The 288,358-nt window shown below is 44.6% G+C and overlaps 1 protein-coding gene, 1 long non-coding RNA gene and 1 pseudogene across 3 annotated transcripts; 2 read left to right on the plus strand and 1 right to left on the minus strand.

Moving 5' to 3' along the window:
- Window positions 1–332: 332 nt before the first annotated feature.
- LOC134948821 (G-protein coupled receptor 83-like) lies at window positions 333–186,961 on the minus strand. Of its 2 annotated transcripts, none has more exons than XM_063937067.1 (4): window positions 186,429–186,961; window positions 48,174–48,299; window positions 5,583–5,716; window positions 333–1,795 (listed from the first exon to the last, which is right to left on the minus strand). In XM_063937067.1, exons 1-4 carry the CDS (start codon window positions 186,573–186,575, stop codon window positions 1,174–1,176), a joined length of 1,029 nt encoding a protein of 342 aa, XP_063793137.1. In that variant the 5' UTR covers window positions 186,576–186,961; the 3' UTR covers window positions 333–1,173. The 2 variants fall into 2 exon arrangements, with proteins under 2 accessions (XP_063793137.1, XP_063793136.1); XM_063937066.1 differs by lacking the exon at window positions 186,429–186,961 and adding an exon at window positions 91,920–92,928.
- On the plus strand, window positions 94,814–165,121 carry LOC134948820 (uncharacterized). The gene is made up of 5 exons (XR_010183035.1): window positions 94,814–95,321; window positions 97,576–97,694; window positions 98,383–98,554; window positions 101,026–101,197; window positions 161,575–165,121. It is a non-coding gene; the product is annotated as an uncharacterized LOC134948820 (long non-coding RNA).
- LOC134950121 (5S ribosomal RNA) lies at window positions 100,182–100,300 on the plus strand (annotated as a pseudogene).
- Window positions 186,962–288,358: the final 101,397 nt, after the last annotated feature.

Raw genomic sequence — 288,358 nt, forward strand, 5'->3', positions numbered from 1 at the left:
TCTTTGCGTCATGTGCTGTTTGGGGAGGGTTTTTTGGAAGGGACATCCTGCGTGACACTGCAGTGCCACTCCTAGATGGGCCCGGTGTTTGTGTCGGCCACTAGGGTCGCTTATCTTACTCACACAGCTACCTCATTGCGCCTCTTTTTTTCTTTGCGTCATGTGCTGTTTGGGGAGGGTTTTTTGGAAGGGCCATCCTGCGTGACACTGCAGTGCCACTCCTAGATGGGCCAGGTGTTTGTGTCGGCCACTAGGGTCGCTTATCTTACTCACACAGCTACCTCATTGCGCCTCTTTTTTTCTTTGCGTCATGTGCTGTTTGGGGAGGGTTTTTTGGAAGGGCCATCCTGCGTGACACTGCAGTGCCACTCCTAGATGGGCCAGGTGTTTGTGTCGGCCACTAGGGTCGCTTATCTTACTCACACAGCTACCTCATTGCGTCTCTTTTTTTCTTTGCATCATGTGCTGTTTGGGGAGGGTTTTTTGGAAGGGCCATCCTGCGTGACACTGCAGTGCCACTCCTAGATGGGCCCGGTGTTTGTGTCGGCCACTAGGGTCGCCCAGCTTAGTCATCCAGCGACCTAGGTGCAAATTTTAGGACTAAAAATAATATTGTGAGGTGTGAGGTATTCAGAATAGACTGAAAATGAGTGTAAATTATGGTTTTTGAGGTTAATAATACTTTGGGATCAAAATGACCCCCAAATTCTATGATTTAAGCTGTTTTTTAGTGTTTTTTTAAAAAAACACCCGAATCCAAAACACACCCGAATCCGACAAAAAAAATTCGGTGAGGTTTTGCCAAAACGCGTTCGCACCCAAAACACGGCCGCGGAACCGAACCCAAAACCAAAACACAAAACCCGAAAAATTTCCGGCGCTCATCTCTATTTGATATTCTCTTACTTGTCACATACATAGTAAATTTTACTCATTGTTTAGAACATTACTTGTATGGAAACACCAATTTAAATAGTCCTTTAAAAATAGTTTAGACAGCAATAACATATTTATATTGTAGGTGCTTCAGAAGAGTCTCTTATAATAAACACTTGAAAAACTACTTTTTGAAACCAGAAGAAAAGGGAATCAATGTAATCCTACTTCTTCTGGTCCCTTTGATGACAGAAAATGACAAAATTGCTTTGCTATCTCATCACATCAAAAATGTTTTCAGCTGACTGTCACAATGGGCTCCACACTTGAGATATCAGTCCTCCCAGAGTTAATGTTTGTGGCAGAGGCAGCAGTCTGGGAGCTGTTACCTTGTTTAAAAGGACAGTTTTCAGTCCAGGCATGCCTGGAGGGTGGTGAGATGGACTGAAGAGCATGGTTCTGAGCTGGGCTCCTCCTCCTGCACACACATAGCAGTGCTTTAAGCTCTGAGCGGAAGCTCTCATTCAGCCAGCAGTATATAAATGGATTGTAGCAGGTGCTGCTCATGGCAAACCAGTGAAAAGCAAAGTATAAGGCATTATTGCTGCTGATGACTTTGCTGGACATCAGGACAAGATAACAGTTCAGTGGGAACCAACAGACAGCAAAGACCACAACTACCAGCATCAGCATCTTGAGGGTCATCTTTTTCTTTCGTCTGTGAGCATAATATTGCTCCATGGTAATGTCACCTATGGCATTCCGAAGCCAGAGTTTCTTTGCGACCATGGTATATGTAATTGAAATGACAATCAGAGGAAGTACATAAAGAAGTACAAATGTGGCCAAATCCATATACTTCCAGAAAAGGTCTGCAGGATACGGGAAACTTGGAAGACAGACCATCCGCACAGTGTTCCTGAAAGAAAAACAGACTGGATGAAGAGAGGACAAAGTTGGAATGTCACTTTCACATGGACAACTTATTGAAGACTTGCAGTATAGTGTGCCTATGGCATAACAGGGGAGATGTATCAATCCTTCAACACAGATAAAGCAGAGAAGTTGCCCATAACAGCCAGTCAGCTCAGGTCATTTTATAAACTGTGATATATTAATAATAGCTAGAAGTTTATTGGTTGCTGTTAGCAACTTCTACACTTTTTCTCTCTCAAAAGTTTAATACATCTTCCTGAAATTTCAGGTAATGAGGCAACTTGAAAACATGAGTTATGTATGTAATTTAGGGGGCATCCCGTTTTAATATACATCGCCGCCCATCGCCCCCCAATGTCACTATGCTAATCGCATATGTACTTATACATATGTGATTAGCATTGCGGAGGACAACTGTTCCGATAAGAGCTGTCCTCCGCGATCCCCAGCGGTAGCCTGACTTCCGGGATTCGGTTCTGGGAGTCAGTCTGCGTATTGCGCAGGGTGACGGTGATGGTGACTTAGTGGTCCATTATCTGTGCACGAACCCCCTGGAGGGAGAATAGTTAGAGTGGCACGCATAGCGCGCACCATGCCCGCAGCGTGAGTGCAGCGAGCCCGCAAGGGGCTTATTTGTGCTCGCCCCGCTGTTGGCAAACCGGCGGTCGGGATCCTGGCGCTGGTATGCTGGCTGCCGGGGATCTGGCCACCGGCAACTCATACCACACCAATTCTGTTAACATGGGCTAAGATCCACATTTATTTCTGAAGACACAATGCATTTATGACTGGCATCCATGTGACTCTGAATCAGCTCCAAAGATGTTTCTCCTATGTATGAGTCACTCAGCATATGCTCATTTTTGGAATTTGGATTTTTGAATGGATCTATTATTGTAGCTAAGAAATTCTTAATAAAATATTTAAAGGTCCATTTCCCTACCGGCAGTATCTAGATGCAGAATCAGTGAAAATACTGTAGCTACAATCTGAAATTTAGAAACAATTCATGAGCTATTTAGTGGTTAAATACAGTGGGCCTCATTCAGAAGCATTCGCAAAGCGGCTGAAGTATGCAAGTTAGTCAATGTATTCTTGCTGCGCATGCATCTGTGCAGGGGAGCTTTAAGAGGAGGAGGCCCACATGTAGCCTCCTCCTTCTAGACCTCACCTCTTTGCTGGCAGCGCTGTAGATTCTGAGCACTAGAGGGCTCAGCAGGGCCGGTTCTACACTTTGTGGCGCCCAGGGCGAAAGTTTCCACTCCCTGGTAAAACAGTTAATTTGCGCCGAAGATGCACATCCAGAAATAGGGGCGTGGCTCCATAGGGGAGGGGCATGGCCACAGTTATGCCCCCTGTAGTTATGCCCTCAGTAGTTGTACCCCCAGTAGCTGTGCCCCCAGTAGTTGTGCCCCCTGTAGCTGTGCCCCCTGTAGCTGTGCCCTGTGTAGATTTGCCCCCTGTAGCTATGCCCCCAGTAGATTTGCCACAGTAGATGTGCCCCTGTGTCGTGCCCCCTGTAGCTGTGCCCCCAATAGATTTGCCCCAAGTAGTTGTGCCCCCAGTAGCTGTGCCCCCTGTAGCTATGCCCCAGTAGATTTGCCCAAGTAGTTGTGCCCCCTGTAGTTGTGCCCTGTTGCTGTGCCCTCTGTAGCTTTGCCCCCAGTAGATTTGCCCCCTGAAGATTTGCCCCATGTAGCTATGCCCCAAATAAATTTGACCCAGTAGTTGTGGCCCCAGTAGTTGTGTGCCCAGTAGCTGTGCCCCATGTAGCTGTGCCCCCAGTAGATTTGCCCCAAGTAGTTGTGCCCCCAGTAGATTTGCCCCAGTAGTTGTGCCCCCTGTAGTTGTGCCTCCTGTCACTGTGCCCCCAGTAGTTGTGCCCCCTGTAGTTGTGCCTCCTGTCACTGTGCCCCCAGTAGTTGTGCCCCCTGTAGCTGTGCCCCCAGTAGTTGTGCCTCCTATTGCTGTGCCCCCTAGTAGCTGCTTACAAACACAAAAAAGAAACAAAAAATATACTTACCAGCCCCACTCCTGCTCCCAACCTCTGCTGCTCAGTCTCTGGTCGCCCGCTCCTCTCTATGGGAGAGACGTCATGACGTCTCTCCCATAGCAGCGCCACACAGACACTAGAGGTCAATTATGACCTCTAGTGTCTGACGATGGAGCCGGCTGCAGCAGGCGCCCACACTGCCTACGGTGTCTACTGCAAGTGGGGAGCGGGATGCGGGTAGGTGGCGGGTGCCTATGGGGTGACTGCAGCTGTGCCCGCAGGCCGCAGCACCCCGGGCGCAGGCACTGCTTGCCCATGCCAAGAACCGCTCCTGGGGCTCAGACTCCAATCAGCATGTGCAGCTCTCCGGGATAATGGTGAGGCGAACATTTTCCCAGCAATTTCTCTACTGCACATGCGCAAAACGCTATGAAAATGGATACCACACCATTTTTATGGTGATTGCCGTCAGCGCAGGATTCCAGAGGGGTAAGTATTCAAGAAATGGGTGCAGCATAGTGGTGTGGCCCCCCCTGGACTCAGAGAAATGTGGGCACCGCATTTACTGCATCCATTATAAATCTGCCAGTGAGTCTAAGCCACAAATCACACATGCGGTGATTGAATTACGATAGCACTCGCAACAAGCGATTAGTCACAAATTTAGTGACAGGTAGACAGTGTTTGAGGGTGTTAACAGGGGGTGGTCAGGTAAATACAGGCATGCCTTGGCCATTTACATGGCATTTCCTGGGCATGCATAAATTAGCAGTTGTGATCTCACTCTATCTGCAACGATGGTACCAGTGTTTCAGCAATTGTATGCCATCAGACAGAAATTAAGAGGCAGTAATGGGTGTCTCTATGCTCAGGTTAGCTTCCAGGCATATTAGCATATACAGCACTTGCAATTGCGGACGGCAAAAGATAGCAACAGCAATCCCATCAGCAACCACATCTGATTGAGGACCACAGTCTATCAATGACATTTTGCCTCCCAATACCTATCAAACATGGAAACTGTTCCTGAAAAAAAATGAATGTACAGAGTTGCATAAAAATTTGCACTATAACAATACACTATAAAAAAAAATCTATGAAAATAATTTCATTCGGTTCATGGCAGACAGTTACAGAGATTATCGTTTGTTTAAACTCCCACAAAATATCCATGGACAACAAGTACTCTGTGGTCATAAAGCATGTTTTTACTACTTCAATTCTGGGAGATGAGAAATACAGCTCTGAAAAACAGAGGAGGTGAATGAGTTTAATGATGCAATTTATGTTATTTTTCACTTTTTAAATTAACAAAATATTCCTGCATCTTACACACTTTACAATAACTCTCCCCAACACTCTAACAGTATTAACCCTTTAAGTACAGTTGAATGGATATGAGCAAGGTATTTCCTACAAGGACAAATATTTGTTTAATCGCTGGGAAAACCACATCAACAAGATACATGTAAAAGGACTTCACACCACACGTTCTCCAACTGTTTCCCCCTCTACAGAAGCCTCGCAGTTTAATGTGCTACGGTACACAAACTGTGGCACAACAAGGATCGGAACTTCGCTGAAATACTGTTCTGCAGCAGCATATCCAAACTCATAGCATAGCAAGCCCCACCTTTTTTTAAAACCACATCAAATTATCAATTTATGTAACTCCAGGGTGTCAAATTAACAAGATCATTAAATATCCATTAAAAATGAAGTTAATTGGACTCAGTTTTGTTTTCGAAAGAAGACAACTATAACTTGGCAAACTTACCCAATATAAAACTGTTCTAGCTTCTGGTAGACAGCATGTGGTAATGAGAATCCACTTGCCATGAACCAAATGACAATAATACAGATTATTCCTTTTACTGTTGACATCCTGGGTTTCAGTGGGTGCATTATAACCTACGACAAGAGAGAAATGTTTTGTAGACAATAAAGACAATAAACAGCTGTCATACTGAATGTATTATCATGCTATGTGGGTAGGCTTGGGAAATCTGTGGTTCCCAAACTGTTGTGAGCTTGCATGAAAATTCATGTTGGAACTTATATTTCTGTAACAGTGATTTTGGAGTTAGAAGTTATAGTAAAAGTGTGTTTGAATTCTTAGTTTCACATTAGCACTGTTCTGTTTAAGTCATAGAAACACAGATAACTTACACACTAGGGGTAATTTGTGTTGTTTGTTTGAGCCAATTAACCTACCAATATATTTTGGATTGTGAGAGGAAACGGGAGTATCCAGATGAAACCCACGCAAGCACAGGAAGAATATACAAATGCCACACAATATGGTCATCTCCAGATTGGACTATTGTAATCTCCTATCTAGCCTCCCTGAAAAATGCCTCTCTCCACTCCAATCTACCTATCCTCAATGCTACTGCCCGTCTCATCTTCCTCACCAAATGTACTACAGTATATCCACCTCCCCTCTCTTACAGGACCTTCACTGGCTTCCCTTCCCATTCAGAATCCAATTCAAGCTTCGCACACTCACCTACAAAGCCCTCACCCACTGCTCTCCCATTTACATCTCTGACCTTATCTCCCTTTACATTCCCACCCACACTGGCGAATTTCCCATTAGGCACGTGAGGCACGTGGCTAGGGACGGCTCTTGGATGCTTGTGTTAGTACTGTCAGCCCAATGAGGATCAGTAACTGCAAAATATTTCCACTGTACTGCACCATATGCCATCTTGAATGGAGTGCAAACGGGTAGGACATGCACATACCGCCCCTGTAAGCTTTCCTACTTAGTAAATATGTATACATAATTAAAATGTCATAGTTTGTGACTTTTTTTTATTATTCTATTAAATTGGTTACCATCAAATGAGGGCTTATATCCAATCAATAAAAATAATAAAATTAGACATGCAGGGGGTGGCCGTTACTATTGTGCCTAGGGGTGCTGTCACCACTAAATCCACCCCTGCCCACTCATCCTCTTTGCTCTGCTAATGCGCGCCGTCTCTCCTGCCAACTGATACCTCCTCCCACTCCTACCTGCAAGATTTGTCACGTGCTGCTCCCTATCTCTGGAATTCTCTACCTATCCCCATCCAACTCTCCACCTCTCTACAAAACTTCAAACGGGCTCTCAAGACCCACTTCTTCACCAAACCCAGCCAACTCTCCTCCTAACCCTCTTGTCTATGCTCACTGTCTACCCCTTCTGTGTCACTCCGGTCTTTCAGCCCTTCACCTTTTGGATTGTATGCTTGCAAGAGCAGGGACTTCTTTCTTCATGTGCCTTTCCTTTTCTTACTTACACTATCTTATACTCCATACTCCCTCTGATGGAACCTGTCCTATATTGCATGAACTGTAAGTGCTGTTTCTTGTTTGCTCTTTTTATTATGTACTGTTTAATGGGTGCTGCTGCGCAATATTAATAAAGGATAATAAAAATAATAAGGGCCATGGTAGATATTGAACCCTTGACCTCAGTGCTGTGAGAAAGTAATGCTAACGATTACACCTTCCATTTTGCCTGAAGTATTTGCTGGAACTTATAGTAACAAATCAATTGTACAATTTTAGGTAGCCTATAACTACTACAGAGAAAAAGAAAACAATATATTAAATAAAGAAACAATAGTTAAAAACAAGAAAGTTAAATATATTTATTAGCAGTGCAATAATTGCGGAGTTAAGAAACATTTTTTTTTATTACCACTTTCCAGTACTGGAGTTTGCAAATGTTTTGCCCAGCCCCTTCTGATTGAATAAAAATTTTTAGCCCTTTTTATGGCCACAACTAGGAGTCAGAGAGGGGATGCTGGCAGACAACAATTAAAGCAGTTCGGCAGCATTCTCTACCAGTAACTGGATATTCCTCAAAACACAGTGCATCCGCACCACAGTGCAGTGTGCTGTGTTGGCTGCTAGAATTGTTGGGGGTTATTCAGAGTTGTTAGCAAACCAAATAAGTTAGCAATTGGGTGAAACCATGTGCACTGCAGGTGGGTTAGATGTAACATGTGCAGTCAGGTTTAGATTTAGGTGGGGTGTGTTCAAACTGAAATCTAAATTGCTGTGTAAAAATAAAGCAGGCAGTATTTACCCTGCTCAGAAACAATATAACCCACACAGATTTAACTTTTTCTGCACATGTTACATCTGTCCCACCTGCAGTGCAACATGGTTTTGCCCAATTACTAACTTTTTTTGTTTGCTAACAACTCTGAATACCCCACCCCCTCATTGTTTGGTGGATGATGTTGGCATTTCTACCAATCACTGTCATGTGCATATACAAGAACTGTTTGGTAGATGACTGGAACCAGTAGCGTATCTTGCTCGGGGCACGCAGGATTTTTGCCCGGGGTGCCGCCTTCCGGAGGGCGCTGCCGCCATGGCAAGATCCGCTACTGGTGGTGCCCCCCCTGGTGCTGTGCGGTGCTGACTGTGCGGTGTGCAATGAAGTCATTGCGCACCGTACTGCATTGTGGGAGCGGCACATAGACACTAGAGGTCATGATTGACCTCTAGTGTCTATGCGGTGCTATGGGAGAGACATCATGACGTCTCTCCCATAGATCAGAGGAGCGGCTCTGGCGGCCGGAGACGGAGGACAGCAGCGGGCGGGAATCAGGAATGGGTATGGTAAGTATTTTTTTTTTTTAAGCAGCACATATCTACTGGGGACAATACTGAGGGCACAAACTAGAGGGCACAACTCTTCTGGGGCAATACTATTGGGGCACAACAACTCTACTGGGGGCAATACTACTGGGGGCATAACTGACCACGCCCCTTCATGAAGCCACGCCCCTATGTTTTTCACCCGGGGCGCCACAAGGGCTAGATCCGGCCCTGACTGGAACTATCCTTTAATCAGAGATAACTGCAAACTCACTGTGATTGATGGAGCAAGAAGGGTCCACAGCAGGAGCAAAGGTGAGTATAAGTGTACTGGGCTGCCCCTGTAGATCTATGGTATGATTATAAGTGGATCCTTTATGACCAGGGCACAATCCTGGTCATGATAATACTTGTAGAAGGAAGGGGGCAGTTCAGGAACACGGGGGAGATTTCTAACAATTTGGAGAGAGATAAAGTGGAGTGAGGTAAAGTGGCAACTAATCAGACATCTTTTAAACACAGCCTGTAACATGGCAATTAGGAGCTGATTGGCTGTACTTTATCTCTCTCCACTATATCTCCCCAAACTTTGATACATATGCCCACACAGCCTGTAAAATAACAATTACATGCTGACTGGTTAGTGCTTTATCTCTTTCCACTTTATCTCTCTCCAAGCTTTGATATATTTGTAGTTATTGGACATGGTTATAATTGTGTAAGGGGACTTGCAATATCTGGGGTATGATTTTAGTCAGATATTTTGGGGCTGTCAGATAGACTTGAATTTACTATACAATCTGTGGCTCGCAGTTCAATTAGCAGGCTTACTCACTAAACTTCATGTACATGAGAATGACCCGTTATAGCCCGGTGACAACCCTTCAACCATAAGTGGATACTCATTTGAAATTTATTTGATCCTGTATTACTAGTACTTGTGTACACTTAGGGGTAATTCTGAGTTGATCGCAGCAGGATCTTTGGGGGTAATTCCAAGTTGATCGCAGCAGGATTTTTGTTAGCAATTGGGCAAAACCATGTGCACTGCACGGGAGGCAGATATAACATGTGCAGAGAGAGTTAGATTTGGGTGGGGTGTGTTCAATCTGCAATCTAATTTGCAGTGTAAAAATAAAGCAGACAGTATTTAACCTGCACAGAAACAAAATAACCCACCCAAATCTAACTCTTTCTGCACATGTTATATCTGCCTCCCCTGCAGTGCACATGGTTTTGCCCAATTGCTATCAAAAATCCTGCTGCGATCAACTTGGAATTACCCCCTTTGTTAGCAGTTGGGCAAAACCATGTGCACTGCAGGGGAGGCAGATATAACAAGTGCAGAGAGAGTCAGATTTGGGTGTGGTGTGTTCAATCTGCAATCTAAATTGCAGTGTAAAATAAAGCAGGCAGTATTTACCCTGCACAGAAACAAAATAACCCACCCAAATCTAACTCTCTCTGCACATGTTATATCTGCCTCCCCTGCAGTGCACATGGTTTTGCCCAACTGCTAACAAAAATCCTGCTGCGATCAACTCAGAATTACCCCCTTAGTCCCAGAGAATGAGCAGTGCAAATGTACACAATATACAGGATGTTCAACTGAGAATCAGGCCATTTATGAGCAGCAACACAGATGTATCAATGGTAAAGCACACTGATATTAATGTATAGCCTGATATTCTAAGACTGAGCATCTGTGGACCGCTTCCTATATTTATACAGTATCTGTCAATAGAATGCTCCTTGTAGGTTGGTTACTATAGTGGAGCTTGTATTGTATATTGGCCCTCATTCCGAGTCGTTCGCTCGGTAATTTTCTTCGCATCGCAGCGTTTTTCTGCTTAGTACGCATGCGCAATGTTCGCACTGCGACTGCGCCAAGTAATTTTGCTATGAAGATAGTTTTTTTACTCACGGCTTTTTCTTCGCTCCGGCGATCGTAGTGTGATTGACAGGAAATGGGTGTTACTGGGCGGAAACACAGCATTTTATGGGCGTGTGGATAAAAACGCTACCGTTTCCGGAAAAAACGCGGGAGTGGCTGGAGAAACGGAGGAGTGTCTGGGCGAACGCTGGGTGTGTTTATGACGTCAAACCAGGAACGACAAGCAGTGAACTGATCGCAGATGCCGAGTAAGTCTGAAGCTACTCTGAAACTGCTAAGTAGTTTGTAATCGCAATATTGCGAATACATCGTTCGCAATTTTAAGAAGCTAAGAATCACTCCCAGTAGGCGGCGGCTTAGCGTGTGTAACTCTGCTAAAATCGCCTTGCGAGCGAACAACTCGGAATGAGGGCCATTGTCACTACAATGCTCCCTGTTTGTGTAGCGACCATTAGTTTAGTCCATTTATTGTATATTGGGGGTCATTCCGAGTTGTTCGCTCGCAAGCGGATTTTAGCAGATTTGCTCATGCTAAGCCGCCGCCTACTGGGAGTGAATCTTAGCATCTTAAAATTGCTAACGATTTATTCGCAATATTGCGATTACACACCTCGTAGTAGTTTCTGAGTAGCTCCAGACTTAATTTTTAGAAAATTGTTTTGTTCCTTGAAAGAGATCAAGAGAACAGGAAGAAAACCTCTTTGTGGGGGCACTATAGTGCCCCCACAAAGAGGTTTTCTTCCTGTTCTCTTGATCTCTTTCAAGGAACAAAACAATTTTCTAAAATTTAGTCTTTTTACCTTGGGGTGCACCACCAGCAGGATGATTTATCTTTGGAAATTTTCTCCTTAATTATTCTCCAGATTGTTGGTTTACAATACGTTCTATCATTTTCTGAAAGGTTGTGCAGGAACACTCCTCCCTCCCTGTCTAGCTCCAGACTTACTCGGCATCTGCGATCATTTCAGTGCTTGTCGTTCCTGGTTTGACGTCACAAACACACCCAGCGTCCGCCCAGGCACTCCCCCGTTTCTCCGGCCACTCCTGCGTTTTTTCCGGAAACGGTAGCGTTTTTTCCCACACGCCCATAAAACGGCCTGTTTCCGCCCAGTAACACCCATTTCCTGTCAATCACATTACGATCGCCAGAACGAAGAAAAAGCCGTGAGTAAAAATCCTAACTGCATAGCAAATATACTTGGCGCAGTCGCAGTGCGGACATTGCGCATGCGCATTAAGCGGAAAATCGCTGCGATGCGAAGATTTTTACCGAGCGAACAACTCGGAATGACCCCCATTGATCACTAAAGTTGCCCCTATGTTGTATTTTATTGTGTATACAGTTTCTTAAATAGCACAGCATATTCTGTTGCACTTAAAAATGGGAACAACAGTGATAACACAACACTGGGTAATAACAGACAGACATAGAGGTAGGAAGGCCCTGCTTGCAAGTTTACAATCTATAGGTAAATAGGCATTGATACATAAAGATAGGTGCTTCCTATTGCATTATGGTCCAGCCAGATTGCAGAGTTTCTTGGTGGGCTGCATGATATGGCAACACAGAAATGTTGGCAAGAGGTCAGGAGGATTTCAAATTGAAGAAAAAGAAAATACTGTATGTTAGGATGTGTGGACTGTACAGAGGAGATGCAATTAGATATGAATATTTTACTTATATTAGTTATTTTACTTATATTAGTTAAATATGTTTGATACAGACTATCCTATAGCCCATCTGTATCCCATACAGGTCCCATGTATAAAAAGACCAATGTGTACATTAATGTCCGGGGTCAGTACTACGTTTTTCTAATGCTCTCCCAGACTCCCACACTTGCTCAAATGTTTAGCAGAGTGGGAGATTGTGGATTGCATTTGGAAACCCTTCTCTAAAAATCCTGCATTTGCTCCTTGCACAGTGAGCTTTCTGACAGGGAATGGTATCACTTAGGGAAATGAATAGGTGCACCTTTTAGGGCGATCCACTTTACCCTATCAGTATCAAGCTGATTAGTATTTCCTAGCCCTGTCTGCAGCAAACATACTTAATGTATTTCTGTCACTGAGGCCCCCCGCAATACCTGTGAGATGGATGTGTGCATCACATCCATCTCCATCACATCCCTGGGCTCTCCACACTCCTCCCAGGCCAAAAGCAGCAGCAGGCTGTCCTGAAGGCCTCCTCCTCCCTGCAGCCAGAAGGACCTCCGGATGTGTTGCTAGGGGGAGGAGGAGTTTGACTTCCGGGACCAAGCTGCCTAGACGTAGGTATGCCGGGGGGAGGAGAGTCGGCATCAGCGGTGTGGGGCGGCAGGATTCAGTGGCCGGCGGTAAGAAACCAATAGGCTTCTATAGGGTATTGCCATCAAAAGATGGCGATACCTGTACGTCGAAAATGGTGCGGCCGGGGGTTGGTACATATGAAAATGTGGTAAAACACCCGAAAATGGGGATTTTACCACATTTTCCCTTTAGCACATACCGTCCTCAGAGAGATGCTGCCAGAGGATACAGCTGAGACAGTTCAGCAGAGACTGTCACTGAGACAGTAAGTCACCACTCACTGAGTGCTGCAGGGGAAAGAGAGGGGTTCATGCCAGTCAGGGGGAATAAAATTATGTATATACTGTACTTACAGAGCATCCATGAAGTGAAGTTAGCTACCTCCCCAAAAAAATTAGATCTGCGGGTGCACTTATGAGAAATAAAACAACATACAGAAAATAAGGGTTACATGTGTGTATATATATATATATATATATATTCCATAGACAAAAAACCTTACGGTTTCACATGTCCCATTAAGGCTTCTTAGACATGATCGAAATTTCAGAAACCTGTTGTAACTCTTCCACTCAAACTCCAAAAAGCAATGAAATTCCGATCATTAAGGCTGACGCCTTAATGGACGTGTTCCTTGCGCAATACAGATATGGTATGCCATCACAGCCTGTGGGTAAGTGCAGATTCAGCACTCTCACAGAGTGAGATTGCTGTCACTCACACAATGGTGGAGCTGCTAATTCACAGATTTGTGTGCTCATTGGAATACACACATGCAGTCTATGCAACTGAAGGTCTGAGCAGTTTTGTGGTGCTCCCATCCCACACAGTGCCCACAACCATCCCATTCGGTCACCACAACCATCCCACCTTGTTACAACATCCTTCTGACTCCATACATCCATCTCACATAGTATACACATTTAGCTCCCTCAAACATCTTGGTTAATTGCTAAAACTATAATACCCTATCTACGGTCTATGCATCTACACTTACTTCCCCTATACACCCCCATGCTGCCCTGTCTTCCCCAATCCCTACTGCTGTGTTCTCCCATCTGTGCTAGTCTGTACTAACTTATCTGCACCATCTGTCTTTCCCCACCTGTGCCTTGTCTGTACCACCGTTCCCTTCTCTCTGTGCTGCTCAGTGTTTCCTTCTTCAACGTCACTCTGCCGCCTTCAGTACATGGCACACTATTTTCTCTCCCATCTGCACCAGTTTTCTACCCATCCATGCCAGTGTTTTCAACCCATCTGCACCGCTCTGTCTCCCTTCCCATACTTGCTGCTTAATCTACCCCCTATCCACACCACTCTTACCCCATTCATGTAGCTGACATCCTGAAGGTAAATTTCGTGGATCATGTGCTCTTGGCAGGGGGATAACCGCTACAGCCCACCCCCCAGTGGTCTGGAAACGCCTCCGTTGTGCAGACCATGCCCTGCCAATGGCATGCTAACGCTGTTTGCACGCCCCCCTCCTTCCCCGCAACCACCTCTGCCTATCAATCAGGCAGGGTGATCGCAGCCAGTGAGATGCTGATAGCATCTCACTGGGCTCCTGGGGTACGCACGCGCAGTGCGGCCATTGCACGTGCGCACCTCACTAAACTAATTCAGACTGCGATTGCTGCTGCTGCGGTCTGAATTACCCCCTGTGTTTCTTTGTCCCCCCCATCAGTGCTGCTTAGTGTTCAACTCTATCCACACACTTCTGTTCCCCCATCCACACCGCTCTCCTCCCTCCAATCAACAACACTCTTACCTCATCTGAGCAGCTTTGTCTTCCGCTCAGACCTTCAGTTGCATAGACTGCATGTGTGTATTCCAATGAGCACACAAATCTGTGAATTAGCAGCTCCACCATTGTGTGAGTGACAGCAATCTCACTCTGTGAGAGTGCTGAATCTGCACTTACCCACAGGCTGTGATGGCATACCATATCTGTATTGCGCAAGGAACACGTCCATTAAGGCGTCAGCCTTAATGATCGGAATTTCATTGCTTTTTGGAGTTTGAGTGGAAGAGTTACAACAGGTTTCTGAAATTTCGATCATGTCTAAGAAGCCTTAATGGGACATGTGAAACCGTAAGGTTTTTTGTCTATGGAATTTCATCGCTTTTTTTAAATTTATTCTTTTTATTCAGAAATGTAAAATTTCACTGTAAGAATAAACATTTGATTTTTTAAATGTTTAATGAAAATGTTCGTATAACATCACTGTTCTGTGCAAAATTATTTTATTAACCAAACCGAATTGTTTAAGGTCCATACACACTTAACGATTTAATGAGCAACGTCGCTCATTTTCCCCCTCCTTGAGCGATGTCGCTCGTTTTATCGTTAAGTGTGTATGCCGCCAGCGACGAACGATGCGCGGCCCCGCGGGTCGGCAACAATCGTCGCTGTCGGTAGGTCATGCATGAAGGATGTGGACTGTCGTCCACGACCTTCATGCAGGGCTGGCGGGGGCGTGACGTCACTGAGCGATATGAGCGGTCATATCGCTCAGCGTGTACAGTTGGCCGCCGGCCGGCCGGGGGAAACATTAGATGATGTCGCTCACAGAGCGACATCGTTTAATGTGTATGGGCCTTTAGACTTTGGTCAAAATATTTTGCTGCCTTTGCAGCTGATGCAGGGAGGGGGGTAGGCGGCAGCAGCCTGTGACTGAGGCTGGAGGTAGGCGTGAAATGCATTGCTTGTACGTGTGAGTGCGTGGTGTCAGGTGCTGCGCGTGTATATGTGTGTGTGTGTGTCAGGTGCTGCCTGTGTATCAGCTCCTGTGTGTGTGTGTATGTGTGTCAGGTGCTGCGTGTATATACGAGTGTGTCTGATGGTGCGTGTGTATGCGTCAGCTGCCGCACGTGTATGTGTGTCAGGTGTTGCGGGTGTATATGTGTGTGAGTATCAGGTGCTCCGCGTGTGTACAAGGGTAGGTCTGGTGCTGTGCATGAATACGTATGTCTGTGTCAGGTGCTGCGCGTGTACATGTGTGCATCAGGTGCTGCGCGTGTACATGAGTGTGCATTAGGTGCTGCGCGTGTACATGAGTGTGCGTCGGGTGCTGCGTGTGTACATGAGTGTGCATTAGGTGCTGCGCGTGTACATGAGTGTGCGTCAGGTGCTGCGTGTGTACATGAGTGTGCGTCAGGTGCTGCGCGTGTACATGTGTGTGCGTCAGGTACTACACGTGTCTATGTGTGTGTGAGTAAGGTGCTGCATGTGTATGTGTGTGTCTGATGGTGTGCGTGTATATGTATGTGTCAGGTGCTGCGTGTATATGCATGTGTCAGGTGCTGCATGTTTATTTAATTGTGTCTGATGCTACGTGTGTGTGTCAGGTGCCGCACGTGTATATGTGTGTGTGTCAGGTGTTGCGCGTGTATGTGTGGGTCAGGTGCTGCATGTTTATTTTATTGTGTCTGATGCTACGTGTGTGTGTGTCAGGTGCCGCACGTGTATGTGTGTGTCAGGTTGCGCGTGTATGTGTATGTCAAGTGCCGTTCCCCTTCTTCCCATCCCAGCTCTCTCTGTAGAATACAGCTCTGCACCCAGAGAGAGGGAAAGACTAGGGGGCTGATCACTGCACTGCTCACTTTTTGGTCATGAGTTCGGCCTCCTGTTTCTTCCAGTGCTGTGTTCCTGCAGCCCAGCCCTCCCTGTTGTGCCAGAGAATCAGCCCTTCCTTCCCCTGCCAGAGAGAGAGAGCCAGAGGCAGAGACACTCTTCCCGTAGCTGGCTTACCCCCAGTACTTCAGCACTGGCCATGCGGCAGTCAACAAAGGAGACCAGCAGGGGGTTCTGGCAGCATCAGCTGTGGCCGCAGCTGGATCGGGGAGGCCTGTAGTGTCTGAGGTGGGCAGCACTTCCTCCGCCGCTGTCACCTTCCCCTGCCGAAGAGAAAGCCAGAGACATACCCTTCCCGCAGCTGGGCTACCCCTAGTACCTCAGCGCTGGCCAGGCGGAAGTCTATGGAGGGGACCGGCAGGGGTTTCAGGCCACAGCAGCAGCGGCCGCAGCCAGATCAGGGAGGCCTGCAGGGTCAGAGCTGGGCAGCACTTCTACCAACACTGTCACCTCTGTGCTGGGCATGTACACCAGTCCGTACGGACGGAGGTGTCCACAACAGGCAGCAGTATAATGAGTCAGACAAACTCATTACACGCCGCCCACTGCTGCGCCGCATGCACTCGATGGAGGAAGCCTAGATGCGGTCCCCAGCTGCAGCGAGGGAGAAGGGTGATCACATCACCCTTCAACCCGGCACCTCACAATCAGCTGGGGATCTGCAGTAGCTTCATCTCTCTCTTCCTCTCTGACAGCACAGCAGCCCCTCTGGGTCCCATGTAGCTCTGCCCCCCTGCTCAGAGTTCACTCGGCCTCTCCTGATTAAAAAGAAAATAAGAGACTGACCTGCTGCTCAGATGCGAGGAGGGGACGGGCGGTAGGTCCTCTGTGAGTACACTACACAGTCAAAATTAACTCTGACTCCTCACAACAGTGTGGACTGCGGGCGACGTCAGACGCCAATTTGGGTGTGCTTGCCGCACTACCTGCCCATCAAGCCCATTGTGGTGCCATGGTGCAGCCCCGCCCACTATACGGATTCCATTTTGTATTAGGAACCCTATAACAGCATTCTGACATCCCTCCCCATGATGCTGCCATCCATACACTGCCGCTCTCACACAACTGTACACTGCTGCTCTCATACATCCATACACTGCCGCTCTCATACATCCGTACAACCCCGCTCTCATACATCCGCACACTGCCGCACTCTTACAGCCGCACACTGCCGCACTCTTACAGCCGCACACCATTGCACTCTTACAGCCGCACACCATTGCACTCTTACAGCCGCACACCATTGCACTCTTACAGCCGCACACCATTGCACTCTTACAGCCGCACACCATCGCAATCTTACAGCCGCACACCATCGCACTCTTACAGCCGCACACCATCGCACTCATACAGCCGTACATTGCCGCTCTCATACATCCGCACACTGCCGCTCACATCTATACAAACATAGCCTCCATACATCTACACATCCAATCCCCGCGCAAGGGAACACTGAAATCACTATCACTTTTGCCCGGGGTGTGACCACAGCCAGCCACTACTCCGGCCACCTTCTTGTGACACCAAAATGCATCTTACCTATCATCAGGGTGGTGCTGCTGCTGGGGGTGGGTTGCTGCCTCAGTCTCCAGGTTGGTGCTGCGATTGGAGGGGGTACTGCTTCCCTGTGCTGCCACTGTCTCCCGGATCATCGTGCCGCTGGCTGAATTGCAGCTTGACGCTACTGCTGCCGGGAGTAACAGCTTCCTGGCTGTTGTTGCTGGTGGCTGCCTACTGCTCATTGCCACCGGAACACTGACCGGCTCGGCAGTGATGCTGGCGGAGGAGTAGTGGCGGTGGGGTGGGGATGGGGGGGTGCCTGCTCCCTTCCCTCGAGCATGCTGCAGTGTACAAAAATAAATAATAAATAGAGAGCTTACCAGGGTGAGAGTCTGTATGGATCACAGTGATTACATGGGGCACAGCAAAAGGACACCTTGCTGTGAGGGGCTCTGCCCACACAGATTGCTGCACCCTCTCTGATGTCAGCCGCTGCCCTCTCGTTCTCTGGGCGGCTAGTTCCAGTGTGAAGTAGGAGAGGAAGAGAACACACAGGAGAGCAGCCCTGATATATAACAGAGGTGGAAGTTCTATAGGCAGCAGAGACGGAGACCAGCCAGCCAGTCTCCCAGTGCCCTGATCACTACACGCCTCCAGCACAGCATTACAGGAGGGTCCTATAGTGCTGCCCTGAGCTAACAGGTGTGTGTACCAAGTGTACCCCGTACAGTGTGCTGCGCCCTGGTATCTCTGAGAGGGGTGAGGTCACCGTGCCGCTTTAGTATATGGCTTTTCCTTAGTACTGTACGTTACAGCCCTGCACTAGTGGTGGCAACTCTGCCCTATGTGAACCTGTGAGGTTATTTTCCTATTTACAGAATAACCGGGGAGAAGGCGGCCATATTGCGGCTCTCAAGTGAAGGCACTCTAATACACCCCCTGCTGGCGGCCACTGTGCAGGCGCAACAAATTGAAATGCCCGATCTCTAATGGGGCATATTTCTCTTAATTAAAAAAAACCTGTAACTTTCTGAAAAACCACAACCCCAAAAGGCACTTCACTGGGACATGCTCTATCTAATAAAACAAACCCCAAGTCATATATATATATATATATATATATATATATATATATATACACACAAACACACACTCATGTATATACATGTATACACAAATACACGTATGTCCATGTTTATGTATGTATAATACATTGATAGAGTACATTATATTTATGAATTAATTGCTTCCCGATTCTGCAGCAGCATCATCAGCACCACCAGTGTTACTCACAGTCACTTCACACTGACTGCTGCACAACACATCACTTAATTTCCGGGCCGCCCGCCACCTGGTGAAGAGACATGGGAGATGAAGGACCAGCAGTGCCACGTTGAGCGGAAGTATTGTGAATTAGTTACCCACACACTCCTTGTGACACCTGCTCCCCGACTGCCCTCCCACCCGCCGCCTGCCGTCCGGAACCCGCACTGACAAGTAAGTCTCAGCAGAATGTGTCTGCCGGCGGCTCCCAGTCCCCAGTGGTGTGGCGGCCGCGGCACACTAGGACTGAGAGACCGCAGCGGGAGGAAAGCACAGGTGGGCGGGAGGAGAGCATGGGCGGACATCACCAAGTCACATTGCAAGGTGACGCCAGTCCCCCCAGTGAGGCCGCCAACTAATGCACTCAGCATAGTATTAGCAGCAGGCAGAGGGGGGGCGGGCGCATCGGTGGTGGGAGGTACGGAAATGAGCTGCAGGCTAGGCTCCACCGATCACACACTCAGTGATCACTGTGCTACAGCAAGCGTGGCGTGCAGCGGTGCTGGACATTAGGGAGTGCCTGTGCGCACCAGGCACCCCCTGTACGCACGCTTATGCGCTACCACCCCCCATATGCCACACTACATCACTATGCTATAGCCCTCCCATATGCTGCACTTCATAATTACACTATACCCCCCATACAACATACTACATCACCACACTACACTACTCACAATAAAATTAAAGCATCCCAGTTCCTCATTCTTAATGAGCTCACGTGAGTTCTCTTCCCAACGGAGCTCCAGACCAAGTAACAATGAAGACACCAGCAGCGTGTAGGGGCATGCCTGGTCCACTTGTCAGGAGAGAGCAGTCACTGGAGGGTAAGAAGGGGGCGGGGCCTAGTCCTACAGACGGGAGAGAACACAGACAGGAGAGAGCAAGGTACAGGGGTAGAAGGGGACGGCTGATGTGAAGAAGGGGGCGGGGCCTATTCTTACAGGCTTTCAAAATTCGATTTTTTTAAAAATTCGACATTTGACAAATTCGACTTTTCTGCAATGGTACAAATGCGGCAATTCGACAAAAGTATATTCAATTGAAGTTTGTAAATTCGACAACAGTGCTTTTAAACAGTAAATTCGTCATTTTCAATCCGCCACACTTTGCTGGCGGAATCTAATAAAAAAATGTAAAAACATGTTTTTTTTGCAGTTTTCTTTTTTGGTAATATCATATCTATTTATATTAGAAGGGATTAGGTACTTGGTTTGTCTTTTTTGGAGGCACAAGTATTATTTATATATTTTTTAAAAGATTATTATTATTTTTTAAATGGAATGTGAAAAACCCGTAAAAAAAATTGCGTGGAGTCCCCCCTTAAAGCATAACCAGCCTCGGGCTCTTCGAGCCGGTCCTGGTTCTAAAAATCCGGGGGGAAAACGGACAGGGGATCCCACGTATTTTTAAAACCAGCACCAGGCTCTGCGCCTGGTGCAAAAAATACGGGGGACAAAAAGAGTAGGGGTCCTCCTTATTTTTTACACCAGCATCGGGCTCCACTAGCTGGACAGATAATGCCACAGCCGGGGGTCACTTTTATACAGTGCCCTGCGGCCGTGGCATTAAATATCCAACTAGTCACCCCTGGCCGGGGTACCCTGGGGGAGTGGGGACCCCTTCAATCAAGGGGTCCCCCCCCCCAGCCACCCAAGGGCCAGGGGTGAAGCCCGAGGCTGTCCCCCCCATAAAAGGGCTGCGGATGGGAGGCTGATAGCCTTGAGAAAATTGAAAGAATATTGTTTTTTCCAGTAGTACTACAAGTCCCAGCAAGCCTCCCCCGCAAGCTGGTACTTTGAGAACCACAAGTACCAGCATGCTGGAGAAAAACGGGCCCGCTGGTACCTGTAGTTCTACTGGGAAAAAAATACCCAAATAAAAACAGGACACAGACACCGTGAAAGTATAACTTTATTTCACACCTGCCGACACACACATACTTACCTATGTTGACACGAAGCAGTCGGTCCTCTTCTCCAAGTAGAATCCACGGGTAACTGAAAATAATAAGAATTTACTTACCGATAATTCTATTTCTCGGAGTCCGTAGTGGATGCTGGGGTTCCTGAAAGGACCATGGGGAATAGCGGCTCCGCAGGAGACAGGGCACAAAAAGTCAAGCTTTCCGATCAGGTGGTGTGCACTGGCTCCTCCCCCTATGACCCTCCTCCAAGCCTCAGTTAGGTACTGTGCCCGGACGAGCGTACACAATAAGGGAGGAATTTTGAATCTCGGGTAAGACTCATACCAGCCACACCAATCACACCGTACAACTTGTGATCAAAACCCAGTTAACAGTATGATAACAGAGGAGCCTCTGAAAGATGGCTTCCTAAACAATAACCCGAATTAGTTAACAATAACTATGTACAATTATTGCAGATAATCCGCACTTGGGATGGGCGCCCAGCATCCACTACGGACTCCGAGAAATAGAATTATCGGTAAGTAAATTCTTATTTTCTCTATCGTCCTAGTGGATGCTGGGGTTCCTGAAAGGACCATGGGGATTATACCAAAGCTCCCAAACAGGCGGGAGAGTGCGGATGACTCTGCAGCACCGAATGAGAGAACTCCAGGTCCTCCTTAGCCAGAGTATCAAATTTGTAAAATTTTACAAATGTGTTCTCCCCTGACCACGTAGCTGCTCGGCAAAGTTGTAATGCCGAGACCCCTCGGGCAGCCGCCCAAGATGAGCCCACCTTCCTTGTGGAGTGGGCCTTAACAGATTTAGGCTGTGGCAGGCCTGCCACAGAATGTGCAAGTTGGATTGTGCTACAGATCCAACGAGCAATCGTCTGCTTAGACGCAGGAGCACCCATCTTGTTGGGTGCATACAATATAAACAACGAGTCAGATTTTCTGACTCCAGCTGTCCTTGCAATATATATTTTTAATGCTCTGACAACGTCCAGTAACTTGGAGTCCTCCAAGTCACTTGTAGCCGCAGGCACTACAATAGGCTGGTTCAGATGAAATGCCGACACCACCTTAGGGAGAAAATGCGGACGAGTCCGCAGTTCTGCCCTGTCCGAATGGAAAATCAGATATGGGCTTTTGTAAGATAAAGCTGCCAGTTCTGACACTCTCCTGGCCGAAGCCAGGGCTAGTAACATGGTCACTTTCCATGTGAGATATTTTAAATCCACCTTTTTTAGTGGTTCAAACCAATGAGATTTTAGAAATTCCAAAACCACATTGAGATCCCACGGTGCCACTGGAGGCACCACAGGAGGCTGTATATGCAGCACTCCCTTAACAAAAGTCTGGACTTCAGGAACTGAAGCCAATTCTTTTTGAAAGAAAATCGACAGGGCCGAAATTTGAACCTTAATAGATCCCAATTTGAGACCCATAGACAATCCTGATTGCAGGAAATGTAGGAATCGACCCAGTTGAAATTCCTCCGTCGGAGCACTCCGATCCTCGCACCACGCAACATATCTTCGCCAAATGCGGTGATAGTGTTGCACGGTTACTTCCTTCCTTGCTTTAATCAAAGTAGGAATGGCTTCTTCCGGCATGCCTTTTTCCTTTAGGATCCGGCGTTCAACCGCCATGCCGTCAAACGCAGCCGCGGTAAGTCTTGAAACAGACAGGGACCCTGCTGAAGCAAGTCCCTCCTTAGAGGTAGAGGCCACGGATCTTCCGTGATCATCTCTTGAAGTTCCGGGTACCAAGTCCTTCTTGGCCAATCCGGAACCACTAGTATCGTTCTTACGCCTCTTTGCCGTATAATTCTCAATACTTTTGGTATGAGAGGCAGAGGAGGAAACACATACACCGACTGGTACACCCAAGGCGTTACCAGCGCGTCCACAGCTATTGCCTGCGGATCTCTTGACCTGGCGCAATACCTGTCCAGTTTTTTGTTGAGGCGAGACGCCATCATGTCCACCATTGGTCTTTCCCAACGGGTTACCAGCATGTGGAAGACTTCTGGATGAAGTCCCCACTCTCCTGGGTGAAGGTCGTGTCTGCTGAGGAAGTCTGCTTCCCAGTTGTCCACTCCCGGGATGAACACTGCTGACAGTGCTATCACATGATTCTCTGCCCAGCGAAGAATCCGTGCAGCTTCTGCCATTGCACTCCTGCTTCTTGTGCCGCCCTGTCTGTTTACATGGGCGACTGCCGTGATGTTGTCCGACTGGATCAACACCGGTTTTCCTTGAAGCAGAGGTTCTGCCTGGCTTAGAGCATTGTAGATTGCTCTTAGTTACAGAATGTTTATGTGAAGAGACGTTTCCAGGCTCGTCCACACTCCCTGGAAGTTTCTTCCTTGTGTGACTGCTCCCCAGCCTCTCAGGCTGGCGTCCGTGGTCACCAGGATCCAATCCTGTATGCCGAATCTGCGGCCCTCCAATAGATGAGCACTCTGCAACTACCACAGAAGAGATACCCTTGTCCTTGGAGACAGGGTTATCCGCTGGTGCATCTGAAGATGCGACCCTGACCATTTGTCCAACAGATCCCTCTGAAAAATTCGTGCATGGAATCTGCCGAATGGAATTGCTTCGTAAGAAGCCACCATTTTTCCCAGGACTCTTGTGCATTGATGTACAGACACCTTTCCTGGTTTTAGGAGGTTCCTGACAAGCTCGGATAACTCCTTGGCTTTTTCCTCCGGGAGAAAAACCTTTTTCTGAACCGTGTCCAGAATCATCCCTAGGAACAGCAGACGAGTTGTCGGCATTAACTGGGATTTTGGAATATTCAGAATCCAGCCGTGCTGTTTTAGCACTTCTTGAGACAGTGCTAATCCCATCTCTAGCTGTTCTCTGGATCTTGCCCTTATTAGGAGATCGTCCAAGTATGGGATAATTAATACGCCTTTTCTTCGAAGAAGAATCATCATCTCGGCCATTACCTTTGTAAAGACCCGAGGTGCCGTGGACAATCCGAACGGCAGCGTCTGAAACTGATAGTGACAGTTTTGTACAACGAACCTGAGGTACCCCTGGTGTGAGGGGTAAATTGGAACGTGGAGGTACGCATCCTTGATGTCCAAGGACACCATAAAGTCCCCTTCTTCCAGGTTCGCTATCACTGCTCTGAGTGACTCCATTTTGAACTTGAACTTCTTTATGTACAGGTTCAAGGACTTCAGATTTAGAATAGGTCTTACCGAGCCGTCCGGCTTCGGTACCACAAATAGAGTGGAATAATACCCCTTTCCCTGTTGTAGAAGAGGTACCTTGACTATCACCTGCTGAGAGTACAGCTTGTGAATGGCTTCCAAAACCGTCTCCCTTTCGGAGGGGGACGTTGGTAAAGCAGACTTCAGGAAACGGCGAGGCGGATCTGTCTCTAGTTCCAACCTGTACCCCTGAGATATTATCTGCAGGATCCAGGGATCTACCTGCGAGTGAGCCCACTGCGCGCTGAAATTCTTGAGACGACCGCCCACCGCCCCCGAGTCCGCTTGAGAAGCCCCAGCGTCATGCTGAGGCTTTTGTAGAAGCGGGGGAGGGCTTCTGTTCCTGGGAAGGAGCTGCCTGTTGGTGTCTCTTCCCCCTTCCTCTGCCTCGTGGCAGATATGAATATCCCTTTGCTCTCTTGTTTTTAAAGGAACGAAAGGGCTGCGGTTGAAAAGTCGGTGTCTTTTTCTGATGGGGAGTAGCTTGAGGTAAAAAGGTGGATTTCCCGGCTGTAGCCGTGGCCACCAAATCTGATAGACCGACTCCAAATAACTCCTCCCCTTTATACGGCAAAACTTCCATATGCCGTTTTGAGTCCGCATCGCCTGACCACTGTCGCGTCCATAAACTTCTTCTGGCCGAAATGGACATAGCACTTACCCGTGATGCCAGTGTGCAGATATCCCTCTGTGCATCACGCATATAAAGAAATGCATCCTTTATTTGCTCTAAAGACAGTAAAACATTGTCCCTATCCAGGGTATCAATATTTTCAATCAGGGACTCTGACCAAGCTACTCCAGCACTGCACATCCAGGCTGTCGCTATAGCTGGTCGTAGTATAACACCTGTATGTGTGTATATACTTTTTTGGATATTTTCCATCCTCCTATCTGCTGGATCTTTAAGTGCGGCCGTCTCAGGAGAGGGTAACGCCACTTGTTTAGATAAGCGTGTGAGCGCCTTGTCCACCCTAGGAGGTGTTTCCCAGCGCGCCCTAACCTCTGGCGGGAAAGGGTATAAAGCCAATAACTTCTTTGAAATTAGCATCTTTTTATCGGGGGCAACCCACGCTTCATCACATACATCATTTAGTTCTTCTGATTTAGGAAAAAACTATAGGTAGTTTTTTCACACCCCACATAATACCCTGTTTAGTGGTACCTGTAGTATCAGCTAAATGTAACGCCTCCTTCATTGCCAAAATCATATAACGTGTGGCCCTACTGGAAAATATGGTTGATTCGTCACCGTCGCCACTGGAATCAGTGCCTGTGTCTGGGTCTGTGTCGACCGACTGAGGCAAAGGGCGTTTTACAGCCCCTGACGGTGTTTGAGGCGCCTGGACAGGCACTAACTGATTGTCCGGCCGTCTCATGTCGTCAAACGACTGCTTTAGCGTGTTGACACTATCCCGTAATTCCATAAATAAAGGCATCCATTCTGGTGTCGACCCCCTAGGAGGTGACATCCCCATATTTGGCAATTGCTCCGCCTCCACACCAATATCGTCCTCATACATGTCGACACACACGTACCGACACACAGCAGACACACAGGGAATGCTCTTAACGAAGACAGGACCCCACTAGCCCTTTGGGGAGACAGAGGGAGAGTTTGCCAGCACACACCAAAAGCGCTATATATGACAGGGATAGCCTTATAATAAGTGCTCCCTGTATAGCTGGTTTTATAATATAATTTTTGCCACTATTTTGCCCCCCCTCTCTTGTTTTACCCTGTTTCTGTAGTGCAGTGCAGGGGAGAGACCTGGGAGCCGTCCTGACCAGCGGAGCTGTGTAAGGAAAATGGCGCTGTGTGCTGAGGAGATAGGCCCCGCCCCTTTTCCGGCGGGCTCGTCTCCCGCTCTTTAGTGTATTCTGGCAGGGGTTAAATATCTCCATATAGCCCCCGGAGGCTATATGTGAGGTATTTTTTAGCCAAATAGGTTTTCATTTGCCTCCCAGGGCGCTCCCCTCCCAGCGCCCTGCACCCTCAGTGACTGCCGTGTGAAGTGTGCTGAGAGGAAAATGGCGCAGCTGCTGTGCTGTGCGCTACCTTTAGAAGACTGAGGAGTCTTCTGCCGCCGATTCTGGACCTCTTCATGTTTCAGCATCTGCAAGGGGGCCGGCGGCGAGGCTCCGGTGACCATCCAGGCTGTACCTGTGATCGTCCCTCTGGAGCTGATGTCCAGTAGCCAAGAAGCCAATCCATCCTGCACGCAGGTGAGTTCACTTCTTCTCCCCTAAGTCCCTCGTTGCAGTGATCCTGTTGCCAGCAGGACTCACTGTAAAATAAAAAACCTAAGCTAAACTTTCTCTAAGCAGCTCTTTAGGAGAGCCACCTAGATTGCACCCTTCTCGGCCGGGCACAAAAATCTAACTGAGGCTTGGAGGAGGGTCATAGGGGGAGGAGCCAGTGCACACCACCTGATCGGAAAGCTTTACTTTTTGTGCCCTGTCTCCTGCGGAGCCGCTATTCCCCATGGTCCTTTCAGGAACCCCAGCATCCACTAGGACGATTTAGAAAAAAGATAATTATACTCACCTGATCCAGGTTCCAGATTAAATCCACGTACTTGGCAAAACAAACCGAACACACGGACCAGACGGACTGAAAGGGGTCCCATGTCCACGAATGCAGACATCCGAATCTCGCGAGAATCCGACAGCGGGATGACAACGTTCGGGCGCGCTCGGGTTAGCCAAGCGAGGCGGGAAGGTTCGAACCTGCCTCGGACCCGTGTAAAATGGGTGAAGTTCGGGGGGTTCGGATTCCGACGAACCGAACCCACTCATCACTAGTATGTACGTGTGCGTCAGGTGCCGTGCGTGCACGTACGTGTGTGTCAGGTGCCGTGCGTGTACGTACGTGTGTCAGGTGTCGTGCGTGTACGTGTGTGTGTGTCAGGTGGCGCGTACCTACATGTGTATGTCAGGTGCTGTGCATGTGTGTACGTACACGCATGTATGTGTCAGGTGCCGCACGTGTACGTGTGTGTGTGCCAGGAGCCGCGCATGTACATGTGTGTGGGTGTCAGGAACCGCGCGTGTACGTACATATATGTGTATGTGTGTGTGTCAGGAGCCGCGCGTGTACGTACATGTGTGTATGTGTGTCAGGAGCCACGCGTGTGCATACGTGTGTGTGTGTCAGGTGCCACACGTGTATGTACGTGTGTGTGTGTGTGTGTGTGTCAGGTGCCGCGCGTGTACGTACGTATGTGTGTGCCTGGAGTCGCGCGTGTACATACATGTGTGTGTGTGTGTGTGTGTGTCTCAGGTGCTGCACGTGTATATGTGTGTATCTCAGGGGCTTCATTTGTATGCGTCAGCTGCCACGTGGGTGTCAGGTGTTGAGAGTGTATGTGTTTGTGTCAGGTGTCGCATCTGCATGTGTGCGACTGTCAGGTGCTGCGCGTGTATGTGTGTGTCAGGTGCTGCATGTATATATGTGTGTGTTAGGTGCTGTTCATGTATGTGGGAGTGGCAGGTGCTGCATGTGTATATATGTGTGAGTAGCAGGTGCTGTGCGTGCGTGCGTTAAATGCCACATGTATATATGTGTCAGGTGCTGCCTGTGTGTGTGTCAGGTGCTGCATGTCTGTATGTGTGTGGGTGTGTCAGGTGCTGCATGTCTGTGTGTGTGGGTGTGTCAGGTGCTGCATGTGTGTGTGTGTGTCTTTCAGGTGCTGCATGTGTGTGCCAGGTGCTGCATGTCTGCGTGTGTCAGGCGCTGCATGTCTGTGTGTCAGGTGCTGCGTGTCTGCGTGTGTGTGTCAAATGCTGCGTGTGTGTGTGTCAGGTGCTGCGTGTCTTTGTGTGTGCGTGTCTGTCAGGTGCTGCATGTGTGTGTCAGGCGCTGCATGTCTGCGTGTGTGTGTGTGTCAGGTGCTGCGTGTCAGGTGCTGCGTGTGTGTGTGTGTGTCAGGTGCTGCGTGTGTGTGTGTCAGGTGCTGCGTGTGTGTGTGTGTGTGTGTGTGTCAGGTGCTGCGTGTCTGCGTGTGTGTCAGGTGCTGCGTGTGTGTCAGGTGCTGCGTGTGTGCGTGTGTGTCAGGTGCTGCGTGTGTGCGTGTGTGTCAGGTGCACATCCCAGTTCCTCATTCTTAATGAGCTCACGTGAGTTCTCTCCCCAACGGAGCTCCAGACCAAGTAACAATGAAGACACCAGCAGCGTGTAGGGGGCAGGCCTGGTCCACTTGTCAGGAGAGAGCAGTCACTGGAGGGTAAGAAGGGGGCGGGGCCTAGTCCTACAGACGGGAGAGAACACAGACAGGAGAGAGCAAGGTACAGGGGTAGAAGGGGACGGCTGATGTGAAGAAGGGGGCGGGGCCTATTCTTACAGGCTTTCAAAATTCGACTTTTTAAAATTCGTCATTTGACAAATTCGACTTTTCTGCAATGGTACAAATGCAGCAATTCGACAAAAGTATATTCAATTGAAGTTTGTAAATTCGACAACAGTGCTTTTAAACAGTAAATTCGTCATTTTCAATCCGTCACACTTTGCAGGCGGAATCTAATAAATAAAAGTTGTTGTTTTTTTGGTAATAGCATATCTATATTAGAAGGGATTAGGTACTTGGTTTCTCTTTTTTGGAGGCACAAGTATTATTTATATATTTTTTAAAAGATTATTATTATTTTTTAAATGGAATGTAAAAAACCCGGAAAAAAAAATTGCGTGGGGTCCCCCCTCCAAAGCATAACCAGCCTCGGGCTCTTCGAGCCGGTCCTGGTTCTAAAAATCCGGGGGAAAAATGGACAGGGGATCCCCCGTATTTTTAAAACCAGCACCGGGCTCTGCGCCTGGTGCTGGTGCAAAAAATACGGGGGACAAAAAGAGTAGGGGACCCCCGTATTTTTTACACCAGCATCGGGCTCCACTAGCTGGACAGATAATGCCACAGCCGGGGGTCACTTTTATACAGTGCCCTGCGGCCGTGGCATTAAATATCCAACTAGTCACCCCTGGCCGGGGTACCCTGGGGGAGTGGGGACCCCTTCAATCAAGGGGTCCCCCCCCCCCAGCCACCCAAGGGCCAAGGGTGAAGCCCGAGGCTGTCCCCCCCATCCAAGGGCTGCGGATGGGAGGCTGATAGCCTTGAGAAAATTGAAAGAATATTGTTTTTTCCAGTAGTACTACAAGTCCCAGCAAGCCTCCCCCGCAAGCTGGTACTTTGAGAACCACAAGTACCAGCATGCGGGAGAAAAACGGGCCCGCTGGTACCTGTAGTTCTACTGGAAAAAAAATACCCAAATAAAAACAGGACACAGACACCGTGAAAGTATAACTTTATTTCACACCTGCCGACACACACATACTTACCTATGTTGACACGAAGCAGTCGGTCCTCTTCTCCAAGTAGAATCCACGGGTACCTGAAAATAAAAGATAATTATACTCACCTGATCCAGGTTCCAGATTAAATCCACGTACTTGGCAAAACAACAAACCGAACACCCGGACCAGACGGACTGAAAGGGGTCCCATGTTTACACATGGGACCCCTTTCCACGAATGCAGACATCCGAATCTCGTGAGAATCCGACAGCGGGATGATGACGTTCGGGCGCGCTTGGGTTAGCCGAGCAAGGCGGGAAGGTTCGAACCTGCCTCGTGTAAAAGGGGTGAAGTTCGGGGGGTCCGGATTCCGACGAACCGAACCCACTCATCACTAGTATGTGCGTGTCAGGCGCTGCGTGTGAGTGTGTTAGGCGCTGCGTGTGAGTGTGTGTGCGTGTCAGGCGCTGCCTGTGAGTGCGCGTGTGTGTCAGGCGCTGCGTGTGAGTGCGCGTGTGTGTCAGGCGCTGCGTGTGAGTGCGTGTGCGCATGTCTGTCAGGTGCTGCATGTGAGTGCGTGTGCGCGTGTCTGTCAGGCGCTGCGTGTGAGTGCGCGTGTCTGTCAGGCGCTGCGTGTGTCAGGCGCTGCGTGTCTGTGTCTGTCAGGCGCTGCGCGTCTGTGTGTGTCAGGCGCTGCGCGTCTGTGTGTGTGTGTCAGGCGCTGCGCGTCTGTGTGTGTGTGTCAGGCGCTGCGCGTCTGTGTGTGTGTGTCAGGCGCTGCGCGTCTGTCAGGTGCTGCGCGTCTGTGTGTGTGTGTCAGGTGCTGCGCGTCTGTGTGTGTGTGTCAGGTGCTGCGTGCCTGTGTGTGTCAGGCGCTGCACGTCTGTGTGTGTGTGTCAGGTGCTGCGTGTGAGTGTGTGCGTGTGTCAGGTCCGTGTGAGTGTCATGTGCTGCGTCTGTGTGTGTGTGTCAGGTGCTGCCTGTGTGTGTGTGTGTCAGGTGCTGCATGTCTGTATGTGTGTGGGTGTGTCAAGTGCTGCATATTTGTGTGTGTGTGTGTGTGTCAGGTGCTGCATGTCTGTGTGTGTGGGTGTGTGTGTGTGTGTGTCTGTCAGGTGCTGCATGTCAGGCGCTGCATGTCTGCGTGTGTGTATGTGTCAGGCGCTGCATGTCTGAATGTCAGGTGCTGTGTGTGTGTGTGTGTCAGGTGCTGCGTGTGTGTGTGTCAGGTGCTGCATGTCAAGTGCTGCGTGTCTGCGTGTGTCAGGTGCTGCGTGTCTGCGTGTGTCAGGTGCTGCGTGTGTCAGGTGCTGCATGTCTGCGTGTCAGGTGCTGCATGTCTGCGTGTGTCAGGTGCTGCATGTGTGTGTGTGTGTGTGAGTCAGGTGCTGCGTGTGAGTATGTCAGGTGCATGTGTCAGGTGCGTGAGTGTGTGTGTCAGGTGCTGCGTGTGTGTGTCAGGTGCTGCGTGTGTGTGTCAGGTGCTGCGTGTGTGTGTGTGTCAGGTGCTGCGTCTGTGTGTGTCAGGCGCTGCGCATCTGTGTGTGTCAGGCGCTGCGCGTCTGTATGTGTCAGGCGCTGCGCGTCTGTGTGTGTCAGGCGCTGCGCGTCTGTGTGTGTGTCAGGCGCTGCGCGTCTGTGTGTGTGTCAGGCGCTGCGCGTCTGTGTGTGTCAGGCGCTGCGCGTCTGTGTGTGTCAGGCGCTGCGCGTCTGTGTGTGTCAGGCGCTGCGCGACTGTGTGTGTCAGGCGCTGCGTGTGAATGTGTGCGTGTGTGTCAGGTCCGTGTGAGTGTCAGGTGCTGCGTCTGGGGACGGCGGGGAGGGATGGACGGACACAGCAGGGAGGGTGGGGGGGATGGATGGACACAGCAGGGAGGGCGGCGGGGGGGGATGGACGGACACAGCAGGGAGGGCGATGGACGGACACAGCAGGGAGGGCGGGGGGGGGGATGGACGGACACAGCAGGGAGGGCGGGGGGGATGGGTGGCCGGGGGGGGGATGGACGGACACAGCAGGGAGGGCGGGGGGGATGGACGGACACAGCAGGGAGGGCGGGGGGGATGGACGGACACAGCAGGGAGGGCAGGGGGGGGATGGACGGACACAGCAGGGAGGGCGGGGGGGATGGACGGACACAGCAGGGAGGGCGGGGGGGGGATGGGCGGACACAGCAGGGAGGGCGGGGGGGGATGGACGGACACAGCAGGGAGGGCGGGGGGGATGGACGGACACATCAGGGAGGGCGGGGGGGATGGACGGACACATCAGGGAGGGCGGGGGGGATGGACGGACACAGCAGGGAGGGCGGGGGAGGATGGACGGACACAGCAGGGAGAGCGGGGGGGGGATGGACAGACACAGCAGGGAGGGCGGGGGGGATGGACGACACAGCAGGGAGGGCGGGGGGGGGATGGACGGACACAGCAGGGAGGGCGGGGGGGGGATGGACGGACACAGCAGGGAGGGCGGGGGGGGATGGACGGACACAGCAGTGAGGGCGGGGGGGATGGACGGACACAGCAGGGAGGGCGGGGGGGATGGACGGAAACAGCAGGGAGGGCGGGGGGGGATGGACGGACACAGCAGGGAGGGCGGGGGGGGGATGGACGGACACAGCAGGGAGGGCGGGGGGGATGGACGGACACAGCAGGGAGGGCGGGGGGGATGGACGGACACAGCAGGGAAGGCGGGGGGGATGGACGGACACAGCAGGGAGGGCGGGGGGGTGGACGGACACAGCAGGGATATGGACGGACACAGCAGGGATATGGACGGACACAGCAGGGAGGGCGGGGGGATGGACGGACACAGCAGGGAGGGCGGGGGGGATGGACGGACACAGCAGGGAGGGCGGGGGGGGTGGACGGACACAGCAGGGAGGGCGGGGGGGGGGATGGACGGACACAGCAGGGAGGGCGGGGGGGGGATGGACAGACACAGCAGGGATATGGACGGACACAGCAGGGAGGGCGGGGGGGATGGACGGACACAGCAGGGAGGGCGGGGGGGATGGACGGACACAGCAGGGAGGGCGGGGGGGGGGGGGGTGGACGGACACAGCAGGGAGGGCGGGGGGGATGGACGGACACAGCAGGGAGGGCGGGGGGGATGGACGGACACAGCAGGGAGGGCGGGGGGGGGGGGTGGACGTACACAACAGGGAGGGCGGGGGGGTGGACGTACACAGCAGGGAGGGCGGGGGGGATGGGCGTACACAGCAGGGAGGGCGGGGGGGATGGGCGGACACAGCAGGGAGGGCGGGGGGGGATGGGCGGACACAGCAGGGAGGGCGGGGGGGGATGGGCGGACACAGCAGGGAGGGCGGGGGGGGGATGGGCGGACACAGCAGGGAGGGCGGGGGGGTGGGCGTACACAGCAGGGAGGGCGGGGGGGATGGGCGTACACAGCAGGGAGGGCGGGGGGGGATGGGCGGACACAGCAGGGAGGGCGGGGGGGTGGGCGTACACAGCAGGGAGGGCGGGGGGGATGGGCGTAGACAGCAGGGAGGGCGGGGGGGATGGGCGTAGACAGCAGGGAGGGCGGGGGGGGATGGGCGTAGACAGCAGGGAGGGCGGGGGGGATGGGCGTAGACAGCAGGGAGGGCGGGGGGGGATGGGCGTAGACAGCAGGGAGGGCGGGGGGGATGGGCGTAGACAGCAGGGAGGGCGGGGGGGGATGGGCGTAGACAGCAGGGAGGGTGGGGGGGATGGGCGTAGACAGCAGGGAGGGCGGGGGGGGGATGGGCGTAGACAGCAGGGAGGGCGGGGGGGGGATGGGCGTAGACAGCAGGGAGGGCGGGGGGGGATGGGCGTAGACAGCAGGGAGGGCGTAGACAGCAGGGAGGGCGGGGGGGGATGGGCGTAGACAGCAGGGAGGGCGGGGGGTATGGGCGTAGACAGCAGGGAGGGCGGGGGGGGATGGGCGTAGACAGCAGGGAGGGCGGGGGGGATGGGCGTAGACAGCAGGGAGGGCGTAGACAGCAGGGAGGGCGTAGACAGCAGGGAGGGCGTAGACAGCAGGGAGGGCGGGGGGGGATTGGCGTAGACAGCAGGGAGGGCGGGGGGGGATGGGCGTAGACAGCAGGGAGGGCGGGGGGGGGATGGGCGTAGACAGCAGGGCGTAGACAGCAGGGAGGGCGGGGGGGGATGGGCAGAGGACGGACACGGCAGGACGGACACAGCAGGCCGGGCGGACACAGCAGGGCGGGCGGGCGGACACAGCAGGGCGGGCGGCCGGGCACAGCAGGGCGGGCACAGCATCGGAGGACGGACACAGCAGGGCGGGCGGGCAGGCGGGGGACGGACACAGCAGGGCGGCCGGGCGGACACAGCAGGGCGGCCGGGCGGACACAGCAGGGCGGCCGGGCGGGCGGACACAGCAGGGAGGGCGGGGGGATGGGAGGCCGGAGGGGATGGACGGACACAGCATTATGGACGGACACAGCAGGGAGGGCAGGGGGGGGATGGACGGACACAGCAGGGAGGGCGGGGGGGATGGACGGACACAGCAGGGAGGGCGGGGGGGGGGGGGATGGGCGGACACAGCAGGGAGGGCGGGGGGGGATGGACGGACACAGCAGGGAGGGCGGGGGGGATGGACGGACACAGCAGGGAGGGCGGGGGAGGATGGACGGACACAGCAGGGAGAGCGGGGGGGGATGGACAGACACAGCAGGGAGGGCGGGGGGGGATGGACGACACAGCAGGGAGGGCGGGGGGGGGATGGACGGACACAGCAGGGAGGGCGGGGGGGGGATGGACGGACACAGCAGGGAGGGCGGGGGGATGGACGGACACAGCAGGGAGGGCGGGGGGGATGGACGGACACAGCAGGGAGGGCGGGGGGGATGGACGGACACAGCAGGGAGGGCGGGGGGGGATGGACGGAAACAGCAGGGAGGGCGGGGGGGGGTTGGACGGACACAGCAGGGAGGGCGGGGGGGATGGACGGACACAGCAGGGAAGGCGTGGGGGATGGACGGACACAGCAGGGAGGGCAGGGGGGATGGACGGACACAGCAGGGAGGGCGGGGGGGGGGGTGGACGGACACAGCAGGGAGGGCGGGGGGGGGATGGACGGACACAGCAGGGAGGGCGGGGGGGGATGGACGGACACAGCAGGGATATGGACGGACACAGCAGGGAGGGCGGGGGGGATGGACGGACACAGCAGGGAGGGCGGGGGGGATGGACGGACACAGCAGGGAGGGCGGGGGGGGGGGTGGACGGACACAGCAGGGAGGGCGGGGGGGGGTGGACGGACACAGCAAGCAGGGAGGGCGGGGGGGATGGACGGACACAGCAGGGAGGGCGGGGGGATGGACGGAAACAGCAGGGAGGGCGGGGGGGGATGGACGGACACAGCAGGGAGGGCGGGGGGATGGACGGACACAGCAGGGAAGGCGGGGGGATGGACGGACACAGCAGGGAGGGCGGGGGGGATGGACGGACACAGCAGGGAGGGCGGGGGGGGGGGTGGACGGACACAGCAGGGAGGGCGGGGGGGGGATGGACGGACACAGCAGGGAGGGCGGGGGGGGATGGACGGACACAGCAGGGATATGGACGGACACAGCAGGGAGGGCGGGGGGGATGGACGGACACAGCAGGGAGGGCGGGGGGGATGGATGGACACAGCAGGGAGGGCGGGGGGGGGTGGACGGACACAGCAGGGAGGGCGGGGGGGGGGTGGACGGACACAGCAGGGAGGGCGGGGGGGATGGACGGACACAGCAGGGAGGGCGGGGGGGGGTGGACGGACACAGCAGGGAGGGCGGGGGGGGATGGACGGACACAGCAGGGAGGGCGGGGGGGGATGGACGGACACAGCAGGGATATGGACGGACACAGCAGGGAGGGCGGGGGGGATGGACGGACACAGCAGGGAGGGCGGGGGGGATGGACGGACACAGCAGGGAGGGCGGGGGGGGGGGTGGACGGACACAGCAGGGAGGGCGGGGGGGGGGTGGACGGACACAGCAAGCAGGGAGGGCGGGGGGGATGGACGGACACAGCAGGGAGGGCGGGGGGGATGGACGGAAACAGCAGGGAGGGCGGGGGGGGGATGGACGGACACAGCAGGGAGGGCGGGGGGGATGGACGGACACAGCAGGGAAGGCGGGGGGATGGACGGACACAGCAGGGAGGGCGGGGGGGATGGACGGACACAGCAGGGAGGGCGGGGGGGGGGGTGGACGGACACAGCAGGGAGGGCGGGGGGGGGATGGACGGACACAGCAGGGAGGGCGGGGGGGATGGACGGACACAGCAGGGATATGGACGGACACAGCAGGGAGGGCGGGGGGGATGGACGGACACAGCAGGGAGGGCGGGGGGGATGGACGGACACAGCAGGGAGGGCGGGGGGGGGTGGACGGACACAGCAGGGAGGGCGGGGGGGGGTGGACGGACACAGCAGGGAGGGCGGGGGGGATGGACGGACACAGCAGGGAGGGCGGGGGGGGATGGACGGACACAGCAGGGAGGGCGGGGGGGGGGGTGGACGTACACAGCAGGGAGGGCGGGGGGGGATGGGCGTAGACAGCAGGGAGGGCGGGGGGGGGTGGGCGTAGACAGCAGGGAGGGCGGGGGGGGTGGGCGTAGACAGCAGGGAGGGCGGGGGGGGTGGGCGTAGACAGCAGGGAGGGCGGGGGGGGATGGGCGTAGACAGCAGGGAGGGCGTAGACAGCAGGGAGGGCGGGGGGGGGATGGGCGTAGACAGCAGGGCGTAGACAGCAGGGAGGGCGGGAGGGATGGGCGGAGGACGGACACAGCAGGCCGGGCGGCCGGGCGGGCACAGCATCGGAGGACGGACACAGCAGGGCGGGCGGGCAGGCGGGGGACGGACACAGCAGGGCGGCCGGGCGGACACAGCAGGGCGGCCGGGCGGGCACAGCAGGGCGGCCGGGCGGGCGGACACAACAGGGCGGGCGGGAGAAGTATAAGAAAAATAAGAAAGGATGGCATACATCCTGCCGGCTTCCTCCGAGCTGCGGCTATCTCCTCCCGCTGACACTCCTGAAGGGGACCCGGCTTCTGCTCCGTCGTTCTCCTTCCCCAGTAAGGCTCCCTCCGTCGATCACGTCCCGCGATCTCCTCCGGGTCTTGTAGACGCTCCCTCCTTCTCGTCCTCCCGCCGCCTGCAGCTGTCCTCGTCATGCACGAGACACTGCTTCCCGCGCTCTCCTCGTGCACAACTTGACAAGCTCATCTATGTTCACCCCCTGCTGGCGGCCACTGCGCAGGCGCAACAAATTGAAAAGCCCTATCTTTAAAATGGGGCATATTTTACTTAATTAAAAAAAAACTATAACTTTTTCAAAAACCACAACCCCAAAAGGCACTACACTGGGACATACTCTATCTAATAAAACAAACCCCAAGTCTTAATTTGTCCTCTATCCTGAGTTATGCCTTCCCAAAAAAATCCTCATTCACTCTATAGGAAAACCATGTCAAAAAGCCACAGAGGGAGTGGCAGAAAAAAACTGACAGTTGGAACTTTAGCTTACTCTCAATTCCTCATTTTTTATTATTTTGCCCTGAAATTTGGCATGCACCAGCGGGTGACGATTCTACACGTCCATGCCAAATTTCAGCTCGGTACGTCCAATCAGTTTTGAGGTGTAGCCCCTCAAACACCATGCCCCCATCTCAGAAGTTCCCTATGGGAGTATTCCGTTTGTTCGATTCAGCCTTAATATAAGGGCACGACCGTGCCCTTATAATATATATATATTGCTGAGCCAAGCGCATGGCTTTTCTTTTTTGTAACTTACTGTATTTGTCCAGGGTAGCCAGGGGGAATAACATGCACCGTGTGGCGTAATATGAATTTCGACTCATACCGTGTGATATAATGTTAATTTTGGCTTATACTGTGCGACATAATGTGAATTTCGGCTCTAATAGTGTGACATAATGTGAATTTCAGCTTATACCGTGTGACATAATGTACATTTCGGCTCATACTGTGTGGCATAATGTGAATTTCAGCTTATACCGTGTGGCATAATGTGAATTTGGCTCATACCATGTGGCATAATATGAATTCTGCTCATACCATGTGACATAATGTGAATTTCGGCTCATACTGTCTAACAAAATGTTAGTTTTGGCTTAAACTGTGTGGTATAATGTTAATTTTGGCTCATACAGTATGGCGTAATGTGAATTTTGTCTCATATCGTGTGGCGTAATGTGAATTTTGGCTCATACCATGTGACATAATGTGAATTTCGGCTCATACATTGTGACGTAATGTGAATTTTGCTCATACTGTGTGGCCATACTGTGGATTTCGGCTCATACTGTGTGGCCATAATGTGGATTTTGGCTCATACTGTGTGGCATAATGTGAATTTCGGCTCATAGTGTGTGGCATAATGTGAATAAGGGGCACTATTGTCAGTAGCTGGTGAGCATGGGGACATGTATGACAAATGCTGGTGTCTTACAGAGGAGGAGTCTGATGGCATAGAAAGAGACAAATGTGGCTTTGATGGCACATGTGTATATTTTAAACTGTACTTGTGTTATATTAAAACTCAATGTTCGGCCCCATAAATCTCCCGTAGTTTTCATAATGTGCCACTCAAAATTAGGGTGTAGGTGCTTGAGGGTGCAAGGGGTGGGGTGTGGGGGGTACTTATGCACCTAGGCCCACCACTCTCTAGTTCCGCCGCTGGGTCAGGTATAGGTTGGGGAAGTGTAAGCAGCTATGGGGTGCAGCAGCAGTTAGGACTCAGGGTTATGCAGCAGCGGCAGGGCCGGATTGGCCATTAAAGTCACCGGGGAGTTCCCCGGGAGGCCAGCTGGATTGCGGGGCCGAATGCAGTATGTGACCCCGCCCCCAGTGGCACGTGAGTGACACTCGCTATAATCCCCGACACGTATATGCAGTCCGTCAGGACACATCAGAGACAGACAGCAGCTTGGAGGAGCTCAGTGCTTCTGCAGCCGTGATACAGAGCTCCTCCAGTCCCCGGCAGGCACCCGCCCAGACAGAACAGCGCAGCAGAGACTGACACATGGGCATGCACTGCAGTGAGTGGCCGCTCTCTCTCCTTCCTGTCACTCTAGTCCAGGCCCGATGGTCTCCTCCCCTCTCCACCCTCGATTCTCCTTTACTGCTCTGCTCTCTTCCCTCCCTCCCACTGCACCAAAAGCTACGCGACACCCCATCCCACAGGTTCCCTTTACACTGCTCCAAAGTCCAAACCCCCTCCCCATTCACGGCACCCGCGACCTCCCCTCCATCCACAGGCTACCCTCAATGATATCTCTCCCCTCGTAGCCGCAAACCACCCCTCCCCCCCATTCGTGGCACCCGCACCCCCCCCTCCCCCACAGGCTACCCTCTCCAGTATCTCTTCCCTCAGAGCCCCATACCCACCCCTCCCCCCATTCGCGGCATGCTCGACTCCCCCTCCCCCCACAGGTGACCCTCTCCTGTAGCTCTCCCTTCAGAGCCCAAAACCACCCCTCCCCTCCATTCACGACATGCACGACCCCGCCTCCCCCCACAGGTTACCCTCTCCTGTATCTCCCTTTAGAGCCCCAAACCACACCTCCCCCCCATTTGTGACACCCACAACTCCCCCCACAGCCTACCCTCTCCTGTATCTCTCCCCTCAGAGTTCCAAACCCACCCTTCCCCCCATTCATGGCACCCACAACCCCCCCTCCCCCACGTGCTACCCTCTCCTGTATCTTTCCCTTCAGAGACCCAAACCACCCCTCCCCTCATTTGCGGCACCCACGACCCCATCACCCCCCACAGGCTAACCTCTCCTGTATCTCTTCCCTTGGAGCTCCCCATTTGCAGCACCCCCCCCCCCCAACCCCTCCCCCGCACAGGCTACCCTTTCCGGTATTTCTCCCTCCAGAGCCCCAGATCACCCCTCCCCCCATTTGCGGCACCCACGACCCCCCTCCTCCCCCCACAGGCTACCCTTTACTGTATCTCTCCCTTCAGAGCCCCAAACCCACCCCTCCCCCGCATTCGCGGCACCCACGACCCCCCACGCCCCACTACAGGCTACCCTCTCCTGTATCTCTCCCCTCAGAGCACTAAACCCCCCTCCCCCCATTCGCAGCAACCGTGACCCCTTCCCCCTCCCTACACACACACACAGGGCTGCCATTAAAGAGGGACTGCAGGGATTTCTGTCCCAGGCCCGAACAGAGATGGGGCTCCACAGCAGATCGTGGACCACCAGTCAGCGGCATAATTTTAAAGTTGGAGCCAACTCTAAGTTAATCGCATCTCACAGACCCAAAGCCGATCCGAGTGGCCGCCTTGATTAGTTGCCAGTCCGTGAGCTGTGATTGGCTCACGGTCGGTGCTGGTATGGGGAATCTGTTTTCTACCTGCAGTGTTGCAGTTGTGCTTGTCATTTTCAAGGCAGCCTGTGCCTTTTCCTGTCTGCAACTCCAGCTGCCCAGTCCGAACAGTAACAGCAGAGTCCACGACTTCAGTGCTGCTCAGTCTCCCAAGTGAGAACCTCATGCCTGACCTCTCTCAGGCACCGACCCGGTACTCTGGGAGGAGCAGAGTAAAGGGAGGGAGAGCAGCCCCGCACCTCGTCATCTAGAATGTTTCCATCAACCGCCGCCGCGTTCTGACTTCAGTGTAAGTTGAAAGCGGTTAAGCGGGAGATCCTCATTCGGAATCAGTACGTGATACCGCCGGATGGAATCCCGGCGGTCGGAATACAGACCAGCACAATCCCGACAGGGGGCGAGCACAACGCAGCCCCTTGCGGGCTTGCTGCGCTCGCCACGCTGCGGGCACGGTGTCTCGCTACGCTCGGCACACTAATTTATTCTCCCTCTATGGGTGTCGTGGACACCCGCAGAGGGAGAATTCAGTATTCAGACTGCAGGGATTCCATCCGGCGGGATCTTGACTGCATCCCCCTCATTCCCCCTCAGAATGCTGTATAGGAGAAACTCACTGCTGCTACATGCAACAGGCAGCGATGCTTACTTACAAGTTCCATCATCTCTACAGCAGCAGCTCCACTACATGGAGATATGTTACACTTTTTGTAGAGGGGGTGCAAAGGAAATTTTCACTCTGGGCTCTGCTTGGCGCTGGTTGACATCGCAGTAGTGTGCGGTCACTGAATATGCTGTGTGGTAGGACAGTGTTTGGGTTCAGGTACAGAACATGGGACCCCCTAGATTAGCATAAGTAAACTGCTTCAAAACATCATTAGGCATGTTCAGAACACTAAGACGTGTACCCTCGCGGGCTCGCTCTGCTCACCACAAGTTATTATTCCCAATAGATGTCCACATGGATAGTAAACTGCTAGCCCAGGCCAGGGCAGCCATTTTCTGAAATTGAGCCCAGTGTTTGATATCACAGTGTGATTTGCTCTTTCTCTAACATCCATAGGGAATACTGGGATGGTACATCAGTACGGTGGGGAATGTTTTGCTACCTGGGCTGACAACTGGGGACCCTGTCTATTTTGTCAGTCCCTGGCCCCATAATTTCTGATGGCAGCCCTGTATTCACAGGCTACCCTCTTCTGTATTCTCTCCCTTCACAACCCCCTCCCCACTAGATGCACCCGCGACCATAGGAGTGCGCATGGTGTGTGCATTGTGTGCACAGGCACATCCTAATGCCTTCCATTTCAGGGTTGGATTAATGGGAGGTGACAGGGGGCGGGGTAGGTGACAGTGATATGCATGCTGCTGCCCATTTACTTGGCGGGCAGCCATAGCAATAGAAACATCACCAGTGGCATTTCAAAAGTGGCATCATCCGCCAGCTAATCAGGAGCAGCCACTCCTGATTGGCTGCTGCTCCGCAAGCTAGCCACCAATTGGCTGAAGGCCCGCACCACATTTGAAGTGCCACTGGTGAAGTCTCTGTATACTGTTGAAAAACCAAGTTAACACTGCAGTGTAGGCTCCACACACTCCTACTACCTGTCTGGGGAGAAGACTGAACAGGAGACTGGGCTACAGGAGAGCCATGACCAACACAGCTGGACATCGCTGTCTGCTTGAGGCTTTCCGCACTCTGCAGCCCTAAGGGAGAAATCACATCGACCACACCATTCGGATCCTGGCACCGCTAATAGGTAAAGGTAGGGACAGCTGCAGCACCTTCTTTTCTATACAGTGACAGCACGGCTCCAGTTAATTCTTTCAAAAGGAGCTATATACATTTAAACTGAGTGTCATTTATGTGTTATAGTGTGGTTACTGCTGATTGGCATAATATATAAGGGCCCTTTTATGTGGTGTAATGTGTATAAGGGCTCTTTTGTGTGGTGTAATGTGTATAAGGGCTCTGCTGTGTGGCCTAACGTGTATAAGGGCTCTGCTGTCTGGTGTAACGTGTATAAGGGCTCTGGTGTAACGTGTATAAGGGCTCTGCTGTCTGGTGTAACATCTATAAGGGCTCTGCTGTCTGGTGTAACGTGTATAAGGGCTCTGCTGTCTGGTGTAACATCTATAAGGGCTCTGCTGTCTGGTGTAATGTGTAAAAGGGCTCTGCTGTCTGGTGTAATGTGTATAAGGGCTCTGCTGTCTGGTGTAACATCTATAAGGGCTCTGCTGTCTGGTGTAACGTGTATAAGGGCTCTGCTGTCTGGTGTAACATCTATAAGGGCTCTGCTGTCTGGTGTAATGTGTATAAGGGCTCTGCTGTCTGGTGTAATGTGTATAAGGGCTCTGCTGTCTGGTGTAATGTAGAGATGAGCGGGTTCGGTTTCTTTGAATCCGAACCCGCACGAACTTCACTTTTTTTTTCACGGGTCCGAGCGACTCAGATCTTCCCGCCTTGCTCGGTTAACCCGAGCGCGCCCGAACGTCATCATGACGCTGTCGGATTCTCGCGAGACTCGGATTCTATATAAGGAGCCGCGCGTCGCCGCCATTTTCACACGTGCATTGAGATTGATAGGGAGAGGACGTGGCTGGCGTCCTCTCCATTAGAATAGATTAGAAGAGAGAGAGAGAGAGAGAGATTGTGCAGACAGAGTTTACCACAGTGACCAGTGCAGTTGTTGTTAAGTTAACTTTTATTTAATATATCCGTTCTCTGCTATATCCGTTCTCTGCCTGAAAAAAACGATACACAGCAGTCACACAGTGTGACTCAGTCTGTGTGCACTCAGCTCAGCCCAGTGTGCTGCACATCAATGTATAAAAGCTTATAATAATTGTGGGGGAGACTGGGGAGCACTGCAGGTTGTTATAGCAGGAGCCAGGAGTACATAATATTATATTAATTTAAAATTAAACAGTGCACACTTTTGCTGCAGGAGTGCCACTGCCAGTGTGACTAGTGGTGACCAGTGCCTGACCACCAGTATAGTAGTATATTGTTGTATACTATCTCTTTATCAACCAGTCTATATTAGCAGCAGACACAGTACAGTGCGGTAGTTCACGGCTGTGGCTACCTCTGTGTCGGCAGTCGGCACTCGGCAGGCAGTCCGTCCATCCATAATTGTATAATTATATACCACCTAACCGTGGTATTTTTTTTTCTTTCTTTATACCGTCGTCATAGTCATACTAGTTGTTACGAGTATACTACTATCTCTTTATCAACCAGTGTACAGTGCGGTAGTTCACGGCTGTGGCTACCTCTGTGTCGGCAGTCGGCAGGCAGTCCGTCCATCCATAATTGTATTATTATAATATATACCACCTAACCGTGGTTTTTTTTTCATTCTTTATACCGTCATAGTGTCATACTAGTTGTTACGAGTATACTACTATCTCTTTATCAACCAGTGTACAGTGCGGTAGTTCACGGCTGTGGCTACCTCTGTGTCGGCAGTCGGCAGGCAGTCCGTCCATCCATAATTGTATTATAATATATACCACCTAACCGTGGTTTTTTTTTCATTCTTTATACCGTCATAGTGTCATACTAGTTGTTACGAGTATACTACTATCTCTTTATCAACCAGTGTACAGTGCGGTAGTTCACGGCTGTGGCTACCTCTGTGTCGGCAGTCGGCAGGCAGTCCGTCCATCCATAATTGTATTATAATATATACCACCTAACCGTGGTTTTTTTTTTCATTCTTTATACCGTCATAGTCAGTCATACTAGTTGTTACGAGTATACTACTATCTCTTTATCAACCAGTGTACAGTGCGGTAGTTCACGGCTGTGGCTACCTCTGTGTCGGCACTCGGCAGGCAGTCCGTCCATCCATAATTGTATTATAATATATACCACCTAACCGTGGTTTTTTTTTCATTCTTTATACCGTCATAGTCAGTCATACTAGTTGTTACGAGTATACTACTATCTCTTTATCAACCAGTGTACAGTGCGGTAGTTCACGGCTGTGGCTACCTCTGTGTCGGCACTCGGCAGCCCGTCCATAATTGTATATACCAGTGACCTAACCGTGGTTTTTTTTTCTTTCTTTATACATACATACTAGTTACGAGTATACTATCTCTTTATCAACCAGTCTATATATTAGCAGCAGACACAGTACAGTGCGGTAGTTCACGGCTGTGGCTACCTCTGTGTCGGCACTCGGCAGCCCGTCCATAATTGTATATACCACCTAACCGTGGTTTTTTTTTCTTTCTTTATACATACATACTAGTTACGAGTATACTATCTCTTTATCAACCAGTCTATATATTAGCAGCAGACACAGTACAGTGCGGTAGTTCACGGCTGTGGCTACCTCTGTGTCGGCACTCGGCAGCCCGTCCATAATTGTATACTAGTATCCAATCCATCCATCTCCATTGTTTACCTGAGGTGCCTTTTAGTTGTGCCTATTAAAATATGGAGAACAAAAATGCCACTCCTAGATGGGCCCGGTGTTTGTGTCGGCCACTAGGGTCGCTAATCTTACTCACACAGCTACCTCATTGCGCCTCTTTTTTTCTTTGCGTCATGTGCTGTTTGGGGAGGGTTTTTTGGAAGGGACATCCTGCGTGACACTGCAGTGCCACTCCTAGATGGGCCCGGTGTTTGTGTCGGCCACTAGGCTCGCTTATCTTACTCACACAGCGACCTCGGTGCAAATTTTAGGACTAAAAATAATATTGTGAGGTGTGAGGTATTCAGAATAGACTGAAAATGAGTGTAAATTATGGTTTTTGAGGTTAATAATACTTTGGGATCAAAATGACCCCCAAATTCTATGATTTAAGCTGTTTTTTAGTGTTTTTGGAAAAAAACACCCGAATCCAAAACACACCCGAATCCGACAAAAATAATTCGGTGAGGTTTTGCCAAAACGCGTTCGAACCCAAAACACGGCCGCGGAACCGAACCCAAAACCAAAACACAAAACCCGAAAAATTTCAGGCGCTCGTCTCTATGTACTAGGGCTCTGCTGTCTGGCGTAACGTACTAGGGCTCTGCTGTCTGGCGTAACGTGTATAAGGGCTCTTTTGTCTGGTGTAACGTGTACTAGGGCTCTGCTGTCTGGTGTAACGTGTACTAGGGCTCTGCTGTCTGGCGTAACGTGTACTAGGGCTCTGCTGTCTGGCGTAACGTGTATAAGGGCTCTGCTGTCTTGCGTAACGTGTATAAGGGCTCTGTTGTCTAACGTAACGTGTATAAGTATTAAGGAGTACTACTGTGTGGTGTAATGTGAATAACGGACACTACTGTGTGATGTAATGTGCAGTGAATTTGTGCCGCTGCTCTGTCACTTAAAGCCCATATACACTAGAAGACTTGAAAGATGTGAAAGATGAACAATGTGGAAGAAGAGCAATTTACCTTGAACTCCCTGACAAACGAGATTGATGTACACACTGAGCTTTTATACAAACGATTTGATCAACGAATGATCTGCTCTGCTGGGATTGAGGAAATTGAGCTGTATGCATGGACGACTGACAATCTGCTTCTAACAACCAAGGGCGCATGCATCGTTTGCTGTGTATACACTAGAACGATCTGAACGATTTGATTGTTCACAATCGTCGTTATCGCTCATATCTATGGAAAATATCTTCTAGTGTGTATGGGCCTGTCCGGCGCACATCTCCTATATGTATATATATATACATATAGACACACAATATTTGCTGCCCTCAGGACCCTTCACGACGGCATGTATCACACCCCTGTAGTTATGGCCCTGTGTACTAATCCCGCCTACTTTGGTGTTGGTTCCGCCTATCATTGATTTGGTGCCGCCCACATGAGGCCACTTCATGAAATTTTTCCATGGCCACTTTTAGTTCCCAATCTGCCCCTGCGCAGCGGGCAGTCAGTACCGGCCGGTGTTCACACCATTATGTTTCATTTTATTTCTCTGGGGTGTATTATATCTACTTTATTATTAGGAACTAGGGAGAAATTAGATTAAGCCATAAGATTTTACTGAGAGAATGTAAAATAGTGCTAGACATTTCCCTGGGCGGTGGTAGACATGCCCAAAAGGCGATGCTAGACACGCCCCTCCTGCAGTGCACCCCCTAATAAAATTAGCTGCCCACGCCTATGTTTCTGACCAGTCTGGAGGCTGGTCAGTTTGATTAAGGGACATTTCTTGTTCAAGATATCCCAATATACCTCTGGTGAGTGAGTTTACCTTTCTTCTTTATAATAATTTATAGAGCTTAACAGACATCTTGGGTAATAGCATGCATGTTGTACAGTAGAGGTAGGCACCCTGTGGCACTCCAGCTGCTGTGGAAATACACATACCAGCATATCCTGCCACAGTTTTAGCATGCCCTAACTGCAAAAACTGTGTCAGGGAATGCTGGAATGTGTAGTTCCATAGCATCTAGAGTTTCAGAGGTTTCCTACAGCTTATGTACAATACTGTATATTCATAGTATGATTGTTTATTTATTTTTGCTCTGTGCAGTGAGATAGACTTTAAACTTGCTGGTCATGCCAGGCCAGAGAAACTATTTTAATCAAATGCTATTTCTATGCAAGTAAAATTGTTGCTGGGGAAACCAAAGTGTATAAATAACTACTTTTATTTAAAAACACTTTTACTTCTGGCTTGTACAAGAAAATGAGTGAACGCCATGTACTGACTTCTGAATATGTAGCATAGTTGTTGTGTGATGTACTCATAGACGTGTGCACTGGGGGTACCTGGTGCGCACAGGCACCCCCTAATGTCTGGCACCCCCTTGCCATGCAATGCGGTGATGGAGGCATAGGTGTGCGCATGGGGGGTGCCTGGTGCGCACAGGCACCCCCTAATGTCTGGCACCCCCTCACAATCGCGGTCCACGGCTAAAGCGCCCTTTATGTGCAGCGCCTATCTCAGCCACATACTTATGTATAGGGATGGTGTGGCGTGTAGCGCTGCCACTAGTATAAGCGGCGGCAGGCGCCTCTCTCATGTTTGGGGGGAGCGTGCTTCCCCCTTGCACCCCCTTTCTGACGCCTCTGGTTGTAGCCTAACTATTTAGAATGGGCTAGATCCAAGTGGTCAGAAGGTACTTTACTTTACCTGAATTTAAACTCAACACTGTCTCATTGTACACATGATATATTCATGGCCAGGAAACAGAAGCAGCAGTACACTTACACTAGGTGCTAGGTAATGGGGGAGGGATAAAACCCAAGAATAGTGTGTGTGTGTGTGTGTGTGTGTGTGTGTGTGTGTGTGTGTGTGTGTGTGTGTGTGTGTGTGTGTGTGTGTGTGTATAGGTTCTGCACTCACATCACCATGAGCAACAATGGGGTGACACACATCAGGCACAACAAATAGGGAGCTTAGAGTAGCATAGTCCAAATTAGTGTACACTCACCAAATACAGCATACAGCATCTTGTTTTAATAAGTTTAAATTACATACAATTAAGACGGTCTGCAACTTTTCGGTCCTAGATGGACCTTTGTCAAGCATGTTTCCAACAGAGATAAATCAGCTTTTAGTCAAATCGTCCACACACAGCAGCATAGAACATGTTTGTCTTACCTGGTGGCCTCTTATGCTGTCCCTGCCATTCCTGCAAGTCCGCGATCCGGCGTGCCCTCCAGCGCACGTGGAACACACAGCCGGATGTCCCAGTGATCCCTGGCGTGCATTCCAACACCCGTGGAACGCATGGATGGAAATCCCGGCTATTCGTATCAACGCTACTCTCTATAGTCAAATTTACACATGTGCATATACTCCGGTGTGCGCCCCCCAGTGTGTGGAGCACAATGGCTAGTACAAGGATGCACTCCACACACTGGGGAGTGCACACCGGAGTATAGATGCATATCTAAATTTACTATATATATATATATATATATATATATATACACACATTTACTTCCACCACTTTGTATTAGTGGTTGTCAGGGGCCATGATATAGATTTTTGCTTTTGTCACACTGTGATTGTTGATTGTATGATGGTTTAATACTCCTCTGTCAGCCTTCACTGTGTACTCTAATCAAATTTCCTATATTATTTAGTTTGCATTGAGTGCAAATATGCAGTGCTAGACACGCCTGATAGGTGGTGCTAGACATGACTGATAGGTGGTTTTAGTCACACCCAATAGGCGGTACTAGACATGCCCCTCCAATCGTGCACCCCCTAATAAAATGTGCTGCGCACACCTATAGAAGTACTGTATGTCTGCGAAGCCATTTCAGATTACTTGTGGGCCATTATGTAAGTTACCCAGAATTGATTAATGTCATCATCCATCACCATGATCTTCATCATCAAAAGTCATTATGAAGTAGATGCTCAATACTGAATTGCTTACCTGATGTCTGTCCAGAGCGATAGCTGTGAGGGTAAGCACAGACACATGGACAGAGCAATACTGGACAAAACGGCTCACATGACACATGAGTTTACCGAAAACCCAAGTACTGCTCACAAAACGAACCTAAGGAAAGAGAGAAGGTGTAATATGTTAATGTTGATTTATAAATAAAATGGAAAGTACAAATATGTTACCAAGTTACCAAGAAAATATGTTAAGCGCGAGAGATGGCATGCATTCAATCATAATCAGCAGTCAATACAAAAACATTATAATTTAAGTTCAACACTAACTAATGAGCAGAAGATCCTTTATTGTTTACATGGGGAAAATAATGGCTTCCATTAAAAAAAGAGTTTATGAAGCATATTTAACATTAATTTGCTTCCTTTAACTTACAGTACCACATGCAGTAAAATGGGGTTAGCATAATATTGTTACTATTTATTATAGATGAGCAGTTGGGTTTTGCAGAAAACCGAACACACCCCTACTTTGGGATTCACACCCCTACTTTGGGATTCACACCCCTACTTTGGGATTCCGAGTCGAATGGAGTCTCAGCTTGGATCTCGAATCTGACGTGTTTTTTGCATGTACTGTAAGTCCCTCTCTCATGATTTCAGGTGCCATTTTACACTGGCAATGAGTGGAAATAAATGTTATTGATGTTAATAGTACTGTAGAAACAAATACAAGTCCAAATGACATTATTTTAGTTGGCTTCTCTGATTGTGTGTAATTCAGAATCAGAGTGGCTTGGCCTCATTTTCTACCTGCCTCCCAAGAAGCTCCAGAGACACCAGCCCAGCTGACCCCTGTCTGAAAGCCCCTAGAATTGTCGCGCCCTGGGCCGTTGACCTTTTTCTCATCTTCACAAAACACAGTATTATAATAAGAAAAGCATATTCAGTTAACCTGTAACAAAAGTTCACTGATGGGTTTTAAGTGTGTGATGCACATTAGTGTATATATATTTTCATGTTAGTGTTTAATGAATCAGGCCCAGTAATACAGTCAGCTACTTACAATGAACACAAGAACATTTCTAAGTAATTGCTTCTGAGTAAAAATAAACACACGTTTACTTCAAACTGCAAAAAAGAGATATTACTTCTCTTCTTAGATTGTAACTAACCATACACAGCTAAGTGCCCCGCTGGTACCCATTGACAATGCAATTCTCAAATACTGCACTGATTAGTATACTGTACTGTGTTTTGCTTTAGCTACTATAAACCATAATTAGACTTCACAGTTACAGAGATGCCATGATATGATCAGGGGTCAGAGGCGGTTGCAGTAAACAAAGAGGTGAGTGCTCTGAAATGTGCTTGAAAGAATGGTAAATATAAACCTCTCAAGACAGGTTCACCTAGGTCAATCACTGATGAGTGGGCTTGATCTTAGCATTGATTGTGACATAATTTTAGGGGAAGATAAACATACAGTATGTAACCAAAGTTAATGTAACTGATTTCACTAATTTATGAATCAAATACTGCTTCTACATTTTCTTTTAAGCCAAGAAATGCAGTAAAGTTCTGAAAAAAAACCCCAAATTTACCGAGTTCTGAAAAGCTTAACTTTTAGGGGCTTAGCAGCATAATTATCCCGCTGTCGCCTATGAGCTACACACTGCAATATTTTTCAAAGATGAATCAAATGGCAGCTCACACATTCCCAGCCATTTGGTCACAAACATGCAGTTGCTTAGTCAGGGATTAATTGTTTAGTCTTTGCAGGCACAGCCTTTCTTTGGAACCTGTGTGCCGGGAAGACTTTTTTGATAAATTGCTCTATATATAACATTTCTTATTGTCAGAATAGGCGGCGATAGCAAATAACAATTACCAGGGCAATTATGCACACATTGGGGGTCATTCCGAGTTGTTCGATCGCTAGCAGATTTTAGCAGCATTGCACACGCTAGGCCGCCACCCTCTGGGAGTGTATCGTAGCTTAGCAGAATTGCGAACGAAAGATTAGCAGAATTGCAAATAGAAAATTCTTAGCAGTTTCTGAGTAGCTCGAGACTTACTCCTACACTGCGATCAGCTCAGCCCGTTTCGTTCCTGGTTTGACGTCACAAACATGCCCTGCGTTCGGCCAGCCACTCCCCCATTTCTCCGGACACTCCCGCGTTTTATCCTGGCACGCCTGCGGTTTTCACACACTCCCAGAAAACGGTCAGTTTCCGCCCAGAAACACCCACTTCCTGTCAATCACACTCCGATCACTTCAACGATGGAAATTCTTCGGTCGGACGTGAGTAAATCTACTAAGTTTTGTGCTAAAATACTTAGCGCATGCGCACTGCGTACCATGCGCATGCGCATTTTTGCCTTAATCGCTCCGTTGCGAAACTCATCAACGAGCGAACAACTCGGAATGACCCCCTTTGTTACAGTATTTTGGCTCCTTCATCTGTTGTACAATTTTACTCCTTTGCAAAGTACTGTACACCATCTTGCCTGCACTTTGGTGGAAGCTGACAACAGAATAAATAAACGAGCACTGCATCACTAAAGAGAACTTTATATTGTCCCACAGCAGCTTCACATGTTATAAAGCAGAGGTGGGGACCTCAGGCCCGCAAAGCCACTTGATCCAGCCCGGCAAGGCTCACCTAACCGAGGGAGATGCCGGGCACCCACTGATATTTTGTTACCAGCGGGCGCCCAGCTCCTTCTCCTCAGCAGCAGCCGGAGGCAGGAGCTGACTCCTGAGCTCCGGCTTCTGGCTCAGGCAGTGTACATGAGCAGCTGCTCATGTCCCATAATTCTGAGGAGGGGGTGGCCAGGCGGAGGGCAGCAGTCCGGAAGCAGGAGCGGGGCTGGTATTGTGTTTTTTTTTTCCTTTTAATGTGTGTGTGTAACCGGCGCTACTAGGGGACATATCTAATGGGGCATATTTAATGGTGCATAACAACTGACTGGGGGCATAACAACTGACAGGGGGCATATCTAATAGGGCATAACAACTGACAGGGGGCATATCTAATAGGGCATAACAACTGACTGGGGGCATATCTAATAGGGCAAACAACTGACTGGGACATATCTAATAGGGTATAACAACTGACTGGGGGCATATCTAATGTGGCATAACAACTGACTGGGGGTATATCTACTGGGGCAGATCTACGGGGGGCATAACTACTGGAGGCAGGCTAATTTTTAAGTTGATAATTTTTGTATGGCCCCCTAAGGATTTTATAAATATCCAAATGGACCTTGTTAGAAGAAAGGTTCCCCACCCCTGTTATAAAGGATTTTCTCGATGCTTTTTTCATCATACTTAATCTCATGGGAATCTATTTTAAATTCATAAAATTAGTGTTTGATCACTGGTAATGAATGTGATAAATGTCATCACTTCCACATTTTTGGAAAGATAATTGGTTGCGATTTTCAGTGCAGAACATGAAGCATACACTAGAACAGAGTAGATTCATGCTTCAGTGGTCATATGCTGTTACTGCGGACACTGGTAAAGCTTCTTCTTGCAATACTGTATTTGAGTGGATCACAATAAATTGTAAACACTAAACGGTAAGTTTTGCAGGGGTGTATCTACCTATTGGCCAGGATGGCACTCTCCAGGGGCATCAGCTAACGAGGGGCACCGTACAGCAGTGCCACCTGCGGCCAGTAGGTATATTCACTTTTAGAGGTAGAAGCTATCCTCCCACCCCCATGTAGTTCCTTACCAACAGGGATGCCCAGTAATGATCACAGCATGCAGCAGCCGCAGCCACTTTAATTGCCGCCGGGATCCGGCACTGCATCATGCTGTAATCAAGAAACTCTACATAAACTACTCCTCCCAGCAGCCCTTGCTGCAGTGAGCTCCCATCAGCAAGGGCTGCTGGTAGCTGTGGTTTATGTAGAATTTATTGATTTAAGTGACAGTTTGATTTGATAAATAGGCCCCTAAAAGAGAGATCAAAGATTCCTTTGTGGAAACCCACTTCTTGAATCAGAAGAAGGTGTGAAAACTCCTTATATCACAGATGACAAATAAAAAAGGAGTTTTCACAAATTTATAAAAAGAGTCCTAATTCCTTTTCAGATGTTACAGAAAAGTTTTTCTCTTTCTTCCGTGTAGCCTTTTAATAAATACTCAACCTGATACCACATTTTTTGTGTCTTGGTACTTGTAGGCCAATATAGCTAGTGGCAATAATGACAAGTACATTTTGCATTAGTGTGTTGTAAGAATGCACTAGTTGAGGATTTTCTGTATATTTCTCATCTTAGATAGTATAGAAAATATTGTGATGATATTGGCTGCTCCCTGTTTTGTTCTCTATACTGAAATCCTCAATAACATCTGGGGAGGCAGATACTTTTCTACTCCTTTTTGAACAGAGCTACTGTACAATTGAAATTTCTTTTTGGAACAGAGCTACCCTTATAGTATTTTGGTGAGTTATAGAATAATACACATATGAAGGTAGAGGCGCAGGACTTTGCAGGAATACTGTGGAACCAAAGTTTAAATGAATGATCTGACTTTTTAAAATTATGATTTAATGCATCTTCTAAGAACTTTGATATTGCATACTGTATGTGTGAACAAGCATACAGTATGTGCAGGCGCTCTGTGCCACTGTACAAATATTGTAAATGACATACTATATACTGTAGCATTTGACTTGAAAATAAAGCTAATTACTTATGAATTTGTATGGTTTTCTCTCATGTTTAGTTATGTATTGTTTTCATTCCCCCATACCACCAGTGATATATTTCAAACCATATTGCCCTGTACTAGATTGATAAGTAAGAAGCACAGATTTACAGTCCATACAGTGCATCCAGAAAGTATTCACAGCGCTTCACTATTTACACATTTTGTTATGTTACAGCCTTATTCCAAAATGGAATAAATTAATTATTTTCGCTCAAAATTCTACACACAATGGGCCTAATTCAGACCTGATCGCTAGGCTGCGTTTTCGTACAGCGGGTGATCAGGTCTAAACTGCACATGCGTATGCACCGCAATGCGCAGGCGCGTCGCACGGGTACAAAACGGATCGCTGCTCAGCGATGGTTTTGTACAAAGGATCCATTCGCACGGGCATTCGCAAGGAGATTGACAGGAAGAAGCCGTTTGTGGGTATCAACTGACCGTTTTCTGGGAGTGTTTGGAAAAACGCAGGCATGTCCATGCGTTTGCAGGGAGGGTTCCTGATGTCAATTCTGGTCCCGGACAGGCTGAAGTGTTCGCAGCGGCTGACTAAGACTAAGTCCTGAGCTACTCAGACTGCACAAAATCTGTTTGTACAGCTCTGCTACACATGTGTTCGCACACAATACACTCCCCTATGGGCAGCAACTATGTGAACGCAGGTCTGCTAAAAAAAACTCTAGCGAGCGAACAGGTCTGAATTTGAATATGATGCCACAAGCATGGCACACCTATCTTTGGGAAGTTTTAGCCATTCCTCTTTCCAGCACCTCTCAATATCTATCAGGTTGGATGGGAACCGTTGGTGCACAGCCATTATCAGATCTCTCCAGAGATGTACAATCAGATTCAAGTCTGGGCTCTGACTGGGCCACTAAAGGATATTCACAGAGATGTCCTGAAGCCACTCCTTTGATATCTTGGCTGTGTGCTTAGGGTTGTTGTCCTGCTGAAAAGTTGAACCATTGCCCCAGGCTCTGGAGCAGGTTTTCATCCAGGATGTCTCTGTACATTGCTGCATTCATCTTTCTCTCTATCCTGACCAGTATCCCAGTTCCTGCCACTGAAAAAACTTCTGCCACCATGGTTCACTGTAGGGATGGTATTGATCTGGTGATGAGTGGTGCCTGGTTTCCTCCAAACCTGATGCCTGGCATTCACGCCAAAGATTGTGAAAAAGAGAGGTAAGATAAAATAGAGTGCGCCAAGGCTGCTCCTTGGACTATTAATGGAAAAAAAGAAAGTGTCACCTTACACTTGATAGAGTACAAACGATTCACAAATCTCCATACAAGTCCATGGGCGCTCATACATAAAATATAAAACATAAAAAAAATCTAGTGCAATATGTTTATCAATAAAATTATCAATGTGCAATACTGAGGGAATGTATGCCTTGTACCATTAAATATTGTCTACTTTTTATGGTAGACAATAAACGTGTCTGGAAGCGGGTATCGCCTGATATAGATGTCTTTTCCTCACAAATCTTCACTACAACCGTCCTTTCTCCTTATCAGAATTGTATACAAGAGAACCAGCTGTGAACCGAATGGTGGTCCTCTCCTCCTCCTTTCCCTCTGTCCAAAGTACCCTTTGATCCAACGCGTTTCAACACCTACAAAGGTGTCTTTTTCAAGGCATAATAAGGGTAAACATTCTATCCCTACCTATATACCCCCATCAATTGATGGTCGGGTCAAGCCTATTTCCAGACATGTACTTTCCTATCCTCTATTTCCCTCTAAAAAAGTTCAATCCCTATGGTCACTCCACACAGTCACTTTGGTCCTCCGTTTCCCGCCACAAACTTCTCCCCACACTAGAGATGAGATCACGGCACTTCACCAATCACTCGCAGCCGAAAGTCATCATCCTCGCCATGTACACGCTCGTTATCCCGCCTCTGCTGACGCACCCAGAAGATATCATGCTAGGGGTGGGTTCGTGTAGCTTCCCCGGGATTCCCCGATGTCGCGGTCGGAAGTGGTCATTTCTGATACCCGGCGGAAATGATCATCCTTAACTGGAAGTTGTTCCATCGGGAAATAGTTACTTTGCCTTAGTAGTAAATGTCCTTCAATAGCGGGGCGGCCATTTTTCGGTGGATCTCTATTCTTAACATGGGCGTCGTGGACATGATGTTAAAGTCATAAAGTAGAAAAATAAAGATAAATACACATCCTAGAATACATAATCAACATAATAAAATTACAGGAACCATTTTAGTTTGAAGTCCTTATTTAATCCTGACGGAACTAAAGTTTTATATTCATAAATCATTGCCATTTCACTTCTCGCCAGTTTCTGCGCTACATCATTCTCTCTCACGTCCCCTGTGATTTTTTCGAGTCCATAATTTTTTTTTATATGACTCACATCACAATTATGTACATCTTTAAAATGAGATGATAATGCATGAGTTTGGATTCCTTTTTTATGTTTCTCAGATGTCCGCTTAATCTAATTTTCAAGGGTCTACTTGTTCGCCCAATGTTTAATTTTTCACATGTACATTCAATGCCATAAATGATGTTGGACGTGTGGCATGTGATTAAATCTCTTATTTTACTTTTCCTTCCATTAATAATAACATCTAGAATTTTCATACCACAACTATTTTTGACGTTCTTACACCCCATAAATGACCCACATCTGATGAACCCCTTTGTATTGTTTTTCACACCTTTTGGGGATGTGGGGCATAAACTCCTAACTAATTTGGATTTTATGTTTGTTGCTCTTCTATAAATGCATGCTGGATGAGACGGGAGATCATTGCCTATCACAGGATCTTTCCTCAAGATTTTCCAATGTTTTTAAAAAATATTCTGTACTTTCTTATGTTGTGAGGAAAAATCCGTTATAAATGTCCGTTGATATCTTTTGTTACTTTCCTCACTCTGTCTCCTAGATGATTTCTTAATTAAAGTTTATCTATCAAGATGTATGACCTCTTCTAGAGCAAGATTAGTTTTTATTTTGTCATATCCACACTTCTGAAACCGATTTTGCATTTCCTTTGCCTGTGTCTCAAAGACCTTTACATCCAAACAGTTCTTCTTTAACCATCTGAACTGTCCTGCTGGGATTGATTCAAGCCATCTATCATGATGACAGCTGTTTCTATTGATATAGGGTCCTGAATCACTAGGTTTGATATAATGCCTCGTTTTTAAAACCCTATTTTCTACGTAAATGGTTAAATCTAAGAAATTCACCTCGGTTTTACTAATGTCAAAAGTGAGGACTATGTTTTTGTCATTTGTATTTAAATATGTGCAGAAAAGGTCTTATAACTCCCTCCTCCCTTGCCATATGAATAATATGTCATCAATATATCTTCGCCAGGACACTAGGCTCGCCCCGTATGGGTTGTTGGACCATATGGAATTGGTTTCCCAACAACCCATAAAGATGTTGGCATAACTTGGGGTGAAACTAGTGCCCATGGTGGTGCCCCTCTTCTGGAGATAGAATTCATCTTTAAAGATGAAAAAATTGTTCATGAACATGAAATTGATACCTTCAATTAAGAACTCTTGTAAACTGGTGTTCATGTCCAAACAGAAATTTGTGGTGGTACTGTTTTATGTGCACACAATTGGGCAGATATAATGGGCCAAAAGATATGGGATCACACCTAGGGTCCCCAACAATGCATGCAGAAAAACAAATTTATCTCTGGCTCATATGTGCGCACAAAAAGAAAAAAACAAATTGATCACAGGTGGTAAATAAAGAATGGATGTACTCCCCCGGTTTCATGTACTCTCTAATGATTCTACTTGTCAGTCTTCTAGAAACAATGTTTTGACATAAAAGAAAGAACAGAACACAGGGATCCTCGTGTAATACTGTTAGGTATAATTGCACGTATCAAATGAAATTAAACCACTTTACTAATGATAGTTAATGGCTTGTGTCTGGGTTTTAACCTCTAAATCCAACCACTCACAATAAGAGATGGAGCAAAAATGCTTATAAATTATCGTTTCATCAATAAAGGCACTGAAACCAAGAATATTTTTGCAGGGGGTGCCCCCTACAACAATAAACTCACAGATTAAAACTTGCATGTAGGCATATAGAATAATTCTATTTTATAGTTCCATCAGATCAAAGGATAAATCAGGGGATGCCCCCTTCAATAATAAACTCACAAAATATGACTTGTATATAGACATAAAATATTCTATCTCATTGTTCCAAATAGAAAGAAATCAGGGGATGCCCCCTTCAGCAAAACACTCACAAACTGGATCTTGTATAAAATGGGTAGGTAGGTCTTTTGGGTAGGTAGGAAGGGTAGGTAGGTCTTTTACTCTTCTTTAAAGATCCACATTCACCTCTTAGAATGAATCCTCAAAGTAAAGTGAAATAATACCAGTTTTGGATAGTATAAAACACTTTATTTTAAAATAACAATTTCTTTAAAACTCTGGGGAGCATACCCAGATTGGAGATTGTCCAGGGAATTGTTGATAAATGCACAAAACGGGGCCCCGTTTGAGCAATCCCAGAATCCTATCCTCTCCAGATGATGTCCCTTTTGTGGCACAGGTTGCCCCACATACGCGTTTCAATCCTCTAGGGATCTTTGTCAAGGTGTATGGGGTGACCTGTGGCTCGTGCAATTTATACCCAGTATAATAGGTGATGTAATACAGGTGTGTATAATTGATAATCCTACCCTACCCTCTGTATATCTAAAACAGTCATTCCTTTGACTAATTAAATTTATAACTAACACATAGTCCTGGTTAAAAGTCCATCAAATTACCCTCCCAATATGGCCACCGGCTCACATCTGTCCATTTCCAATATGGCGCCTGCCCCACTTCCGCCGGGGATATACTGCGTGATCTTCTTTCTATATGCTGCTCCAGTGTTAGATCTTTCCCCTCCTAATATGGCCGCTGGCTTACTTCCGTCCATTTCCAACATGGCGCCCGCCCCACTTCCGCCGGGGATGCATTGCGCGGACTCCTCTCTGCATGCTGCTCCAATTAGATGACGTTCTTCCTACTTTCGCCGGAAGTGTGTCCTGTAATCTCCCCTCTCCTTTGAATTGGTCCCTCAACAAGGGTTCCAATCGATAAAGATGTTCCTATGTCCATTTTCTTCTTGCAGGAGCTTCCTGTTATATGTCGCCATAGCAACCTCCAAGTCAGATATATGGATAATATCTTAGATAAGTTCTTAAAAAGAGAAAAATGCATTTATGTAACCTTTGTTTACTAATAGATTACATTACAAGCCCCATATAATGGATTACTTTTTTTAAGAAATAACTGTCTCATACTAGATAGTATAAACGGAAATGGTATTAAAAATATAAAAGAGAAATATTATTTTTTTTTACATAAAAATAGTGTCTTATATAATAAACCACACCTTTCTGCAAGAACCATTGCAACTCAAAATCGCTGTTAAGACCCAAAGGTAACAAAGTTTTATATTTATAAATATAGGTCATTTCCATTTTGGCCAAAGTGCTTAAAACATCTTTTGATCTCTCTGTTGTTTTCACTAATTTCAGACCATAAAAATTCTTCAGCTCATGTAGAGAACATTTATGTTTATCTTTAAAGTGACTCGATAATGCATGAGTATCGAGACCTTTTTTGATGTTTCTGCAATGTTCAGCTATTTGTACTTTTAATGGTCTCGTTGTATGGCCAATGTAAAAATTTTCTACTGCATAAATTACATTGGCCGTATTACAAGAAATAAATTCTTCCACTTTGTGTTCAGATCCATTGATATTAATTTTATCCACTTTAGAAGTGGTTAATCCATTTATGTTCCTACACCCAATGCAGGAGCTACACCTATAGAATACCTTAGACCTATTGTAGCTAACTCGGTTTTTTTTGGGTGCATACTCCTTACTAACTGTTTTTTTATATTCTTTGCTTTTCTGTATATATGTACCGGTCTATCTGGAAGTAACTTTCCTATTACCGGATCCCTTTGTAGGATAAACCAGTTTTTTTCTGAAGGCTTTCTCTATATCCTTATGCTGTGAATTGAAATTAGTGATGAATGCCCATTGGTATTTATCATCTTTATTTTTAGTCCCTACATTCTGTAGTAAATCCTTTCTATCCATCTTTTGTGCTCTCATAAGATTATCCTCTACTTTCTCTTGATCATATCCACAGGCTAGAAATTACTGTTTCATGATCTGCGCTTGTTCTTCAAATATTGGGTCATTTGTACAATTCCATATTAGGCGTTTAAATTGCCCTCCCGGGATAGAGTCAAGCCAGTTTTTATGATGGCAGCTATCCATATGAATATATGTAGCTGAATCAGTAGGTTTATGATACGTTTTTGTTTCTAATTTACCTTCCTTAATGTATATGGTAATATCCAAAAATTTTTAACAGGAATCACTCATTTCAAAAGTAAGTTTAATATTTTGAGTATTACTATTTAAATAGGAACAGAAAGTCTCCAGACTTTCCCTATTTCCCCTCCAAATAAACAATATGTTGTCTATATATCATGACCATGATACCAGGTTCGCCCCCAGACTCTCATTCTGCCAAACAAAAGTCTCTTCCCAGAGTGCCATAAATTTTTTTGCATAACTGGGGGTGAACCTGGTACCCATGGCCGTACCTGTACTTTGGATGTAGAAATCTCCTTTAAAAAGGAAATAATTGTGTTCTAGAATGAACATTATCCCTTCAATAAGGAATTCCTGTAAGGTTTGGTCCATTCCAGATCTAGATAAATAGGTTTTAATTGCCTCAATCCCATGGATGTGTGACATGATAGTATAAAGTGAGCTAACATCTGCGCTCACCATGAAATAGCCTTCTTCCCATGTGGTAGAACTTAATAAGTTTAGAATATCTCTTGTGTCCTTCAAATGGGACCTGTTGGTGAGTACTAGAGGTTGAAGATGATAGTCTATTAATTGAGACAAGTTCGGAGTGATGGAGTCCACTCCGGACACTATTGGTCTTCCGGGGGGACATATAGGGTCCTTGTGAATGTTTGGTAAAACATATTACCGGAATTTGTGGTTTTTCTACAAAGGGATCCGGTAATAGGAAAGTTACTTCCAGATAGACCGGTACATATATATATGTCATCTAAACGTCATCTAAATATCTTAATTGGAGCAGCATGCAGAGAGGAGTCCGCGCGATGCATCCCCAGCGGAAGTGGGGCAGGCGCCATATTGGAAATGGATGGAAGTGAGCCGGCGGCCATATTGGGAGGGGAATTTGATGGACTTTTAACCAGGGCTATGTGTTAGTTATAAATTTAATTAGTCAAAGGAATGACTGTTTTAGATATACAGAGGGTAGGGTAGGATTATCAATTATACACACCAGTATTACATCACCTATTATACTGGGTAAAAAAATTGCACGAGCCACAGGTCACCCCATACACCTTGGCAAAGATCCCTAGAGGATTGAAACGCGTAGGTGGAGGAACCTGTGCCACAAAAGGGACATCATCTGGAGAGGATTCTGGGATTGCTCAAACGGGGCCCCGTTTTGTGCATTTATCAACAATTCCCTGGACAATCTCCAATCTGGGTATGCTCCCTAGAGTTTTAAAGAAATTGATATTTTAAAATAAATTGTTTTATACTATCCAAAACCGGTATTATTTCACTTTATTTTGAGGATTCATTCTAAGAGGTAAATGTGGATCTTTAAAGAAGAGTAAAAGACCTATCTACCCTGCATTTTATACAAGATCCAGTTTGTGAGTGTTTTGCTGAAGGGGGCATCCCCTGATTTCTTTCTCTTTGGAACAATGAGATAGAATTTTATATGCATATATACAAGTCATATTTTGTGAGTTTATTATTGAAGGGGGCATCCCCTGATTTATCCTTTGATCTGATGGAACTATAACATAGAATTATTCTATATGCCTACATGCAAGTTTTAATTTGTGAGTTTATTGTTGTAGGGGGCACCCCCTGAAAAATTATTCTTGGTTTCAGTGCCTTTATTGATGAAACGATAATTTATAAGCATTTTTGCTCCATCTCTTATTGTGAGTGGTTGGATTTAGGGGTTAAAACCCAGACACAAGCCATTAACTATCATTAGTAAAGTGGTTTAATTTCATTTGATACGTGCAAATATACCTAACAGTATTACACGAGGATCTCTGTGTTTTGTTCTTTCTTTTATGTCAAAACATCATTTCTAGAAGACTGCAAGTGAAATCATTAGAGAGCACATGAAACCAGGGGAATACATCCATTCTTTATTTACCACCTGTGATCAATGTGTTTTTTTCTTTTTGGGCGCACATATGAGCCAGAGATAAACAAAAAATTCTGCATGGTGTTCATATCCGTTTTCTCCAAGATTTCTCTAACTGACTCTTTCCCCTGATGATGTTCTATAATTGTATATAAAGAACTAACATCTGATACAACAAGAAAATAATCATCACACCAATTAATGTTGTCCAAAAATTCCAACACATCTCCTGTATCCTTCAAATGGGATTTATTACTCAGAACCAATGGTTGAAAGTGGGAGTCTATATATAATGACAAGTTTGCAGTTAAAAAATCCACACCAGAGATTATCGACCGGCTGGGTAGATTAAGGGTTTTTTTGTGAACCTTTGGTAACACATATACTGTATGGTTGGAATGATAGGACATTCAATTTACAAAAACTTCCATTTCCACCTCTGTTATGGTGCCCCTTTTTAAATATTTTTCTGTTAAATTTCATAACAGCAAATCCATCTTTTTTGTTAAATTACCTAGGATGTTTTTATATGTCACTTTATCTCCTAGTTGTTTAAATATTTCTGCCTCATATTTGTCCTTATCCATGAGAATCACTGACCCCCCCCTTGTCTGCGGGCCTTATAATTAGTTTCTCATTAATGGATACATTTTTGAGAGCTTTTCTTTCTTTATAATTTAGATTACTTTTGATTTTATTTGTATCTAATTTTTCTAGATCTTCCATGACTAGTGCACCAAAAGATTCTAGGAAACACCCTTTTAAATGGGAGGGGAAAAATAATAATTTCGGTTTGAAAGGAGTTATGACAGAAAAATCCTGGAGTAACTCCTCTTTTGATTTTTTTTTTAAAGTGTCAATTTTCTAATAAACTTTTGAATATCAATAAATGTATTAAATTGATTAATTTTAGTGGAAGGGGAAAATTTTAACCCTTTCTCCAATAAAGATTTTTCTTCCTCCAAAAGTACTTGGGTGCTCAGATTAAAGATCTTTATTTTAAAAAACCTCTTTATTACCAATATTGGGTGGGTTGGGATCTAAGGATTTTTTCTTTCTTTTTTAATTTTTTTTCCATTTCAAAGACTTTTTTTGTTAACCTCCCCTTGTCCCTCTATGTGTGGGATTCATCTTCCATTGGGAGGCCACCTTCTCCTCTCTAAAAAAGGAGTTGAGATATCATTTTGTAGAGTGGCATACCTGTTGGAATGTTCAATCCTCGACTCCCTTATTCTAGGTGAGTCAAAATCTTGCCGAGTCAAAAACTTGCTTCTCTCTTTCCTCATTATGGCCTCTACTCCTCCATTCTGAAATATTCCTCCTATTATACCATCCTTGTTCATCTACCTGATTGGGGTGTCTAAATCTTTTGAAGTTTTGTTGCCCCATTCATTGTAGTTCTCCCCTGCCATCATTAGCCCATTTTGTTTGGTATCTCCTTTCATTATCCTTTCTATTCCATTTGGATCTTTCAGGTTTATCCTTTCAAAATTATTTATTAATCTGAGTACCAATGTTGACATCAATTTGTTCACCTCCATTCTTATGTCTAAATTATTTTTTTTCTACATACTCTTTATTATATAATTTTTTCTTTTTCTTTTAAATCAGGTAGATTGGAGAACGGAGTGGTAAGTATTTTAAACTCTCCTATCTCCTCATCTAAATTTACCAGTTCTTTCTTTCTTTTATCTATAATTAGATGCATTAAGTCAAATGAGCAATTCTCAATTATCATATCCCATTTCATTTTAAAACTTTCTGTTGCTGTGGTGATACTGGCATTTTTTTTATAATTTTTAGACCTTTTAGAACTATCTTATTGGCCCAATATTTCTCAAGTGTTACCACCTCCCACCAAAATTTGTTTTCTTTGATAAGAGTGTTTTCTAACCGATGCAACATGAGACCTAGATCTTCATCAACCACAGTAATATCAATGGTGGGATTTTCAAATATATTCTGTAATTTATTTAACCTTTCTTCCCTAAATTTGAACATTATGGCTGCACACAATTATCTTATAAGGTGTTATACAGAAATCGTGAAAAAGAGAGGTAAGATAAAATAGAGTGCGCCAAGGCTGCTCCTTGGACTATTAATGGGAAAAAAAAGTGGCACCTTACACTTGATAGAGTACAAACGATTCACAAATCTCCATACAAGTCCATGGGCGCTCATACATAAAAAATAAAACATAAAAAAATCCAGTACAATATGTTTATCAATAAAACGATCAATGTGCAATACTGAGGGAATGTAAGCCTCATGCCATTAAATATTGTCTACTTTTTATGGTAGACAATAAATGTGTCTGGAAGCGGGTATCGCCTGATATAGATGTCTTTTCCTCACAAATCTTCACTACAACCGTCCTTTCTCCTTATCAGAATTGTATGCAAGAGAACGGAAATATCTCCATAGTGTAATACAGTTTTATTAAAACATCATATAAAATCCTAAAATACAGGCAGCAGGGTTTAGATGGTCTCTCACAGTTCGGAATGGTCTACCCCAAACAAGTAGACAAAAACAGCAAGATTTTGATAAAGAACTAGGTGTCCCCGTAACCAGCTGTGAAACAAATGGTGGTCCTCCTCCTTTCCCTCTGTCCAAAGTACCCTTTGAGCCAATGCGTTTCAACACCTACAATGGTGTCTTTTTCAAGGCATAATAAGGGTAAACATTCTATCCCTACCTATATACCCCCATAAATTGATGGTCGGGACAAGCCTATTTCCAGACATGCACTTTCCTATCCTCTATTTCCCTCTAAAAAAGTTCAATCCCTACGGTCACTCCACACAGTCACTTTGGTCATCCGTTTCCAGCCACAAATTTCTTCCCACCCTAGAGATGAGATCACGGCACTTCACAAATCACTCGCGGACGGAAGTCGTCATCCTCGCCATGTACATGCTCATTATCCCGCCTCTGCTGACGCACCCAGAAGATGTCATGCTAGGGGTGGGTTCGTGAAGCTTCACCCGGGATTCCCCGATGTCGCGGATGGAAGTGGTCATTTCTGATACCCGGCGGAAACGATCGTCCTTAACTGGAAGTTGTTCCATCGGGAAATAGTTACTTTGCCTTAGTAGTAAATGTCCTTCAATAGTGGGGCGGACATTTTTCGGTGGATCTCTGTTCTTAACATGGGCATCGTGGACATGATGTTAAAGTCATAAAATAGAAAAATAAAAATAGTTCCTGCTGCTGAAAAACTTCCCCACAGCATGATGCTGCCAACACCATGCTTCACTGTAGGGATGGTATTGGCCTGGTGATGAGCGGTGCCTGGTTTCCTCCAAACCTGATGCCTGGCATTCATGCCAAAGAGTTCAATATTTGTCTCATCAGACCAGAGAATTTTGTTTCTCATGGTCTGAGAGTCCTTCAGGTGCATTTTGGCAAACTCCAGGTGGGCTGCCATGTGCTTTTTACTAAAGAGTGGCTTCTGTTTGGCCACTCTACCATACAGGCCTGGTTGGTGGATTGCTGCAGAGATGGTTGTCCTTCTGGAAGGTTCTCCTCTCTCCACAGAGGAATGCTGTAGCTTTGACAGAGTGACCATCAGGCTCTTGGTCACCTCCCTGACTAGGGCCCTTCTCCCCTGATCGCTCAGTTTAGATGGCCGGCCAGCTCTAGGAAGAGTCCCGTGGTTCCGAACTTCTTCCATTTACGGATGATGGAGGCCACTGTGATCTTTGGTACCTTCAAAGCAGCAGATATTTTTCTGTGCACTTCCCCAGATTTGTACCTTGAGACAATCCTGTCTCAGCGGTTTACAGACAATTCCTTTGACTTCATGCTTGGTTTGTGCACTGTCAAGTGTGGGACCTTATATAGACAGGTGTATGCCTTTCCAAATCATGTACAGTCAACTGAATTTACCACAGGTGGACTCCAATTAGCTGTAGGAACATCTAAAGGATGATCAGTGGAAACAGGATGCACCTGAGCTCAATTTTGAGCTTCGTGGCAAAGGCTGTGAATACTTATGTACATGTGATTTATGTACATGTGATTTCTTGTATTTTTATTTTTCATGAATTTGCAAAAATATAAAGAAAAAACTTTTTTCACCTTGTCATTACGGGGTATTGTGTGTAGAATTTTGTGGGAAAAAATTAAATAATTCCATTTTGAAATAAGGCTGTAACATAACATAATATGGAAAAAGTAAAGCGCTGTGAATACTTTCCGGATGCACTGTAAATGGCAAATGAACATCAACATTTACTATTATTGGACAATTTGAGATGACTGGGCAAACCTGGAGTTATGACTTTGGGCCTGATTCATGTTTGTAAGTAAAGCAAAAGAGCAAGCAACTGGGCAAAACCATGTTGCACTGCAGGTGTGGCTGATATAACAGCAGAGAGCTTTAGATTTGTGTTGGGTGAGTTCAAACTAGAGTGAGCAGTTTGGATTTTAGGAAATCTGAAAGTGCCTGAACTTCTGGAATCTGAGTAAACATGAGCCCTGGGTTGAGTTTTCCCGCCAGGCTTGGATTCCAAATCAAGGCAAAATGTCATCCTCCCGGCATTGGATTCTTTTAGGTTTTGGATTCTATATAAGAACCCAGTGGCAGTAAATCTGCGCCATTTCACTCCAGTCACGCTGTGTGTGCTACACTCTGCTCTACTGTGTCCATCCATAAGTAGCTGTGTGGTATCCATCTAATTGGCTGTACAGTGTCCATCTAATGGACTGTGCTGTGTCCATCTACTACAAGTGGCTGTGCTGTGTCCATACCCTTAGTCTAATTCTACCACACAGCAGGCCCCACCCACTACATTCACATGAGCAGTGTTACTCCATACTGTTTGTCAGTTGCAAAAAAAGTAAAAAAAACATTTTATAATTTGTACATTTCTGTGCACCGCACACCATTATGCTGTACCCCATTGTGCTTTGTTCTCTTCACATACATATAAAAGTGGTCTCATTCCATGCAGTGTGAGCCGAGCTGCCAGTTAAAAAAATAAAATATAAAAAATCTATTGTTGTTTAATGTGTTTCTACTGTTCTGTGCACTCTACCTACCCCAGTATGCTCTGTATACCAGTGCGCTTTGTTCACTTTACGTAAGCCCTATAACGCCATACAATGTGTGCTAAGCTGCCAGTTAAAAAAATAAAAATATACTGTATTGTTGCATAATTTGTTTGTACTATTTTGTGACCTTTACCTACCGCATTACTCTATGCACCCAGTGTGTGTGCATAAAAGTGGTCTGACACCAGTGTGAGCCTAGCTGCCAGTTAAAAAAGCAAATATAAAAAAAAGTTGTTGTACCATTTGTTTGTACTGTTTTGTGCACTCTACCTACCCCAGTACGCTCAGTACCCAAGTGTGCTTTGTTCACTTCATATAAAATATAAAAAAATCTATTGCTGTTTAATTTGTTTCTACCATTCTGTGCACTCTACCTACCCCAGTATGCTCTGTACCCCCAGTGTGCTTTGGTCCCTTCATATAAGCCCTATGACTCCACACAGTGTGAGCCAAGCTGCCAGTTAAAGCAATTAAAAAATGTTGTATAATTTGTTTGTACTATTCTGTGCTCTCTACCTTACTCTGTATGCTCTGTACCCGAGTGTTCTTTTTCACTTCACGTAAGCCCTGTGACTCCACACATGATCTACACATGTTGGGAGCAGTATAAGTAAAGATAGTGATGAGGAGATTATAGAAATTGAAGATGCTTGTGTGGAGGTGGAATAAGATGAGGGGGATATGTGTATACTACTACTATATGACACTGATAATGAGGATGCTGATGATGTTGTTTGTGTAAGTTAGTGTTACGCACACCAGTGCTAACAGGAGTATACCGGTGTGTGAACAGAGAGGGAAGCGAAGCAAACGAACTCACAGACAGTATAACATAACATACACAGGAGGTGATGGAATAACTAATAAACACAAAGTGAACGGAGAAGCCCAAAGGCTCAGGAATTGGGTGTCTCCCTAGTGTCAGGAATGCTCAGATGGAATAGAGCGGACAATGAAGCGATGTGTAGTGATTTAACATGTGGAGCACCTGAAATGATGTTGCTAAGAGCAACAGAAAAAACCCCAAAGAGTTACCAACGGGTGTGGGAATAAACTCCTTGGTCAGAGATAGAAATATAGACACAAGGAGAGTATCCACAATCCTTACCCCCCACTTGCAGGGCACAGGTTCAGCTTACTGCCACTAAACTGACACCTGGACGCCTTGCACAGTGAGGGAGGATTAAGCAAGCAGGTCTGAGAGTACAGCCGCAAACCTGCTGGGTTCACAGAATAGCAAAAGAACCCCAGCAGGTCAAGCAACTGACTCCAGTCTAACTGCTAGGTCCGGATTGGCAGAATGAAGTACCGAATCCCAAGGCCTATTCGCAGTAAGCAACAAGTAAATACAAAGTCACACAGTACTAGCTAACTCTCTGGAACTGACTAACAAACAAAGATTCAGCAGCATTTGCCTAGCCTGAGAGGATGGTTTATATAGCAGGTGCTGTCCACGCCCCACTCAGACCTCACAGACTGTGAGCACAAAACCAGCGCCGGATTCCCTGCCGTGCACAGAGCCTGTAACCACTACACAGTAAAAACCCGGACCGGAGTATCAGCTGCGCTCAGGTTACTTCGCTAACACTTGCCTCCCGGTTGCCATGGCGACGTGGCAGCACAGAGCAGGAGATCCTAACAGTTAGCCACCAGTGGCTGCAGTTCTTTCCCATGATAAAAAGAGCAATTGTGATGTCTGGGCATAAGACAAAAAAGGTGTGGGATTATTTTTACCCAAATCCTGATAATGTTTGTGAAGGCATCTGCTCCAATTGCGAGGCCAGAGTTAGTAGAGGTAGGGATGATAGCCATTTAGGCACCTAATCCATGTTAAGTCATTTGTGGCAAATTAATGAAATTAATTTTAAAAGATCATAATGTAATTAACATCCTTATCATCATCATCATCATCATCATCATCATCATCATCATCATCATTAGTGGTTGGATGTAGTCCTTCCAAAAAAATAGTTTTGTGGGGGCCAAAACAAATCAAGCACTTCAGACACAAAAGTGTCAGTCCCTGTCGCTGAAATGCTTGGTTTGTTAAACTGTGTATGTCCTTTTTAATATCCAACATAAGGGTGTGTTTGAGGGCCCAAGGACAATTCCATCTTGCACCACTTTCCAATTCTACCATTGCTGTGTGGCAATGTTTCACAGATGTGCTATAAAATGAAGTGTGTTTGTGCTACTGCTCTGTTGTTTAGTAACCAACCAGCTCACTACAGACTTTAGCCTAAACTGGATGAAAACAATATAAGAGGTGGTAAAAATTGACTGGAAATTACTAGAAAGTAATGTTATTGAGGTTAATAATACTGTATGAACAAATGAAAGGCCCAAATTATGTTATTTTAGCTTTTTTTGTAATTTCCTTAAAATAAGACAAAACCAAAACCGGAGGATGAACCAAAACCAGCAAAAATGTCCCAGCGCGCAACTCTATAAATCTATACTGCAGTGTAAAAATAAAGTTGTCTAACATTTGTGGACTACATGCAAAAGCAGCCAGTGTTTACCCTGCATAGAAATATATATAAATGAATTTGCTCCCCTTGCATAACAATATGGTTCGTTCTAGACACAAAGTTAGATGCTTTTTTTGCTATACTTACAAACATAAATAAAATGTTGTGTGAATATTTCCAATCTTGATAACCATGTAAATATGCAACATGTTGGGGTAAATTTACTAAGATGGGAGTTCTATGTATGATGGGATGTTGCCAATAGCAACCATTCAGATTCTACTTCTCATTTATCTAACACCTTCTAGAAGATAATACTTGGAATCTGATTGCTATGGGCAACATCCCATCTTAAATAGAACTCCCATTTTAGTAAATTTACCCCGTTATGTTTGATCTTGAGTTGATGTGATAACTTAAATACTGGAAAAAAAGAAAATAAAATATAGTGTGAAATAAGCAATTCAATCCAGTTGCTTTAACCCAGTAACTGCTGAGGGTTTTCTCACTTCTGTGCTGAACCCATTTTTCAATGTTTGTACTCATCACATTCCAGCTATAACATCACATTTTTCTTTAAATAAACAACACAAAGAAATATCTTCTGGGTTTTTCTTTGGCATTAATCCACCTTTCCAAAATAGAAGAAAGCAGGATTCTACTCAGAGGTTTTCATAATAAAAATTGTGCTTCAATATTATAATGCATTTTTTAATTGTATCACTTTTGCCTGATTTAAATGCTTTTAATGTGCAGGAATAATAATATGGTAGCCAAACGAGGCCTACCATGTCTTAATTTAGAAATCCTAGCATATTAAATTGGGGACCACTTTTTATTTTGCACAAAATGGAGGCGATCTGGGATTAGATCTCCTACCCATATGTGGAAAATAATTTATTTCCTGTAGTGTTTTAATCATTGTCTGGTAATCACCAAACAATTACTACTAAGGGATGTTTTTCTTTCAAAAAATGGTGCCCCACATGTGTTTGGGCTATAAATAACAAAAGTATCAAAACAACCTGCATCCACTGTACTGCAGCTTAGTACAAACTCAAGAGCACCACTCCTTCAAATACACAAATAATACAAATGAGTGGTCCAACAAGTAAGCACAATGTCCTAAAGAAACTTTAAATATCTCCACTTCAGTTTTCCTTCCTGATGGAACTTTCACATTCTCAGAAAATAAAAAGGAGAAAAACATCCATTTATATCAACACCCAGGCTAGTTATGTGGAATGGTATAATTCCTTGGTAAACTCATCTAACAACAGTGATATATGTACACAAAGCATTTCTTTTAGATCCCTCTTTTTGGACCAAATCACCCCTCAGGCAGGAAGTAAACTTGACCTGTGTAATTCCCTTTAGTGACAAGAACTCAATTGGGAACAGGTATAGCAGTTCACATAAAGGTATATTTGTAACAGATCACATCTCCCACTTGGGTATGGTCCTTCAGAGGTACACCAGAAGATACCCACCAAAATCCACTGGATTTGAAAAGTATTCCAAATAAAGCAAAGTCCAGATAACATTCAAAAATGTCAAGAGAACGAAAGGCTCAATAAAGAAGTAATAAAAAGCTGTAAAAAGTCGTCAAGGAGAACCCAATTTAGGTGTGGAATCCCCAACAAAATCTACTCCCTCTCACTCAGAGAGGTTTCGGTATATTTAGACTTAAGTATTAACTATTTTTTATAGATTTATTTCAAACATGGCCGGATCCGAGTTATCGGGGTGTCAAAGAGGAGGATCTATTTTGAAAAAAGCAAAGAATCAATATATTCCAATCCAGCTTAACATAATTGATAAGTATAGTCCCATTCTAGAAGCCAAAACACAAGAGAACACAGTGATTCTTGCATACATTTCACCGCAGTAACCCAGAGTTCCGGTTTGCATTCCAATGACCTGAAGTCCTCATCATCCATCTGGAGCAAATGGAGCTGGAACTCAAAGAAAACACTAGAGGCTTCCTCTTCCTGTTCAACATTTGGGTGCCAAGGAGCTGTTTGAAAGCATGGGGGCTCTAATTAATGAAGGACTGGAGTTATTTTATTTTATTATAAATATGTTTTGGTCTTTTTATATAGAAATTATGTACCTTTATAATCATGTACATATTTATGTAAATCTATGGGTATTGAAAAAGTGATGTATCTGTATTATACTTGCAATAGTTATTGTTTTTGAAGTTTGAATACTAGCTGGGATTTAATTTTAACCAAAGTTTAGAAAGGAGTAAGACAGCCCTTTATTGGGTCCTGTAAGACCTCACACCCTGAGGAAGGACTACTGTCAGAAATTACTTTGTGTAATAGGAGGACCCTTTGCAACTCTGTAGCCCTACTTTGACATCTGTATGGACAATACTCAGACTGGGTGAGAGGGAGTCGTTTTTGTTGGGGAGTCCACACCTATATTGGGCTCTTCTTGGGGTCTTTTTTTAAAGCTTTTTTTATTACCTTTTTATTGAGCCTTTACATCTATGGACATTTTTTTATGCTATCTGGACTTTGCTTTATATGGAATAAATAATTTAAAAATCCAGTGAATTTTGGTGGATATCTTCTGGTGTACCTCTGAGGGACCCTATACAAGTGGAAGTCATGACCTGTTACAAAGATACCTTTATGTGAACTGTTATATTTGTTCCCCAGTGAATTCCTGTCTCTAAGGGGAATTACACAGGTCAAGTTTACTTCCTGCCTGAGGGGTGGTTTTGGTTCAAAGAGAGGGATCTGAAAGAAACCGTTATGTGTACGCATCTCACTGTTGTTAGGTGAGTTTACCAAGTAATCATACCATTTGCATAACCAGCCAGGATGTTTACATAACTGTATGTCTTGTCTTTTTATTTTCTGAGAATGTGAAAGTTCCATCAGGAAGGAAAACAGTAGTGGAGACATTTAAAGTTTCTTAAGGACATTGTGCTTACTTGTTTGACCACTCATTCATATTGTTACAGTATGTGTTTGGGCTAGTATGGGGGAGATACAGCACAATGTGCCCTTCCCAGAGCCAGATTAAGTGGAAGGCCCATGGGATCAGTAACCCACCCCCACCCCCCTCTCTCAGTGGATCACCGGTCAAGCACACATAGGGCTCACCACTTGACCAGATTTACATGTGGCCCACTGTGGGCACCGCAGTGTTGGAGGAGAGTTATGCCTCCTCATCCTGGTGCCTGCTGCATCATCACTGCCCCTAATAACCTGCCTTCCCATAATCTTGGTTAATTCAGTCGCAACTACAGGCTGTGGGTCTGTGCGGGAGGAGACCTGGCAGAGAGGAGACGGAAGCAGCATCAGCAGTAGCACCCCAGGTCCTGACTACAGCCATCCAAGAGGGGAAAAAGTAACATTATAAGAGGGATGGGGGGGGATAGAGGCACCTCAGAAAGGAAAGCAAAGAACACAGGGCTGCTACAGGTTCCCTGGGTTAAAGTGGGTGGTGTGGCTGGGATAGGTTTGGGTGGCACTTGATAGTGGTTCTATCTTCTCCTTAACCTGCACTCTGTAGTCCCATGTTTGCTATGCATGAGAGTCCAGTTTGTACCTTTGTGAGGAGAGAAGTGCCATAACTGATCCTGACTGGCCAACTAATGTCACCTCTGCTGTCTGGTGAATTGACCCCTTCTTTCGTATAGTATAGACAGATATTTTTGCTGAAAAGGGCCGCATGGCATGGCATTGACGCAATCACAGCAGTGCCATGCCACTAGCAGTCCTTTTTTTGTGCTACAATTCGCGGGTTAACACCTCAACCCTGGGACACCAAAAGCACCAGATATTGGCAAAAATGCCACGTACTGCTTGAGACAGTGGAGGAAATCATGCTCTAAGGCAGACTTCCTCTATTTCAATCTTATGTTCTCATACTTCCGTGCTGCCCTTTCCTTCGCTAAACAGTCATACTTTTATAAACTCATCTCCTCCCAGACATCCAACCCCGCCACCTCTTTGCCACTGTAACTCTCTCCTCTGCCCACTACCACCTAATTTCCTGTCCTCACTCTCTACTCTTGACTTTGACACTTACTTCACATCCAAAATAGACTCCATACTGTATGTATGCCCATCTGACCAGACCATTAGCAACCAGGCACCTCCTCTCCCTTACCGCTCCTCCCTATCCCTCTCACAAACGCTGACATCTTTCTCCCATGTACAGTATCTGGGGAGGAAGTCATGGCCCTCATCTGTTCCCCTCACCACCACCACCTCCCCACTTGACCCTACCACCTCCTCCGCTAACTCTCTCCTTCTGCCTGTTTCCATCTTGCCCACCTTCTCAATCTCTCCCTCCCATCAGGCACAGTCCCATCTGCCTTCAAGCACACATTCATCTACCCTATTCGTAAATAACCTACCCTTGATCCAAACACCCTCTCCAACTACTGACCCATCTCTTTCCTCCCTTTTGCTTCCAAACTCCTTGATGGTATTGTCTACAACCGCCTTACTGCCTTTCTTTCCTCACACTCGCTGTTGACCCATTCCAGTCTGGCTTCCAAACTCTCCACTCCACTGAAACTGCTGCCAAATCTAAGGGTCAGTACTCTCTGCTTATTCTTTCTGACCTCTATGTTGCTTTTGACACTGTGAACCCCCTTTCCTTCTGCAAATCCTTTACTCCATTGGTCTGCATGATACTGCCCTCTCTTGGCTGTCTTCCCTCTTCTCTGACCATTCCTTTTCTGACTCTTCTCATGACTCCACCCCCCCCCCCACTTGCATTAACTGTAGGGGTCCCCCTAGGTTCTGTTCTTGGTCTCCTCCTTTTCTCTCTCTATACATCCTCTTTAGGTGAATTCATTAGTTCTTTTGACTTCCAATATCATCTCTATGCTGATGATACTTAAATCTACAGTACCTTTCCTCCCCAGACCTGTCCCCTGCTCACATCACTTGTCTCTCCAACTGTCTTTCTGCTATCTCTTCTTGGATGTCCCAGTGCTTTCTTAAACTTAACATGTCTAAAACTGAGCTGACCATCTTCCCACCTTCCCGCACAACCTCACTTTCCACAACTTCATTTCTTCTAGGGGTGGACTATTCCACCCAGGGTAATCTTACGCAGTGCTCCCAAGATGGCTGCCGCACCTGGTACCCCGTGAGGGTGGAATACACAGCCCATGGAAGTTATTACCCAAAATGCCTACACCAATCATCCATTATGCTTTTTGTGTGCTCATGGTTTTTTTTTTTTTATGTCTGTGTAGTTTATCTTTTTGATGTATTGCTTAAATCTTCTGTGTTATATGCATTGTTTGAGTTCAAGATGGCGCCGTGGATGGCTACCTCAGTGCTGCTCTACCAAGCAACCCTCATTTTTAGTTTTACATGCATAATATGTCTAATATGTTGAGTCTATCGTACAGTTGCAATGTGCAGTATGAACTCATACGTGTAATGTTTGTAATGTATGCTACGTTTTTCCCCTTCTTATGCTATGTATTCCCCCCTACATGTTGCTTCTACCACAAAAAATTCCTAGTGCACGTGAGTACACCTGGCCAATAAAGCCAATAAAGCTGATTCTGATTCTGATTATCTATTGATGGCACAACTATCTCCTCTGGCCCCCAAGTGCATTGTCTTGGAGTAATCCTTGACTCCTACATCTCCTTCAAACCACACATTTTATAATAATTATTTTGAGCAATAGAGAATGACCTGCAGTAAAGTGGGGGTCCCTTGCTGGGGGCTGCAGGCTTAAATGCATTGATCAATACATGAACTAAAACTCCACTGTTTATTATTGTTAGTTAATACAGCGAGTGCAGAGCCCCTGTGATTTCTATTTAAACAATGTGGTCACACACCGTGTTGCACCCCAAATCTAGGAATAGGTAAGTGCCATGGAATAGTTCCTTTTGTTTATTGGATTCATTTTTTAATTAATCTTTTTGTAATCACATTTTCTCATGCATCCTGTTTTAACTTAGTTATAGCTTTTGTCAGCTGTTTTCCTAGGTGATTTACAACAGGTGCATTGCTGCAAAGTTGCTATGAGCTTTAGAACAGATAGCATATCTAAAGTTTAACACTAATGTGATAGCTATTTTTATGATAATTATTTTAGCAATTAAGTAGGACCTGCAGTAAAGTGGGATCCCTTGCTGGGGGCTTAAGGCTTAAATGTAATGATCAATACCTGAACTAAAACTACACTGTTTATTATTGTTAGTTAATGTAGTGAGTGCAGAACCCCTGTGATTTATGTGTGTGTGTGTGTGTGTGTGTGTGTGTGTGTGTGTGTGTGTGTGTATACTTAGGGCCTAATTCAGACCTGATCACAGCAGCAAACAAACCATGTTGCACTGCAGGTGTGACGGGATCAGTACTAAATGCCGCCGGTCGGAATCCCGGCGGTCGAAATACCGACGCCGGAATCCCGACCACACAATCCCGACAGGGGTGGTGAGCGGAACGAAGCCCCTTGCGGGCTCGCTTCGCTCGCCACGCTGCGGGCACGGTGCCTCGCTACGCTCGGCACACTATTATATTCTCCCTCTATGGGTGTCGTGGACACCCACGGAGGGAGAATATGTCGGGATTGTGGCGGTCTGGATTGTGGCGGTCGGGATTCCGGCGTCGGTATTTTGACCGCCGGGATTCCGTCCGGCGGCATCCTGACCGCATCCCGGTGTGACAGATATAACATGTGCAGGGAGAGTTAGATTTGGGTGGGTTATTTTGTTCTGTGCAGGGTAAATACTGGCTGCTTTATTTTCACTTGCAATTAGGTTTCACTTTGAACACACCCCACCCAAATCTAACTCTCTCTGCACATGTTATATTTGCCCCACCTGCAGTGCACATGGTTTTACCCATTAGAGTAAAAGTTTGCTGACGCGATCAGGTCTGAATTAGGCCCTAAATTTATACAAGGTGCCTAGAGGCGACATAGACAGTGGTGCTCCCCCCCTCCCCCAAACAACTGCCGGCGCAGTAGCACAGCTGAGGGGACAAAGGAGGAAGTACAGTAGATGTGATCGCATTTTATTTGTCAGTGATCGCTGTGCTCCTAATGAGCACTTGTCCCAGTGTTATCCGTGAGAATAAAGGAATCTTTATTCTTTTGGAGCTGGCCGCAAATGATAAAGAGCCCTAAAAGTTTTATATTAACAATTAGTGCACCTACAGGAAAACAAAAAAAACATAATCGCTGACAGAAAGACACAGAAAAAAAAAAAAACATGTTATCCAGCACAGAAAAAAAAACATTATTCCCCACAAAAAAAACACATCTCCCACAAAATAGACATTATCCTCCACAAAAAAATACACAATATACTTCACAGAAAAATACCCCACAAAAAAGTTATCTTTCACTAAAAATTACACATTATCCCCCACTGAAAAATACACATTTTCCATCACAGAAAAAGAAACCTTTATCCCCACTAAAAAAAAAAAAAAAACACATTGTCCCACACACACAACTGGCCAGCACAGAATACTTACCTAACCTTTTAAGGGGAGAATGAGAAGAGTTTCCAGTCCCTCCCCACCCAGCAGTCCATCAGTGCCAGGAGTCTAAATGTCAGTACTATTTTCAGTGTACTGTGTAGGCTGGATGTCACTGTGTCACCTGAGGTCACAGCTGGGATGCATCAGAGCTGCAGGACGAGGCCAGGGCTGCTCGGGCTGAAACTACTGTAGAACTAGAGGTGCGGCTGGCACTTCGGTTGCCGCCAATACCACTAGACTTTATTGGCCAGGGTCTCAGCAGCCTTACTGTTACAGTATGTGCCCCCTTGATAGCTGGCTCCAGGAGGCCAATGTCTCCATTGCCTACAGAACTTTTGCCAACGTGTGTGTGTGTGTGTGCGTGCGTGCGTGCGTGTGTGTGTGTGTGTGTGTGTATATACATATATAGAGAAAAGTAAAAAACTCTCCAGGCTTGACAAATATGCACAAACATAATTTATTCCAATATACTCATTGTAAACCGCAAAGGTTCTATAACATCTCAAGCGCTTTCAGCACTACAAGGGGCCTTCATCAGGAGACACTCAAAAGCATCAGGGCACAGCAGAGATCCAGTCCCACAGCAGTCCAGCAGCAAGTCTAGCCCTGCCTAACTGGCTCTATATATACCAATATCTCATTCAAAAAAGGCGCCAAAACTACATCAATGACATCATCACAATGAGACCACATCAGCAAATGTAAACACCAAAACCTATTAAAAGCTCTTAAATACAATTAAATAAATGCACTGCCACACTCAGGGAATGCACAATCACTTAAATGTACACACTCTATAGGAGACTTACAATTACATAGTGCGATCATGCTAAAACAAGCTGCGACCACCAATGCCCCCAGCTTCTGGCCTGTGGAACGCAAGCGTCCTGTGACCGGAAGCTAAAGACCCGGACATAAGACGCTAGAAAACGAGAGTACATTGTTAACATACATCACATCCACCAATGTTCAGCGCTTCCGGTCCGTGGAACGCAAAAGTAGAAGACCCGGGGTCAGACCGATTGTAATGTGTTCATCTCAGGGTCGGCTTATAACCGAAAGCTAGTTCTGGTGGAACTGTTAAACAGGGCCCAAAGTACTGTCAACTAGAATGTTTGTAGAATCGATAAATGTAGAGAGCTCGGGTAGTCCAATCGCGCAAGGGATGCATGTGCATGTGTCTAATAATGAAATGATCTAAAAAGATGATCTAAAAAAATATGTGCCCTAAAGGGAACTGCACTTTGCCGATCGTCCCTGAAGGGACTGTCAGTGTGGTAGGAGCTAACAATGGCTGCAATCGCTAACACCACGGTAAAATCCCAGGCATGGCTATTGCAATATATGGAGGGTAAGCCATGAGGCTGAAGTTAGCTTCTTATTCGGCCAGCTTCTTATTCACTTCTTATTCACTTCTTATTCAAATTACAGCTTCTTATTCAGACAATTGAGTTTTGCAAGGGTTAACTAGTCTTGGGCCAAAAATTTGACACCTGAAATCAACAAAGCGTGGTCACTTACCTATGACCCACTTGTATTTTGCCTGGCCCAACGCTGTTTTGGGCATGAAATACTCTGGCAAAGTGGGCACACACACCATATTTTACCATTTTGAATAAGTTGCTGTAGTTTTGCAAGGGTTAAATTTGACACCTGAAATCATGAGCTTGCAATACAGGCTCTGCGCACGAATCTTTTCTTAAATTCTGTAAAGCAGTCTCTGCGGGCCTAGGTTTTAATTCAGACTGCATCACTGCAGCGGCTGCGATTGTGGTCTGAATTACTTTGTGGAGTGCGCCCTGCGCATGCACACCCCAGGAGCCCAGTGAGATGCTATCAGCATCTCTGGGCAGCGATCACCTCTGCTTGATTGACAGGCAGAGGTGGTCACGGGGTGGGAGGGGGCGTGCCAACAGCATTAGAACTGTAGTCCGGACAATGGAGGCCTGTCCGGACCGATGGGGGGCGGGCCACGGCGGCTGCGTGATGTCACACACAGCCTCTGCGACCCGGGACGCGACAAGTAGCGGACAGCCAGCGCACAGGAGCTGCGCTGGCAGGGAACTACTCATCAGGTACAAAACCATCGCCACCGTGCAATGGTTTTGTACCTGTGCGAGGGGGGAAAGGGGCTAGGGCCAGTCATGCGGAGCGGACTAGCCCTGTGCTGGGCGTCCCTCCGCATGTCAGAGTAAATGATCGTAGATGTGCTACACTTAGCACATCTACGATCAGATCTTGTCTGGGGACTGTTTCCTCAGACATTCAGTGAAGGATGCTACCCTCTGGCAAAATCGCATATGAACCTATGCAGTGCGGAACAAGACCGTGGTGGGCCCAGGTGCAACAATATGCATTGCCCTACCCCCACATAATCCAAAAACTGTGTTTCAAATAATAGGGCATGGTCTTAATGAGGGGTGTGGACACACAATAGTACCACCAATTCAAATTATGCCACACAGTAGTGCAACCTTATTACATTACACCGAATTACATTACACTGAACAGTAGTACTCCTTATATACATTACGCTACACAGTAGTGCTCCTTATACATGTTACGCCACACAGTAGTGCTCCTTATACACGTTACGCCACACAGTAGAGCTCCTTATACACGTTACAACACACCGTAGTGGCTCTTATACATGTTACACCACAGTAATGCTCCTTATACAATTTACGCCACACAATAGTGCCCCTTATACACGTTACGCCACACAGTAGAGCTCCTTATACACGTTATGCCACACAGTAGTGCTCCTTATACACGTTACAAGACACAGTAGTGCAACCTTATTACGTTATACTGAATTACATTACATTACACTGAACAGTAGTACTCCTTATATACGTTACGCTACACAATAGTGCTCCTTATACACATTACGCCACACAGTAGTGCTCCTTATACACGTTACAACACACAGTAGTGCCTCTTATACATGTTATGCCACACAGTATTATTCTTGATATTCGTTATGGCACATAGTAGTGCTCCTGATACACGTTACGCCACAGAGTACTGATCTTTATACATGTTATTCCACACAGTAGAGCTCCTTATACACGTTACAACACACAGTAGTGCCTCTTATACATGTTACAACACACAGTAGTGCTCCTTATACACTTTACGCCACACAATAGTGCCCCTTATACACATTACGCCAAACAGTAGGGCTTTTTATATACGTTACACCACACAGTAGTACCCCTTATACAGGTTACTCCACACAGTAGAGCTCCTTATACACATTACGCCACACAGTAGTTTTCCTTTTACATGTAACACCAATGAAGTAGGCACTACGGGTAAGTTTAGTTTTAGGCTGCTGGATGGGGGGGGGTTAGGCACTGGGGGTGGTGGCTAGGGTTAGGCGGCGGGGAGGGGGAATGGTTAAGGTTAGCTACTAGGGGGAGGTTTAGGGATTAGGGATAGTGGGGAAAATACTCACCAGAACACTGCTGAGACATCGCCAATGCAATGTGATCCAGAAAAAGGCACTGCTGCCACCGGTACAAAGTACTAAACTGCTAGATCACAAGGGACTGTTTGTTGACCGTTCTTCATGTCGACATAATGAATGTCAAAATGGTAACTCTCGGCCAATTGTATCCAACTCAATCTGACTCACTGTAGTGCCTCTGGCTGTGGGCCCCTTCATCGTGGCGGCGGCGGTGCGCTGAGCTCCAGGAGCCGGACTGTCCTTTCCCCATAGCCTACAAGGTGTGTGCACTGCTTATTGGAGCTATTACAGTGGGAGACGGAGGACGCCACGAGCGGTGGTCAGAGAACGGGAGCCGTATTATACAACAGGTGCTTGCGGTGTACCGAGCCCCGGGTGTTCGATTTATCTTCCAGGATTCAGGATATCTCCCATAAGTAAAGAATCTTTCTTTTTGCGAGCACATGGATAATTCCATCAATTGGTAAAAAACTACATCTATACTACATGATATTTAATCCAAGAGATATTTAAGCACACCTAACGGGACTGTCCTATTTAGGAATACAATAAAATAAGGACATCAGTACCTTTACAAATATTGGATTAATCCACTGTGGTCAATTATAATAATTTAGATATATGATCCACCTCTTATGCTCAATTAATAATATTAATTATCATTTTATTATATCTTATATTGGTTTTTTTTATATATGCGCATATTAAGTCAATTTTGTGATTTTTTTTTGTGTTTTACATGATTGATTTCATGGATATTAAAAAATATTATAAAATAATTAATGTATTGAGTATATTCATGCCCTGTTGCCTATAATTAATTATATTAGCGCGAGGAGTCTTTTAGAATTTTGCTTCTTATATACGTTACACCACACAGTAGTACCCCTTATACAGGTTACTCCACACAGTAGAGCTCCTTATACACATTACGCCACACAGTAGTTTTCCTTTTACATGTAACACCAATGAAGTAGGCACTACGGGTAAGTTTAGTTTTAGGCTGCTGGATGGGGGGGGTTAGGCACTGGGGGTGGTGGCTAGGGTTAGGCGGCGGGGAGGGGGAATGGTTAAGGTTAGCTACTAGGGGGAGGTTTAGGGATTAGGGAGAGTGGGGAAAATACTCACCAGAACACTGTTGAGACATCGCCAATGCAATGTGATCCAGAAAAAGGCACTGCTGCTACCGGTACAAAGTACTAAACTGCTAGATCACAAGGGACTGTTTGTTGACCGTTCTTCATGTCAACATAATGAATGTCAAAATGGTAACTCTCGGCCAATTGTATCCAACTCAATCTGACTCACTGTAGTGCCTCTGGCTGTGGGCCCCTTCATTGTGGCGGGGCCCTGGTGCATTGCACCAGTTGCATCGCTGCCAGTACCACCCCATAACCTACAATAATAGCCCACCAGACCAAAGAATGTACTGAGTTGCAACTTACATTTTAGCTTAGACCATGTGAGGACTGTTTCCACCTTGCTGGGTTGAGGTTTAACTTGCCCTTGGCATACAATATACCCCAGATACTTTGCCTCCACAATTATGATGGCACACTTCTCCAGGTTAGCTGTGAGCCCTTGTGCATGTAGAGACTGTAACACTGCATCCACCTTTGGAAGGTGCGACTTTATACTGGAACAAACCCACTGGGGTAGAGAAGGCTGTAGTTGCTTTGGCAGCTTCCTTCAGAGGAATTTGCCAGTTCCCCTTCAGTAAATCTAGAGTGGTGAGATACTGGCTTATTGCTAAGTTTTCTACCAGTTTATCAACCTGGGGCATAGGATAGGAATCAAACTGAGGACCTGTATTTAACTTTCTGAAGTCATTACAGAATCTCAAAGCTCCAAAAGGCTTGGGTTCTAAAACTATGGGATTATTCCATTCACTGTTTGACTCTTCTATGACCCCCAAGCACCGCATCTCTTCTAGTTCCCGTTTTACTGCTGCCTGTTGGGCCTCAGATATATAATATGGCCTTTGTTTTATCACCACCCCGGGTGGTGCAACACTGTCATGCTGTATGATTTTACTTTTTCCCGGGAGGGCAGAGAACACAACCTGGTACTGTGCTACTAAGTTTACCACTTCTTGATTCTGGCTAGGACTCAAAGTGACTTCAATAGGCACCTGACATTCTGGGGTTTTCACGGCCACTTAAGAGGGCTGACTGGCACTTTCTTTCCAAGGCTTCAACAAATTCACATGGTAGACTTGTACCTCTTTCCTTCTACCTTCCTGCCGTACCTAGACACAAGTATGTTATCACCCCTATTAAAGGTCCGGTTGACAGCAGTAACATCATGACTGCGTTTTTGATGCTGTTGAGCCCTTACCATATGCTTGGTCAGAAGTGGTGCAATTTGCCTTAGTTGGCCATACAACTGGGACACAAACTGAACGATGTTAGGCTCTTGGGACAATTGCTGCTCCCACCCTTCTTTTAATAGATCTAGTATCCCTCTGCGTTGTCTACCATAGAGGAGTTTGAAGGGGCTAAACCCCATAGAGGCTTGGCGTATCTCTCAAACTGCAAACATTAGCTAAGGTAAGAGTAGGTTCTAATCTCGCTTCTCCCTTGACACTGCCCTTTTCATCATCTGCATAAGGGTTCTGTTAAAGCATTCGAGCAAGCCATCTGTCTGCGGGTGGTAAACAGAAGTGGTAATTCTATCCATCCTTAACAGGTGACACAGGTATTTCATTAATTTAGACACAAAATGGGTACCTTAGTCAGTCAGGACCTCTTTTGGTATTCCTAGATGGGTATACAGCATCAACAACTCCTGGACAATAGTGCAAGATTTCATGTTACGTAGTGGTATGGCCTCCGGGTACTCGTGGCATAGTCCACTGTTACCAATATATACTGATGCCCATGATCCGATTTTTCTACTGGCCCTATCAGATCAATAAAAATTGGCACAGTAGGCATGGAAATTAAAGGCAGGAAAACCAAGGGCGCCCTAAATTCTGTCTGGGGTGCATTCTTTTGGTCTACGTAGTGGCCATACCACTATGTAACATGAAATATTTCCTGTATATTCCTGACAAGATTTTTTTACTGCAGCATGAATGCCTGGCCAGGAGAACCATAGCTGGATATGCTGGAGAGTTTTCTCCCCCCCCCCCTAAAAGGCCACCCCATAAATGCATGTGAGCCGCCTTCAGTGCCAGCTGCTCGTGTTTTAGGGGAATCAGCAACTGGTGTACCCTTTTACCTTGCAAATAAGTTACAAGGTAAAACAAATCGTTTTTCACATAAAGTAAGGTACACCTTCAGGTGGTAAAGCAGAGTTTACCTTACCATTTACCACTACCACATTTTAAAAAGTATTGGACAAGTTGCCATCGTTATGTTGATCTCGCCTAAAGTCCTGCAAAGACACTCTTTCACGAATGGGGGACCAATGTGTCTCAATCTCACTGGCAAGAGAGGGCTTTACAGTCATACAATCTTGGCCTCCAGTAGATCTTGGCCCCTGTGACAGCTCAACGTCTGTCTGTCCGCCAATGTCATGCCAAGTAACAAACTCATGCAACAGTGGGAAGTACTGGACCAGGATTAGTGGATAAAGAGGTTTGGAAGCTACTGTGGCTACCATTTTACTGGTCTTCCTTTACTCACCACCGGCAGGTGCACTCGTGGGCATTCTTCTATGTCCCCAAGTATACATAGCACCTTTACCAGAAGTACAACCTGGTCAGACTCGGGAAGAACCAGGTTAGCAGAGATGATAGACAATTCACTGCCAGTATCAACCAAGGCCCAGATATGCCAGCCTTCAATCTGTACCATCAGACAAAACAGGGAAGTTTCAGCTGGGGAAATAATTCCAGCCACCATACTGACTATAGGTTGTGCTGTTTTCCCTGAGCTGCAATCCACTAGCTCACCCTGCTTTAGGCAGTACCGCTGTGCATGACTGGACTCCCTGCACTCAATACATATGACTGGAGATGGGCTGTTTGGTTTAACAATGGGGATCTGGGTACTGGGCTTAGGTACTGGCTGTAACCCTTGCTTGGCTTTATTACATTTTCCCAGGGTCAGGTACCTCTCAATCACCACTGCTAACTTCTCAATTGTCTGGGGATCAGCCTGCAGGGCCCAGTGTTTTACACCATGGTCTAAAACCCATATAGCCTGGTCTAGAACCATCACTTCCACTACTCGCTGAGCAGAGTTTTTATCTGTCTGTAGCCAGGTTTTACTCAGTCTGGTCAATTATGCCAGTTTGACCATTGGAGGCTCAGATGGGTTCAGCTGCAACTCATGATTTTCTTGGCCTTTGCTGGGACCCGTCACCCTAATCCTGCTAAGTATAGCCTCCTTCAAGCACGGATAGGTGCTGACTTCAGACAACTTTAACTCAACATAGGCTCAAAACTAGTTAACCCTTGCAAAACAACAGCTACATGTTCAAAATGGTAAATTATAGCATGGTGTTTGTGCCCACTTTGCCAGTGTATTTCATGCCCAAAACAGCGCTGGGCCAAGCAGAATACAAGTGGGTCATATGAAAGTGACCAGGCTCTGTTGATTTCAGGTGTAAAATTTGTTGCCCAAGACTAGTTAACCCTTGCAAAGCTACAGCTACTCATTCAAAATGGCAAATTATAAAATATGGTGTGTGTGCCCAGTTTGCCAGTGTATTTCATGCCCAAAACAGCGTTGGGCCAGACAAAATATTAGTGGGTCATATGTAAGTGACCATGCTTTGTTGATTTCAGGTGTCAAATGTGTGGCCCAAGACTAGTTAACCCTTGCAAAACTACAGCTACGTATTCAAAATGGCAATTTATAAAATGGTGTGTGTGCCCACTTTGCCAGTGTATTTCATGCCCAAAACAACGTTGGGCCATGCAGAATACAAGTGTGTCATATGCAAGTGACCAGGCTCTGTTGATTTCAGCTGTCAAATTTGTGGCCCAAGACCAAAGGCAAAACTCAATTGTCTGAATAAGTAGCTGTAATTTGAATAAGAAGTGAATGAGAAGTGAATAAGAAGCTGGCAGAATAAGAAGCTAACTTCAGCCTCGTGGGTACGCCTCGCAATATGTGTTTAATGTATACTGCAGGTACCAGTGTGGCTATATGGAGGGAAACCATGTGTCAGTGTGTACATCAAGCAGAGAAACTGTCCCTCAAAAAGAGGCCACCCCCGAGCCACCTAGAGCAGTGATGTATATAAAAGCAAAAGCAAAAAAATGTACGAGATGTGCCTAGCAAAAGGAAGAGAAAAAAAGGGAAAGAAGAAAGGAAAATAGAGGAAAAAAGAATCATAAGAGAACAGAATGCCTGGGAACTTGATGTTATCTGGTACCAAAGCCACTCTAATATCCTTATCTTCAAAAGCTGTGACCGAGGAGGAAAATTATTGAAGATGGAGGCCCGATGGATATTCAGGTTGGAGACTTTTCATCTCAATGGACTTAATAAGAAGATACAATGGAACATCTTTTGAAGAGAAGGACATTAGAGTGGCTGTGGTACCAGATAACGTCATACCACACTGACAGTCCCTTCAGGGATGATCGGCAAAGTGCAGTTCCCTTTGGGGCACATATTTTTCTAGATCATCTTTTTAGATCATTTCATTATTAGACACATGCATATGCTTCCCCCACATGATTGGACTACCCGAGCTCTCTACATTTATCGATTCTACAAACATTCTAGTTGATAGTACATTGGGCCCTGTTTATCAGTTCCACCAGAACTAGCTTTTGATTATAAGCCAACCCTGAGAAGAACACATTACAATCGGTCTGACCCCGGGTCTTCTCCCTTTAAGTCCATACTGACACTAATCAGACTTGTTCGGACACACATACCCCACAGCTACACTAGCACAGTCTGCACCTTAATTACATTATACACACATGCGGCCCTACACATCCCTTAAAGTCCCCAAATGTGTCTGCTTCATCATAAATAGTTTTGCACATATCCACATTTGGATTGCATCCATGCATATTTGTACACTTCAGGGTTAGTTATGTGTACTATCTCTATTTTTGCAGAGTCTGAGCGCAGCAACGAAGGGAAGTGCCACTGATTGCCATGGTAATGGACGCAGACCCCAAGCAATGTCACATGCTGGAAACGCCGGAAGTGATCCGGCGGTCACCGCAGCAGCCGACGCCGGCTCTGCTCTTCCTGCACGTGTGGGGTGTCACCAGCTATAATAGGTAAGAGGGTTACTTTGCACTTTGTACATGCCTTGACAAAGGGGCCATGGGCCCTGAAACGTTGGCCTGATGTGACGATTTTTGAATACACTTTCTATGTACGTTTATACTAGTGCTGCTGCTTTATTACATATATATATATATAATACTGCCACCACTTTGCATCTGCCCTTTTGCTCACCTCAGTCCCCTGTGGCTCCCCTGCATTCTGTTCAGTGTATTATATTTCATGCTTTCTGTATCCTGTTAATTTATCTAATGCTCTGTAGATAGGTTACAGGAAGTAGACTTTTAAGCTGATTTTAATTGCTGTTAACACCCCCCCACCCCCCTCCCCACCCCCACCACCACCCAACATTTGTTTTGTTTAGAAGTGGGGGTGGGCTGGATGACAAGTGAGGGTGAGCGGAATTACGAGTGTGGCTGTGCTGATGTAGGGCCGGTAGGGGGGGGTGCCCCCTGTCTTAAGTGCCCCGGGCCTCCCAAGGCTTGTCCCGGCTCTATGAAAATTTCTATGAAATTGTCATTTTTCCCAAGCAAATAATTATATCTGGTGTCCACAGGTGATCAAGAGACAATAATTACAAAATTACATAAATTGAGAGAGTTGAACCTTCTCTTTTAATTGTTGATACTCCCATAGGTACAATTATAGAGGTGATCGGTCAGATAGGGCCTTACCCTCCATATATGAAAATTGTATGTTTTGACTGATCACCAGACAATACTAAATTGTCCAATAATTTGAAAGAGAGGTTACCCCTCTTCAAAAGATGTGTCACTTAATTTTTGGAAGCCAGGTTTGGGGTGATCATTTAGGTATTTAGGGGGTAATTCCAAGTTGATCACAGCAGGATTTTTGTTAGCAACTGGGCAAAACCATGTGTAGTGCAGGGGGGGCAGATGTAACATGTGCAGAGAGAGTTAGATTTGGGTGGGGTGTGTTCAATCTGCAATCTAAACTACAGTGTAAAAATAAAGCAGCAAGTATTTACCCTGCACAGAAACAATATAACCCACCCAAATCTAACTCTCTCTGCACATGTTATATTTGCCTCCCCTGCAGTGCACATAGGCCCTCATTCCGAGTTGATCGCTCGCAAGGCGATTTTAGCAGAGTTACACACGCTAAGCCGCCGCCTACTGGGAGTGAATCTTAGCTTCTTAAAATTGCGAACGATGTATTCGCAATATTGCGATTACTAACTACTTAGCAGTTTCAGAGTAGCTTCAGACTTACTCTGCCTGTGCGATCAGTTCAGTGCTTGTCGTTCCTGTTTTGACGTCACAAACACACCCAGCGTTCGCCCAGACACTCCCCCGTTTCCCCGGCCACTCCTGCGTTTTTTCCGGAAACGGTAGCGTTTTTTCCCGCACGCCCATAAAACGGCCTGTTTCCGCCCAGTAACACCCATTTCCTGTCAATCACATTACGATCGCCGGAGCGATGAAAAAGCCGTGAGTAAAAATACTATCTCCATTGTAAAATTACTTGGCGCAGTCGCAGTGCGAATATTGCGCATGCGTACTAAGCGGAATTTCACTGCGATGCGATGAAAAATACCGAGCGATCAACTCGGAATGAGGGCCATAGTTTTGCCCAATTGCTATCAAAAATCCTGCTGCGATCTACTTGGAATTACTCCCTTAGTTTCAAATGTGTACTCCTGTCTTTCTAACATGATGTCACCCATCTCTGTAAGTGCTAGGTTAGAATAGAGTACAACTATCACCCCCTGCAGTACTTGCTGTGCTGTTACTTATTGTTAAATAAATAAATGTGATTTCACTAAACAAAAAAATAAATAAATTGAACCATAATCCCATATGTTGGCTGTGCAGAAGGCTCATGTCTTTTGTAACCAACTATGGATACAATGTGAACCTACCATTTACTCCATGTGGATGGCTAGCATACATTATCCCATTTTAAATTGGCTGAAAAACAATGTACAGTAGCTGTCACAAAAAAATTAAAATAAATAACACATACACTATCCTTACGGCTTTGAATGAAAAAATACATTGTTGTTACATCACAATGGACATACTAGCATATAACACATATACCATCCTTAAATAAATAGAGCAGACTACTTATAGTAGATAGGCAATCAGAATCTATTGAAAATAAAATGCTATAATTGGAAAGTGTACATATAGAAACATCAACCAGAATAGAAGCTACAATTCATCAATCAACTGAATAAACATAATTGAGTTTAGAATAAGAAACACTCACAATATTACACTGAAGCATAGCATTAAAAAAGAATATAATTTATAGAAAATAAATTTTAAAGTGCAAGTACGTAAGATAAAAGTGTTATACTGAAAAAGTATACCTGGTCTATAGAATCTGATATTGGACATACAAAATAAATGGGCTGTTATGTTTCTATAAAGATCAAATGTTTGTATTAGTATCTTCTGAATATATACAGTATAGCCAAAGCAGATAATTGCTCTGAGGCTAAATTCATGCTTCATTTTACCACCCACTGTTTCATCTTTTGTAAATGTTCTTAAATCAATGGTTCTCAAGCTGTGTGCCTAGGCACAACTCGGGTGCCTCAGGGCACTTGTAGGGGTGCCTTGGATTGGTGGTCCAGTACCAATTCAAATTATTTTTGGTCAATGTAATAGGCAAAACCAGGGCCATAACTAGGTGTGGTCGGATGGTGCTTAGCACATAGCGCATTTATTCTGTGGGCACACCATTCGCATACACCCTGATTGTCCACTTAGACCACCAAATACTCTGGTGACAGCCGCTCCTCTCGCTTCCCCATGCGCGCTGCTCTGCAGCATACATCCGCAGTGCCCACAGCCCTAAGTTACCACTCTAGGTCTGGATCAGAAGCAGTCTCTGCCCAATCAGAGGGCAGCGTCTACCCTGGTGACTGCAAGGAGGATGGCAACAGCATGGGTGAGGAGGAGGACTTCGAGGAGTCCCCAGCAGTTGGACGCAGCATGAGAGCCTCGGGGATCCGGCCCTGGGAGGAGAACAAGGAGGGGAAAGGCCCAGTTTTGGGGCACCTGGATTGCTGCTCTGGAAAGCCCAGCATGCAGATGGAAGCGGGAAGCAGACAGTGGGCAGTGGCAAGCTGCACCAACCTCAAAAAGCTCCTCCAGAACAGCCTCTCTATTGCCAGTCTGTCCTGCTACAACGAATCACATACAGATGTGTGCAGCATGCCTGGCTTTCAACATCCTGATACAGTAGCTGCTGGTATATGTTCGCGTCGCCCGGCCCCTGCTGTCCCTGGATCTCACCTTCTTTCTTTCTTTGTGCCGCCTTCTGCACTCATGGAGAGATGTCATAACATAACGATGTCTCTGCTTATGTGGCTGCTGAGCCTGGAAGAGTCAACGCATAGCAACAGGGCCTCAATATTCTTCGGTGCCTGAAGGGCATTCTATCCATCATCTCTGTCTCCCCACACAGCCAGCATAGCCCTGCAGCCTGCAACCGACACACAGCTAATCGGCATGCAAGAAGAGAGCTCAGCAGCACACAGAGAAGAGGGGCCGTATGAAAAAGGAACCTGTGACCCTGGAGCAATCCAGCTGCCTCCAGCCACAGTCAGCCAAATAAAAGTAAGTTAAATTAAGTATAAATGTATATTTAGCTACATGTGAGTTAATTCTGGTGCTTTTTGCAAATTGCAACAACCTTACTGCTAATTGCAACATTTGTTTCTAGTTGCTACCTTGTGGCAGACCCAAAACATCTTTTATTGACTATCTATAGGAGTGAATACTTTATACTAATATTTTCTGGTATTGTTTTATTATGTTAATTGTTTTATTAATTTACCTGAACCTGTCTGTCCTTTCTTAATGGGAAGCAGTATTAAAAATGTACAAGTATACATCTGACACCTCTAGCACAGTGGCTTCTGTCTTCAATAAATGTGTATTGGCACTTCTGCAGGATATAGATGTGCATATATACAGGAGCGACTTTAAGTGGTCAAGATCTTGATACATGGTAAATAATGTAGTTTCAGTGTCCCTTGTTTTTTAAATGCAATATGTGTATGTATGTACATTGTCAAATGAATTGCTTTCTGTTTGAACTACAAACTGCCCAAAAATATTCATGTAAAAAATACATTTATTGAATGCGTATAGATTCTAAAAATAAACAGACCTTTATATACAAACTGGGTGTACATAGCAACTATTTAAGAGCAATTATAGAACTTACCAAACTTAAAAAATTTAATATTATTTTAGAAATATCTCTTTGTTAACAACATACATCAACAAACTCCACTATCCATATGCGACCACTGCCTTGACCCTGAGGAAGACCAGTATTGTAGGTCAGTTACCTGCCCCCCGCCCAGACACACCTCTAGCAAGTTAGAGGTGGAACTAGCAGCGGTGCTAGGTGGCACTAGTCAAAATCTTGCCTAGGGCATCAAATTGGTTAGGGTCAGCTCTGCTGCTGTGACCCTTTTATATTACGGTTTAGCTCCCGCACACTTGATACCATCTGTGACACACTAATACTACTGCCTGACACCTGTACATCCAATATTCTTCTAATGTTACTGCCTGATGCCTGCACACTCTGGATATTACTTGTGTGACACCCTAATGTTACTGCACTCCCTTCCAACCCTGTGACACCCTTATGTTCCTGTGTAAAAGGAGACTCTACCTTCCGTAATGTGTAAAAAGAGGCTCTACCTGTTGTAATGTGTAAAAAGGGGACTGCCTGCCGTAATGTGTAAAAGTGGACTTTGCCTGCCATAATGTGTAAAAAGGGACTCTGCCATAATGTGTAAAAAAGGGGGACTCTACCTGCCCGTAATGTGTAAAAAGGGGACTCTGTTTGCCGCAATGTGTAAAAAGGGGGACTCTACCTGATGTAATGTATAAAAGGGGCTCTACCTGGTGTAGTGGCGCTAGTGTGCAGCATAATTTGAATAATGGAGACTGCTGTGCAGTGTATTATGAATAGGTATTATTTTGTGGCCACACCACTTCCCATGAAGCCACGCCTATGGCACGCACTGGCCCTATTTTAAATAAAGGGGATGGGGCACCGATGCCGTTTCACAGTGCTAAAATGTCTAGTTATGGCACTGGGCAAAACCAGTGCTGGTGTCAATCATAAAATATGTGGACAAACAGAAACAAATCTTGTCCCTCACCACACAATTGAACTTAAGGATGACATATAAACATAGTTTACTTAATTTAATATTTATTTTTAGATTTCTCAATAAGAAACTTTTGGTCTAGGGTTGCCATGAAAAGATTTCTGATACTCTATGGCGCTAATTAATTTAAAACAAACAAGATTAGGGGACTTCCATGTAACAACTAGATATAAATAACTTTTCAGTTACAGAATTACAGTAGCTTTACAAACATTGCCTGTGTATAGATTAATTCTGAATCATAATAAACTTTTTAAGTAGAGTAAAAATGAAGTGAGAGACAAAAACTCCTCCGACAAAGTACGCACTTCAGAGAGGCATTCTCATCATAATATACCAACAAAGCTTCACTCTTAAACATTTCCCAATATCTCTTAGGACATATGTGATGGATTTTAGAGATGGATTAGATTTCTAAAATCTGTCATATGCATTTACAAATTGAAATGAGCTATTCTTTACACTTCAAATAAAAGCATATGAGAAAATGAAAGAATGTTATTGACGATAGGCAAACCAGCCCGAGAACCTACTGTGTTGTCATGTATGGTGCCCTGTCCATGGTACTGTAAGCTACTGTACAGTATAAATGGGAGAACTGGAAGAAGCACAGTAGTTAATTTCTTATTGTATCACTGATGCTGGGACAGAGAACTTGATTAGCACTTAACAACCACAGGGATCTTACATGAATAACCACATGGTTTAGAGCTCTGATAATTTACATGCATCTTAACAGCATGAGTCACACTTTTACAGCCACTTACCCTTAATAAAATCTATTTTGCAACAAATTGATAACGTTCTTTTCATATACAGCACCAATAAGCTAAACAACACAGGGCCATAGGTTATATCAGAGACAGTTACAGTAAATCGCCTGTCACAGGTGAGCCGGTAAAGTAATCATACTGAATCTTCCTATGGTATCTCACCAGTGTGAAGGGGGTGTTGAGGAGGGTGATCATTATATCTGCCACTGCCAGGTTGACAATGAATAAACTGGTGGCTGACTGAATTCTCTTGTTCTTTATGACGACGTGACAAACCAGGATGTTCCCAAACAGAGAGATCACAATGATGACAGAATAGGCTACTATCAGCAGAGCTTTCACTGTGGAGCTCTGCGACTCTGCCTCATACTTTGTGTTATTCTCAAAGTCTCCAATGTCGTCGATGTTTAGGTCCCCATTGAAAAGTGATGAGATGTTAGGTAAGCCATAGAAGGCAGAGAATATGTCGGATGAGTTACCCACATCAGTTCTCCTAAAGGGTTTGGAGGCATATGGCAAGGCAAACCACATGTGTCTAGTCATGCTAATTGACTGGGGATAAACCACTGAACTTGTCTAAAGTTGAGATGTTCCACAGGTTGTTCAGAAAAATCGTTGTCAAGTGTCCTTTGGCCGCCGTGTATGCATTGTGTTGTGTTGTGCTGGTCACCTTCCAGCCCGGATATTACTGTACATCCACAATATGCTCTCTAGGCACAAGTTCGTTGCTCCTAAATACAAGCGGATCTACAGTACAGCAGGGTGATCTACAGCGGTAATGCAGATTCCCCACAGTAGCTGCTCATTGCAGGAAGTCACAACGTCTCTCCAGTAACTGGTTAGGAATTGATCAGCATCATCAGCATACACCTGTAGAATAGCATCCTACGGACAGAATGGAGGTCATAGTATCCCCTTCTCCGACTGTAGGCACCAGTGTCATTTCAGAGGCAGATTTGGCTTTCATAGTGTATTATATATAGTAAGCAGAGCAGTGACGTCCCTTTCTGCCATTCGTCAACCAATAGACACTTCTGCATGTAATAGCTGTTTATAACATAATACTTTGTCCATTTCTGAGCAGTGTTTTTCTGTCAGATCTGATTGCAGATTTTTCCACACAACAGTTTTACGAATAGAGTCAAGAATTTAGTTTGTGTGTGTCTGCGTGTGCGTGTGTGTGTGTGTGTGTGTGTGTGTATGTGTATGTGTGTGTGTGTGTGTGTGTGTGTGTGTGTATACACACACACACACACACACACACACACACATTAATAATAATTTTTAATTATTATTATTATTATTATTATTTATTTTTAATATTTCCATCTAAAAAATGGTTAAGGTCGGTGGATTAGTTGAAAAGGCAAATATGTTATAGTGTATGAATCAATCTCAATGTGTAATATTGACCGTATTCCAAAACTTACCAAAAATGATTGCAGTGTAATGCGTTTGCACTACAGCCTACAGTAAGGTGTTATTTAATGAAGCGAGTGTGCATAAAATATATGTATGTTTGATATACACTGTTAGAATGTCCTTTGTTAACACTACATAATGCATGCATAAAATATATTTGTGGCAATTTTTTTTTAATCTAAAATACAGCAGCAGGCAAGTGTTTTAGCTTTCTTAAGAATTACGATGCTGCATTATGTGTATACACCAGTACTGTATCATCTGCCTGTGACGTTACAATCCCACACGATTTGTAACTGCATACGTGTTTGCCCTGTGACAGTGTATGCGTTATAAGGTACAGCTCAGTGACAACAGAACACGCATGATAGGGACAGAACCATCTCTTTCCAGTAACTCCTTCTGCTCATCTGTTTTCTCTGTTTTTGTCAGGGACAGCTATTATGTTCTGCCCTGACTCATCTTCATGGTCGGTTTCATGTTCTGTTGGCTAGAGGCAGTGGATCTATTCATTTCTTGCTTGCAGTTAACCAAAGACAAAAAAGACAATAGATACAATTTATAGTGAATTACCATTATTTCATAAAAAAGAACTTACGCCACTGTGTACAGTATATTCAACGGGACAGTTTCTTACTATGGTGCATATTTGTGATGCACCCCATTATTTGTGATGTACCTTATTTTAACCCCAGCAAGCATTATTCTTTATTGTCACATATCGTGACAATAAGAAATTAGTTATCAGGACTACAGTATGTATCAAGGTTTTGCAGGAACACAGACTCCAATAAGAACTGGTGACTGTGAAGAAAAAAGTATAGTGATATCTGTAGGGTATACTGGATAAAATGTACTGTACAGTAGCTCAAAATACTGTAGGAAGTATATATACATTGGAAGGTACTGTGAATGGGCACGGACCTCTCTTAGGCATTAGCACCCAGACTGTTTTCTGTATCCTGTGTGAAGCTCGTGCATCGGCATTTGGTTTTGGGTGTTTCACCCATCATTGTTTTAATTAACACCATGGCTGAGGGTCACAGCATAACAGAGGGAGCAGTGTGTGAAATATCAAATCTTGCTAGGATCACACAGGGAATGGCGTTATCATTTTCTGATTCTGAGGCGGAATCAATGCTAAGCAAAGATAGCATGCGTCATGAACCTGAATATAAATCTCATGAACATCTATACAGAGAATGGTCTAAATTAAAACAACGTGAATTGGATTATCACTACCACGCAGTTACGTTAAGTGATTATTATAAATAAAAAATGATACCCCGCGGGTTCCGCATTAGAAATTGTCCGACTATTGGACGTCATAATGTTACGTTTTGTAAAAGATGGATAGCAGTTTTGAATAAATGCAGCTATGATCTGATGCTGCTCGTCATTGAAGAGGCGAGCAGAGAGCTGACTGTGACTAGAGAATCCATCAGTACATTCGAGACTGCTTACCGGGCCACTTTAACAGCTGATAAAGATATCAATTGGCTGGATAAGCTTGAAAAACAGCTAGTGGTTTACAAACGTAACCTGATACAATTCAAAAAGATGAAACTCCTTAAAGTAACGACTGATTCTGAATATAATCAGGTGTACAATTGGGTGGGAGGGGGTCGCCGGGAGGACACTAAAAGACAGTACAAAGCTCCGTATAGACAGACCACAGATTCTGACTCTTCACAGGGGCGTGATAACATCAGTGAATCTGATTGCATTCCGGGACGGCCCTTCATCCCTTTAGCCGTACGTACCCGCAACCAGCTGGCCGACAGAGGAGGTTCACGCGGAGAGGGGGGCAAAACAAGAGGACGAAAACCAGGCCGCCCACCGCTTGCCCGCCGCAAGAGACAGTAATTAATCTATCCTCACGAACATTGACTGAGCTTGAACTTAAGGTACTCGGCCGCGGTCTATCTTTTGTACCTAGCACCCACTTTGATGATTTTAAATGGGAGGTGGAGAAATACCGTTTAACCAGACAACTTAGACTACACGAACACTTTAAAGGCAACAAGACACAGCCTGCTGATTTTCCTATCTCTACGGATATACCTGCAGCAGTAAAACGCCTTCAAAGAAAGTCTACGTTTGACCCACCCACCAACAATACTTCTATTAAGACTTTTTCACGTATGTTGAACCATGATGGGGATAATTTGATTGTTTCTAGATCTAACTGCAAGTTTTATAATAATTTAACATCTGGTGAATATCAAGCACTAAAAGATTTGTCCTTATATAGGGATATAACTATACGCCCCGCTGATAAAGGCGGGGCTATAGTTATACAGAACATTGATGCGTATAGAAGTGAAATTGATCGACAATTAGCTAATAGTGTTGTATATAGGCGACTGTCACAGGATCTGACAGAGATCTTTAGTCAGACTCTGGAAAAATGCTTAAAAGAAGCTGTGGATAGGAAGATCATTTCTTCTGAACTCGGCACAGCATTACTGTGCAAGAAGCCCATTGTGCCATTGCTGTATACGTTGCCCAAGATACACAAGGGGTATAGAGACCCCCCTGGCAGACCCATAATATCTGCGAGGGGGTCTCTGTTTCAGCCTATTTCTGTGTACTTGGACTGCTTATTACAGCCATGTGTCATGGGCCATCCTCTGTATATTCAGGATACAACAGCGTTCCTAAAAAAATAACATGAGATTGTGGACATTCCAAGTAATAGTCTCCTATGCAGTATAGATGTCTCTAATCTTTATACTGTTATTCCTAACACTGAGGGCATCAAAGCAGTGAGGGACCTAATTATGTCCAATCCATTATATGGTGGTCCTGATATTGATTTTGTTTTAGAACTATTAGAACTGGTTCTAACGAATAATTATTTTTTCATGATGGTAATTTTTTCCTCCAGACGTCTGGGTGTGCGATGGGGTCCAATGTGGCCCCATCGTACGCCAATGCGTATATGTTTAAAACTGAACAAGATATTTTTTTCAATAGAGTGCAAATAAGTGAGAAGATATTATTCTATGCTAGATACATAGACGATGTGTTTTTGATCTGGACGGGCTCAGAAGAGGCCTTTACAGCGTTCATGTCTGAACACAACATGTCTGACAGCCCCATTAAATTTACACACTCTATTGATTGTAAAGCGATACACTTTTTAGATGTTCTCATTGAATTAAAGGATGGGCAAATCTCCACTAATTTATACAGCAAACAGACAGATCGCAATACTTTGCTTCATGCAGCCAGTTTCCACCCTAAGCCCCTCAAGTATGGATTACCGTATTCACAGTTTCTCCACGCTAAGCGCATATGCAGCAATGATGAGATGGCCATCAACAATATTGACCTGATGATTCAAAAATTCATTACAAGGGTATATGATGAACAATTGTTATCAGTATCCAAAAACAAGGTAATGGCTATTCCGCGGGAGCAACTCTTAATCACTAGGAATAAGAAGGCTAACACTACGTATTTACCTTGGGTTAATCACTACAACGACAAAAGTAATGACATTAGGTCAATAACAAAAAATCTGTGGCCTATAGTGTGCACAGATAAAAATTTAAATCTTCAAGATAAAAGGATAATGCATTGTTATACCAGAGGCAAAAACATTTATGATTGGGTGGTTAGGACTAATATATCCAAAGATGCAACCCCGGAAACACATTTTCTGGCCAGAAAAAACGGGTGCTTTAAGTGTTTAAATTGCACCACCTGTCGTTATATGGTAGCCGGTGATAGTTTCAGACACCCATATAGTGGCAAAAAATATCTCATTAAACATCGGGTAACTTGCACCACCAGGTACATTGTGTATATGATTACATGTCCCTGTGGTTTAAGTTACGTAGGTAAAACGGACAGAACCCTACGGGAACGTATGGCCACCCACAGATTGTCCATTAGAAATGCACTTGAGAAGGGCCATAGTGATCAACCGGTTTCTAGACACTTCGTGAAAGCCGGACATAATTTGTCAACCCTTAGATATATGATCATCGATCATATTCCATCTAGAATTCGGGGTGGCGACAGATCACTTGCTTTATTGCGCTGTGAATCCAGGTGGATACATAGACTGAACACCTTGGCGCCTAAAGGGCTTAACGAGAGCTTAGGGCTACACTGCTTCCTTTAATGTCTGATTGATATCTAATATTCTCTGGATAGTCTATATGTTTTAATTATTTGGATGATGTATGGATGACAATGATCATCTTTAGTCGGAATATATTACGTTTTTTGAACTCAGGTGTTTTTTAATACTTGTTTAATACCCTGTTAGTTCCACCCTAGTGATTCTAGTCAAATTGAGACATCATTTTATGTAAACCTGATTGACTACACACTGCACTGTTATGGGAAGGTAACCTTATGATGTCATTTTCTTGTGTCACAGTGTTTGATTATTGCGGTTGTTATGGCAACGGTGGTTAGGATGATGTCGTCATCAGTGGGCGCCGTCTTCCAGCTTCCGGAGCCAGCCGTCGTCACGTGGTGAGGTGCAGGTCTTTAAATGTACGTTTGTATTTGTCTTTTGTATCCTGATGACGAGGTAATAAATTCCTCGAAACGTTGATTAGCACATACCTGTGTTTGCAGTATATTTTCTGAGTGCCGCCGACGGTAGACTATATATATATATAAAAATAAAGTTTACAAGGGTGGAGCCAATTTCTCATCCTGAGGCCAACTGATGCCTGGTCTGGTTTTCACCAGAAAATCAGGCCCACAAAAAGTGGGTATAACAATTGGGTATAACAAGAAGGGCTCATCCTCATACCACAGGGCGGTGGTTATAGAGGTAATTAAATGGTTAATAAAAGATATAATGCAAAAAAAAACAGTTTAAGAAAAAATAATAATAAACACAAAACATTATTTACAGCTGGGTATACACTATAGAATTACCTGTCACATAATCTGCCAGATCTGGCTGGTTGAAATGAAAATCTGGTAGTGGATGAGAGCATATGGCAAACAACCATTTGCTCCCCAATACTGAAAAATGGACAAAACCTGTTGTTCATACAAATTGGTTAAATCGCAAATTTAACCAATTTGTCTAAAGGACAAGTTTTGTCCATTTTCCAGTGCCTAGTAGCAAATGGTAAATTTTCATTCCAATCAGACAAATTTGGCAGATGATCTCCCAGATAATTGTATAGTGAATGCCCTTAAGCAATATCTTATTTTATACTTACAGTACCTTCTGTCACTGCTGCTCCAGTCAGTGCTGTGGTCTCCTCCCTGCATCATAGCTGGTTCCCAGGAAAGAGGCATCCTTGTTTTGAATCCAGGATGGTCAAAGTGAAACTGCTCTATTTTTATAGAGCATTGATTGGAGCAAGAGTGAACATGTACCCACCGCAGAACAGGTAAGTGCCACAATGTGATATGGGGAGGGGGGATAATGTCATACATTCCCTTCCTCTGTATAGCAGCTCCAGGACCAGTTGGTAGCTGCACAGTCTGCCGATGCCTGGAGCATAAGTAGGTGGACAGGGAGTTATATCTGATCAGCCTCAAGACTTCTGTATCAGCTAGTCAATGGGAGTCTGGGAGGGTGGGCAGGTACATCAGGGAGGCTGCTGATTGCTCTGTCTCTGTGGATGCAGCTGATACATGCTGCTGGTCTCCAGTGAGTTTACCATTCCAGTAGACTTCTGGCAACATTATAAAAAGTATTTGCATTTGCAGTTAATGTTTTGTGTTATCTGGCTCACCCAGGGTCGGTGCAAGGTTTCTCGACACCCTAGGCAAAACTTCAGCCTACCCCCCACCATCTCACTACCCAACACCAATACCCACTTTCCAGCCTCAGGTCAGGAAGTGATCAAGCCCGGCATATGAGTGAAATGCATCTTCAGTCAATCCGGCTGTCTGGGATCACGGACTTGTCACCCTTGCCTCTCTGAGCCTCGAACCCTTCCTTGCCGTCCGGTACCACTACACTCTCCAGTGATTCTTCATCCCAGCGTGACGGGGATCGACATCGTGTTCTGCCCGGTCTCCTACCTTTCATACTGATCACGGGTAGTATTCATTCCTTTATAACCCGCCATTAGCAGATGAACCACAACTGGATTACCAGTATATATGTCTACATTGGAACTGCTATCCCTACCCGTTTGGTATATACCAGCGGTGTTTAATTAACTTTATAAGTTCATTTATATCACAACTACAGTCATCTGCTTCTTACTAACTGGATGCTTTTCCCTGTGGTCAGCAATTATAGCGTATGAACCACAACTACATTATCAGTATCTAAATATTTATGTTGTAACTGTCATTCTCACCCATTTGGTATTTACCAGCAGTGTATAATTAACTTTACTAGTTTTTTTCAGCTTATCAATAACTGAATACTCTTCAGCGTGGTCAGTAACAATTGTATCACAGTAGTTCACTGTATTTGTAGTCTAAAATGACACTTTACTTACTAAGCAACAATGTTGTCTCTCTCCTCTTTTTTTATACATTGATGCACTTAGAATACACTGTGTTGATTCTGTTTAAAACACCACGACTAGGAGAGAATTACTATTGGGGCTGATATTACCCCATATATTGGCTGTTGTTCACTAAGGGCACAGGTAATTGCACCATTTCAATTATTTTCTTTCATGTACAGCCTAATGGGATTACCTACCCATTAACTTCATTATTGCTCCCTATCTTTTCCTTCCTCATTATACTTTGATATTTGCATGATACACTGTGTTATTTCTATGCAAATCATTACCAATAGAGGATTTAACCTGGGTTCAATCATTGCTTTTGGATCTGCCCACTTTGCATCTTTCCATCCTTTTCAGTGCTCTACTATCCTTTCTGGACTCTGACCAGGGATTCAGAGTTACCAACCTCTGTCTAACGCTGGCACCAGATCCACTCATTAATCTTCCTCTGTCATCCTACTGTCACCACCTTCATCTTCATCCTGTGAGTTTGTGAACTCTCATCAGTGATCCCAGAGTGACAAAGATCATTTACCCAGAACTCTACAACCATACCACTCTGGAAACGCCCGAATCCATCTGATCTTGGAAGCTAATCAGTGTTGGGCTGAGCCAGTACTCGGGTGGAAGACTCCTGAGGAAGACCCAGTTTAGTAGAGTACATCCATGATCTATATGCTCAATACCTAACACTGACAGCAGATTCACCTTTCTTATCTGATTTCATTCCACTGTTTATTTAGTACATGTGGTGGCTAAGGTTTTTATGTTCTGACGAGTATATGCTCACAATTGACTGCTTAGGCACAGAGGCGATTTCTGAGAATTAACTAAGTAAAGTCATGTATAGGCCTATGGCTGAGACAAACCCGTGAATATATTGCATCCCCGGGATTAAGGATAATCCTTAACATAATTCAGATGTACCCCAGACAGCCTATATCTGTCAATTAATGTTTATTATTCTTATTATTGTTATTATTACCAATACACCAAACTACTTATATATTATTTTATTGTGATACTAATAAAATTGAATCAATTTTAATATTTTCCTTATTATTTTCTACTATTTCTATAAATTTTTCTAATTACCAAGAGTGCACCCACAAAAGAGTCTTCTTCTCTCCTTCTTTGTCGACATAGTTCAATACTGACTCAGGGTGCACCACCAAAGAAAATATTGAATATAAAACATGATTTTCTTTATTTCTATCATTTCATTTTGGTATTCTAATTAAGTACTTTACTACTTCATTTAACCTGTGCGGTATACCCCCAGTGTGAACTTAAATTTTCATTCCAACCAGCCAAATTTGGCATATGATCTCCCAGATAATTGTATAGTGAATGCCCTTAAGCAATATCTTATTCTATACTTACAGTACCTTCTGTCACTGCTGCTCCAGTCAGTGCTGTGGTCTCCTCCCTGCATCATAGCTGGTTCCCAGGAAAGAGGCATCCTTGTTTTGAATCCAGGATGGTCAAAGTGAAACTGCTCTATTTTTATAGAGCATTGATTGGAGCAAGAGTGAACATGTACCCACCGCAGAACAGGTAAGTGCCACAATGTGATATGGGGAGGGGGGATAATGTCATACATTCCCTTCCTCTGTATAGCAGCTCCAGGACCAGTTGGTAGCTGCACAGTCTGCCGATGCCTGGAGCACAAGTAGGTGGACAGGGAGTTATATCTGATTGGCCTCAAGACTTCTGTATCAGCTAGTCAATGGGAGTCTGGGAGGGTGGGCAAGAACATCAGGGAGGCTGCTGATTGCTCTGTCTCTGTGGATGCAGCTGATACATGCTGCTGGTCTCCAGTGAGTTTACCATTCCAGCAGACTTCTGGCAACATTATAAAAAGTATTTGCATTTGCAGTTAATGTTTTGTGTTATCTGGCTCACCCAGGGTCGGTGCAAGGTTTCTCGACACCCTAGGCAAAACTTCAGCCTACCCTCCACCATCCCACTACCCAACACCAATACACACTTTCCAGCCTCAGGTGAAAGTGTTGAGTAGTATCTTAGCAGTTCAACAGCAGACTTTTGCAATAAGTTTACTCAGTTCTGCCCCCCCAAATCTTGGTGTCTAGGTAGCAGCCTAAAGATGTCTAATGGTAGAGCTGGCCCTGGTCTCACCTCTGGGAGTTTTGGTCTGCTCTGCATCACCAACGTTGCAACAAAAACTGATTAACACTCAACGAGATCGTAGAAATCAAATACAGGTTGAGTATCCCATATCCAAATATTCCGAAATACAGAATATTCCGAAATACGGACTTTTTTGAGTGAGAGTGAGATAGTGAAATCTTTGTTTTCTGATGACTCAATGTACACAAACTTTGTTTAATACACAAAGTTATTAAAATTATTGTATTAAATGACCTTCAGGCTGTGTGTATAAGGTGTATATGAAACATAAATGAATCGTGTGAATGCAGACACACTTTGTTTACTGCACAAAGTTATATAAAATATTGGCAAAAATTACCTTCAGGCTGTGTGTATAAGGTGTATATGTAACATAAATGTATTCTGTGCTTAGATTTAGGTCCCATCACCATAATATCTCATTATGGTATGCAATTATTCCAAAATACGGAAAAATCCAATATCCAAAATACCTCTGGTCCCAAGCATTTTGGATAAGGGAGACTCAACCTGTATGTTATGTTATATGCTAGCTGGAACTACCACTTTTGGACATTTGATCAGCCTTTGGGAGCAAACAGATAATCCTCATTTGCTCTGCAACATTAGCAGATTATTGTTACAATCAGCCAACTAGTGTGCTAGTTAAATTGATGATCGTTTAGTGTATGGCCAGAAGGGTTATGGATCAATCGGTCGACCTGGATAAGGTCAATAGGCAATAGGTTGACCACTATTGGTTGACACAGTGAAAAGGGCGACATGGGACAAGTCGACACATAAAAACGTCAACATGAAGTTTTTTTTATGTTTTTGGTGTAGTTTTGTCCGTAACATGACCAGGAACCCCAATTAGTGCACTTCATCCCCTTGCATGGCTTGCAAGCAAGGTGCTTTGCTCCGCTGCCCCTGCAGTCAGCACAGGTTACTATTCCCAGTCGTAGTCCACATGGATGGTAAAGTATGGAAAAGATAAAAATAAAAAACAAATATATATATATATATATAATGTTCTATCATTGTCCACACTCACATCCACTTGTATTTCATATGTGGGGTGCTCCACTAAGGTAACAATAATATGTTCCACTTATAGAAATCCAAAATGTTCAATTTGACCAGAGAGAGGGCACTCACCAGGGTTTAAAAATTCCAATGTAGTTTTGTTGTGTCATCAATATCATAGAAATGGTTGACATTTCGACCCACACAGGGGTCTTTGTCAAAACAGACACCAGAGACATCATATCACCAGGCAGGCCAGAGTATACTGACACTGCCTCCTAGACTCCCATAAATACCTCACGTCAATTTTACTGATTAATTAGTCAGCAAGCTGAATGCTTGTGTTAGTGAATACTAGTTACGGGGTTTGTAAGCACAGCAATGTGTAAATTCACATATATCATAATCTGATTACTAATATGGAAAGATGGCAGGGCCGGTTCTAGACCTTGTTGTGCCCAGGGCAAAAGTTTCCTTTGGTGCCCCCCCTCCCCGACAGCGAAACAGGATTAGTGCATGCCGCAGGTGCGCATAAAAAAGAGGGCGTGGCTTCATAGGAAAGGGGCGTGGTCAGTTTTGCCCCCTGTAGAGTTGTGCACCCTGTAGAGCTGTGCCCACAGTAGCTGTTGTGCCCCCTGCAGCTGTTCCCCCAGTAGCTGTTATGCCCCCTGCAGCTGTGCCCCCCAGTAGTTGTTTCCCCTGCAGCTGTTGTGCCCCCTGCAGCTGTGCTCCCAGTAGCTGTTATGCCCCCAGTAGTTGTGCCCCCTGCAGCTGTGCCCAATTTAGTTGTGGCCCCAGTAGTTGTGCCCCCCTTAGTGTGCCCACCTGTAGCTGTGCCCCTAGTAAAAAATAAAAAATACTTACCAGCCCCATTCCTGCTTCCCGACCACTACACTCCGTCTCCGTCGCCAGCGCCGCTCCTCTGATCTATGGGAGAGATGTCATGACGTCTCTCCCGTAGCGCCGCACAGAAAGGTCCTCTCCGCGAAGGGAAACTAGATGCTACCCTCACTGCACGTCTAGATTCCCTTCGCAGAGAGGACCTTGTCATAACCACCGCCACCGCCATCCTTGTTAGTAGCGGCTCTTGGCATGGCTGCGGCGCCCCCGGGACAGCGGCGCCCTGGGCAAAAGTCCTGCTTGCCCGTGGCAAGAGCCGCTACTGAAAGATGGAATAGTAGTACCTCAATTCTCTCCTCTTCAGTTACCTGCAACAAAAAAAGTGTTGTAACTTTTGAACCATGCTATTTCAAATTTGTTTGCAGCAATAAACTTTTCAGCAAATTCTGATGTTGTTTGACATGTTACATAATCCCCTTTCCATTTGAAAAAACTGACAGATTCAAGATGGCCGATTTCAAGATGGCGCCCATGTTCGGTACATACCCTGAAAGATAGCCCACCTCACCCATAGCTTACTAGAGTATTCAGTTTTCCCATTTCCTGCACAGTTTTTGAAACAAAAGGGTGCACTGCGACTATTGAATGACACTGTACAGTATATCATCCGATGCCGACGGCACTCATAGCATGATAAAAAAAAAACACAGAAACCCGCTGTTTGCAGTCAACATTTCAATTTTATTTTCAAAACATTTTCATCAGGACAAACAGACATGTGCAAGCAAACTTACCTAATACCCTCGGTCTGTCCATGGTGCCGCCCAACTGACACATCCCAACCAGCCCACAAAATGACGTCATCTCGGGGTGGCTGGCAGCGGTGTCATGGCTGCAGCACCTAAAACACATCGTACATAGAATAAAACAAAGAACCAACAAATATTAAAATCCAGAGTGCAGTGATCATGATGCAACACAGCGAGCACAATGCGGCATGAGATATATTCACATACAAACAATTCATATGTCCCAACCCTACAGTTCTTTATGTTATAGAAAAGGGAATAAAGAACCCTTAGGGAGATTGTCATGCACGGGCACAATTCAAATGTGATAGCGTACTTTAAGACACACAGAGTAATTTACTTATATAAACAGAGACACACAAGGGGGTAAATTCAGAGTTGATCGCAGCAGCAAATTTGTTATCACTTGGGTAAAACCATATGCACTGCAGGAAGGGGGGGGGGGATAGATATAACATTTGCAGACAGAGTTAAATTTGGGTGGGTTATATTATTTCTGTGCAGGGTAAATACTGTCTGCTTTATTTTTACACTGCAATTTAGATTTCAGTTTGAACACACCCCACCCAAATCTAACTCTCTCTGCACATGGTATTTTTGCCCCACCTGGAGTGCACACGGTTTTTCCCAACTGCTAACAAATTTGCTGCTGCGATCAACTCTGAATTAGGCCCCCAGTGTGCATTCTGTATTATTTAAAAAAAAAACACACACACACTCTCCGCTCAGCCCACCGGAGCCGCAGGCATCCGAAAAGGGAGTGTGGCATAATTTAAAGGGGCGTGGCCTCACAGATCTCTTCCCCTTCGCTCCGGGGGCGCGTCCAGCTTCCCTGAAGATGCTGGCTGCCCACGGAGACTGGGCAGCATGCAGTGCTGGCTCTTCTGCAGTGACAGGAGCCGAGTGCTGCAGGAGATTATCACACTGAAGCACTCGACTCCTGTCACTGCAGAAGAGCTGGCACTTTGGTGTCACCGCTTCTGAGGGTGACACCCGGGTATGGGCCACATCCCCCGCACCTGCCTCCTGACACCAATGTATATAAATACATGCTGCTAACTGGATACACATAAATAACAGTAGCGATTATACAACAAGGACACATGTTACAATTTCTATACTGTTAAACAAAAGAAACAATTTATAGAAAGCAAGCAAGGCCAAGTTTCTCATTTAGACCCCTACGGGATGAAGTGTCAATGAGTAAAATCCATCTTGACTTTGCTTTTAATAATAACAAACCCTGATCACCTCCTTGTTTAAGTGGGAGAATGTGATCAATTACCCGGTATCGCAGAGTGGCTAAAGAATGATGGGCACTTCTACAAAGTAATGAGCAACTGGTTGGTCGCAGTGACCAGAATGCATGGCTGCCCGAATAGTTGACCTATGTGCCGCCATATGTTCTTTAAAGGCACACGTTGTTTTTCCCACATAATGTAGCCCGCACGGGCAACTCAGTAGGTATACAACATTTTAAATCTTCTACCTGTGTATGGGTGAAAGAAGCTGTCATCTGCAATCATATAGCTGCAGATTATTCAGCCCAAACACTTTTAGCAACCTGTACGTTGTGAGTTAAGAAATTAAGTATTATTAGTCTTACTAGATACTGGATATTGGTTTTGACCACGAAATCCCTTATGTTTTTCTCATGCTTATATGCTGGCATAATTCTAGTTTTGGACAGTTTATTCAGATGGTTGTCCAATTGTAGTACTGGCCAAAACCTTTTGTTAATAAAATCAATCTTAGAACTGTAGCAATTATATTTGTTTACCCAAATCATACTGTCTTCACATTTTTTAATGGAGGGGCTTAATGTATCTGACCATGGGATCCTAAGCACCCTATCCTTATTTTTTTCCAAATAACCCTAGTGAATATCCCCGCTGTTTGAATTTGTTCATCATTCCGGCTAGTGCAGACACACTGATAATACGCCTTGCCCTAAGCATTTGAGCATAGGGTAACACCTTTCTCAATGGCAATGGGCACTGAAAGCCAACAGGATATTTTTTCTGTCTATGGCTTTTGTGTAGAGATCAGTTCTTATTTTGCTGCCCTCTATCTCTATGCACACATTCAAAAAGTTGACACAAAAAGGTTCAATATTGTAGATGAATTTCACCTGTAATTTTGACTCATTGTGTAGATAAATTTAGGACTCCAAGGAGTCACGTGACCTTGTCCAAAACAATAGAAGATCATCAATGTAATATAAATATAACAGGATGTTTGAAGCAAGTGATGCAGATACACAGGACTCTCCTTCAGGCCATCCCCCTTTAGGGGTATGCACCAGGGCTCAACTGGCAGACCCAGAGCCGGCCCTAGCCAATATGATGCCCTAGGCAAGATTTTGGCTGGTGCCCCCTAGCACCACCACTGGTTCCGCCTCTGACCTTGCACCTCTTTCCCAGCACCATCACCCCTCATCCATAGCAGTCCTTATTTTGGGGTTTGTACCCCCTATATTTTAAATAGGAACAGTTCGCACATTTGGCGCACAGCCCAAAAAGGGGTGTGTTTTTGCTGGCAAGGGGCATGGCCACACAATAGTAACCCCAATTACGCTGCACAGTACTGCAACTTTATTCACATTTGATCATGCGATAGTGTCCATAATTCATATTACATCCCACAGTAGTATCACTTTACCTTATAAATGTTATTCCTCACAGTAGAGCCCCTTATTCACATTACATCACACTGAATTGCTCTTTATTCACATTACACCACACCCTATTGCTCTTTATTTACATTAGACAACACAGTAGTGCCCTTTCTATACGCAACGCTACATAGTAGAGCACCTTATACACATAATGCCACACAGTAATGCCCCTTACACATATGAGACACATTATTAATGTCCTTATAAACATAATGCGCCTTATACATTATGACAACCTTTATTAATGCCCTTTTACACATAATGTCCCTTACACATATGCCGCACATTATTAATGCCCTTATACACATAATGACACACATAGTGCCCCCTACACATTTGCTGCACATTATTAGTGCTCCTATACACATAATGACACACATACAGTAGTACCCTGTTACACATGTGCCGCACACTATTAATGCCCTTATACACATAATGACACACATAGTGCCCCTTACACATATGTTGCACATTATTAATGCATTTTTACATGACACACATAATGCTCCTTACACATATTCTGAACACTACTGCACAACCAACTTACTCACATGCACACAATACTCACGCTGCCACTAACACTGTTACCTCTGCCTCTGCTTGAATACAGATGTGTCCTCATAAATCTTGCCTCAATGCTAACGTCGGGCACATTTTTTTTATGAAAATGCATCTTATTTGCATTGCTATGTGGCTAGGATGCACAAGAAGCTTCCGCTGATTAAAATTATATGCAGCCTGCCTATATACTGTGTGAGAATGTGGCTGTATCTGAATATGAAATGCTACACACAGAATATAGGCATGCCACATATCATTTTAATCAGCAGAAGCTGCTGATGCCCCTAGGCATATCAAATGCCCTAGGCAATTGCCTAGTTTGCCTATGCCTATGGCCGCTCTGGGCAGACCCCAAATGTGCTACACGAGGAGGGGGGCCAGAGCAAGAGGTCGGGGAGCTGGGCGTCATCTATATCAGAAACTGAAGTGATCATCAATTTGTCCAATATGACATAAACTCCTATGGAGAACAAGGTCCTTGCTAAAGGCCTTATTTTTTGTTCCTACCAATCTCCTGGACCCATTTGAATGGAAAATTGAGTAATACAAGTTGGAGCATCATTTGCACCTGAAGGAATTATTTAACTCAGCTACTCCAATCCATGACATTCTAGTGAATATCCACCATCATTATGGAAAAAAATCGAAGTTTGACCCAGCATCACAGAATCATTCTATAAAAACCTTCTATTGTACCTTGGACAGTGAAGTACAACATCTTGTGAAAAATTTGTTCAAGGGCCATTCTAATCTGTGCAAGGATGAATGTAATGATCTACTATCCCTCAGTAAATATGATTATGTGGTGATATGGCCAGTGGACAACAGCGGTGCTATTGTCGTTTAAAACACATCCGATTATGTCAGCAAATTGAATTGGCAATTGAGTGGCAGTTTAGTATATTGTAAATTGTCATCGAATCCAACAATAAAGTACAAAAGGGAATTAGATGATCTGTTGTCCCAGGTAGTTTTGGATTATACAATTACATAGTCCTCTTGTGATGTTTTGATTACGGCTTTCCATGTGAAGCCGTTATTATATTAGATCCCTGAGATCCACAGGGCTACTGTTGACTACTTATCTCGACTACTATTTGCAGGCTTGTGTGAAGGCTAGGAGTAGTTATTTACAAGAACCTAGGGGGTAATTCAGACCTGATCGCTAGGCTGCATTTTCTCACAGCCTGCGATCAGTTCCGAACTGCGCATGCGTATGCACTGCAATGCGCAGGCGTGTCGCATGGGTACAAAGCGGATCGCCGTTCAACGATGGGTTTGTGCGACAGATCCGTGTGCATGGGCGATTGCATGGAGATTTACAGGAAGAAGGCATTTCTGGGTGGTAACTGACCATTTTCAGGGAGGTGTTGGAAAACGAAGATGTGTCCATGCGTTTGCAGGGAGGGATCCTGATGTCAATTCCGGTCCCAGAAAGGCCAAAGTGATTGCAATGGTTGAGTAAGTCCTGGGCTGCACAGACACTGCACAAAATCAATTTGTGCAGCTCTGCTACACATGCATTCGCACACTTGCACAGCTAAAATACCCTCTCCCTGTAGGCGGCGACTATCTGATTGCAGCAGTGCAAAAATCGCTTGCTAGCGATTAGGTCTGAATTAGGCCCCTACGGCATTGTTAAACAAATTTGCAGTTCTTGGGAGCATTCCCCATAATTGTCTGTTGGCAACCATTGGTGTAAAATGTTTATATACATGTATTCCACACACAGATGGTTTGGCAGTAGTGAGGTCTCTCATTGATGGCAATCCTTTATATAAAGGACTGATAATGTCGATATTATCTTAGACCGCAAAGCTATAGCTCTAAATACACTATTACCGTGGAGCCGCTAAGGCCGCTAGACTTAAATGCACGTGCTACGCACTTTGTATGCTATTTGCGTACAGAGTCCTGCACGTGGTACGTACTTGGCGTACACACGCCGCGCTGAGTGTACGGAGTACGCTCAGCGTGCGCACACACAATGGATAACCTTTAAACCTTGTTAAATGATAAATGTAATGATATGCTTTACACTTTAAACCCTTAACAGTAAAGTACTGCAATGATGTTATACCTTTAAACCTTAAGTAACACTGGCGATACAAAGTACCCGCAGTGAGTACACCTTATCAATGCTTATACACCTAATACAGATAAATCTACTTTAAAGCCCATGCAGGAAAGTGAAAACGACGCTGATTTGTAGTTGCAACCACAGGGTTCTAAGGCCTCAGTGGATTAATTCCAAAAGGTAAAACAATACAAATCATACACTACAGGCTAACAAGTAAATCTAAACAGAATAATGGCTACAGAGAATGTACATACGTGAGAATGTTCGCAAGCGCAACCTGGCTCGGTCCTCCGCTGGTCATACAGATAGAGTCTTCTGACCGGCCAGGCAACAATGGTCTTTTTATACACAACATGCATACACAATACAATGGTCACTGTAATCTCATTGTTCATTGGACACAGAGATGTGTCTCTACATTACAGAAAAGGTCATAGGTGGATTTGAATAGGTGGGCAATGTCTTTCCCCAACTGCTCTTGTGGGTGGTATCCTCTGGATTCCCGCCGCATACATAAAATACAGTTAATGTTCATATTCTACTTTTGCACATAACTATACGCAGGAACAAGCAATCTTTCTCTAACTAACACCGGAATGTTACCCTCAAAATACCCTACAGCTGGATACTAGACATCACCTTCCAAACTTTGTCTGACCCTTCCTATCATGCGAAGGCGAATCTCTCTGTCCAGGAACTGTTTAAACTAGTAATACTCGCTGACATGGTCTAGGGGAACTATATCTAAAATGTACACTATTTGGGTTAAATTATGCAATGTTCTAATAACTCTCTATGCGCTCACAAACCCTACCGTAAATGCGCATACCACGCGCTAAGGTGCATGGCCGTGAAAAGCTCTGTTACGCAAATTGCAGATATGCTCACGGCAGAGCGAGTGCACGCGCAGCGGGCATATGCATGGGGTTAGTACAAGGCATATGCATTACGATATTTTTCGACTTTGACAGGACCTAATATTAATTTGTTCATCTAGTTATTACAACTTACTTTACAGTGCAATAATTTTTGTTTAACAGCTCATATTATTATTTGCAACTGAAAGGTTGTGTCATGGGTATCAATGTGGCCCAATCATTTGCCAATTGCTGCATATTTCACATCAACGATAAGTTGTTTTTGAAAAAAATAGAGATCAGTTCAAAAGTCCTGTTATATTTATGTTACATTGATGATCTATTGTTTTGGACAGTGTCACATGACTCATTAGAGTCCTTAATTAATGAACACAATGAGTCAAGTTCATGGTAAAACTCACCTACAATATTGACCCTGTTCGTGTCAACTTTTTGAATGTGTGCATAGAGATAGAGGGCAACAAAATTAGAACTGATCTCTACACGAAAGCAACAAACAGAAATAATATCCTGTTGGCTTCCAGTCACCACCCATTGCCATTGAGAAAGGGATTACCCTTTTCTCAAAAGCTTAGGGCAAGGCGTATTATCAGTAATGACACTCAGCTTGTGTCTGCATTAGATGGAATGATGAACAAATTCAAACAGTGGGGATATTCACTGGAGTTTGTTGGAAAAAATTATGAATAGGGAGCTTAAGATCCCAAGGTCAAATACATTACACCCCTCTATTAAAAAAATGTGAAGACAGTATGATTTGTGTAAACAAATATAATTGCCACAGTTCCAAGATTGATTTTATTAACAAAAGGTTTTGGCCAGCAATACAATCAGACAACCATCTGAATATACTGTCCAAAACTAGAATTATGCCAGCATATAAGCATGGGAAAAACATAAAGGATTTCATGGTCAAAACCAATATCCAGTATCCATTAAGTAGTAAGACTAACAATACTTAATTTCTTAAATCACAATGTACAAGTTGATTCAAGTGTTTGGGTTGTACAACCTGCTGCTATAGTGTATGATTGCAGGTGACAGCTTTTTTCACCCATACAAAGGTAGAAGATTTAAAATACGTCACCGAGTAACATGTTCTACTAAGTTTGTTGTATATCTACTGAGTTGCCCGTGTGGGCTACATTATGTGGGAAAAATGGAGAGCGCCTTTAAAGAACGTATAGTGGCATATAGGTAAACTATTTGGGCAGCCCTGCATTCTGGTCATAGCGACCAACCGTTCGCTCACCACCTTGTAGAAGCACCATCATTCTTTAGCTATGCTGCGATACCGGGTAATTGATCACATTCTCCCACTTAAACGAGGAGGAAATCGGGGTTTGTTATTATTAAAAGCAAAGTCAAGATTGATTTTCCTCATTGACACTTTATCCCCTCTGGGTCGAAATGAGAAACTTGGCCTTGCTTGCTTTCTATAAATTGTTTCTTTAGTTTAGCTGTATAGAAGTTGTAACATGTGTCCTTGCTGTATAATTGTTACTGTTATTTATGTGTATCCAGTTAGAAGCATGTATTTATACTGTATAAGTAAATTACTCTGTGTGTCTGGAAGTACGCTATCACATTTTAATTGTGCCCGTGCATGACAATCTCCCTAAGGGTTCTTTATTCCCTTTTCTATAACATAAAGAACTGTAGCGTTGGGACATATGAATTGTTTGTATGTGAATATTTCTCATGCCGCTTTGTGCTCGCTGTGTTGCATCATGATCACTGCACTCTGGATTTTAATATGTGTTCGTTCTTTGTTTTATTCTATGTATAATGCATTTTAGGGGCTGTGGTCTGTTGCCATGATGCCGCTGCCAGCAACCTGAGATGACATCATTTTGTGGGCTGAGTGGGATGCGGTGGGCAGATGGCGCCATGGACGGACAGGGGGCATTTAGGTAAGGTTGCTTGCACATGTCTGTTTGTCCTGAGGAAAATGTTTTGAAAATAACAATGAAACATTAACTGCAAATAGCGGGTTTCTGTGTTGTGTTTATAAAGTCATGAGTGTTGCCGATATCACATGCTGTACTGAAGCAGTGATGATTCCCTATGCACCTGGAGGGCACCAGCAGATTTTATTATAATTACAACTGATGGTGTGGAATGCTGTTAACTGTTTTATATACTGTATATATATATATATATATATATATATATATATATACACATACATATTGTTACGATCCTGATGCTCAGGACAGGGGAGATCTTATGTAGTGAGTCCTGAGCACCAAGACTGAATGCTGGGATTGGGAAATGGGAAGGAAATAGCCCCTAGCACCCTACCTCCGTTGTCTTACCCGTGTTATCAATTCACGCCTGAACGACTATGGTTTCTTGGGCCCATGGCAGCCGCGTTTAAAGGGCGGATTAGGTCTGCCCAACTCCGATGCCCCCTCAGGTCTTAAAGAGAGACAAGGCATGAACTGAGACAGGGTAATAACAAGGGGACCTCTAACTGAAACAACCACGCTAGGGGCTATAAACTACCTAAAAACTAAACGTATGTGCGGCACGCCGCCATATGAAAAGAACTACAAAAAAACCACTGTCCACTCCCCTACACGGCACCGCCGAGTTCCGGGGAGGACAGTGAAAGCGGAAACCTCCGCAAATGCACCAATTCACAGTAAAGTAAACACTAAGCGGCATAGGCCGCAACACGCGGCAGAAGCCGCTACTCACGAAACCGGGCGAGAACCCCAGATGACAACAGGTTCGCAAGGACTAGAAGGATTCCCAGGACCGGCTTCGGACCTCCAAAGTACCAAAGGGCAGGGAGCAAGATCCACCAAACACGGCTGACAGGAACAGAGTTCTGCAAGGCAGGAACAGCATACAAGAAGCTATCACCGGCGGGGCTGCAGTGTGCTGGCTCACATAAAAATGCCCTGCTGGCCAATAACAGGAGGGCCAGCAGGACCAGCCCCCAGACCCTAATTACTAGTTGCCGTGCAGCTGCCCTGCTGCACGAGCAACCTAATTAACTATTCTTAGCAACGGGGAACGCGGTCCTCCTGTGGCGTCCCCGTTGCTATGCACCCGGCGGCCCTGCACGCACGGCGTCCTGCGTTGCCAGGGACCCGGCGGCTATCGTGCACACGGCGTCCTGGCGTTGCTAGGCGCCGTCCGGGGGACAGGGAAGGAGAGAGGCGCGGCGGCCGTGACCACTGCTCAGTCAGGGCACGGCCGAAGACCGCCGCGCCTAACACATATATATATATACATACACACACACACACACACACACACACACACACACACACACTATATATAATCTGTAGCCTAGCATGAGAAATCTAGGGAAAAACAGTAGTTTCAAGGACTCACAGATCTGCAAAATGAATTTGTTGTAGGGAATTGGACTGCACTCTAGCAACTGTCACAACTCTCGGTTGGATAATGTAAATGCTGACTGTACAATGGGAGTTGGGAAGTACCAAGAGCTGGGGCACATTGTATAACGTATTGGAGGCTTTCACCCAGGGCCTGATTAAGGGTTCCAGTCACCCTAGGCTAATACAGAAGTGGTTCCCTCCCCCCTTCCCCACCATCAATTTTTTTGCTCATATTCAGCTAAAAATCTGTTATTATGTGTCAAAATTTACCACAGGTTCAATAATTGTTTGCTAATACAAATTGTAGTTCTTCTTCTTTAGTCTACACAGCAGGCAGTTGGCAGCATAAGTAATGCTGTTACCTGCAGGTGCAGTATGCGTGCTTAGCCTGATCTCGTGAGATGTGGTAATCTCACGAGACCAAGCAGAGAGGAAGTACTGCACTAGGGCAGCTAACAGCATTGGCTTTGCCATTATCTGTCTGCATTTCTTGCCTGGGTGTCACTGACAGATGGGGCCCATCCCCTTGAAACAAGGGGTGTCCCCGATGACAGCTTAGGGCAGATGAACAGCTATGGCAGAAATGAGCGGCTTAAATGTAAAAAATAAGAACCTTAATTAATCTATTGTGCCGGTGCTGCCCCCCCAGGACCCAACACTCCAGGCTGCAGCCTGATCAGCCTATTGTTTATCAAGCCCTGCTATCATCAGGGATCCACGCAAGGGAATTTGGACTTTGATACAACCGATATGCAAGGCTAACTTAATCACATTGTAGGCCCTGAACAAAACAATACACTGGGGCCCCTACCAACCCATTCACAGGAATACGTACAAAAATAATAACTTACCCCACCTGCAGTCCCGCAACATCTCTCCACATGCTTCCAGATATTCATCAATTAGCATGCTGACAGCAATTAACTGGCTGGCTGCAGGCTTGGAGGCAGGTAAAGAATGCTGTTGCCTGGCCCACTCTGATTGTGTTTATTTCACAATCAGGGCAGCTTGGAGGCATTATCTTCCTGCCACCTGAGAAGCTCCAAGGGCACCAATCTGCCCCTGCTCAAAGTCCCATAGAATTATGGGGCCCTGGGGCAGCTGTCCAGTAATCCCTTATGTTAAAAGATGGCCCACCAATATGCAGGTCATAGCCCTTAGTCCCATAAGTTAAGATGGCCCTGCCAATATGCAGGTTACGGCCCTCAGTCTGGTTCCCAATGTACAGTCTAGTGGTATGAAGAACCTGAGGACAGCCGGAGATTGGTCACCTTGGGGCAAATTGGAGCGTACTCCAGGAATGGGTCAGTACCATGGTGAGGGCAGAATTAGGTCAAGGAATAGCCAAGGTCAGAACCAGGAAATAGCTAAAAACTTGCAGTGGGAGTTCAATGGACATGAATGCTACAGCTAGTATGGAGCCTAATACTCTGGAACTTAAACAGTGCTCATATACTTCTGTTTATAGGAAGGAGAGTTTGAGTCTTGCGCCAAACATGATGACATATTTGGTGCGTATGGCCCTTTAAATCTGAGACAGAGCACCGCATGCATCCCTATCCGAGCTGCAGCTGCCTGTCATAGCCACTGCGTGCAATTCTGCAGCAGCTGCAGCAAGGGGAGAGGAGATTACAGTGGTCCCTGAAGCATCCGAGAGAGGACTGCTAGCAGTGTGTGTGTGTGTGTGGGATGGGGCGGGGGTTTGCAAATGGAGCACTGCAGCCCCAGGGACCAGCAGAACCTGACCCAATAAGTAAGAATCAGGCTTTGGAATGCTGCAACTACTGTATGTAAGCAGTGTATGCACATGCACACAGATAAGCTGATTGAGAGGTGTAAGCCAACTGGCCAAGAATGCATGCACAGTGTGATAAACTGCAGCTTTAGCTGCTTTGTGTGTGACTCAGAATGTGGCCCAGAGAGTCACGTGAAGTCTCTAAAACAGATTTTTAAAAGCTTATTGATTGTACACCACATCCAGAACAAATATACAGGTTTTTTTATTATACAACTACTGAGAAAAGCAATTCCAGTGTCTGGGATAATGTTTTAATTTATATAGCTTAAGCTGGGTACACACTAGATGACATTGACTTTGAATGATATTGTTGACGATTTCTCTTGAACTTCCCAGTGTTCCAAGACAAACGATATAGGGGGTAATTCAGACCTGATTGCAGCAGCAAATTTGTTAGCCGTTGGGCAAGACCATGGGGGTCATACCGAGTTGATCGCACGTAGCAACTTTTTGCTGCTCATGCGATCAACTAGACACCGTCTATGGGGTAGTGTATTTTAGCATAGCAGGGCTGCGATCGCTTGTGCAGCCCTGCTATGCTAAAAAAGTTTTGTGTAAAACAAGACTAGCCCTGCAGTTGCTTGCCCTGTGCGATGGATCCAGCGATGAAGGTCCCGGAATTGACGTCAGACATCCGCCCTCTAAACGCCTGGACACGCCTGTGTTCGGATATCCATGCCCGGAAAACGGTGAGTTGATGCCCAGGAACACCTTCCTCCTGTCAATCTTCTTGCGGTCACCGCTGAAACTGCTTTCTTCCTACGCGGCGTCTCTGCCCGGCGACAGCCATCGCTGGGCAACGACGCGCCTGCCGGGAGAGAGCGAGAAGCTAAGCTCACACCTTGTAGAGATAAACACAAGGAGGCGGAGCTGAAATAGTTTCCCTGACAGCGGAGCAATTGCAGTTAAAGAAAGAGAGGCCAGCCAAGACATACGCGATGCCTGGCCTCTCACTGTGCTGGATGCGGCTGGGTTATTTCATAGTGGGCGGTAGCCACGGCACCCAGCAACTTTATTCCCACGGCTCCAGCTTGAGCTGCAGCAGCAGATGTCACAGTAGGATAGATGAATCGGCCAGTGTAGGGAGGGGGAGCACGGCCACCAATGATAGGATGGGGCCAGCCTACCGGCAAATCGTTCCGGCGTCCCGACGGGGCCAATCCGCCCCTGCATACTAGTACCAAACTGTTGGAAAAAGTCAGGGATATATAAATTGCTTACCCCGCTAAGGCTCTCTTTGGGATATTTCATTTCTGATAATGCAAGTAACATTGTTTGAGCACTACAAGTGGGTGAATTCTAACATGTACCATGTTTTGTGCACACAATAAACTTGATTCAAATTTTCTTAAAAAGATTTTTGGCATTCAGCAACCACATGTTTAAAAGTTTAATTTGCAATGCGTAGTAAGAGGGTGGCTCACCTGTTTCCTTGCCGATCAGACAGGTCACCTCTAAACCAGTAGTCAGGTGGGTGTTGATACAGATGCTCCTCTGTGGTAGAACTTAACTTGGAAAATGTTTGGCTTACGTATAAGGGGTCTTATTTATATTTATATTTGTATACAAATCCAATGGTTTGCATACAAATACGATGTGTGGGAGTCTACACAGGTGGAAGACACATTCTGCATAAGCTCAGATCAGGTCTGTGATGTTGCTCCCAGCCCCCTGTCAACTGCAGTATGATTACAGAAGAAATGCACTGAAATATGAGCGCTCTCCAAATACCATATTCAAGAAACATATAGCTTAACACCAGTCAGAGAGTGTGGTATACAAGTAGGACATTTAAAAGATAGACAGTCATTATGTCGACACTACAGTATGTGGTCGATAGTCAAAGTCCGACAGTCAAAAGGTCGACAGGGTGAAAAGATTGTCAAAAAAATTTTTATTGTGATATTTTGTGTTTTTACATTTTTTCAAACATTGTTAAAATTTGTCCCCGTGAGGGCTCGCTGCACTCGCCATGCTTTGGACCAGGGCTTTAAGTTACTAAAGGTTATAGTTTGTGACAGGGATAGTAAATAAAAAAACATTTTTTGTAAAGGCATGAAAAATCACTAAAAAACATGTGTCGAGCTTTTGAAACTGTCGACCTTTTGACCCTGTCAGACTTTTGACTGTCAACCATATGGGGTCGGCCTAATGACTGTCTATCTTTTAAATGACTATCTATCAACCGCCTCTCAGTTATAGGCATGGGGCATTTCTAAACTTGAGAAACTTTTTAAAATATATATTGTATTAGCATAACTAACAAATGTTCTTAATATGTATTGCCTTAGTAAACAGCAGTGGTTCTCAAACTGTGTGCCTATTTACCCTGAGTTGCTGCAAGACTCTTGCAGGAGTGCCTTGGGTGGGTGGTCCAGGATCAAATCAAATCATTTATGGTCAAAGTGCTAGGCAAAACCAGAGCCAGCAGCTGTCACTATAAAACATGTGTACAATCAGAAGCACAACAGTACAACCCCATATTACTGAACTTAAAGTTGACAGGTAGGCACAATAAGTGATTCAAGAAAGTTTGGGAACCACTGGTATATAGATTGATTGATTTATGTTCTGTACATGTTATGAACTGAGTACCTGGAACTCAAGTGAGTATGCTGCAACCGGTGAGTTCCAGTACTCACGGTTATAGCTGCGGCTAGAATGAATGACCGCAGACACTCGTGCTCTACCCCTGACTCCGTTACTCCTCCCAGTGGTCGGTTGGTGCCAACAGAGCTAGTCTTCTCCTTTAGCAGCTATGTTTGAATGGAAAAATTAGGTCCGCCCAGACTCCGAAGCCCCCAGGTCTTACGAGGTAACAAGGCACCAACCGAGACTGTGAGTGAGTAAGGGGAAGGCTAACTAAAACCTGCAACACTAAATACACGAGTGGTAATGAAAGAAACAATGCTCTAAGATGTTATAAGCAAAAAAACAGTGAGAGCAGCAATGCTCAGGGATGTTATAAATAGAAATGCAAGCAAAGAAATGTTTGTGTGGATACATCCACAAAAACCTGAATGCAAGGCTGGCTGGATCTGGTCAGATAAACAATCAAGCAAGGTCTCCAGGTCATGGGCTTGACAAAGGCTGACAGGATCTCCTATGAACTGACAGGTTCACACAGAAGATGGAACTATCACTAGCGTTTTGGGAGTGACAAGGAAGGGAATATAAATGGTGCTGCACCAATCACTGCACAAACCCCTAATTACAAAATACCATGCAGCTGCCCTGCTGCACATCCCAGTACAACAGCTGAGTTCTTGGTTACCCAGCAACAGGGAACGACATCTGCATCCAGCATCCCCATTGCCAGGGATCTGTCGGCTCTCAGCGCTCAGCGTCTGCCTGTTGCTATGCACCGGGTGGGGACCAGAGACCTTGCGCCCAGTGTCCGCCAGTTGCCAGGCACCAGGCGGGGGTCAGCGGAAGGCGCAGCGTCCTGGCTCCTAAGCAATGGCCGGGACGCGCACCTCCCAGCACTAGCAGTACATAAACATTTAATAAATAACCTGTATTGATGAGCAACTATTCATTTTACTTTTACCCTGAATTTCATAATTCGTGTCCAGTAACAAACATGAGTAACAGTATAGAGTATTTTAGTTTACGGCTAAACATTCACCACAGTTAAAATTAGTATTAAAAATATTACAATGTAGGAGATCACTAACAGGTTGAACTCGATGGAAAAACTATTTTTTTCAAGCAAGAGAAATCCACCCCACAACAAGCGAACATGATACTTAGTATATAAAGTCCTTCACAGTCTTGAAGTACTCCAGCTGGATGGTGCGTATTCAAAACCTCATGAAAAATAATAAAAATATAGACATAGTGTAATACTATCAATGATTAAAGATCACAGTCACAGACTTAAGTAGGTTGGATTCGTACCGCAGGATTATATCTACAGTTTAGGCAGACACAATAGGTAAGTATGGCAGCAGAATCAGACCATTTCATTCAACCGGGTTTGGAGGCCACTTCCTTGTCGTCCCTTAGTCCATAATTACTCAGAGGACTATGGAAATATAAAACGGAAAACCACCATAGTGTAAAACTGTACAGAGAGATATTTTATTAAAATACAGCAGCAGGACAGACTCCTACCAATAATATAGGTCTGTCAGACACAGACATAAACACATTAAATAACAAAATCCACAACAACAATGCAGGCAAATGGGCTCCTACCAGATGGTATGGTCTACAGCAGGTAGACAATACCATGAACCGAGGGAGAAACTTCAGGCATCCCTGGAACAGTCTTCCTGGTTCTGGGTCAGGAGTCCAAATAGATGCAGCCTTCATCCCCACCGATGCATTTCGATACTATAAGTATCTTTTTCAATGTGTAGGGGAAGTAGAGCCAAACAGAGAATTTATACCCCACTGATAATTGATCATGAAGAAACTAAACCTAGACATAGACCACCTATTCTAACGGATTATACATTAAAAATCCAAAGAAAGTTCACAATTAAAGTCCATTTCTGGTTTATATTCCCATTCACGAACAGGAAACACAAGTTCCCTCATTACCAGTGGGGCCGCCGTGTAGGGACCGGATATTCCCTATCCATCATTCATAGACACTCCTGATGTGTGCAGTGTAGGGACTGGATATCCCCTGTCGATCATTCATAGACGCTCCTGCTGTGTACACACTACAAGATCGGAGCTTTCGTCATCTCTGCCATGTAAAGGCGAAAGTGACCCGCTCTCCGGAGCACAGATCAAAGACACTGTGTTTCAGTTCAGAACGGGTATTCCTCTGTATATAGCGTTCCAGATTAAAATGCCACCTCCGTATAGATGTCTTCATCCATTAGGATGCCTTCAACAAAACTAAATATAAATCAGCAAACATAAACCAACGAATACATACATGATAAAAACCTGTTAAAAAAATAAACACCAAAAAGAGATACAATGCTAAAAAAAACACTTCAATTCAAATTCTTTGTTGATACGAGATGGGATAAGGGTCTTGAAATTAAAAATCATTCTCATTTCATTTGTAGCTAATTTCTTAGTCAAATTCTTGCACCTGATATCACCTACCAATTTTTTAATGCCATAAAAATTCTTAATGTGTTTAATATCACAATTATGTTGTTCCCTTAAAGTGCATTGATAGTGTGTGCATTTCAATGCCTTTTTTGATGTTACGTAGATGTTCCCTGACTCGAACCTTCAGTTGTCTACTAGTACGATCGATGTAGAACAAACTACATGAACATTCTATTCCATATATCACATTAACAGAACTACACTTGATAAATTCCTTTATATTGCATTGTTTGTTAATGATAAGTACCATTTCTTTTTTGTTCCCAAAAGTATTGGGTATATTCTTACAACCCATGCAACACCCGCACCTTAAAAATCCTTTTGATAGTATAGTAGTTGGTTTGGGTGGTGCTGGACATAGACTTCTGACAAGCTCAGATCTTAAATTAGGGGCACTTTAGGGGATTTCGGAAGATCCATCCCATTTGCAGGATCTTTCCTCAACAAACTCCAATGTTTGTTGAGGATTTTTCTCACTTGTTTATGTTGAGATCTGTACTGTGTGATAAAAGCCCATTTAAAACTTTCATTTTCAACTGTGGCAACAGTTTTCAGTTTTTTTGGTAACAAGTCCTCCCTTCTAATATTTAATACCTCATTAAGAGATTTGTAGATATTTTCCTCATCATAACCACATGAGGTGAAGGCATTCTTCATCTCTATTGCTTGTTTGAGGAAAAAAAAAATCTTTACAGTTATGTCTGAGATGTTTAAACTAGCCCAGTGGTATCGACTTCAACCAGTTGTGATGGTGGCAACTATCTCTTTGTATATAGGTTCTAGATTATGTGGATTTAATAAAATTCTTAGTTTTTAGAATACCTCCCTCAATATAGATATTTAAATCAAGAAAATTAACTTGATTTTTATCTATATGATAACTAAGAACTATATTATGATCATTGGAATGTAAAAAGTCACAAAATGAATCAAGTGTGTCTCTAGCTGCCCTCCAAATGAAGAAGATGTCATCTATTTTAGCACCACCAGGACACTAGGTTTGCTCCATATGGGTTGTTATTCCAGACAACTGACTCCTCCCATACATCCATAAAAACATTGGCATAACTAGGAACGAACCTAGTGCCCATGGTGGTGCCCCTCCTCTGAATCTAGAACGCGTCCTTAAAGATAAAATAATTATTGTTTAAAATGAAAGTGATACCTTCCAAGATGAAGAATTGAAGGGATAGATCTAAATCAGATTTATCAAGCACAGTTTTAGGTGCATCTAGACACTGATGGTGGCTAATAATCGTATATAACGAACCTACGTCCACGGTTACTAGAAAGTAATCATCATTCCATGTAACTTGTTCCAAAAATTCAAGGGTATCTCTCATATCTTTAAGATGGGAAGGTTTTAACATTTCAAAAGGTTGCAACTGATGATCTAACCATTGAGACAAATTAGCTGACTCAATGCCCAAAACAATAGGGTGACCAGGGGGATTTGTAATACTTTTATGGATCTTCGGTAGTATATATATGGTGGGTACTACTGGATTTTCAATGAGTAAGAATTTTGATTCATTCTCAGCCTTTTTACAGGCTTTTTGTACTAATTCTCCTAACAGTTTAAATATTCTAATGGTCAGATCTCCCCTTAACTTTTTATAAGTCTCTTTTTCTCCTAATTGTTTAAAAATTTCTGCCTCATAATCAGATTTGTTAAATTAATATACCCCCCCCCCCTTATCAGTGGGTTTAATAACTAAATCAGTCTCTGATTTTAGATGTTTGAGGTCTTTTCTTTCCTTATAGGTTAGATTGTGCGTAATCCTTTTTCCTTGTAATTTCTCTGAATCATCCCTTACTAGAGTACTAAAAGTATCCAAAAAATTACCTTTAAGATAGGTGGGACAAAAAGTAGATTTAGGTTTAAGTATGGTTTCTTGAGGAATTTCAATATTATTCTCTTCTTAATTTTTTAATTTGAAGAATTTTTTAAGGGCAAGTTTCCTTATAAATTTTCGTGTATCAACAAACGTATCAAAGGTACCAATCTTAATGGAAGGGGCAAATTTTAAACCCTTCTCTCTTCTTCCAATAATATATAGTTACTCAGATTAAATTTTTTATTTTCTCTTTGGATTTTGATGGTTCCCTAATGACATCAGTTACAGTAGCACCCAGTGTGTTTTTCGGGGATCGTTTGGGGAATTTTCTGCTTTCCTTTCTGCCACCCCTAGTACCCCTGTATGTGTGTATCTCATCTCTGACGTCTGTTGTTTGTCCCTCCTTCTAAAAAAGAAGAAGGTGAGGAAGTAGGATTGTCATGTTCTAATATCTTGAATTTATTATCAGATTCCCACCTTGAACCAGTACACATCTCAACATTTCTTTGAGAATATTCGGATTATTAAAACTTCTCCAATGTGGTTCCTTTTTTCAAAGGCCAGAATTGGAGTTTGTATTATATTTAGAATGGTACGTTTGGTTTCTCTGTGATCGTAACGTATAAGATCCTCTATTAGTCTCATGTCTTTGAAGATGGTTCATCTCATAGTTATTGGTGGGTAATTGATTATGTGACTTCCCTACTTTCCCTTTAAAATTCTGGGTGGAATGGTCAGACCTTTTGGGGTATATTCAATAACTGTTGGAAGCTGGTGTATTGTCAGAAAGACGGCAGTTTACGACAGTTTTAGGTCAGAAGGGGTTCCGAACTATTCATTACGGCCCCATTTATTCCGACAAGTCTGGAAACCCTGTCGGAATGCATGTTGATCGGCGTCTTCAGCCGCGATCAGCGTGCACTGTCGGAAGCGGGGACAAACCCGACAGGTTTTAGCCCCGTTTCCGACAATCTCAATCCGACTTTAAAAAAAGTCGGATTGAGATGAGTGAGCTGAGAGCAGGAGATGGGGGAACAGCAGGGAGAGCAGGAACCCAGCGGCAGCATCCACCCAGCTCCAGCAAGTGAGGTCCCCCTTGCTGCATCCGGATTGATGCTGCTGTGAGCCTCCAGTTGTTACGCTGCTGCAGCCGCTACTCCCCCGTCTCCTCCTCTCCTCCACCGTCCGCTCTGTCTCCTCTGCTGCTCTCCCCCCTTCCCCGGCGCCGCAGACATCACTTCCACCCGGCGCCGCTGACAGCTCCCTTCCCCCGGCGCCGCTGACTGCTGCAGCAGGACAAGACACCGGGAGCGTCCAAATCCGACAGTCGGATTTGTCCGCTCTTTTGAATAGGGGTTGTCAGGTCCATTCCGACAACTGCATGTCAGAATGGACCCGACTCTTATTGAATATACCCCTTTCTCTTTTTCATCTGATCTTTGAACTGAACCATCAGATTCTTTCTTATCTCTTAAAAATGTGTTAGTTTCAACATTCTTAATATCAGCCATAATTTCCTTCTCCTTCTCTTTATATTCCTTCATGTCTGAAAAAGGTGCCGTGAAATTCCTACACTTAGCAATTTTTTCATCCAGGATTACCAACTCCTTCCTCCTTTCATCTATTATAAGTTTCATCAAAGACAGAGAGCAACCTTTAATGATGGTATCCCACCTATTCTTGAAAGTTTCCATGGCATTTGTGAAACTGGCCAGTTTATGTATTTGTAAACCTCTAGGGATTATCTTACATGCCAGATACTTCTCCAACCCATATGAGTAACAACCCATATGGAGTGAACCTAGGGTCCTGGCAGCTCTACATAGATGACATTCTCTTCATTTGGAGGGGGGATAGAGTCACACTTGATTCATTTTGTGACTTTTTAAATCCCAAAGATCATAATATAGTTCTTAGTTATCATGTAGATAAAAATCAAGTTGATTTTCTTGAGTTAAAGATCTATATTGAGGGAGGTATTCTAAAAACTAAGAATTTTGTTAAATCCACAGACTCTAGAACCTATATACAAAGAGATAGTTGCCACCATCACTACTGGTTGGAGTCGATACCACTAGGCCAGTTTACACATCTCAGACGTAGCTGTAAAGAAGAAAATGTTTTCCTTGAACAAGCAACAGAGATGAAGAATGCCTTCACCTCATGTGGTTATGATGAGGAAAATATCTACAAATCTCTTAATGAGGTATTAAATATTAGAAGGGATGACTTATTACAGAAAAAACTGAAAACTGTCACCACAAATGAAAATGAAAGGTTTAATTGGGCTTTTATCACACAGTACAGATCTCAACTTCAACAAGTAAGAAGAATCCTAAACAAACATTGGTGTTGAGTAAAGATCCTGTAATTGGGATGGATCTTCCGAAATCCCCTATTTGTATTTTTCGAAGTGCCCCTAATTTAATATCTGAGCTTGTCAGAAGTCTATGTCCAGCCTCACCCAAACCAACTACTATTCTATCAAAAGGATTTTCTAGGTTCGGGTGTTGCATGGGTTGTAAGAATATACCCAATACTTTTGGAAACGAAAAAGAAATGGTACTTATCAATAACAAACAATGCAATATAAGGGAATTTATCACGTGTAGTTCTGTTAACATAATATATGCAATAGAACAGGCTTGGACTGGCCCACAGGGGTACAGGGGAATCCACCGGTGGGCCCCACTGCCTGGGGGCCCTCGTCCTGCTCTAAGGATCAGGTTCCAGACTGTGCACTAAAATTATACATTTTACATATGTTACATTGTACTGGACTATGGTGTATTTTCTACAGTGCATTGCTCTTATTAATCTGTTATTAATCTGGTAAATGATCATGCATGCAACCGCTGAATTTACTGTATATATTTATGAAGGGGCCCAGATGTTGCACTCTCTAATGGTTAGCCAATCCAATAAGGTGTCAGGCCACACCCTGTCTGCATATTGGCCACACCCCTAACATGGGCCCCTACTACTGCATTCCCCCGGTGGGCCCTACATGCCCCAGTCCGACACTGCAATAGAATGTTCATGTGGTTTGTTCTACATCAGTCGTACTAGTAGACAACTGAAGGTCCGAGTCAGTGAACATCTAAGTAACATCAAAAAAGCGTTGAAATGTATGTACTATCAATGCACTTCAAAGAACAACATAATTGTGATATTAAACACATAAAAAAAACTGTATGGCCTTAAAATAATAGTAGGTGATATCAGGTGTAAGAATTTGACTAAGAAATTAGCTGCAAATTAAATGAGAATGGTTTTTAATTTCAAGACCCTTGTCCCCTCTGGTATCAACTTGAGATGAGCGGGTTCGGTTCGTTGAGATCCGAACTTCACCTATTTTACATGGGTCCGAGGCATGAACGGCCTTTCTCGGTTAACCTGAACGAGGATGAACGTCATCATCCCGCTGTCGGATTCTTGCGAGATTCGTATTCCATATAAAGAGCCGCGCGTCGCCGCCACTTTCACTCGTGCATTGGAGATTGAAAGGAGAGGACATGGCTACATTCTCTGCCTGAAAAGCTCCATATCTGTGCTCAGTGTGCTGCAAATATCTGTGCTCAGTGTGATGCAAATATCTATGTTCTCTGCCTGAAAACGCTCCATATCTGTGCTCAGTGTGCTGCAAATATCTACGTTCTCTGCCTGAAAAGCTCCATATCTGTGCTCAGTGTGCTGCAAATATCTGTGCTCATTGTGCTGCATTGTGGGGACCACCAGTATATAATCATAATAGTACAGTACAGTAGGCCATTGCTGTATCTTGCAACTCCATGTCAGACTCAGTTGTAGACAGTATCCTGATTATCAGTGCTCAATATCTGCTACATTGTTGTGTGACCAGTATATACTATATATATACTATATATAGTAGTACAGTTCAGCATTTTGGTGACCACCAGTATAGTAGTACAGTACAGTAGTCCATTGCTGTATCATGCAGCTCCATGTCCCTTCAAGTATCCATATCTGTGCTGCATTGTTGTGAGCAGTATATAGTAGGACAGTGCAGCATTTTGGTGACCACCAGTAGTAGTACAGTACAGTAGGCCATTGCTGTATTTTGCAGCTCCATGTCACTTCAAGTATCTATATTTGTGTTGCATTGTTGTGAGCAGTATATAGTAGGACAGTGCAGCATTTTGGTGACCAAATGTATATAGTTGTACAGTACAGAAGTCCATTGCTGTATCTTGCAGCTCTGTGTCACTTCAAGTATCCATATCTGTGCTGCATTGTTGTGAGCAGTATATAGTAGGACAGTGCAGCATTTTGGTGACCAACAGTATATAGTTGTACAGTACAGTAGGACATTGCTGTAACTTGCAGCTCCGTATCACTTCAAGTATCCATATCTATGCTGCATTGTTGTGAGCAATGTATAGTAGGACAGTACAGTAGGCCAATGCTATTGATATAATAATATTACTGGCATATAATTCCAAACATTAAAAAATGGAGAACAAAAATGTGGAGGGTAAAATAGGGAAAGATCAAGATCCACTTCCCCCTAGTGCTGAAGCTGCTGCCACTAGTCATGGCAGAGACGATGAAATGCCATCAATGTCGTCTGCCAAGGCCGATGCTCAATTTCATAGTAGAGAGCGTGTAAAATCCAAAAAGCAAAAGTTCAGTAAAATTATGACCCAAAAATCTTAATTAAAATCGTCTGAGGAGAAGCGTAAACTTGCCAATGTGCCATTTATGACACGGAGTGGCAAGGAAAGGCTGAGGCCATGGCCTGCGTTCATGGCTAGTGGTTCAGCTTCACATGCGGATGGAAGCACTCATCCTCCCGCTAGAAAACTTAAAAGAGTTAAGCTGGCAAAAGCACAGCAAAGAACGGTGCGTTCTTCTAAATCACAAATGCCCAAGTCCAATTGTATCGGTTGCGATGCCTGACCTTCCCAACACTGGACGGGAAGAGGTGGCTCCTTCCACCATTTGCACGCCCCTTGGAAGTGCTGAAAGGAGCACCCACAGTCCAGTTCCTGATAGTCAAATTGAAGCTGTCACTGTTGAAGTACACCAGGATGAGGATATGGGTGTTGCTGGCGCTGAGGAGGAAATTGACAAGGAGGATTCTGATGGTGAGGTGGTTTGTTTAAGTCAGGCACCCGGGGAGACACCTGTAGTCTGTGGGATGAATAAGGCCATTGACATGCCTGGTCAAAATACCAAAAAAATCATCTCTTCGGTGCGGAATTATTTCAACAGAAATGCGGACAACTGGTGTCAAGACGTGTGCTGCCTTTGTGAAGCTGTAATAAGTAGGGGTAAGGATGTTAACCACCTAGGAACATCCTCCCTTATACGTCACCTGGAGCGCTTTCATCAGAAGTCCTTGAAAAGTTCAAAAACTTTGGGTGACAGCGGAAGCAGTCCACTGACAACTAAATCCCTTCCTCTTGTACCCAAGCTCCTACAAACCACACCACCAACTCCCTCAGTGTCAATTTCCTCCTTAGACAGGAAAGCCAATAGTCCTGCAGGCCATGTCACTGTCAAGTCTGACGAGTCCTCTCCTGACTGGGATTCCTCCGATGGATCCTTGAGTGTAGCGTCTACTGCTGCTGACACTGCTGTTGTTGCTGCTGGGAGTCGATCATCATCCAAGAGGGGAAGTCGGAAGACCAATTGTACTACTTCCAGTAAGCAATTGACTGTCCAACAGTCCTTTGCGAGGAAGATTAAATATCACAGCAGTCATCCTGTTGCAAAGCGGATAACTCAGGCCTTGGCGGCTGTGTTGGTGTTAGACGTGCGTCCGGTATCCGGCGTTAGCTCACAGGGACTTAGAGAATTTCTTGAGGTACTGTGTCCCCGGTACCAAATACCATCTAGGTTCCACTTCTCTAGGCAGGCAATACCGAAAATGTACACAGACGTCAGAAAAAGACTTACCAGTGTCCTAAAAAATGCAGTTGTACCCAATGTCCACTTAACCACGGACAAGTGGACAAGTGGAGAAGGGCAGACTCAGGATTATATGACTGTGACAGCCCACTGGGTAGATGTATTGCCTCCCGCAGCAAGAATAGCAGCGGCGGCACCAGTAGCAGCATCTCGCAAACGTCAACTCGTTCCTAGGCAGGTTATGCTTTGTATCACTACTTTCCATAAGAGGCACACAGCTGACAACCTCTTACGGAAACTGAGGAACATCATCGCAGAATGGCTTACCCCAATTGGACTCTCCTGGGGATTTGTGACATCGGACAACGCCACCAATATTGTGCATATATTACATGTGGGCAAATTCCAGCACGTCCCATGTTTTGCACTTACATTGAATTTGGTGGTGCAGATTTTTTTTTTAAAACTACAGGGGCATGCAAGAGATGCTGTCGGTGGCCCGAAGAATTGTGGGCCACTTTCGGCATTCAGCCACTGTGTGCCAAAGACTGGAGCACCAGCAAACATTCCTGAACCTGCCCCGCCATCAGCTGAAGAAAGAGGAGGTAACGAGGTGGAATTCAACCCTCTATCTGCTTCAGAGGATGGAGGAGCAGCAAAAGGCCATTCAAGCCTATACGTCTGCCTACGATATAGGCAAAGGAGGGTGAATGCACCTGACTCAAGCGCAGTGGAGAATGATTTCAACATTGTGCAAGGTTCTGCAACCCTTTGAACTTGCCAGACGTGAAGTAAGTTCAGACACTGCCAGCCTGAGTCAGGTCATTCCCCTCATCATGCTTTTGCAGAAGCAGCTGGAGAGATTGAAGGTGGAGCTAAAACGGAGAGATTCCGCTAGGAATGTGGGACTTGTGGATGGAGCCCTTCATTCGCTTAACCAGGATTCACGGGTGGTCAATCTGTTGAAATCAGAGCACTACATTTTGACAACCGTGCTCGATCCTAGGTTTAAAGCCTATGTTGTATCTCTCTTTCCGGCAGACACAAGTCTGCACATGTTCAAAGACCTGCTGGTAAGACACTTGTCAAGTCAAGCGGAACGTGACCCGCCAACAGCTCCTCCTTCAATTTCTCCCACCACTGGAGCTTCCAGGAAAAGGATATATTTTCCAAAACCACCCGCTGGCAGTGATGCAGGGCAGTCAGGAGCGAAAACTGACATCTGAAAAATGGCTGTTAAGCCTAACAGCGCTCTACCCCTACAGCAGTGTCTGCTTCGGAATATATTGTGCAAAACGACTGGTGACTGATTGAGTACACTGAGTTGTGATGAATAAAATAGTGAATATTTATTAAAATAGAATAAACCTGGGTAGGTAAAAATGATGCTACTGCGAGCAAAGGAAAAGAAAACTTGGGTAATACAAAAATAAAATGTATAATAAACAAAAGAAAAGAAGGATAATGCAGGTCAGTGTGATTGTGAATCACATATAATGCACGTGAGCACTTGTGAATGGATTCTTCACAGGTGCTCTGTCAGTATACCACTGTGGCTTGTGATGAGTCCCTTGTGGTATTTTTTTTATGATAAGCAGAATGAATGGAAAAAGAGTCTGAACAATTGATGCTGACTCTTATTGTGAGGCGTGAATTGATGGATTAATTAAAATGTCCTAGTCCTAAACGGACTGTTATTTGTCCTTGTAAGTCTCTTCTTAAATAGAGGACGGCGTCCCGTACCTCTATCGTTAAAGGCAAGTGATGGTGCACTATCGTTGCGGCCGTAAGATAAGGGGCGCAGGTGCGGAAGGGCTGCGGGATCTCCTGGCGGCTCTGGACTGACTTGCCCCTCTGCGTCCGTGCCTTCTCTCGGTTCGTCCTTTTTCGGATCTCCCCGTGAGTCAGCTCCATGCGCCGGGCCAGTCGTTGTCGGGGGAGAGGGTGCTCTGCCGCAGGGTCTGAATGGAACCTGTGCCAGGGGCACACCTCTCCACTATGGAGACTCACCTGTGGGATCCTCTTGCTGCCCGTCCGCCTGTGCGGCTTACTGGTGACGTGTCAGTGCCGTGGCTCTCGATCTCTCCTTGCACTTTCCCGCTGTCTGCTGGTGTGGATTAGATTTTCCTAAGAACCAACTTTGCAGGAAATATCTTTATTACAAATGTGTCACTTTGTTTCAAAAATACTGTATACACAGCAATTGCTGCCACTGCCCCACCTTTTCAGAAATAGATTATGTCTGGATGGGGTTAATTAGGCCTATGTACTGATGTTAAATATGCAAGCAAGGATTGGCACCTTCATTTGTGTCCATAAATGGGATAATCTTTATTCCCTAACACAGATTGTAAGTGATTCTGGAACAATATCTATTGTGCCTGGCATTGAGAGTGTAGTGGAATCACACATCACACTTGCTGCATATAACGATAGTGTATCCACTGGAATTCATTGATAAACTCCGGTCAATTAATAACCTACGTTCTTAGGGCTGATTACACCTATCGATAGAGGGAGTAGTTGATATGAATAGGCTTATTATGCAGCTCTATTAGACGCCATGATTTTACTGTCAAATTAAATACCCTCAGTGTAACAGCCTCCAGTGAACACAAATCGGTAAATGGATAGAACAAAGGGCCCCTCAGGCTCTTATAACAGCATGTGTTGATATAATCTTGATCTAATTGTCAAGTATTCCATCGCTTGATGGTATGATCTCACTTGCTGTCATGAATATATGAATAGTTAAGTGATTCTAAAGGCATTGATAGCTTATGAAATATAAAATTGATGGCACACATTCAATTAGCATTTATGTGTTTGTTGAAAAATATAAGGCTGTGAGACACAAAGGTAAGTATGCTATAATGGCATATATTCAATCAGTATGCATCAATTCGGGCATTCCCGTGTTTGCCGTATAGCAAGATGTCAACCTTCTGTGCATATGCTAGAGAGGAAATAATTCAGACACCGGAGACTATGAGGGTGAATATGCTGCAACGGCACCTAGTGAATCAGCATTTGTCCGATTAACGGGCATTCCCATTTGCCGTGCAGCATTCCAACCCCCATACTCACTGAGAGAAATAAGGCTGTGAAACACAGAGGTAAATATGCTGCCACGGTATATATTCAATCAGCATGCATCAGTTCGGGCATTCCCGTATTTGCCGTGTAGCAAGGTATCAACCTTCTGTGCATATGCTGAAAGAGGAAATAATTCAGACACTGGAGACTATGAGGGTGAACATGCTACAGCGGCACCTAGTGAATCGGCATTTGTCCGATTAATGGGCATTTCCGTTTGCCGTGCAGCAGTCCAACCCCCGTGAGCAATAACAGATGAGGTAGTTAATGTAAGAGCATCAGAGCGGGGAAGAATGCCGATGCGCGCATTTCGCGTATAGCTTTGTCGAGGCTTAACCCGACTGTGACTTCTGACAAGATATTTATTCATTCATTCCTATACAATGAACCAATCACATGTGGTTCTAAGATCACATGGCCATCTTGTCCAATGCTAGCCCGTAACTCCCAGGTGATATTCTGGACCATGTTGGACTATCCTTAATTACATTATACTACACGGCCATGTGAAGCATTAGTGACCTCAAAGCATGTGTTCTATGATTACTTCAGGGTGCTGTCATTTCATATCCTATTCGCGCAGTGCTTTACCTGCACATGAAATCTAATATTTCTCTGGTATATTCCCGATATTTATAAGGCAGCTCAAGATCTAATTGTTAATTTTTAATTGATTAATATTTAAATTCCATCTGGGAATTAAACATTCCTGGTTTCATCATTAATATCCAGATCCAATTGTGTGGATGAAATATAACAGAATGTCCCTATCAATTAATTTTCTGAACAGTGTAGACTCCTATACCTCGGCGGACCTTGTTAGGATTGAGGTAATCAGAATTGATTATGGATGGCTATAATCTAGAGTTACTGTGCCTCAAATCCCTTAGAATCATTAATCTTACTGACCGAAATCTAACTGAACAACAAATTTCTATACTTAGCAAAGGTCTCTCCTTTTCACCCACACATAATTTGGACAGATTTGAGTGTGAAAAGGATTTAAACCTTTTCACACGTAAACTTCTTCTTAAAAAGTTCTTCTGTAATCCTATATCCAGCAATTCAGAAACCCCCATTACAGAGGGAGTCCCTGTAGATTTAAGTTCTGATGATGAGACAGCTTTGGGGAAACTAGAGGATTTAGCTCAGAATGATATATCAGATCAAACTTATCCGGTCTCCTTCAACAAAGATAAAATAAAGAAAAAAACTACTTTTTACCCGGATAGTAAGATATGCCCACAGGTACAAATATTTCAAAGACTGGTATCACGAGACCTGGACTCACTGTTTCAACACAATAGACATCATCCAGATAACATCAGCAAAGGGGAAAGGGAGGCATTACAGGATCTCTCTGAATGGCAGGATGTTATAATCAAACCATCTGATAAAGGGGGGAATATAGTGTTGTGGCCTAGGGAGTCATACATAGAAGAATTGGAAAAACAACTTAATGACATCAGTTGCTACAAGAAACTCATTTTCAGTCCCACGCAGAAATTTCTTAGGGAATATGACAACCTGATTACCGACGCATACAGGAATGGGATCATCCCTAAGAAAGATTTTGACTTCCTTAAGGTCACCAATCCCAAGACATCTACACTATATCTCCTCCCCAAAGTCCACAAGAACGACAAAAAGCCCCCAGGCAGACCGATTGTATCTGGCAAGGGTAGCCTCACTGAAAAAGCCAGTATCTACGTGGACCAATTTTTTAGAAAGCATGTCGTCACTTTACCATCATATCTACGAGATACGATGGATGTCTTAAACAAATTACTCAATTTACGAGTCAATCCCGGTGTATGGCTGGTGTCATGTGACGTGGAAAGCCTTTACACCAGCATACAACATACACAAGGCATCCAAGCAGCAAAGTTTTTCCTGGATATGGAAGTACACTGTGACTTCAACAATTTCATCATTAATTTATTACAGTTCATTCTCACCAGGAACTACTTTGTCTGCAATGAATCCCACTACCTCCAGGTGAGAGGAACGGCAATGGGGACCGCTTGTGCCCCCACTTATGCCAACCTCTACCTGGGGTGGTGGGAAAGGGAATTTGTGTTTCATGAGTCAATGGAGAAATACACAGCGAATATTCTCATTTACTGTAGATACATTGACGACATTTTCTTTCTATGGGAAGGCCAACTTTGGGATCTCAAACAATTTATTTCTATCTTAAATAGCAATAACCTGAATCTCAAGTTGACCTGTGAAATGAGTCAGGAACAGATTAATTTTCTTGACCTAACCATAAGACTGGATGAAGAAGGCAATATTCTCACAGACAACTTTAGGAAGAAAACTGCCACGAACAGCATTCTTCATGCCAAGAGTGCCCACTTCCCTTCAACCATTCATGCTATCCCAAAAGGTGAATTCTTGCGAATTAAGAGAAACTGTTCCGATGAAGAAACTTTTGGGATTAGGAGACAGGAACAAAGCATGAGATTCAGGGAAAGAGGATACAGTGGGAGGAGTATCAAACGAGCCATCAGACAAACAGAATTACATTCCAGAGAATCCCTCCTTAGACCCAAATTGAGATCCCAGAACGAAGATCCCATCCGTTTCATTGGAACCTTTAACGCCCAATGTCGTAATATAGATTCTATTTTACAAAGACATTGGCATGTCTTGAAAACAGATAGTGTTCTCAATAAAATCTTACCAGACAAGGTCAAATGTAGCTGGAGGAGGTCTCCCAATGTACGGGACAAGTTGGTTCACAGTCACATGTCAAAGGCAGTTTCCAAGTCAACATCAATTGGATCCACAAAATGTGGACGCTGCAAAGCTTGCAAATATATGGTCCCTAAGAAATTCTATTTGGACAAATTTAATAAGAAATGGACCATATCAGGCTTAATCACGTGCACCACAGTAGGTACTATCTACCATCTAGAATGTCCCAGCAATAAACCATACATTGGGAAAAGAACAAGACCCCTCAAAGTAAGAATATTAGAACATGCCGGCAATATACGTAATGCTGACAGGGACCTTGCGAATTTTAGAGTTATCTCATCTGTAGCTAGACATTTTCATCAATTTCACAATTCAGATCCCAGCGGACTCAGGGCCTTTGGGATGAAGCACATCAAACTAGGGATACGTGGAGGAGATCTTGATCAGGAACTACTTAAAACGGAGACCAGGATGATTTTTCTTATGAACACAATGCATCCAAGAGGCCTCAATGAAATCAATAGTTACAGTCCATTTTTATGCTAACTTACTTAGATACTTTCGTTCAAATGGACAGAACATAAAGGTTAAGGTTGAGTATACTGTCAGGGACTCTAAGAACCCTGGTATCAATACTTTACATCTATATCTCTGTCTTAAATAGATAGAAGGTATGGGTCCCAAGAGTTGTACATCTTAGGGACCTCAAGCAATTTAGTAACATGTGTTTTTCTCTCTAATTACCTCCCGTTATGAATACTAGGACTAGATTCATATTAGGGTATCATTCCAATCAATAAAAATTATATCAGTCCCATAGAATACTATTAGGATCAATCATGACAACAATATTACACATCCCTCTCACTCACTCCGGTATCACAAAGAATGTAGCCGGTCGAATTATCAGTACACCATTTGTTGTTTGTCTGCTTGCGGTCGCATAATTTGCTATAAATCTGCTTGATGCAGGGTCTTATGGACAGTAATCGAGTTTTCATGATCCATTATTAATATTATAATTGTTACAAATATATATGTTGTCTTTATTCATATTATTGGAGCGCCAGTCCCTATATTACATTTTTATATTTTTATCATTATTCTTCCACATATTTTAGCACTTTCACTTGTGTTTGTGTTTGTTTTTGTGTTTTTTGTATTTTTATGTGATTTTACACTATTTATAGCACTTTTTTGTGTAGGTATTTCCTATACTACATTCCTATGTTAATAGGTATAAAACTAAATCAACTCATGTGGTGATCACTTAATGCACTTGTATACCCTTTATGGGTGAGCTGCCTCTCACTTTATTATTACATTATGCTTTCACAGGATTTGGTATTCACATATGTAGGGTCGGTACATAGTATATTATTCATATCCAATTCACCAGCAAAAAATTTAGTATTTACATATTTTCAATATTGCAAATCACAAGCAGATGTGGCATAGGAGGATCAATATTCTGGACCCGCAAATATATAAAGATCAATTCAATAGCGACCATCAATCCGCTGAGTATTATTGTAGTGACCAGGGACATGTAGAAGGGATTTGAGGCACAGTAAATCTAGATTATAGCCATCCATAATCAATTCTGATTACCTCAATCCTAACAAGGTCCGCCGAGGTATAGGAGTCTACACTGTTCAGAAAATTATTTGATAGGGACATTCTGTTATATTTCATCCACACAATTGGATCTGGATATTAATGATGAAACCAGGAATGTTTAATTCCCAGATGGAATTTAAATATTAATCAATTAAAAATTAAAAATTAACAATTAGATCTTGAGCTGCCTTATAAATACCGGGAATATACCAGAGAAATATTAGATTTCATGTGCAGGTAAAGCACTGCGCGAATAGGATATGAAATGACAGCACACTGAAGTAATTATAGAACACATGCTTTGAGGTCACTAATGCCTCACACGGCCGTGTAGTATAATGTAATTAAGGATAGTCCAACACGGTCCAAAATATCACCTGGGAGTTACGGGCTAGCATTGGACAAGATGGCCATGTGATCTTAGAACCACATGTGATTGGTTCATTGTATAGGAATGAATGAATAAATATCTTGTCAGAAGTCACAGTCGGGTTAAGCCTCGACAAAGCTATACGCGAAATGCGCGCATCGGCATTCTTCCCCGCTCTGATGCTCTTACATTAACTACCTCATCTGTTATTGCTCACGGGGGTTGGACTGCTGCACAGCAAACGGGAATGCCCGTTAATCGGACAAATGCCGATTCACTAGGTGCCGCTGTAGCATGTTCACCCTCATAGTCTCCAGTGTCTGAATTATTTCCTCTTTCAGCATATGCACAGAAGGTTGATACCTTGCTACACGGCAAATACGGGAATGCCCGAACTGATGCATGCTGATTGAATATATACCGTGGCAGCATATTTACCTCTGTGTTTCACAGCCTTATTTCTCTCAGTGAGTATGGGGGTTGGAATGCTGCACGGCAAACGGGAATGCCCGTTAATCGGGCAAATGCTGATTCACTAGGTGCCGTTGCAGCATATTCACCCTCATAGTCTCCGGTGTCTGAATTATTTCCTCTCTAGCATATGCACAGAAGGTTGACATCTTGCTATACGGCAAACACGGGAATGCCCGAATTGATGCATACTGATTGAATATATGCCGTTATAGCATACTTACTTACCGTTGTGTCTCACAGCCTTATATTTTTCAACAAACACATAAATGATAATTGAATGTGTGCCATCAATTTTATATTTCATAAGCTATCAATGCCTTTAGAATCACTTAACTATTCATGTATTCATGACAGCAAGTGAGATCATACCATCAAGCGATGGAATACTTGACAATTAGATCAAGATTATATCAACACATGCTGTTATAAGAGCCTGAGGGGCCCTTTGTTCTATCCATTTACCGATTTGTGTTCACTGGAGGCTGTTACACTGAGGGTATTTAATTTGACAGTAAAATCATGGCGTCTAATAGAGCTGCATAATAAGCCTATTCATATCAACTACTCCCTCTATCGATAGGTGTAATCAGCCCTAAGAACGTAGGTTATTAATTGACCGGAGTTTATCAATGAATTCCAGTGGATACACAATCGTTATATGCAGCAAGTGTGATATGTGATTCCACTACACTCTCAATGCCAGGCACAATAGATATTGTTCCAGAATCACTTACAATTCTGTGTTAGGGAATAGAGATTATCCCATTTATGGACACAAATGAAGGTGCCAATCCTTGCTTGCATATTTAACATCAGTACATAGGCCTAATTAACCCCATCCAGACATAATCTATTTCTGAAAAGGTGGGGCAGTGGCAGCAATTTGCTGTGTATACAGTATTTTTGAAACAAAGTGACACATTTGTAATAAAGATATTTCCTGCTAAGTTGGTTCTTATATAATTTATGATACATGTTCAATAAATTATTATTTATCGATTAACATGTTTTAGGTGATTCTACGTGGCTGTTGACATAGCTGTGTAGACACTGGGAGTGAATACCCAGGCGAAATTGGACAGTCAATTCAGGACACATAAAATTGTATTATCATTATTTTGGTTATTTCAAACTCTAAATGTTTCTTTGGACACATGTAGGCTGTTTATGGTAGAGTATTTGACTCAGAATAAGAATTTATAATAACATCTATATCATAGAGGACACTGGGAGCTGAAAGTTTATAGTAAGCCACTAATTGTGGTTTTACTAAGTAGTATATAATTGATCTACTTATATGTACATACAACAGATCCATTTGTCAATGGACTAGTATCTCAATTAATTTTCATTGGTAGTTTTTGCATTCATCGGAGTGGATACATTTTAAATCTCATCACTTTTCTATCTTAGAGCACTTGATCTTTCTAAATTCTATCTGTCATTTTAACCATATATTTCGCCATGCTGACCGATTTACGGCCTTTAATGTGATAATAAAAGTTATATTTTAATTTATAATTCTTTTTTGTGCACCTCATTAGTACAGACCTATATTATTGGTAGGAGTCTGTCTTGCTGCTGTATTTTAATAAAATATCTCTCTGTACGGTTTTACACTATGGTGGTTTTCTGTATTATATTTCCATAGTCCTCTGAGTAATTATGGACTAAGGGACGACAAGGAAGTGGCCTCCAAGCCCGGTTAAATGAAATGGTCTGATTCTGCTGCCATACTTACCTATTTTGCCTGCCTAAACTGTAGACATAATCCTGCGGTACGAATCCAACCTACTTAAGTCTGTGACTGTGATCTTTAATCATTGATAGTATTACACTATGTCTATATTTTTATTATTTTTCATGAGGTTTTGAATACGCACCATCCAGCTGGAGTACTTCAAGACTGTGAAGGACTTTATATACTAAGTATCATGTTCGCTTGTTGTGGGGTGGATTTCTCTTGCTTTTTCTCTCTCTTTCTAGTGTGGGTGACACTTTTTCCATCTTTTCAATTAGCTTCCGTGTGCACACTTGAGGTGTTCTCTCCATATTCTTTATCTTAAATGTCTTTTTTCAACCTCAGAAACTATGGGGGTGATTCGGACCTGATCACTAGGCTGCGTTTTCTCACAGCCTGCGATCAGGTCTGAACTGCACATGCGTATGCACCGCAATGCGCAGGCACGATAGACTGCAGCAACAGGGATCGGGAAATATAGCAACGGGATGGTGCAAAACAAGCGTTCGCATTGGCGATCGCAAGGTGACTGACAGGAAGAGGGAGTTTGTGGGTGGCAACTGACCACTTTCAGGGAGTGTCTGGAAAAACGCAGGCATGTCCAAGTGTTGGAATGGAGGGTGTCTGACGGAGGGTGTCAATTCCGGTCCCGGACAGGCTGAAGTGATCGCAGCGGCTAAGTAAGTCCTGGGCTGCACAGAGACTGCACAAAATCAGTTTGTGCAGCTCTGCTACACATGCGTTTGCACTCTTGCAAAGCGGAAATACACTCCCCCAGTAGGCGGCAACTATCTGATTACATGGCTGCAAAAATCGCTGCTCAGCGATCAGGTCTGAATTAGGCTCTATGTTACTACTGTATGTTACTATGTTAATTTAAAGGCCCAGATTTATTGAGCCTTGGAGAATGATAAATTGCACGATGATAAAGTACCAACCAAATGGCTCTTTACTGTAAATTTTCAAATACAACCTTTAACATGGTAGTTCAGGAGATGGTTTGTACTTTATCACCCTGCAATTTATCACTCTCCAAGGCATGATAAATTTGGGCCTAAATTTATAGCACAGTTAAAAAAAACTCACAATCACATGAGATTCAGCTCTCAATAAAATCTGAATTAAAACTAAGTAGAACAATTGAAGTTATCTAGCTTTTTAACAGCTAATTGGTAGTTAATATTAATAATAACATTTAATAATGTATAAATACATTTTTATAGTAAAATAGACAATGAAACTGGGGTTGGCCAACCCTAGAAACACTGTAAAAAATTAACATAGGATTGGAAGTCTTTGCATACTGTATCTATATTCAATGTTACAACTGTCATAAAAATGAGATACCAAATGTGAGATAAAGGGGCTCCAGACCCTGTAGTAGTCTTTGGCCTTATGCCCAATATGAAAAATATCATTCCTACGCCCCCTGTTATAGGTAATATTTTCTTTAAAATTGTGAAATACTGTACTGTTTAGACTTGAGGTGCCCTTTCTTACATCTTTTTCCTCTTGACCACCTTTAGTTGATGTGGAAGATGTACTGAGTAGCAGTAGCTGCAGCACTAGTACTGGGTTGTTCTTCTACTGACTGATCCATGATTGGTTTTATTTTTTCAAAACCAGGACTGGAGTAAATATACTGTTGTTAAACTTAACTGCCCCAACACCAAGTGAGCATACAATGAGACAGGGATAAGGAGGGACGACTGTTAACTTCACAATTCAGTTTTATTAAAAGATTGGAGAATTTTGTTGACACCAGCAAAAATATATATATTTTTTTTTTCACTTATAATTTTGGGACGCAGATGATGGGCATACCATGCACCCAGTATCACAACCCTAATATACATATATATATATATATATATATATATATATATATATATATATGCTATAACACATTATGCAAATAATTTAAGATGATTATGACAAAAAAGGATGACAGGCAATTGTTTACATTTGTACACAACAAGAACAGGAGATCTTATTTGCAGGAAATAATTATTGTGTAGTACATACATTATAGGGGGTAACACAACTGTTATTCAAAAGAACATACTCTTTTTGATGAATATACAATATTAGTTAGAAAATACTTTTTTTTTTCTTTTAACAGTCAGGAAAACACTCAAAAGATGGCTTTTTGGGATGCAACTTAGACAGGATCTGTTCAGGATACTGGTGTTTGGCATTCCAACACTGGAATCCCGACACTGCTCAGAATGCCGAATTCAGCATCCTGACATGGATTAAAATGCCGGCGTCAGGATCCCGAATGCCAGGATACAGATCGTCCTCCGTCGGGAGTCCTCATTGGAAAGGGCATGGGAGGGGGAGGTTAGGTTTAGTCTGTCGAGGGAGGGTTAGGGTTAGGCTGCGGGGAAGGGAGGGTTAGGGTTAGGCTGCTGGAAAGAGGAGTTAGGTTTAGGCACTACCGGGGAGGGTTAAGAATTGGCTGCGGGAAGGAGGGGCTAGGGTTCGGAGGGTAGGTGGGAGCAGGGCCATCTTAACAGCAGTGTAGGCCCCTGGGCACAGCAATGCACTGGGCCCCCTATCCATCATCTAGGGGTAGGGATTTGGGGTGCTATCAGTGGCGGTAGGGGGTGTTCTATCTTCCGCTCACATGTAGGACCTGGAGTAGTAATTTCTGCTAATTACTCCTTTAGTGCACATATGGGGCTAAACTGTAGAAGGGGCCATTGGGCTGAATGAAGAAGCCCTGGTACATGACTTCTAGGTTAGTAGGGGGCGTTTAATATGTAGGGGAGGGTGTAAAGTGGAGTGGGCTTAATATTCATAATTTTCCGGTGGGAGGGAAGCTTGCTTGACTGCAGATATCTCAAGTTCCTGAAAATATATTTCTTAGCTTTGCACTGTATAAACAACTAGAGAGTCCCCCCTTTCTGGAGGTACTGGGAACTTAGGTATCAAAGCTCAGGAGCCAGAGAACATAAAACTGCATATTAAGCTTGTGCAGCTGGAGCAGGGGCCAGCTGCTTGAAGGCTGATATCTCTGGTACTAGGCATAGTAGAGACACGCTGTCAGTGTCCACCAAAAGGGGAGAGTCCCAGCTTTTGGAGTCTATCATCAGAAAAACTTTAAGTCAGACAGAACCTGAGATATCTGGCCGGGAAGAGCAATTAGACCACTGCTTTCAAGTTGAATATCTCTGGTTCGCCAGGGCCGATTTTCAAAAACCTGGAACCCCTGGAATGAGGGGACCCTCAGCTATCAGCATAGGGCCCTTATACTCCTGAGGCTCTTGGGCAAGAGCCCATTGAGCCCATACGAAAAGATGGCCCTGGGTGGGAGGGAAATCATACTTACCCGACCCCTGTCGAGATTCTCTGCTTCGGGATGCCGGTATTGGTTATATGACCACGATGTCCCATCCGCCGGGAAATCAGACAGTATGTATTCTGCTCAGACACCGCAGATTCTTTTTGGAGAGATGATCTAAATTGAACACTGTCTCTGCCCATGCTCATACTGCAGAAAAATGTCCTTAAGGAAAAATAAGAAAATTGCAGGTTCACGTTAACAAACAAACAAGAGCCTTGGGTGCCCAAACAGGACTTTTTGCATCCAATAGTTTAGTCGGGTTTAGCTACTTTTGGTGGCTTAACCCGACTGCTATGGGTGCGATCAGCGTGAAAACGGTGGCCATTTGTATCACTTTAGATGGGAGATCGGGGGCGATAACATTTAAATCTCGCCCCCTGAGTCCTAATAGCACCCTAATGATGTATTGATGGTTTGCTAATGGCATGCTTTTTATTGTAAAATTGTGCTCCTGCCCCGTCCTACACTTTCTTCCTCTGGTCTCCAATGTGAAATTACACCAAATCATGAGGATGAGACTTTTATATGGAATCCACAACATGCAAAATCCGACTCCTGGAAAATTACATTTTGCCTCATTCTGGGATCCAAGTTTGGTGGGAAGACCTGAGCCAGGATATGGAAACACTCTGATCCCCTAAGTTCAGGTGTGTTTGATTTTATATATGTCCAACACACTGCAGTAAACCAGTAAAAAGCTGGCACAGTAGGAAACACACATACAGTATATTACTCACTGAGCCAAATACATTCTTCAAACAAGTGGAAATATAACATCCGATGTACTAAAAATAAATACAGACAGGGTTTTCGAAAATCATAATGCTAACGTGCCTTACATAAGTAGAGATGTCTTCAATAATCCTGCTGTAACATATCAAATAATAAAATGAAGGCCATATTGGATATTAAAACCATGGCTTTAATGCTCACCCTTGGCTATTAAACAACTGAGCCAAATCATGCTTTAATAAACTACACTGTTTATACTCTATGTTATCAACTTGGTACTAAAAATGAGACCAGATACAGTAGGTGAATTAAACCAGTGTCTCCACCATCACTGAACCACGTTATTAGTACAACTCATGCTTTAAGCAAATTAGATATTTTTCTTCCATATTTTTAACTAGCTTATTCTAACATCCAAAGTTCTACATTTGAATCCAAATAAAGGATTTGACTGAAGCTTTGCAATAGTGGTTTAGCCACTAGACTTACTGACTCAGCTTATGCTTTTACAAAACATTGTGTATTTACAATGTCTTCATTCAGCCTACTATAACATTGACTGCATGAAAAGGTAAAAGGGATTAGAACTAGCACATATATGCTTACTGGGTAGAGACCGCTAAGGCATATGGGGGAAATATGAGATGGTTGATTTGAAACAAGACATCCAATAGCACTACCCAATGTAAATTAGCTGACTAAGCCAAACCATTATTTTAACAAATACCTAGTATGTCCTTCCTTCGTTTTTTTAATCAGCATGCTGTAACAAGCACTAAAATGGATAACAAACATTGGTTTGAAACAGCATGCAACCAAGGCACAGCAGTATACTAGCCCACTAAGCTAACTCATGCTTGGCATGTGAGGTACATTTCCCCCATGTCTTGAATCAGTCAAGCTACTAAAATCATGTTCAAAAATTTAATCCAGACTGTCTATTTTCACTAGTCCTCTGAGTAAACTCCATGCTTTAAGAAGTTTTTGCCATGTTATCCAGACTACAGTGATAATTATTATTATTATTATTATTATTATTATTATTATAATCCTTTATTTATATGGCACCACAAGGGATCCGCAGTGCCCATTACAGAGTACATAATCAAGTGAGCAAACAAGAAACAGCACTTATAGTACAAGACAATATAGGACAGGTATAGAAAACCCGGGGTTAGGTACCATCAAAGGGAGTATGGAGTATAAGATAGTGTAAGTAAGAAAAGGAAAGAAACATGAGGAAAGCAGTCCCTGCTCTTGAGAGCTTACAATCTAAAAAGTGGGGAGCTAACAGACCGGAGTGACACAGAAGGGGTAGACAGTGAGCATAGACAAGAGGGTTAGGAGGAGAGTTGGCTGGGTTTGGTGAAGAAGTGGGTCTTGAGAGTCCATTTGAAGTTTTGTAGAGAGGTGTAGAGTCGGATGGGGAGAGGTAGAGCATTCCAGAGAAAGGGAGCAGCACATGCAAAATCTTGTAGGTAGGAGTGGGAGGAGGTAATCAGTTACCAGGAAAGACAGCGTGCATTAGCAGAGCGAAGAGGACAGGTGGGAATGTAAAGAGAGATAAGGTCAGAGATGTAAGAGGGAGAAGAGTGGGTGAGGGCTTTGTAGGTGAGTGTGAGAAGCTTGAATTGGATTCTGAATGGGAAGGGTAGCCAGTGAAGGTCCTGCAAGAGAGGGGATATGGATGTAGTATGTTTAGTGAGGAGGATGAGATGGGCAGCGGCATTGAGGATAGATTGAAGTGGAGAGACAAATTTTTGAGGGAGGCCAGAAAGGAAGAGATTGCAGTAGTCCAATCTGGAGATGACCAGTGAGTGGATAAGGGTCTTAGTAGCATCCTGGGTGAGAAAGGGTCTGATCCTGGATATGTTTTTGAGATGGAAATGGCAGGCTTTTGAGAGGCACTGAATGTGTGGTTTGAAGGAGAGGGAGGAGTCAAGGATTACTCCAAGACATTGCACTTGGGGGCAAGAGGAGATAGTTGTGCCATCAATGGATAATGAAATTGTGGGAGGGGACGTTATGCGCGAGGGAGGGAAGATGATCAGCTCAGTCTTAGACATGTTAAGTTTAAGAAAGTGCTGGGACACCCAGGAGGAGATAGCAGAGTGACAGTTGGAGATACGAGTGAGGAGAGCAGGGGAGAGGTCAGGGGAGGAAAGGTAGATTTGAGAATCATCAGTGTAGAGATGATATTTTAAGTCAAAAGAGCTAATGAGCTCACCTAATGAGGATGTGTAGAGAGGGAAAAGGAGAGGCCCAAGAACAGAACCTTGGGGGACACCTACTGGTAGAGGAAGTGGGGGGGAGGTGGAGTCATGAGAGAAAACAGGGAAGGAACGATCAGAAAGGTAGGAGGACAGCCAGGAGAGAACAGTATCATGCAAACCAAGGGAGTAAAGGATTTGTAGGAGGAGAGGGTGGTCTACAGTGTCAAAAGCAGCAGAGAGGTCAAGGAGAATAAGCAGAGAGTAGTGGAACCTGGATTTAGCAGCAAGGAGGTCATTGCAGACTTTCGTGAGGGCAGTTTCAGTGGAGTGCTGAGGATGGAAACCAGACTGGAAAGGGTCAAGCAGTGAGTGGGAAGAAAGAAAGACAGCGAGGGGGTTATAGACAATACGCTCAAGGAGTTTAGAGGCAAAAGGGAGAAGAGAGATGGGTCAGTAGTTGGAGAGATTGGTTGGATCAAGGGTAGGTTTTTTAAGAATAGGGGAGACAAGTGCATGCTTGAAGGCAGAAGGGACAGTGCCTGATGAGAGTGAGAGATTGAGTAGATGGGCAAGATGGGAACAGGCAGAAGAAGAGAGGAAGTGGAGAAGGTGGGAGTGAATAGGGTCAAGTGGGGAGGTGGAGGGGAGTGTGGACTGGATGAGGACCATGACTTCCTCTCCAGATACAGGGAAGAAAGATGTCAGAGTTGGTAGGATGGAAGGAGAGGGGGGGGGGGTTGAGAAATGGAGGAGGGTGGTTGCTCAGGTTCTGGTGGGATGTTATGTCCTGACGAATGGAGTCAATTTTGTATGTGAAGTAGGTGGCAAAGTCAAGAGCAGAAAGTGAAGAGAGGAGTTGAGGCGGGGGTGGGCAGAGGAGCGAGTTGTCAGTGGCAAAGAGGCGCCTGGGGTTTAAGGATTGGGAGGAGATGAGGTGTTTGAAGTAAGATTGTTTAGAGAGGGTAAGGGCAGCAAAGTAGGATGAGAGTATACATTTGTAGTGGAGGAAGTCGGCCTTATTATAATCAAAGTACATACAGAATACCCCAAAATACCCAAGAGGTAAAGTTAGGTAATCACTGGTGTGGGTGGTAAACAGTAATAGACAAGGAGACAACACCACTCAATGACAATACATGGACTGTAGTTGAGAGACCAAGTTACCTTAAAATTGTCAGGAGCAAGTGGATTTTCTGCAAAAAGCAGATGGGAGTATAACCCGTTACAAAGGTCATCTTGTTGCAAAATTCAATCAATAAAAATCATGTGTTGATTACAATGGACAGAGCTTGTAGTGATGGGAGTGTTGGTATATGGGGTGTGCTACTGCACTTCCCTCCATATTGCATCAATATGAAGCATTTGCCCATACCTTACTAGTATAGCTGCCAATACAGTCTGTGCATGCACTGCACCATCTTGTCACTTGTTAGAGTGCCACATCTGTGTAACACGTAGATCCATGGGATACCTTGCAAATCCTGTTGACATGACTGGCTGGTCTGCTGTAAGCTCCGATTCATCTGTGCTACCCATATGTGACTGCATCTCCTGGTTACGTCTATCTGGTTGGTGTGCACCAAATATTTTTTCCCTGGTGTCTACTATTTACCACCTTGGGGGTCATTCCGAGTTGTTCGCTCGCAAGCTGCTTTTAGCAGCTTTGCACACGCTAAGCCGCCGCCTACTGGGAGTGAATCTTAGCTTATCAAAATTGCGAACGAAAGATTAGCAGAATTGCGAATAGACACTTCTTAGCAGTTTCTGAGTAGCTCCAGACTTACTCGGCATCTGTGATCAGTTCAGTCAGTTTCGTTCCCGGTTTGACGTCACAAACACACCCAGCGTTCGCCCAGACACTCCTCCGTTTCTCCGGCCACTCCCGCGTTTTTCCCAGAAACAGTATAGTTTTTTCGCACACACCCATAAAACGGCCTGTTTCCGCCCAGAAACACCCACTTCCTGTCAATCACATTACGATCACCAGAACGAAGAAAAAACCTCGTAATGCCGTGAGTAAAATACCTAACTGCATAGCAAATTTACTTGGCGCAGTCGCACTGCGGACATTGCGCATGCGCATTAGCGACTAATCGCTCCGTTGCAACAAAAAAATAACGAGCGAACAACTCGGAATGACCCCCCTTGTACACACTACAGAATAGTACACATATATCAACAGAGTTTGGGGTGGGATTTATCAAAGCTTGGAAAGAGATAAGGTACCAACCAAATAGATCCTAACTATAATTTCACTGGTTGTGTTTGAAAAATGACAGGAGCTGATTGGCTGGTACTTTATTTCACTACACTTTATCTCTCTGATAAATCTCCCCATTAGCATTAAACAGTGGCGCTTGTGCTTTTCATTAAGATTAATGCTCACGTTGTAATGAGAACTAAAGTTTAGAAATTCGGCACCTACTGTGAACTACAGGATCTGCTTGAATGGCATCTAATTTAATTGTGTTTTTATGGACAATGAAAAGGAAAAACGAACTATGTAAAGAAAAGATTAATGAACAGCATGAAGTCAAATAGTTACTTAAGTTGTAGAGGATTTAGATATAGATATAGATCTTGCATTATCACTTAATGAAAGTTCAACACTGTCCACAGAAGGGATAACCTAAGGATAAAACAACACGTTTTGCAGGAAATACTTTGACATAAACTATATGCAAATAAAAAAGAAAAAGTCTTTGCCTTAAGTAATTGCTTGGAACCTAAACCTCAGTTTGTAAGCCGCAGTGTCTTATCCCATTTCAAGTATCACTGTAAAATAAGATTTTTACCATTATCTAAAGTTATCTACAGTGTCTTTTTATAGCTGAAAGTTTTTACATCTATTTTTTATTAACTTAAAGTCACAATGGTCTGAAATGAAAATGCAGACTCTCTTAGAAATTAGCACTACATTCTGTGATGTCAATTTACAACTTTCATGCAGCAAGCATAAAGAAATCTGATTGTTTTGTCTTCAAGATGATGGGATCACTCCCAGACTGGATTCCTGTGTAGTTCACAGCTTAACTGCAGAATGGTCTGGTGCATGCTTTTCCAGAAAAGATGATAAAGCATAAAGAGAGTGTTGGATTAAACGCTTTCTCCTGGGAACATGAGGCCTTAGATAACACAGATTTTATTTGCTCTAATTAAATGTTCCCCAAGCACTACACATGACATCGTAGAACCTGCTAGCAAGTTGTTACAGAAGGGGTTACTAATTACATCAACACATTAGAAAATTACTTTATATACAAGAATATGTGCATAAGAGGATGAACACACACACACAAAATAAGCATGCAATAACCATATTTAAATAAACACAGAAACTTCACCCTTACTCTCTCTGTTTTAGTACAAGAAACTGATACCATCATACCGCTACACCTCATATACATTAACACCATTATAGAAAGTGAGTGCAAGATACATACCCTTTAACCTCTAGATAGTGAATGCTATCTGGCCCCTCTGATTGGGTGTAATTCACAATCAAAGTGGCCAGGCAGCCTTCTCTATCTTCCTCCCAAGAAGCTCTGGAGACACCAGCCTAGGAGGCAGCTGCTCTCTGGTCCAGCCCTGCCCGAGGGCCCCTAGAATTGTGGGGACCTGGGCATTTGCCCAGTATGCCTATACTTTAAAATGGCCCTGTGGTTTTGTATGGGTGGATCATACAAACTAAGGAAAGAAACATGAAAATATCCCAGCTGCCGAGATTTGTATTAAGACCTCCCACTGGATGTGTCTCAGATCCGCCATTTGTGAATGAGGATGTACATTTGTCAGTCATCACCATTCAAGTAACCCTATTGTGCAGCATGGTTGTCAGAAGTAAAACCCCATAGCCATGTTTACTGCATACCTCCCACAAATGCTCGCTGACTATCAATCAGTTTGTGACTAAATCCTCACTGCGACCCCACTTGCAAGACCATTGTGGAATATGTGCAGCGCAGATTAGATGCAAAAAAAATCGCTCCACTGCATAAAAACATCAAAATTGTGTCCATCTCTGAATTAGGCTCTATGTACACATTCACTTCTTATTAAGTGTTGTAATAGTGAACATACAGATGTGTCCACATACATCTTTGCAGTGTTGTAACTAGACATTTTAGCGTGGTGTGCAAGAAACAGCATCGGCGCCCCCTATATTTAAATTAGGGTCAGTGCATTCCTACGGCATGCAACAAAAATATAGGGGTGTGGCTTCATGGGGAAGGGGCATGGCCACAAAATAATACGAATTCATATTACGCTGCACAGTAATCTCCATTATTCAAATCATGCCGCACAGTAGCACCACTTACACACATTACACCAGGTAGAGCCACTTTTACACATTACGACAAGTAGAGCCAATTTTAAACATTATGCCAGGTAGAGTACCCTTTCATACATAATGGCAGTTAGAGCTCCTTTTTACATATTATGGGAGGTACTATATATTCCCCTTTTACACATTAAGGCAGGTAGAGTTCCTTTTTATGACAGGAAGATTACCCTTTTACACAATATGTTAGGTACAGTCCCCTTTTACACATAACGGCAGGCAGAATCCCTCTTTTTACACATTATGGCAGGTAGAGTCCCCTTTTTACACATTACGGCAGGCAGAGTCCCCTTTTACACATGACAGCAGGCAGAATCCCTCTTTTCACACATTATGGCAGTTAGGGTCCCCTTTTTACACATTACGACAGGCAGAGTCCCCCTTTTACACATAACAGCAGGCAGAGTCCCCTTTTTTACACATTATGGCAGGTAGAGTCCCCTTTTTACACATTACGGCAGGCAGAGTCCCCCTTTTACACAAAACGGTAGGCAGAGTCCCCCTTTTTACACATTATGGCAGGTAGAGTCCCCTTTTTACACATTACGGCAGGTACAGTCCCCCTTCTTACACAGTACAGAAGGCATAGTCCCCTTTTACACATAGTGGCAGACAGAGTCCTCCTTTTACACATTACAGTAGATCCTCGGTCTTGGGCAGGCACAAGTCACCTACTGTACCTCCACTTGGGGGGATGTCAGGACCATGCTACACTGTAAGCAGTGGCTGTTGGGGTGGGATTGGACATTGCTGCTGGCTGCAGCTCACTGTAACCACCGTTTGAGGGGGGGGGGGTCAGGGCCAGTCTATACTCTAAGCAGTGACGTGCGGTGGGGTGAGGCAGGTGAGGCAGAGCCTTTCCTGTCATACTTACCTTTGTGCCAGAGTTTTAACTGTGTAAAGTTTATGATAAATACAAAGAATATGTTAGAAATATCTCCTTTGCATTATTCTAATAATTTTTATAGCCAAAACTCTGGAGTAAAAAGTCTATAGCAGGTAAGGCAGTGCCTCACCTACCTATCTTTTCCGCTCATCTCTGATCAAAACTCACCAAATTTCCAGGAGTTTATACTGCTGCACCTGTGTATAATGCCCAGATGTACCCTTTGGCTCATATATTGTGTGTAAATCTAGCTCTGGGGCCAGCTAGTGCCTCCTGATCCATTTAGCTCACCGCACGTCCCTGACTCTAAGCACTGGCTGCTGGGGTGGGAGATGCTCACTGTAACCTCTGAGGGTCATGCAGTAGACGAGTAGAGGGAAGGAGTGGGTACTGGGAGAGGAGAACAGAGTGTGCTCTCCAGACAGCGCTTCCCGGCTGTACTCCGCAGACAGAAATGCATTGTGGAACGGAACTACGGTGTTGCCGGTGGTACTGTGCCCACAGTGCATATGCGCTGTGTTCCAGGCACCACTGGCACACACCTAGTTACGGCCCTGTATCTTTGCTATATCCCGCCATGCATGGCACGGTTTTGCATGCCATGGACTTAGAGATTTAGCCATGCCTTGTGAATTTTCTTCATTTGCTTCTTTAATATGTTAATTTATACATATTCTATTATGGCAAACAAAATTAAAAAAATCCATCCACTCGGTACATGCGAAAAACAGCTTAGCCGTGTTCTGCATGTTGTGCCAAATTAGCTATTTATGTTACATAGCTTCTAACACTAAACAAATGAAACACACGACTAAGGGGGTCATTCCAAGTTGATCGCACGTAGCAACTTTTTGCTGCCCGTGCGATCAACTTGACGCCGCCTATGGGGGAGGGCTTTTTTGTACAGCAAGGCTGCAAACACTTGTGCAGCCCTGCTATGCAAAAAAAGTTGTGTGTAAAACTAGACCAAGGTAACAGTTACTTGCCCTGTGCGATCGATACAGCGATGCAGTTCCCGGAATTAACGTCAGACATCTGCCCTCCAAACGCCTGGACATGCCTGCATTGGACTCACCACTCCCAGAAAACGGTGAGTTGCTGCCACGGAACGCCTTCCTGCTGTCAATCTTTTTGCGATCGCTCCAGTGATCGCTTTCTTTGTAATTCTAGTCATTGCCCGGAGACGTCCGTCGTTGGGCAATGACGCGCGTGCACATTGCGCCTGCCGCACAGGTGCAGACCCAACCCTTTCGCACCGATGCGACTACCTGCAGCATATGAACGGGTCAGAATGACCCCCCAAACTGTTTAGTACCACCAGTTGATTCAGGACCATGGACAGCAACAGAAAATATGTTTTCACTTGGCTGTAATTGTGAAAGTCACTTACACAGAATGGGTCATTTTTAAAGGTGAACAAAGGCAGGCTGTTTTTTTTGTTTAATACAGTGGGGTATATTTACTAAGGTGCCGATTTTGACCGAGATGCCGTTTTTTCTTCAAAGTGTCATTTCGGTAATTTACTAAGCAAAAATCTCGGCAGTGATGAGGGCATTCGTAATATTTTGGAAGTCCTAGGAAAAAATCACGAATCAATACACCATCGGTCAAATACGCCTGCAATTTGGTAGAAATCGGGAATTTACTAAAAAGTGCAAATCACAAACACTGCCGACAATAGCCAAACACTGCCGTGCAGAAATACATTTCGTAAAAAAGTGCTAAAAAAAACAGACCTGCTTTTTAATCCCGTGTTTGGATAGGCATGCAGGGATCCATGAGATCCGTGCTTGTTTATCAGTGGGAAGGGGATGGGAAAGTGTTCATTTTTTGAAAAAAAATTGCGTGGGGTCACCCCTCCTAAGCAAAACCAGCCTCGGGCTCTTTGAGCCGGTCCTGGTTGCAAAAATATGGGGAAAAAAATAATAGAGGTTCCCCCATATTTAAACAACCAGCACCGGGCTCTGCGCCTGGTCCTGGTTCCAAAAATACGGGGAACAAAAAGCGTAGGGGTCCCCCGTATTTCTGAAACCAGCACCGGGCTCCACTAGCCAGATACATAATGCCACAGCCGGTGGACACTTTTATATAGGTCCCGGCTGCCCTGGCATTACATAACCAACTAGTCACCCCTGGCCGGGGTACCCTGGAGGAGTGGGGACCCCTTCAATCAAGGGGTCCCCCCCCTCCAGCCACCCAAGGACCAGGGGTGAAGCCCGAGGCTGTCCCCCCCATCCAAGGGCTGCGGATGGGAGGCTAATAGCCGTTTGGTAAAAAAATGAATATTGTTTTTAGTAGCAGTACTACAAGTCCCAGCAAGCCTCCCCCGCAAGCTGGTACTTGGAGAACCACAAGTACCAGCATGCAGAGGAAAACCGGGCCCGCTGGTACCTGTAGTACTACTACTAAAAAAATACCCCAATAAAAACATAAGACAGACACCTTGAAAGTATAACTTTAATGCATACATCCACACCTCCATATACACATACTTACCTATGTTCACACAAGGGTCGGTCCTCTTCTCCATGTAGAATCCATGGTGTACCTGTGGAAAAAATTATACTCACAAAATCCAGTGTAGAAGCCTCTTCTTCTTGTAATCCATTTGTAATCCAGGTACTTGTTAAAGGAAAAAAACGGACACCCGACCTCGCACTGAAAGGGGCCCCATGTTTTCACATGGGACCCCTTTCCCCGAATGCCAGGAACCCCCTCTGACTTATGTCTAAGAGGGTTCCATCAGCCAATCAGGGAGCGCCACATTGTGGCACCCTCCTGATTGGCTGTGTGCTCCTGTACTGTATGACAGGCGGCACACGGCAATGTTACAATGTAGCGCCTATGCGCTCCACTGTAACCAATGGTGGGAACTTTGTGGTCAGCGGTGAGGTTACTTTCGGTCACCCGGTGACCACAAAGTGCCCCCCCTGCAGTGCACATGGGGGGTAATTCCAAGTAGAGATGAGCGCCTGAAATTTTTCGGGTTTTGTGTTTTGGTTTTGGGTTCGGTTCCGCGGCCGTGTTTTGGGTTCGAACGCGTTTTGGCAAAACCTCACCGAATTTTTTTTGTCGGATTCGGGTGTGTTTTGGATTCGGGTGTTTTTTTCAAAAAACACTAAAAAACAGCTTAAATCATAGAATTTGGGGGTCATTTTGATCCCAAAGTATTATTAACCTCAAAAACCATAATTTACACTCATTTTCAGTCTATTCTGAATACCTCACACCTCACAATATTATTTTTAGTCCTAAAATTTGCACCGAGGTCGCTGTGTGAGTAAGATAAGCGACCCTAGTGGCCGACACAAACACCGGGCCCATCTAGGAGTGGCACTGCAGTGTCACGCAGAATGTCCCTTCCAAAAAACCCTCCCCAAACAGCACATGACGCAAAGAAAAAAAGAGGCGCAATGAGGTAGCTGTGTGAGTAAGATTAGCGACCCTAGTGGCCGACACAAACACCGGGCCCATCTAGGAGTGGCACTGCAGTGTCACGCAGGATGTCCCTTCCAAAAAACCCTCCCCAAACAGCACATGACGCAAAGAAAAAAAGAGGCGCAATGAGGTAGCTGACTGTGTGAGTAAGATTAGCGACCCTAGTGGCCGACACAAACACCGGGCCCATCTAGGAGTGGCACTGCAGTGTCACGCAGGATGTCCCTTCCAAAAAACCCTCCCCAATCAGCACATGATGCAAAGAAAAAGAAAAGAAAAAAGAGGTGCAAGATGGAATTGTCCTTGGGCCCTCCCACCCACCCTTATGTTGTATAAACAAAACAGGACATGCACACTTTAACCAACCCATCATTTCAGTGACAGGGTCTGCCACACGACTGTGACTGATATGACGGGTTGGTTTGGACCCCCCCCAAAAAAGAAGCAATTAATCTCTCCTTGCACAAACTGGCTCTACAGAGGCAAGATGTCCACCTCATCTTCACCCTCCGATATATCACCGTGTACATCCCCCTCCTCACAGATTATCAATTCGTCCCCACTGGAATCCACCATCTCAGCTCCCTGTGTACTTTGTGGAGGCAATTGCTGCTGGTCAATGTCTCCGCGGAGGAATTGATTATAATTCATTTTAATGAACATCATCTTCTCCACATTTTCTGGATGTAACCTCGTACGCCGATTGCTGACAAGGTGAGCGGCGGCACTAAACACTCTTTCGGAGTACACACTTGTGGGAGGGCAACTTAGGTAGAATAAAGCCAGTTTGTGCAAGGGCCTCCAAATTGCCTCTTTTTCCTGCCAGTATAAGTACGGACTGTGTGACGTGCCTACTTGGATGCGGTCACTCATATAATCCTCCACCATTCTATCAATGTTGAGAGAATCATATGCAGTGACAGTAGACGACATGTCCGTAATCGTTGTCAGGTCCTTCAGTCCGGACCAGATGTCAGCATCAGCAGTCGCTCCAGACTGCCCTGCATCACCGCCAGCGGGTGGGCTCGGAATTCTGAGCCTTTTCCTCGCACCCCCAGTTGCGGGAGAATGTGAAGGAGGAGATGTTGACAGGTCGCGTTCCGCTTGACTTGACAATTTTGTCACCAGCAGGTCTTTCAACCCCAGCAGACCTGTGTCTGCCGGAAAGAGAAATCCAAGGTAGGCTTTAAATCTAGGATCGAGCACGGTGGCCAAAATGTAGTGCTCTGATTTCAACAGATTGACCACCCGTGAATCCTTGTTAAGCGAATTAAGGGCTGCATCCACAAGTCCCACATGCCTAGCGGAATCGCTCCCTTTTAGCTCCTTCTTCAATGCCTCCAGCTTCTTCTGCAAAAGCCTGATGAGGGGAATGACCTGACTCAGGCTGGCAGTGTCTGAACTGACTTCACGTGTGGCAAGTTCAAAGGGCATCAGAACCTTGCACAACGTTGAAATCATTCTCCACTGCACTTGAGACAGGTGCATTCCACCTACTATATCGTGCTCAATTGTATAGGCTTGAATGGCCTTTTGCTGCTCCTCCAACCTCTGAAGCATATAGAGGGTTGAATTCCACCTCGTTACCACTTCTTGCTTCAGATGATGGCAGGGCAGGTTCAGTAGTTTTTGGTGGTGCTCCAGTCTTCTGTACGTGGTGCCTGTACGCCGAAAGTGTCCCGCAATTTTTCTGGCCACCGACAGCATCTCTTGCACGCCCCTGTCGTTTTTTAAAAAATTCTGCACCACCAAATTCAAGGTATGTGCAAAACATGGGACGTGCTGGAATTTGCCCATATTTAATGCACACACAATATTGCTGGCGTTGTCCGATGCCACAAATCCACAGGAGAGTCCAATTGGGGTAAGCCATTCCGCGATGATCTTCCTCAGTTGCCGTAAGAGGTTTTCAGCTGTGTGCGTATTCTGGAAAGCGGTGATACAAAGCGTAGCCTGCCTAGGAAAGAGTTGGCGTTTGCGAGATGCTGCTACTGGTGCCGCCGCTGCTGTTCTTGCGGCGGGAGTCCATACATCTACCCAGTGGGCTGTCACAGTCATATAGTCCTGACCCTGCCCTGCTCCACTTGTCCACATGTCCGTGGTTAAGTGGACATTGGGTACAACTGCATTTTTTAGGACACTGGTGAGTCTTTTTCTGACGTCCGTGTACATTCTCGGTATCGCCTGCCTAGAGAAGTGGAACCTAGATGGTATTTGGTAACGGGGGCACACTGCCTCAATAAATTGTCTAGTTCCCTGTGAACTAACGGCGGATACCGGACGCACGTCTAACACCAACATAGTTGTCAAGGACTCAGTTATCCGCTTTGCAGTAGGATGACTGCTGTGATATTTCATCTTCCTCGCAAAGGACTGTTGAACAGTCAATTGCTTACTGGAAGTAGTACAAGTGGGCTTACGACTTCCCCTCTGGGATGACCATCGACTCCCAGCGGCAACAACAGCAGCGCCAGCAGCAGTAGGCGTTACACGCAAGGATGCATCGGAGGAATCCCAGGCAGGAGAGGACTCGTCAGAATTGCCAGTGACATGGCCTGCAGGACTATTGGCATTCCTGGGGAAGGAGGAAATTGACACTGAGGGAGTTGGTGGGGTGGTTTGCGTGAGCTTGGTTACAAGAGGAAGGGATTTACTGGTCAGTGGACTGCTTCCGCTGTCACCCAAAGTTTTTGAACTTGTCACTGACTTATTATGAATGCGCTGCAGGTGACGTATAAGGGAGGATGTTCCGAGGTGGTTAACGTCCTTACCCCTACTTATTACAGCTTGACAAAGGGAACACACGGCTTGACACCTGTTGTCCGCATTTCTGGTGAAATACCTCCACACCGAAGAGCTGATTTTTTTGGTATTTTCACCTGGCATGTCAACGGCCATATTCCTCCCACGGACAACAGGTGTCTCCCCGGGTGCCTGACTTAAACAAACCACCTCACCATCAGAATCCTCCTGGTCAATTTCCTCCCCAGCGCCAGCAACACCCATATCCTCCTCATCCTGGTGTACTTCAACACTGACATCTTCAATCTGACTATCAGGAACTGGACTGCGGGTGCTCCTTCCAGCACTTGCAGGGGGCGTGCAAATGGTGGAAGGCGCATGCTCTTCACGTCCAGTGTTGGGAAGGTCAGGCATCGCAACCGACACAATTGGACTCTCCTTGTGGATTTGGGATTTCGAAGAATGCACAGTTCTTTGCTGTGCTGCTTTTGCCAGCTTGAGTCTTTTCATTTTTCTAGCGAGAGGCTGAGTGCTTCCATCCTCATGTGAAGCTGAACCACTAGCCATGAACATAGGCCAGGGCCTCAGCCGTTCCTTGCCACTCCGTGTGGTAAATGGCATATTGGCAAGTTTACGCTTCTCCTCCGACAATTTTATTTTAGGTTTTGGAGTCCTTTTTTTACTGATATTTGGTGTTTTGGATTTGACATGCTCTGTACTATGACATTGGGCATCGGCCTTGGCAGACGACGTTGCTGGCATTTCATCGTCTCGGCCATGACTAGTGGCAGCAGCTTCAGCACGAGGTGGAAGTGGATCTTGATCTTTCCCTAATTTTGGAACCTCAACATTTTTGTTCTCCATATTTTAATAGGCACAACTAAAAGGCACCTCAGGTAAACAATGGAGATGGATGGATTGGATACTAGTATACAATTATGGACGGGCTGCCGAGTGCCGACACAGAGGTAGCCACAGCCGTGAACTACCGCACTGTACTGTGTCTGCTGCTAATATATAGACTGGTTGATAAAGAGATAGTATACTCGTAACTAGTATGTATGTATAAAGAAAGAAAAAAAAACCACGGTTAGGTGGTATATACAATTATGGACGGGCTGCCGAGTGCCGACACAGAGGTAGCCACAGCCGTGAACTACCGCACTGTACTGTGTCTGCTGCTAATATATAGACTGGTTGATAAAGAGATAGTATACTCGTAACTAGTATGTATGTATAAAGAAAGAAAAAAAAACCACGGTTAGGTGGTATATACAATTATGGACGGGCTGCCGAGTGCCGACACAGAGGTAGCCACAGCCGTGAACTACCGCACTGTACTGTGTCTGCTGCTAATATAGACTGGTTGATAAAGAGATAGTATACTCGTAACTAGTATGTATGTATAAAGAAAGAAAAAAAAACCATGGTTAGGTGGTATATACAATTATGGACGGGCTGCCGAGTGCCGACACAGAGGTAGCCACAGCCGTGAACTACCGCACTGTACTGTGTCTGCTGCTAATATATAGACTGGTTGATAAAGAGATAGTATACTCGTAACTAGTATGTATGTATAAAGAAAGAAAAAAAAACCACGGTTAGGTGGTATATACAATTATGGACGGGCTGCCGAGTGCCGACACAGAGGTAGCCACAGCCGTGAACTACCGCACTGTACTGTGTCTGCTGCTAATATATAGACTGGTTGATAAAGAGATAGTATACTCGTAACTAGTATGTATGTATAAAGAAAGAAAAAAAAACCACGGTTAGGTGGTATATACAATTATGGACGGGCTGCCGAGTGCCGACACAGAGGTAGCCACAGCCGTGAACTACCGCACTGTACTGTGTCTGCTGCTAATATATAGACTGGTTGATAAAGAGATAGTATACTCGTAACTAGTATGTATGTATAAAGAAAGAAAAAAAAACCACGGTTAGGTGGTATATACAATTATGGACGGGCTGCCGAGTGCCGACACAGAGGTAGCCACAGCCGTGAACTACCGCACTGTACTGTGTCTGCTGCTAATATATAGACTGGTTGATAAAGAGATAGTATACTCGTAACTAGTATGTATGTATAAAGAAAGAAAAAAAAACCACGGTTAGGTGGTATATACAATTATGGACGGGCTGCCGAGTGCCGACACAGAGGTAGCCACAGCCGTGAACTACCGCACTGTACTGTGTCTGCTGCTAATATATAGACTGGTTGATAAAGAGATAGTATACTCGTAACTAGTATGTATGTATAAAGAAAGAAAAAAAAACCACGGTTAGGTGGTATATACAATTATGGACGGGCTGCCGAGTGCCGACACAGAGGTAGCCACAGCCGTGAACTACCGCACTGTACTGTGTCTGCTGCTAATATAGACTGGTTGATAAAGAGATAGTATACTCGTAACTAGTATGTATGTATAAAGAAAGAAAAAAAAACCACGGTTAGGTGGTATATACAATTATGGACGGGCTGCCGAGTGCCGACACAGAGGTAGCCACAGCCGTGAACTACCGCACTGTACTGTGTCTGCTGCTAATATAGACTGGTTGATAAAGAGATAGTATACTACTAATATTATATATACTGGTGGTCAGGTCACTGGTCACTAGTCACACTGGCAGTGGCACTCCTGCAGCAAAAGTGTGCACTGTTTAATTTTAATATAATATTATGTACTCCTGGCTCCTGCTATAACCTATAACTGGCACTGCAGTAGTGCTCCCCAGTCTCCCCCACAATTATAAGCTGTGTGAGCTGAGCAGTCAGACAGATATATAATATATGTAGATGATGCAGCACACTGGCCTGAGCCTGAGCAGTGCACACAGATATGGTATGTGACTGACTGAGTCACTGTGTGTATCGCTTTTTTCAGGCAGAGAACGGATATATTAAATAAACTGCACTGTGTGTCTGGTGGTCACTCACTATATAATATATTATGTACTCCTGGCTCCTGCTATAACCTATAACTGGCACTGCAGTAGTGCTCCCCAGTCTCCCCCACAATTATAAGCTGTGTGAGCTGAGCAGTCAGACAGATATATATAATATTATATATAGATAATAGATGATGCAGCACACTGGCCTGAGCCTGAGCAGTGCACACAGATATGGTATGTGACTGAGTCACTGTGTGCTGTGTATCGCTTTTTTCAGGCAGAGAACGGATTATAAATAAAACTGGTGGTCACTATCAGCAAAACTCTGCACTGTACTGAGTACTCCTAATGCTCCCCAAAATTAGTAAATCAAGTGTCTCTCTAATCTATTCTAAACGGAGAGGACGCCAGCCACGTCCTCTCCCTATCAATCTCAATGCACGTGTGAAAATGGCGGCGACGCGCGGCTCCTTATATAGAATCCGAGTCTCGCGATAGAATCCGAGCCTCGCGAGAATCCGACAGCGTCATGATGACGTTCGGGCGCGCTCGGGTTAACCGAGCAAGGCGGGAAGATCCGAGTCGCTCGGACCCGTGAAAAAAAACATGAAGTTCTGGCGGGTTCGGATTCAGAGAAACCGAACCCGCTCATCTCTAATTCCAAGTTGATCGCAGCAGGAATTTTGTTAGCAGTTGGGCAAAACCATGTGCACTGCAGGGGAGGCAGATTTAACATGTGCAGAGAGAGTTAGATTTGGGTGTGGTGTGTTCAAACTGCAATCTAATTTGCAGTGTAAAAATACAGCAGCCAGTATTTACCCTGCACAGAAATAAAATAACCCACCCAAATCTAACTCTTTCTGCACATGTTATATCTGCCTCCCCTGCAGTGCACATGGTTCTTCCCAACTGCTAACAAAATTCCTGCTGCGAACAACCTGGAATTACCCCCATGGTTTTGCCCAACTGCTAACAAATTTGCTGCTGCGATCAACCCTGAATTACCCCCTATGGGCCTAATTCAGAGTTGATTGCAGCAGCAAATTTGTTACCAGTTGGGCAAAACCATGTGCACTGCAGGGGGGCAGATATAACATGTGTAGAAAGAGTTAGATTTGGGTATGGTGTGTTCAAACTGAAATCTAAATTGCAGTGTAAAAATAAAGCAGCCAGTATTCACCCTGCACAGAAACAAACTAACCCACCCAAATCTAACTCTCTGCAAATGTTATATCTGCCCCACCTGTAGTGCACATGGGCCCTCATTCCGAGTTGATTGCTCGCTAGCTACTTTTTGCAGCCATGCAAATGTATAGTCGCTGCCCAAGGGGGAGTGTATTTTTGCTTTGCAAGTGTGCGATCGCATGTGCAGCCGAGCTGGACGAAAACGTTTTTTGCAGTTTCTGAGTAGGTCTGAACTTACTCAGCCCTTGCGATCACTTCAGCCTGTCCGGTCCCGGAATTGATGTCAGACACCTACCCTGCAAACGCCTGGATATGCCTGCGTTTTCCCTACCACTCCCAGAAAACGGTCAGTTGACACCCATAAACGCCCTCTTTCTGTCAATCGCCTTGCGAACGGCTGTGCGAATGGAATTGTCGCTAGAAGCATTGCACAGCAACAATGCTGTTTGTACCCGTACAACGCGCGTGCGCATTGCAGTGCATACGCATGCGCATTAGAAACCTGATTTCTGCACTGTGAAAATTGGCAGTGTACGATCAACTCGGAATGAGGCCCATGGTTTTGCCCAACTGCTAACAAATTTGCTGCTGCAATCAACTCTGAATTACCCCCTATGCCCCCACTCTGCATACGCAGCATTCTGGTTATTATATGGAAATCAAGAATCTCTCCCCTTCCGGTAGTGTTTATCTATTAAATGTTGCCCCGCTTGATTTGTAGTTTTTAACAAAGCACTGTACACACGCACGTAAGTCTAACATGTGACCATAGCACAGAGCAATAACAGAGAGTAAAACAATAATCTCCCTAAAACACACTACTACCTTTTGTTACTTGATTTGTGCATTTAGCAGTCTTATGACCTATTGTAGAGAAATCAAAAATGTAAAATGATCACTCATAGGACCAAATGTAAAAGACTGTAATTTGCTGGAACTGGTGTGAATCCTGTTAAGATAGTTACTAAATATAAAGCAGGTAATTAGTTTAAAGGTAAAAGCAACTTGTTTTTGCCTTTAAACTATTTGCTGCCTAAAATAAAATTTTTATCCCTCAAGTTTCCTGCTCTTGCAAATCATGGACTAATACATTTTGCTAATGACATTTAATATCAATAGTGTATGTATGAGGGGTGTGCAATAAGTTTCCTATTTCACAAAAAGTATTTTACTTACAAAGTGAACATTACATTTTTCAGAGTATTGGCCAGAGGAGTCTATGCAAAGTTGTGTGCACTCAAACCAATTGGTGAAGCAGCTGGACCAGTCCAAAGCAGGTATGTCTTCTACATGCTGGATGAAGGTCTCCACTGCAGCTTCCGATGATTAAAAATTAAGCCCATGCATCTTGCACTTGATTTGTGGTAACACGAAGAACTTAAAGGGAACCTTCTCTAACTGAGCCCCGGTTATCCTGGCATCCAACTCAACTATGGTTATGTTATCCTCAGTGACGGCAGACACATGTTTTCTTCCAGAGGCCATCTCCCATGCTGAAATTCTGCAAACCACTCAAACACAGTGTTTCAGAACGGTGCTTCCCCCGCAAAAGCAGCTCACAGTTGGTCAAATCTCTCCTGCTGTCACAGACCACTCTTATAGCATAGAAGAATATGACTTTCCAGTGGCCTCTGCTGAGCTCCGTAACGGGTTTGGAAGGAAGCGAACATGCTGAATTCTTTAGTGTGCAGTGCTGCTTATATACAGTTCTATGCCTTGATATTTCAAAAGAACTTTAGTCAGAGATTACAGTTAACAACCAGACAGATTGGGGGGAATGTAATAGAGTGCGAGAACCAGGAAGTGCGGGTTCTCATGTATTTTTAAGGCGCAAATAGTTACACTGCAAAACAAGGTTTGTTTTGCTGCACAACTGATTTCTGCATTAAAAATATGTGAGAACTCAGATGAAGTCCTGCACTTCCTTTTTTTAGTTTTTTGCAAATTTATTATAAATAAAAAACTAAGAAATCACATGTACATAAGTATTCACAGCCTTTGCCATGAAGCTCAATATTGAGCTCAGGTGTATCCTGTTTCCACTGATCATCCTTAAGATGTTCCTACAGCTTAATTGGAGTCCACTTGTGGTAAATTCAGTTGATTGGACATGATTTGTAAAGGCACACACCTGTCTATATAACGTCCCACACTTGACAGTGCATGTCTGAGCACAAATCAAGCATGAAGTCAAAGGAATTGTCTGTAGACCGCCGAGACAGGATTGTCTCGAGGCACAAATCTGGGGAAGGGTGCAGAAAAATATCTGCTGCTTTGAAGGTCCCAATGAGCACAGTGGCCTCCATCATCCATAAATTGAAGAAGTTCGGAACCACCAGTACTCTTCCTAGAGCTGGCCGGCTGTCTAAACTGAGCGTTTGGGGGAGAAAGGCCCTAGTCAGAGAGGTGACCAAGAACCTGATGGTCACTCTGTCAGAGCTACAGCATTCCTCTGTGGAGAGAGCAGAACCTTCCAAAAGGACAACCATCTCTGCAGTAATACACCAATCAGGCCTGTATGGTAGAGTGGCGAGATGGAAACCACTCCTTAGTAAAAAGCACATGGCAGCCCACCTGGAGTTTGACAAAATGCACCTGAAGGACTCTCAGACCATTAGAAACAAAATTCTCTGGTCTAATGAGACAAAGATTGAACTCTTTGGTGTGAATGCCAGGTGTCATGTTTGCAGGAAACCAGGCACCGCTCATCACCAGGCCAATACCATCCCTACCGTGAAGAATGGTGGTGGCAGCATCATGCTGTGGGGATATTTTTCAGTGGCAGGAACTGGGAGCCTAGTCAGGATAGAGAGAAAGATGAATGCAGCAATGTACAGAGACATCCTGGATGAAAACCTGCTCCAGAGCGCTCTTGACCTCAGCCTGGGGTGACGGTTCATCTTTCAGCAGGACAACGACCCTAAGCTCACAGCCAAGATATCAAAAGGAGTGGCTTCAGGACAACTCTGTGAATGTCCTTGAGTGGCCCAGCCAGAGCCCATACTTGAATCCGATTGAACATCTCTGGAGAGATCTGAAAATGGCTGTGCACCGACGCTTCCCATCCAGCCTGATGGAGCATGAGAGGTGCTGCAAAGAAGAATGGGCGAAACTGGCCAAAGATTGGTGTGCCAAGCTTGTGGCATCATATTCAAAAAGACTTGAGGCTGTAATTGCTGCCAAAGGTGCATCAAAAAAGTATTGAGCAAAGGCTGTGAATACTTATGTACATGTGATTTCTTTTTTTTAATTTTTAATGCATTTGCAAGAATATAAAAAAAAACTTTTTTCACGTTGTCATTATGGGTTATTGTGTGTAGAATTTTGAGGGAAAAATGTATTTATTCCAGTTTGGAATAAGGCTGTAACATGAGAAAATGTAAAAAAAGTGAAGCGCAGTGAATATTTTCTGGATGCACTGTATATAAATACAATTAGAAAAATACAAAGAAGATATTTATTACATAATTGTCTTCTTTGTTTATTGTAATCCTTTTTATAGCTAACACTCACCAGCTTTGTGAAAATCCCTGGAGCTGCAGGGAAATGAGAGATGAGTCAGCAACAGCTTTGCCTCTGTTCTACAGTCAAACACTTCTTCTTAGAGCTAGGGATGGGGACATACCACAGGCAGTAAAGCTGCACAGAAAGGGAGCTAATAGAGGGATGCCTCTGAGTGTGGGGGTGGGCCTTGTGCACTGATGGACACTTGGATATGTCATGTTACCAGGAAGTCTACTGTAGTCGTAGCTTAGTCAGTTGTAGCAAGAGAAGACATAGCGATGTAGGTAAAAGACTCAGTGATGTAGGTAGAAGACTCAATGGACACTGTAGCTTAGAGTATTAAGGGAAGAGTTACAGTGAGTAGGGGGTGAGACAGGCTCCCAGCATACAGACTAATCTCCATGTGCATCTCTCTAGCCATGCACCTCACCACACATCACTGGGGCCCAAGCAATTGGTACCTGTTCCCCAAATCCCCCCCCACCTAACACACACACACACACACACACACACACCTAGGTGGCCCTAACTATAGCATGACTGATTGTTATTGTACGTAGCTGTTAAAACTGATTGGCTGATTTATAGGCATTACTATACTACTGAGGTTGGAAATTTGGTGGTAAGCCAGCAACTGCATATCATGCTGCTGCAACAACTGCCATTGCTTTAAATGGGCAGGAGTAAGCCGTTAAGCTGCTTTCAGTCATTGCTATGTAAATGTAAAGTGCTTTTTGAGAGGCAGTGTCATTGTTCCCTGCAGACCAGCAGTGGCTTATCTTTTGTCCAAATACTGTCTTTACAATCTGCATACTGACAATTTTCTCTTCCATTTACGCTGTTATTGTTTCCATTTATGCAGAAATTGGACAGCAAGTTAAAAGGCAAAAGTGCAAATGTTATATCCAATTATTAATAGATATAGATTAAACAATATAGATGGCCATTTGTCTGTGATTATGACTGCACAGATGCTGGTTTACTTTGACTTATGCCATATCAAATTTGCAGATATTTTGTGAACCAGGAAACGCTTAGCTGTGAAAGTGCAAAAGCTGAACCGAAGCATCAATTTATACTTGGGGGGCAAAACGTGAATGAATTTAAGAATGTGTTACTTACTTATTTTAACTTTATTATATTCTAAATCTATATTGACTTACGGGAATTACTTACAAATCATTTAAATCCAAATTGTTAATTAAATATACCAACACAACTGAATTAATTTAATTTATATTTTGTATTCAGTCAATATAAAATTCAGTTCTCACATACTGTATAACAGATCACTTGCAGATGCTTGCAAACCTCCCAGCTTTTTTTTTTTATATTTGTTGATTGACTTTAAGTAACAAGTACACAAAATAAACATTTTGGTCAGAGAAATGGGTACATCACGTGCATTGTAATTTTGTTAATGATAGGAATCCCATCAATTTCGATATGCACACAATGCAACACAGGAATCCAAAACAGTATCTATTGTTAGTTAAAATAACACATAAAAATAAACATATAAACCAAGACAGACAGACATAGACAAGGATGACAATGTAAAAGGAAAAGACTAAGAGTGGAGGGGAGTAAGGGTTACAAGTTCGAAAGGGATAGGCTTAGTAGCGGGTAGGAAGAGATGAGTCCCAGGAGTATGTGTTGAAATAATGCTATAAACATATCTCCTATATGCACAGACCGATATGAAGGCACAGATGGGTACACCCAGTTCAGACAGTAAAATTAAGACATGTTTATAAGGACTGAAATTCCAGCCAAGGATCCCAGGTAGCTGTGAAGCTTCAGATCCGCTCCGGAGTAACTCAGAAATCCTCCACTGACATATACATGTCAATGCGAGTGAACCATTCCTTATTGGTAGGAAGGGATGTAGACCTCCAGCAAACTGGTATCATGGCCTTCGCGACACTATTGAGAAATTTGAATAGGGATTCTTTATAAGATGCTGGGGAGCCAGAATAAGAATTAAGAAACCAGAAAGGAATAGAAGGGATCTCCACCCCAGTTATTTACCTAGAAATGGATATCACTTTTCCCCAGAAAGGACACAGAAGCCTACAATCCTATCATGTGTAGAGTGGTGAGCCAACCTCCAGATTACAACACCAACAGGTCTCAGACACTCCAGTAAAAACATCTTTGCTAGAGTAAGGGGACATCTATACTGGTACAGAATAACTCACAGAAGTAAAGAAAGACCACCTTTCAGTCAAAGTGACAGGTACCACGCCCCCCTTTCTCCTGGGATACGCCCCTTTAATATTAAATTATAGTGTTTGATATCGCTTTTATATAAAATTTAATATAAAATTTATAGAGTTCGATATTAAAAAAGATAATGGCTTTAAAAAGAGTGTCACGTAACACCAGTCATAGAATACAACATAAAGCTGTATCACAAAACAGTTTGTGATGAAATAATTCACTATTTTGACTTTACGAGCCTGTACCCTTTTGTTAACAAAACCAAAATTTTACAGCGTGTTATAGTTCTCACATTCCAGCAGATAAAACTTCATGCATGACACATATGGTACTATTTAAAAATCATACTATGTCACACATGACACTGGTTTAAAAAGCATACTGATTTTAATGACTGTGTCCATTTTCTTAGATCGTGCATCACACCTGGTACTGATTTAAAAAGCGTATTGATTTTAATGGCCATGCATGATTAATGATGACAGCACAAATTTCAAAATGACATTCTCACACGTTATTTTTTGCAAACATATGTAGAAACAGCGTATTTGGTTTTAAATTGAAGAATATTTAAAAAGCTTAACTGTATATTACAACCTATATATCGTTGCATACATGACATATGTTACTGTGTGTTAAATAGCACTAAAAAGTTTATCTTTATTGTGGCCTATCGCTGAACTTTGATTGCAAGCAGACATGACCAGACTTGTCGGTATTACAGCGTGATATGTCCAGACCTGTATATTAACGAAAAAAGATTTACACCAAATACTACATATTACTGTGTATTAAACCGTTTATATCGATGCATACAGACCACATATTACAGTGTATTACAGAGTGTATAGCACTGTATACAGACCACATATTACAGTGTATTACAACGTGTATAACGCTGCAAGCATACCACATATTACCGTGTATTAAACCGTTTATATCGCTGCATACAAGCCATATGTTACTGTGTATTAAACAGTGTGTATATCGCTGCATACATGCCATATGTTACTGTGTATTAAACAGTGTGTATATCGCTGCATACAGACCATATATTACTGTGTATTACAGAGTGTATAGCACTGTATACAGACCACATATTACAGTGTATTATAAAGAGTATAACGCTGCAAGCATACCACATATTACTGTGTATTAAACCGTTTATATCGCTACATACAAGCCATATGTTACTGTGTATTAAACAGTGTGTATATTGCAGCATACAGACCATATGTTACTGTGTATTAAACAGTGTGTATATCGCTGCATACAGACCATATATTACTGTGTATTACAGAGTGTATAGCACTGTATACAGACCACATATTACAGTGTATTACAAAGAGTATAACTCTGCAAGCATACCACATATTACTGTGTATTAAACCGTTTATATCGCTGCATACAAGCCATATGTTACTGTGTATTAAACAGTGTGTATATCGCAGCATACAGAACATATATTACTGTGTATTACAGATTGTATAGCACTGTATACAGACCACATATTACTGGGTATTACAACGTGTATAATGCTGCAAGCATACCACATATTACTGTGTATTAAACCGTTTATATAGCTGTGCACCATATATTACTGTATATTACATCGTGACATGTCCAGACCTCATACAGCTCGAGGACTGAGGGCTCACCTCCCCATGTTTTAACGATGATCTAAGAACTAATGACCACAATGAGCCATGAGGTACTACATGCCTCTGTGGCATAACTAGTTAAAAATTTGATGGGCGAATTGGAAATGATCTAGGAACAAATGACCACAATGAGCCATGAGGCACTACATGGCTCTGTGGCATAACTAGTTAACAAATTGATGGGCGAATATTAGAATTCTGCCTTTCCATTATCTAGGAACTAATGACCTCAATGAGCCATGAGGCACTACATGCCTCTTTGGCATAACTAGTTAACAAATTGATGGGCGGCCAAATATTAGTTTCTGTTTATAACGATTAAAACATATCATTTAGAGGGTTACTTACCTTTTGGTAAATTGGGCTGAACAGGCTTATCCCTGATTAGTGAATACATACCAAAATGCTTACACAACCAGTGAAGCAAAACTTTTTGGTCAACTGGGTTTGAACAGGGTTATCCCTGCTTAGTGAATACATACCAAGATGCTTACACAAACAATGATGCAAAACTTCTGCAGGGCATAAATAAATATATATATATATACATATATATATATATATATATATATAGAATTGGAGACTACGGCGCTCGGGTGCAGTTTATGTGGTAGTTATACCCAGAATATGAAGTAAAGATTTTTAACATATAATAAAAAGAATTTTATAAAATAGTGAGTATAATAAAGTAAAGTAAAAACCACTATTTCATATATAAACACTTCTCAATAAATTATCTGAGCGGCAGCTTGTAATGCATATAAATATGCTTGGCGTGCATATAAAATCTGTTGTGAGAATTGGTGAAAACAAGCGCCCAAGAGTGTGATTATTTAAATAAGGGGAAATGAAGGTGTAGAGGAACGGATGATAAGGATCAGTTTAAAACACTTATCTGGTAGGTAGGGACTCGGCTCAAGCAGTACTCTTTTTGTGGTTTAAGAACATGCGGATAAAACAGAAGAAAACTAACATAGTGTGTACCATTTATGTTACGTATTATGTTACTGCTTAATTTCACAGGCCTAATTAGGGAACTAGCTTATTCCCACAGAATATAAATGTACAGCCTGAGCAGTGTATATATTAAAAATACAAAGAATTTAATAACATAATCACATAAAGACACACATAAAATAGCTGTATAACATGCGTACAGAATAAAAAATTATATCAGGCTTATCTGTCCATAAAAATGACTGAAATGCATGCGTACAGAATTTAAAATTGTTTTAGGCTTATCTGTCCATAAAGAGGAGATGTCTGCAGGTATTCCCAACGCGTTTCGTCCGTCAGCAACAGGATTTCATCAAGGGGATCCCCCTTTTATTCTGTACGCATGTTATACAGCTATTTTATGTGTGTCTTTATGTGATTATGTTATTAAATTCTTTGTATTTTTAATATATACACTGCTCAGGCTGTACATTTATATTCTGTGGGAATAAGCTAGTTCCCTAATTAGGCCTGTGAAATTAAGCAGTAACATAATACGTAACATAAATGGTACACACTATGTTAGTTTTCTTCTGTTTTATCCGCATGTTCTTAAACCACAAAAAGAGTACTGCTTGAGCCGAGTCCCTACCTACCAGATAAGTGTTTTAAACTGATCCTTATCATCCGTTCCTCTACACCTTCATTTCCCCTTATTTTAATAATCACACTCTTGGGCGCTTGTTTTCACCAATTCTCACAATATATATATATATATATATATATATATATATATATATATATATACTTGCCCCTGAGAATCAGGAAAAATAGCAAAACTATATAGATATTTTGATTTTAATACGAATTAAACAGCATTTCGAAAATTCTAATTTATATTATACAACAGCGGGGTAGCAAATATTTTAGTATACACTGTATCAGAACCCCATAGATTTTTAATTGTCCTTGAATTGACATACCTTGAGCTTTGTTGCTGTAAAATTACAAATGACATGTTTAAAATAAGGTCATTTTCAGGCCTGTTTCCTATATGTATACATATATATTTACAATTTCTTTATTATTAAAATGTACCTTTTGGCTGCGCATGGCAGCTGCCATTATCTCTGCTCTACCAATATAGATAAGAATTCCGCCTTTCCATTATCTAGGAACTAATGTCCTCAATAAGCCATGAGGCACTACTTTGATATAACAAAATGCTTACATCAACAATGAAGCAAAACAGTTGCAGGGCATGCAGGTATGTGTAGTTCAACAACAGCTCGAGGACTGAAGGTTCACCTCCCCATGTTTTAAAGATGATCTAGGAACTAATGACCACAATGAGCCATGAGGCACTAATGGCTCTGTGGCATAACTCGTTAACAAATTCATGGGCGAATTGGATATGATCTAGGAACTAATGACCACAATGAGCCATGAGGCACCACATGGCTCTGTGGCATAACTAGTTAACAAATTGATGGTCGAATATTAGAATTCTGCCTATCCATTATCTAGGTACTAATGACCTCAATAAGCCATGAGGCACTACACACCTCTGTGGCATAACTAGTTAACACATTGATATAGCAAAATGCTTACATCAACAATGTAGCAAAACTGTTGCAGGGCATGCTGGTATGTGTAGTTCAACAACAGCTCGAGGACTGAAGGTTCACTTCCCCAAGTTTTAAGGCTGATCTAGGAACTAATGACCACAATGAGCCATGAGGCACTACATGCCTCTGTGGCATAACTAGTTAACAAATTGATGGGCGAAATCATTCATTTTTGGTCGACGCAGGCTGCGTTTGTTCAGGTTGATACAGCCGTGATGTATCCACATAGCCAACGGACTAGCATTCTTCTTTAGGCTGTTATGTCCGATCGAGGGCGTTGCAAATTGTTAGTTTGCCGTTTCAGCGACGGTTGTGCGAATTGTTGTTTTGCCCAATTATGCTAGGACAGTGCATTAGCGCATCTGTAACATTGCAACTTGGTAAGCTAATGGGATTGATATATATGAATGGTATTGAATGTGAATTAAAAATCACAACCTATTACCAGGACAGCTTGGTGGAGAGTTGTGATTAAAACCTGAAATGTTGAAATTATCCTCTCCACCTGTCTCGGTGCCACTGTTAGTAGCTGACAAAAAGTGGTGCTTTTTATTATCTGCTCTATGGGGAGTTGCCTCATGAAGAGGAGACTGATGGACCATGTAGGTATTTAGGAATTCCTATCAAGAAAGTCCTGTAACCCTCCCCTTTAATTAATTGAAGCTTATACAATTTCATCCCCTGCGGTCAGCATCAACCAACGTAAACAACCCCACTCTCGCTCCTCTTTTATCATGTTGGGCAGACACCTAGGACTCCACGTTGTGACAGTTGTTAAAGCAAACCCAGCACTCATGGCTGCAGCTGCAACAGGTGCTCATCATCATGAGTTTACAATATCTACCAGGATCAAGAACTTAAGGTGATTGTATAAAAACAGATGCATTCAGATGTATCTTAATATAACTAGCATCTATATGTCATATCAGAATCAGAGTCAACTTTATTGGCCAAGTATACACAAACATACAAGGAATTCAATTCCGATATAACACATCTCCCCAAAAGACACATGAAGTAAAGGAATAAACACATAAAACACAAAAACATATATCCAGAATTAAAATTCAATATAGTCTCCAACCCTAATAAAACCTACCTGTCTCAATTATTCAACAATGTAGAATCCTTGTGTAAAAACAAAATGTTCCTTTGTCTCGATGTACTCACCAGCCTCAATCCGTAACATTTGCACAGATTGTGCCCAGCATGCAGGTGAATCAATAATCCTTGTGGAAAACTGGACTTCCTGTTAGGATATAGGGGGTCATTCTGAGCTGATTGCTCGCTACCGATTTTTGCAGTGCAGCAATTAGGTTGAAAACCCCCCAGCAAAACTGCGCATGCGCACGCGCCACAATGCGTGCGCGCTTCGTACAGGTACAATGAGCATCGTTGCTTGGCAATGGTTCTACTGAAGAATCCATTCAAGTTGATTGACAGGAAGAGGGTGTTTATGGGAGTTAACTGACCTTTTTCTGGGAGTGGTAGGGAAAATGCAGGCGTGTCCAGGCGTTTGCAGGGCGGGTATCTGATGTCAATTCCGGGACCTCCATCGCTAGAATCATCGCACAGGATAATGAACTACAGGGCTGGTCTTGTTTTGCACAAAATGTGTTTTGGTCGCTTGGCTGCACACGTGTTCGCACACTTGCAAAGTGAAAATACACTCCTCCGTGGGCAGCTAAAAGTAGCTAGCGGGTGAACAACTCGGAATGAGGGCCATGGTGCGCTCTGTGCCTGTCTCCTTCTACACAGCAGCCTATGGGCACATCCCCTAGTGTTAATCCCCTAGTGCCAAGTCACTCAGAGGCGGAGCTATGTGATGTAATCCCTGCTCCTCCATCTTAGAGTGAGAGAGTAAGAGAGACTGAGTCCTGGTGTGTGCAAATGTGCAGAGCTGAGACCGGGAGTGGATCTAAGCTACAGAGACTCACAGTGTTCCATTGCATGTATCGCAGCTCCGGAGCTGACGCTGAGCCAGTCGCCACATCTTCTCTACAATGGGAGTCAGACTGCACGGCTGTTCAGTACTCTGTCCCTCACCACCGGATAAGTACAGCTACTACTGCTGTTATCTTGTATGATATAAGGGCCCCTAATTGCCTATATCAGTATTACATCTGAGTCACCTGTGTTCACTGAATAAACCTGCATTACAGCCATTAAGTGTGTGGACTGACATCACTGCACCAGGCAATCAAATAAACTATAACAACACTTCCTAAGTTGCCGTAAGAAGTACAGCCTCTACTGCACCTTCCTCACTATCAGTGCCATTTCTAGTGGCGGGAAAGCTGTGCGAATGCCCGGGGTGCCCGCCACAGCACTTTGTGGCTCCTACTCTGCTCCCACTCCTCCCTCTTCCATAGTACTCTGCTAAGGGGTGGAGTTTTACAGGAATGACGCAGTTGCATTGCGTTGTCATGACGCAACCGCATCATTCTGCAAAACTCCGCCCCCCCCAAGTGCAGTACTATGGAAGAGGGAGGGGGGAGCAGGATATCTGTGAATATACACCCTTGGCAACAAGCATTACCCTTAGCAACGAGCATGGATCCCAGAGCATGAAACCCCTGGCAGAGAGCATGACACCTAGCGCATGAAACCCCTGGCAATGAGCAGGTAATTTAAAAGTAATTAGAAGCTTTACTGTAGGGCATCATTTGTCATGGGCACCGCAGTGTATGGCATAGTATGGTGCAGGGGGCATAAAATGGTGCAAGGGGTATTACTGTGTGGAGCCTAATATGGTGGAATGTTTTTTTTTTTTCCTGCGGTGGCTGAGGTCTGTTGTTGCAGGGTCAAAAACAGGGGTGTAAGGTATTGGGGGAAGCGCATTTTTTTTATGTATATGGGGGCGCATTTTTTTAATGCACTGGGAGCCAAATTGTCTAGAAACAGCTCGGCTCACAATAACATCAATATTGAACCCCTACTTAAGAGCCTTGGAAATTACAGAACCCAGGAATCTGAAGGATTACACCACAGATACTACTTTATCTGCCATCTTCAGGAATGGAACAGCAAGAGGCTGCTTCCAAAAATCCACAATCATCTCGACCATCTTAACCGGATTTAACTCCAAATTTGTTGACCTACACCAAATGGCCAACTGCTCAACTTTCCTCCTATACGCAAACTCAATACTGTCTCGGATGAGACCTATAATCATAGCATCATCTGCGAATTTCAGGAGTTTCACAGATGGGTCAGTTAATGTGCAGTCATTTGTATAAAAGGAAAAAAGCAACAGGGAAAGAACATTTCCTTGAGGAGTTAATCGTGCTTACACTAGATTAGTACTTCCCCAATCTAACACACTGCTCCCAATTTCCCCAAAAATCTACTATCCATGAAACTCTGCTAACCATGTAGTAACAGGAACCACCAAACTCAACAATTTAGGGTAAAGAATTCCAGTGACGATTGTATTGAACACCGAACTAAAGTCCACAAACAGGACCCTTGCATATGTTTCTGGCAAATGCAGATGTTTCAGGATATAATTCAGTCCCATATTAACTGCATCCTCAACTAATCTGTCTGTTCGCCAAGGAGGAGTATTGCATGTGATCCAAGAGGGGACCTACAGTGTCCTTAAGATGGACCAGCACTAACCAGACACATTTTTCATAACAACAGACATTAAAGCAACTGGTCTGAAGTCAGTGGCGTAACTACTGCCCCCGCAGTAACTGCGGTCGCTTGGAGGTACAGTGCTGCAGGGGCTCCGCCGCCGCCGCCGCCAATGATTGCTGCTGTTTTGGGAAGGACACGGAGGGCACAGTGCGCGCCTCTCTTGTGTGTCCCTCCTGGGTCTCTGGAGGCAGCAGCGTGTCTGTTAATAGAAGTTCGTCAGCTCTGATTGGATCATGAACCTGCACTTCATTTGACAGACACGCCGCTGGAGACACAGAAGGGATACACAGGAGAGGCGCGCACTGTACCCTCCGAATCCTTCCCAAAGCTCACAGCAGTGGGGGAGCCCGGGGACTCGGGAGGGTGTGTACCTGGCACTGGGGGGGGGGCATATTTGGCACTGGGAGGTACATGTGTACCTGGCACTGGGGGGCATATTTGGCACTGGGGGTATATGTGTAGCTGGCACTGGTGGGGCATATTTGGCACTGGGGGAATATGTGTGGCTGGACCTGGGGGGCATATTTGACACTGGGGGTATATGTGTACCTGGCACTTGGGGGGCATATTTGGCACTGGGGGTATATGTGTACCTGGCACTGGGGGGGCATATTTGGCACTGGGGGTATGTGTGTAGCTGGCACTGGGGGGGCATATGGAGCACTGGGGGCATATGTGTATCTGGCACTGTGGGGGTTACAAGCATTACCCCCTAGTTACAAGCACAACACCCAGCTCATGAAATCCCTGGCAACAAGCATTACCCCTTAGCAACGAGCATGACACCCAGTGCATGAAACCCCTGGCAACGAATATTACCCCCTGGCAACAAGCTTGAAACCTAGCACATGATACCTCTGGCAACGAGCATAACACCCTGAGCATGAAAACCCCTGGCACCGTGCATGGAACCAAGAGCATGAAACCCCTGGCAAAGAGCAGGTAATTTAAAACTAATTAGAAGCCTTACTGTAGGACTTAATGTGTAATGGGCATTGCGGTGTGTGGCATAATGTATCACGGAGGTGTGGGTCATAATGTGTCACAGGCATTACGGTGTGTGGCATACTATATCACAGGCATTGTGGTATGTGGTATAATGTCTCAGGGGCATTGCAGTGTGTGGCATGATGTATAACGGGCATTGTGGTGTGTGGCATAGGGTATAATGGGCATTGTGGTATGTGTCACAGGCATTACGGTGTGTGGTATACTATATCACAGGCATCGTGGTATTTGGTATAATGTCTCAGGGTCATTGCAGTGTGTGGCATAATGTGTCATGGACGTTGCAGTGTGTGGCATAATGTGTCATGGACGTTGCAGTGTGTGGCATAATGTATCACGGACATTGCAGTGTGTGTCATAAGATAAGCTGAAGGCTGCATAAGCCTGAGGCCATATAAGAGCCCAATTTTTTGTGATTGGTTGTTTATGACTAAGCAGTTGCTAGGTAGATTAGTGTTTTCTCGGGTATTTTTCCTATAGGATTATAGGGCTGTCCGTCAAGGGTTTAGGGGTTGGTCTTGGAATAATATATAAGCCATGGTCATGTGTCTCAGACTTTCTCTTGCCATTTTGGAATGGCCCAGGAAGGCTGAGTACTCATTACATTTATTACCCTTGTTGTTAATCTTTTTGTATGCTGTTTTCACTGTGCGCTGTGCTTGCCCCCCTCCCCCTTCCCACCGGCTTTAGCCTTATTTCATTACCCTGTGCTCCCGTTCCCCACGCTACTAGACAGGCGGGTCTGCTCTCCTCCCCCCCCTCCCCTCCCCCCTTGCCTCTTCGCGGGGTTCTCGAGCTTCCGGGGCTCTCGTTCTTGTCCCTGTCCCGGCGCCTGGTGTGGCGCGGCGGGGCGGACCGCTGCGGCCCGCGCTTCTCCCCCTGCTCTAGTCCGGCCGGGGGGCGTGGTGTGCATGCCGCATCGGTCAGGAGCGGTGTGCGGCAGTGGTCGCGGGGATCACCCCCGGCGGCCGTGGGGGCTGCGGGCGGCGCAGTTATTCAACCCGGCTTCTCCGGGCGCTTCCCCGTCCTCCTCCCCATCGCATACCGGCTAGATGCTACGGCGCCCACTTTGTGCCTGCGGCTTGGGGCGGACGACGGGAGTAGGGGGGGGCGGGTCCTGGGGGCCGGGGTAGTCCGGGGCTGCAGCTGTTCCAGCGTGCCCCCGGCTTCTGCTACGCTGGTGCTGTCCGGACGCCCCCCCCCCCTTGTGGGGGCTGGGGGTTTTATGATTTTGATTTAATTTAATTTTTTTTTTTTTTTTTGGGGGGGGGTCCCTCACTGGGTGTGGGATGGTCTGATGGCCGTGGCGCCCTGGGTTTTTGGGCGGGTCCGGCTGTGTTGCTGCGGGTGCGGAGGGCAGCTCCCTTGCCGGGCCCAGCCGCTGGGCTCGTCGGGGTTTTTACTGCGTGTTGCCCCCCCCCCACCCCCCGTTTCTCAGGTCGGGCTGTTCTGTTCTCCTCCCTCCCCGTTTCCCGGCTTACAGAGGCCCCTGCATGTACAGGTTTGTACGGTGTGGGTGGTGGCGGCACAGCGTCTCCGGCGGCATCGTTCCACCGCCTGGCCCCCTCCCACTGTTCTTCCTATGTTTTTTCCTGGGTGCGGGTTATCCCCCCCCCCATGGCTTTCGTCCTACACCATTGGGGACGCCCCGTGGGTCATGGCTGCCCTTCTGCCACTGTTTCCTCCCTGCCGTGCGGTGGGCCCCGTCGCCCCGGCCAGCTGTCCCGCCTCCCTCTGGTTTGCGGCGTGTGACTTGTCCCCCCCCCCTCCTGCCTGTGCCTCCTGTTGCGTGGTCAAAGCACTGGCGCTTCCTGCGCTTGTTGTCCCCTCTGTTTTGTCTGCGCAGGTGTCGACGGGTCCCTGGGTTTCAGGGTTTCGGCGCGGAGGAACCGGAGGCTGAGGAGGGATGCGGCTGCAGCGGCAGCGGAAAACGCACCGCTGCGGTCAGTGGCGGTGGAGGCGGCTGATGGTGTTCCAGGTCCTTCAGACATCGGTGAGCATGCTGTTGTTTTTCCTTATTGTTACAGTATTCCTTTTAACCTCTGTAGTTTTCCTCTGGTTCTCCTTGGCGCCCGCGTTGGTGGGCTAGGCTCATTGCACGGCGCGTGGCATTAGGCGTCTCGGAATGGGAAGATGCCGACGGCTACGGTCCCCTCCGCCCCCCCTGCGGTTCGCGGAGAGGGCAGGCGGGAGGGGGGGGCATTGGGGTGGCGGCTTTCCGTACTTTTATCTGTGGTTACGGTTTGGATTTTGCGGCTGGTTGCACCGGGTCGCGACCTTCCTAATATCCTCGCATGGTGCAGTATTTGTGTCAGCGCACGCGATTTAAATCCGAGGTTTGCGCTTGGGGTGATTACAACGTGAAGTCCATCGTGTTCGGGCGGGTAACGTAATTTTCTTGGGGTGGTGTTTGGGGGTCACCCGGCAGGCCGGACCGCACAGTGGGGTCCCAGACCGTTGGCCCCTCGCAGTTGGCGTTTCTGTTTTGCGCTCCTTGGTAGGGGGGGGTTCTCTTATGGCAGGGGCTAGTACACCATAGGTCCGCTCCTGTTTTTAGTCACTCCTGCAAATTTGGGAGGCCTGTCTCCCGTCCAGTGATGGTGCCCCAGCCACGAGCGGGTCTTGTAAGTCCGCTCCCGCTTTCCCGCATTAGGTTGGGCGGAGGGTGGTCGCAGAACCGGACTGGGGCTCGTGTGGGGCCCTATGCCGTTTTTTCCTCTCTTCCCGGCTTGTGCTTCTTCCCTGTGGGGTTGGTGCCAGGGAACCCGGGCTATTGCCGCCTTAGCCTACATTTGTCGTATCTTCATGGGGTTTTTCTTTTCATGCTCCATTTCCGATACCGCGCGCGGGGTGAGATTAGTCTTTAGGGACTCTGCGTTTTGTTTCGTGAATATGGGCCGGGTACCTCCTTTTTGGTTAACTTATACGTTGGGTCGTGTTTGCGCCGCTTCCCCTGCGTCCCTATCACCTTCAATTATTCGGGCCTCGATTAGGGGCCTGTTTTATGCTGACAGGTTGGTGCCCCTGGGTTTTTTCTGTCTCATGTGCCTTTTTTGAGAAATCCTGCACTTTCTTGCGTTGGCGCGTACTGTCCGGATCCTGCCCCTTCGGTGTTTCTCGCTACAGGGACTATTTTCTCTTCATGGGTCTGGGAGGCATTTTGGTTTGCAGCTATCCTTCTGTAGGTTGCCAGGTCTTTGTTCAGGGTCCTGGGGGATCCCATTGCCCCGGTACGCGGCTAGGGCCCTACCGGTTGCCTGAGGTTTCAGGGGTTGGCGCTGGGCACAATTGCGGGTTGCTGTCGCCTCCCCACTGACAAGGTACCGACACTTTTGGGGTTTTATTAACGACTGCTGGGGGTAACGCGAAGTTCGGTTTAAGCGGGTGCAGTTTTTGTTAGCTCCTCCCCTTTGGCGAGCAGGTTTATCCCCATGGGTGGCATAGTTTGCAAGAATCATAGGGGCCCCTGCGGGGTCGACCAGGTAGCGTACCGCAGTTTCCTTTCCAGCGGGATCAGAGATGTTTGGGTGGATTTGGTCTTCATTCCTATAGTTTTTTACGGGGAGGTTCTTGGGGCCTCCTCCTCCTTGTTCCCTACGGTCCCCCCTGGCTTTGTGGCTGTTGCGACATCTGCTTGGCTGCTGGCGGTGCAGTTTTACCATCCCGCTCCGGAGTCGGAATGGGTTGGCGGATGCTTTGTCTCTTTGCAGTTTGCTGAGTGCCGTGAGTGGGTTCCGGGGATGGCATCATAAGGTTTTCTCATGCCCGTCTTCTGTCGGGCGGATTGCCCAGGCGGGTTGGCTACTCGGACTAGGCACGCGTTGTATCCTTCCTCGTTTGGGGCGTCGGCTGCGTCCGGGTGTTTTTTCAGTAGGTGGGCTACAGCGGGTGGGTCCCTGGTAGACGGTTTGATGGTTTTCGTGTTCGAGCGTTATCTGGGAGGTAGGTCCTAGGCTGCCCGGTATCCTGCCCTTGCGGGCATTTTCCTTCCGTTCTGGGCTGCGCGAGCTGGTGGACCCCGACTGGTCTTTCGCCCCCTTTCGTGAGCACTTATGGGTTGGGCTAGGGTGCGTCCTGCGCCTGCGGATACCCGTAGGCCTGCTACGTGGCAACTTTTGGCGTAATGGCTGGGTGTGCTGCCTCCTGTCGCCGAGTCAGTGTTGGTGGTGGCCCTTGTTTTAGATTAGCCTTTGCTTTAGCTTTCTTCTGGGTTTGGTGGGTAAGCGAGTAGTAGCGAGCAGCAGGCATTTTCGGGATTCCGGGGCCTTTTCTGTAACGCGGGTTGCAGGGTGGTCGGTTGCTCTGCAGGATGGTATGATCCAAATCGGATCAAGCAGCTGGGGGTCGCTGGGTGTCCTTGAATGCCCAGGAGGTGGTGGGTGTCTGCCCGCTGCGCCTGGCGCATGAGTATAGATGGGCCTCCGGGGGGCGACCAGTTGCTTATACAGGCGCTCGCTGGTCCTCTCACTAATGTACAGTGTTGCTGATGTGTTTGGGTTCGGTACCCATACCTTGCGGAATGGGGCAGCTGACCATGCGGCAGCCACAGGGTCCGCCACGGCAGCTGTTCAGGAGCGGGGTCGTTGGGGGTATACTTCTTAGGTCCTATTCCTTGCGGATTGGGGTGGCTACCATGCGGCAGCCACAGGGTCCTCCACGGCTGCTGTTCAGGAGCTGGCCCGTTGGCGGTATACTTCTTAGGTCCTATTCCTTGCGGATGGGGGAGGCTGCCATGCGGCAGCCACAGGGGCCTCCACAGCAGCTATTCAGGAGCTGGGCCGTTGGATATATACTTCTTAGGGCCTATTCCTTGCGGACTGGGGTGGCTACCTTGTGGCAGCCACTGGGTCCTCCTCGGCAGCTGTTCAGGAGTAGGGCCGTTGGGGGTATGCTTCTTATAGGTCCTATTCCTTGTGGACTGGGGCGGCTCACCATGCGGCAGCCACAGGGTCCTCCACGGCAGCGGTTCAGGAGCGGGGCCGTTGGGGGTATGCTTCTTGCAGGTCCTATTCCTTGCAGATTGGGGAGCCTACCATGCGGCAACCACAGGATCCCCCTCGGCAGCTGTTCCGGTGCTGGGCCAGTGGAGGTATACTACTTAGGTCCTGTTCCTTGCGGATTGGGGAGGCTGCCATGCGGCAGCCACAGTGTCCTCCACGGCGGCTGTTCAGGAGCTGGGGCATTGGAGGTTTACTCCTTATAGGTCCTATTCCTTGCGGATTGGGGTGGCTGCCGTGCGGCAGTCACAGGGTCCTCCACGGCAGCGGTTCAGGAGCTGGGGCATTGGGGGTATGCTTCTTAGGTCCTATTCCTTGCGGATGGGGGTGGCTACCATGCGGCAGCCACAGGGTCCTCCGTGGCAGCTATTTAGGAGGTGGTCCATTGGAGGTATACTTTTTAGGTCCTATTCCTTGCGGATGGGGGTGGCTGCCGTGCGGCAGCCATAGGGTCCTCCTCGGCGGCTATTCAAGGGGTGGTCCGTTGGAGGTATACTTCTTAGGTCCTATTCCATACGGATGGGGGTGGTACCATGCGGAAGACACAGGTTGCTCCACGTCGGCTATTCAGGAGGTGGGCCATTGGAGGTATACTTTTTAGGTCCTATTCCTTGCGGATGGGGGTGGCTACCGTGCGGCAGCCACAGGGTCCTCCACGGCAGCTATTCAGGAGGTGCTCCGTGGAGGGATGCTTACTATAAGCATGTGGATAATGTTTAGTTGCGCCTGTTGCGCTAACCCAAAAACTTGTTTACCCATCGGTTTTTGAACGGGTAGCGTTCAGGAATCGAGGGTGTCAAGTGAATTTTTACATTTTCCTCCGAGGGGGCCTAATTACAATTGGCTCATCAAAGGTCCACGGGAGGTTTTTTGAGTTTTCTCCTTCACTTGGGTTAATTCTGTTATCTGTCACTTGGTTTTCCTATGTGATGTATGTCAGTGTGATGATTTTAGGGTGTTTTTCTTTTGCAGCCGTCAATGGTTTGAACAGGAATGGCTGGTTTGGCCACTCTTACATTTTTGGGTGGCAGGGCATTACTTGGCGCGTAGGACAGCTGATGTTCTGGGTTATGGCTTTTAGGTGGTCAGGCATCCTCTGCTTGTACTGCATCAGCCGCAGTTTCGACAAGGAGGAAGGGGTTTGTCTTCTCTGGCTAGAGTGTTGCAGGTTTTTCTTACCTGGGGTTTTGGTCCTTTCAGTTAGCTTTCTTTTTTTCCTGGTTTTTATTGGTTTGGATGGCGGGGCGGTTTGTTAAACCTTTGTGGCGGGAAGTCGCTACCAACCAGCGGTCAGATGGGCATAAGTGGTCATTGTGGGGCACCCTCTTTAGAAGGACGGCAGGTGTTTCCTTACCTTGCGGTTGGACATTTAGACGTTCCCCTGCGGAAACCGAACGTTTGCCAGAGAAAAGAGTGGTAAGTCCTGCACAATGCGGGTTATGCAGGGAGGAGGCGGTGTTGTGGTTTAGTCCCCTCCTCAGTTTTTGTGTTTCAATCTAAATGACCGGAGCTGGTGTCTGGTAGCGACTTTTCCTTTGCCATCCTCCAATATAAGACCAATTCAATTACAATAATAGTTCAAAGAACAGGTCAGCGATCAATAAATATTGTCTGACCTTTAACTACAGCTAACCGTGTCTGTGTCGTTATTTTTGTGTGTCATTATTTTAGTGGTAAGCTAGCTTAAAGAAGTGTTTATGTCAATCGCAATAAAATTATGGGCGCCTTATATAAGCTGAAGGCTGCATAAGCCTGAGGCCATATAAGAGCCCAATTTTTTGTGATTGGTTGTTTATGACTAAGCAGTTGCTAGGTAGATTAGTGTTTTCTCTGGTATTTTTCCTATAGGATTATAGGGCTGTCCGTCAAGGGTTTAGGGGTTGGTCTTGGCATAATATATAAGCCATGGTCATGTGCCTCAGACTTCCTCTTGCCATTTTGGAATGCCCTCCCGCCCGCCCTGACTGTATTTTTTCCTGCATCTTGTCTTTCTCGGTGGGCTCTTGACAGCCAGATTGGCGGGAAGTCGCTACCAACCAGCGGTCAGATGGGCATAAGTGGTCATTGTGGGGCACCCTCTTTAGAAGGACGGCAGGTGTGTCCTTACCTTGCGGTTGGACATTTAGACGTTCCCCTGCGGGAACCGAACGTCTGCCAGAGAAAAGAGTGGTGAGTCCTGCACAATGCGGGTTATGCAGGGAGGAGGCGGTGTTGTGGTTTAGTCCCCTCCTCAGTTTTTGTGTTTCAATCTAAATGACTGGAGCTGGTGTCTGGTAGCTACTTTTCCTTTGCCATCCTCCAATATAAGACCAATTCAATTACAATTATAGTTCAAAGAACAGGTCAGCGATCAATAAATATCGTCTGACCTTTAACTACAGCTAACCGTGTCCGTGTCGTTATTTTAGTGGTAAGCTATCTTAAAGAAGTGTTTATGTCAATCGCAATAAAATTATGGGTGCCTTATGTGTCACAGGCATTGTATGTGCTGTAATGTATCAGGGGCATTGCAGTGTGTAGCATAATGTATAACAGGCATTGCGATGTGTGTCATAATGTGTCACAGGCATTACGGTGTGTGGCATAATGTGTCAGGGGCATTATGGTGTGTGGCATATTGTGTCATGGGCATTATTGTGTGTGGCATAATGTCTAAGGGCCATTGCAGTATGTGGCATAATGTATACTGGGCATTACTATAAGGAGGAAAAATGACAAATAATGTAAGGGGCATGAATCAGAATGTTTTGCCTTGGGGGAGAAAGATTTCTAGTTACGCCACTGTCTGAAGTCGTTCAACTACTGAAATAGATGATTTCTTTGAGACTAGGATAATCAAAGACTGCTTAAAACAAGCAGGAACCACACAGCTTTCCAAGGATTGACTAAAGATATCTGTAAAGATGGGGGCCAGCTGCTCAGTGCAGGTTTTCAGCACCGAAGGTGACACACCATCTTGCCCAGGTGCCATCCTGGTCCTTAAACCCCCTGAACAGCTTAGCCTCTTCATCTACCCCCACCTTAATGCAGGCATAATACCTGAAGTACAAGGTGGGAAAGCTGCAAGAGGTTCCAACACTTGTACAGGCTGAGCAGAGCTGTAACTAGATGTGTGCCGATGGTGCCTTGCCCACAGCGCAACTGCAGTGGAGGCGCACCATCTGGCAGCACATCCCCTTGTACGGCCATGTATTCAGTGAGGGAGTATTGATATTTCGGCTGTACGCTGGTGCTTGTCACCAGCCGCCGCCTGTGTAAGGGAAGTAGAGCCCGTTGTGCTGTAATTCCACCTGTGCGCCCCGGAGAGTTAGTGGGAGCGGTCCTTCAGCAGCACGCACCCGTACACGAGCAGCTGCTGCATGTAGTGATGCCGCCTGTGAGCCCCGCCACCGCCGTTGATATGGAGAGTGAGCGGCCCTTCAGCAGCGTGAACCCGTACAGGAGCAGCCGCTGCGTGTAGTGATGCCGCCTGTGAGCCCTGCCGCCGTTGATATGGAGAGTGAGCGGTACTTCAGCAGCGTACACCCGTACAAGAGCAGCCGTTGCGTATAGTGATGCCACCTGTGAGCCCCGCTGCCGCGTCAACTGTGGAGCGCCTGTACATGATGGTCTGTGCCGCGTCAGCTGTGGACAGGGACTGGGAGTGATTGTACTGCATCTGGTAGTCCTGGACGCCATATCCCTTGGACAGGTGTGAGAAACACACACACACACACACACACACACACACTCTCTCTCTCTCTCTCTCTCTCTCTGTAATATGTCACCTTTTAAAGGAGGACTCTGCTGCCTGATGTGTAAAAAAGGAGGACTCTGCCACCTAATGTGTAAAAGGGGGACTCTGCTTGTCGTACTGTGTAAAAGGGGGACTCTGCCTGCCATAAGGTGTCAAATGGGGGACTATACCTGCCTAATGTGTAAAAAGGGACTCTACCTGCCGTACTGTGTAAAAGGGAGCTATGTGGCCACACCCCTTCCCCATGAAGCCACGCCCCTATAATTTTGGCGTCCACCTACGGTGCGCATTGGTCCTATTTTGTATTTGGTGTAGGGGGCGCTGATGCTGTTTCTTGCACAGAGCGTCAAAATGGCTATTTACGGCACTGGTGCAAGATGCCCGGTGTCACTGAGCTGCTTTATATCATGTACTGTATCTCAGTCAGTGGCGCCGAGAGAGGGGGGAGGGTACAAATTACCTGGGCCCAGGTCTGATGTGGGGGCCCAGGTCCTCCTCCCCTTATCTGGAAGTAGCAGCTGCAGCTTTTCTACTCAGCCCAGCACATGCTGCTGTGTGCTGAGCTGCAGTGTGGCCAGGGAAGTGCTTAAAATACTTTTTTTCCCTGTATTTTTTCTAATGGTGCATAACCACACCTCCTGTGATTAGGCCATGCCCCCTGAAAAGAACCTGGGCCCAACCAGGCTCTCTACTGCCCTGATCTCATTGATATTGCAGACACTCAAAACACCACTCAAAGTATACTAGAGATACTGGACTGTGACTTTAACCACACAGGAATCAATTGTAAACACACACAAAACTGTAGATGAAGCACAGTGGAACTTGGTGTGAGAAAACATTGCGTCTGCTGCATTGTAGCACTTTGTATACAGATTCTGACTCATTCGCACACAGATGTGCAACTGTCACACATCAGATAGATTGGTGTAATTTAGTACGTATAGTAGTCTTGTCACTTACAGTTCTTTTATGTTAATAAGATGTACATATTGAGTGAGAAAGATGCCAGGCATGGTCAACTCACCCAGGACCTGGCATGCCCAGAGGGGCTGTTTGGGACACATCTGTATGCATCTACTTGGTACTAAGCATGAAATTCATGTTCACAACGTACTGTACTTTAGCTGCGTCTACACACTCCCAACCACCGGTGTCTCAGTCCACGTCACACAAGCATTCATTGGCATGTATAAAGCCAGTGCCGTAACTAGACATTTTAGTGCTGTGTGCAAGAAACGGCATTGGCAACCCCTGCCCCCTTTTATTTAAAATAGGGCCGGTGCGCGCCATAGGTATGGCTTCATGGGGAAGAGATGTGAACACAAAATAATACCTATTCATATTACGCTGCACAGTAGTCTCCATTATTCAAATGATGCCGCACACTAGCACCACTACACCTGGTAGAGCCCTTTTTACACATTACATCAGGTAGAGTCCCCCTTTTTATACATTATGGCAGGCAAAGTCCCCTTTTACCCATTACGGCAGACAGAGTCATCATTTACACATTAAGGCAGGTAGAGTCCCCCTTTTTCCACATTACAGCAGACAGAGTCCCTTTTTACACATATTGGCAAGCAAAGTCCACTTTTACAAATAACGTCAGGCAGAGTCCCCTTTTTATACATTACGACAGGTAGAGTCCCCTATTTACACATTATGGCAGGTAGAGTCTCCTTTTACACAGGAACATAAGGGTGTCACAGGGTAGGAAGGGAGTGCAGTGACATTAGGGTGTCACACAAGTAATTTCGAGAGTGTGCAGGCATCAGGCAGTAACAATAGAAGGTATACTGGGTGTACAGGTATCAGGCAGTAGTATTAGTGTGTCACAGATGGTATCAAGTGTGCGGGATCCAGACCGTAATATAAAAGGGTCTCATTTTTACTTGTTTTAAGGACATTACATAAAAGTTGGATCAGCCTATAGTGTGTTTTTCCACTTTAATTTTGAGTGTGACTCCAAATCCAGACCTCCATGGGTTAACAAATTTGATTTACATTGATAATTTTTGTGTGATTTTGTAGTCAGCACATTCAACTATGTAAAGAACAAAGTATTTAATAAAAATATTTCATTCATTCAGATCTAGGATGTGTTATTTAGGTGTTCCCTTTATTTTTTTGAGCAGTGTATATAAAGGTCTGTTAATTTTTACAATCTGTACGCATTCAATAAATGTATATTTTACATGAAAATTTTTGGGCAGTTTGTAGATCATACAGAAAGCAATTCATTTGACAATGTACATACATACACATATTGCATTTAAAACACAAGGGACACTAAAACTACATTATTTACCATGTATCAAGATCTTGGGGAAACGCTTGACCACTTGAAGTCAGCTCCTGTATATATGCACATCTATAACCTGCAGAAGTGCCAGTACACATTTATTGAAGACAGAAGCCACTGTGCTAGAGGTGTCAGATGTATACTTGTACATTTTTAATACTGCTTCCCATTAAGAAAGGACAGACAGGTCCAGGTGAATTAATAAAACAGTTAACATAATAAAACAATACCAGAAAATATTAGTATAAAATATTCACTCCTATAGATAGTCAATAAAAGACGTTTAGTGTCTGCCACAAGGTAGCAACTAGAAACAAATGTTGCAATTATCAGTAAGGTTGTTGCAATTTGCAAAAAGCACCAGAATTAACTCATGTGTAGCTAAATATACATTTATACTTAATTTAACTTACTTTTATTTGGCTGTCTGTGGCAGGAGGCAGCTGGATTGCTCCAGGGTCACAGGTTCCTTCTTCATACGGCCCCTCTTCTCTGTGTGCTGCTGAGCTCTCTTCTTCCATGCCGATTAGCTGTGTGTCGGGTGCAGGCTGCATTGCCATGCTGGCTGTGTGGGGAGACAGATATGATGGATAGAATTCCCTTCAGGCACCGTAGAATATTGAGGCCCTGCTGCTATGCGTTATCTCTTCCAGGCTCCTCAGCCACATAAGCAGAGACATCGTTATGTTATGACATCTATCTCTCCAGGAGTGCAGAAGGCAGCACAAGAAAGAAAGAAGGTGAGATCCGGGGATAGCAGGGACAGGGCAACGCTAACATATAACAGCAGCTACTGAATCAGGATGTGGAAAGACGGGTGTGCTGCACACATCTGTGTGTGATTTGTTGCAGTAGGACAGACTAGCAATACAGACACTGTTCTGAAGGAGCTGTTTGAGGTTGGTGCGGGGCCTCAATATTCTTCGGTGCCTGAAGGGCATTCTATCCATCATCTCTGTCTCCCTACACATCCAGCATGGCCCTGCAGCCTGCACCCGACACACAGCTAATCGGCATGCAAGAAGAGAGCTCAGCAGCACACAGAGAAGAGTGGCCATATGAAGAAGGAACCTGTGACCCTGGAGCAGTGCCAGATTAAGGTCCTAATGGGCCTGGAGCTGAAATAATTGAAGGGCCTAATGTGTGCCACTACAAGGGGTGTGACCAGCATGGTGGGGGTATGGCTGCTGATATGGAGGGGTGGTCTGTGCCGTTGGGTGTTGATAGCACCATGGAGGGCATACTGTAGCTACCCACCTACCTTCAACTACCTCAATCTTTAATATATAGCATTCATTTACAGTGCCTCAGTCTGCTCAGCTAAGATCCACTTGGCCAATCTAGCTTGTGTTGCAAGCCAGTTAACCTACCAGCATATTTTTGGATTGTGGAAGGAAACCAGAGTACCTTATACACATTACACCATACCGTATCGCTCCTTATTCACATTACACCACACAGTAGTGCACCTTATACAGTATAATACAAGATGCAGTGCTATACAATATAGAATGGGGGTGGTAGGCTAGTGATAAATAAATTGAATAAATAGATAATATGAAGGGGGGGTTAAGCAATAAAAACATATATATAAGGCAGAAAATAAACAATCAATTACTCATACATGTAGTGATCTTTAGCAGTGGCGTAACTAGAACTCTTTCTCCCCCAAGCCAAAAAATTCTTCGTCGCACCCCCCCCTTCATAATTGGGAGCAAGAAAGAGATAAATATGCGCGGCAAAAAGGGGCGTGGTTTCGTTGGAATGGGCGTGGTTTCACATAAAGGGGCGTGGCATTGCAGGAAAAGACTACCTTATACCCCAGTTTTGCAACCTGCACGCCCATACGTTGGCCACCACAGGAAAGAAAAATAATCCTGATTCATGCCCCTTACATTATTTGTCATTTTTCCTCCTTATAGTAATGCCCAGTATACATTATGCCACATACTGCAATGGCCCTTAGACATTATGCCGCACACAATAATGCACATGACACAATATGCACACACTGTAATGCCCCCGACACATTATGCCACACAACGTAATGCCTGTGACACATTATGCCACACAACGTATTCCCCCACGGTGCCAGGTACTCACATGCCCCAGTGCCAAATATAGCCCCCCCCATGTGCCAGGTACACATATCCCCCCCCAGTGCCACATATGCCCCCAGTGCCAGATATTCCCCCCCAGTGCCAGATATGCCCCCAGTGCCATATATTCCCCCCCAGTGCCATATATGCCCCCAGTGCCATATATGCCCCCAGTGCCGTATATGCCCCCAGTGCCATATATGCCCCCAGTGCCATATATGCCCCCAGTGCCAGATATTCCCCCCGTGCCATATATGCCCCCCAGTGCCAGATATTCCCCCCAGTGCCATATATGCCCCCAGTGCCAGATATTCCCCCCCAGTGCCATATATGCCCCCAGTGCCATATATGCCCCCAGTGCCAGATATTCCCCCCGTGCCATATATGCCCCCAGTGCCAGATATTCCCCCCAGTGCCATATATGCCCCATATATGCCCCAGTGCCAGATATTCCCCCCCCAGTGCCATATATTCCCCCCAGTGCCATATATGCCATATATGCCCCAGTGCCAGATATTCCCCCCCCCCAGTGCCATATATGCCCCCAGTGCCAGATATTCCCCCCCAGTGCCATATATGCCCCAGTGCCAGATATTCCCCCCAGTGCCATATATGCCCCAGTGCCAGATATCCCCTCCCCTCCGCTTTTTGGAGGGACACGGAGGGCACAGCTCACTTCTCCTGTGTCCCTCCTGCTGCATCATCTCCGGCGGCCGCGGGTCTAATAGGGGGAAGTGCCGGTTCGTGAGCCAATTAGAGCTCACGGAGACACGGACGGCACTTTCCCCTATTAGACCCGCGGCCGCCGGAGATGATGCAGCAGGAGAGACACAGGGAGGCGCGCTGTGCCCTCTGGGTTGGTTCTAGGAAGGAGACTGCAGACTGACATGCGGACGCTCATCCGCATGTCAGTCTGCTGTAAATCAGTGGCGCCCCCGCAGCCCCTCGCCCCCAAGCCACCGCGAGGGCTGCGGGGGCAGTAGTTACGCCACTGATCTTTAGAATTACACAGTAACAATTAAAAAAAACCAATGTTGCAGTGTCACGCTAACCATGAATCAAAATGAAATAAGTTCCATAAGTGGGCAACAGCTGATATAATATTGGTATCCCAATGAACTTGCCAGCCTCTGATTAATAAAGAGACACAGAGATAGATAGATAGATAGATAGATAGATAGATAGATAGATAGATAGATAGATAGATAGATAGATAGATAGATAGATAGATTAAGGCTGGCGCATAAGCCCTATTTGCAGCACCCAAATGACTATAGTACTCACGTCCCCAATTGGATGTTGTAAATGGGTATGTCAGTGGATGATTCCTTTAAAGATGTTAGTTACAAGTTGGATGGAAATACGTTACCTTAGAGAATGCTTGTCTATGTTGCCAAGGGCTCTTTAATAAGCAGTCTTGAGATCAATATAGCTCCTTCAACCCAACAAGATAGTAAGTACCGTCGCTGATTACCTGTTAATAATGTGCACTGATTGTGAAAAGTTGTAGAAGCTGATCAGCATACCCGGGACAGCTCAGCTCCAATAGTGAGGGCAGCCAGGGGATTAGCAGCAGAAATGAGTCCATGGCTAGCTAATATGACACTCCTCTGGTGGCGAATCATACGGGGCAGACCAGGGGAGGATAGCAGGTAGGGACAAGTTGGCAGCAATAATCCAAACAGCATGTTACCTACAGTAGGTGTCTGTCCATGGTCTTAGCTGCAGAGTGCTCCAAAAGGGGTTAGTGGCAAAACCACCATGCTGGCAGTGCACATAGGATGAAGAATAATGATTCACAAAGGATTTACAGACAGTTACAGAAACCCCTAAACATGAGTTGGGGGACAGTTGCTAACCTGAACTGTGCCTCCACCTCAGGCCAAAGAGCTACTCACCTGAACTGCCCCCCCCCCAGACTACTAAACAGCCCCTCACTTGAATCAACACCCCCACAGACTACTACACAGCACCTTACCTGAACTGCCTCCCCCCAGACTACAACACAGCCCCTCATCTAAACCCCCCCCAGTCTACTACTCAGCACCTCACCTGAACTGCCCCCCCCCCCCCCAGTCTACTACATGGCCCCTCACCACAAATTTTGGGGCAGTTTGTAGTTCATACAGAAAGTAATTCATTTGACAATGTACATACATACACATATTGCATTTAAAACACAAGGGACACAAAAACTACATTATTTACCATGTATCAAGATCTTGGGGGAACGCTTGACCACTTAAAGTCAGCTCCTGTATATATGCACATCTATAACCTGCAGAAGTGTCAATACACATTTATTGAAGACAGAAACCACTGTGCTAGAGGTGTCAGATGTATACTTGTACATTTTTAATACTGCTTCCCATTAAGAAAGGACAGACAGGTCCAGGTAAATCAATAAAACAATTAACATAATAAAACAACACCAGAAAATATTAGTAAAAAATATTCACTCCTATAGATTGTCAATAAAAGATGTTTAGTGTCCGCTGCGTAGGTAGCAACTAGAAACAAATGTTGCAATTAGCAGTAAGGTTGTTGCAATTTGCAAAAAGCACCAGAATTAACTGTCACATGTAGCTAAATATACATTTATACTTAATTTAACTTACTTTTTTGTGGCTGTCTGTGGCTGGAGGCAGCTGAATTGCTCCAGGACAGGGTCAGATTAACAATTGGGCTGATGGAGCTGCAGTTCCAGGCCCACACTAAAAAATGGGCCCACTGCATCTGCAGCCCATCTGTGTTGCTGTAGATTGGTAAAAAAAATTCCTACTGCAGCATCCTAGGGCCGGCCAGCCATCCAACCCCTCTGGCATTACCCCTTCCCTCTTTCTGGCTACGGCACAGAAGAAACAAATGCCGCCACCACCGACATAGATGTTTATGATGATGGTGGTGCAGTGATAGGGCCTCCCCATACCACATACGCACGAGACCTGGCGCCTCTTTCTGTCTGTCCATGGGCAGGAGCCGGTCAGTGGGGAGTCCGGTCAATAGGAGTGCTGCAAGTGGTGAACACTGCGTCTGGCGATTGTGCATTTTCTGGGTCCTAAGGCCTCCAGCAGTTGCACTCGTGCCACAACCAAATCCCCAGTACAGTACAGTGCCTCAGCCCTGCTGCTGGGGAATAGCTTAGTCCTCACTGCTGCTCTGAGAGGTTTAATTAGCCATACACAGTTCAGGTGAGCTGCTACTGTATGTGGCCTGGGGAAGAGGGCATGGGGTGTTGATTAAGGTTAGGGGCTGTGTACTAGTCTGGGGGCGGGGACAGTTCAGGTGAGGGGCTGTGTAGCAGACTGGGTGGACAGTTCAGGTGAGGGGCAGTGTAGTATTCGGGGCGCAGTTCAGGTGAGGCGCTGTGTAGTAGTCTGGAGGGGGTGATTCAGGTGAGGTGCTGTGTAATAGTCTGGGGGGACAGTTCAGGTGAGGAGCTGTGTAGTAGTCTGGGTGGGCAGTTCAGGTGAGGAGTTGTGTAGCATAAAGCATTTGGTTTGCATGGACAGTGAGAAAAGATGCATTTTCTGTTTACATCCAATTCTCCATGAGCCTCGATATGTCCATAATTTTATATCCAAAACAATATCAGATGATATTTTCTGGGTTACTAGCTACAGTACACTAGCTAGCACTGATATCCTAATAAGGATTGTTTGCTTTTCATGTAATAGAAGAAAGGAAAGCGAACAGCAAAAGCAGTTCTAAAAATAGACAGATATGTGAATAGTGAATCAGTATTTATTACTAAAGTCTTTCCAGCTGGCAGAATAACAGTGGAAAGATCAGCATGTGTTTATCTCACTGGTTTAGCTTATATATGGATTACTTATTCATTATCCAGCTGGCCATCTATCACACATTTGATACTGTATTCAGTATTATATAACAAAAGTGTATCTAAGTATTTAGCAACTATAAAATTGTCAGAAATGCCCACTGCTACTTGGTGGCTACACTAGAAGAAGTTTGTGAATCATGATACGCTATAGAACAGCATGAAGTTGTCATTTAAGCACAGTAAACATTTGGGTCCAAGAAGATATCTTATCTTGCTCTGTAAGAGTAAAAAGTAATTAAGCCATCATTCATATGTTCCCTTCTGCCTTTTGTTAGCGCTGGTGATTGAAAGCTTTGTAGCTCCAATACACTGACTGATATGACAGAATTTGAAACAACTTTCCAAACATAAGTTTTTGGCAAATACCAGGGCCACAGAGCCCTAGAAATCAAGGGTGATTTATTTTTCTGATGTGCGTTTCTTTAAAAAAAAAAAAAATCTGTTTAGTGTCAAAATTGCATTGAAGGTGAATTGTACTGTAGCTGCAAACATCTTTCTACCAAACAAGACATATATGGGGAAATCGTATGAAACATTCTAATAAGGGAGGATTTTACCTATAATTTTATAGAATGTACTTGATAAAAGCTAGCCACTGTACTACGTAATCTGATTTATTGCTATGAGCACTTTCTCCACTAGAAGGTTTCATACATTTCACCCAGGGCCATAGAGAGTGGTGCTGGGGCTGGGTACTGTCGGGGGCATGGCCTAATCTGGAGTCATGGCCTCACCCATGTACACATGTAGCCATGCTCATCTCGCTCCATTAATTCCATCTGGTATTAATGAAGTGATCGCCGACTCCGAATAGTCGCAGCCTGGCATGCCATGCAGAACGCCATGTTGCTGAATGCCGCATCACAACAAACATGAGCATGGCTACATCTGTATCCAGAATATGAAAAACTGTGCAGCGTGCCTCATGCAGCACACCAGGGTGCCATGTGTCCTTCAGCCAGGGGCGAGTCCAGGGGGAATGGGGAGTTCAGTGAAATCCTTCCCCCCCCCAGCACATCATGCAAACAGACAGGCTTCTGAGTCTCATTGGCAGCAGCTTCTCTGGACCCACTAAAGCCCAGCACACAGGGAAATGGTAAGAAGGGGTGGCAGCATACTCCAACAAGTCCGGGCCTGAGTAATTAGTACCAGTCCCCACCCCCTTGGTGGCCATGAGTTCATCCATAGGACCTTATGTTAGATGACAGCATGGGTGCAATTCTGGTGAATTAGCCCATATTCCTAAAGTGGCAATAGTTTAAATTACATGTCCAGGTTGGTCTCACAGGCAATTGTATAAGGTCCATAGTCAGTGTTATGATATCAAATAGATCATGTAATTGTATTTAGGACATGCAAAGTTAATCACTTGCATGACAGGGTTGTATGTTCCTCTTCCACAATCTCAGAAGGATTGGCCAATCTGCATCCATGGTTACACCCCCAGAGTGTGCAAATCAATTCTGGTCGCAATGATTGGCCAGCCTGGCGGCACTTCCCACCCAGCGGATGCAGAGAGGAGCAGCCCTGGGAAAAAAAAATCAAAGCAGTGCACTGCCCCATAACATACTGTACTTGGCAGCTGCAAAGAGGAGGATGAGCAGCCGCCTGGAAACATACAGTATAACAGCAGTACGTCTGCCCCTCACCCACTCATCATTTCGCAATTCCCAATGTATCAAGTTTTATGATGTACCAGAATATTGCAGAGGGGAGATTGAATATCTATAATACAATTAATCCTAATTTCATGTGCTCTTTTGATTATGCCGATCCCGTATTGATCAAGAATATTGATACAGGACAGCTGATTAGGTATGGTCAAAAGTGTTCTAAGTTCAAGTTTATTCACAGAATACCATAAAAATTGCCAGTTCTATGATATACTGTGTTTAAAAAAAAAGTTTTTTTTTTTTTTTACAATATTGCATTAGATTAGTTTGAAATCCATGTTCCTGACCTAATTCGTTCATTAAAAAAACAACAATTTCTGAGTGCTTTTTAGAAGAAAAGAAAAAAAATTAGTCAGTTACGTGGTTAAACATATAACACATATTTATGTTCATATTTATTTCCTAACATATTGCAAATCTTATAAAGGACTTTAGAATATTATTAAATATAACTGAATTTCATGAGAGCGTGTAGTATTGGTTTAAAAGGAAACCTTGAAAGAAACACTACAAGCAGATAATACATGACCCTAAATGTCAAATGTCATAAATCGGTAATAGGAAAAAATATGAGAATGTTTATTTGCATCTTCATACAGTAGGTCTCATACAGTTCATAACTTTAGCTGGATATATATTAGAGATGAGCGGGTTCGGTTCCCGAACTCCACGTGGTTTACACGGGTTCGAGGCAGCCTCGGTTCTTCCCGCCTGATTCGGAAAACCCAAACGAGGCAAAACGTCATCATCCCGCTGTTGGATTCTCGCGAGATTTTCGCCATTTTCACTCCTGCATTGTAGAGAGAGCGAGAGGACGTGGCTACATTCTGTGGAAGTCAGAAAATATTACAACACACACATTACGTACAAACACCACATAGATGGCATCCGTGTGCATACGTATTCGGCTGTGCGTGCACTTATTCGCAAATTGCGTATGGTCGCTCCCGCGGTCCTGCACATTAGAGCGTGGTATGAGTAATTACAGTGGAATTTGTACTCGCAAGGAAAAGCCACAAAGACATATCATAAATCTAATCTAATCTATATATTGCATAAATCCCACACTGTCTGCTTCTTCTTCTAAATAGCATGAAGATCGGTCACACATAAATTAAAACTCCCAGAGGCTAAAATACAATGGCCTTATTTACACTAAGCTTTGAAATTCTATGAAGAAGGCAAACACCTTTGTTTACTAGAGTAGCCGAATTTCTATTGAAAGCAATAAGAACTGGATTGTCATTGTCTCACCTGAAGACAAAACAAACAAAGAGACAATACCCAGAATCCCAGGCTGAGAGAAACTCAATTAGCAATAGCTAACAAAAATACAAACCAGACATTTAGAAATCGGAGATATTAACATTCATAGTCTAAACTCTTGGAGATGAATGTGTATATATATATATATATATATATATATATATCATTCCTAACAAATTGTAATAGCAGGAGTGTGTGTGTTTGTATACATATATATATATATATATATAAGTATATGGATATATGTGGATATATGTATATCTTGAGGATGGAAATAGATAATCATATCATGTGTGGGATCATATTGTTCAGAGTCACGTAAACATTAATCTGGTGGGAATAAGAATATTATTATATATTACCACATTAAGTTATTAATAATACCAGATTTATGTATGATTAATGTGATGGGTTTAACTGGTCATGGGGCGGGAACTCAGATGCAAACAACAGAAATCACATCTCAAGTCTTAGCCATCACCCACTTCTTGAGCTGACCAATGATCCCCAGTGCACAGGATATGTCCCACCCCCGAACCAATGGAAGAAGAGCACACAGTGTCTATTGTATTATGTTTTGATCTACTGTATAAAGAGCCAGCTGCATGCCAGGTCACTATCACAGACTCTGAAGGTCATCACCCTTGATGACTGAGGACCGGACCGGGAAGCGCAGGTGAAACCAAAAGTATGTACCATTGACTGTAGCCATTATTCTTTCGTATTGTATTGCTTTGTGATTGTAACCCCCTTTCAGTAATAATATGTTGTGGTGTCGGAACCCAGCAGTTTAAATACAATCTGGTGTCGTGTTTTCCTTTCCCTGCTAAGGTTTAAAGTGTATTACTATCGCATGCATAGCTGTTAAGGGTTCATGGTGTATCTTTGGGTGTGTACGCACTGCGTGTACTTTGTACAGTCAGCGCAGCGTTTGTACGCAAAGTCCGTACATGGTACGGGACTCTGTACGTTAATAGGTACGTAGGTTGTGGATTAAGTATAGCGGCCGCAGCGGCTTCATTTAAAGTGTATGAAATGTCTTTTTAAAGTGTTGTTTTAGTCCTGTACGTAAACCAGCATTTACAATTGGGGGCTCATCCGATTTCCACATACTCACAGCCTTACAGGTCATAGCAGACTTAATCTATCAGCAAAAGGGTGGACAGAAAGTATCCTACGAAACCTTTTCGTGGTCGATGGATACATTGAAAACCCTACTTGTGTGCTGATTAGATGACGTCTGCTCTGTATGGTTTGCATAGGTGCTGGTAGAACCCGTAAAACAACAGGAAAAAAGCTATTTAAAAATCTGTGAAATTTTTTTTGGCGCCAAATAGCATACACAAAAGACACCCATACTTTGCATACCCTCTCACATTGTTGCCATAAGACTCAGATTGCTAGATTCATTTAGATCTGTGTGAAACCGGATACGTTTGTTGATATACAGTTAAAACTAAAATAACAGTATTTAAGGAAGTAAATATAAAGCATAACACGCAAGTCTGGCCCGGTCTTTAAAGGTAACACAGAACAAGTGTGAGTTGTGCTTGTGAGCGATTATAGTTAGCATTGCTCACATTTATAGAGCTGTGGGATTTGTTTTATTGCAGACGCATGGTTTTGTACACGTGTCTCGGACAAAGTACAGGACTGCGCATGCAGCATAAGAGACACGCACGGTTGCGTGTTTACGCAAAGTGCGTAAGAGTGCGGGCGCTAAGTACAAATTACACAATAGTGGCCCTCATTCCGAGTTGATCGGTCGCAAGGCGAATTTAGCAGAGTTACACACGCTAAGCCGCCGCCTACTGGGAGTGAATCTTAGCTTCTTAAAATTGCGACCGATGTATTCGCAATATTGCGATTACTAACTACTTAGCAGTTTCAGAGTAGCTCCAGACTTACTCTGCCTGTGCGATCAGTTCAGTGCTTGTCGTTCCTGGTTGACGTCACAAACACACCCAGCGTTCGGCCAGGCACTCCCACCGTTTCCCCGGCCACTCCTGCGTTTTTTCCGGAAACGGTAGCGTTTTCAGCCACACGCCCCTGAAACGCCGTGTTTCCGCCCAGTAACACCCATTTCCTGTCAATCACATTACGTTCGCCGGAGCGAAGAAAAAGCCGTGAGTAAAATTACTTTCTTCATAGTAAAGTTACTTGGCGCAGTCGCAGTGCGAACATTGCGCATGCGTACTAAGCGGATTTTCACTGCGATGCGATGAAAAATACCGAGCGAACAACTCGGAATGAGGGCCAGTGTCGTTTAGTTCAAAGGTGGGACAGTAGCTATGCTACAATAGCACAAAACTACTCGGTTTCTAAAGCAGATTAGTATAAAACTTTTGTTTAAACTGTATTGCCTCTTGGGTAAAGCTGCCTTTCTGAATGAATTAAAATTTTCTGTACAGAAAAACCAAAGTGTATTTGAGTGAGCGAACGTAGGAGTGAGTGGATTTGAGCCCCGGAAATCGGGTCCCGTGGTACACCAAGTAAGTGGAGGCTTGGTGGCGTGAGGCGGCTGACTCACGTTAATATAGATTGAAATACGCAAATCGTGAGGAGATTTGCAGAGGAGCGTAATAAGGAATTGTGCATTGTGTAGTATTGAAGTAAAAAGGTTTTTTGTTACGCTCCGAGCTGAGGGTCGCAGTTTGTACATCGACCCGTGGTTGTACGGCAGATAGGTAACAAGTACCTATACACTGTGCGATTGGACCGCGCGTTTGTGGGTGCGATATATAGCGCAACTTGATACCCCTTTTACGAGCTTTTGCGTAAAATTGCGGTATCATTAGCGCTGTATAGAGCATACGCAAGCGTGATTTGTGTATAAGTGTATAGGGAGTTTTCACTGGTCTCTCTCAGGAAAATCTCCAGCGGCAGATATTTACTGGAAAAGGTAAGTTACTACTAACACTTCCAGTAAATAGAAACCAATAGGGCCTCACTGGGTACGCGGTGTTCACTATTGGAGTGAGTCGTGGTACTCAGCGGAGAAGGAGCGAGTGAAAGCGCTAGGTGTCTTTCACCATCTATCTGCGGTGTGCATTGGGGATTGCGTTTATTGGCAAAAAGTCAGCGATGGGATACAATTGCACAAGCAGTGGGCGTTTGGTAGCTAGGGTTCAGGCTGAAGAATTGCGACCGAAAGGATCAGCAAGGTTTATTATGTGTGAAAAGTATGGTTCACACACGGAGGCTTTTTGCAATGAATGGTTACGTATGACTGACAAAGATAGGGTACCATTCCCTAAGGTGGGCAACTTTGAACCTGAGGTACTGCAGAATGTAAGCAGTAAAATATGTCTTCTTAAATCCAGAAAACAAAGGATTAGACATAACGATTGTTTAAATTTCTGGCAGCAAGAGGGGGAGATGCAAAGGGAACAAACTCGTAAAGCAGATTCCAAACCTAGCAGGAATGGAGACACGAAATCACCATTACCGACCCAGGTCGAAGGCAATAAGATGGCTACAATCAATGGTACATCTGTGAATGATAGTAGTATGCAAGAGCAATGTATCAACCCTAACCTTTGCAAGTTGTATCCTGTTTTGAAGTCTTTTCAAGGTCATAGGTCACAGGAAGATGAAGGATCCAGCCAAATCACAGCTCTCATTCAGGCAGTCGCTTTGCAGGAAACTCAGGTGGGGCCTGTCCACCCAGTTAGAGCAGTACCAGTGTTCCCCACTGAAAGAACTGGTAAGGTCACAGCTACCGGTAAGTGTGAGACGGGTCATTGCACAGAGACAACAACACCCTACAGGAAACAGATTAGAAACGGAATGGTAGGATTACATCCTGTCTTGGAAATAGTAACTCCCAATGGGGGAACCGATAGTCAGGGAGTAATCCTCACCAGGAATAATGCAATGTATTGCCCGTGGTCCAGAGCTGAGCCCTGGGAGTATTTAGCCAGATGTCAAAAGTTTATAAGAGATCTGGGTAATGCTTATGAACCAGCTAATAAAGATTGGCGGATACTTTTAAAAGCGTGCCTACCCCCTAATATTGACACCCAAAAAATGTATCACTGATTGTAGGTTAGAGTCGGAAAGTCCTATGACTGACGGAAACAATCAGGAAAATATAGAACGAATTAATAGGCAACTAGAGTTGTGTTTCCCCATTACTGTTAAGTGGAGAAGAATTTTCTCCATAAAACAGAGGGAAAATGAAATGACATCTGAATATTTCCATCGGGCCCTGCAAATAATGGATAGATAAATTGGGGTATCAGATACAGGGAACGATGCGAATTACAGGGAGATGGCTGTCTCTGTGCTAATGGATGGACTCAATAAGGCAGTTAGGGACAGGGTATAAGCATCTTTGCCAAATTGGAGAGGGGCCACAGTAGCTTCTCTTAGAGCGTGCGCAATTGAACATCATAAGAATATTGCTAGGTGTAGAAAACAACAGGAGGAGAAGCTGATGACAATAAGTCTACAGACCCTTGCAGCAAAGTCTCATCAACTAAAACCCCAAAACCCGGGTAGTAAGAAAAGACCTAGAATATGTTACACTTGTAGGAAGGAAGGGCATTTTACCAGAGATTGTAGGTATAGTAGAACACATAGTCAATATAGACCCCTAGACAGAGAAAACAAGCCACAGTATTAAACACATAGACGGGATCAAGGGACATATAGTAAGGAATCACAAGCCATATAGAAAACACAGATTTGGTTAATGGGAAGAACAGAATAAATGCAACTTTACCCTTTTGACAGAACTTGCTGGGGTTAAGAGGAGGCCTCTAAACTTTTGCTTCTTTCTCTAGCAGAAATGGCCCCTGATTAACATAACAGGAGTTTTGTTAGAGATGGTATACATATTGCGTGCTCCCGCCCAGGAAGCACAAAGTATGTTGGATACCCATGAAGACTAATATTGTATTTCACTGTTCTAGATGCATGTCCATCACAGGTAGAGGAAATTATCTCACAGATACTGGGTTCCCTATGAACTTAGGATGGACAGGACACTGGATAGATGGCTGGGATAGCCCCAGTAGAGATATGACACATAGAATTTTTTTTAGGGGTATAGACAGTAGAGAATCACTTCCCCATAATGCCCAATCCAGTTGTCAAATTTTATAAAATCATCTTTGCCTCTATAAACTTACCTATTACTAACCTCTATGTGATTTTTCTTCAAAGTTTCCTCCTCATCGCTAACGTTCACCGACAGGAGGGTACAACACATGGACCCGATTACAGTTCAAACGCCACATGCCTACTCGGTCCTTCAGAGCTCTGCCCAAATCCAGTATATCTCACCAGTATAAGGACATAAGGACACCAGTATTAATGCAGTGTGCCTGGTCATGCACAAAGGGTGGAGAATGAGAATACTGGTGAAGGGAGACAGACACCGATATGCATGATGGTGTGACAGCCTGTTGGTGAATGCCAAACCTGACATTTTCTTTTTTTTATTTACTATTTTCCCCTCTCTCCTCTCATCCAGAGACGGTTTACTTCACACAACTGATAACACACGATAGTAAATTAAAATGAAAAATTTGTGTTCCCTACAGGAAGAGGCAGTCTGGAGGACAAAGGGGTATGGCCAGGAGTCCTCAGGACTGTGGGCAGGTGGACACGGTGAGCCAGTAGCCCCCAGAGCATATCTTCCAAGTCTAGCTGAGGTGGCACATGGTCTGACTCACCTAGGCAAAGAAGATATGTGCAGGCTGATGAGAGCCTACTGGTGTGCGCCAGGATTCTCTTCTCATGCAGGTAAGAGAGACATGTTTAACTTGCTTGAGGAAGAATATTGGAAAGACAATACCAACAGAGCCATCCCATATCCCTCCTACAGATGGACCTTTTCAGGTAATACAAATCGACTTCATACAGTTACCACCCTGTAGGAATTTGAAATATGTGTTAGTTTGTATTGATGTATTTTCCAACTGGGTAGAAGCATTCCCTGCTGCCAAAAATACTGCTAAGTTCACTGCAAAGAAAATTGTGCAGGAATTTGTGTGTAGATATGGTATCTCTAGAATAATTGAAAGTGACAGGGGTACCCATTTTACAGGTGAAGTCTTTCAGGTCATGTGCAAACTGATGGGAATTAATAGCAAGCTGCATACTACGTACCGTCCACAGGCAAGTGCAAAGGTAGAGAGAGTGAACAGCACTATTAAGAACAAGCTGAGCAAATTAATTGCTGAAACTGGATTGCTATGGCCAGAAGCTTTGCCACTAGTGTTGTACAGCATCAGAACCACTCCCAGGTTTCCCCTTAACTTATCACCCTTTGAAATTCTTTTTGGTCGACAACCTCATGTAATGATAGACCCCCAGGATGATTTGAAATGCAATAATGAAGTGACTGTGAAATATTTGGTTGGGATGAGCCAGCAGCTGAGAAATCAACAAAGAAATTTAAAGCTGGTGATCCCTGACATACCGAACAGTAATTGTCATGACATTGAGCCTGGGGATTATGTGATAATTTGAAATTTCTTACGCTCAGGTTGCCTCATAGACAGGTGGGAAGGACCATACCAAGTCTTGTTAATGTTAGGGTCTCCTGCCCTGTGCTGCCACGTCGTCATGGCAACCGGGAGACAAGTGCTAGCGGAGTAACCTGAGCGCAGCTGATACTTCGGTTCGGGTCTTTTGCTGTGCAGTGGTTACAGGCTCTGTGCACGGCAGGGGATCCGGTGCTGGTTTTTGTGCTCACAGTCTGTGAGGTCTGAGTGGGGCGTGGACAGAAGAAGAGCACACAGTGTCTATTGTATTATGTTTTGATCTACTGTATAAAGAGCCAGCTGCATGCCAGGTCACTATCACAGACTCTGGAGGTCATCACCCTTGATGACTGAGGACCGGACCGGGAAGCGCAGGCGAAACCAAAAGTATGTATCATTAACTGTAGCCATTATTCTTTCGTAATGTATTGCTTTGTGATTGTAACCCCCTTTCAGTAATAATATGTTGTGGTGTCGGAACCTAGCAGTTTAAATACAATCTGGTGTCGTGTTTTCCTTTCCCTGCTAAGGTTTAAAGTGTATTACTATCGCATGCATAGCTGTTAAGGGTTCACAGTGTATCTTTGGGTGTGTACGCGCTGCGTGTACTTTGTACAGTCAGCGCGGCGTTTGTACGCAAAGTCCATACACGGTACGGAACTCTGTAAGCTAATGGTGTAATAGGTACGTAGGTTGTGGATTAAGTATAGCGGCCGCAGCGGCTTCATTTAAAGTGTATGAAATGTCTTTTTAAAGTGTTGCTTTAGTCCTGTACGTAAACCAGCGTTTACAGTTCTCTGAGTGGAAAGCTCAATATCATCTCAATATCAGTGCTCAGTATCAGTGCTGCATTGTGGTGACCAGTATACTACAGTACAATAGTCCAGTGCTGCATCTCGCTGCTCAGTGTCAGTTCTAGTATCCTCATCAGTGCTCAGGATAACTGCTCATTGTCTTGTGCTGCATTGTATGGTGTTCTACAGTACATTACTAATAGTCCAGGGCTGCATCTTGCTGCTCTGTGTCAGTTCTAGTATCCTCATCAGTGCTCAGTATCAATGCTCATTGTCTTATGCTGCATTGTGGTGACCAGTATACTAAAGTACAATAGTCCAGTGCTGCATCTTGCTGCTCAGTGTCAGTTCTAGTATCATCAGTGCTCAATATCAGTGCTCAGTATCAGTGCTGTATTGTGGTGACCAGTATACTACAGTACAATAGTCCAGTGCTGCATCTTGCTGCTCAGTGTCAGTTCTAGTATCCTCATCAGTGCTCAGTATCACTGCTCTTTGTCTTGTGCTGCATTGTATGGTGTTCAGTATACTACAGTACATTACTAATAGTCCAGGGTTGCATCTTGCTGCTCTGTGTCAGTTCTAGTATCCTCATCAGTGCTCAGTATCACTGCTCATTGTCTTGTGCTGCATTGTGGTGACCAGTATACTACAGTACATTACTAATAGTCCAGTGCTGCATCTTGCTGCTCAGTGTCAGTTCTAGTATCCTCATCAGTGCTCAGTATTACTGCTCATTGTCTTGTGCTGCATTGTGGTGATCAGTATACTACAGTACAATAGTCCAGTGCTGCATCTTGCTGCTCTGTGTCAGTTCTAGTATCCTCATCAGTGCTCAGTATCACTGCTCATTGTCTTGTGCTGCATTGTGGTGACCAGTATACTACAGTACATTACTAATAGTTCAGTGCTGCATCTTGCTGCTTTGTGTCAGTTCTAGTATCCTCACCAGTGCTCAGTATCACTGCTCATTGTATTGTGCTGCATTGTGGTGACCAGTATACTACAGTACAGTAGTCCAGTGCTGCATCTCGCTGCTCAGTGTCAGTTCTAGTATCCTCATCAGTGCTCAGTATCACTGATCATTGTCTTGTGCTGCATTGTGGTGACCAGTATACTACAGTACAATAGTCCAGTGCTGCATCTCGCTGCTCAGTGTCCGTTCTAGTATCCTCATCAGTGCTCAGTATCACTGATCATTGTCTTGTGCTGCATTGTGGTGACCAGTATACTACAGTACAATAGTCCAGTGCTGCATCTCGCTGCTCAGTGTCAGTTCTAGTATCCTCATCAGTGCTCAGTATCACTGCTCATTGTCTTGTGCTGCATTGTGGTGACCAATATACTACAGTACAATAGTCCAGTGCTGTATCTCGCTGCTCAGTGTCAGTTCTAGTATCCTCATCAGTGCTCAGTATCACTGCTCATTGTCTTGAGCAGCATTGTGTGACCAGTATACTACAGTACAATAGTCCAGTGCTGCATCTCGCTGCTCAGTGTCAGTTCTAGTATCCTCATCAGTGCTCAGTATCACTGCTCATTGTCTTGTGCTGCATTGTGGTGACCAGTATACTACAGTACAATAGTCCAGTGCTGCATCTCGCTGCTCAGTGTCAGTTCTAGTATCCTCATCAGTGCTCAGTATCACTGCTCATTGTCTTGTGCTGCATTGTGGTGACCAGTATACTACAGTGCACTACTAATAGTCCAGTGTCTTGTGCTGCATCTTGTGCTGCGTCCTCTCCTAACTGGGATTCCTCCGTTGGACCATGTGGTAGTGTCCTGTCACTGTGCATAGGTCATCATCATTACAGTCACAGTGGTATCTGGTATCTATCTGGTGGTATCTAATTCCAGACATTACTACCGTCTAATTCCAGATATATTACTGGTATATAATTCCACACATTAAAAAACGGAGAACAAAAATTTGGAGGGTAAAATAGGGAAAGATCAAGATCTACTTCCACCTAGTGCTGAAGCTGCTGCCACTGGTCATGGCAGAGATGATTCAATGCCATCAACGTCGTCTGCCAAGGCCGATGTCCAATGTCATAGTAGAGAGCATGTAAAATACAAAAAACAAAAGTTCAGTAAAATGACCCAAAAATCTAAATTAAAAGCATCTGAGGAGAAGCATAAACTTGCAATTATGCCATTTACGGCATGGAGTGGCAAGGAACGGCTGAGGCCCTGGCCTATGTTCAAGGCTAGTGGTTCAGCTTTACATGAGGATGGAAGCACTCATCCTCCCGCTAGAATAATGAAAAGAGTTAAACTGGCAAAAGCACAGCAAAGAACTGTGCGTTCTTCTAAATCCCAAATCCCCAAGGAGAGTTTAATTGTGTCGGTTGCAATGCCTGACCTTCCCAACACTGGACGGGAAGAGGTGGCTCCTTCCACCATTTGCATGCCCCCTGCAAGTGCTGGAAAAACCACCCACAGTCCAGTTCCTGGTAGTCAAATTGAAGGTGTCACTGTTGAAGTACACCAGGATGAGGATATGGGTGTTGCTGGCGGTAAGGAGGAAATTGATGAGGAGGATTCTGATGGTGAGGTGGTTGTTTAAGTCAGGAACCCGGGGAGACACCTGTTGTCCGTGGGATGAATATGGCCATTGACATGCCTGGTCAAAAGACAAAAAAAAACACCTCTTCGGTGTGGAGTTATTTTAACAGAAATGCAGACAACAGTCGTGTGTTGCCTTTGTCAAGCTGTAATAAGTAGGGGTAAGGAAGTTAACCACCTAGGAACATCCTCCCATATACATCACCTGGAGCGCATTCATCAGAAGTCATTGACAAGTTCAAAAACTTTGGGTGACAGCGGAAGCAGTCCACTGACAACTAAATCCCTTCTTCCTCTTGTACCCAAGCTCCCTCAATGTCAATTTCCTCCTTAGACAGGAATGCCAATATTCCTGCAGGCCATGTCACTGGCAAGTCTGACGAGTCCTCTCCTAACTGGGATTCCTCCGATGGATCCTTGAGTGGAACGCCTACTGCTGCTGTTGTTGCTGCTGGGAGTCGATCGTCTTCCCAGAGGGGAAGTCGGAAGACCACTTGTACTACTTCCAGTAAGCAATTGACTGTCCAACAGTCCTTTGCGAGGAAGATGAAATATCACAGCAGTCATCCTGTTGCAAAACGGATAACTCAGGCCTTGACAACTTTGTTGGTGTTAGACGTGCATCCGGTATCCGCCGTTAGTTCACAGGGACTTAGAGAATTGCTTGAGGTAGTGTGTCCCCAGTACCAAATACCATCTAGGTTCCACTTCTCTAGGCAGGCGATACCGAGAATGTACACAGACGTCAGAAAAAGAGTCACCAGTGTCCTAAAAAATGCAGTTGTACCCAATGTCCACTTAACCACGGACATGTGGACAAGTGGAGCAGGGCAGACTAAGGACTATATGACTGTGACAGCTCACTGGGTAGATGTATTGCCTCCCGCAGCAACAACAGCAGCAGCGGCGGCGGCACCAGTAGCAGCATCTCGCAAACGCCAACTCGTTCCTAGGCAGGCTACGCTTGTATGACCGCTTTCCATAAGAGGCACACAGCTGACAACCTCTTACGGAAACTGAGGAAAATCATCGCAGATTGACTTACACCAATTGGACTCTCCTGGGGATTTGTGACATCGGACAACGCCACCAATATTGTGCGTGCATTACATGTGGGCATATTCCAGCACGTCCCATGTTTTGCACATATAATGAATTTTGTGGTGCAGAATTTTTTTAAAAACCACAGGGGCGTGCAGGAGATGCTGTCGGTAGCCCAAAGAATTGCAGGCCACTTTCGGCATTCAGCCACCACGTGCCGAAGACTGGAGCACCAGCAAACACTCCTGAACATGCCCTGCCATCATCTGAAGCAAGATGTGGTAACGAGGTGGAATTCAACCCTCTATATGCTTTAGAGGATGGAGGAGCAGCAAAAGGTCATTCAAGCCTATATATCTGCCTACGATATAGGCATAGGAGGGAGAATGCACCTGACTCAAGCACAGTGGAGAATGATTTCATCGTTGTGCTAGGTTCTCCAACCCTTTGAACTTGCCACACGTGAAGTCAGTTCAGACACTGCAAGCCTAAGTCAGGTCATTCCCCTCATCAGGCTTTTGCAGAAGCAGCTGGAGAGATTGAAGGAGGAGCTAAAATGGAGCGATTCTGCTAGGCATGTGGGACTTGTGGATGGAGCACTTCATTCGCTTAACAAGGATTCACGGGTGGTCAATCTGTTGAAATCAGAGCACTACATTTTGGCCACCATTCTCGATCCTAGGTTTAAAAGGATAACATTTTCCAAACCACCTACTGGTGGTTATGCAGGGCAGTCAGGAGCAAGTGCTGACATCTGGTCCAGACTGAAGGACCTGCCAACGATTACTGGCATGTCGTCTACTGTCACTGCATATGATTCTGTCACCATTGAAAGAATGGTGGAGGATTATATGAGTGACCGCATCCAAGTAGGCATGTCAGACAGTCCGTACGTATATTGGCAGGAAAAAGAGGCAATTTGGAGGCCCTTGCACAAACTGGCTTTATTCTACCTAAGTTGCCCCCCCTCCAGTGTGTACTCTGAAAGAGTGTTTAGTGCAGCCGGTAACCTAGTCAGCGATCGTCGTAGGAGGTTACTTCCAGAAAATGTGGAGAAGATGATGTTCATCAAAATGAATTATAATCAATTCCTCCGTGGAGACATTTACCAGCAATTGCCTCCAGAAAGTACACAGGGACCTGTGATGGTGGATTCCAGTGGGGACGAATTTATTAGGAGGGGGATGTACACAGTGAAAGGAGTGAGGAATCGGATGATGAGGAGGATGTGGACCTCTTTCCTCTGTAGAGCCAGTTTGTGCAAGGAGAGATTGATTGCTTCTTTTTTGGTGGGGGCCCAAAACCAAGCAATCATTTCAGCCACAGTCGTGTGGCAGACCCTGTCGCTTAAATGATGGGTTTGTTAAAGTGTGCATGTCCTGTTTATACAACATAAGGGTGGGTGGGAGGGCCCAGGGATAATTCCATCTTGCACCTCTTTTTTTATTTATTTATCTTTGCATCATGTGCTGTTTGGGGACTATTTTTTTAAGTGCCATCCTGTCTGACACTGCAGTACCACTCCTAGATGGGCCAGGTGTTTGTGCCGCCCACTTGGGTCTCTTAGCTTAGTCATCCAGCGACCTTTGCAAATTTTAGGACTAAAAATAATATTGTGAGGTGTGAGATGTTCAGAATAGACCGGAAATGAGTGGAAATTCTGGTTATTGAGGTTAATAATACTATAGGATCAAAATTACCCCCCAATTTTATGATTTAAGCTGTTTTTGAGGATTTAAAAAAAAAAAAACCACCCGAATCCGACAAAAATTCTAAAGGAAGGTTTTTCCAAAACGCATCCGAATCCAAAACACGACCGCGGAACCGAATCCAAAATCAAAACACAAAACCCGAAAAATGCCCGCAAACATCTCTAATATATATATATATATATATATATATATATACACACACACACATATATACACAGTACATGGTTACACATCTCAATTATTCTCCCAAAATGTATAATGCAGTTATAGCCAGGGGTTAAAGTGAGCAGGAATAGGGCTCACCTCACCCGATGTGTGCCGGCGCCGCACGGAGATGTCGGGCGACCGCTGAGATTGTATTACCAGCGGCGCCCAGCTCTCCCTGCACAGCGGAAGCTGGCGGCAGGAGCTCACTACTGACCTCCGTCTTCCGGTTCCCGGCTCTGTCAGTGCGCGCTATGAGAGAGTCGTCATGACGTCTCTCTCATAGTGCTGGGGAGCCGGACACCAGGAGGATCACAGCGGTCGGATGCGGGAGCGGGGCTTGGTAAGTATGGTGTTTTTTTTTTTTTTAAACATGTGTGACTGTATTAGCAGTGCGTCTACTGGGGACAAGCTACAGGAGGCTAACCGCTGGAGGCAAACTACTGGGGGCAAGATACAGGGGGCTAACCACTGGGGGCAATCTACTCGGGGTAAGCTTCAGGGGGCTAAACAGTAGGGGCAATCTATGGGGGCAAACTACTGGGGGCAAGCTTCAGGGGGCTAACCACTGGGGGCAAGCTTCAGGGGGATAACCACTGGGGGCAATCTACTGTGGGCTAAACTACAAGGGGGAAAACCAACAAGGGGGCTAAAGTACTGGGGGCAAACTACATGGGGCTAAACTACAGGGGCTAACTACTGGGGGCAAAATACAGAGGCGCATTACTACTGGGGGCATAACTACAGGGATGCATTACTATTGTGGGCATAACTACAGGGGCATTACTACTGGGGGCATTACTAATTATTGGGGTCTAAACTACTGGGGGCATTACTACAGGGGGGCTAAACTACATGGGGCTAAACTACAGGGGGCTGAACTACAGGAGGGCATTACTACTGGGGGCATAACTATAGGGGCATTAATACTTGGGGCAAACTACACGTGGCTAAACTACATGGGGCTAAACTACAGGGGCTAAACGACAGGGGTTATTACTACACGCAACATTACTACTGGGGCAATAGTACACAGGGGCATTGCAATTAAAAGCATTGCTAATGGGGCACTACTAATGAGGACATTGTAAAGGGGGCACTTCATAAGGGGCATCACTCCTGGGGGCATAATGGGCACTACTACTGGGGGGCATTGCATAAGAGGCACCACTACTATAAGCTCTATATACGGGGCACTACCAGTACAGTGGACATTGCATAAGGAACACTACTACTGTGGGCATTGTAAAAGGGGCGCTACTGCTGTGGGTTTTGTGTATTACAGGGTGCTACTACTGTCAGCATTATGTGTATTAGGGGTGCTACTACTGTGGGCATTATTACTATTGTGTGGCAATGGCCCTTTATTTTTGAGACCACGCCCCTTTTTTGGGGGGAGGGGCAATACCTTTATTGTATGAACGTCGGGGGAGGGGGGTGAGTTCCACCACCTCTCTAGGACCACTTTAAGCACTGGTTATAGCACAGTTCCTGAGAAATAAAGAGCATTTGATGTCTGAAAACAAATTGAACATCAATTTCTGATTTTACGGATGTGCTCGGACATTTTTTGATTGGGTTCACATGATCTCATCAACAGGGTGTAGAAAAGATGTGTAAAAAAAACTTAGGAAGAAATTATATCATCAGAAAATATATTGTATTCTTCAAAATAGCTTCAGAAGCATTTACATGGAATTTGATGTATTGTGTAACTATATATATATATATATATATATATATATATATTTATTTTAGAGATAAGCGGGTTCAGTTCATCAAAATCTGAACCCCGCCCTTGAACTTCACGTGGTTTTCACGGGTCCGAGGCAGCCTCGGTTCTTCCCGCCTTGCTCGGTTAACCCGAACAAGGCCGAACGTCATAATCCCACTGTCGGATTCTCGCGAGATTCATAATCCATATAAAGAACCGCGCATCGCCGCCATTTTCACTCGTGCATTGTAGATTGAGCGGAGAGGACGTGGCTACGTTCTCTGACTGAAAAGCTCAATATCTGTGCTCATTGTGCTGCAATGTGGTGACCACCAGTATATAGTAGTACAGAACAGTAGGCCATTGCTGTATCTTGCAGATCCGTGTCAGACTCATTTCTAGTATCCTGATCAGTGCCCAATATCTGTTCTGCATTGTGGTGAACAGTATATAGTAGTACAGTGCTGCATTGTGGTGACCACCAGTATATAGTAGAATAGTACAGTAGGTCAGTGCTGTATTTTGCAGCTCCATGTCAGACTCAGTTCTAGTATCCTGATCAGTGCTCAATATCTGTGCTGCATTGTGGTGACGAGTATATAGTAGTACAGTGCTGCATTGTAGTGACCACCAGTATATAATAGTACAGTACAGTAGGCCATTGCTGTATTTTGCATCTCCATGTCAGACTCACTTCTAGTATCCTGATCAGTGCTCAATATCTGTGCTGCATTGTGGTGACCAGTATATAGTAGTAGTACAGTGCTGCATTGTGGTGACCACCAGTATATAGTAGTACAGTAGGACATTGCTGTATCTTGCAGCTCCGTGTGAGACTCAGTTCTAGTATCCTGATCAGTGCTCAATATCTGTGCTGCATTGTGGTGACCAGTATATAGTAGTACAGTGCTGCATTGTGGTGACCACCAGTATATAGTAGTACAGTAGGCCATTGCTGTATCTTGCAGCTCCGTGTCAGACTCAGTTCTAGTATCCTGATCAGTGCTCAATAACTGTGCTGCATTGTGGTGACCAGTATATAGTAGTACAGTGCTGCATTTTTGTGACCACCAGTATGTAGTAGTACAGTACAGTACAGTACATTACGGTAGGCCATTGGTGTATCCTGCAGCTCCGTGTCAGACTCAGTTCTAGTATCCTGATCAGTGCTCAATATCTGTGCTGCATTGTGGTGACCAGTATATAGTAGTACAGTGCTGCATTGTGGTGACCACCAGTATATAGTAGTACAGTACAGTAGGCCATTGCTGTATCTAGCAGCTCCATGTCAGACTCAGTTCTAGTATCCTGATCAGTGCTCAATATCTGCTCTGCAGTGTGGTGAACAGTATATAGTAGTACAGTGCTGCATTGTGTTGACCATAAGTAAATAGTAGTACAGTACAGTAGGTCAGTGCTGTATCTTGCAGCTCCGTGTCAGACTCAGTTCTAGTATCCTGATCAGTGTTCAATATCTGTGCTGCATTGTGGTGACCAGTATATAGTAGTACAGTGCTGCATTGTGGTGACTACCAGTATATAAAAGTACAGTACAGTAGGCCATTGCTGTATCTTGTAGCTCCATGTCAGACTCAGTTCTAGTATCCTGATCAGTGCTCAATATCTGTGCTGCATTGTTGTGACCAGTATATAGTAGGACAGTGCTGCATTGTGGTGACCACCAGTATATAGTAGTACAGTAGGTCATTGATGTATCCTGCAGCTCCGTGTCAGACTCAGTTCTAGTATCCTGATCAGTGTTCAAGGGCCCTCATTCCGAGTTGTTCGCTCGTTATTTTTCATCGCATCGCAGTGAAAATCCGCTTAGTACGCATGCGCAATGTTCGCACTGCGACTGCGCCAAGTAACTTTACTATGAAGAAAGTATTTTTACTCACGGCTTTTTCTTCGCTCCGGCGATCGTAATGTGATTGACAGGAAATGGGTGTTACTGGGCGGAAACACGGCGTTTCAGGGGCGTGTGGCTGAAAACGCTACCGTTTCCGGACAAAACGCAGGAGTGGCCGGAGAAACGGTGGGAGTGCCTGGGCGAACGCTGGGTGTGTTTGTGACGTCAACCAGGAACGACAAGCACTGAAATGATCGCACAGGCAGAGTAAGTCTGGAGCTACTCTGAAACTGCTAAGTAGTTAGTAATCGCAATATTGCGAATACATCGGTCGCAATTTTAAGAAGCTAAGATTCACTCCCAGTAGGCGGCGGCTTAGCGTGTGTAACTCTGCTAAATTCGCCTTGCGACCGATCAACTCGGAATGAGGGCCAATATCTGTGCTGCATTGTGGTGACCAGTATATAGTAGTACAGTGCTGCATTGTGGTGACCATCAGTATATAGTAGTACAGTAGGCCATTGCTGTATCTTGCAGCTCCATGTCAGACTCAGTTCCAGTATCCTGATCAGTGCTGAATATCTGTGCTGCATTGTTGTGACCAGTATATAGTAGTACAGTGCTGCATTGTGGTGACCACCAGTATATAGTAGTACAGTACAGCAGGCAATTGATGTTTCTTGCAGTTCCGTGTCAGATCCATTTCTAGTATCCTGATCAGTGCTCAATATCTGTTCTGCAGTGTGGCGAACAGTATATAGTAGTACAGTGCTGCATTGTGTTGACCACCAGTATATAGTAGTACAGTACAGTAGGTCAGTGCTGGATCTTGCAGCTCCGTGTCAGACTCAGTTCTAGTATCCTGATCAGTGTTCAATATCTGTGCTGCATTGTGGTGACCACCAGTATACAGTAGTACAGTAGGCCATTGCTGTATCTTGCAGCTCTGTGTGAGACTCAATTCTAGTATCCTGATCAGTGCTCAATATCTGTGCTGCATTGTGGTGACCAGTATATAGTAGTACAGTGCTGCATTGTGGTGACCACCAGTATGTAGTAGTACAGTACAGTAAGCCATTGCTGTATCTTGCAGCTCCATGTCAGAATCACTTCTAGTATCCTGATCAGTGTTCAATATCTGTGCTGCATTGTGGTGACCACCAGTATACAGTAGTACAGTAGGCCATTGCTGTATCTTGCAGCTCTGTGTGAGACTCAATTCTAGTATCCTGATCAGTGCTCAATATCTGTGCTGCATTGTGGTGACCAGTATATAGTAGTACAGTGCTGCATTGTGGTGACCACCAGTATGTAGTAGTACAGTACAGTAAGCCATTGCTGTATCTTGCAGCTCCATGTCAGAATCACTTCTAGTATCCTGATCAGTGCTCAATATCTGTGCTGCATTGTGGTGACCAGTATATAGTAGTACAGTGCTGCATTGTGGTGACCACCAGTATATAGTAGTACAGTACAGTAGGCCATTGCTGTATCTTGCTTCTCTGTGTCACTTCTAGTATCCTGATCAGTGCTCAAATACTGTGCTACATTGTGGTGACCAGTATATAGTAGTACAGTGCTGAATTGTGGTGACCACCAGTATATAGTAGTACAGTAGGCCATTGCTGTATCTTGCAGCTCCGTGTCAGACTCAGTTCTAGTATACTGATCAGTGCTCAATAACTGTGCTGCATTGTGGTGACCAGTATATAGTAGTACAGTGCTGCATTGTTGTGACCACCAGTATATAGTAGTACAGCACAGTAGGCCATTGCTGTATCTTGCAGCTTTGTGTCAGACACATTTCTAGTATCCTGATCATTGCTGAATATCTGTGCTGCATTGTGGTGACCAGTATATAGTAGTACAGTGCTGCATTGTGGTGACCACCAGTATATAATAGTACAGTACAGTAGGCCATTGCTGTATCTTGCAGCTCCATGTCAGACTCACTTCTAGTATCCTGATCAGTGCTCAATATCTGTGCTGCATTGTTGTGACCAGTATATAGTAGTACAGTGCTGCATTGTGGTGACCACCAGTATACAGTAGTACAGTAGGCCATTGCTGTATCTTGCAGTCCTGTGTGAGACTCAATTCTAGTAATCTGATCAGTGCTCAATATCTGTGCTGCATTGTGGTGACCAGTATATAGTAGTACAGTGCTGCATTGTGGTGACCACAAGTATATAGTAGTACAGTACAGTAGGCCATTGCTGTATCTTGCAGCTCTGTGTCAGAATCACTTCTAGTATCCTGATCAGTGCTCAATATCTGTGCTGCATTGTGGTGACCAGTATATAGTAGTACAGTGCTGCATTGTGGTGACCACCAGTATATAGTAGTACAGTACAGTAGGCCATTGCTGTATCTTGCAGCTCCATGTCAGACTCAGTCCTAGTATCCTGATCAGTGCTGTATATATCTGTGCTGCATTGTTGTGACCAGTATATAGTAGTACAGTGCTGCATTGTGGTAACCACCAGTATATAGTAGAACAGTACAGTAGGCCATTGCTGTATCTTGCAGCTCTGTGTCAGAATCACTTCTAGTATCCTGATCAGTGCTCAATATCTGTGCTGCATTGTGGTGACCAGTATATAGTAGTACAGTGCTGCATTGTTGTGACCACCAGTATGTAGTAGTACTGTACAGTACAGTCGGCCATTGCTGTATCCTGCAGCTCCGTGTCAGACTCAGTTCTAGTATCCTGATCATAGATCAATATCTGTGCTGCATTGTGGTGACCAGTATATAGTAGTACAGTGCTGCATTATGGTGACCACCAGTATATAGTAGTACAGTACAGTAGGCCATTGCTGTATCTTGCAGCTCCATGTCAGACTCAGTTCTAGTATCCTGATCAGTGCTGAATATCTGTTCTGCATTGTGGTGAACAGTATAAAGTAGTACAGTGCTGCATTGTGGTGACCACCAGTATATAGTAGTATAGTACCGTAGGTCAGTGCTGTATCTTGTAGCTCCGTGTCAGACTCAGTTCTAGTATCCTGATCAGTGTTCAATATCTGTGCTGCATTGTGGTGACCAGTATATAGTAGTACAGTGCTGCATTGTGGTGACCACCAGTATATAAAAGTACAGTACAGTAGGCCATTGCTGTATCTTGCAGCTCCATGTCAGACTCAGTTCTAGTATCCTGATCAGTGCTGAATATCTGTGCTGCATTGTTGTGACCAGTATACAGTAGTACAGTGCTGCATTGTGGTGACCACCAGTATATAGTAGTACAGTACAGTAGGTCATTGATGTATCCTGCAGCTCCGTGTCAGACTCAGTTCTAGTATCCTGATCAGTGTTCAATATCTGTGCTGCATTGTGGTGACCAGTATATAGTAGTACAGTGCTGCATTGTGGTGACCATCAGTATATAGTAGTACAGTAGGCCATTGCTGTATCTTGCAGCTCCATGTCAGACTCAGTTCTAGTATCCTGATCAGTGCTGAATATCTGTGCTGCATTGTTGTGACCAGTATATAGTAGTACAGTGCTGCATTGTGGTGACCACCAGTATATAGTAGTACAGTACAGTAGGCAGTTGATGTTTCTTGCAGTTCCGTGTCAGATCCATTTCTAGTATCCTGATCAGTGCTCAATATCTGTTCTGCAGTGTGGTGAACAGTATATAGTAGTATAGTGCTGCATTGTGTTGACCATAAGTATATAGTAGTACAGTACAGTAGGTCAGTGCTGTATCTTGCAGCTCCGTGTCAGACTCAGTTCTAGTATCCTGATCAGTGTTCAATATCTGTGCTGCATTGTGGTGACCAGTATATAGTAGTACAGTGCTGCATTGTGGTGACCACCAGTATATAAAAGTACAGTACAGTAGGCCATTGCTGTATCTTGTAGCTCCGTGTCAGATTCAGTTCTAGTATCCTGATCAGTGCTGAATATCTGTGCTGCATTGTTGTGACCAGTATATAGTAGTACAGTGCTGCATTGTGGTGACCACCAGTATATAGTAGTACAGTAGGTCATTGATGTATCCTGCAGCTCCGTGTCAGACTCAGTTCTAGTATCCTGATCAGTGTTCAATTTCTGTGCTGCATTGTGGTGACCAGTATATAGTAGTACAGTGCTGCATTGTGGTGACCATCAGTATATAGTAGTACAGTAGGCCATTGCTGTATCTTGCAGCTCCATGTCAGACTCAGTTCTAGTATCCTGATCAGTGCTGAATATCTGTGCTGCATTGCTGTGACCAGTATATAGTAGTACAGTGCTGCATTGTGGTGACCACCAGTATATAGTAGTACAGTACAGTAGGCAATTGATGTTTCTTGCAGTTCCGTGTCAGATCCATTTCTAGTATCCTGATCAGTGCTCAATATCTGTTCTGCAGTGTGGTGAGCAGTATATAGTAGTACAGTGCTGCATTGTGTTGACCACCAGTATATAGTAGTACAGTACAGTAGGTCAGTGCTGTATCTTGCAGCTCCGTGTCAGACTCAGTTCTAGTATCCTGATCAGTGTTCAATATCTGTGCTGCATTGTGGTGACCACCAGTATACAGTAGTACAGTAGGCCATTGCTGTATCTTGCAGCTCTGTGTGAGACTCAATTCTAGTATCCTGATCAGTGCTCAATATCTGTGCTGCATTGTGGTGACCAGTATATAGTAGTACAGTGCTGCATTGTGGTGACCACCAGTATGTAGTAGTACAGTACAGTAAGCCATTGCTGTATCTTGCAGCTCTGTGTCAGAATCACTTCTAGTATCCTGATCAGTGCTCAATATCTGTGCTGCATTGTGGTGACCAGTATATAGTAGTACAGTGCTGCATTGTGGTGACCACCAGTATATAGTAGTACAGTACAGTAGGCCATTGCTGTATCTTGCTGCTCTGTGTCACTTCTAGTATCCTGATCAGTGCTCAAATACTGTGCTACATTGTGGTGACCAGTATATAGTAGTACAGTGCTGAATTGTGGTGACCACCAGTATATAGTAGTACAGTAGGCCATTGCTGTATCTTGCAGCTCCATGTCAGACTCAGTTCTAGTATCCTGATCAGTGCACAATAACTGTGCTGCATTGTGGTGACCAGTATATAGTAGTACAGTGCTGCATTGTTGTGACCACCAGTATATAGTAGTACAGCACAGTAGGCCATTGCTGTATCTTGCAGCTACATGTCAGACTCAGTTCTAGTATCCAGTGCTCAATATTTATGCTGCATTGTGGTGACCACCAGTATATAGTAGTACAGTACAGTAGGTCATTGCTGTATCTTGCAGCTCTGTGTCACTTCTAGTATCCTGACCAGTGCTCAAAATCTGTGCTGAATTGTGGTGACCAGTCTATAGTACTACAGTGCTGCATTGTGGTGACCACCAGTATATAGTAGTACAGTACAGTAGGTCATTGCTGTATCTTGCTGCTCTGTGTCAATTCTATTCTCCTGATCAGTGCTCAATATCTGTGCTATATTGTGGTGACCAGTATACTACTCAGTTCTGGACGTGTCTGGACGTGTCTGCTGGAGCTCCTGGGCTCCATCTGGTTACCTGTGGGATCCCGCCCCCTCTCCCTGCTGTGGGAGCTGGGGAGTGGGCAGCTGCAGCAGGAAAATCCCCTGCCTGGAGGGCCCAGGCTGGGTCTTGTATTCCTAGACATCAGGGGGTGCCTGGTGGTGCCCTATCATCATGATGAAGAAGGGGGGAGGCCCGTTGGTCTCCACAGCTAAAGTGAAAAAGAAAGAGAACATCAGAACATCTGTCCGTGTTGCAGCAGCGGCTGCTGCTGTGAAGGAAGCAAAAGAGAAGATGCAGGAGACTAAAGCTGAATGCCAGGGACCTGAGAAAACAAGAGGTAGGCAAAGCACCCCCTCCGTGCAAAGGGGGGGTACCTCAAAGCAAGAGGCAGTGGGAGCAGAGAATCCCAGAGCTGAGAAAGGTCCGCCCGTAGAAGGGAAAGTGGTGTCTGCAGGTCCGTCCAGAGAAGGGGAGCTGAGAACGGCACAGCAAAGAAACAAATCCCGAGAAGGGTCCCTGTCCAGGGCAGCCCCCCTTCCTGTGCTAGCAGCAGGTATCCCTGGGGGTAGTGCAGCTCCCGGGGAGAATGCTGCAATGGCTGGGGGTTCCCGTGAGGGGATTGGGGGAAAGCTGCGGGACGGAGGGGAGCAGCAGGTGCCGCTAGTTGGAAAAGCTTCAATTGAAATTGAAGAATCAATTTCATGGTATGATGCATCCCCCGAGCCCCTCGAGTTAGCGGAGAGTACCTTTGGGGGCATGCCAGCCCCTGGGGGGAAATCTGCGGATACCGGGGGGTTAGGGGTTAATCAAGAGGAAAGCAGCATGGAAGAAGTGTCAGAATTGGGGGAAAATTCTTCTTCAGAAGACACATCTGACACTGAAGAAATATTATCCAAGATGTCACTACAGGAGCTAATAATGGAGTCAAAGAGAATTAATACCCGTATTATAACAGCAAAGAAAAGACGGAATAAAGGTCAAGTGTGGGAAGGCAGAGGTATAGAAATCAAATAGATGATTTGACACAGTACCATGCTCGTATTAAGGAGAAAATGATTATTTCCAGGGAAGAAAGCTGTAAGAAAAGCAGTATTGAAAATCTGCAAGCGCAACAGGGGTTAACAGCATTGCCATCTGCCAAGGATTCCCCTGTAGTGCAGCAGGAGTCAGCGGTGCAGGAGGCGCAGCTTCAGGAAGGATTTCCCTGTGACATCAGTGAGGAGGTGTCCCGAGAGCAGAAGACCAATGCGGCAGCCGAGGGAACCCCGGTGACACGGCAACTGACGTGAAGGGAACCCTGGTTGCCATGGAGACGGAGGAAAAGCCGGGGTCCGTGGACAAAGGTGAGCCAGTGGCGATACAGAGGCAGCAGGAAGACCAAGAAGCGGTGGCCAGAGTGGTAAACTCTGAGAGCAAGGAGACAGAAAAGACCCGTGCGGGGATCCCGACTGAAAGGAAGGTGATGTCAGCGGGAGTCACGGTCAGCGGGGAAATCTGCAAAGCGGCTGGAAACAGCAGGCAGGAAATGAGTGTCCCTGGTGGTGGAGGAGTGAAGGAGGCAAGGGGGGCTCCAGAATTTTGTTTGGGTGGAGGGGGCCCACTTGGGCTTTTCAGGGGGGAGGGGGACCAAGGCGGTAATAAAGGAAATACAGGTAAAAATGATAAAACAAATAAAGAAGGAGGGAATATGGAGAAGCCTGCTATGGTGCAAGGACAGCCAAGACTGGATAAAAGCTCACTGTCGAAACAGGAGACGGAGGTGGTGAACACTGTTTATGGAGAACTGCAAGTGCCAGAGAGGATGCGAGCGGCAGCAAAATTGATAAGTACAGAAACATTAAAACATAAAGATAAAAGTAAAAATGTTGTGCCTGTTATAAAATTTATGCAAATGAAGTCTGCATCCGTCCCTCTTCCAACCCCTGCCCCTGTGTTTGTCCCTGTCCCTGTTGCAGGTAAAGGTGGTAGATCTAAGGACGGTGACATATCTTATGCAAAGGTACTGAGTGAACCAGTGACAATAGGACGGAGTGATGATGTTTGGGGAGATGGAGGGGAGGCGGGAGGCTTTGGAAGGAGAAAAATAATCCATTTTAAATGGAATGGGAAAGGGGAAACTCCTTCTAAGGTAGATTTTTTGAGGGAATTCTTTGCCCTAGGGTTCTCGGCCAGACAATTGTACTCCTGCATTCACCCTGTGAACTCGAAAGAGTTTGACGTGGCCTTTATGGCAAACAGGGTGATGCAGGAATGCTTCTTGAAATTAACCGACGTAGAGGAAGGTGGATATTTCAATCAATTTTCCTTTTTCATGAGGGGGAGGATTGAAAGCATTAAGGTTTCTATACTGGTAAGAAATGAGACAATACCAGAAAATGACATCAAATTCTGGCTCAGCAGGCAATGCGAAAAGGTATTAAGTTTGGAAAAAACTGATTATACACTTGGGGTTTGGGGGGGAACTTGGTCAGCAAACGTGCACTTGTTCAGAAGTGGAGAAGGTGTAAAACATCTGCCGTCCGCCGCATACATTGGCCGCGATCGCATTCAGGTGTTCTACCAGGGTCAGCCAAAGACTTGTTTCAGGTGTGGTGACCCTGGGCACTTGAACCATGAGTGTGACGCGGTCAAGTGCAATCTATGCGGCGGACTGGGCCATACTTCAAAGACATGATATATAATTTGTTGCAATTTATGTGGGGGTGAAGGTCACCCATATAGTAAGTGCCCGGAAGCGGTGAAAACAAAAGAATGGAGGAGGAGAAAAGAAAGTGTAGAGGAGTTAGTAACACAGAGGAGGGCAAAGGAGATGGAAGAAAGAGAGAAAAATGTGCATGTAGGATCAGTGAAGGTACAGGAAGGGAAGGTGGAATGGAAGTTAGCAGGAGGAAGAGGGAAGGGAAAGGAAGGAAAGGAAGATAAAGATGAGGGGTTCCAACTAGTAGTAAAGGGAGGAAAAAGGCAGGCAGGGATAATTAAAGAAAATGTACTACTTTTCAATAGGTTTGAAGGGGCACCTACGGATGAAGAAGAGGGGGAAATAATGAAAGAAAAATGAGAGCTAGTGCTAAAGCAAAGGAAAGTAAGGAAGAGAAGGAAGAGAGAGAAAGGGAGTGGGGAAGGTGGAAAAAAAAAAGAAGGAGAGAAAAGGAAGTTTAACGGAGGTTTCAGGGAAAGAATCAGAAAGTGAGTTGGAGTGGGACCCGGTAGGATCTACATTAGTGGGGAAGGACAAGGAGGAAGGTGATCATGTAGAATCAAACATGGAGGAAATTAGGGAGGGAGTGCAGGAATCCACAATAGAGAAGGATTCGCCTTCAATGGATCCTGCCCGGAAACCCCCAGATCCTGGTTCAGGCGTGGAGGGAGCCGGGATGAAAGAAGGTGAGGCTGTCGTAAGAATGGAATGTGGTGTTGGTGGTGGTGATGGTGATGGAGGTGGTGGGGAGAAGTGAATAAGGAAAATGGGTAGTGAAGCTCAATCACCAAAGAAACATGGATCTCCACCCTATACGATGCGCCACGATTAATGTGGCTTCCGTTCTTTCCGATAAGGCTCGGTTTATGGCTTTTGAATTTTTTAACAACCAGGATTTTGATATTTTGTTTTTGCAGGAGACCCGGGTTAACAGGTTGGCAGCTCTTCACAAAGCCAAAAGTGAGTGGAGAGGTGGGCCCTCCTATTGGTCTCTTGCAGCTGAGCCTTACGGTGGGGTGGCGGTACTTTTTGCCGGCATAGTAACTGTGCACAAGGTTATTGAGTTACAAATTGGAAGGTGTATGATCTTAGATGTCACCTTGAGAGGGCATGACCTAAGGCTGATCAACATCTATGGGCCCCAGACAGCCTGGGATAGGAAATGCCTCTTCAAGAGGATCAAGCCATTTCTTTTTACGGCCCAGCAGGTTGTTTTTGGTGGCGATTTCAACGCCGTAGTTAGGCCAAAAGACAGGGGAGGAGCCAAAAAAACCATGGGCTATGATTCAAATTATTTAGTATCAATGGTTAGGCAGGCGGGTTTGGTTGATGTTCATATTCGGCACCATCCAGACCTCACGGGTTACACTTATTTTAGTGGTCAGAGTAGTACTAGAATAGATAGATTTTTGTTAAAGAAACTTCTAAGACTTTGCCTTCACAGGTAAGGTTGGTAGTATTTTCGGATCACGGGTTCTTGACTTTTTCTTTGAATGCCTCACAGTCCATTTCGAAAGGAAGGGGCCTATGGAGGCTGAACTCAGAGCTCTTAAAGGAAGAGAAGGTAAGACAATCTTTTAGGGAATTCTTCCAAGCACAGGAAACACTGTTGGAGGCAGGATGGAGTAGATCGGAGTGGTGGGAGGAAGTCAAAGAGAGGACCCGAGGGTTTTTCAAGTGGCTGGTAGCAAAGAAAAACTTGGTAAAGAAAAATGCCTACTATGCTCTGAGGAGGAAATTAGACTTCCTGATCTCTGAAAGAGGAGATGATGGGGAAATCTCCCGGGTGAAATCTCAGATGCAGTAGTTGCAGTATAGTCGACTTTCGTCTTTGATTCGGGAGAGGGATTATGGCAAGTACCACTCCCCAGATCCCTACCAGAATTGTAGGCGAAAGATTGAGTTAAAGGAAATCAGAGGTCTGATTGATGGAAAGGGTGTCGTGCAGGAGGGGAGAGAGGGCATCCTGGAAGTCATTAGAACCTATTACACTGATCTGCTGTCCGAGAAGGCACTTAGCAGAGAAAAGATGGAGGATTTTCTGGGGAGGATACCAGGGCTTGTAGAACCGGATGCCTCAATTGATTGCTTAGAGTGTGAGATATCTGTGGAGGAGGTCAGGGAAGCAATTGGCGGTTTAACATTAAAAAAGACACCTGGGCCAGATGGTTTGACAGCTGAATTCTATAAAGAATTCTCAGATGTCCTGGCACCTCGTCTCGTGGAGGTTTTTAACAGTGGCCTGACAGAGGGTGAACTCCCTCCCTCCATGAGGCTTTCTGCGCTTATCTTACTCTCTAAAGGAAAGGACCCAGCCCGCATTGAGAATTGGCGCCCCATAGCACTCCTCAATACGGATAGAAAGGTGTTGGCAAAAATCATATTTAATAGGCTGATGGAATTTTCCGGGCAGTTGCTCTCAACTTCTCAGCATTGTACTGTGAAAGGTCGAAGCACATTTAGTGCTATCCTTGGTGTCCGGGAGGCCATAGAACAGTGCAAGGTAGAGAAGTGGGGGAAGTATTTACTGGCATTGGATCAGTCCAAAGCTTTTGACCGAGTCAACCATGAGTACCTCTGGACTTTGCTGGAAAGGTATGGCATTCCAGTTAAACTAGTCAATTGGCTACGCATATTGTACAGCAAGGCCGAGAGCTTCCCGCTTGTTAATGGTTGGGTAGGGCCTGCCTTTGTGGTGAACTCTGGTGTCCGTCAGGGTTGCCCCCTGAGCCCTCTACTTTACGTGTTTGCGATCGATCCTTTCATTCGGAGGATTGAGGACAGCATGGTGGGAGGGGTGCAGCTGGGCCAGGGAGAACCACTAAGGGTAATTGCCTATGCTGATGATGTTACAGTGGTTCTGTCGTCAAACACAGAGGCCTGTGATGTGGACCAACTGATAGGCGAATACTCTGGAGCCTCGGGCTCCATGATAAATCAGGACAAGTGTGAAGTTTTCTGGATGGGGGAGGAAGGTAGGGAATTTGACCTTCCGGACAGCCTCCCCGTGGCCAGCCATCCAATTAAGATTCTAGGAATAAGATTCGACCAGGGCGATTATGCCACAGCAAATTGGGAAAGGATACTGGAAGAGGCGACCCGGAAAGTAAGAAGTTGGAAAGGATGGAAATTCTCACTGAGGGAAAGGGTTGATTTGTGTAAAACCTACCTGATCCCATTATTTTTATATGTCAGTTATGTATGTTTTTTGCCACAACCACTGTGGTCTAAAATTGGCTCTTTGTTTTTCCTGCTGTTGTGGGGGAACAAAGTGAATATAGTCAAGAGAGGCATTGCGTGCAAACCGAGGACCAAGGGGGGACTGGATATGGTCAACTCGGTGGTGTTTTTTATAACAGCTTTTTTAAAAATGAATTTTGGGGGTCTGTTTTCAGAGACCCCTCCTCGGTGGGCAGACGGTTTTGGGAAATGGATATCTCCCTTCCTCACAGTCTGGATAGAAGGAGGTCACTTGAGAAACTCTAGGCGTAGAAGAGGCTACCTCCCGATCTATGTGATCCAGTGCTTGAAAGTGATTGGGCGATGGGGCTTGGGAGTGGGGGAGTTAAGAGATCTCAGTAGGAAGGAGTTGGGGAAGAGGGTCTTGCAAACTCACTTCCATGTCCCATTGGCCCTGAAGGATTGCCCAGAAACTGTATGTTCAGAAGGGATTTCTCTGATAAATTCTCAGAGGATCCCGTTGAAATTTAGGGACATCGCCTGGTTCTCATTCCAAGGGAAGCTCTATGTTAGGGGGAACCTTAAGTTTAGAAGATCCAATAATCGTGATTGTCCACGGGAGTAGTGTCAAGGTCAGGAGGAGAGTATGGACCATTTCTTGCTTCAGTGTCCTTTAATATAAACATTTGCAAAAGACTGTCAAGCGCTCTATGAATACCTTGTCTTTCTGGTCTGGATTACCCGGGATGGGCATATGGGGCATTCAAAGGGTATGAAGAATTTGATTTATGCACAATTTTTATGATAAGTCTAGCTGTCAGGTATCACTTATGGAATGCACGGTGTCAGGTTTCACTGAGAAATAAAATGCTTCCCTGCGAAGTGGTGGAGGGCTTAATACTACACGAGGTGAAGCGGATGATGGAAATGGAGGAGGAGAGATTGGATGTCGTCAGTTGGTCCCACTTGTGGCGCCAGCTGAAGCCCCCTTAGTGGGTGATGGAAGATTTCTAGCCTCCAGGTACTGGAAAAACTTTCTATAACTATCTCACTTTTTAGTTGAAATAGAATTTTGAGATTTGTTTTTCTTTTCTAAATGGTTGCATACACTGGAAGAGCTGCCTAGATTTGTTTTTGACTTCTCATTTAAATGTTGGATTGTCCAGGATGAAAGGAGAGTAAATGGTATAAAAGGTGAGAGGATGGGTGGATTGAGAGTGGAGTGAATGGAGGTGGAGGGGAATGAAAGGAGGGGTGAGAGAGGTATGTATGGGCTCAAGAACAGATGAAAGGGTAGTATGGAGGAGGATGAGGAGGCTAGTTTCAGAAAAAGAAAGTTTCTAACGGAAATTGTTAGAATTAAGGTAACATTTTGAAGGGAATGTAAAAAGGAGGAAATGTTAAGAATAAATGGGAAATTTTGTTTGTTATTCAATTTTACTTTATTTATTTGTTGTAAATTTGTAAATATGTAAATAAAATGTAAGAAGGTTGCAATATTCAAATAAAAAACATTACCAGTATATAGTAGTACAGTGCTGCATTGTGGTGACCACCAGTATATAGTAGTACAGTACAGTAGGCCATTGCTGTATCTTGCAGCTCCGTGTCAGACTAATTTCTAGTATCCTGATGAGTGCTCTATATCTGTTCTGCATTGTGTATAACAGTATATAGTAGTACAGTGCTGCATTGTTGTGACCACCAGTATGTAGTAGTACAGTACAGTACAGTAGGCCATTGCTGTATCCTGCAGCTCCGTGTCAGACTCAGTTCTAGTATCCTGATCATTGATCAATATCTGTGCTGCATTGTGGTGACCAGTATATAGTAGTACAGTGCTGCATTGTGGTGACCACCAGTATATAGTAGTACAATACAGTACAGTACAGTAGGCCATTACTGTATCTTGCAGCTATGTGTCAGACTCAGTTCTAGTATCCTGATCAGTGCTCAATATCTGTGCTGCATTGTGGTGACCAGTATATAGTAGTACAGTGCTGCATTGTGGTGACCACCAGTATATAGTAGTACAGTACAGTAGTTTATTGCTGTATCTTGCTGCTCTGTGTCAATTGTAATATCCTGATCAGTGCTCAATATCTGTGCTGCATTGTGGTGACCAGTATATAGTAGTACAGTGCTGCATTGTGGTGACCACCAGTATATAGTAGTACAGTACAGTAGGTCATTGCTGTATCTTGCAGCTCCGTGTCAGACTTATTTCTAGTATCCTGATCAGTGCTCAATATCTGTTCTGCATTGTGTATAACAGTATATAGTAGTACAGTGCTGCATTGTTGTGACCACCAGTATGTAGTAGTACAGTACAGTACAGTAGGCCATTGCTGTATCCTGCAGCTCCATGTCAGACTCAGTTCTAGTATCCTGATCATTGATCAATATCTGTGCTGCATAGTGGTGACCAGTATATAGTAGTACGGTGCTGCATTGTGGTGACCACCAGTATATAGTAGTACAGTACAGTAGGCCATTGCTGTATCTTGCAGCTCCATGTCAGACTCAGTTCTACTATCCTGATCAGTGCTGAATATCTGTGCTGCATTGTTGTGACCAGTATATAGTAGTACAGTGCTGCATTGTGGTGACCACCAGTATATAGTAGTACAGTACAGTAGGCCATTGCTGTATCTTGCAGCTCCATGTCAGACTCAGTCCTAGTATCCTGATCAGTGCTGTATATATCTGTGCTGCATTGTTGTGACCAGTATATAGTAGTACAGTGCTGCATTGTGGTGACCACCAGTATATAGTAGTACAGTAGGCCATTGCTGTATCTTGCAGCTCCATGAGAGACTCAGTTCTAGTATACTGATCAGTGCTCAACATCTGTGCTGCATTGTGGTGACCAGTATATAGTAGTACAGTGCTGCATTGTGGTGACCACCAGTATATAGTAGTACAGTACAGTAGGCCATTGCTGTGTCTTGCAGCTCTGTGTCACTTCTAGTATCCTGACCAGTGCTCAATATCTGTGCTGAATTGTGGTGACCAGTATATAGTAGTACTGTGCTGCATTGTGGTGACCACCAGTATATAGTAGTACAGTACAGTAAGCCATTGCTGTATCTTGCAGCTCTGTGTCAGACTCACTTCTAGTATCCTTATCAGTGCTCAATATCTGTGCTACATTGTTGTGACCAATATATAGTAGTACAGTGCTGCATTGTGGTGACCACCAGTATATAGTAGTACAGTAGGCCATTGCTGTATCTTGCAGCTCCGTGTCAAACTCAGTTCTTGTATCCTGATCAGAGCTCAATAACTGTGCTGCTTTGTGGTGACCAGTATATAGTAGTACAGTGCTGGATTGTTGTGACCACCAGTATGTAGTAGTACAGTACAGTACAGTAGGCCATTACTGTATCTTGCAGCTATGTGTCACACTCAGTTCTAGTATCCTGATCAGTGCTCAATATCTGTGCTGCATTGTGGTGACCAGTATATAGTAGTACAGTGCTACATTGTGGTGACCACCAGTATATAGTAGTACAGTACAGTAGGTAATTGTTGTATCTTGCTGCTCTGTGTCAATTGTAATATCCTGATCAGTGCTCAATATCTGTGCTGCATTGTGGTGACCAGTATATAGTAGTACAGTGCTGCATTGTGGTGACCACCAGTATATAGTAGTACAGTACAGTAGGCCATTGCTGTATCTTGCAGCTCCGTGTTAGACTTATTTCTAGTATCCTGATCAGTGCTCAATATCTGTTCTGCATTGTGTATAACAGTATATAGTAGTACAGTGCTGCATTGTTGTGACCACCAGTATGTAGTAGTACAGTACAGTACAGTAGGCCATTGCTGTATCGTGCAGCTCCGTGTCAGACTCAGTTCTAGTATCCTGATCATTGATCAATATCTGTGCTGCATTGTGGTGACCAGTATATAGTAGTACAGTGCTGCATTGTGGTGACCACCAGTATATAGTAGTACAGTACAGTAGGCCATTGCTGTATCTTGCAGCTCCATGTCAGACTCAGTTCTAGTATCCTGATCAGTGCTGAATATCTGTGCTGCATTGTTGTGACCAGTATATAGTAGTACAGTGCTGCATTGTGGTGACCACCAGTATATAGTAGTACAGTACAGTAGGCCATTGCTGTATCATGCTGCTCCTTGTCAGACTAAGTTCTAGTATCCTGATCATTAATCAATATCTGTTCTGCATTGTGGTGAACAGTATATAGTAGTACAGTGCTGCATTGTGGTGACCACCAGTATATAGTAGTATAGCACAGTAGGTCAGTGCTGTATCTTGCAGCTCCGTGTCAGACTCAGTTCTAGTATCCTGATCAGTGTTCAATATATGTGCTGCATTGTGGTGACCAGTATATAGTAGTACAGTGCTGCATTGTGGTGACTACCAGTATATAGTAGTACAGTACAGTAGGTAATTGCTGTATCTTGCTGCTCTGTGTCAATTGTAATATACTGATCAGTGCTCAATATCTGTGCTGCATTGTGGTGACCAGTATATAGTAGTACAGTGCTGCATTGTGGTGATCACCAGTATATAGTAGTACAGTACAGTAAGCCATTGCTGTATCTTGCAGCTCCGTGTCAGACTCATTTCTAGTATCCTGATCAGTGCTCAATATCTGTTCTGCATTGTGTATAACAGTATATAGTAGTACAGTGCTGCATTGTTGTGACCACCAGTATGTAGTAGTACAGTACAGTACAGTACAGTAGGCCATTGCTGTATCCTGCAGCTCCGTGTCAGACTCAGTTCTAGTATCCTGATCATTGATCAATATCTGTGCTGCATAGTGGTGACCAGTATATAGTAGTACAGTGCTGCATTGTGGTGACCACCAGTATATAGTAGTACAGTACAGTAGGCCATTGCTGTATCTTGCAGCTCCATGTCAGACTCAGTTCTAGTATCCTGATCAGTGCTGAATATCTGTGCTGCATTGTTGTGACCAGTATATAGTAGTACAGTGCTGCATTGTGGTGACCACCAGTATATAGTAGTACAGTACAGTAGGCCATTGCTGTATCATGCTGCTCCTTGTCAGACTCAGTTCTAGTATCCTGATCATTAATCAATATCTGCTCTGCATTGTGGTGAACAGTATATAGTAGTACAGTGCTGCATTGTGGTAACCACCAGTATATAGTAGTATAGCACAGTAGGTCAGTGCTGTATCTTGCAGCTCTGTGTCAGACTCAGTTCTAGTATCCTGATCAGTGTTCAATATATGTGCTGCATTGTGGTGACCAGTATATAGTAGTACAGTGCTGCATTGTGGTGACCACCAGTATATAGTAGTACAGTAGGCCATTGCTGTATCTTGCAGATCCGTGTCAAACTCTGTTCTTGTATCCTGATAAGTGCTCAATAACTGTGCTGCATTGTGGTAACCAGTATATAGTAGTACAGTGCTGCATTGTTGTGACCACCAGTATGTAGTAGTAAAGTACAGTACAGTACAGTACAGTAGGCCATTACTATATCTTGCAGCTATGTGTCAGACTCAGTTCTAGTATCCTGATCAGTGCTCAATATCTATGCTGCATTGTGGTGACCAGTATATAGTAGTACAGTGATGCATTGTGGTGACCACCAGTATATAGTAGTACAGTAGGTCATTGCTGTATCTTGCTGCTCTGTGTCAATTCTATTATCCTGATCAGTGCTCAATATCTGTGCTGCATTGTGGTGACCAGTATATAGTAGTACAGTGCTGCATTGTGGTGACCACCAGTATATAGTAGTACAGTACAGTAGGCCATTGCTGTATCTTGCAGCTCCGTGTCAGACTCATTTCTAGTATCCTGATCAGTGCTCAATATCTGTTCTGCATTGTGTATAACAGTATATAGTAGTACAGTGCTGCTTTGTTGTGACCACCAGTATGTAGTAGTACAGTACAGTACAGTAGCCCATTGCTGTATCCTGCAGCTCCGTGTCAGACTCAGTTCTAGTATCCTGATCATTGATCAATATCTGTGCTGCATTGTGGTGACCAGTATATAGTAGTACAGTGCTGCATTGTGGTGACCACCAGTATATAGTAGTACAGTACAGTAGGCCATTGCTGTATCTTGCAGCTCCGTGTCAGACTCAGTTCTAGTATCCTGATCAGTGTTCAATATCTGTGCTGCATTGTGGTGACCAGTATATAGTAGTACAGTGCTGCATTGTGGTGACCACCAGTATATAATAGTACAGTACAGTAGGCCATTGCTGTATATTGCAGCTCCATGTCAGACTCACTTCTAGTATCCTGATCAGTGCTCAATATCTGTGCTGCATTGTGGTGTCCAGTATATAGTAGTACAGTAGGCCATTGCTGTATCTTGCTGCTCCGTGTCAGACTCAGTTCTAGTATCCTGATCATTGCTCAATATCTGTGCTGCATTGTTGTGACCATTGTATAGTAGTACAGTGCTGCATTGTGGTGACCACCAGTACATAGTAGTACAGTACAGTAGGCCATTGCTGTATCTTGCTGATCTGTGTCACTTCTAGTATCCTGACCAGTGCTCAATATCTGTGCTGAATTGTGGTGACCAGTATATAGTAGTACAGTGCTGCATTGTGGTGACCACCAGTATATAGTAGTACAGTACAGTAGGCCATTGCTGTATCTTGCAGCTCTGTGTCAGAATCACTTCTAGTATCCTGATCAGTGCTCAATATCTGTGCTGCATTGTTGTGACCAGTATATAGTAGTACAGTGCTGCATTGTGGTGACCACCAGTATATAGTAGTACAGTAGGCCATTGCTGTATTTTGCAGCTCCGTGTCAAACTCAGTTCTTGTATCCTGATCAGTGCTCAATAACTGTGCTGCATTGTGGTAACCAGTATATAGTAGTACAGTGCTGCATTGTTGTGACCACCAGTATGTAGTAGTAAAGTACAGTACAGTACAGTAGGCCATTACTATATCTTGCAGCTATGTGTCAGATTTAGTTCTAGTATCCTGATCAGTGCTCAATATCTATGCTGCATTGTGGTGACCAGTATATAGTAGTACAGTGCTGCATTGTGGTGACCACCAGTATATAGTAGTAAAGTAGGTCATTGCTGTATCTTGCTGCTCTGTGTCAACTCTATTATCCTGGTCAGTGCTCAATATCTGTGCTGCATTGTGGTGACCAGTATATAGTAGTACAGTGCTGCATTGTGGTGACCACCAGTATATAGTAGTACACTACAGTAGGCCATTGCTGTATCTTGCAGCTCCGTGTCAGACTCATTTCTAGTATCCTGATAAGTGCTCAATATCTGTTCTGCATTGTGTATAACAGTATATAGTAGTACAGTGCTGCATTGTTGTGAACACCAGTATGTAGTAGTACAGTACAGTACAGTAGGCCATTGCTGTATCCTGCAGCTCCGTGTGAGACTCAGTTCTAGTATCCTGATCATTGATCAATATCTGTGCTGCATTGTGGTGACCAGTATATAGTAGTACAGTGCTGCATTGTGGTGACCACCAGTATATAGTAGTATAGTACAGTAGGCCATTGCTGTATCTTGCAGCTCCATGTCAGACTCAGTTCTAGTATCCTGATCAGTGCTGAATATCTGTGCTGCATTGTTGTGACCAGTATATAGTAGTACAGTGCTGCATTGTGGTGACCACCAGTATATGGTAGTACAGTACAGTAGGCCATTGCTGTATCTTGCTGCTCCTTGTCAGACTCAGTTCTAGTATCCTGATCATTAATCAATATCTGTTCTGCATTGTGGTGAACAGTATATAGTAGTACAGTGCTGCATTGTGGTGACCACCAGTATATTGTAGTATAGCACAGTAGGTCAGTGCTGTATCTTGCAGCTCCGTGTCAGACTTAGTTCTAGTATCCTGATCAGTGTTCAATATCTGTGCTGCATTGTGGTGTCCAGTATATAGTAGTACAGTGCTGCATTGTGGTGACCACCAGTACATAGTAGTACAGTACAGTAGGCCATTGCTGTATCTTGCTGATCTATGTCACTTTTAGTATCCTGACCAGTGCTCAATATCTGTGCTGAATTGTGGTGACCAGTATATAGTAGTACAGTGCTGCATTGTGGTGACCACCAGTATATAGTAGTACAGTACAGTAGGCCATTGCTGTATCTTGCAGCTCTGTGTCAGAATCACTTCTAGTATCCTGATCAGTGCTCAATATCTGTGCTGCATTGTGGTGACCAGTATATAGTAGTACAGTGCTGCATTGTGGTGACCACCAGTATATAGTAGTACAGTAGGCCATTGCTGTATCTTGCAGCTCTGTGTCAGACTCACTTCTAGTATCCTGATCAATGCTCAATATCTGTGCTGCATTGTGGTGACCAGTATATAGTAGTACAGTGCTGCATTGTGGTGACCACCAGTATATAGTAGTAAAGTAGGCCATTGCTGAATCTTGCAGCTCCGTGTCAGACTCAGTTCTACAATCCTGATCAGTGCTCAATATCTGTGCTGCATTGTGGTGACCAGTATATAGTAGTACAGTGCTGCATGTGGTGACCACCAGTATATAGTAGTACAGTACAGTAGGCCATTGCTGTATCTTGCAGCTCTGTGTCAGACTCACTTCTAGTATCCTGATCAGTGCTCAATATCTCTGCTGCATTGTGGTGACCAGTATATAGTAGTAAAGAGCTGCATTGTGGTGACCACCAGTATATAGTAGTACAGTAGGCCATTGCTGAATCTTGCAGCTCCATGTCAGACTCAGTTCTACTATCCTGATCAGTGCTCAATATCTGTGCTGCATTGTGGTGACCAGTATATAGTAGTACAGTGCTGCATTGTGGTGACCACCAGTATATAGTAGTACAGTACAGTAGGCCATTGCTGTATCTTGCAGCTCCGTGTCAGACTCAGTTCTAGTATCCTGATCATTGATCAATATCTGTGCTGCATTGTGGTGACCAGCATATAGTAGTACAGTGCTGCATTGTGGTGACCACCAGTATATAGTAGTACAGTACAGTAGGTCATTGCTGTATCTTGCTGCTCTGTGTCAATTCTATTATCCTGATCAGTGCTCAATATCTGTGCTGCATTGTGGTGACCAGTATATAGTAGTACAGTGCTGCATTGTGGTGACCACCAGTATATAGTAGTACAGTACAGTAGGCCATTGCTGTATCTTGCAGCTCTGTGTCAGAATCACTTCTAGTATCCTGATCAGTGCTCAATATCTGTGCTGCATTGTGGTGACCAGTATATAGTAGTACAGTGCTGCATTGTGGTGACCACCAGTATATAGTAGTACAGTAGGCCATTGCTGTATCTTGCAGCTCTGTGTCAGACTCACTTCTAGTATCCTGATCAATGCTCAATATCTGTGCTGCATTGTGGTGACCAGTATATAGTAGTACAGTGCTGCATTGTGGTGACCACCAGTATATAGTAGTAAAGTAGGCCATTGCTGAATCTTGCAGCTCCGTGTCAGACTCAGTTCTACAATCCTGATCAGTGCTCAATATCTGTGCTGCATTGTGGTGACCAGTATATAGTAGTACAGTGCTGCATGTGGTGACCACCAGTATATAGTAGTACAGTACAGTAGGCCATTGCTGTATCTTGCAGCTCTGTGTCAGACTCACTTCTAGTATCCTGATCAGTGCTCAATATCTCTGCTGCATTGTGGTGACCATTATATAGTAGTAAAGTGCTGCATTGTGGTGACCACCAGTATATAGTAGTACAGTAGGCCATTGCTGAATCTTGCAGCTCCATGTCAGACTCAGTTCTACTATCCTGATCAGTGCTCAATATCTGTGCTGCATTGTGGTGACCAGTATATAGTAGTACAGTGCTGCATTGTGGTGACCACCAGTATATAGTAGTACAGTACAGTAGGCCATTGCTGTATCTTGCAGCTCCGTGTCAGACTCAGTTCTAGTATCCTGATCATTGATCAATATCTGTGCTGCATTGTGGTGACCAGCATATAGTAGTACAGTGCTGCATTGTGGTGACCACCAGTATATAGTAGTACAGTACAGTAGGTCATTGCTGTATCTTGCTGCTCTGTGTCAATTCTATTATCCTGATCAGTGCTCAATATCTGTGCTGCATTGTGGTGACCAGTATATAGTAGTACAGTGCTGCATTGTGGTGACCACCAGTATATAGTAGTACAGTACAGTAGGCCATTGCTGTATCTTGAAGCTCCGTGTCAGACTCATTTCTAGTATCCTGATGAGTGCTCAATATCTGTTCTGCATTGTGTATAACAGTATATAGTAGTACAGTGCTGCATTGTTGTAACCACCAGTATGTAGTAGTACAGTACAGTACAGTAGGCCATTGCTGTATCCTGCAGCTCCGTGTCAGACTCAGTTCTAGTATCCTGATCATTGATCAATATCTGTGCTGAATTGTGGTGACCAGTATATAGTAGTACAGTGCTGCATTGTGGTGACCACCAGTATATAGTAGTACAGTACAGTAGGCCATTGCTGTATCTTGCAGCTCTGTGTCAGACTCACTTCTAGTATCCTGATCAGTGCTCAATATCTGTGCTGCATTGTTGTGACCAATATATAGTAGTACAGTGCTGCATTGTGGTGACCACCAGTATATAGTAGTACAGTAGGCCATTGCTGTATCTTGCAGCTCCGTGTCAAACTCAGTTCTTGTATCCTGATCAGTGCTCAATAACTGTGCTGCATTGTGGTGACCAGTATATAGTAGTACAGTGCTGCATTGTTGTGACCACCAGTATGTAGTAGTAGTACAGTACAGTACAGTACAGTAGGCCATTACTGTATCTTGCAGCTATGTGTCAGACTCAGTTCTAGTATCCTGATCAGTGCTCAATATCTGTGCTGCATTGTGGTGACCAGTATATAGGAGTACAGTGCTGCATTGTGGTGACCACCAGTATATAGTAGTACAGTACAGTAGGTCATTGCTGTATCTTGCTGCTCTGTGTCAATTCTATTATCCTGATCAGTGGTCAATATCTGTGCTGCATTGTGGTGACCAGTATATAGACACATAGAAACATAGAATTTGACGGCAGATAAGAACCACTTGGCCCATCTAGTCTGCCCCTTTTTTATTTTATCCTTTAGGCAATCTCAACCCTTTTTTAACCTTGATTCTTTGTAAGGATATTCATATGCCTGTCCTAAGCATGTTTAAATTGCCCTACAGTCTTAGCCTCTACCACCTCTGATGGGAGGCTATTCCACTTATCCACTACCCTTTCTGTGAAGTAATTTTTCCTTAAATTTCCCCTGAACCTCCCCCCCTCCAGTCTCAATGTATGCCCTCGAGTTCTAATACTTCTTTTCCTTTGAAGAATGTTTCCCTCCTGAACTTTGTTAAGACCCTTTATATATTTGAAAGTTTCTATCATGTCTCCCCTTTCCCTTCTCTCCTCCAAACTATACATGTTAAGATCTTTTAGCCTTTCCGGGTAAGTTTTGTGATGTAGGCCATGCACCATTTTAGTTGCCCTTCTTTGTACACTCTCTAATGTATTTATATCCTTCTGGAGATAGGGTCTCCAGAACTGGACACAGTATTCCAGATGGGGCCATACCAATGACCTATACAGTGGCATTATCACTTCTTTTTTCCTGCTACTGATTCCTCTCCCTATGCAACCAAGCATCTGACTTGCCTTTCTCATTGCTTTGTTGCATTGCTTTCCTTCCTTCAAGTCACTTGAAATAGTGACTCCTAAATCTCTTTCCTCCTCAGTCGTTTCCATTATAGTACCCTTGATACTATACTTAGCCTTTGGGTTTTTGAGACCCAAGTGCATGATTTTGCATTTTTTAGCATTAAACTGTAGTTGCCACGTTCTTGACCATTTCTCAAGCCTACCTAGGTCATTAATCATTTGTTTGACCCCTCCCGGTGTGTCTACCCTGTTGCATATCTTTGTATCATCTGCAAAAAGGCATATCTTCCCTTCAATACCATCTGCAATGTCACCAACAAAGATATTAAAGAGAACTGGACCAAGTACAGATCCCTGGGGTACTCCACTGGTAACATTTCCCTCCATAGATTGCACTCCATTAACTATGACTGTCTGTTTCCTATCCTGCAACCAGGTTCTTATCCATTTAACCGATTTATAATCCACCCCCAGGCTTTCAAGTTTATTTAGCAGTCTGCGATGTGGGACAGTGTCAAATGCCTTACTAAAGTCTAGATATGCTACATCTACAGCTCCCCCTTGATCTATTATTTTCATCACAGAGTCAAAAAAGTCAATAAGATTTGTTTGGCATGATCTCCCACCAGTAAATCCATGCTGTTTTGGATCCTGTAAGTTGTTTGATTTAAGATATTCCACTACTCTTTCTTTTAATAGTTTTTCCATTACTTTCCCTACTACTGATGTAAGGCTTACTGGTCTGTAGTTACTTGCTTCTTCCTTGCTTCCACTTTTGTGCAGTGGAACTACATTTGCTCTTTTCCAGTCCTCTGGAATAGCACCTGTATTTAGTGACTGGTTAAATAATTCTGTTAAAGGTGTAACCAGCACATCTTTTAGCTCTTCGAGTATCCTTGGGTGTATCCCATCTGGTCCCATTGATTTATCCACTTTTAGTTTTGAAAATTCAGTTAGGACCTTCTCCTCTGTAAATGTATTTTCATCTACCTTATTTTTATGAATGCCCTTGCAATTTAACTGTGGCCCCATCCCTTCTTCTGTAGTAAATACTGAGCAAAAATAATTATTTAGGTGATCTGCTATTGCCTTGTCTCCCTCCACCAAATGCCCACTCTCTGTCTTAAGTCTTATTATTCATCCATTATTTTTCTCCTTTCACTTATATACTTAAAAAAAGTTTTGCCCCCTTTATCTACTGACTGGGCCATTTTCTCCTCAGCTTCTGCCTTTGCACGTCTGATCACTTTCTTAGCATCCTTCCGTCTGTCCAGATACACCTCTTTGTCGTTATTATTTTGAGTCTGTTTGTATTTCCTAAAAGCCATCTTTTTTGCTATCACACTAGTTGATACTACTTTTGTGAACCACACTGGCTTCCTTTTCCTGGTGCTTTTCCTAACCATTTTGATACAAAGGTCTGTTGCACTTAGTAATGCACTTTTCATTTTTTTTTCCACCTCTCCTGCACTCCTTCCAAGTTCCTCCAGTCTGCCAATGAATCACTTTAACATCTCCCCATTTTTGCAAAGTCTGCATTTCTAAAATCCAACACCTTTGTTTTTGTGTGAGAGGAGTTGGATCCTGTCTTTATACTAAACCATACTGCTTGATGATCACTGGATCCCAGGTGCTCACCCACATATATATATCAGATATCCTATCACCATTTGTAAGAATTAGATCTAATATTGAGTCTTTGCGAGTGGGCTCCCTCACCAATTGCTTGAGAGATGCTCCCTGTAAGGAATGTAGAAATTTGCCACTTGTAGCTGAACTTGCAAAAGACCCCTCCCAATTTACATCACGTAAATTAAAGTCTTCCATGATTATGACTTCTCCCTTAAAAGCCATTTTAGAGATGTCCAACAATAGGTTCCTGTCCAAATCCTGCCCCTGGCCTGGTGGTCTATAGATCACCCCAATGCGAATAATGTCCTTCTTCCCAGTTTCTATAGTGACCCAAAGGGCCTCAGTTTTGGCTTCAATATTTTGTATTAAAGTAGCATTTATGCTTTTTTTCACATACATTGCTACCCCTCCTCCTATTCTTCCTATTCTATCTTTCCTAAATAAATTGTATCCTGGTATAGCTAAGTCCCAGTCATGATTCTCATTGCACCAAGACTCTGTAATTGCCACAAAATCCAGGTTATCCCTTGTCATTATCGCAATTAGCTCTGGAATTTTGTCTCCTAAGCTCCTAGCATTTGCAGACATAGCTTTAAGAATTTTTTCTGTGCATTTGTTAGTAGTAGCCATGTCCAGAGCGTACAAAATAAATGACAAATTTAAAGTTGAAATTACCTGTTTGGGGATGTTGCTCAGTATTTGTTTTCTTTTACTAATTAGTAATCATACTCTGTCCTTTACACCATGACTATACCTTACTAAATATAAAGACATAGTACACCTGACCACAATGGGTAAATGTTCAAAGGAGGTAATCACCATAGTAGTACAGTGCTGCATTGTGGTGAACACCAGTATATAGTAGTATAGTACAGTGGGCCATTGCTGTATCTTGCAGCTCCGTGTCAGACTCATTTCTAGTATCCTGATCAGTGCTCAATATCTGTTCTGCATTGTGTATAACAGTATATAGTAGTACAGTGCTGCATTGTTGTGACCACCAGTAAGTAGTAGTACAGTACAGTAGGCCATTGCTGTATCCTGCAGCTCCGTGTCAGACTCAGTTCTAGTATCCTGAACATTGATCAATATCTGTGCTGCATAGTGGTGACCAGTATATAGTAGTACAGTGCTGCATTGTGGTGACCACCAGTATATAGTAGTACAGTACAGTAGGCCATTGCTGTATCTTGCAGCTCCATGTCAGACTCAGTTCTAGTATCCTGATCAGTGCTGAATATCTGTGCTGCATTGTTGTGACCAGTATATAGTAGTACAGTGCTGCATTGTGCTGACCACCAGTATATATTAGTACAGTACAGTAGGCCATTGCTGTATCATGCTGCTCCTTGTCAGACTCAGTTCTAGTATCCTGATCATTAATCAATATCTGTTCTGCATTGTGGTGAACAGTATATAGTAGTACAGTGCTGCAATGTGGTGACCACCAGTATATAATAGTATAGCACAGTAGGTCAGTGCTGTATCTTGCAGCTCCGTGTCAGACTCAGTTCTAGTATCCTGATCAGTGTTTAATATATTTGCTGCATTGTGGTGACCAGTATATAGTAGTACAGTGCTGCATTGTGGTGACCACCAGTATATAATAGTACAGTACAGTAGGCCATTGCTGTATCTTGCAGCTCCATGTCATTCTCACTTCTAGTATCCTGATCAGTGCTCAATATCTGTGCTGCATTGTGGTGTCCAGTATATAGTAGTACAGTGCTGCATTGTGGTGACCACCAGTATATAGTAGTACAGTAGGCCATTGCTGTATCTTGCAGCTCCGTGTCAAACTCAGTTCTTGTATCCTGATCAGTGCTCAATAATTGTGCTGCATTGTGGTAACCAGTATATAGTAGTACAGTGCTGCATTGTTGTGACCACCAGTATGTAGTAGTACAGTAAAGTACAGTACAGTAGGCCATTACTATATCTTTCAGCTATGTGTCAGACTCAGTTCTAGTATCCTGATCAGTGCTCAATATCTGTGCTGCATTGTGGTGACCAGTATATAGTAGTACAGTGCTGCATTGTGGTGACCACCAGTATATAGTAGTACAGTAGGTCATTGCTGTATCTTGCTGCTCTGTGTCAATTCTATTATCATGATCAGTGCTCAATATCTGTGCTGCATTATGGTGACCAGTATATAATAGTACAGTGCTGCATTGTGGTGACCACCAGTATATAGTAGTACAGTACAGTAGGCCATTGCTGTATCTTGCAGCTCCGTGTCAGACTCATTTCTAGTATCCTGATCAGTGCTCAATATCTGTTCTGCATTGTGTATAACAGTATATAGTAGTACAGTGCTGCACTGTTGTGACCACCAGTATGTAGTAGTACAGTACAGTACAGTAGGCCATTGCAGTATCCTGCAGCTCCGTGCAAGACTCAGTTCTAGTATCCTGATCATTGATCAATATCTGTGCTGCATTGTGGTGACCAGTATATAGTAGTACAGTGCTGCATTGTGGTGACCACCAGTATATAGTAGTACAGTACAGTAGGCCATTGCTATATCTTGCAGCTCCATGTCAGACTCAGTTCTAGTATCCTGATCAGTGCTGAATATCTGTGCTGCATTGTTGTGACCAGTATATAGTAGTACAATGCTGCATTGTGGTGACCACCAGTATATAGTAGTACAGTAGGCCATTGCTGTATCTTGCTGCTCCTTGTCAGACTCAGTTCTAGTATCCTGATTATTAATCAATATCTGTTCTGCATTGTGGTGAACAGTATATAGTAGTACAGTGCTGCATTGTGGTGACCACCAGTATATAGTAGTATAGCACAGTAGGTCAGTGCTGTATCTTGCAGCTCCGTGTCAGACTCAGTTCTAGTATCCTGATCAGTGTTCAATATCTGTGCTGCATTGTGGTGACCAGTATATAGTAGTACAGTGCTGCATTGTGGTGACCAACAGTATATAATAGTACAGTACAGTAGGCCATTGCTGTATCTTGCTGCTCCGTGTCAGACTCAGTTCTAGTATCCTGATCAGTGCTCAATATCTGTGCTGCATTGTTGATGTTGTGACCATTGTATAGTAGTACAGTGCTGCATTGTGGTCACCACCAGTACATAGTAGTACAGTACAGTAGGCCATTGCTGTATCTTGCTGATCTGTGTCACTTCTAGTATCCTGACCAGTGCTCAATATCTGTGCTGAATTGTGGTGACCAGTATATAGTAGTACAGTGCTGCATTGTGGTGACCACCAGTATATAGTAGTACAGTACAGTAGGCCATTGCTGTATCTTGCAGCTCTGTGTCAGACTCACTTCTAGTATCCTGATCAGTGCTCAATATCTGTGCTGCATTGTGGTGACCTGTATATAGTAGTACAGTGCTGCATTGTGGTGACCACCAGTATATAGTAGTACAGTAGGCCAATGCTGTATCTTGCTGCTCCGTGTCAGACTCAGTTCTAGTATCCTGATCAGTGCTCAATATCTGTGCTGCATTGTTGTGACCATTGTATAGTAGTACAGTGCTGCATTGTGGTGACCACCAGTACATAGTAGTACAGTACAGTAGGCCATTGCTGTATCTTGCTGATCTGTGTCGTTTCTAGTATCCTGACCAGTGCTCAATATCTGTGCTGAATTGTGGTGACCAGTATATAGTAGTACAGTGCTGCATTGTGGTGACCACCAGTATTTAGTATTACAGTACAGTAGGCCATTGCTGTATCTTGCAGCTCTGTGTCAGAATCACTTCTAGTATCCTGATCAGTGCTCAATATCTGTGCTGCATTGTGGTGACCAGTATATAGTAGTACAGTGCTGCATTGTGGTGACCACCAGTATATAGTAGTACAGTAGGCCATTGCTGAATCTTGCAGCTCCGTGTCAGACTCAGTTCTACTATCCTGATCAGTGCTGAATATCTGTGCTGCATTGTGGTGACCAGTATATAGTAGTACAGTGCTGCATTGTTGTGACCACCAGTATGTAGTAGTATTACAGTACAGTAGGCCATTGCTGTATCTTGCAGCTACGTGTCACACTCAGTTCTAGTATCCTGACCAGTGCTCAATATCTGTGCTGAATTGTGGTCACCAGTATATAGTAGTACAGTGCTGCAGTGTGGTGACCACCAGTATATAGTAGTACAGTACAGTAGGCCATTGCTGTATCTTGCAGCTCTGTGTCAGACTCACTTATACTATCCTGATCAGTGCTCAATATCTGTGCTGCACTGAGGTTACCAGTATATAGTAGTACTGTGCTGCATTGTGGTTACCACCAGTATATAGTAGTACAGTAGGCCATTGCTGTATCTTGCAGCTCCGTGTCAAACTCAGTTCTTGTATCCTGATCAGTGCTCAATAACTGTGCTGCATTGTTGTGACCAGTATATAGTAGTACAGTGCTGTATTGTTGTGACCACCAGTATGTCGTAGTACAGCACAGTACAGTAGGCCATTACTTTATCTTGCAGCTACGTGTCAGACTCAGTTCTAGTATCCTGATCAGTGCTCAATATCTGTGCTGCATTGTGGTGACCAGTATATAGTAGTACAGTGCTGCATTGTGGTGACCACCAGTATATAGTAGTACAGTAGGTCATTGCTATATCTTGCTGCTCTGTGTCAATTCTATTATCCTGATCAGTGCTCAATATCTGTGCTGCATTGTGGTGACTAGTATAAAGTAGTACAGTGCTGCATTGTGGTGAACACCAGTATATAGTAGTACAGTACAGTAGGCCATTGCTGTATCTTGCAGCTCCATATCAGACTCAGTTCTAGTATCCTGATCAGTGCTGAATATCTGTGCTGCATTGTTGTGACCAGTAAATAGTAGTACAGTGCTGCATTGTGGTGACCACCAGTATATAGTAGTACAGTACAGTAGGCCATTGCTGTATCATGCTGCTCCATGTCAGACTAATATCTATTATCCTGATCAGTGCTCAATATCTGTTCTGCATTGTGGTGAACAGTATATAGTAGTACAGTGCTGCATTGTGGTGACCACCAGTATATAGTAGTATAGTACAGTAGGTCAGTGCTGTATCTTGCAGCTCCGTGTCAGACTCAGTTCTAGTATCCTGATCAGTGTTCAATTTCTGTGCTGCATTGTGGTGACAAGTATATAGTAGTACAGTGCTGCATTGTGGTGACCACCAGTATACAATAGTACAGTACAGTAGGCCATTGCTGTATCATGCAGCTCTGTGTCAGACTCACTTCTAGTATCCTGATCAGTGCTCAATATCTGTGCTGCATTGTGGTGACCAGTATACAGTAGTACAGTGCTGCATTGTGGTGACCACCAGTATATAGTAGTACAGTAGACCATTCCTGTATCTTGCAGCTCCGTGTCAGACTCAGTTCTACTATCCTGTTCAGTGCTCAATAACTGTGCTGCATTGTGGTGACCAGTATATAGTAGTACAGTGCTGCATTGTGGTGACCACCAGTATATAGTAGTACAGTACAGTAGGCCATTGCTGTATCTTGCAGCTCTGTGTCACTTCTAGTATCCTGACCAGTGCTCAATATCTGTGCTGAATTGTGGTCACCAGTTTATAGTAGTACAGTGCTGTATTGTGGTGACCACCAGTATATAGTAGAACAGTACAGTAGGCCATTGCTGTATCTTGCAGCTCTGTGTCAGACTCACTTCTAGTTTCCCGATCAATGCTCAATATCTGTGCTGCATTGTGGTGACCTGTATATAGTAGTACTGTGCTGCATTGTGGTGATCACCAGTATATAGTAGTACAGTAGGCCAATGCTGTATCTTGCAGCTCTGTGTCAGACTCAGTTCTAGTATCCTGATCAGTGCTCAATATCTGTGCTGCATTGTGGTGACCAGTATATAGTAGAACAGTGCTGCATTGTGGTGACCGCCAGTATATAGTAGTACAGTAAAGTAGGCAATTGCTGTATCTTGCAGCTTCGTGTCAGACTCAGTTCTATTATACTAATCAGTGCTCAATATATGTGCTGCATTGTGGTGACCAGTATACTACTCAGTTCTGGACGTGTCTGGACGTGTCTGCAGGAGCTCCTGAGTTCCATCTGGTTACCTGAGGGATCCCGCCTCCTCTCCCAGCTGTGGGAGCTGGGGAGTGGGTAGCTGTGCTAAGGGATTCCCCTGCCTGGAAGGGCCTAGCTGGGGTCTGTGTCTTTAATCATGAGGAGGTCACGGAGGATTTTACTGGCTTCCCCAGTGAAAGTAAAAAAGAAAGGGAATGAAGGAACATCTGACAGGATTGCAATGGCGGCTGCTTCTGCAAAAGAACAGAAGAAAAAGCTTCCGGAGTCAAGATCTGAGTGCCCAGGACCTGCAGGGGCTAGAGGTGAGCAAAATACCCCCTCCGTGCAAAGGGGGGGTACCTCAGAACAAAAAATGCAGAGAGCAGAGAGCCCTGGAGCAGGAGCTGCAAAAGGTCCTCTCGCTGAAGGGGAAATTGTGCCTGCGGGTTCGTTTAAGGAAGGGGAGCGGCAATCGGCGCTGCATGGAGCAGAGAAACCCCAAGAAGGGTCTCTGTCCATGGTAGCCCCCCTTACAGTGTCAACAGCAGCAGGTACCCCTGGGGGTGGTGTAGCTCCTGGGGGGAATGCTGTAATGGCCGGGAGTCCCTGTGAGGGGAGAAGGGGGAAGCTGCAGGACGGAGGAGAGCGGCTGGTGCCGCTGGTTGTAAAAATGAAAGAAAATAAAATTGAGCAAATATCCTGGTATGATGCCTCCCCAGAGCCCCCTGAGCAGGCAGAAATTACCCTTGGGGGCATGCCAGCTCCCGGGGGGAGATCTGCAGATGCTGGGGGGTTAGGGGTTAAAGAAGGAGAAGAATACAGTATGGATGAGAGTTCAGCATCGGAGGGGTTAAATTCAGAAACAGAGGAAGATTCAAGTACAGAGGAAATACTGGCAGGAATGTCATTACAGGAGCTCATATATGAATCAAAGAAAATCAGTAACCGCATTACAGAAGCAAGGAAGAAAAGAAATAAATGCCAAGTATGGGACAGACAACGGTACAGGGAACAAATAGAAGACCTTACCCTGTATCAGGCACGTATAAAGGGAAAAATGGTGGTCGCCTAGGAGGAATTAAGCAAAAAGGAGAATGAAGGAAATTTTTCAGCACAGCAGGGGTTAATAGCATTGCCGGCTGCTAAGGATTCCCCTGTAGCAATGCAAGGTCCAACGGTGCAGGAGGAGTGGCCCCAGAATGGAGTCCTTGATGACAGAGAAGCAGAGGCGGTGCTGGTGGTAGCGCAACATCAACAGAGTGGAGGGAACCCTGATAACGTGGCCAGTGGAAAAGAAAACCCAGTTTCTATGGAGACAGAAGGGAGGCCTGTGTCTAAAGCTGAAATTACTTTGGCTGGAGGAACGAAAGGTGAGACGGAGCGGCCGGTGCAGTGGCAGCAGGGGGATCCTGGAGATGTGGCAGATGAAGGTGGCAGTGGAAAGGTGATCGGAGCTGCAAGTGCCGAGACCCGAATGTCAGAAAAGGAAGGTGAGGGGATCCCGGTTGATAAGCGGACGTCATCGGAGGGTGCCCTGGCCAGTATGAGTATTGGCAAAACGGCAGAGGAAAGTGGAAAGGGGCTTGCTGGAGACAGTAAACTGGAGGTGAGTTATTTCAGTAAAGAAAGGAAGGAGGTAACTGGGGGAGCACCAGAAGTTTTTTTGGGTGGAGGGGGCCCAATTGGGCTTTTCAGGGGGGAAGGGGGCCAAGATGAAAATAAAGAAAACTCAAAAGAAAATGAAAAAATTAAAGAAAATAATGAGAAGTCTGGCAAAGTTCAAGGTCAGCCAAGGCTGGACAAAAGACTGCTTTCGGAGCAAGAAATGGAAGTAGTAGAAACTGTATATGGGAATCTGCAAGTACCTGAGAGGATGCGGGCCGCTGCAAAGCTAATAAGTGCAGTAACTCTTAAACATAAGGACAAGAGTAAGAACTTAGTGCCTGTAAAAAATAAAATGAATGTGATGCCTATTCTTGTTCCTCCCCCAGGCCCTACCCCTGTCTTTGGTTTTGCTGCAGATACTGATGGTGCATCGAAGGGGGTGGAAACATCTTATGCCAAGGTACTGAGCAATCCAACTGTTTCAGGGCAGGGTGAAAATGTGGGGGGAGGTAGTGCAGAGGTGGGAGGGTTTGGTAGAAGAAAAATAATACATTTTAAATGGGTGGGTGAAGGGGGCGCTCCTTCAAAAGTTGATTTTTTGAGAAAGTTTTTTGATTTAGGATTTGTGGCTAGGCAGTTGTACTCCTGTATTCACCCTGTGAACTCAAATGAGTTTGACGTGGCCTTTATGGCAAACAGGGTGATGCAGGAGTGCTTCTCAAAATTGTCTGATCTGGAAGAAGGGAGTTTCTTCAGTAACTTTACTTTCTTCATGACTGGGAAAGTAGATAGCACAAAGGTGTCCATTCTAGTGCGAAACGAGACAATTCCTGAGAATGACATAAAGTTTTGGTTGAGCAGGCATTGTGAAAATATACTAAGCATTGAAAAGTCGGACTATACGTTGGGGGTGTGGGGTGGAGCATGGTCTGCAAATGTGTGTTTGATGAAAAGTTGTGAGGGGGTGAAACATCTGCCTTCCGCCACGTATATTGGCCGCGATCGCATTCAGGTGTTCTACCAGGGCCAGCCAAAGACTTGTTTCAAGTGTGGTGGCCTTGGGCATTTGAGCCATGAATGCGACGCGGTCAAATGCAATTTATGCGGCGGACTGGGCCACACCTCAAGGTCATGTAATAACATCTGTTGTAACTTATGTGGAGGTGAAGGGCACCCTTACAGTAGGTGTCCTGAAGCTGAAAAAACAAAGGAATGGAGGAGTAGGAGGGAAAGTTTTGAGGATTTAGGGACAAGAAACAAGGCAAGAGTGGTGGAAGAAAGGGGAAAAGAAGTGCGAAGAGGGTCAGTGAAACTGAGGGAAGGAAAGACGGAGTGGAGTTTGGCGGGAGGAAGGGTGAAGGGGAAAGAAGATGAGGAAGAAGGTTTTCAGCTAGTGATAAAAGGTGGGAAAAGCAAGAAAACAGTAATTAAAGAGGACTTATTATTATTTAATAGGTTTGAGGGAGTTCCCACTGATGAAGAGGAGGGGGAGGTGGTGAAGGAGAAGGAGAAGGGTGGGTTGGTGCTGAGGAAAAAGAAGGTAAGGAAAAGGAGGCAGAGAGAGAGGGGAAGTCGGGAAGGAGGAAAGAAGAAGAAGGAGAGGAAGGACAGTTGTAGGGAAAGCTCAGGCAGGGAATCAGAAAGTGAACTAGAATGGGACCCAGCAGGTTCATCCCAAGTGGGAAAAGAAAAAGTAGAATCAGAGATAGAGGAACTGAAGATGGAAGAAACAGAGGAGTCGCAAGAGGGGAATGGACAGAATGTCTTGATAGAAAAGGAACCTCCTGTAAAGGATTCTATCCGGAAACCCCCGGATCCTGGTTCAGGTGTGGAGGGAGCCGGGATGAAAGAAGGAGAGGCTGTTGTAAGAATGGAATGTGGTGTTGGTGGTGGTGGTGATGGTGGTGGTGGGGAGAAGTGAATAAGGATAATGGGTAGTGAAACTCAATCACCAAAGAAACATGGATCTCCACCCTATACGATGTGCCACGATTAATGTGGCTTCCGTTCTTTCCGATAAGGCTCGATTTATGGCTTTTGATTTTTTTAACAACCAGGATTTTGATATTTTGTTTTTGCAGGAGACCCGGGTTAACAGGTTGGCAGCTCTCCACAAAGCCAAAAGCGAGTGGAGAGGAGGGCCCTCCTATTGCTCTCTTGCAGCTGAGCCTTACGGTGGGGTGGCGGTACTTTTTGCCGGCATAGTAACTGTGCACAAGGTTATTGAGTTACAAATTGGAAGGTGTATGATCTTAGATGTCACCTTGAGAGGGCATGACCTGAGGCTGATCAATATCTATGGGCCTCAGACAGCCTGGGATAGGAAATGCCTTTTCAAGAGGATCAAGCCATTTCTTTTTACGGCCCAGCAGGTTGTTTTTGGTGGCGATTTCAACGCAGTAGTTAGGCCAAAAGACAGGGGAGGAGCCAAAAAAGCCATGGGCTATGATTCAAATTATTTAGTAGCAATGGTTAGGCAGGCTGGTTTGGTTGATGTCCATATTCGACACCATCCAGACCTCACGGGTTACACTTATTTTAGTGGTCAGAGTAGGACTAGAATAGATAGATTTTTTGTTAAAGAAACTTCTAAGACTTTGCCTTCACAGGTAAGGTTGGTAGAATTTTCGGATCACGGGTTCTTGACTTTTTCTTTGAATGCCTCACAGTCCATCTCGAAAGGAAGGGGCCTATGGAGGCTGAACTCAGAGCTCTTAAAGGAAGAGAAGGTAAGACAATCTTTTAGGGAATTCTTCCAGGCACAGGAAACACTGTTGGAGGCAGGGTGGAGTAGATCGGAGTGGTGGGAGGAGGTCAAAGAGAGGACCCGAGGGTTTTTCAAGTGGCTGGTAGCAAAGAAAAACTTGGTAAAAAAAAATGCCTACTATGCTCTGAGGAGGAAATTAGATTTCCTGATCTCTGAAAGAGGAGATGATGGGGAAATCTCCCGGGTGAAATCTCGGATGCAGCAGTTGCAGTATAGTCGACTTTCGTCTTTGATTCAGGAGAGGGATTATGGCAAGTACCACTCCCCAGATCCCTACCAGAATTGTAGGCGAAAGAACGAGTTAAAGGAAATCAGAGGTCTGATTGATGGAAAGGGTGTCGTGCAGGAGGAAAGAGAGGGCATCCTGGAAGTCATTAGAACCTATTACACTGATCTGCTGTCCGAGAAGGCACTTAGCAGAGAGAGGATGGAGGAATTTCTGGGGAGGATACCAGGCCTTGTGAAACCGGATGCCTCAATTGATTGCTTAGAGAGTGAGATATCTGTGGAGGAGGTCAGGGAAGCGATTGGCGGTTTAACATCAAAAAAGACACCTGGGCCAGATGGTTTGACAGCTGAATTTTACAAAGAATTCTCAGACGTCCTGGCACCTCGTCTCGTGGAGGTTTTTAATAGTGGCCTGACAGAGGGTGAACTCCCTCCCTCCATGAGGCTTTCTGCACTTATTTTACTCTCTAAGGGACAGGACCCAGTCCGCATTGAGAATTGGCGCCCCATAGCACTCCTCAATACGGATAGGAAGGTGTTGGCAAAAATCATATTTAATAGGCTGATGGAATTTTCCGGGCAGTTGCTCTCGACTTCTCAGCACTGTACTGTGAAAGGTCGAAGCACATTTAGTGCTGTCCTTGGTGTCCGGGAGGCCATAGAGCGGTGCAGGGTTGAGAAGTGGGGGAAATACTTACTGGCATTGGATCAGTCCAAAGCTTTTGACCGAGTCAACCATGAGTACCTCTGGACTCTGCTGGAAAGGTATGGCATTCCAGTTAAACTAGTCAATTGGCTACGTATATTGTACAGCAAGGCCGAGAGCTTCCCGCTTGTTAATGGTTGGGTAGGGCCTGCCTTTGTGGTGAACTCTGGAGTCCGTCAGGGTTGCCCCCTGAGCCCTCTTCTTTACGTGTTTGCGATCGATCCTTTTATTCGGAGGATTGAGGACAGCATGGTGGGAGGGGTGCAGCTGGGCCAGGGGGAGACACTAAGGGTAATTGCCTATGCTGATGATGTCACAGTGGTTCTGTCTTCAAACACAGAGGCCTGTGATGTGGACCAACTGATAGGCGAATACTCAGGAGCCTCTGGCTCCATGATAAATCAGGACAAGTGTGAAGCTTTCTGGATGGGGGAGGAAGGTCGAGAATTCGACCTTCCGGACAGCCTCCCCATGGCCAGTCATCCAATTAAGATTCTAGGAATAAGATTTGACCAGGGCGATTATGCCACAGCAAATTGGGAAAGGATACTGGAAGAGGCGACCCGGAAAGTAAGAAGTTGGAGAGGATGGAAATTCTCCCTGAGGGAAAGGGTTGATTTGTGTAAAACCTATCTGATTCCATTGTTCTTATATGTCAGTAACGTATGTTTTTTGCCACAACCACTGTGGTCTAAAATTGGCTCTTTGTTTTTCTTGCTGTTGTGGGGAAACAAAATGAATATAGTCAAGAGAGGCATTGCATGCAAACCGAGGACCAAGGGGGGACTGGATATGGTCAACCCGGTGGTGTTTTTTATAACAGCTTTTTTAAAAATGAATTTTGGGGGTCTGTTTTCAGAGACCCCTCCTCAGTGGGCAGACGGTTTTAGAGAATGGATATCCCCCTTCCTCACAGTATGGATAGAAGGAGGTCATTTGAGAAACTCTCGGCGCAGAAGAGGCCACCTCCCGATCTATGTGATCCAGTGCTTGAAGGTGATTGGGCGATGGGGCTTGGGAGTGGGGGAGTTAAGAGATCTCAGTAGGAAGGAGTTGGGGAAGAGGGTCTTGCAAACTCACTTCCATGTCCCATTGGCCCTGAAGGATTGCCCAGAAACTGTATGTTCAGAAGGGATTTCTCTGATAAATTCTCAGAGGATCCCGTTGAAATTTAGGGACATCGCCTGGTTCTCATTCCAAGGGAAGCTCTATGTTAGGGGGAACCTGAAGTTTAGAAGAGCCAATGATCGTGATTGTCCACGGGAGGAGTGTTAAGGTCAGGAGGAGAGTATGGACCATTTCTTGCTTCAGTGTCCTTTTAATATAAACATTTGCAAAAGAGTGTCAAGCGCTCTAGGAATACCTTGTCTTTCTGGTTTGGATTACCAGGGATGGGCATATGGGGCATTCAAAGGGTATGAGGATTTTGATTTATGCACAATTTTTTGATAAGTCTAGCTGTCAGGTATCACTTATGGAATGCACGATGTCAGGTTTCATTGAGAAATAAAATCCTTCCCTGTGAAGTGGTGGAGGGCTTAATACTACATGAGGTGAAGCGGATGATGGAAATGGAGGAAGAGAGATTGGATGTCATCAGTTGGTCCCATTTGTGGCGCCAGCTGAAGCCCCCTTAGTGGGTGACGGAAGATTTCTAGCCTCCAGGTACTGGGAAAAACTTTTTCTATAACTATCTCAATTTTTAGTTGAAATATAATTTTTAAGACTGGTTTTCTTTTATAAATGGTTGCATACACTGGAAGTGCTGCCTAGATTGTTATTGACTCCTCGTTTAAATGTTGGTTTGTCCGGGATGAAAGTAGAGTAAATGGTATAAAAGGTGAGAGGATGGGTGGAATGAGAGTGGAGTGAATGGTGGTGGTGGGGAATGAAAGGAGGGGTGAGAGAGGAATGTATGGGCTCAAGAACAGGTGAAGGGGGAGCAAGGAGGAGGAAGAGGAGGCTGGTTGCGGTAAAAAAAAAAAAAGCATCTAAAGGGAATTGTTAGATTTAAGGGAAAATTTGAAGGGAATATGTAAAATGGGGGAAAATGTTAAAAACAAATGGAAAGTTTTTGTTTATTGTTCAATTTTAACTTTATTTATTTGTTGTAAATTTGTAAATATGTAAATAAGATGTATGAAGGTTGCAATATTCAAATAAAAAACATTACCAGTATATAGTAGAACAGTGCTGCATTGTGGTGACCGCCAGTATATAGTAGTACAGTAAAGTAGGCAATTGCTGTATCTTGCAGCTCCGTGTCAGACTCAGTTCTATTATACTGATCAGTGCTCAATATATGTGCTGCATTGTGGAGACCAGTATATAGTAGAACAGTGCTGCATTGTGGTGACCGCCAGTATATAGTAGAACAGTAAAGTAGGCAATTGCTGTATCTTGCAGCTCTGTGTCAGACTCAGTTCTAGTATCCTGATCAGTGCTCAACATCTGTGCTGCATTGTGGTGACCAGTATATAGGAGTACAGTGCTGCATTGTGGTGACCACTAGTATATAGTAGTACAGTACAGTAGGCCATTGCTGAATCTTGCAGCTCCATGTCAGACTCAGTTCTAGTATCCTGATCAGTGCTCAATATCTGTGCTGCATTGTGTTGACCAGTATATAGTAGTACAGTGCTGCATTGTGGTGACCACCAGTATATAGTTGTACAGTAGGCCATTGCTGTATCTTGCTGCTTCGTGTCAGACTCAGGTCTAGTATCCTGATCAGTGCTCAATATCTGTGCTGCATTGTGGTGACCAGTATATAGTAGTACAGTGCTCCATTGTAATGACCACCAGATTATAGTAGTACAGTACAATTGGTCATTGCTGTATCTTGCTGATCTGTGTCACTTCTAGTATCCTGACCAGTGCTCAATATCTGTGTTGAATTGTGGTGACCAGTATATAGTAGTACAGTGCTGCATTGTGGTGACCACCAGTATATAGTAGTACAGTACAGTAGGCCATTGCTGTATCATGCAGCTCTGTGTCAAACTCACTTCTAGTATCCTGATCAGTGCTCAATATCTGTGCTGCATTGTGGTGACCAGTATACAGTAGTACAGTGCTGCATTGTGGTGACCACCAGTATATAGTAGTACAGTAGACCATTGCTGTATCTTGCAGCTCCGTGTTAGACTCAGTTCTACTATCCTGTTCAGTGCTCAATAACTGTGCTGCATTGTGGTGACCAGTATATAGTTGTGACCACCAGTATGTAGTAGTACAGTAGGCCATTGCTGTATCTTGCAGCTACGTGCCAGACTCAGTTCTAGTATCCAGATCAGTGCTCAATATCTGTGCTGCATTGTGGTGACCAGGATATAGTAGTACAGTGCTGCATTGTGGTGACCACCAGTATATAGTAGTACAGTACAGTAGGCCATTGCTGTATCTTGCAGCTCTGTGTCACTTCTAGTATCCTGACCAGTGCTCAATATCTGTGATGAATTGTGGTCACCAGTTTATAGTAGTACAGTGCTGCATTGTGGTGACCACCAGTATATAGTAGAACAGTACAGTAGGCCATTGCTGTATCTTGCAGCTCTGTGTCAGACTCACTTCTAGTTTCCTGATCAGTGCTTAATATCTGTGCTGCATTGTGGTGACCTGTATATAGTAGTACTGTGCTGCATTGTGGTGATCACCAGTATATAGTAGTACAGTAGGCCAATGCTGTATCTTGCAGCTCCGTGTCAGACTCAGTTCTAGTATCCTGATCAGTGCTCAATATCTGTGCTGCATTGTGGTGACCAGTTTATAGTAGAACAGTGCTGCACTGTCGTGACCACCAGTATATAGTAGTACAGTAAAGTAGGCAATTGCTGTATCTTGCAGCTCTGTGTCAGACTCAGTTCTATTATACTGATCAGTGCTCAATATATGTGCTGCATTGTGGTGACCAGTATATAGTAGAACAGTGCTGCATTGTGGTGACCGCCAGTATATAGTAGTACAGTAAAGTAGGCAATTGCTGTATCATGCAGCTCCGTGTCAGACTCAGTTCTATTATACTGATCAGTGCTCAATATATGTGCTGCATTGTGGTGACCAGTATATAGTAGAACAGTGCTGCATTGTGGTGACCGCCAGTATGTAGTAGTACAGTACAGTAGGCCATTGCTGTATCTTGCAGCTCCGTGTCAGACTTATTTCTAGTATCCTGATCAGTGCTCAATATCTGTTCTGCATTGTGTATAACAGTATATAGTAGTACAGTGCTGCATTGTTGTGACCACCAGTATGTAGTAGTACAGTACAGTACAGTAGGCCATTGCTGTATCCTGCAGCTCCGTGTCAGACTCAGTTCTAGTATCCTGATCATTGATCAATATCTGTGCTGCATAGTGGTGACCAGTATATAGTAGTACAGTGCTGCATTGTGGTGACCACCAGTATATAGTAGTACAGTACAGTAGGCCATTGCTGTATCTTGCAGCTCCATGTCAGACTCAGTTCTAGTATCCTGATCAGTGCTGAATATCTGTGCTGCATTGTTGTGACCAGTATATAGTAGTACAGTGCTGCATTGTGGTGACCACCAGTATATAGTAGTACAGTACAGTAGGCCATTGTTGTATCATGCTGCTCCTTGTCAGACTCAGTTCTAGTATCCTGATCATTAATCAATATCTGTTCTGCATTGTGGTGAACAGTATATAGTAGTACAGTGCTGCATTGTGGTGACCACCAGTATATAGTAGTATAGCACAGTAGGTCAGTGCTGTATCTTGCAGCTCCGTGTCAGACTCAGTTCTAGTATCCTGATCAGTGTTCAATATATGTGCTGCATTGTGGTGACCAGTATATAGTAGTACAGTGCTGCATTGTGGTGACCACCAGTATATAGTAGTACAGTACAGTAGGTAATTGCTGTATCTTGCTGCTCTGTGTCAATTGTAATATCCTGATCAGTGCTCAATATCTGTGCTGCATTGTGGTGACCAGTATATAGTAGTACAGTGCTGCATTGTGGTGACCACCAGTATATAGTAGTACAGTACAGTAGGCCATTGCTGTATCTTGCAGCTCCGTGTCAGACTCATTTCTAGTATCCTGATCAGTGCTCAATATCTGTTCTGCATTGTGTATAACAGTATATAGTAGTACAGTGCTGCATTGTTGTGACCACCAGTATGTAGTAGTACAGTACAGTACAGTAGGCCATTGCTGTATCCTGCAGCTCCGTGTCAGACTCAGTTCTAGTATCCTGATCATTGATCAATATCTGTGCTGCATAGTGGTGACCAGTATATAGTAGTACAGTGCTGCATTGTGGTGAACGCCAGTATATAGTAGTACAGTACAGTAGGCCATTGCTGTATCTTGCAGTTCCATGTCAGACTCAGTTCTAGTATCCTGATCAGTGCTGAATATCTGTGCTGCATTGTGGTGACCAGTATATAGTAGTACAGTGCTACATTGTGGTGACCACCAGTATATAGTAGTACAGTACAGTAGGCCATTGCTGTATCATGCTGCTCCTTGTCAGACTCAGTTCTAGTATCCTGATCATTAATCAATATCTGTTCTGCATTGTGGTGAACAGTATATAGTAGTACAGTGCTGCATTGTGGTGACCACCAGTATATAGTAGTATAGCACAGTAGGTCAGTGCTGTATCTTGCAGCTCCGTGTCAGACTCAGTTCTAGTATCCTGATCAGTGTTCAATATATGTGCTGCATTGTGGTGACCAGTATATAGTAGTACAGTGCAGCATTGTGGTGACCACCAGTATATAGTAGTACAGTAGGCCATTGCTGTATCTTGCAGATCCGTGTCAAACTCTGTTCTTGTATCCTGATAAGTGCTCAATAACTGTGCTGCATTGTGGTAACCAGTATATAGTAGTACAGTGCTGCATTGTTGTGACCACCAGTATGTACTAGTAAAGTACAGTACAGTACAGTACAGTAGGCCATTACTATATCTTGCAGCTATGTGTCAGACTCAGTTCTAGTATCCTGATCAGTGCTCAATATCTATGCTGCATTGTGGTGACCAGTATATAGTAGTACAGTGCTGCATTGTGGTGACCACCAGTATATAGTAGTACAGTAGGTCATTGCTGTATCTTGCTGCTCTGTGTCAATTCTATTATCCTGATCAGTGCTCAATATCTGTGCTGCATTGTGGTGACTAGTATATAGTAGTACATTGCTGCATTGTGGTGACCACCAGTGTATAGTAGTACAGTACAGTAGGCCATTGCTGTATCTTGCAGCTCCATGTCAGACTCAGTTCTAGTATCCTGATAAGTGCTGAATATCTCTGCTGCATTGTTGTGACCAGTATATAGAAGTACAGTGCTGCATTGTGGTGACCACCAGTATATAGTAGTACAGTACAGTAGGCCATTGCTGTATTTTGCTGCTCCTTGTCAGACTCAGTTCTAGTATCCTGATCATTGCTCAATATCTGTTCTGCATTGTGGTGAACAGTATATAGTAGTACAGTGCTGCATTGTGGTGACCACCAGTATATAGTAGAATAGTACAATAGGTCAGTGCTGTATCTTGCAGCTCCGTGTCAGACTCAGTTCTAGTATCCTGATCAGTGTTTAATATCTGTGCTGCATTGTGGTGACCAGTATATAGTAGTACAGAGCTCCATTGTGGTGACCACCAGTATATAATAGTACAGTACAGTAGGCCATTGCTGTATCTTGCTGCTCCGTGTCAGACTCAGTTCTAGTATCCTGATCAGTACTCAGTATCTGTGCTGCATTGTGGTGACCAGTATATAGTAGTACAGTGCTGCATTGTGGTGACCACCAGTATATAGTTGTACAGTAGGCCATTGCTGTATCTTGCTGCTCCGTGTCAGACTCAGTTCTAGTATCCTGATCAGTGCTCAGTATCTGTGCTGCATTGTGGTGACCAGTATATAGTAGTACAGTGCTGCATTGTGGTGACCACCAGTATATAGTAGTATAGTACAGAAGGCCATTGCTGTATCTTGCAGCTCTGTGTCACTTCTAGTTTCCTAACTAGTGCTCAATATCTGTGCTGAATTGTGGTCTCCAGTTTATAGTAGTACAGTGCTGCATTGTGGTGACCACCAGAATATAGTAGTACAGTACAGTAGGCCATTGCTGTATCTTGCAGCCCCGTTTCAGACTCAGTTCTAGTATCCTGATCAGTGCTCAATATCTGTGCTGCATTGTGGTGACCAGTATATAGTAGTACTGTGCTGCATTGTGGTGACCACCAGTATATAGTGGTAAAGTAGGCCAATGCTGTATCTTGCAGCTCTGTGTCAGACTCAGTTCTAGTATCATGATCAGTGCTCAATATCTGTGCTGCATTTTGGTGACCAGTATACAGTAGTACAGTGCTGCATTGTGGTGACCACCAGTATATAGTAGTACAGTACAGTAGGTCATTGCTGTATCTTGCAGCTACGTGTCAGACTCAGTTCTAGTATCCTGATCAGTGCTCAATATTTGTGCTGCATTATGGTGACCAGTATACAGTAATACAGTGCTGCATTGTGGTAACCACCAGTATATAGTAGTACAGTACAGTAGGTCATTGCTATTTCTTGCTGCTCTGTGTCAATTCTATTATCCTGATCAGTGCTCAATATCTGTTCTGCATTGTGGTGACCAGTATATAGTTTTATAGTGCTGCATTGTGGTGACCACCAGTATATAGTAGTACAGTACATTAGACCATTGCTGTATCTTGCAGCTCCATGTCGGACTTAGTTCTAGTATCCTGATCAGTGTTCAACATCTGTGCTGCATTGTCGTGACCAGTATATAGTAGTACAGTGCTGCATTGTGGTGACAACAAGTATAAAGTAGTACAGTACAGTAGGTCATTGCTGTTTCTTGCTGCTCTGTGTCAATTCTATTATCCTGATCAGTGCTTAATAACTGTGCTGCATTGTGGTGACCAGTATATAGTAGTACAGTGCTGCATTATTTTGACCACCCGTATATAGTAGTACAGTACAGTACAGTAGTACATTGCTGTTTCTTGCAGCTACGTGTCAGACTCAGTTCTAGTATCCTGATCAGTGCACAATATCTGTGCTGCATTGTGGTGACCAGTATATAGTAGTACAGTGCTGCATTGTGGTGACCACCAGTATATAGTAGTACAGTACAGTAGGCCATTGCTGTATCTTGCAGCTCCGTGTCAGACTAATTTCTAGTATCCTGATTAGTGCTCAATATCTGTTCTGCATTGTGTATAACAGTATATAGTAGTACAGTGCTGCATAGTTGTGACCACCAGTATGTAGTAGTACAGTACAGTACAGTAGGCCATTGCTGTATCCTGCAGCTCCGTGTCAGACTCAGTTCTAGTATCCTGATCATTGCTCAATATCTGTGCTGCATTGTGGTGACCAGTATATAGTAGTACTGTGCTGCATTGTGGTGACCACCAGTATATAGTAGTACAGTATAGTAGGCCATTGCTGTATCTTGCAGCTCCATGTCAGACTCAGTTCTAGTATCCTGATCAGTGCTGAATATCTGTGCTGCATTGTTGTGACCAGTAAATAGTAATACAGTGCTGCATTGTGGTGACCACCAGTATATAGTAGTACAGTACAGTAGGCCATTGCTGTATCATGCTGCTCCATGTCAGACTAATTTCTATTATCCTGATCAGTGCTCAATATCTGTTCTGCATTGTGGTGAACAGTATATAGTAGTACAGTGCTGCATTGTGGTGACCACCAGTATACAATAGTACAGCACAGTAGGCCATTGCTGTATCTTGCAGCTCCATGTCAGACTCAGTTCTAGTATCCTGATCAGTGCTCAATATCTGTGCTGCATTGTGTTGACCAGTATATAGTAGTACAGTGCTGCATTGTGGTGACCACCAGTATATAGTTGTACAGTAGGCCATTGCTGTATCTTGCAGCTCCATGTCAGACTCAGGTCTAGTATCCTGATCAGTGCTCAATATTTGTGCTGCATTGTGGTGACCAGTATATAGTAGAACAGTGCTCCATTGTGGTGACCACCAGATTATAGTAGTACAGTACAATTGGCCATTGCTGTATCTTGCTGATCTGTTTCACTTCTAGTATCCTGACCAGTGCTCAATATCTGTGCTGTATTGTGGTGACCAGTATATAGTAGTACAGTGCTGCATTGTGGTGACCACCAGTATATAGTAGTACAGTACAGTAGGCCATTGCTGTATCATGCAGCTCTGTGTCAGACTCACTTCTAGTATCCTGATCAGTGCTCAATGTCTGTGCTGCTGTGTGGTGACCAGTATACAGTAGTACAGTGCTGCATTGTGGTGACCACCAGTATATAGTAGTACAGTAGACCATTGCTGTATCTTGCAGCTCCGTGTCAGACTCAGTTCTGCTATCCTGTTCAGTGCTCAATAACTGTGCTGCATTGTGGTGACCAGTATATAGTAGTTTAGTGCTGCATTGTTGTGACCATCAGTATATAGTAGTACAGTAGGCCATTGCTGTATCTTGCAGCTCTGTGTCAGACTCAGTTCTAGTATCCTGATCAGTGCTCAATATCTGTGCTGCATTGTGGTGACAATTATATAGTAGTACAGTGCTGCATTGTGGTGACCACCACTATATAGTAGTACAGTACAGTAGGCCATTGCTGTATCTTGCAGCTCTGTGTCACTTCTAGTATCCTGACCAGTGCTCAATATCTGTGCTGAATTGTGGTCACCAGTTTATAGTAGTACAGTGCTGCATTGTGGTGACCACCAGTATGTAGTAGTACAGTACAGTAGGCCATTGCTGTATCTTGCAGCTCTGTGTCAGACTCACTTCTAGTATCCTGATCAATGCTCAATATCTGTGCTGCATTGTGGTGACCTGTATATAGTAGTACTGTGCTGCATTGTGGTGACCACCAGTATATAGTTGTACAGTAGGCCATTGCTGTATCTTGCTGCTCCGTGTCAGACTCAGTTCTAGTATCCTGATCAGTGCTCAGTATCTGTGCTGCATTGTGGTGACCAGTATATAGTAGTACAGTGCTGCATTGTGGTGACCACCAGTATGTAGTAGTAAAGTACAGTACAGTACAGTACAGTAGGCCATTACTATATCTTGCAGCTATGTGTCAGACTCAGTTCTAGTATCCTGATCAGTGCTCAATATCTATGCTGCATTGTGGTGACCAGTATATAGTAGTACAGTGCTGCATTGTGGTGACCACCAGTATATAGTAGTACAGTAGGTCATTGCTGTATCTTGCTGCTCTGTGTCAATTCTATTATCCTGATCAGTGCTCAATATCTGTGCTGCATTGTGGTGACTAGTATATAGTAGTACATTGCTGCATTGTGGTGACCACCAGTGTATAGTAGTACAGTACAGTAGGACATTGCTGTATCTTGCAGCTCCATGTCAGACTCAGTTCTAGTATCCTGATAAGTGCTGAATATCTCTGCTGCATTGTTGTGACCAGTATATAGAAGTACAGTGCTGCATTGTGGTGACCACCAGTATATAGTAGTACAGTACAGTAGGCCATTGCTGTATTTTGCTGCTCCTTGTCAGACTCAGTTCTAGTATCCTGATCATTGCTCAATATCTGTTCTGCATTGTGGTGAACAGTATATAGTAGTACAGTGCTGCATTGTGGTGACCTCCAGTATATAGTAGAATAGTACAATAGGTCAGTGCTGTATCTTGCAGCTCCGTGTCAGACTCAGTTCTAGTATCCTGATCAGTGTTTAATATCTGTGCTGCATTGTGGTGACCAGTATATAGTAGTACAGAGCTCCATTGTGGTGACCACCAGTATATAATAGTACAGTACAGTAGGCCATTGCTGTATCTTGCTGCTCCGTGTCAGACTCAGTTCTAGTATCCTGATCAGTGCTCAGTATCTGTGCTGCATTGTGGTGACCAGTATATAGTAGTACAGTGCTGCATTGTGGTGACCACCAGTATATAGTTGTACAGTAGGCCATTGCTGTATCTTGCTGCTCCGTGTCAGACTCAGTTCTAGTATCCTGATCAGTGCTCAGTATCTGTGCTGCATTGTGGTGACCAGTATATAGTAGTACAGTGCTGCATTGTGGTGACCACCAGTATATAGTAGTATAGTACAGAAGGCCATTGCTGTATCTTGCAGCTCTGTGTCACTTCTAGTTTCCTAACTAGTGCTCAATATCTGTGCTGAATTGTGGTCTCCAGTTTATAGTAGTACAGTGCTGCATTGTGGTGACCACCAGAATATAGTAGTACAGTACAGTAGGCCATTGCTGTATCTTGCAGCCCCGTTTCAGACTCAGTTCTAGTATCCTGATCAGTGCTCAATATCTGTGCTGCATTGTGGTGACCAGTATATAGTAGTACTGTGCTGCATTGTGGTGACCACCAGTATATAGTGGTAAAGTAGGCCAATGCTGTATCTTGCAGCTCTGTGTCAGACTCAGTTCTAGTATCATGATCAGTGCTCAATATCTGTGCTGCATTTTGGTGACCAGTATACAGTAGTACAGTGCTGCATTGTGGTGACCACCAGTATATAGTAGTACAGTACAGTAGGTCATTGCTGTATCTTGCAGCTACGTGTCAGACTCAGTTCTAGTATCCTGATCAGTGCTCAATATTTGTGCTGCATTATGGTGACCAGTATACAGTAATACAGTGCTGCATTGTGGTAACCACCAGTATATAGTAGTACAGTACAGTAGGTCATTGCTATTTCTTGCTGCTCTGTGTCAATTCTATTATCCTGATCAGTGCTCAATATCTGTTCTGCATTGTGGTGACCAGTATATAGTTTTATAGTGCTGCATTGTGGTGACCACCAGTATATAGTAGTACAGTACATTAGACCATTGCTGTATCTTGCAGCTCCATGTCGGACTTAGTTCTAGTATCCTGATCAGTGTTCAACATCTGTGCTGCATTGTCGTGACCAGTATATAGTAGTACAGTGCTGCATTGTGGTGACAACAAGTATAAAGTAGTACAGTACTGTAGGTCATTGCTGTTTCTTGCTGCTCTGTGTCAATTCTATTATCCTGATCAGTGCTTAATAACTGTGCTGCATTGTGGTGACCAGTATATAGTAGTACAGTGCTGCATTATTTTGACCACCCGTATATAGTAGTACAGTACAGTACAGTAGTACATTGCTGTTTCTTGCAGCTACGTGTCAGACTCAGTTCTAGTATCCTGATCAGTGCACAATATCTGTGCTGCATTGTGGTGACCAGTATATAGTAGTACAGTGCTGCATTGTGGTGACCACCAGTATATAGTAGTACAGTACAGTAGGCCATTGCTGTATCTTGCAGCTCCGTGTCAGACTAATTTCTAGTATCCTGATTAGTGCTCAATATCTGTTCTGCATTGTGTATAACAGTATATAGTAGTACAGTGCTGCATAGTTGTGACCACCAGTATGTAGTAGTACAGTACAGTACAGTAGGCCATTGCTGTATCCTGCAGCTCCGTGTCAGACTCAGTTCTAGTATCCTGATCATTGCTCAATATCTGTGCTGCATTGTGGTGACCAGTATATAGTAGTACTGTGCTGCATTGTGGTGACCACCAGTATATAGTAGTACAGTATAGTAGGCCATTGCTGTATCTTGCAGCTCCATGTCAGACTCAGTTCTAGTATCCTGATCAGTGCTGAATATCTGTGCTGCATTGTTGTGACCAGTAAATAGTAATACAGTGCTGCATTGTGGTGACCACCAGTATATAGTAGTACAGTACAGTAGGCCATTGCTGTATCATGCTGCTCCATGTCAGACTAATTTCTATTATCCTGATCAGTGCTCAATATCTGTTCTGCATTGTGGTGAACAGTATATAGTAGTACAGTGCTGCATTGTGGTGACCACCAGTATACAATAGTACAGCACAGTAGGCCATTGCTGTATCTTGCAGCTCCATGTCAGACTCAGTTCTAGTATCCTGATCAGTGCTCAATATCTGTGCTGCATTGTGTTGACCAGTATATAGTAGTACAGTGCTGCATTGTGGTGACCACCAGTATATAGTTGTACAGTAGGCCATTGCTGTATCTTGCAGCTCCATGTCAGACTCAGGTCTAGTATCCTGATCAGTGCTCAATATTTGTGCTGCATTGTGGTGACCAGTATATAGTAGAACAGTGCTCCATTGTGGTGACCACCAGATTATAGTAGTACAGTACAATTGGCCATTGCTGTATCTTGCTGATCTGTTTCACTTCTAGTATCCTGACCAGTGCTCAATATCTGTGCTGTATTGTGGTGACCAGTATATAGTAGTACAGTGCTGCATTGTGGTGACCACCAGTATATAGTAGTACAGTACAGTAGGCCATTGCTGTATCATGCAGCTCAGTGTCAGACTCACTTCTAGTATCCTGATCAGTGCTCAATGTCTGTGCTGCATTGTGGTGACCAGTATACAGTAGTACAGTGCTGCATTGTGGTGACCACCAGTATATAGTAGTACAGTAGACCATTGCTGTATCTTGCAGCTCCGTGTCAGACTCAGTTCTAGTATCCTGATCAGTGCTCAGTATCTGTGCTGCATTGTGGTGACCAGTATATAGTAGTACAGTGCTGCATTGTGGTGACCACCAGTTTATAGTTGTACAGTAGGCCATTGCTGTATCTTGCTGCTCCGTGTCAGACTCAGTTCTAGTATCCTGATCAGTGCTCAGTATCTGTGCTGCATTGTGGTGACCAGTATATAGTAGTACAGTGCTGCATTGTGGTGACCACCAGTATATAGTAGTATAGTACAGTAGGCCATTGCTGTATCTTGCAGCTCTGTGTCACTTCTAGTTTCCTAACTAGTGCTCAATATCTGTGCTGAATTGTGGTCTCCAGTTTATAGTAGTACAGTGCTGCATTGTGGTGACCACCAGAATATAGTAGTACAGTACAGTAGGCCATTGCTGTATCTTGCAGCCCCGTTTCAGACTCAGTTCTAGTATCCTGATCAGTGCTCAATATCTGTGCTGCATTGTGGTGACCAGTATATAGTAGTACTGTGCTGCATTGTGGTGACCACCAGTATATAGTGGTAAAGTAGGCCAATGCTGTATCTTGCAGCTCTGTGTCAGACTCAGTTCTAGTATCATGATCAGTGCTCAATATCTGTGCTGCATTTTGGTGACCAGTATACAGTAGTACAGTGCTGCATTGTGGTGACCACCAGTATATAGTAGTACAGTACAGTAGGTCATTGCTGTATCTTGCAGCTACGTGTCAGACTCAGTTCTAGTATCCTGATCAGTGCTCAATATTTGTGCTGCATTATGGTGACCAGTATACAGTAATACAGTGCTGCATTGTGGTAACCACCAGTATATAGTAGTACAGTACAGTAGGTCATTGCTATTTCTTGCTGCTCTGTGTCAATTCTATTATCCTGATCAGTGCTCAATATCTGTTCTGCATTGTGGTGACCAGTATATAGTTTTATAGTGCTGCATTGTGGTGACCACCAGTATATAGTAGTACAGTACATTAGACCATTGCTGTATCTTGCAGCCCAATGTCGGACTTAGTTCTAGTATCCTGATCAGTGTTCAACATCTGTGCTGCATTGTCGTGACCAGTATATAGTAGTACAGTGCTGCATTGTGGTGACAACAAGTATAAAGTAGTACAGTACAGTAGGTCATTGCTGTTTCTTGCTGCTCTGTGTCAATTCTATTATCCTGATCAGTGCTTAATAACTGTGCTGCATTGTGGTGACCAGTATATAGTAGTACAGTGCTGCATTTTTTTGACCACCCGTATGTAGTAGTACAGTACAGTACAGTAGTACATTGCTGTTTCTTGCAGCTACGTGTCAGACTCAGTTCTAGTATCCTGATCAGTGCACAATATCTGTGCTGCACTGTGGTGACCAGTATATAGTAGTACAGTGCTGCTTTGTGGTGACCACCAGTATATAGTAGTACAGTACAGTAGGCCATTGCTGTATCTTGCAGCTCCGTGTCAGACTAATTTCTAGTATCCTGATTAGTGCTCAATATCTGTTCTGCATTGTGTATAACAGTATATAGTAGTACAGTGCTGCATAGTTGTGACCACCAGTATGTAGTAGTACAGTACAGTACAGTAGGCCATTGCTGTATCCTGCAGCTCCGTGTCAGACTCAGTTCTAGTATCCTGATCATTGCTCAATATCTGTGCTGCATTGTGGTGACCAGTATATAGTAGTACTGTGCTGCATTGTGGTGACCACCAGTATATAGTAGTACAGTATAGTAGGCCATTGCTGTATCTTGCAGCTCCATGTCAGACTCAGTTCTAGTATCCTGATCAGTGCTGAATATCTGTGCTGCATTGTTGTGACCAGTAAATAGTAATACAGTGCTGCATTGTGGTGACCACCAGTATATAGTAGTACAGTACAGTAGGCCATTGCTGTATCATGCTGCTCCATGTCAGACTAATTTCTATTATCCTGATCAGTGCTCAATATCTGTTCTGCATTGTGGTGAACAGTATATAGTAGTACAGTGCTGCATTGTGGTGACCACCAGTATACAATAGTACAGCACAGTAGGCCATTGCTGTATCTTGCAGCTCCATGTCAGACTCAGTTCTAGTATCCTGATCAGTGCTCAATATCTGTGCTGCATTGTGTTGACCAGTATATAGTAGTACAGTGCTGCATTGTGGTGACCACCAGTATATAGTTGTACAGTAGGCCATTGCTGTATCTTGCAGCTCCATGTCAGACTCAGGTCTAGTATCCTGATCAGTGCTCAATATTTGTGCTGCATTGTGGTGACCAGTATATAGTAGAACAGTGCTCCATTGTGGTGACCACCAGATTATAGTAGTACAGTACAATTGGCCATTGCTGTATCTTGCTGATCTGTGTCACTTCTAGTATCCTGACCAGTGCTCAATATCTGTGCTGTATTGTGGTGACCAGTATATAGTAGTACAGTGCTGCATTGTGGTGACCACCAGTATATAGTAGTACAGTATAGTAGGCCATTGCTGTATCATGCAGCTCTGTGTCAGACTCACTTCTAGTATCCTGATCAGTGCTCAATGTCTGTGCTGCATTGTGGTGACCAGTATACAGTAGTACAGTGCTGCATTGTGGTGACCACCAGTATATAGTAGTACAGTAGACCATTGCTGAATCTTGCAGCTCCGTGTCAGACTCAGTTCTGCTATCCTGTTCAGTGCTCAATAACTGTGCTGCATTGTGGTGACCAGTATATAGTAGTTTAGTGCTGCATTGTTGTGACCATCAGTATATAGTAGTACAGTAGGCCATTGCTGTATCTTGCAGCTCTGTGTCAGACTCAGTTCTAGTATCCTGATCAGTGCTCAATATCTGTGCTGCATTGTGGTGACCAGTATATAGTAGTACAGTGCTGCATTGTGGTGACCACCAGTATATAGTAGTACAGTACAGTAGGCCATTGCTGTATCTTGCAGCTCTGTGTCACTTCTAGTATCCTGACCAGTGCTCAATATCTGTGCTGAATTGTGGTCACCAGTTTATAGTAGTACAGTGCTGCATTGTGGTGACCACCAGTATGTAGTAGTACAGTACAGTAGGCCATTGCTGTATCTTGCAGCTCTGTGTCAGACTCACTTCTAGTATCCTGATCAATGCTCAATATCTGTGTGCATTGTGGTGACCTGTATATAGTAGTACTGTGCTGCATTGTGGTGACCACCAGTATATAGTAGTACAGTAGGCCAATGCTGTATCTTGCAGCTCCGTGTCAGACTCAGTTCTAGTATCCTGATCAGTGCTCAATATCTGTGCTGCATTGTGGTGACCGCCAGTATATAGTAGTACAGTAAAGTAGGCATTTGCTGTATCTTGCAGCTCCGTGTCAGACTCAGTTCTAGTGTACTGATCAGTGCACAATATCTGTGCTGCATTGTGGTGACCAGTATATAGTAGTACAGTGCTGCATTGTGGTGACCACCAGTATATAGTAGTACAGTACAGTAGGCCATTGCTGTATCTTGCAGCTCCATGTCAGACTAATTTCTAGTATCCTGATTAGTGCTCAATATCTGTTCTGCATTGTGTATAACAGTATATAGTAGTACAGTGCTGCATAGTTGTGACCACCAGTATGTAGTAGTACAGTACAGTACAGTAGGCCATTGCTGTATCCTGCAGCTCCGTGTCAGACTCAGTTCTAGTATCCTGATCATTGTTCAATATCTGTGCTGCATTGTGGTGACCAGTATATAGTAGTACTGTGCTGCATTGTGGTGACCACCAGTATATAGTAGTACAGTATAGTAGGCCATTGCTGTATCTTGCAGCTCCATGTTAGACTCAGTTCTAGTATCCTGATCAGTGCTGAAAATCTGTGCTGCATTGTTGTGACCAGTAAATAGTAGTACAGTGCTGCATTGTGGTGACCACCAGTATATAGTAGTACAGTACAGTAGGCCATTGCTGTATCATGCTGCTCCATGTCAGACTAATTTCTATTATCCTGATCAGCGCTCAATATCTGTTCTGCATTGTGGTGAACAGTATATAGTAGTACAGTACTGCATTGTGGTGACCACCAGTATATAGTAGTATAGTACAGTATGTCAGTGCTGTATCTTGCAGCTCCATGTCAGACTCAGTTCTAGTATACTGATCAGTATTCAATTTCTGTGCTGCATTGTGGTGAACAGTATATAGTAGTACAGTTCTGCATTGTGGTGACCACCAGTATACAATAGTACAGCACAGTAGGCCATTGCTGTATCTTGCAGCTCCATGTCAGACTCAGTTCTAGTATCCTGATCAGTGCTCAATATCTGTGCTGCATTGTGTTGACCAGTATATAGTAGTACAGTGCTGCATTGTGGTGACCACCAGTATATAGTTGTACAATAGGCCATTGCTGTATCTTGCAGCTCCATGTCAGACTCAGGTCTAGTATCCTGATCAGTGCTCAATATTTGTGCTGCATTGTGGTGACCAGTATATAGTAGAACAGTGCTCCATTGTGTTGACCACCAGATTATAGTAGTACAGTACAATTGGCCATTGCTGTATCTTGCTGATCTGTGTCACTTCTAGTATCCTGACCAGTGCTCAATATCTGTGCTGTATTGTGGTGACCAGTATATAGTAGTACAGTGCTGCATTGTGGTGACCACCAGTATATAGTAGTACAGTACAGTAGGCCATTGCTGTATCATGCAGCTCTGTGTCAGACTCACTTCTAGTATCCTGATCAGTGCTCAATATCTGTGCTGCATTGTGGTGACCAGTATACAGTAGTACAGTGCTGCATTGTGGTGACCACCAGTATATAGTAGTACAGTAGACCATTGCTGTATCTTGCAGCTCCGTGTCAGACTCAGTTCTGCTATCCTGTTCAGTGCTCAATAACTGTGCTGCATTGTGGTGACCAGTATATAGTAGTTTAGTGCTGCATTGTTGTGACCATCAGTATATAGTAGTACAGTAGGCCATTGCTGTATCTTGCAGCTCTGTGTCAGACTCAGTTCTAGTATCCTGATCAGTGCTCAATATCTGTGCTGCATTGTGGTGACCAGTATATAGTAGTACAGTGCTGCATTGTGGTGACCTCCAGTATATAGTAGTACAGTACAGTAGGCCATTGCTGTATCTTGCAGCTCTGTGTCACTTCTAGTATCCTGACCAGTGCTCAATATCTGTGCTGAATTGTGGTCACCAGTTTATAGTAGTACAGTGCTGCATTGTGGTGACCACCAGTATGTAGTAGTACAGTACAGAAGGCCATTGCTGTATCTTGCAGCTCTGTGTCAGACTCACTTCTAGTATCCTGATCAATGCTCAATATCTGTGCTGCATTGTGGTGACCTGTATATAGTAGTACTGTGCTGCATTGTGGTGACCACCAGTATATAGTAGTACAGTAGGCCAATGCTGTATCTTGCAGCTCTGTGTCAGACTCAGTTCTAGTATCCTGAACAGTGCTCAACATCTGTGCTGCATTGTGGTGACCAGTATATAGTAGAACAGTGCTGCATTGTGGTGACCGCCAGTACATAGTAGTACAGTAAAGTAGGCAATTGCTGTATCTTGCAGCTCCGTGTCAGACTCAGTTCTAGTGTACTGATCAGTGCTCAATATCTGTGCTGCATTGTAGTGACCAGTATATAATAGTACAGGGCTGCATTGTGGTGACTGCCAGTTTATAGTAGTACAGTACAGTAGGTCATTGCTATATCTTGCTGCTCTGTCACTTCTAGTATCCTGACCAGTTCTTAAAATCTGTGCTGCATTGTGATCACCAGTATATAGTAGTACAGTGCTGCATTGTGGTGACCACCAGTTTATAGTAGTACAGTACAGTAGGCCATTGCTGTATCTTGCAGCTCTGTGTCATACTCACTTCTAGTATCCTAAGCAGTGCTCAATATCTGTGCTGCATTGTGGTGACCAGTATATAGTTTACAGTGCTGCATTGTTGTGACCACCAGTATGTAGTAGTACAGTACAGTAGGCCATTGCTGTATCTTGCAGCTACGTGTCAGACTCAGTTCTAGTATCCTGATCAGTGCTTAATATCTGTGCTGCATTGTGGTGACTAGTATATAGTAGTACAGTGCTGCATTGTGGTGACCACCAGTATATAGTAGTACAGTACAGTAGGCCATTGCTGTATCTTGCAGCTCCGTGTCATACTAATTTCTAGTATCCTGATTAGTGCTCAATGTCTGTTCTGCATTGTGTATAACAGTATATAGTAGTACAGTGCTGCATTGTTGTGACCACCAGTATGTAGTAGTAAAGTAAAGTACAGTAGGCCTTTGATGTATCCTGCTGCTCCGTGTCAGACTCACTTCTAGTATCCTGATAAGTGCTGAATATCTCTGCTGCTTTGATCTGTGCTGCATTGTGGTGACTAGTATATAGTAGTACATTGCTGCATTGTGGTGACCACCAGTGTATAGTAGTACAGTACAGTAGGCCATTGCTGTATCTTGCAGCTCCATGTCAGACTCATTTCTAGTATACTGATCAGTGCTCAATATCTGTTCTGCATTGTGGTGAACAGTATATAGTAGTACAGAGCTCCATTGTGGTGACCACCAGTATATAATAGTACAGTACAGTAGGCCATTGCTGTATCTTGCATCTCCATGTCAGACTCAGTTCTAGTATCCTGATCAGTGCTCATTATCTGTGCTGCATTGTGTTGACCAGTAAACAGAAGTACAGTGCTGCATTGTGGTGACCACCAGTATATAGTTGTACAGTAGGCCATTGCTGTATCTTGCTGCTCCGTGTCAGACTCAGTTCTAGTATCCTGATCAGAGCTCAGTAGCTGTGCTGAATTGTGGTGACCAGTATATAGTAGTACAGTGCTGCATTGTGGTGACCACCAGTATATAGTTGTACAGTAGGCCATTGCTGTATCTTGCTGCTCCGTGTCAGACTCAGTTCTAGTATCCTGATCAGTGCTCAGTATCTGTGCTGCATTGTGGTGACAAGTATATAGTAGTACAGTGCTGCATTGTGGTGACCACCAGTATATAGTAATACAGTACAGTAGGCCATTGCTGTATCTTGCTGCTCTGTGTCACTTCTAGTATCCTGACCAGTGCTCAATATCTGTGCTGAATTGTGGTCACCAGCATATAGTAGTATAGTGCTGCATTGTGGTGACCACCAGTATATAGTAGTATAGTACAGTAGGTCATTGCTGTATCATGCAGCTCTGTGTCAGACTCACTTCTAGTATCCTTATCAGTGCTCAATATCTGTGCTGCTTTGCGGTGACCAGTATATAGTAGTACAGTGCAGCATTGTGGTGACCACCAGTATATAGCAGTACAGTAGGCCATTGCTGTATCTTGCTGCTCCGTGTCAGACTCAGTTCTAGTATCCTGATCAGTGCTCAGTAGCTGTGCTGAATTGTGGTGATCAGTATATAGTAGTACAGTGCTGCATTGTGGTGACCACCAGTATATAGTTGTACAGTAGGCCATTGCTGTATCTTGCTGCTCCGTGTCAGACTCAGTTCTAGTATAGTGATCAGTGCTCAGTAGCTGTGCTGAATTGTGGTGACCAGTATATAGTAGTACAGTGCTGCATTGTGGTGACCACCTGTATATAGTTGTACAGTAGGCCATTGCTGTATCTTGCTGCTCCGTGTCAGACTCAGTTCTAGTATCCTGATCAGTGCTCAGTATCTGTTCTGCATTGTGGTGAACAGTATATAGTAGTACAGAGCTCCATTGTGGTGACCACCAGTATATAATAGTACAGTACAGTAGGCCATTGCTGTATCTTGCATCTCCATGTCAGACTCAGTTCTAGTATCCTGATCAGTGCTCATTATCTGTGCTGCATTGTGTTGACCAGTAAACAGAAGTACAGTGCTGCATTGTGGTGACTAGTATATAGTAGTACATTGCTGCATTGTGGTGACCACCAGTGTATAGTAGTACAGTACAGTAGGCCATTGCTGTATCTTGCAGCTCCATGTCAGACTCATTTCTAGTATACTGATCAGTGCTCAATATCTGTTCTGCATTGTGGTGAACAGTATATAGTAGTACAGAGCTCCATTGTGGTGACCACCAGTATATAATAGTACAGTACAGTAGGCCATTGCTGTATCTTGCATCTCCATGTCAGACTCAGTTCTAGTATCCTGATCAGTGCTCATTATCTGTGCTGCATTGTGTTGACCAGTAAACAGAAGTACAGTGCTGCATTGTGGTGACCACCAGTATATAGTTGTACAGTAGGCCATTGCTGTATCTTGCAGCCCCGTTTCAGACTCAGTTCTAGTATCCTGATCAGTGCTCAATATCTGTGCTGCATTGTGGTGACCAGTATATAGTAGTACTGTGCTGCATTGTGGTGACCACCAGTATATAGTTGTACAGTAGGCCATTGCTGTATCTTGCTGCTCCGTGTCAGACTCAGTTCTAGTATCCTGATCAGTGCTCAGTATCTGTGCTGCATTGTGGTGACCAGTATATAGTAGTACAGTGCTGCATTGTGGTGACCACCAGTATATAGTAGTACAGTACAGTAGGCCATTGCTGTATCTTGCAGCTCTGTGTCACTTCTAGTTTCCTGACCAGTGCTCAATATCTGTGATGAATTGTGGTCTCCAGTTTATAGTAGTACAGTGCTGCATTGTGGTGAACACCAGTATATAATAGTACAGTACAGTAGGCCATTGCTGTATCTTGCAGCCCCGTTTCAGACTCAGTTCTAGTATCCTGATCAGTGCTCAATATCTGTGCTGCATTGTGGTGACCAGTATATAGTAGTACTGTGCTGCATTGTGGTGACCACCAGTATATAGTTGTACAGTAGGCCATTGCTGTATCTTGCTGCTCCGTGTCAGACTCAGTTCTAGTATCCTGATCAGAGCTCAGTAGCTGTGCTGAATTGTGGTGACCAGTATATAGTAGTACAGTGCTGCATTGTGGTGACCACCAGTATATAGTTGTACAGTAGGCCATTGCTGTATCTTGCTGCTCCGTGTCAGACTCAGTTCTAGTATCCTGATCAGTGCTCAGTATCTGTGCTGCATTGTGGTGACCAGTATATAGTAGTACAGTGCTGCATTGTGGTGACCACCAGTATATAGTAATACAGTACAGTAGGCCATTGCTGTATCTTGCTGCTCTGTGTCACTTCTAGTATCCTGACCAGTGCTCAATATCTGTGCTGAATTGTGGTCACCAGCATATAGTAGTATAGTGCTGCATTGTGGTGACCACCAGTATATAGTAGTATAGTACAGTAGGTCATTGCTGTATCATGCAGCTCTGTGTCAGACTCACTTCTAGTATCCTTATCAGTGCTCAATATCTGTGCTGCTTTGCGGTGACCAGTATATAGTAGTACAGTGCAGCATTGTGGTGACCACCAGTATATAGCAGTACAGTAGGCCATTGCTGTATCTTGCTGCTCCGTGTCAGACTCAGTTCTAGTATCCTGATCAGTGCTCAGTAGCTGTGCTGAATTGTGGTGATCAGTATATAGTAGTACAGTGCTGCATTGTGGTGACCACCAGTATATAGTTGTACAGTAGGCCATTGCTGTATCTTGCTGCTCCGTGTCAGACTCAGTTCTAGTATCCTGATCAGTGCTCAGTAGCTGTGCTGAATTGTGGTGACCAGTATATAGTAGTACAGTGCTGCATTGTGGTGACCACCTGTATATAGTTGTACAGTAGGCCATTGCTGTATCTTGCTGCTCCGTGTCAGACTCAGTTCTAGTATCCTGATCAGTGCTCAGTATCTGTGCTGCATTGTGGTGACCAGTATATAGTAGTACAGTGCTGCATTGTGGTGACCACCAGTATATAGTAGTACAGTACAGTAGGCCATTGCTGTATCTTGCAGCTCTGTGTCACTTCTAGTTTCCTGACCAGTGCTCAATATCTGTGATGAATTGTGGTCTCCAGTTTATAGTAGTACAGTGCTGCATTGTGGTGAACACCAGTATATAATAGTACAGTACAGTAGGCCATTGCTGTATCTTGCAGCCCCGTTTCAGACTCAGTTCTAGTATCCTGATCAGTGCTCAATATCTGTGCTGAATTGTGGTGACCAGTATATAGTAGTACTGTGCTGCATTGTGGTGACCACCAGTATATAGTTGTACAGTAGGCCATTGCTGTATCTTGCTGCTCCGTGTCAGACTCAGTTCTAGTATCCTGATCAGTGCTCAGTATCTGTGCTGCATTGTGGTGACCAGTATATAGTAGTACAGTGCTGCATTGTGGTGACCACCAGTATATAGTAGTACAGTACAGTAGGCCATTGCTGTATCTTGCAGCTCTGTGTCAATTCTAGCTTCCTGACCAGTGCTCAATATCTGTGATGAATTGTGGTCTCCAGTTTATAGTAGTACAGTGCTGCATTGTGGTGAACACCAGTATATAATAGTACAGTACAGTAGGCCATTGCTGTATCTTGCAGCCCCGTTTCAGACTCAGTTCTAGTATCCTGATCAGTGCTCAATATCTGTGCTGCATTTTGGTGACCATTGTATAGTAGAACACTGCTGCATTGTGGTGACCGCCAGTATATAGTAGTACAGTAAAGTAGGCAATTGCTGTATCTTGCAGCTCCGTGTCAGACTCAGTTCTAGTATACTGATTAGTGCTCAATATCTGTGCTGCATTGTGGTGACCAGTATAGAGTAGTACAGTGCTGCATTGTGGTGACCACCAGTATATAGTAGTACAGTAGGCCATTGCTGTATCTTGCAGCTACATGTCAAACTCAGATCTAGTATCCTGATCAGTGCTCAATATCTGTGCTGCATTGTTATGACCATAATATAGTAGTACAGTGCTGCATTGTGGTGACCACCATTATATAGTAGTACAGTACAGTAGGCCTTTGCTGTATCTTGTAGCTCCATGTCAGACTCAGTTCTAGTATCCTGATCAGTGTTCAATATCTGTGCTGCATTGTGGTGACCAGTATATAGTAGTACAGTGCTGCATTGTGGAGACCACCAGTACATAGTAGTACAGTAGGCCATTGCTGTTTCTTGCAGCTCCATGTCATACTCATTTCTAGTATCCTGATCAGTGCTCAATTTCTCTGCTGCATTGTAGTGACCAGTATATAATAGTTCAGGGCTGCATTATGGTTACTGCCAGTATATAGTAGTACAGTACAGTAGGCCATTGCTGTATCTTGCTGCTCTGTGTCACTTCTAGTATCCTGACCAGTTCTTAATATCTGTGCTGCATTGTGGTCACCAGTATATAGTAATATAGTGCTGCATTGTGGTGACCACCAGTATATAGTAGTACAGCACAGTAGGCCATTGCTGTATCTTGCAGCTCTGTGTCAGTCTCACTTCTAGTATCCTGATCAGTGCTCAATATCTGTGCTGCATTGTGGTGACCAGTATATAGTAGTACTAAGCTGCATTGTGGTGACCACCAGTATATAGTAGTACAGTAGGCCATTGCTGTATCTTGCAGCTCTGTGTCAGACTCAGTTCTAGTATCCTGATCAGTGCTCAATATCCGTGCTGCATTTTGGTGACCAGTATATAGTAGTACAGTGCTGTATTCTGGTGACCACCAGTATATAGTAGTACAGTAAAGTAGGCCATTGCTGAATATTGCCGCTCCATGTCAGACTCAGTTCTTGTATCCTGATCAGTGCTCAACATCTGTGCTGCATTGTGGTGACCAGTATATAGTAGAAAAGTGCTGCATTGTGGTGACCGCCAGTATATAGTAGTACAGTAAAGTAGGCAATTGCTGTATCTTGAAGCTCCGTGTCTGACTCAGTTCTAGTATCCTGATTAGTGCTCAATATCTGTGCTGCATTGTGGTGACCAGTATATAGTAGTACAGTGCTGCATTGTGGTGACCACCAGTATATAGTAGTATAGTAGGCCATTGCTGTATCTTGCAGCTCCATGTCATACTCAGTTCTAGTATCCTGATCAGTGCTCAATATCTGTGCTGCATTGTTATGACCATTATATAGTAGTACAGTGCTGCATTGTGGTGACCACCATTATATAGTAGTACAGTACAGTAGGCCTTTGCTGTATCTTACAGCTCCATAGACTCAGTTCTAGTATCCTGATCAATGTTCAATATCTGTGCTGCTTTGTGGTGACCAGTATATAGTAGTACAGTGCTGCATTGTGGAGACCACCAGTATATAGTAGTACAGTAGGCCATTGCTGTATCTTGCAGCTCCGTGTCAGACTCATTTCTTGTATCCTGATCAGTGCTCAATATCTGTGCTGCATTGTAGTGACCAGTATACAATAGTACAGTGCTGCATTGTGGTGACTGCCAGTATATAGTAGTACAGTACAGTAGGCCATTGCTGTATCTTGCTGCTCTATGTCACTTCTAGTATCCTGACCAGTTCTTAATATCTGTGCTACATTGTGGAGACCAGTATATAGTAGTATAGTGCTGCATTATGGTGACCACCAGTATTATTATTATTATTATTATTATTATTATTATTATTATTATCCTTCATTTATATGGCGACACAAGGGTTCCGCAGCACCCAATTACAGAGTACATAAATAATCAAACAGGAAAACAGCAACTTACAGTTGATGACAGTATAGGACTAGTACAGGGTTAATAAACATAGTTACATCAGCAGATGACACTGGAATAAGTATCAGGTGGCAGAAGACTGCTGGAGTTGATGCAGTTGAAGATTATTAAAGTAAGAAAGGATAAGCACATGAGGAAAGAGGGACAGTAGTACAGTACAGTAGGACCTTGCTGTATCTTGCAGCTCTGTGTCAGACGAAGTTCTAGTATCCTGATCAGTGCTCAATATCTGTGCTGCATTGTGGTGACCAGTATATAGTAGTACAGTGCTGCATTGTTGTGACTACCAGTATATAGTAGTATAGTACAGTAGGCCAGTGCTGTATCTTGCAGCTCCATGTCAGACTCAGTTCTAGTATCCTGATCTGTGCTCAATATCTGTGCTGCATTGTGGTGACCAGTGTATAGTAGTACAGTGCTGCATTGTGGTGACCACCAGTATATTGTATTATAGTACAGTAGGCCATTGCTGTATCTTGTAGCTCCGTGTTAGACTCAGTTCTAGTATCCTGATCAGTGCTCAATATCTGTGCTGCATTGTGGTGACCAGTATATAATAGTACAGTGCTGCATTGTGGTGACCACCAGTATATAGTAGTACAGTAGGCCATTGCTGTATCTTGCAGCTCCGTATCATACTCAGTTCTAGTATCCTGATCTGTGCTCAATATCTGTGCTTCATTGTGGTGACCAGTATATAGTAGTACAGTGCTGCATCGTGGTGACCACCAGTATACAGTAGTATAGTACAGTAGGCCAGTGCTGTATCTTGCAGCTCCATGTCAGACTCAGTTCTAGTATACTGACCTGTGCTCAATATCTGTGCTGCATTGTGGTGACCAGTATATAGTAGTTCAGTGCTGCATTGTGGTGACCACCAGTATATAGTAGGACAGTACAGTAGGCCATTGCTGTATCTTGCTGCTCTGTGTCACTTCTAGTATCCTGACCAGTGCTCAATATCTGTGCTGCATTGTGGTGAACAGTATATAGTATTACAGTGCTGCATTGTGGTGACCACCAGTATATTTTAGTACAGTACAGTAGGCCATTGCTTTATCTTGCAGCTTTGTGTCAGACTCAGTTCTAGTATCCTGATCGGTGCTCAATATCTGTGCTGCATTGTGACGAACAGTATATAGTAGTACAGTGCTGCATTGTGGTGACCACCAGTATATAGTAGTACAGTACATTAGGCCATTGCTGTATATTGCTGCTCCATGTCAGACTCAGTTTTAGTATCATGATCAGTGCTCAATATCTGTGCTGCATTGTGGTGAACAGTATATAGTAGTACAGAGCTGCATTGTGTTGACCACCAGTATATAGTAGTATAGTACAGTAGGCCAGTGCTGTATATTGCAGCTCCATGTCAGACTCAGTTCTAGTATCCTGATCAGTGCTCATTATCTGTGCTGCATAGTGGTGACCAGTATATAGTAGTACAGTGCTGCATCGTGGTGACCACCAGTATATAGTAGTATAGTACAGTATTCCAGTGCTGTATCTTGCAGCTCCATGTCAGACTCAGTTCTAGTATCCTGTTCTGTGCTCAATATCTGTGCTGCATTGTGATGACAAGTATATAGTAGTACAGTGCTGCATTGTGGTGACCACCAGTATATAGTAGGACAGTACAGTAGGCCATTGCTGTATCTTGCAGCTCTGTGTCAGACTCAGTTCTAGTATCCTGATCAGTGCTCAATATCTGTGCTGCATTGTGGTGACCAGTATATAGTAGTACAGTGCTGCATTGTGGTGACCACCAGTATATAGTAGTACAGTACATTAGGCCATTGCTGTATATTGCTGCTCCATGTCACACTCAGTTTTAGTATCCTGATCAGTAGTCAATATCTGTGCTGCATTATGGTGAACAGTATATAGTAGTACAGTGCTGCATTGTGGTGACTACCAGTATATAGTAGTACAGTAAAGTAGGCAATTGCTGTATCTTGCAGCTCCGTGTCAGACTCAGTTCTAGTATACTGATTAGTGCTCAATATCTGTGCTGCATTGTGGTGACCAGTATATAGTAGTACAGTGCTGCATTGTGGTGAGCACCAGTATATAGTAGTACAGTAGGCCATTGCTGTATCTTGCACCTACATGTCATACTCAGATCTAGTATCCTGATCAGTGCTCAATATCTGTGCTGCATTGTTATGACCATAATATAGTAGTACAGTGCTGCATTGTGGTAACCACCATTATATAGTAGTGCAGTACAGTAGGCCTTTGCTGTATCTTGTAGCTCCATGTCAGACTCAGTTCTAGTATCCTGATCAGTGTTCAATATCTGTGCTGCATTGTGGTGACCAGTATATAGTAGTACAGTGCTGCATTGTGGAGACCACCAGTACATAGTAGTACAGTAGGCAATTGCTGTTTCTTGCAGCTCCGTGTCATACTCATTTCTAGTATCCTGATCAGTGCTCAATATCTGTGCTGCATTGTAGTGACCAGTATATAATAGTACAGGGCTGCATTGTGGTCACTGCCAGTATATAGTAGTACAGTACAGTAGGCCATTGCTGTATCTTGCTGCTCTGTGTCACTTCTAGTATCCTGACCAGTTCTTAATATCTGTGCTGCATTGTGGTCACCAGTATATAGTAATATAGTGCTGCATTGTGGTGACCACCAGTATATAGTAGTACAGTACAGTAGGCCATTGCTGTATCTTGCAGCTCTGTGTCAGACTCACTTCTAGTATCCTGATCAGTGCTCAATATCTGTGCTGCATTGTGGTGACCAGTATATAGTAGTACTAAGCTGCATTGTGGTGACCACCAGTATATAGTAGTACAGTAGGCCTTTGCTGTATCTTGCAGCTCCGTGTCAGACTTAGTTCTAGTATCCTGATCAGTGCTCAATATCTGTGCTGCATTTTGGTGACCAGTATATAGTAGTACAGTGCTGTATTCTGGTGACCACCTGTATAATGTAGTACAGTACAGTAGGCCATTGCTGAATCTTGCAGCTCCATGTCAGACTCAGTTCTTGTATCCTGATCAGTGCTCAACAGTATATAGTAGTACAGTGCTGCATCGTGGTGACCACCAGTATATAGTAGTATAGTACAGTAGTCCAGTGCTGTATCTTGCAGCTCCATGTCAGACTCAGTTCTAGTATCCTGTTCTGTGCTCAATATCTGTGCTGCATTGTGATGACAAGTATATAGTAGTACAGTGCTGCATTGTGGTGACCACCAGTATATAGTAGGACAGTACAGTAGGCCATTGCTGTATCTTGCAGCTCTGTGTCAGACTCAGTTCTAGTATCCTGATCAGTGCTCAATATCTGTGCTGCATTGTGGTGACCAGTATATAGTAGTACAGTGCTGCATTGTGGTGACCACCAGTATATAGTAGTACAGTACATTAGGCCATTGCTGTATATTGCTGCTCCATGTCACACTCAGTTTTAGTATCCTGATCAGTAGTCAATATCTGTGCTGCATTATGGTGAACAGTATATAGTAGTACAGTGCTGCATTGTGGTGACCACCAGTATATAGTAGTACAGTAAAGTAGGCAATTGCTGTATCTTGCAGCTCCGTGTCAGACTCAGTTCTAGTATACTGATTAGTGCTCAATATCTGTGCTGCATTGTGGTGACCAGTATATAGTAGTACAGTGCTGCATTGTGGTGAGCACCAGTATATAGTAGTACAGTAGGCCATTGCTGTATCTTGCAGCTACATGTCATACTCAGATCTAGTATCCTGATCAGTGCTCAATATCTGTGCTGCATTGTTATGACCATAATATAGTAGTACAGTGCTGCATTGTGGTGACCACCATTATATAGTAGTGCAGTACAGTAGGCCTTTGCTGTATCTTGTAGCTCCATGTCAGACTCAGTTCTAGTATCCTGATCAATGTTCAATATCTGTGCTGCATTGTAGTGACCAGTATACAATAGTACAGTGCTGCATTGTGGTGACTGCCAGTATTTAGTAGTACAGTACAGTAGGCCATTGCTGTATCTTGCTTCTCTATGTCACTTCTAGTATCCTGACCAGTTCTTAATATCTGTGCTGCATTGTGGAGACCAGTATATAGTAGTATAGTGCTGCATTGTGGTGACCACCAGTATATAGTAGTATAGTACAGTAGGCCAGTGCTGTATATTGCAGCTCCGTGTCAGACTCAGTTCTAGTATCCTGATCAGTGCTCATTATCTGTGCTGCATTGTGGTGAAAAGTATATAATAGTACAGTGCTGCATTGGGGTGACCACCAGTATATAGTAGTACAGTACAGTACAGTAGGCTATTTATGTATCTTGCTGCTCTGTGTCACTACTAGTATCCTGACCAGTGCTCAATATCTGTGCTGCATTGTGGTGACCAGTATATAGTAGTACAGTGCTACATTGTGGAGACCACCAGTATATAGTAGTACAGTACAGTAGGCCATTGCTGTATCTTGCAGCTCTGTGTCAGACTCAGTTCTAGTAACCTGATCAGCGCTAAATATCTGTGCTGCATTGTGGTAACCAGTATATAGTAGTACATTGCTGCATTGTGGTGACCACCAGTATATAGTAGTACAGTAACGTAGGCCATTGCAGTATCTTGCTGCTCTGTGTCACTTCTCGTATCCTGATCAGTGCTCAATATCTTTGCTGCATTGTGGTGACCAGTATATAGTAGTACAGTGCTGCATTGTGGTGACCACCAGTATATAGTAGTATAGTGCAGTAGGCCATTGCTGAATCTTGCAGCTCCATGTCAGACTAAGTTCTAGTATCTTGATCAGTGCTCAATATCTGTGCCGCTTTGTGGTAATCAGTATATAGTAGTACAGTGCTGCATCGTGGTGACCACCAGTATATAGTAGTATAGTACAGTAGGCCAGTGCTGTATCTTGCAGCTCCATGTCAGACTCAGTTCAAGTATCCTGATTAGTGCTAAATATCTGTGCTGCATTGTGGTGACCAGTGTATAGGAGTACAGTATTACATTGTGGTGACCAACAGTATATAGTAGTACAGTACAGCAGGCCATTTCTGTATCTTGCTACTCTGTGACACTTCTAGTATCCTGATCAGTGCTCAATATCTGTGCTGCATTGTGGTGACCAGTATATAGAATTACAGAGCAGCATTGTGGTGACCACTAATATATAAAAGTACAGTAGGCCACTGCTGTATCTTGCAGCTCCGTATCATACTCAGTTTTAGTATCCTGATCTGTGCTCAATATCTGTGCTGCATAGTGGTGACCAGTATATAGTAGTACAGTGCTGCATCGTGGTGACCACCAGTATATAGTAGTATAGTACAGTAGTCCAGTGCTGTATCTTGCAGCTCCATGTCAGACTCAGTTCTAGTATCCTGTTCTGTGCTCAATATCTGTGCTGCATTGTGATGATAAGTATATAGTAGTACAGTGCTGCATTGTGGTGACCACCAGTATATAGTAGGACAGTACAGTAGGCCATTGCTGTATCTTGCAGCTCTGTGTCAGACTCAGTTCTAGTATCCTGATCAGTGCTCAATATCTGTGCTGCATTGTGGTGACCAGTATATAGTAGTACAGTGCTGCATTGTGGTGACCACCAGTATATAGTAGTACAGTACATTAGGCCATTGCTGTATATTGCTGCTCCATGTCACACTCAGTTTTAGTATCCTGATCAGTAGTCAATATCTGTGCTGCATTATGGTGAACAGTATATAGTAGTACAGTGCTGCATTGTGGTGACCACCAGTATATAGTAGTACAGTAAAGTAGGCAATTGCTGTATCTTGCAGCTCCGTGTCAGACTCAGTTCTAGTATACTGATTAGTGCTCAATATCTGTGCTGCATTGTGGTGACCAGTATATAGTAGTACAGTGCTGCATTGTGGTGAGCACCAGTATATAGTAGTACAGTAGGCCATTGCTGTATCTTGCAGCTACATGTCATACTCAGATCTAGTATCCTGATCAGTGCTCAATATCTGTGCTGCATTGTTATGACCATAATATAGTAGTACAGTGCTGCATTGTGGTGACCACCATTATATAGTAGTGCAGTACAGTAGGCCTTTGCTGTATCTTGTAGCTCCATGTCAGACTCAGTTCTAGTATCCTGATCAGTGTTCAATATCTGTGCTGCATTGTGGTGACCAGTATATAGTAGTACAGTGCTGCATTGTGGAGACCACCAGTACATAGTAGTACAGTAGGCCATTGCTGTTTCTTGCAGCTCCGTGTCATACTCATTTCTAGTATCCTGATCAGTGCTCAATATCTGTGCTGCATTGTAGTGACCAGTATATAATAGTACAGGGCTGCATTGTGGTCACTGCCAGTATATAGTAGTACAGTACAGTAGGCCATTGCTGTATCTTGCTGCTCTGTGTCACTTCTAGTATCCTGACCAGTTCTTAATATCTGTGCTGCATTGTGGTCACCAGTATATAGTAATATAGTGCTGCATTGTGGTGACCACCAGTATATAGTAGTACAGTACAGTAGGCCATTGCTGTATCTTGCAGCTCTGTGTCAGACTCACTTCTAGTATCCTGATCAGTGCTCAATATCTGTGCTGCATTGTGGTGACCGGTATATAGTAGTACTAAGCTGCATTGTGGTGACCAACAGTATATAGTAGTACAGTAGGCCGTTGCTGTATCTTGCAGCTCCGTGTCAGACTTAGTTCTAGTATCCTGATCAGTGCTCAATATCTGTGCTGCATTTTGGTGACCAGTATATAGTAGTACAGTGCTGTATTCTGGTGACCACCTGTATAATGTAGTACAGTACAGTAGGCCATTGCTGAATCTTGCAGCTCCATGTCAGACTCAGTTCTTGTATCCTGATCAGTGCTCAACATCTGTGCTGCATTGTGGTGACCAGTATATAGTAGAAAAGTGCTGCATTGTGGTGAGCGCCAGTATATAGTAGTACAGTAAAGTAGGCAATTGCTGTATCTTGAAGCTCCGTGTCTGACTCAGTTCTAGTATCCTGATTAGTGCTCAATATCTGTGCTGCATTGTGGTGACCAGTATATAGTAGTACAGTGCTGCATTGTGGTGACCACCAGTATGTAGTAGTGTAGTAGGCCATTGCTGTATTTTGCAGCTCCATGTCATACTCAGTTCTAGTATCCTGATCAGTGCTCAATATCTGTGCTGAATTGTTATGACCATTATATAGTAGTACAGTGCTGCATTGTGGTGACCACCAGTATATAGTAGTACAGTACAGTAGGCCTTTGCTGTATCTTACAACTCCATGTCACACTCAGTTCTAGTATCCTGATCAATGTTCAATATCTGTGCTGCATTGTAGTGACCAGTATACAATAGTACAGTGCTGCATTGTGGTGACTGCCAGTATTTAGTAGTACAGTACAGTAGGCCATTGCTGTATCTTGCTGCTCTATGTCACTTCTAGTATCCTGACCAGTTCTTAATATCTGTGCTGCATTGTGGAGACCAGTATATAGTAGTATAGTGCTGCATTGTGGTGACCACCAGTATTATTATTATAATTATTATTATTATTATTATTATTATTATTATTATTATTATCATTCATTTATATGGCGCCACAAGGGTTCCGCAGCACCCAATTACAGAGTACATAAATAATCAAACAGTAAAACAGCAACTTACAGTTGATGACAGTATAGGACAAGTACAGGGTTAATAAACATAGTTACATCAGCAGATGACACTGGAATAAGTATCAGGTGGCAGAAGACTGCTGGAGTTGATGCAGTTGAAGATTATTAAAGTAAGAAAGGATAAGCACATGAGGGAAGAGGGACAGTAGTACAGTACAGTAGGCCCTTGCTGTATCTTGCAGCTCTGTGTCAGACGAAGTTCTAGTATCCTGATCAGTGCTCAATATCTGTGCTGCATTGTGGTGACCAGAATATAGTAGTACAGTGCTGCATTGTGGTGACTACCAGTATACAGTAGTATAGTACAGTAGGCCAGTGCTGTATCTTGCAGCTCCATGTCAGACTCAGTTCTAGTATCCTGATCTGTGCTCAATATCTGTGCTGCATTGTGGTGACCAGTGTATAGTAGTACAGTGCTGCATTGTGGTGACCACCAGTATATTGTATTATAGTACAGTAGGCCATTGCTGTATCTTGTAGCTCCGTGTCAGACTCAGTTCTAGTATCCTGATCAGTGCTCAATATCTGTGCTGCATTGTGGTGACCAGTATATAATAGTACAGTGCTGCATTGTGGTGACCACCAGTATATAAAAGTACAGTAGGCCATTGCTGTATCTTGCAGCTCCGTATCATACTCAGTTCTAGTATCCTGCTCTGTGCTCAATATCTGTGCTGCATTGTGGTGACCAGTATATAGTAGTACAGTGCTGCATCGTGGTGACCACCAGTATATAGAGGTATAGTACAGTAGGCCAGTGCTGTATCTTGCAGCTCCATGTCAGACTCAGTTCTAGTATACTGACCTGTACTCAATATCTGTGCTGCATTGTGGTGACCAGTATATAGTAGTACAGTGCTGCATTGTGGTGACCACCAGTATATAGTAGGACAGTACAGTAGGCCATTGCTGTATCTTGCAGCTCTGTGTCAGACAAGGTGCTAGTATCCTGATCAGTGCTCAATATCTGTGCTGCATTGTGGTGACCAGTATATTGTAGTACAGTGCTGCATTGTGGTGACCACCAGTATATAGTAGTACAGTACATTAGGCCATTGCTGTATATTGCTGCTCCATGTCAGACTCAGTTTTAGTATCCTGATCAGTGCTCAATATCTGTGCTGCATTGTGGTGAACAGTATATAGTAGTACAGTGCTGCATTGTGGTGACCACCAGTATATAGTAGTATAATACAGTAGGCTAGTGCTATATCTTGCAGCTCCATGTCAGACTCAGTTCAAGTATCCTGATTAGTGCTCAATATCTGTGCTGCATTGTGGTGACCAGTATATAGTAGTACAGTGCTGCATTGTGGTGACCACCAGTATATAGTAGTACAGTACAGTAGGCCATTTTTGTATCTTGCTGCTCTATGTCACTTCTAGTATCCTGACCAGTGCTCAATATCTGTGCTGCATTGTGGTGATCAGTATATAGTATTACAGTGCTGCATTGTAGTGACCACCAGTATATTTTTGTACAGTACAGTAGGCCATTGCTGTATCTTGCAGCTTTGTGTCAGACTCAGTTCTAGTATCCTGATCGGTGCTCAATATCTGTGCTGCATTGTGGTGATCAGTATATAGTAGTACAGTGCTGCATTGTGGTGACCACCAGTATATAGTAGTACAGTACAGTAGGCCATTGCTGTATCTTGCTTCTCCGTGTCAGACTTAGTTCTAGTATACTGATCAGAGCTCAATATCTGTGCTGCATTGTGGTGACCAGTATATAGTAGTACAGAGCTGCATTGTTGTGACCACCAGTATATAGTAGTACAGTACAGTAGTCCATTGCTGTATCTTGCTTCTTCATGTCAAACTCAGTTCTAGTATCATGATCAGTGCTCAATATCTGTGCTGCATTGTGGTGAACAGTATATATTAGTCCATTGCTGCATTGTGTTGACCACCAGTATATAGTAGTATAGTACAGTAGGCCAGTGCTGTATCTTGCAGCTCCATGTCAGACTCAGTTCTAGTATCCTGATCAGTGCTCATTATCTGTGCTGCATTGTGGTGAACAGTATATAATAGTACAGTGCTGCATTGGGGTGACCACCAGTATATAGTAGTACAGTACAGTAGGCCATTGCTGTATCTTGCTGCTCTGTGTCACTACTAGTATCCTGACCAGTGCTCAATATCTGTGCTGCATTGTGGTGACCAGTATATAGTAGTACAGTGCTACATTGTGGTGACCACCAGTATATAGTAGTACAGTACAGTAGGCCATTGCTGTATCTTGCAGCTCTGTGTCAGACTCAGTTCTAGTATCCTGATCAGTTCTAAATATCTGTGCTGCATTGTTGTAACCAGTATATAGTAGTACATTGCTGCATTGTGGTGACCACCAGTATATAGTAGTACAGTAACGTAGGCCATTGCAGTATCTTGCTGCTCTTTGTCACTTCTCGTATCCTGATCAGTACTCAATATATGTGCTGCATTGTGGTGAACAGTATATAGTAGTACAGTACTGCATTGTGGTGACTATCAGTATATTGTATTATAGTACAGTAGTCCATTGCTGTATCTTGCAGCTCTGTGTCAGACTCAGTTCTAGTATCCTGATCAGTGCTCAATATCTGTGCTGCATTGTGGTGACCACCAGTATATAGTAGTATAGTGCAGTAGGCCATTGCTGAATCTTGCAGCTCCATGTCAGACTCAGTTCTAGTATCTTGATCAGTGCTCAATATCTGTGCCGCTTTGTGGTAATCGGTATATAGTAGTACAGTGCTGCATCGTGGTGACCACCAGTATATAGTAGTATAGTACAGTAGGCCAGTGCTGTATCTTGCAGCTCCATGTCAGACTAAGTTCAAGTATCCTGATTAGTGCTAAATATCTGTGCTGCATTGTGGTGACCAGTGTATAGGAGTACAGTGTTGCATTGTGGTGACCAACAGTATATAGTAGTACAGTACAGCAGGCCATTTCTGTATCTTGCTGCTCTGTGTCACTTCTAGTATCCTGATCAGTGCTCAATATCTGTGCTGCATTGTGGTGACCAGTATATAGTAGTACAGTGCTGCATTGTGGTGACCACCAGTATATAGTAGAATAGTGCAGTAGGCCATTGCTGAATCTTGCAGCTCCATGTCAGACTCAGTACTAGTATCTTGATCAGTGCTCAATATCTGTGCCGCTTTGTGGTAATCAGTATATAGTAGTACAGTGCTGCATCGTGGTGACCACCAGTATATAGTAGTATAGTACAGTAGGCCAGTGCTGTATCTTGCAGCTCCATGTCAGACTCAGTTCTAGTATCCTGTTCTGTGCTCAATATCTGTGCTGCATTGTGATGACAAGTATATAGTAGTACAGTGCTGCATTGTGGTGACCACCAGTATATAGTAGGACAGTACAGTAGGCCATTGCTGTATCTTGCAGCTCTGTGTCAGACTCAGTTCTAGTATCCTGATCAGTGCTCAATATCTGTGCTGCATTATGGTGAACAGTATATAGTAGTACAGTGCTGCATTGTGGTGACTACCAGTATATAGTAGTATAGTATAGTAGGCCAGTGATGTATCTTGCAGCTCCGTGTCAGACTCAGTTCAAGTATCCTGATTAGTGCTAAATATCTGTGCTGCATTGTGGAGACCAGTGTATAGGAGTACAGTGTTGCATTGTGGTGACCAACAGTATATAGTAGTACAGTACAGCAGGCCATTTCTGTATCTTGCTGCTCTGTTTCACTTCTAGTATCCTGATCAGTGCTAAATATCTGTGTTGCATTGTGGTGACCAGTATATAGTATTACAGTGCAGCATTGTGGTGACCACTAGAATATAGTAGTACAGTAGGCCATTGCTGTATCTTGCAGCTTCGTGTCAGACTCAGTTCTAGTATCCTGATCAGTGCTCAATATCTGTGCTGCATTGCGGTGAACAGTATATAGTAGTATAGTGCTGCATTGTGGTGACCACCAGTATATAGTAGTAGAGTACATTAGGCCATTGCTGTATATTGCTGCTCCTTGTCAGACTCAGTGTTAGTATCCTGACCAGTGCTCAATATCTGTGCTGCATTGTGGTGACCAGTATATAGTATTACAGTGCTGCATTGTGGTGACCACCAGTATTTTTTAGTACAGTACAGTAGGCCATTGCTGTATCTTGCAGCTTTGTGTCAGACTCAGTTCTAGTATCCTGATCGGTGCTCAATATCTGTGCTGCATTGTGACGAACAGTATATAGTAGTACAGTGCTGCATTGTGGTGACCACCAGTATATAGTAGTACAGTACATTAGGCCATTGCTGTATATTGCTGCTCCATGTCAGACTCAGTTTTAGTATCATGATCAGTGCTCAATATCTGTGCTGCATTGTGGTGATCAGTATATAGTAGTACAGTGCTGCATTGTGGTGACCACCAGTATATAGTAGTACAGTACAGTAGGCCATTGCTGTATCTTGCAGCTCTGTGTCAGACTCACTTCTAGTATCCTGATCAGTGCTCAATATCTGTGCTGCATTGTGGTGACCAGTATATAGTAGTACTAAGCTGCATTGTGGTGACCACCAGTATATAGTAGTACAGTACAGTAGGCCATTGCTGTATCTTGCTTCTCCGTGTCAGACTTAGTTCTAGTATACTGATCAGAGCTCAATATCTGTGCTGCATTGTGGTGACCAGTATATAGTAGTACAGAGCTGCATTGTTGTGACCACCAGTATATAGTAGTACAGTACAGTAGTCCATTGCTGTATCTTGCTTCTTCATGCCAAACTCAGTTCTAGTATCATGATCAGTGCTCAATATCTGTGCTGCATTGTGGTGCACAGTATATATTAGTCCATTGCTGCATTGTGTTGACCACCAGTATATAGTAGTTTAGTACAGTAGGCCAGTGCTGTATCTTGCAGCTCCATGTCAGACTCAGTTCTAGTATCCTGATCAGTGCTCATTATCTGTGCTGCATTGTGGTGAACAGTATATAATAGTACAGTGCTGCATTGTGGTGACCACCAGTATATAGTAGTACAGTACAGTAGGCCATTGCTGTATCTTGCAGCTCTGTGTCAGACTCACTTCTAGTATCCTGATCAGTGCTCAATATCTGTGCTGCATTGTGGTGACCAGTATATAGTAGTACTAAGCTGCATTGTGGTGACCACCAGTATATAGTAGTACAGTACAGTAGGCCATTGCTGTATCTTGCTTCTCCGTGTCAGACTTGGTTCTAGTATACTGATCAGAGCTCAATATCTGTGCTGCATTGTGGTGACCAGTATATAGTAGTACAGAGCTGCATTGTTGTGACCACCAGTATATAGTAGTACAGTACAGTAGTCCATTGCTGTATCTTGCTTCTTCATGTCAAACTCAGTTCTAGTATCATGATCAGTGCTCAATATCTGTGCTGCATTGTGGTGAACAGTATATATTAGTCCATTGCTGCATTGTGTTGACCACCAGTATATAGTAGTATAGTACAGTAGGCCAGTGCTGTATCTTGCAGCTCCATGTCAGACTCAGTTCTAGTATCCTGTTCTGTGCTCAATATTTGTGCTGCATTGTGATGACAAGTATATAGTAGTACAGTGCTGCATTGTGGTGACCACCAGTATATAGTAGGACAGTACAGTAGGCCATTGCTGTATCTTGCAGCTCTGTGTCAGACTCAGTTCTAGTATCCTGATCAGTGCTCAATATCTGTGCTGCATTATGGTGAACAGTATATAGTAGTACAGTGCTGCATTGTGGTGACTACCAGTATATAGTAGTATAGTATAGTAGGCCAGTGATGTATCTTGCAGCTCCGTGTCAGACTCAGTTCAAGTATCCTGATTAGTGCTAAATATCTGTGCTGCATTGTGGTGACCAGTGTATAGGAGTACAGTGTTGCATTGTGGTGACCAACAGTATATAGTAGTACAGTACAGCAGGCCATTTCTGTATCTTGCTGCTCTGTTTCACTTCTAGTATCCTGATCAGTGCTCAATATCTGTGTTGCATTGTGGTGACCAGTATATAGTATTACAGTGCAGCATTGTGGTGACCACTAGAATATAGTAGTACAGTACAGTAGGCCATTGCTGTATCTTGCAGCTTCGTGTCAGACTCAGTTCTAGTATCCTGATCAGTGCTCAATATCTGTGCTGCATTGCGGTGAACAGTATATAGTAGTATAGTGCTGCATTGTGGTGACCACCAGTATATAGTAGTAGAGTACATTAGGCCATTGCTGTATATTGCTGCTCCTTGTCAGACTCAGTGTTAGAATCCTGACCAGTGCTCAATATCTGTGCTGCATTGTGGTGACCAGTATATAGTATTACAGTGCTGCATTGTGGTGACCACCAGTATATTTTAGTACAGTACAGTAGGCCATTGCTGTATCTTGCAGCTTTGTGTCAGACTCAGTTCTAGTATCCTGATCGGTGCTCAATATCTGTGCTGCATTGTGACGAACAGTATATAGTAGTACAGTGCTGCATTGTGGTGACCACCAGTATATAGTAGTACAGTACATTAGGCCATTGCTGTATATTGCTGCTCCATGTCAGACTCAGTTTTAGTATCATGATCAGTGCTCAATATCTGTGCTGCATTGTGGTGATCAGTATATAGTAGTACAGTGCTGCATTGTGGTGACCACCAGTATATAGTAGTACAGTACAGTAGGACATTGCTGTATCTTGCTTCTCTGTGTCAGACTTAGTTCTAGTATACTGATCAGAGCTCAATATCTGTGCTGCATTGTGGTGACCAGTATATAGTAGTACAGAGCTGCATTGTTGTGACCACCAGTATATAGTAGTACAGTACAGTAGTCCATTGCTGTATCTTGCTTCTTCATGTCAAACTCAGTTCTAGTATCATGATCAGTGCTCAATATCTGTGCTGCATTGTGGTGAACAGTATATATTAGTCCATTGCTGCATTGTGTTGACCACCAGTATATAGTAGTATAGTACAGTAGGCCAGTGCTGTATCTTGCAGCTCCATGTCAGACTCAGTTCTAGTATCCTGATCAGTGCTCATTATCTGTGCTGCATTGGGGTGAACAGTATATAATAGTACAGTGCTGCATTGTGGTGACCACCAGTATATAGTAGTACAGTACAGTAGGCCATTGCTGTATCTTGCAGCTCTGTGTCAGACTCACTTCTAGTATCCTGATCAGTGCTCAATATCTGTGCTGCATTGTGGTGACCAGTATATAGTAGTACTAAGCTGCATTGTGGTGACCACCAGTATATAGTAGTACAGTACATTAGGCCATTGCTGTATCTTGCTTCTCCGTGTCAGACTTAGTTCTAGTATACTGATCAGAGCTCAATATCTGTGCTGCATTGTGGTGACCAGTATATAGTAGTACAGAGCTGCATTGTTGTGACCACCAGTATATAGTAGTACAGTACAGTAGTCCATTGCTGTATCTTGCTTCTTCATGTCAAACTCAGTTCTAGTATCATGATCAGTGCTCAATATCTGTGCTGCATTGTGGTGAACAGTATATATTAGTCCATTGCTGCATTGTGTTGACCACCAGTATATAGTAG

This window comes from Pseudophryne corroboree, chromosome 8 (assembly GCF_028390025.1).
Source record: "Pseudophryne corroboree isolate aPseCor3 chromosome 8, aPseCor3.hap2, whole genome shotgun sequence".
NCBI lineage: Eukaryota > Metazoa > Chordata > Amphibia > Anura > Myobatrachidae > Pseudophryne > Pseudophryne corroboree.

Coding starts and splice junctions, on each gene's coding strand:
- LOC134948821 (XM_063937066.1), bottom strand. CDS start 92,300: ATGACTAGACACATGTGGTTTGCCTTGCCATATGCCTCCAAACCCTTT. Junction 48,300..91,919: donor TCAACACCCCCTTCACACTG/GTGAGATACCAT, acceptor CTCTTTCCTTAG/GTTCGTTTTGTGAGCAGTAC. Junction 1,796..5,582: donor CTAGAACAGTTTTATATTGG/GTAAGTTTGCCA, acceptor TTTTTCTTTCAG/GAACACTGTGCGGATGGTCT.